The sequence below is a fragment of the Oreochromis aureus genome, linkage group 5, assembly GCF_013358895.1.
Source record: "Oreochromis aureus strain Israel breed Guangdong linkage group 5, ZZ_aureus, whole genome shotgun sequence".
NCBI lineage: Eukaryota > Metazoa > Chordata > Actinopteri > Cichliformes > Cichlidae > Oreochromis > Oreochromis aureus.
In genome coordinates, this window is record NC_052946.1 from 24,111,887 (window position 1) to 24,393,113 (window position 281,227).

At 40.7% G+C, this 281,227-nt stretch overlaps 20 protein-coding genes and 1 non-coding gene across 47 annotated transcripts in view; 17 read left to right on the top strand and 4 right to left on the bottom strand.

The window, feature by feature from the left end:
- The first annotated feature begins 17,834 nt into the window (after positions 1-17,834).
- Positions 17,835-82,124, top strand: kaznb (kazrin, periplakin interacting protein b). Of its 5 annotated transcripts, none has more exons than XM_031757612.2 (8): positions 17,835-18,476; positions 57,508-57,615; positions 73,065-73,256; positions 75,339-75,475; positions 76,801-76,971; positions 78,249-78,429; positions 78,578-78,711; positions 80,503-82,124. In XM_031757612.2, exons 1-8 carry the CDS (start codon positions 18,284-18,286, stop codon positions 80,671-80,673), a joined length of 1,287 nt encoding a protein of 428 aa, XP_031613472.1. In that variant the 5' UTR covers positions 17,835-18,283; the 3' UTR covers positions 80,674-82,124. The 5 variants fall into 5 exon arrangements, with proteins under 5 accessions (XP_031613472.1, XP_031613470.2, XP_039468449.1 ...); XM_031757610.2 differs by having other exon boundaries at positions 18,269-18,476; positions 78,632-78,711; XM_039612515.1 differs by having other exon boundaries at positions 18,269-18,476; positions 78,578-78,763; positions 80,503-80,653.
- A 931-nt stretch (positions 82,125-83,055) lies between these two features.
- Positions 83,056-88,411, top strand: LOC120432701 (kazrin-A-like; the record flags this gene model as incomplete). The annotated part of the gene is made up of 7 exons (XM_039612662.1): positions 83,056-83,265; positions 83,392-83,510; positions 85,570-85,801; positions 86,053-86,154; positions 86,621-86,787; positions 86,905-87,001; positions 87,295-88,411. Coding segments are annotated over 7 exons (1,089 nt in total), but the record flags the coding sequence as incomplete, so codon positions are not given.
- A 5,249-nt stretch (positions 88,412-93,660) lies between these two features.
- tmem51b (transmembrane protein 51b) lies at positions 93,661-103,130 on the top strand. Its single transcript, XM_031757582.2, has 3 exons — positions 93,661-93,946; positions 99,614-100,034; positions 101,698-103,130. The coding sequence occupies exons 2-3, from the start codon at positions 99,628-99,630 to the stop codon at positions 102,128-102,130; spliced, it is 840 nt and encodes a 279-aa protein (XP_031613442.1). The 5' UTR covers positions 93,661-93,946; positions 99,614-99,627; the 3' UTR covers positions 102,131-103,130.
- Positions 103,131-109,142: 6,012 nt separating this feature from the next.
- skib (v-ski avian sarcoma viral oncogene homolog b) lies at positions 109,143-139,912 on the top strand. The gene is made up of 7 exons (XM_031757549.2): positions 109,143-110,574; positions 135,814-135,921; positions 136,124-136,227; positions 136,350-136,579; positions 136,990-137,264; positions 137,359-137,589; positions 137,716-139,912. The coding sequence occupies exons 1-7, from the start codon at positions 109,681-109,683 to the stop codon at positions 137,935-137,937; spliced, it is 2,064 nt and encodes a 687-aa protein (XP_031613409.1). The 5' UTR covers positions 109,143-109,680; the 3' UTR covers positions 137,938-139,912.
- Positions 139,913-143,231: 3,319 nt separating this feature from the next.
- plch2b (phospholipase C, eta 2b) lies at positions 143,232-154,798 on the top strand. The gene is made up of 20 exons (XM_031757514.2): positions 143,232-143,583; positions 144,535-144,681; positions 145,437-145,680; positions 145,796-145,925; positions 147,481-147,651; positions 147,958-148,051; positions 148,177-148,380; positions 148,474-148,594; positions 148,688-148,859; positions 149,993-150,103; positions 150,366-150,463; positions 150,556-150,644; positions 150,760-150,945; positions 151,047-151,154; positions 151,250-151,374; positions 151,481-151,565; positions 151,656-151,802; positions 153,354-153,433; positions 153,523-154,603; positions 154,706-154,798. The coding sequence occupies exons 1-20, from the start codon at positions 143,232-143,234 to the stop codon at positions 154,711-154,713; spliced, it is 3,753 nt and encodes a 1,250-aa protein (XP_031613374.1). The 3' UTR covers positions 154,714-154,798.
- Positions 154,799-154,850: 52 nt separating this feature from the next.
- On the bottom strand, positions 154,851-160,900 carry si:dkey-183j2.10 (probable glutamate receptor). 2 transcript variants are annotated; one of them, XM_039612197.1, is made up of 11 exons: positions 160,892-160,900; positions 160,309-160,429; positions 160,100-160,189; positions 157,658-157,689; positions 157,393-157,572; positions 157,009-157,232; positions 156,748-156,845; positions 156,424-156,641; positions 156,121-156,340; positions 155,770-156,014; positions 154,852-155,473 (listed from the first exon to the last, which is right to left on the bottom strand). In XM_039612197.1, exons 3-11 carry the CDS (start codon positions 160,164-160,166, stop codon positions 155,369-155,371), a joined length of 1,389 nt encoding a protein of 462 aa, XP_039468131.1. In that variant the 5' UTR covers positions 160,167-160,189; positions 160,309-160,429; positions 160,892-160,900; the 3' UTR covers positions 154,852-155,368. The 2 variants fall into 2 exon arrangements, with proteins under 2 accessions (XP_031613364.2, XP_039468131.1); XM_031757504.2 differs by lacking the exon at positions 160,892-160,900 and having other exon boundaries at positions 154,851-155,473; positions 160,309-160,603.
- A 2,593-nt stretch (positions 160,901-163,493) lies between these two features.
- On the top strand, positions 163,494-176,311 carry brpf3a (bromodomain and PHD finger containing, 3a). Of its 4 annotated transcripts, none has more exons than XM_039612498.1 (13): positions 163,494-163,730; positions 167,228-168,751; positions 168,933-169,089; positions 169,916-170,047; positions 170,454-170,582; positions 170,695-171,007; positions 171,132-171,470; positions 171,676-172,227; positions 172,331-172,388; positions 172,509-172,591; positions 172,764-172,861; positions 173,419-173,573; positions 173,684-176,311. In XM_039612498.1, the coding sequence occupies exons 2-13, from the start codon at positions 167,247-167,249 to the stop codon at positions 173,865-173,867; spliced, it is 3,705 nt and encodes a 1,234-aa protein (XP_039468432.1). In that variant the 5' UTR covers positions 163,494-163,730; positions 167,228-167,246; the 3' UTR covers positions 173,868-176,311. The 4 variants fall into 4 exon arrangements, with proteins under 4 accessions (XP_039468432.1, XP_031613518.1, XP_031613519.1 ...); XM_031757658.2 differs by lacking the exon at positions 163,494-163,730 and adding an exon at positions 164,890-165,210; XM_031757659.2 differs by lacking the exon at positions 163,494-163,730 and adding an exon at positions 164,890-165,210 and having other exon boundaries at positions 172,788-172,861.
- Positions 163,791-163,862, top strand: trnae-uuc. The gene has a single exon. It is a non-coding gene; the product is annotated as a tRNA-Glu (tRNA).
- A 1,678-nt stretch (positions 176,312-177,989) lies between the features above and the next one.
- On the bottom strand, positions 177,990-185,636 carry mon1bb (MON1 secretory trafficking family member Bb). Of its 3 annotated transcripts, none has more exons than XM_031757580.2 (7): positions 185,482-185,636; positions 184,930-185,043; positions 184,196-184,290; positions 183,513-184,106; positions 182,352-183,144; positions 181,892-182,039; positions 177,990-181,083 (listed from the first exon to the last, which is right to left on the bottom strand). In XM_031757580.2, the coding sequence occupies exons 3-7, from the start codon at positions 184,272-184,274 to the stop codon at positions 180,856-180,858; spliced, it is 1,842 nt and encodes a 613-aa protein (XP_031613440.1). In that variant the 5' UTR covers positions 184,275-184,290; positions 184,930-185,043; positions 185,482-185,636; the 3' UTR covers positions 177,990-180,855. The 3 variants fall into 3 exon arrangements, with proteins under 3 accessions (XP_031613440.1, XP_039468275.1, XP_031613439.1); XM_039612341.1 differs by lacking the exon at positions 185,482-185,636 and adding an exon at positions 185,349-185,368; XM_031757579.2 differs by lacking the exons at positions 184,930-185,043; positions 185,482-185,636 and adding an exon at positions 184,812-184,929.
- A 90-nt stretch (positions 185,637-185,726) lies between these two features.
- On the top strand, positions 185,727-188,048 carry tcta (T cell leukemia translocation altered). The gene is made up of 3 exons (XM_031757585.2): positions 185,727-186,085; positions 186,171-186,222; positions 187,068-188,048. The coding sequence occupies exons 1-3, from the start codon at positions 185,875-185,877 to the stop codon at positions 187,108-187,110; spliced, it is 306 nt and encodes a 101-aa protein (XP_031613445.1). The 5' UTR covers positions 185,727-185,874; the 3' UTR covers positions 187,111-188,048.
- A 4,309-nt stretch (positions 188,049-192,357) lies between these two features.
- On the bottom strand, positions 192,358-198,549 carry glyctk (glycerate kinase). Of its 5 annotated transcripts, none has more exons than XM_039612823.1 (6): positions 196,503-198,549; positions 196,305-196,379; positions 195,772-196,158; positions 195,539-195,690; positions 194,318-194,493; positions 192,358-194,214 (listed from the first exon to the last, which is right to left on the bottom strand). In XM_039612823.1, the coding sequence occupies exons 3-6, from the start codon at positions 196,125-196,127 to the stop codon at positions 193,324-193,326; spliced, it is 1,575 nt and encodes a 524-aa protein (XP_039468757.1). In that variant the 5' UTR covers positions 196,128-196,158; positions 196,305-196,379; positions 196,503-198,549; the 3' UTR covers positions 192,358-193,323. The 5 variants fall into 5 exon arrangements, with proteins under 5 accessions (XP_039468757.1, XP_031613493.1, XP_031613494.1 ...); XM_031757633.2 differs by lacking the exon at positions 196,503-198,549 and adding an exon at positions 196,455-196,480; XM_031757634.2 differs by lacking the exon at positions 196,305-196,379 and having other exon boundaries at positions 198,267-198,549.
- An 87-nt stretch (positions 198,550-198,636) lies between these two features.
- Positions 198,637-206,488, top strand: wdr82 (WD repeat domain 82). Its single transcript, XM_031757525.2, has 9 exons — positions 198,637-199,031; positions 201,117-201,214; positions 201,720-201,786; positions 201,884-201,983; positions 202,111-202,227; positions 202,313-202,468; positions 202,605-202,674; positions 205,752-205,894; positions 206,283-206,488. The coding sequence occupies exons 1-9, from the start codon at positions 198,871-198,873 to the stop codon at positions 206,310-206,312; spliced, it is 942 nt and encodes a 313-aa protein (XP_031613385.1). The 5' UTR covers positions 198,637-198,870; the 3' UTR covers positions 206,313-206,488.
- A 1,509-nt stretch (positions 206,489-207,997) lies between these two features.
- On the top strand, positions 207,998-213,984 carry LOC116334180 (twinfilin-2). Of its 2 annotated transcripts, XM_031757523.2 has the most exons (9): positions 207,999-208,491; positions 210,683-210,861; positions 211,442-211,537; positions 211,638-211,742; positions 211,881-211,895; positions 212,083-212,208; positions 212,298-212,448; positions 212,717-212,838; positions 213,234-213,984. In XM_031757523.2, the coding sequence occupies exons 1-9, from the start codon at positions 208,395-208,397 to the stop codon at positions 213,399-213,401; spliced, it is 1,059 nt and encodes a 352-aa protein (XP_031613383.1). In that variant the 5' UTR covers positions 207,999-208,394; the 3' UTR covers positions 213,402-213,984. The 2 variants fall into 2 exon arrangements, with proteins under 2 accessions (XP_039468290.1, XP_031613383.1); XM_039612356.1 differs by lacking the exon at positions 211,881-211,895 and having other exon boundaries at positions 207,998-208,491.
- A 4,509-nt stretch (positions 213,985-218,493) lies between these two features.
- LOC116334233 (cytokine inducible SH2-containing protein) lies at positions 218,494-221,055 on the top strand. 3 transcript variants are annotated; one of them, XM_031757602.2, is made up of 4 exons: positions 218,494-218,817; positions 219,115-219,216; positions 219,642-219,805; positions 220,027-221,055. In XM_031757602.2, the coding sequence occupies exons 2-4, from the start codon at positions 219,197-219,199 to the stop codon at positions 220,521-220,523; spliced, it is 681 nt and encodes a 226-aa protein (XP_031613462.1). In that variant the 5' UTR covers positions 218,494-218,817; positions 219,115-219,196; the 3' UTR covers positions 220,524-221,055. The 3 variants fall into 3 exon arrangements, with proteins under 3 accessions (XP_031613462.1, XP_031613461.1, XP_039468078.1); XM_031757601.2 differs by having other exon boundaries at positions 218,494-219,216; XM_039612144.1 differs by lacking the exon at positions 219,115-219,216.
- Positions 220,962-230,030, bottom strand: hemk1 (HemK methyltransferase family member 1). Its single transcript, XM_031757599.2, has 11 exons — positions 229,749-230,030; positions 228,103-228,276; positions 227,925-228,016; positions 227,750-227,843; positions 227,512-227,649; positions 223,643-223,707; positions 223,442-223,491; positions 223,246-223,351; positions 222,336-222,431; positions 221,939-222,049; positions 220,962-221,790 (listed from the first exon to the last, which is right to left on the bottom strand). Exons 1-11 carry the CDS (start codon positions 229,812-229,814, stop codon positions 221,718-221,720), a joined length of 1,065 nt encoding a protein of 354 aa, XP_031613459.1. The 5' UTR covers positions 229,815-230,030; the 3' UTR covers positions 220,962-221,717.
- Positions 229,424-238,128, top strand: nprl2 (NPR2 like, GATOR1 complex subunit). 4 transcript variants are annotated; one of them, XM_039612141.1, is made up of 11 exons: positions 229,424-229,572; positions 231,104-231,195; positions 231,310-231,478; positions 231,565-231,673; positions 234,417-234,553; positions 234,865-234,962; positions 236,080-236,116; positions 236,574-236,667; positions 236,758-236,875; positions 236,989-237,131; positions 237,221-238,128. In XM_039612141.1, the coding sequence occupies exons 3-11, from the start codon at positions 231,317-231,319 to the stop codon at positions 237,286-237,288; spliced, it is 966 nt and encodes a 321-aa protein (XP_039468075.1). In that variant the 5' UTR covers positions 229,424-229,572; positions 231,104-231,195; positions 231,310-231,316; the 3' UTR covers positions 237,289-238,128. The 4 variants fall into 4 exon arrangements, with proteins under 4 accessions (XP_039468075.1, XP_031613456.1, XP_039468077.1 ...); XM_031757596.2 differs by lacking the exon at positions 229,424-229,572 and adding an exon at positions 230,451-230,858; XM_031757597.2 differs by lacking the exon at positions 229,424-229,572 and adding an exon at positions 230,453-230,858 and having other exon boundaries at positions 231,081-231,195.
- Positions 238,129-239,932: 1,804 nt separating this feature from the next.
- On the top strand, positions 239,933-248,536 carry zmynd10 (zinc finger, MYND-type containing 10). The gene is made up of 12 exons (XM_031757593.2): positions 239,933-240,148; positions 243,812-243,920; positions 244,034-244,150; positions 244,224-244,277; positions 244,417-244,554; positions 244,640-244,728; positions 244,833-244,927; positions 245,112-245,284; positions 245,704-245,829; positions 245,916-246,037; positions 246,127-246,252; positions 248,281-248,536. The coding sequence occupies exons 1-12, from the start codon at positions 239,943-239,945 to the stop codon at positions 248,360-248,362; spliced, it is 1,437 nt and encodes a 478-aa protein (XP_031613453.2). The 5' UTR covers positions 239,933-239,942; the 3' UTR covers positions 248,363-248,536.
- Positions 248,537-248,967: 431 nt separating this feature from the next.
- Positions 248,968-263,268, top strand: LOC116334210 (ras association domain-containing protein 1). Of its 3 annotated transcripts, none has more exons than XM_031757569.2 (7): positions 248,968-249,297; positions 251,572-251,926; positions 252,892-253,016; positions 261,478-261,582; positions 261,677-261,962; positions 262,051-262,166; positions 262,260-263,268. In XM_031757569.2, the coding sequence occupies exons 2-7, from the start codon at positions 251,608-251,610 to the stop codon at positions 262,404-262,406; spliced, it is 1,098 nt and encodes a 365-aa protein (XP_031613429.1). In that variant the 5' UTR covers positions 248,968-249,297; positions 251,572-251,607; the 3' UTR covers positions 262,407-263,268. The 3 variants fall into 3 exon arrangements, with proteins under 3 accessions (XP_031613429.1, XP_031613428.1, XP_031613430.1); XM_031757568.2 differs by having other exon boundaries at positions 248,969-249,297; positions 251,568-251,926; XM_031757570.2 differs by lacking the exons at positions 248,968-249,297; positions 251,572-251,926; positions 252,892-253,016 and adding an exon at positions 258,805-259,335.
- A 151-nt stretch (positions 263,269-263,419) lies between these two features.
- On the top strand, positions 263,420-268,960 carry tusc2a (tumor suppressor 2, mitochondrial calcium regulator a). 2 transcript variants are annotated; one of them, XM_031757614.2, is made up of 4 exons: positions 263,420-264,563; positions 265,626-265,855; positions 268,050-268,170; positions 268,256-268,960. In XM_031757614.2, exons 2-4 carry the CDS (start codon positions 265,713-265,715, stop codon positions 268,319-268,321), a joined length of 330 nt encoding a protein of 109 aa, XP_031613474.1. In that variant the 5' UTR covers positions 263,420-264,563; positions 265,626-265,712; the 3' UTR covers positions 268,322-268,960. The 2 variants fall into 2 exon arrangements, with proteins under 2 accessions (XP_031613474.1, XP_031613473.1); XM_031757613.2 differs by having other exon boundaries at positions 263,420-264,423.
- A 5,653-nt stretch (positions 268,961-274,613) lies between these two features.
- Positions 274,614-279,615, top strand: hyal2a (hyaluronidase 2a). 3 transcript variants are annotated; one of them, XM_031757661.2, is made up of 5 exons: positions 274,614-274,785; positions 274,930-275,001; positions 275,424-276,396; positions 276,875-276,964; positions 278,595-279,615. In XM_031757661.2, the coding sequence occupies exons 3-5, from the start codon at positions 275,467-275,469 to the stop codon at positions 278,985-278,987; spliced, it is 1,413 nt and encodes a 470-aa protein (XP_031613521.1). In that variant the 5' UTR covers positions 274,614-274,785; positions 274,930-275,001; positions 275,424-275,466; the 3' UTR covers positions 278,988-279,615. The 3 variants fall into 3 exon arrangements, with proteins under 3 accessions (XP_031613521.1, XP_039468366.1, XP_039468365.1); XM_039612432.1 differs by having other exon boundaries at positions 274,741-274,799; XM_039612431.1 differs by lacking the exon at positions 274,614-274,785 and having other exon boundaries at positions 274,807-275,001.
- Positions 279,616-279,685: 70 nt separating this feature from the next.
- Positions 279,686-281,227, top strand: part of hyal1 (hyaluronidase 1) — a 6,654-nt gene continuing 5,112 nt past the window's right edge. Inside the window, exons 1-2 of one of the 2 annotated variants that reach the window (XM_031757641.2) lie at positions 279,686-280,590; positions 280,931-281,227. The exon at positions 280,931-281,227 is cut by the window's right edge and continues 614 nt beyond it. In XM_031757641.2, the coding sequence (XP_031613501.2) occupies positions 280,530-280,590; positions 280,931-281,227 (358 nt within the window). In that variant the 5' untranslated portion in view covers positions 279,686-280,529. The remainder of the gene's footprint in view (positions 280,591-280,930) is intronic. The other variant, XM_031757642.2, reaches the window with a different exon arrangement.

Sequence of the window (281,227 nt, forward strand, 5' to 3'; positions counted from 1 at the left end):
TGTTTTGGTTAGAACATGTTTCCAGGGATCTAAACTAAAAGCCCATCAGCATGCATAATCATACATCGTCTAATACCGCTGTTGCCAGATTACTGAATCCCTTTTTTTTTAGTTGTTTTACAGTTCTCTGGAGAACTATCCAACTCTGTCATGAATATCTGCAGTTTTTTAGCAGCAGATGGTATTTTAATGAACTCCACAGAAGATACTTTAATACGATGCTTGTCCTCTTGCAACCATGACATAAGATGCCAGGCAGGTTCTTTAGAAAACAACAATAAATGTTGCTCTATGAGGCCAATGCGTGGCTACATGTTTGTTTTTTTTGTGCAATGCAGAAGTACGACAGAGAAGTAGAAGATTTTTGATAAATGAAACATTCCAAGAAATGCTGAAAGTATCTTCTCCTTGGCATGGTAGCAAACAATGACAGTCATAAAAATTATGTGAGTATTTCTTTTATTTTGAGGTATTGTGGTTGAATGCTTGAAGTCATTACACAGTAGAAAATGAGGCTCAGCAGGTTTCCAGCAAAATATCGAGGATTGATTTGGAGTAAAGCTGTTTTGAAAAGCACCAGTTTGAGAACAGTTGCTCTAAATGGCTAACATTTCTCCAAACAGTTAATTACTTTAGTTTTTTTTTTTAAGACCAACTTGCTCCCTGCTGATCTCAATGAATAAACATGTAGGAAAATTAAGCAATATCTTGATTTCCCAGGAAAATGGACTAAAATCTTACGATCCATGAACTCTCTGTTTGTTTGCTCACAAACTCCCCCCTACACAATCAGGAGCCAAAAAATCAAACTTGGCACACATGTATATCTTGGGGTCCCAAAGGTTCTTATCTATGTCAGACAGGAATTATTACATCATGATCAATTTACATCCACAAATTATGCCCAGCGACCATATAACTCTTCCACCCTGGCTCTCCACAGGGCTGTGCGCTTGGGCCGCTACTGTACGACTGCACATCCACCCACCCCACTAACACAACTACTAAGTTCGCTAATGACATGACACTGGCGGAACATGATCTGGTCATCTGGTGCTCGGCACAAAATCTGACAATCTGAAGACAAAAGACTCTGTAGAGAGGGTCCTATGATTTTAAATTACCTTCATTTCTGACAACCTTGCCTGGTCTGCTAACACTACAGCTGCAGTGAAGAAGGCTCCGGAGCGCCCTCACTTCCTGAGGTTGCTGAAGAAGAATTGTGCAGAAGAGAAACTGCTGGTGGTCTTCTATCATTCACCCCAGAAAGCATCCTGGTGTACTGATTAACGGTGTTGTATGTCAGATGCTCTGCGACAGATAAAAATGATAAGAGGGTAATAAACACTGCACAAAAGATCATTGGCTGTGCTCTTCCCTTTTTGGAAGAGATTGCAAAAGCAAGATAGCACTCAAAAGCTGTAAAATCACTAGAGACAGTTGTCACCCTGGACACTTGCTGTTTGTCCCTTTGCCCTCTGGTAGATGCCACAGGTCCATCAAAACAAGAGCAAACAGATTAAAGAGCAGTTTTTATTCAAGCGCAGTTACTGTCCTAAATCAATCAGGATTACAATAATGCACCGTGGCACCTTCTATTTAATTCTTGACTCCCTTATATTGATAATTATATATTATCTTCTGCTGAAAGGGCTTGGTTTACTGTGCAAATAACTTTGTTGTTTGTGTGAATGGTTTATTTTTTTATACTGTGTGTTATTTATTTTTTCAATCATTACCTGCAGAAGCAGCACTGCAATTTCCCTTCATTTTATAATACAATAACAAGAAAAGGCATTCTAATTCTGAAAATCCCAGACCAGACACTACTGCAGCACTGACACGTACTAGTGACATTAAAAATAATTTTCTTGCAGAGTTTACACCCCCCTCAAAAAACACAGAGATTGGCCTCAGTGTCACATGCTGGTTAAAATGAGGATTACTCCTCATTATTTAAAATCATGATATAAACTCATCCGGAAGTTATCAGATATTCAAAAAGTAGAGTTACAGAGCAGTTTGTGTTTTCATTGAGCCCCACTGTTCGCCGATCATTTCTCTACATGTACAGTAGGAGAAGCTGCTCCTGAAAGCTAAAGCAAAGCAACTGCTTGCACAAGGAACTGCACCAGCTATCAATCTCACACAGTCCTCCCTTCAAAATCCCACCCAGAGCTCCGTCATATCTTCAGGAACGTAATCCTCTTGTCTGTGACAGACAACATGCAGCAGTAAAGTCCCGTCACTTCACCTCCACAACACACCCAGGCGTGTCCCATAAGGTTCGAGTTTGTGCGACCGGCCCACGCAAAATAATTCACCACCATGAAACCTGCAAAAAACACCAACTCATTAATTTAGTACTGTGCAGATTTACTATCACCTTCTACGAACAGGATGCAGAGGGCAGACGGCAGAGGGCTGAGACATAATACAGCATGATGTTTTGTTTAAAAAAAAAAAAAAGAATTTAAGAGCTCTGCTTAAAATTTAGCACTTTTTCATTTGCGTTTCAGACCTAATGTCCTGTAAAGCATGCAAGGCTTTTGGAGACATGGTGGTCAGATGTTTGTCACCGTAGCCTCACAGCCAGCTGTTTCTGGTTTTGAACCTGTGGGCTTTTTTGTAGAGTTTATATGTTATGTGTATGCTTGAGCTTTCTTTAGGTGCTCTGTGTTCATCCTACTGTCCAAAGATATGTCTGCATGGTTAATAGGTGATTTTACTTGATATGAGTGTGAATGGTTCTCAGAGTCTCTTTGTTAGCCATGAGATGGACTGGCAGTCTGTCCAGGGTGTTATCTGGGATTGGCTCCAGCTCCTCCACAACCCTGGCTGGATAAGCAGTTAAGAAAATGAATGAATGGATGGATTTGGGCTTTGCTTAAGAGAGGGGTTTCAATCAATTTGTCATACAGTGTAATGTATTTACAATGATATTTTAAGCTTGAACTGAGAAAATGTTGCATAAATTCAAACGGAAAAACATAATGCTTCCTGGATTATGTTTTTATGGACGGCAGCATTGATCCATCTGTCACTCAGCCCACCACTTCAGTTTGTTTGACGCTGAAAAATTTCAAAATCTATTTGATGGATTGCTATAAACTTTAGCAAACTCAGTGGTGTTCAAGCAAACTCTTGTGTGCTAACACACTGAACTAAGACGCTGAACATTAGCATGTCAGCTGTAATTGTCACACAGGAAACACTCAAGCATCACAAAATTGTTCTCCTTTAGTTTGCAAAATTTCACTCACACCTGCCACAGACTCAGATATACAGTTTGCACAGCTCAGGATAATTGCGTGCATCCTGCGCCTCAGTGCTTCTGTAACTAATGCAGCATGCATTCGCATATGGAAAATGGCTCATGTGCTTCCTTTGCATAATACTGGTGACTTTTGTGACCTTACAAACTATTGACCCCTGAAAACCTATCCTGGAGTCATTAGTCAACACATAATAGCACTGCTAACTGTAGGATAATAAGGATTTGGATCTGCTCATGATATACTCAAGGCTTTTGACGTGGCTGATCAAAAAATGCTCTTAAATTAACTGATTTCTGTGGACTTTGACGCTTCAGGTAAATAACTGTAGGCATTCCTAAAGGATAGCTATTAGGACTATCTTCTCTTCCAAACTTGCAGAGTTCCAAATTAACACTTATCCTGAATGTCCAGAATTTTAATCATGCTTTTAATGAAGATTTGATGGATGCAGCTCAGCATTATAAATATTTATAATATGCTGTATTTTCATTAGGATAATTGGACACGTCCTACACCTCGGTGCTCCTGTTGCTACTACATCACACATGTACATATGGAAAATTGCCCACGTGCTTCCATTACGTAACACTGCTAACATTTGTGACCTTACAAACTGTTGACCTCAATATTACATTGAAATCCTAGAGCTATTAGTCGACACACAATAGTACTGCTAACAGTGGGATAATAACGGGCTTCAGCTAGCAGGATTTAGATCTGGTCATTGTTGATCTACTCAAGGATTTTGACATGTGACATAAAAATGACACATTCAAGCAGGACAAGTGGTAGGAAACATTTTGTACATTTATCCAGACTGATGCAACTGCAGACAACGGGTATCTCAAATCTTTAGCTGTGCATTTTCACCGCAAGAGCTCTTCACCGTACTCTTCAGCTTCTATACCTTTTATGTCTAGCCATAGGACGTCTCTTCAGGGAGAAGCAGAAAGACCATTAAGCTTTCAAGGGCTCGTATAATGAAAGGTGGTTTTTAAGTCTCAGAAAAATTGCAGTCCAACGTGATTGTTATCCACAGTAAACAAACTGCCTTTGATTGTAGCTTTAAGCTATGGTGATCAACAAATACTCTTTGTCCTCCCCCTTCCCACTTTAGTCCCTCTCTGCTCATTTGACTCTGTGTTTGTCTCCATTTTCTTCTCCTCTCTCTGGCATCTTCACATACAAAGAGCTCAAACAAAGTCATATTAGAGGCACAAACAATCTACAAATACTAAGCGCCGTGGATAATAAACACATGCTCTGCAGGGAAACTGGTTGGGTACATACTCTGGAGTACATTCATTTTGTGAGGCATGTAAAATGGTACTATGGTAATTAGTTTGCCCACATGCAGCATTTTTTAGAAGCAGAAAGGAATATTACATTGTTTTGCTTTTCATGGATCTTAGTATTAATGCCCTGTTCTAATCCCTTACAAGAGCTAAACTCCCTGAGCCAGACAAGTTTTGGATTCAAACAAACTCATTTAGCATGCAGATTAATGCAATTCCCAGCTCCTGCAGGAGTCAGCTTATTAAACACATTTAAATCACATACATTTACAATTAGAGTAAGTTAGAGCTATTAAATAAAAGACATAATACAAAAGTAGCTCACCAGCACAGTTTGTCTCTCTAAACACATTTGCATAAGTGCTTCGTCCTTTCGTACCAAAGCATAAAGCATAGTCACACTCTTTAAACGCAGTTAAAGCAGGCGAATGAGCCACCTTTTTCTTTAGTTATATTCATGGATGAGTCAGCCATATTGCTCTAATTAAAATAATCAAAGTCCTGCTGTCAGGTTGGCACTTCTTAGGCACAGTTGTGGCTTGTGTTTAATTGCTTTTGCATTTTAATGTTTGAGAAAGTCTATCTGTGGGTGCATATGTATGAGTACAGGTGTGTGCGTGTCTGGGTGTGTGCGTGCGTGCAGACGGCTTTCCATGCAGAGCAGCATGCTACTGTGGAACAGTCAGAGCTTTTGCAGGTCCGGTCATCAGCGTTCCTCCTGCTGACTATACTGCACGCTTGAATGTCTTTCAATTTAGGCCTTCTGATAACTCGGCTCTCTCTCTCACAGAGATAAATGTTGAAATATAATAAATGAGTTTGCAACTTCACATGTTGTGGCTCCGACCTCGTCCTTCTCACACTGTCTCTGTGCCCTCCATTTCGCTGCCTTATTTATCTTTCGCTCCGCTTTCCTTGTTACTCATTTTTCAACATGTTCGAATGACTTTCCTATCTTGTAGCATAAGCTTTAGCAAATAAAGACTGTATTTTCAAGTACAGAAGGATTTTTACTTCCTGGGAACAATTTTGAATCCTCTTTATACTACAGAGTTATTACTATAACAATAGAACAGGAATTTGACTCTATTATGCAAAAAATATATTTCCTCTTTGCCCTGTTATCTTCAAGACCTTACTGAGACAATTACAGGTTTGGAACAGTTTTACTGCTAGCATTATGCATTTATTTGCATAAGAGGTGGACTGCTGAGATATGGAGAAATGGGGAAAAAAAACTGTGCAATATTGACATGCATACAAAGTAGCTGTGTGGTGACAGCGATAAAGCAGTGATGGAGTGATCATTGTCTCTAGTGTCGCTGTGCACTGAAACTGTCCACTAGAGTTGGAACAAATGAGAGTGAGATGAGTCTCTTAATCAATACGCTTTGCAGATGTGCCTTTACTTGCACAAACAACGGGGATAAGCTCCTTATCAATGCACTGTACCAAAACTTTTCTCAGATATGGATTAATCTGTCCTCTGGACTGCGCATTATTTTTTTTTCCTCCTGAACCTGTCAGTCAGATATTTTCCTGCAGTGCTACAGTAAATCTGGCTGTGGTAGTCTTTAGTGTAGAAAATTCCTGTCTGGTCTCAGCTATATTGAGAGTTTTTACTGCAGACTGCTATAGCCTCTGCTACTGAATGTTGTCCACTACCCAGGGTTAGAGAACAAATAACATTTCAGTAGGAAAATCAATACCACCCTCATGTATGTATGTTTACTGTGACACTAATCTCAGCAGCATATTGACTAGCATATTAACTTAGCTTATCCTCTAGCTCACTAAGCCACAAACCTCCTGGAATATACTGCAGGTACATAACTGAATGCAAAACCCTATTTTTTAACCATTCTGAAGGAAAATAATGTGTTTCTAGCTTTAGAGCTTTAGCTTTAGAGATGCTAACTTTAAATGCTAGCTATTTAGCATTGCTGTCAGTCTTTGTACTATGCTAAGCTAACAGAATGTAGCTTCATATTTACTCATGTGTACATACATTAGCAGAGTCTAAGGAGCTTGGAAAGAAAAGCGTCTGGACTTCTCTGAGTTGCTTGAAGACGTTTCACCTCTCATCCGAGAAGCTTCTTCAGTTCTAAGGGTCAATGGTGGAGAGTCCCAGATTTAAACCCAGTGGGAGTTTCCTCCCAAAGAGGGACAAAGGACCCCCTGATGATCCTCTACCTAATCACATGAGCCAAGGTGTGAAAGTGGGTGTGGGTCCCAATCAGCCCGGGTTTCGGGTGAGCTCATTGTGAAACCTGGTCCCACCCTATCATGTGATTTCCTGAGGTCAGATGGCCCATGATGTGAGTGGGCGTTAAGGCGTCTGGGAAGGGATCTCAAAACTGGATTATAGTGGGACTCTCCACCATTGACCCTTAGAACTGAAGAAGCTTCTCGGATGAGAGGTGAAAATGTCTGCAAGCAACTCAAAGAAATCCAGACGCTTTTCTTTCCAAGCTCCTTAGACTACGATGACCTGGATGACTGAGAACCTTCACAGATACATTAGCAGACATCCACAAAGCAAAGATACCAGCAGAGAAGCAATAACATTCTAAAGTCTCTATCATTCAGTCATACACTATATGGACAAAAGTACTAGACCACCTAAAGGAGCTGCTTGGCAATGGAAACCCATAACATGACGTTCCAGTACAGGTTTCATGCTTATGTTAATGCCAGAGGAGGTTTGGAGCTCTGATTTGCCAGTTTGGATATGTGACCTTCATGGTGACAGTCATAAAGGCCTTGACACTAATCTGCTGACCATCTAGAAACTGGGAATGGTTCCTGGAGGTTGATGGCAGTCGTAGGGAAAATTACTGAAGTCTCAGTAACACAGGTCTAATAACTTGTCATTGACCCACTGACAAGCGTTTCCTGAAAACCATGTATTCATCCAACCAGTTAGCAAAAGTCTCATTGTGACTGCTTTGTTCTTCAATTGTTGCCTACTCCATATCTGGTTTAGTTCACACTTTTTGAAGTTTTACTACTGCTGGGCTCATAGGTAGCAAGTATTTGCAGAGAAACATGAAAAACTACAGGCAACCTGGCAATCTGCTAGCAACCAAAATATTGACTAGTAGGTTGTTGGTGCAGCAGTTTTGTTGCAACCCAGGAGGGAGCCAGAAACCTCCAGGAACCACTGCTATTACATTACCACACTAAAATTCAGTGAGCTCCAAGACACATACTTTATCAAAAGTTCGTCAGACTGCATGGCTAGGTGCTTGATTTTAAACAAAAGACTGAATTAAAAAGCCTTAGAATTGTGGCCCAGTACTTTGTCTGTGTAGCTTATGCCAATATATGTGCTTTCATTGGTTGCTTTGATATCGGATCAGGAAGTTGAGAAAAGTTTAGGTGTGAATCCACCAACAATCGATGGCCTCTGGTCGCCATATTACTGGTAATCACCTCCTGTGTGAAAAGCTCTTTAGTCTTTCACCTTGTCTTCTTTTGTTCCACTGATTGAAGATGGGTGCTTTACCAGAAACAGACACACAGCTGACCTGCCAATCATTTCCCTATCCAAGTCTTGCCCAGATACCTTCTCGAAGTGTACTCCAACCTGCTCTCAGCAGCCTATAACCAGCTAAACGTAAATCATAAATCAACCAGGAGAGCTCTGTCAGGGTGATTACCCCTGTAGTTGCTCTCTGAAAATCACTATACTGCCCTAAAAGAAGAAGGAAACAGAGATTGATGGAGAAAAGTTTGGCAATGAAAGAGTTTCCTTGTATGTAGTAGAAAATGTTTTACCTTGACAGATGTCCTCCTGTAGTATTACTCACAGACAAATAATTTGCTCTGCTGAAACTTGTTTTTGCTTTTTTTTGGCCTGATTAACGGTGTGATTAAGCTACCACTTGATACTCCAATAATCTCATATTATTTGGATTTACTCAAATTGCTGTTACCATGTTGCTAATTACGCCACCTTCAACTATTTTCTCACCTGAAAGCAACAGGAGCACATCTCATTCTCTCAGCATCACCTTTTAATTGTGTCTCCTGCAGAAGAGAGCACAGAAGAGTGGCAGCAGGGGTGAGGATCTCATTTAGAGAGAAGCAAAGTAGCCAAGTGTGTAACGCTTTTCACAAAAACAGGCACCTTCAGTTTCAACACTGGCTTTGTTTGTGATCTCACCATGATATCCATGTTATTAGAGATATCTGTGATATTCAGCTCTGCATGTCTGAACGTTTCATTGTGAAGAGAGAAGTACAAATGTGGTAGAGCTAAGGCAGAAAAAGGCTATTGATTATGAGTACCACAGTAAGCACAATGAGGAGAAGCAATTGCAGGAACCAGGCAGCAGGGAGCAGAAGTGAGAATGAGGGGAAATGAGAGAAAAATCAAAATGGTGTTCAGCAGAGAGTAAGTATGGAAAAAACACGCACATTTCCTCAGATTTATTTCCCATCCTGCAGGTTCATCATAACAAACCCTCTCTCACCCATGCTTCCTCTCTCCCTTTGATTCCCTCAGAGCCCTGTAGACAAGCCTTTATCTTGATACTTATCAAGGCCTCTGGCAGTGTGTTTCATCCGTAACCCTGTCAACTGTTATCTCCAAGTGTAGAGGCTGTCAAACTGTTAACTGTGTTTACTGTGGTAAACAATTATTACAACGCTATCAGTGATGGGAGAAGGACATGGCTGCAAGGTGTTTGAGCGGTGTCGACTTTGGGCGGAAAGTGTGTTGAGTTTGACAACAGATAATAGGTGTTTCTCTTCAGGATTTATCTCAGCCTAGAAAAGCGTCAGTGATGAGAGTTTACCCTTCTGCCAAAGTTGAGGCTGCAGAGGTGGAGTGGAGCTTCGGCTTTTCCACCGTTGCCTGAATGTTCATTCAGTGATTATCTGCGTGTGCAGACAGTTGCAGAGCTGGGGCTGAAGAGATGACGAGTGCTACTTCTGATCAAGCATTTTATTTCATGTGTTGCATTAGATATAAATTCAGTCAGTTCCTCTGACTTCTGTTACTCTTGAAGATAAGTCTAACACTTTGGTTTTAAATGAAAAACACTGTGAAGTTTCTGCTATAACTTAAATCATTGTTTTATCAAACATTTGACACCGAATCAGTTTGAAACTTATCAGATGGCTGTAATAGGAGAGAAAAGGTTCATCTTGCTATCACCAAGTCAGACATGTTTTATCTTGAGAACTTTTTTGTGTCAGAGATGCAACAAGATGCTGGAAACATTCCTCAGAGATTTTGACATAAAAGTATGACAAAGTTATTTCACATTTGTCAGCTGCACATCCATAGTGCAAATCTCCAATTCTACCACATCCCACAGTTACTCGACTGTATTGAGATATGTTCACCGTGGAGGCCATTTAAGTGCAGTGAACTCATTGTCATGTTCAAGAAACCAGTTTGAAATGATTTCAGCTTTGTAGCATGGTGCGTTATCCTACTGGAAGCAGCCATCAGAAGATGGGTACACTGTGGTCATTAATGGATAGTGATTATAATAATACTCAGGTAGGCCGTGGTGTTTAATCAATGCTCAAGCAGGGCTCATACTATGCCAAGAAAATATCCCCCACACCATTACACCACCAACAGCCTGAACCGCTGATACATGGCAGCATGGATCCATGTTTTCATGTTGTTTATGCAAAATTCTGACCGTACCATCAGAAATATAGACAAATCAGACCAAGCTATGTTTTTTAGTCTTTTATTGTCCAATTTTGGTGTGCATGAGCAAATTGTAGCCTCAGTTTTCTGCACCCAGTGTGGTCTTCTACTGCTGCCGCCCATTTGCCTCAAAGTTTGATCTGTTGTGCATTCACAGATGCTCTTCTGCATACCTTGGTTATAATGAGCTTACTGTTGCTGTCCTATCAGCTCAAAGAATTCTTGCAGTTCTCCTTCGACATCTTGTATTAAGAAGGCATTTTCATCCAGAGAACTGATGTTTACTGAATATTTTCTTTTTCAGACAATTCTCTGCAAACTCTAGAGATGGTTGGTGGGCAAATCCGTGCAGGTCAGCAGTTCCTGAAATAGTCAGACCAGCATATTTGGCACCAATACCCACACAATAAGTCACTCAACTTATTTTTCTTACACATTCTTATGATGATTTGAATTTCAGCAGGTTGTCTTGATTATGCATTGAATTGCTCCCATGTGACTGGCTGACTAAATATAATAGTCAGAGGAACAGATTTAACAAATCAAGTGACCAATGAGTGTATGTCTGGCCTCCCATGTACACTACTCAGACAGCAGCCTCACCCACACCAAACAAAGTACTTCTAGAAGCCAAAAACACATCTGTGTGCTACATGTGAAAAAGAGCAGTTTCAGACAGCGCTGGGACCTGATTCTCCCAAATTTATCTGGAGTCTTTGGACGAAGACAGGTCAGTTGAACCCTTTTACATTGAACACAGTGATGTTATCCATTGATGAGACTTCCTTTCATAAGCAGTAAAGCTTCTAACTAATGAGTAAACTTATATAAACGTTTTTTGAGCAAGGCTGTTATACACCAAAAGTGACGTGAAAGAAGCATTAGAGAAAAAGCTCAATACAAAAAGAAAGAAGTTGAGTTTCCGTTCCCTGCCGATCATAGTTTATTCCATCAATGCCTCTCTGTCCTCGATTGTCACTACTTGGGGCAGAAGGCTTTCTCTCTTCATCACTTGCACAGACATAAATACCCTGTTTTTTTCCTCCAGCTGTGACATTTCCATTTGGTAATTCTGCAGTGTGTGGAGCATTCAAAGCAGCATTCTTCATGCAAGCTTTCTATAGCTTTATCTGTCCTGTCACACATGTAATGCAATCGTTTCTGTATTGCATCACTTTAAACAATGTGCATGTGCTTTTTAGTAACAAAGTACACATTTCTACAACAATGAATCAAGCACACATGATCTTAGGATAGTTTAAAGGCAGAAGCCTTGTTTTTGTGAAAAACTGGTTGTTTTTTAACTGACTGCCAAAGGCCAGATTTGTCTGAAGTATCTTGTTTGTTGCAAATGTTGGCAAAAAGAAAGTAAGTGGTAATGGCACACAAAATGCTAGGTTTTTTTTTTGTGTAACTTTGTAGCACACCTGCACACACACACACACACACTAATCCGATGCCACACAGACAAAGGTAACATCTAAATGCAGTGCAAATTAACCTGCCTACAAGTAAAGAATGAAAAGTCCTTTACTCTTTGATGTTGGCAGACATTGTGCTGTGTGCTCAGACAGCCTTTAATGTCAGAATAAAATAACCTGGAATTTGCTGTTTTGATACAGACCACAGCAGACTGAATATTGTGACATATTACAATTTACAAATTCAGGCCTGCTGTCTGTGACAGCTTAGATTCGGTGCAGCGCTACATGAAGGCTGGGATATACTTTCAGTCATATACAAGCTTTATTCCTTGGGAAGATGTTTTTTTTTCTCTCTCAGTGACGGTTAAGAAAACAGGCCTATTATTACTTGACCGTGACATGAACCTAAAAATATTTAAGATTTCAGATCTTCCCGAATCATAAACAATGACTGCTTTTTAAGAGTGTTACATAAGCTTTCTCATGAAAGATCATTTGTGAGATATGAAGCTTGACCAGCTAATACTGGAGATGAGCTTTAGTCATGAGCAATATGGATATATAAAATCTTTTGTTGTAATAGATTTACTTCAATAGCCAGACGGGGATGTGTGTTTTCGGCTAATCCTGTGAATTAAACTAATTCTACAACTAAATTTGATTAATAATACCATAAAAATGCAATGCAATTCCCACAGGCCTTCAACATTTCCTGCAATTACCTAATTGTAAGCACAGATCAATATTTTCTTTATTAACATAGTATCAAATGCCTAATGTAATGTTATAAACCCATGAAGAGTTATCACTACACTCTGGAGCCTGTCTCAGTTCTTCTGTACTTTTCAGCTTCTCGTTTTACAACATTTTGCTTTTAGCCTCGAGCAACTTTACTATTGTGATTCACTCTTACTTCTCTTATCATCATCATTCTGGCACAGCAGGAACAGTTTCATCCAAACAAGCCCTAAAAGCCCATTGTTTTCCATCTGCTCAGGACCCATGGCAGACAGACAAAGATGATGAAGATGGTTTAACATTTAGTAACCAGAGAAAGAACCAGACATACCTGTCAAGATTTAATGGAGACAAAAGAAAAGAGATGTGAAAAGGAGACTGGCAAACAACTGACAATATTTCTCAAGGTTTGCTTTATGTAGTCACTGCTGGAAACCTTACAACACCAGTGTTGTGTCCATATATATATATATATGTATGTATATATATATATAAAAAAGCATTTGTGAAAGAATAGATCGCGCTCAGTGAATTCCGGTATGGTACAGTGATAGGATGACACCTGTGGAACAAGTCAGGAAATTTCCCTCACTAAATATTCCACAGTCAACTGTTATTGGTATTGTAAGAAAGTGGAAGCGATTGCGAACGACAGCAACTCAGCCACAAAGTGGTAGGCCACATAAAATCACAGAGCAGGGTCAGCAGATGCGCAAAGTGTGCAGAGGTCACCAACTTTATGCAGAGTTAGTTGCTACTAACCTCCAAGCTTCATGTGGCCTTTAGATTAGCTCAAGAAGAGTGTGTAGGGAACGTCATGGAATAGGTTTCCAAATAAGTTTTTTAAATTTAATTTAGGCAAATAAGCAACTTCTGAAAATAGTTTTGTTCTTTGATGTCCTGTTTTATTTTGAACTTACTTACCGGTCAAATGGTCGAGTAATCAAATCTTCTTAGGAAAGCCCCTAACTACTAAGGAAATGTGCCTCAGTGTTTCCTTGAATACTTCCTTTAACACTGGATACTGGACCAACCTTTAAGAAAATGAAGTAAGATGCCATCCCATAATTCATAGTGGCACACTACACTACTGTCATGAAAAACAGACAATCATCATAACTGACAAGTGACAGAGATGATGTGATGAAGTGATATTTCCCTCTTTTATATGTCTTTCATTAAATAAGCTGATAAGAGCACTCTGAGCAAAGCATACAAGATGAACTTTCTGCAGTCCGGGTCAAATAGTAGTTTCATCATGGCCCACATCACCAGAATCCATCATCACATTATTAAAGAGCCTGGTGTAAGTGCAGTCCGATTATTAAAGCATCATATTTCACTTTTCCTAAATCCTAATATATATTTTCCCTCACACCTTAACTTGTCCTTATGCCCTTTTCCATCAAGGTTAAGGTAAAGTGATAAGAAAAAGAAAGCAGGAGGTCATTTTTTGGACTTTTCCTTTTTTTCATTTCCTGCCTTTGTGAGAATAAGTCATCACTGTGTACATATACTTCACTTCGTTCCCTGGCAGATTGTCTCTGCACTCACAGCAGGGAAGTGTCCTGGCCATTCCCCGTCTTTCCCTTGAATGATCTCTTGTCTGTTTTTCGTTTGCCTTCTGCCTGATATTCGACTCACATGGACTGAAAGACTTGCTGTAGATGCCCTCTTGCCTGGTAATAGTTTTGGATTTTGCCTTTCTCTGCTGTCCTCTTACCTGTGAACCACAACAATGGGAATAGTAGGGCTACATCAGCCTGACTGCACTGCATTTCTTAACCATCTTGTTTTTGAAAAAACTTTTCTAGTTTTTATGCAACTTTCCAAGTTCCTCCTATTCAGAGGTAAGGCTCACATACCTCATAGACTTTCTATCTTTTTTTGCAGTATTTGATTAATATTAGTAAGTTTAGCCGAGCGTAGTGGATATTTTCCCCAAGCCCCTGATAAGACGTGTATTAATAGTTGAGCACAGCATTATATCACTTTGTTATTGGGAAAAAATGGAAAGCATTTCAGTGTGTGGAGGATTAGTCGATATTCAATTAACCCAGGCAGACAGTCATGGTGACTCTTTATCAATACCTCTTTTTAACTGCACACCCTCAGCACACTTAATTAAACTTCCCATTAATAGCATCAAACAAGTGAGAAAACTAACAACACAAACACTCGCATAAGTTTGGAAAAGTGATCCAAATCCATAGAAGCACCGATCGGAGAAGTGGTTATCAAAGGCAGTCGGCCAAGCTGCTGCACTGGCCTCAGGTCTCGGCTGTGGTCATAGATGCTCTCAGTCCAGTTGTGGAGACAAAGGAGGAGGAGGAGGCTGTGTGTTTTGGACATGGCACAATTGCGTGTCCTCAAACTATTTGTCTGGTTATTGATGTGTATCTGGGACACCCTGTGACCCTTGACCCTGAAATCATTAATTTCCCTGCATTCCACAGCTGGGTTTATGAAAGCCCTCCCTCACATGGCTCAGTGCAGAGCGTGGTTATGACTATGAAGGAAGAGCTTCGAGATTATTTTAGAAAAGCAGTAATTTTGAAATAACAGAAAGCCTTCTATGTAAATCAAGAGCCCTCTGATAACCCTATCCTTATTCCAGACCATGCTACATTTCTCTTTGATAATCAGCTACAAATCAGGGCCAGTGTGCCAACTGGGGCAGCGATGTGACTGTCTAGACAGTGATAATGATCTGCTAACATGTCTGTGCTGCCGTAGATCTTCTCTACTAACTGTAAGCAATAATTGTTCTCTATGGGAATAACTAGATGTGCATTGAACAGTAGCTATTATGGGAGACCTTGCAAAAAAGATTAGAGGCCACTGTTTTCCCATCCATACAAAGCTGCAGTACAAAGAAGGGTAAGTCAACCCTCATAAAGTGAATCGAATGTTAGTGTTGGCATATTTACAAACTAACTTCAATGAAACTGTACAACCCATTTCCCTATAATTTTTTATGTGTGTGTGTGTGTTGCCCAGAGTTAACATTAAAGCTACCCAAATATCCAATTTGTTGCAATATTCATCAACAAATGTTAGGCGTTATAAATGTTCAGTTTTAAATTATACAGTGTTCACAAAAGTCTTTAGCAACCCCTCATTTCTTTATATTCTGCTTCCAAGGAGCCAAATTTTCTTTTATTCTTTCAAAAGTGGTCTTGAGCAATAGTTCACCAGGCTTTCTGCAGGCCTTGTAAAGTTTTTGTTTGGACATTGACTGCTTTTTCACTCATTTTCAGTCCAAGGAATGGAAGAGAACCAAGTTTTAATTGTGACATTAGGTGCTTCGTTACTAGCAGCCGTCACAAAAACACATAATTTGTTTCCACTTCTATGAAAAATACCAAAGATAACACAGTTTAATAGGGATAAAATAGTGTTTATGGACCAACAGGTTTATTTCAAAAGATTTTTTAGCCAAAAACTTGGCATATCTCACACAGTCCTCTAAAAATATTAGCGAAAACTGGACAAGTGAATGACAGAAGAAGTGGTAGGACTAAGAAAAACTTACAGACACAAAATCTACAGATGAACAGTATCTGAAAGTCCTTAAGAATTAGGCAGAAAATATCCAGCAAAAACCCGAGTGATGCTTTGTTGAAGCCTGATCACAAATGGCCGGAATAGAAAGGTGGCATTAAGAAGTGGTATTAAGAAGCCATTCTTAATGAAGGAAAACAAGGAGAGAAGGTTGAGGGTTGATCTTGTCAAAACTGATGGAATTATGAACACAGAAAATTACTGTCAGATTTTGATCTGCAGTTTGGAAAGTGCCTGATTGGCAACTTCATTTTGTGGCTCAAGAGTTTTGCACAGTAACTTTTAAGCCCTGCAAAATAATTTTTTCTCAAAATTGAGCAAAGCAGATTCTCACTTGATGACGTTAATATTTAATCAGTTATCAAAACTGTTGTGCAGATTCTGTTGATGGCCTTATCAGCTGATTGACTAATTGTGTCAGCACTACTTAAGACCAGGAGAAAGTCCCAGCTGGGTTCACTGCTTCAGAACTTTAAAAATGCAGCGTGCAATTAATTTGTTCATAATCAGCTTTTTCTCCTGCTCCAGCCAAAGATAATGACATGCAGTAAAAATATTCTTCAAATTTTAGAGGCACAGCTGCTTACAGGTATAGACACGTTTTGCAAAATCACTTGTGTCTTAATTAAATTAGTCCTAATTTATCTGCAGCAGTATCTTCAATAGTTTATGATTTTAAAGGGATAGCATCCTGTTTCCATTTTCTTTTCGACCAGGCAGTATAGTGAAATATTTTTCATCAAAGGATGGATACTGGCTTTACAGAGCAAAATAGTTGAGTGAAAGTAGAGGAATCACGGCCACATAACCCAAATAACACCAACACTCTGAGGAATTTATTGTAAAACAGTATGCAGTGAACAGACTACCGGTGCAACTAACAAGTTTTGTGTCTCATTTGGTTGTCAATCTCCCGAGCCCGGTGTCCCATCTTTGTTTGTCACTCTGCGCTGTTGCGTGAATACCAATGAACAGCGAGCCGTTATCACCTGAGCCTCGGATGACAGCATCTCAGTGATGTATTGCTCATCAGCCTCTGTTTCGTGCCAGACAGGATGTGTTTTCTTACTTGGAAAATGAAAATGTCAAATGCAGATCTTTAGTTGTGATGGCTCAGCAATATCCCGGATTGTTTTAAGTTAAGATGCACAGCCCAACCCATCTCTAACCTTTTAGATGCGTGATGGAGTTTTACAGCTGTACAGATAAGAAACGATGCCGCTGCGTTTATTTCCTGTGCTCGCTGATAAGCCGAAATATAATTCTTCAAACTGCTTTTGATCAAAGACGTAAAACTTTACTGTGTTCCCGCCACAACTCCATTGTAATTCTCCAGGCCTCTTCTCTTACCGTGTAGCCTGTTAGAGGGCTGTTCCTCCGTCCTCTACCAAGTTTGTTCTGAATGTTGAAATGTTTTCCCCTTGGGTGCCTTGTGCCAGCCCCCTTCCTCTTCCACCGATGTGGGGGTGAGCTTTCCCAGGACAAAGAGAAGAATATATAAAGGAATGGAGGGGGGGTGAGGGGGTGGGAGAGACAAAAAGACAGCGGGTGTGTGAGCGAAGGAGGCCAAGTGAAAAGATATAGAGGGCTTGACAAGTGCTTGTCAAAGGGCTCAATACTGCTGGCAAGCTTTGAGTGTGGGGATACAGAGAGAGGAGGAAGGAGAGAGAAACAATCTGTACTTTTTCCCCCTATTACAAACCCAATTGCTCACTCCTTACAGACTCCACAGGGTGTGGGGTACACACCACGCTCCGTGTTTAGAGACTTTCTGGAGAGCAGCTCAGTCCAACTGCACCCCCACCATCTCCCCTAGTCCTCCTGCACATGGTACAGTCCATTTAAAAGGCTGCATGTCATCTCAGTGTGTGTAGGGTCCTCTCTGAGAGCAGCTGCTCACAGCACATTCTCCTCTGCGGGAGCATTCACTTTCCCCTCCGCCTGCTGGGCTGCATCTTTTTCTCCCCTGCCTTTTTTCTTTCTCTTCCTGCTCTCTTTGGTTTCTCTTCCCCTCTTTCTCCCGCGCTCACTCTCTCCACTCGCACACACACACATGCTTTCTCTGACTGTGTAGCGCTTGGCCACATTCTTTATGCAGTAACAGGTAGACATCATCTCTGTACTGCCGGCTTTTTTTTTATGTGCGAAGTACACTGTGAGAGAAAAAGCACAGGTGGAGTAGGAGAAGAAGAAGAAGAGGGTGATAAGAGGTGGCGGAGGAGGAAAGAGTCTTAACTTCACCTCCTGTAATGCTTCTCTTGACACCATGCTGCTCTGTGTGGATTTGGTCCTCAGGGGAAAATCCTTAAAATGATGGAAGACAACAAACAGCTGGCACAGAGGATTGATGGGGCCATCCAGTCTGCCAGTCAGGAAGTGACCAACCTGCGCTCCGAGCTCTCTGCCACCAGCCGGAGACTGGCAGAGCTGGGTGCCAGCAGCCCCCCTGGCTTGGAGAACCACCACCAGCACAACCACCACGATGACAGCCTCCACTACCGGGGTGAGTGCCTGAATGTGTGCGCACTCACATGTAATCTCGTGCCTCTGTGTCTGTGTGTGTGAGAGAGTGAGAACAGGGACATGTGTGAGTGTTTTGAAATCAGCAGTGGGAAGTATTCTAAGAATGTGCAGCGGAGTGACTAATATCATCCCACCGTTCCTCCATTGACTTATTTTTCCCCAAACTCAGCATGAGAAAAGTCAGCAGCTTGAAAGAAAAGAGAGAAAGAGAGAACGACTGAGTGTTGTTATTAGATGGCAGGGAGGGGTTGGGGTTAGAGAGCGTGGGCCAGAGTTGCTCAGGGTTTGGTTTCCCAGGCAGCAGCTGGGCTCCTCTGGGGCTGCACTCCCTCCAGCTCTGGCTCCTTCTCCGCACTCTCCCCGAGTCTGGCACTGAGTCTATGAGGAGAAACTGTGCTTCATGTCCAGAAACTATATGCCAGCATCTCTGAAGGAGGGCGGTGACACCATGGCACCGCCACTTAGCTGGGAAAAAGATGTAATGAATGACGAACGAGAAGTTAAAGAGAAGTTTTCATGGGACTGCTCATTGAGGCTTCCTGCTCTTAAAATAGTTTCTCTTGGCTTCTTGTTACACTTATTGATATCTCTCTTGTTGCTAAAAGTAATAACTTGGCCAAAGCACTGTTTTATATTTAGTTATTCCATGACTAATGATGTCTGACAGGAAATTTTTATCTAGTGTGAGACCGTGTTCTGGGTCTAATTAAGCCTCGTTACGACGTATTCGAGTTAGTTACTTTTATATCGCCGACATCTTGGATTCATTAATGATCATTTTTATGGAGTTGGACAGGAACAAGAATAAAAGGGGAATTTTTGTTTTCCTGTTGCCTTGAATGCATTAACAGAACAGCAAATACTCGTGTCAGCTATCCAGATAATTTGGTGAGAAACTTTCAAAAGTTTCCAAAGGCGAATAACATAACAAATAATATTTTGCATTCACTGCATGCACAGAAAATTTGGCTTGCTGAAAAGGAGAACAAGAGAAAAATATGACCTTTCACCTTTTGGTGTTTCTGTTCTGCATTTGAGTTGAATGCATCTGGGAGCCTGTATGTTTTTGAGATCTTATCATACACAGCCGCAGTGGCTATTAAATGCACTTTGAAAGATATACGAGAGACTACCCAAGCAGGAAAAGGTCTAATGAATGAAGACAAGATATAAGTTACAAAGGACTAAAAGGTTTTGCTAATACTTGTGTTACAAATCCCATAACTTAATGGAAGCGAAACCATTGTATCATTCATTGTGGGCATGCTGTAAAAGAAGAAGTACACACTGAGAAAATGGTAATAATAAGCTGACAGTTATTATCTCCAATGCAAACAATTTAGAACAAAAAACTCAATTTTCATTAAAAGAAATGTTACATTTTGCAAATTAGAGAACATAACAGAGATTATTCAGCCAGCTGATTTAGCCCTCAGCTGCTGCCTAATAGATATATTTTTCAATCCACCCGGTACACAGAGATTATAAAAGAAAAAACAATGTGAACAAAGCACTCTATTATTCAGAAAACACATTTAAAAGTGAGTTTTTTGCATTGCCAGCTACAGTTGGTAAGCTTTTCTTGACCTGTAAGTCTGTTGAGTTGAGCACATCTTCAGGTGCAGGGACTACATGGCAGATTCTCCTCTTTTCTTCGAAATTCAGCGGATGCTGGAGCGTGATGGTTCAACTACCAATGTAAAAATGATATAACAACAGATTAATCTGAGTAACAGATTAATGCTTATCAGATGGCCAAACCACAAGCAGCAGAGTGGCTTCACAAATCCTGAAAATTATTATGGCGCAGTCATTTAATCTATTCTTGTCATGATTTGAAGTATTATATATGCTGCATTTATAGTTTGTTTGTTTGTTTGTTTGTTTGTGATAAATGCCAGTTCAAGCCCAGTCTGAGTGTTTCATCTGTGTGGCTGGAATAACTCTGCTGCAGTGAGTTATACATGTTGTTTTCATCCAGCTTGCTGTTCTGACTCCCTCTCAGTGTTAACAGGCAGCCTGACATTCCCACATTCCTGAATGTCAGGGTGGTGATGTCATACTTCCTGTTCCCAGAGGCCAGGCTCGCAGTCAGGTGACTGATTAAACTAAACACACCCACACACTGAGAACCGCTTGGCTTAAACATGTTTTTGTAAGTTCTTAAGTTTAGAGGGTTTGGGGTGTGATGAGCCAGCACCATCGTCCAGTGGCTTAGTGAGATTAAATGTTCTTTAGGTGCGTATCCCTCTCCGGGCCAGGCTGTTCGCTTGCCCGTTTGTTGGTCGTGTCCTGTGCAGGATCAAAGCAGAGTTTTTTATTAATATGCATGAACTGACTTCCTGTAAATATATTACACTGTGCCAAATGTCAGAATTTCTGCTGTGTTTCAACTCCCTGTGGAGCTACAACAACATCTCTGACAGACATCCAATAAGCCCATAAACACAGTACTTCAGCCTGCTGTTCCTGATGGCCTTGGAGTCCATTGTGGAGTCCTTCTTACTGAGCTAACCACAAGGAGCAAAGCATTAAATGAACCAAAACTTTCAGTCCGTTCACAGAGATCCAGGATTAACTTGATTATTTGCTTTTGCTAATAAACATTTTGTATAATTTTTATACTTACCCTCTTTAGAAGATTTTCTTTATTTACCAGCATTTAAGAGTACAGTATAAGCATTCAATGGAAAGGTCTATGACTGGCTATTAGACATGACCTTTATTATTCTATTCAGGCTGCTGACATTAATGTATTTATTGCCAGGATAATGAAACCCTATCGAGCCTCTCTCTTGATAGACCCAATTGATGTCAAGACCTTGTTTAACATCCCTAAGCAATCAACTGCATTGCTGCTGTGTCTACTTTCCACTGAGCTGTTTGGAAAAAGACATATTCATCTTCCTCTCAGTTTGTCTCAGGGAACTGAAGCTGTATGAAAATATCCTGTCCTCTAAAATCAATGTTAGGTAACCCTTATGGGGTTTTACATTATTTATATAAGCGCCTTGCTGTCAGTGGGTGAGAAAGTGCACATCATGGGCTCATGGGAATCTGCCAATTGCAATCCATAAGCCTCTAAAACACAACTATAAGGCAGCTGTTAGTGAGTCGTACAGCTCGGAGAGTATGGATGACCTTTGGCTGCTTTAACGAGCAGAGGACAACACAAAGGGAGAGAGCACTGATGTGGGTATTGTCTATCAGTTGTCATTTGTCCTTGAGTATCACAGTTGGTCACTGTGGAAAGAGAATAGTTAGGACAATGCTTTTACAAAGTGAGTTATTTCAGACATTCACGGTTATGAAGGTGATGAACGTTATGAAGGTTATGAAAGTGGAAGTAACTGCAGAACACAGAACGTTTGATGACTTTCAGTTTAAACATTTCAAGGTTTTGGTGGAGGAAGATGTTGTGTTTTTAAAGACCTGACTCGCTGACACAAAATTAAATGCAGAAGGTAAGAGGTCAACAGCAACGAAAATGGAGTTACATTTGACCTTTCGGTGAGAAGAATTCAGAGCTCATAGAAAAGCTTGAAATTCTGTTATATGTTAAATTCTGTTATCTGTTATGTGACCTAATGAACCATTGGCAGCTTAGATAAGTTAACCTTCGAATTTATGAGCAATCTGGGGTGAATGTGGTAACTATTAAGGAGCTCTGAATTTGTTACTGCTCTGGTCCTTGCACTTTGTTCAGGTTTGCTGCTCCAGTGGCATAGTCTAAAAACAACCCACCACACAAAAGGCAAAATTTATTTTTATAAAAAGATTTAAACACTTAGATAAATGTTGTTCTAGTAACAATTAAAAGAAAGCTATAGTGGTTTACAAGTGTGATAAGCAACTTCCTTCTTGTTTGGAATATGGGGGTCAGTTCTAAATGCGCATTCCTTTTTCCTACGTCCACCTCCGTTTGCCTTCTGCCTTAATTCTTCATGGCACAAATTCAACAAGGTGCTTGAAAAGTTCCTCAGAGATTTTCGTCCATGTTGGTGTCAGAGCATCACACAGTTGCTGCAGATTTGTTGGATGCACATCTATGATGTGAATCTCCCATTCCGCCACATCTCAAAGCTGCTCTACTGGAATAAGATCTGTTGACTGTGAAAGCCGTTCTAATGTTCAACAAGCCAGCTTGAGATGATTTGAGCTCTCCACCACCTCCAGCCTGAACCATGGATACAAAGCACAATAGATCCAGACTTTCATGTTAACGCCAAATTCTGACCCTGAAATCTGAATGTTGCAGCAGAAATGAGGCTCAACAGACCAGGAAACATTTTTCCACTCATCTATTGTCCAATCCCGGTCAGGCCTTGTTAATTGTAGCCTGAGGTTCCTGTTCTTAGCTGGCAGGGGTGTCACCCAGTTTGGTCTTTTGCTGCTGTTTCAAGGTTGAATGTGATGCAGATTTAGACATGGTCCTCTGCATACATTGGTATCAACAAGACATTTTCACCTAGAGAACTGCAGCACACTAGATATTTTCTATTTTCAGACCATTCCCCGTAAAAACTTAAGAGATGGTCATGTGGGAAAATACAGTACATTAGCAATTTCTGAAACCAGCTTGTCTAAACAGGTGTACCTAATAAAGTGCTGAGTGAGTGTAGTTAAAAGTAAAGTAAAACTTTCATAATCAGATAGTCTTCCATCTTAGCATTTCTATTAAAGCTCCCATGCTGTATACCAAAATAATGTATTCTGAGATTGAGGAGGGTGGCACATTTTTAAAACTTTACACAGTGTACTGCAAGGCATGCATGCTGATTAAGTATTCACTAAAAGACCCCGCGATTATCTTTTCTCCAAAGAGGAGGAGCTGTACTGGCTCTAATGCTCTCTGCTGCAGAGTAATTGTAGAAAAGAATCCTCTCCCCATCTGGCCTGAGTTTGTTAGACGCCTAGGTCTCTCATTACTTCATCCAGCAGAAGAGCGGGGCTGGGAACACAGTGCCAAACTACAGCAGCAAAATCCCATTCACCCCAGCTATTTCCCTGTAACGCTCTCCGGACCACCCGCCTTCCTGTTTGCTGTCAGCATCAGAGCAACCATGCAATGCAATGCAATGCAAGCTTCCCCCCTGTATTTACCACCACCCGAACACCCCCCAGCCCTTTCTTTATTCCCTGCCTCAGCCACACCCCGTCTGTGGTCAATGCAGTGTGAGAGAAACTGTGTCCAAACAATAGCCCCGGAGAAGCAGCCCCTCACTTCCCTAACATTTTTCTCTCTCTAGTCTTCCTACAATAAAAGAAGTAATCGTGGAATAGAAGGGACTCCAACAGCAGGTGGAAACAGCAGCATTAGTGGGTGGTTCTGCTGTTAGTTAGGGATGCAGACAACAGTGATGCTGTCGGGCACAGAGGCACTGTTTTAACACTGCAGCAAGAGCTCCTCTTACTATCCTCCTCTTAAACGCTGGTAAACTGGTTATCTTCAAATTAAGATTTTTTTTTTACTTAGTTGCAGATTCATGCATAATCCAAAACTTCAATACATAATAAATAGCTGGAAAAACTAAGAAATGAAAGCTATTAGTGTGCAAAACGACCTGGAACAAGGTTATGGAAAGGCAATCAAATGTGAAACCAGGACTTAAAGTCCTTACAGTGTTTGCAGTTTAGTTATTTTATAATTAAGGTCCTTTTTGCATTCAGTGTTTATTTTGTTGTCCACACTTTTTTTTCAAATACATTTGAGTGTCTGTGCTTAACAACTGAATAGAGCTTAGAAGTACTTACTGGAACTGGCGGACTTTGTTCTGCGGAGGTAATGGCTTTAAATAAATAATGACTCTGTGGTTATTTGTTTTGCTTTGTAATGGAATGCAAGCCCCAGTAATGAACTGACAGAGCAGTGCAGACTGTCAGTGGGAACAGAAGCCTGGTGGACTTTGACTTGTGCAAGAGTTTCCACTTTGGAATTTAGCTACGCAGAGAGCAGGGAGGAGAGATGGGCGCCACATATCCACTTTCATGTCCATACGGGGCTTGGATTGTTTCAGTTTCTTTAAAATCTTACTTAGTGTGTGGTTCACCAGGAGAACATTACCTATTTCACATTGCAGTGTTTGTAAAAAGGTCAGAGGTGACAGATGACAGCTGACCTCAACATGTCTTATGGGTCTATTAGCAAAGGTGACAGAACTGCTGCCCCCGGACACCAGCTGGTGATGCCGTTCCTTCGCTGTGGGCGCCAGATGGCCGCAGCGCTGTCACCATGCGGCCCATGTTGTGTAAACTGCCACCTTGAAGCGAATGAGCCTGCAAAAAGGCGGGCAGTGAAGTCTACAGGCAGTGAGGCAGAGCCAGAAAAGGGAACTGCAAAAAAAAATGCCAACTCTCAGAGAGGGTACATCTCAAACAGACATTCCTCAGCACTTAAATTTTCCAGGGCAGCTTTATCTGAATGAAACTTCACATAGCAAGTCAGTGAAAGCCATTTCAAGGAGAACTGAGGAGTACTTTAACCATGACACGAAGCATTGAATTGCTTTCCGGTGTGACACTCTGCCTCTGAGAAGATATTATTCCTATCAGTGAGACTGATATGTCTCCATATGCTAATTATATCCATGAAGGCTAAAGTGCTTATTTAACTGGTTCTTTTCCACAACTTCCAAACAGTCTTTTTTCCCAGATGATTTTTTTTAGGGATAATGTCATTTTAATATTGATTTCCTGTCTTATGTCACGGTTCAGGTTAGGAGCACGTTGTGAATGTGGCTTTTATTAGCAGGGGAGTCGGGAGAGAGGGACAGACTAATGAGGATATTCCTCACTGTTATCATTGGTACTCCTGCCAGTTTCCCTCACATGGGGCCCCTTCATCATAAAAGTACTTTGCAGTTTTCATCCAGAAAGGAAACTGCTGAAAATGAGAACTCTGCATAACTTCAGTGACTATCTTGTGTTTATCACCATCACATGTCAGGGGAGGGAATTAAGTATTACTTCCTGGTTGTGTTTTATGGGCCTTGTAGATGCTCCATCTGTACCATGTGCATCTGGAGAGGATCAGAGATGGGGAAACCTGCAGCAAGCAGTTCTCTTAAGAGGATTTCCTTAAATCTGTCCTAGGTAGAAGAAGACATAGAGTATCTGGAGGAAGGATGAGGCTTGAAAATCGGTACAGGTGTTTGACCGAAGCCTGGCATAGGGGACAGTGAGGGTGTGCGTCTCCATTAATGACACGCTGGGCCAATGATTGAAAGAGATTCACTGAACTTCATACAAAAAAAAAGGAAAAGAGCTCAGACAGACTGTTTAGTAAGATTCTCCCAAGTGGGGTGTTTCAAAACTGTTGTGGCTGCTTCACGACAGGAGGCACAGATAATGATCAGGCTTAAAGAACCCGGCTCCTCTGCCTCCTCCGTGCCTCCACTCTGCACATCTAGCCTTTCGTTTTCACCTTAAATCATTCAAATCCCCGGTGAGTCCCAACTTCAAACAATTGAAACTCTCAGAAAGAAAGAAAGATGCAGACAGCAAGAGAGAGTAAAGCCTGGTTGCTTCCACAACAGTCTCAGCTCATCCTATTAAAATGCCTCATTGCTTTAGCAGCGGAGACTTTTTATTGCTGCTGGTACATATTGTTGCCTTGGTTGCAGTTTAAATCCATTCCCAGAAGAGAATGGACTTGGCATGGAGGAAAATAAGTTGTGAGGAAGTGCAGACCCCCTCCCTTCTCATATCCAGAGGATGCAAAGCGTGACATTCCAGCAGAGCAGAGGATAAGCAGAACACTTTTCTGCTTCTCCGAATCATCTGCTTCATGCAGGCCTCTGACAAGATTGATGAGCTGAAGACATCCTGAACATCGGGACAATGCTGAGCGCTGTTAAACACCCACACGATCCATAAATGGCAATGCAAAGGATGTGTACGTCTTCAAATCATGTCATTATCGTGTCTCTTGTGCAAACGTGAAATTATACGAGGAGTTTAAAATCAAACTTTTACATGAATCCTTTATTATTCTAAATTTGTAACGTTGGAGTTTCTCAAGTCAGCTGCAAAAGTACTCCATAAAGCTGTGTTTGGATTATAGCTCAAATAATTAGGCAGTTCACTGAGCAGCAACTGAAAATTAATGATAAGCAATTTGATTTTATTTAGTTTTTTCCACTTTGTAGCATTTCTAAGTATAAATGTTTACCTGTTTTCTTTGCCTTGCATGATCGCTTACCTGAAAATGGACAAAGCATCATTTAAATAGAATAACTTGGATTTTAAAAAGTGTGAGGAGCATTTCCAGTTGTTTCCTTACATTTAAGTAATAATATCCTAATAATGACTTCATTGTGAAATCAGTTGTGGTATGCGGTTTACCAAGATAGGTATTTGCTAGTTTGAAGCCTTCTTCATGTGAGAGTTTCCTGATTTCTTTCTTGTTTTTGCATCCTTGTGAGAGTCTTAAAGCTGGTTTTACAGTCCAGCATGTGTTTCCGTCAGAGTACACGATTCTGGTCAGACAGAGGCGGGAGAGGGCTCCCGTGCAGTCCTCCGAGGTCCCGACTGGTGGTTGCTGGAAGCAGATCACATAAACGTCTGCTGAATGTTGACTGTTGGACAAGTGGGCCGGAATAGGGGGCAAGCTGAGTTCAAGAGGAATGGGATAAAAAAACAAACTTCAAAGATCAAAAAAGAAAACATGAAAAGCAGACACAGCAGCTGTAGTGGACACTTTTCATAGTTTTTAACACTTGGTTTCACTTCACCATCGGATTTAACCATCAACAGCACAAGCAAGAGTGGCCCACAGACCGGTGGTACCACATCTTTGGACACTGCCTCCATCTGGCAACAGAGCTCACTGCAAACAAAGGGGCCATCCCTGGACTGGATCTCACGACCTCATCTAACAGTCACTTGTATTTACAATCACCGTTAAGTCGCAGGAGGCTGCTGCAGCATTCTCCTGAATAATAGGTGTCGCCACTCAGACATTATCACGTCAAACGTGCTGAAAAGGAGGAGAAGAAGTCAAAACCGGAAGCCAAGATTTCTGTTTGTTTCACAAACTCAAGTTTTCAAACAGCTAGAACATCTCCTTCTGTGTGTCAGTTTGTCTCTGAGCTTCTGTGCGGGATTATCAATAAAATGGTGGCAAACACCAGCACTGGCAGTGCAAAATGGCAAGTTACAAAACCCAAGAGGTGCACAACCAGTCGACATGCCACAAAAACTGTGTCTTGCAACACAGGATTTGACGTGAAAATCGTCACGCAACACAAGCGACGCGGCAAGCATAAAAACGACTTTAAACGTCTTTAAAGTCCGCTTGAAGTCTGCACATGCGCAGTTGGTGGACTGTAATGTAAATTCAATGCGGACGCTTGCATTCACATCCAGTTACATCACTGGGAACCAAAGACTTTAACACAGTCGCTCTAGAGCCAGCGCTAATTAGGTTTGGGTGTAGAAATATTAAAAATGTTTTTAAAAAGGAACCATCAATATATACAAAAAGAGTCCAGTGACAAGACTGAATGTAAGAGATTACAGACCCTGTTGCATATGTATTTCTAGGATTTCCTTTCTCAAGCCGCAAACTATAATGAGGACATAAAGTCCGCACACTAACAACACACAGTTTACTGATAATTGTGCAGATTTTTCATGCCAACAAAAAGCATGTCTTTGTTTTGTAAGTCACTCGTAAAATTCATCACATCTTTTGGGATTTCTTCCACATGCTATTCGGCCACGATTTAGTCAATCTTGCCCATCGTCATGCAAAACAATCACTTTTGAGATGCAATTTTTTTGCTCTCAGAAAGTATTTTTTTATATATATATTTGAGAATGTAACAAAAAAACTCATAAAAGCAAAAACTTGTTGTTAGCATAGTCAGAGTTTTGTGCATGTAGTAGTTGTAATTTGCGTTCTGTGTTGCATCTACACACCTTTTCTCCCAGGCTACAACAGATGGCTCACACTGCAGCACACCTCACTGTCTAGTTTCTACGGGGAATCCACTGAGCGCCGCTGCTCAGGTTGTTTCCAATTACTCTAAAATGAATAAGTTCTGTCTTTGAATGTATCATTAGGGAAAACACTGATTTCACAAATGAGATTACACACGTCTGTAAAAGCCTGGCGTTAGAGTTTGAAAGAAACTTTATCTGCTTCTGTTTCTGGAGGAACACTGCTCCTTTTGAATCTGCCTTCCAGTCCTCATAATCACTCTTTGTTTTTACTTTTTATTCTTTTACTTTCACTTATTTGTAGTAAACATTTCTGCTTTAGTTGTGCAGTTTAATCAGACAAATTCTCTTTGAAGGTTTAAAAAAATATATCTATAGGGAGTTATTACAAAGCAACAAACATTACATGTTTCTGTTGATGCATCATGATCATCATCATATCTCCAGGCCCCCTGAAATGTTGATATCAGGCATGTAAGTGGGCTCCATCCCTGAATTATTTTTGGTTTGCAGCCTGAAGGCATTAGTGTTGAAAGCATGCCTCTATGTTTTCTCCTGCTGAGGAGGTCCTACACAAATATTTATCAGGTCGCCAATTACCGTAGCCCGTGTTCCCAGGCACATAGAAAAACAAAACAGTGTGCCTCTGTTGCCAGGCGTGTGTATATGCATTCCTGCAAATCTGATTATTGTTTGAAATAAGTGTCTTGCTAAATTTGACCTCAAACCATATGTTCTCCATCAATATTCCAGGAGACAGTGCGCTTCTTCTCTCACAGCTTATTGTTAGAAGCAAAGAGGCATCTTTATCACAAGACCTTTAAAAGTTACACACACCTGGCAAGCAGTCAGATCAATGGTCTAAGAGATTGCTTTCTCTCTCTATAAAGCATCTATTTTCAAACTCAATTTTCCACATAAAGGGATCAGAAATAACCATGTGGTAATCTTCTGTATGCATAGAATTACATTATTTACTCTTCAGATTAGGATACATCTGCATCTTTAATATAAACAAACCAAAATTAAGCCTGCTAATCTATTTCAGCTGATGGAATTATCATTCTCAATTGACTACAAAGCTTTACAAAGGCTACTCAGTGAAACTGCTGTGGGCCGTTTGATCCTGAATTATGCAAATTGCAGTGAAAATAGAAATTAAACAATCAGCAGTTTTTTTTTATTCTATTCAGCATTTCTTTCAAGCTTTGCCATATCTAGTCTCCATTTAGATTAATAGGGTAAACCAGAATTTAGAAAGCTGCATTAATGTTCTAATCAGGATATTGCTGACTTAGACTCATCATTGTATTGACATCATTTCAGGTTTCATGCATAGCAATAGGACAATTTCCTCTATATGACTCCAGGCTGCATGCACTCACATATTACAAACCACTCACTTAGCAGTTTGTAATTTTCTCCTGTGATCGGACATTCTCAAGTTTGATATTTTTATTTAAAAGTTTTGTTTTTTATTTAAATATGTGCCTTGTGGATATTTACTGTGTTCATTTTTCAGGTTGTTTCCTGTTTGTTGTGCTCATGGTGGCTCAGTAGTTAGCATAGCTGCTTCATAGCATATCTGTTCTGAATTAGCCAATGAATCAGTGTGTATACACTCACCAGCCACTTCAAGAGGTTCATCTTGTTAGTACCAGGTTGGACCCCCTTAATTCTTAATGGCATAGTTTCAACAAGATGCTGGAAACATTCCTCAGAGATTTTGGTCCATGTCGACATGATAGCATCACATAGTTGCTCGAGATTTGTTAGCTGCACATCCATGATGTGACTTTAGCAGTCTGAACTGTTGATGCAAGACAGGATCTATGCTTTCATGATGTTTCTGTCAACTACCATCCAAATGTCACAGCAAAGTCCAAGACTCATTAATCCAGGCAGCATTCTTCCAATCTTCTATTTTCCAATTTTGGTGTGTCTTTGCTGACTGTAGCCTCAAGTTCCTGTTTTTAGCCGACAAGAGCGGCACATGGTGTGGTCTTGTGCTGCTGTAGGCCATCGCTTTCAAGTTTTCACTGTGTAATGCATTCAGAGATGCTCTTCTGCATACCTTGATTGCATTGATGAGTTATTTGAATGACTGTTGCCCCTCTCACCGTCTGGCCATTCTCCTCTAGCATCAGAAAGATATTTTCACCAAGAGAACTCCTGCTCACTGGATAGTTTCTTTCTGATCAGTCTCTATGAGCCCTAGAGATGGTTGTGTGGGAAACTAAAGGAGATCGGCAGTTACAGAAATCCATCTGGCACCCACAACCATGGCATGTTCAGTGATTGGATGATTAGATATTTGCATTAACAAGCTGAACCATTCACTTCTCACTGGTTATATCCTCTTATAATTTTTTCCAGTCAAGGTTACCAACAATTTCACTACTACTCATTTTTTGCCTGTTCTTTTTTGTTTGTTTTTTGTTTCCTTATGTTCCTATTGATGTCTTTGAGTGTGACTTTTTGGACCATTTTTGCAGTTTGTCTCATCCCAGCGCCTCGCTGGAATTGTTTGTTTATGCTTACTGCCTCCAAGTGTATGACCTCTGCCCGGATTAAAGAAATGGATTTTGGATTTCCGCTCTGCCTCCTGTGTCCAACGTTTAGGTCCTCCTCTTTCTGAAACCCTTACACAAAGCAAATCAAGGGCAGCATAGTAACCAACTGATCCTGTACTTGCAAACAAAGTATTATAAGCACCAATCAAGTGAGGCTCACAACTCATGCCAAAGTCCCCGTTTGCCAGCGTTCCCAGGCATGCCAGTTTACCCCTGCAACCGTTTCTTTCAAGCTTTCAGTTTTAATGCCTGCCTTATAAAACTTGAGTCCCTAAGCCCACGCAAAGATAACCCCATTGAGGAGATTTTCTTTGACTCTAACCAAGTTCTGTTTTTTAAGTCTGAGTAATACTCCTTATGACTAGTCATTTCACTGAGACACGCTAAATCTTAAGATTGCTTCTTTAAGCATCGTTGGACTTCAACTATTCTGTCTTCTGTCATCTGGTGCTATTACCGCACCCACTCTCTGGTACTGGCCCTCTCATGGTGAGGATGGCAACACCGACAAATGGACATAAGTGATGGAGTTTTCTGCTCTGGCCACGAAACAACGAGTTCTATTCAGTGTGGCCACCATCACTTGAAGTGAAGTGGGTTTTTTTGGAAGAATGTTTCAGATTCAGGGGTTTCCCACAGACTCCCCCTAATTAACCGCAGCAAGAGACTCAGCTACTCTCTCTGTCCGGGAATGTGCTCCTAAACCTCCAAGTATGCCACTGTTCCATCCATTCTGCAAGCCCTCCCTACTTCCAACTAATATACAGTGAGAACAAAACACAATCATTTTATTTTACAGCATTAAACAGTCAGTCAGAAGGGACCCACCATACCTGTATGTTTTACTGTTTTAAATGAGTCACATTTTCCTGTGGGTCTAGTTGAGGTCGTTGGGGTAGAAGGGGTTGTTTTTGTTTTGTTTTGTTTTTCATGGGTATTATGTGGCAGCTAAGACAGGTTCTATTACTTTCGCTTTATGAGGTTAATGCGTGCCACAGGGCTGCACAACATCCACTACTTTGTCAAAAGACTGGACTGAAGCAGAGGAGCTGGGATGTGTATAATTTATTGTCCACCGTGAGGTCCTGAAACTACAGGCAGAAAACAAGAGATAAGGAGAGACAAGGCAATAAATAGGAGAGGAGAGGAGAGGAGAGGAGAGGAGAGGAGAGGAGAGAAGAGGAGAGGAGAGGAGAGGAGAGGAGAGGTAGTTTCAGGCTTAGCTCCATTATTAGATCCTGTGTGCTGCCGAATTGATTTTGAGGTCAGTCCATAAAGCACACTGCCTCAGCACTGTACTAACAGTGGCATCATTATGGCGTTATTAGTGCAGAGCGTGAGGACTCACAGGGCTGTGGGAGTAATTTACAGGTGTGTTAAACATGACTGCTGTTCCAGAAAGAGAGAAAAGAGCCCAGACCATTTCTGTCACACTGCTGTTAGCTAATTACATTCAGGGGGTACCTGAACAACATTGGTTCGTTTTCTGTCTTCCTCTCATTTTCTCATTTTCATTTTCAGCATGAAACTCGTACTTTGATGTCACATGAGCCGCTACCTGAGAACTATATGCATACTGCTAAAATGACCTGAACAGTAGCTCAGGTAGTGCTCAGGTAGAGCAGGAAAGCTCTATAGCCAGTCCATTTACCATTTACTTAGCATTGTACCATAGGGAAATGAATTGCTTAGAAAAAGTAAGTCACAAAATAATTTGTTTTGTAGCGTTTTCTTTGTGTAAGGCTATAATCAGCTGACCTGTGCTGCTGCTTCGACATTCACTGCGCTTTGAGGATTTAGCCGAATTCAATAAGATGTAAGCAGATGTTTAATGAGCTGCATGGTTGACTTCCAACCCCTAGACACCATAAAGCTAGTACAGTATAAAAGCTACAATTCAGTGAGTGAATCTAATCAGCCTGTATGCTCTGTAACCTTACACTGAAAGGCACTGCATCACTGTAAACTTCACCACAGTACTGCAAACTAGCCAGTGCAGCCTCACTAAACTGGACCAAAGTGCTGAGTGCATTTTCATGCAGCCTCTTAATAACACAAAAAGTGTACTTTTGTTAGTTTTGCAAGACACTTCACAAAAACATAATTCAGCAACAAATCATGCATTGATCCAACATTCATTTAAAAACCATAAAATGAATGAGGACATTCCATGTAAGCTTTGAAGTTTCCAGTTTATAAAATGTCACTTGCTGAGCAATCCTCCTCTTTAAAAATAGTCTAATCTTCCTTTTCTTGTCTCATTTCTTACATCTTTTTCAGTGTTGCACATTGCACTGGGAAATGCAGCAACTTTGCATTAGCTATCAGACACATTTTGTTATTTTATTCTTGTTCCTCTTCCGTAGCTCTAGCTAGATACTTAGGTACTGTGATTGCGACTTTATTTACATCTGCACCATGAACGTATCACTGAGATGAGAAGTAAAGAGGGAATGTGTTGAAGGTATAAGCAGATCATACGATGTCGTTATTTTTCTCATATTGAGAAAGTATCTCCATGCTGTCACTGGAAGCACTGTCAGGTTATAGCACATGAAAAATTCAATCATTCAATAGTAGCTTGCCTGTCAGATTTAATTGCTCATTAACTGAAGGTACTGGAACTCCATTGGAGATCTTTCTGGAACACTTTAACCCCTAATTGAAGCCATTTCTGATGAGGCTTTGGTGAATAGTAGATGGATAGCACTGAAAGGCCAGATTAATTTCTTTTGTTGCTGCTGAATTTATTTCCCTATTTATAAACCACATGACTTTCAGATACTCTTCATTTGCTGGCAGTTTTTTAGGCTCACCACTTCTTCTTTGGGCCTCCACTTGTCCAGGTTCCACAAATGTTTAAAGGACATACTGGACACTATGCTGAGATATGACAAGTGCTTTGGCTAATAGGTCATTGCAAAAATACTACTTTGGTTCTTTGCTAAGGTTTCTGTTATGTGTAGACACAACACATCCATCCTTTTTTGTGTTAAGTGGCTTAAAACTAATTTTAAAAATCCTCTAGAAATGGTCAGGTACAAGGACTGGACTGAAAACGAGTGAAAATGTAATTACAATGTAACAGTAAAAACTTTTGAAAACCTCCAAGAAGCTTGGAAAACTTTTACTCAAGACCAGTTTTTAAAAATTGCAACAAAGTCTGGAAGCAAAATATAAAGAAATGGTGGGTGACTCAAGATATCTGTATCGGTTAGTTTCAAAAAGCTGTAGTATAGCAAAGGGTTTAAACATCTGTAACATGTTCATGTTACAAGTAGAGTAAGATAAATGAGATAAATAGTGCATATAAACAGAAAAAAAAATGTCTGAACACCCCAAACAACATAACCAATGAGGCTTGCTGGCTGCTCCATGTGGACTCAATTAGAGGTCCTGATATTCACTATTCAGCTCAAGTGACCGTTAATTCCTGTTAAATCGATGCAACTTTTTCCTATTAGTCGCATTTTGACCTTTCAACAAGTTAACACAAGCCCAGTAGGGATTTAAGTGATTTCTATTCACACTGTGCCGCCTTTATGAATAAATGAAAAGCTAACCGTGAGCGGGAGACCTGTACTGTAATTATTAAGGCCGGTTTCACTTTAATAGACTTACAGCGGGATGTAATGCTGATTATGGTTCTTTTTTTTTTTTAAACGGAAATGATCATAAGGTGTTCTTGTGAAAATAGTTTCTGCTGCCTTAAGCTGTTGTGGTGAAATAGTCTCTTTCTGTTTCCCAGCACCGTTAATGTCATGTGGGGAATTCCAACCATCTCAGAGTCAAAATGCACTTCAAAATTACCGCTCCCTTCTTAAAAGTTTATGGTTAGATGGCTTGCGCAATGTTTTGCAAGAGGGAATGTGGGAATTTGGGTTGTTCCAAATATGTCATCCATCTCACATGAATAAACTGTTTGGACAGAAAAAAGCAGGTCCATATAAACACATGTAATGTCTGCGACAAGGCTTCAGCCCTTTGCACTGCAACCTCTGAGTGCTTTGTTTCATTGTTCAGTGCCAGCAACAGAGGGAAGTTGTCGAGAAGCAAGTATTTTGTCAGTGTTGTGATTTCATGCGAGTTTTGATGTCTGTGCATTGCTTTGTTTTGTTTTTGGCACTGCCGTCCTTTTCCAAATTTCTAATTCTCATGAGTTTCACGAGTATATTCCTCTTGAATTTTTCTTGTCTACATGCTGACTATAGCTTAAGCTGTAACATATGTCCAAACTGATTTATAATTGTTTACAGGCACAGATGCTATTCTACATAGGTCTCCTGATGGAAGAATATTTTGGGCTGCTGTCTCTGTTTCTTGCTGGGAGAGAGAGAAAGAGAGGGAGACAAACAGACATTATGAAACAGACAAGATGACATAAAGGGGTAAAACTTTGAGGCTTTCAACAGACCAGTGAACTGCAATCTGAAGAGCAGCAGAGCACTGTGAGAGACAGGTAATGACTGTGTGGTAATACACCTCCAGACCTTAATTGGTTTGAATGAGCAGCTGGAGAGGCTCTTCCACCGGGCTGTGAATGAGCAGACTGTCAGGTGACAAGCCGTGGAGGGAGAACTAATTGTCACTTTCCTCCAGACACGCTCCTGTCTTTCCTCGTGTAGCTGACAGAAACCCTAGGAGGTGAGGTTGGCTGAGTGTGTTTTATGAACATGAAGGCTTGTTGTATAGATCTCTGTTTGATTCCTTTAAAAGTGTGGTCACATTCTGGAGCGAAACTTCAAATTACAATAGTTAACTTTTATTTTTTCCATTTTTAAATTATCTATGCAACGTCTGTGGCTGTTTGAATAAAGCAGTAGTTACAGACAAACCAAACCAACAGTGTTTAGATTAGCTGCTTATCAACCTCGCTGTCACTCTGCAATTCTGTCTTCGGTATGAATTTTCAAAGAAAATGAATCCCTGATTTACAGCAAAGAGGGCGTGCGTTACATATTAAACAAATAAAACAGGAACAGAAAAGCACATCTGTTTTAGCAATGGGTAGCTACATGTAGGTTTAAATCCCTCTTTGTTATATATGATCAAACACATAATATAATACAGACAAGAAGAGCAAATGTAATGCAATTGTTTAGAGAAATTAAAATAATGGTTAAAATGGAAATACTGAAAAAGTTTGTGCTTCCTCCCCAAATGGCTTGTTGTTGGGATTTTCTCTGTATTATTGTATAGGATCTTTACCTTTACAATATAAAGCACCTTGAGGTGACTGCTGTTTTGATTTGGTGTTATATAAATAAAGATTAATTGAATTGAATGTAAGCACTAAGGAGCAGTTTCAAATGACAGTCTGTAATGTGACATGTTTGAATGGATTGCAACATAACTTTAAAAAAACAAGAGATGATCAAACTTTTTCAGTTGCTCGTAACAGTCTGTTCTTTCTTTTTTAATCCAAAGGATGTTTATGCTATTTATGCTCACCTGCAAGCACTTCATGTCAATTTCTGTCCTGAGCTGCCCTACAGTGCCAACAGTGTACAACGTTAGCTAAAAATGCATGACTAATTTCCAGTGGAGCCTGACCAGTTTATCCATGGAGTGATATTAGCTTCTCGATGGTGTCAGCCGTCGTAATTACTGATAAATAAAAATTTAAAACGTAAAGTGGAGGAACAGGAGAAACATCCTTCAATTATGTTATGAATGATGATGTTGCATAGTTTTCCCAGCAGGGGGCGCTCTGCAGTACCACAAACACACTAACAACCAGCTGATCTGAGCAGAGTTAAATAAATAACTACAGGTAACAAATGTTAGGGAAATCTGTTTATATAGTTTGTGTACCTGGAAGAAAACTATATATTGACAAGTATAATAAAATATTTTATTTTTTACAGACAAATTATTGTTATCGTTTCAGTCTTAAAAATCCTATATCAGTCAGGCTCAAGTTACAGCCATCTCCAGTGTTGGCTGTAAATTTTACAGTATATTTTGGGGGCTTTTAGCCTTTATTGTATTAGGACAGAGGAAGATTTGCAGTAAATAACTTCAGGGCAGATTGTAACCCAGGCCTCTACAGTGACATTATGGTATATCGGTTGCCTACTCGACCCAGTGAGCTAATCAGCACCCAATATCAAGCTTTGAGTAATGATGTGGGAGCAAATTGCCCAAATGTGCTTTTTGTTCATGCTCTGACAAGCAAGGCGAGAGAAAGCATGGACTCTATCCACCTTTTATCTATATTTTATCAAAGTGAGTTGGAAGTTTTACATGAGATGGGTGTAAAAGAAAATAGTCCAGATTTCTTGTGTAGAAAACAAGTTTTGAACTGAACTGAACCGAATGCTGAAAGCTGTTGAGGTAAACTCTGCATTGAGTCATCAACAATTTCTCTTTGTTGTTGAAATTTTAGTACTTTGTAACTGAAGGTTTTTTAATTGTATGCCTTGGGACGAGTTGAAAATGATGAATAACCTTTAAATTCAAGTAAATATGTAAATAGAAGCATTCAAACTGTAATTTCTTAAAATTTATAGCTAAGTAGGAGTTTGTTCAGGGAAAAAAATGCAAAGAAAAAAGCAATAAAACACAAATACAAGAGCAATCATGCTGCAATACACATTAGATTATCTCAGAGGAGACGGCTTGTTAATGTTCAATTTCTCCAGCATGGGCATGAGATACTGAAGTGGCTGTTAACATGACTGTTACGCCACAAGAGTCTAATTTTCAAACATACTCTTGGTATTAGAGGAAGTGGAGACATTGTTGCTGCAGTACAGTATGTTCCGAGTGGAGTGAATGCAGTGCTTTAATACTGACGAAATCAAAGGATTAGGCCAAGTCTGTCTTGTGCCTTGCATATGTCCCTGTGTCACTATAGGTATTAGCTTTTTAATACAGTCTGCTTTAGCTGTCTGATTACACTGCTGAAGAGTGAAGGTCCTAGCTTAAGAAAGGCTGTAAGCCAGCAAAGTATGAATGTATTTGGCCTGTAGAGGAATGTCCCATCTGCCGCTGCGGGATTGTTGGTGGTGCAGGATCTGTGGGGTTAGACCAGCAGGGGGTGGGCAAGACCATCTGAGGGGGGAGAAGGGTGTACTTTATAATAGTTAACAGGGAGGGTAGAAGGGGGATGTAAATGATGGGAGGGCGTAGGCTGATCCCTATGGTAATCTCTGTCCCATCCCTCTTCTGTGATGCTCAGAGCAGTGAACTGATGCTGCAGGAACAGCAAAAATCAGACGATAAAAAGTGAAGGAAGAAGGAGAGTTATGGATTTTTCCTATGTATTAAGGAATGAGGAGAAGCTGCGGCCCAGCTGCATACCGTGGGAATTGCACGGAGATGGGATAAATGGAGGTACCGCACATTTCTCGCCAGGGTCAGAAATGCTCAACATGTTCCACCTCTGACCTCCATGAGTGTCGTGCAGCTGCAGTGCAGTAACTTTTGATTTATGAGGTGGTGTTTCTACAGCCTTGTAACAAGATATGCATGGATATACACATACCATGCTATCATTTAACCTTGTGATCAGCAATTTGTGGACATCTGATACTCAAGGCGTCTCTTCTATTCTAAGGGACAGTTCCTGTGTGTATGTGATTGTTGGACATGGCCGAATGCACGTGACTGGATAATACATTTCAAGTTAATTAAGTCTGTGTCACAAGGGACACCTTGACACAGGAAGTCGATGAGTGTGAATTGTAATAGTGTTTATATAGTGTATAATAGCGTTGCTCAGTGAACACTGTAAATGAGTAGCTGGCTGGTGCTTCGGTTAATGGTTTTGTGCATCTTTTGTCTGACCTTTCCTTCATGACGATGAACTCCACAAAGCATCTAAACTTTACACTATCAGTTATTTTTTATTTTTACCAGCTCTTTGGTCTATTATCTTCGGCTTTGTGCTAAATCTGTATGTTTTGAGTTTTGTGGCTTTGCCATTTCCTGACATTCTTGGGCATTAAATTAGCCTATTGAGCTCATGTCATGCTGATCCAGCAGCAGCTAGCTGCTCTGACATTTCTAGGACAGAAGCAGGTTTGGAGATGAGAGATGGTTAATTTGAGACCCTCTGTTATTGTTACTGCAGATCCTTTGTTATTTTTGGAGCACTTAGGTGTGGGAGGAATTTAACAAAGACTCAGTTTTATTTGTTTGTTTGTTGTTTGCTTGTTTATTTGTTTGTTTTTTTAGTTTTAGATGCATTTACAGATGGGTGCAGTATATTTATGATCTCTTTTTGTCCTATTATTCTACTGTAAAACAGCAGCAGCTGGAGGACAAAAGAGGCTTATCGGTCCCACTGAAAGGTATTATTTCTTTTAAGTCTTATCTTCAGCTGCATTATGGCGTATTTGTTTCAATAGCTTGTGCCAAGACTCAATTTTTAAAAGTTACGCTGTTAAGGAGTAGTTTGGCATTTGAGAAACATCACAATTCACCCATGGACGTTTACATTATAGCATTATCCATTGCCTCACGAAGCAGGGGTTTGGCTACTGCGAGTCTTTTTTGGTCAGTTATCAGCAAGTTATGCTTCACTAATACTGTGAAAACAGTGGCTTGGGTAACAGTGGCATGACCAAAATTAGTAACATGGATCTGAAACAGAAATTCCTCCATAAATAGTGATGTAGCGACTGCAGGACTGATTGCAGCATGTTGGCAATCTGCGTGCATTTACAGTTGTGGTCAAAAGTTGTGGGAATGAAAGTCCTGGTAATTTGGGGATTTTCATTTTTAAACAACTGCAGATTCTACTGTCATCAGTTTAAACAATTGTACATAAGTACAATTATTCATTTGCGTCACCACTTTGCCAAGGTCTGTAAGGAGACCCAAACTGTCACCATCAGATGAAAGGAAACTGGTTTACATGTTCAGGAACAACCTGGGAACCACAGAGGCTCAAGCCTGCCATGCACTGAAAACTGGTGGAACACCAGCGTCACTATCCAGTTTTACATCACCATGGGCTGAAACGGTGCTGACTGAGAAAGAAGAAAGAAAGAAAGCTTATGTAAACTTCGGACCACAACTGTATAAATTGGATAGCAGTTATTTTCAAACCTTGCCAGTCTGTCTGGACCACAGTTGGTTGGACACAGGTTGCCGTCCCCCAGCCAGACTATGCAGACAGGCAATGCAATTGCCTTGCAGTCAGGTTACTGCTGTTCCATACTCAGAATCTGAGTGTTTGCAATAGGTCAATGCACTCACCAGGTAACCACAGATTTTTCTTAGTCAAAAGGAGATTTGAGACCTATTTTTACTCTAGTGTGATTGAGCCATTAGCAGTGGAAGCTAGCAAATTTGGTTGGCAATGTGAAGTAAATGACTTTGTGCATAACACAGGTACATGTACCTATTATTTCTTTTAGTTCAATTAACACACAGCACAGCAGTCCACTCTGCATTATATGTCAGATATTTATTTGTATCAGGCTGTAAGCGTATTTATTTCTGGCTCTAAAGCTGTTATTTTTAGTACAGGAGTCAGTGGGGATTGGAATTAATATGACATGGTGACACTAGCATTTTTGCACTGGCTTCATTTTTCAAGCCTAGAGTTTGCTGCTTGTTTTTGGCTTCAGAGTAAATAGAAATTGTTATTAAATTTTAGTAGATTGTAGTTTTTTCACTCTTTAAAAAACAATTCAGAAAACCCTGCTGCTGGACATAGTACATGTGTGATTCATGAAGTTTCTATATATCTAAATATTTCTCGACACGAGTGTTATAGAAAATGGAAAATGTATAAGTGGAGTGGAGGATATCTGCAAATATGCAGCAGTAATAGAAAATATTTCAAAACAAATTAAAAACACATTATTGGTTCTTTATTTTTATTTTCTGTGAAACGATGTTTTTCGCTCCGAGTGCTTCAATCATTTGGTGTCTTCCCTTCCAAACTCTACTTATCAGTCGTCATCTATTATTCAGTTTCCCTGTTTTCTTGGACATTCATTCAAATTTTCTTTAAAGAGATTATGGTTTACACCAAATGTTACCAAGTAACCCGGATATCTGATGGAGTTTATTCAGTCATATTTGACATAAAGAGCATCATACGTAGCTTGGAATAGTATAGTTTTAAAACAGCTATACTTTCTCTTATCTTAGGTGTGTCCTAACAAACTACCACTATCAGGTCAGTGTATGTATTATTCTCCACGTGAGCCAAAGGTTAAGGCTTCAGACTGTTATAGATTGAGTTTCAGATGGTTTGTTATTCCTACTATTGGGTTCTATCCACATATGCATGGATATTTTGGAAAATTGTGTTTTTTTCTGTCCGTTTTGGCCTTTCGTCCACGTAAAAACTACATTTTAGGTCACTGAAAAGCTTTTGAAAAACTCCTTCGGGGGTGAAGATTTTCACTCCACTTGTGTGTTTACATGTGGATTAAAAAAACAACAAAAAAAGATCCTGGTTTAAAAAAAATACCCATTCATGTGTCATAGCCTTGGATTTGTATGTCACTGAGAACAAATATCCTTAATATGGCCGTCTCAGGCACGCAGCTCCGGCTGTGAAGCCAGCAGCCTTATCTGCCAGCTGTTTCAACCTTTTGTCTAAGCCCCTTTTCCGTTAGTACCATTAGTAGTAACTCGGATCAACTCACCGCGGATTGCCAAGACTCGACTCAGATCAACTTATTTTCCATTACAATCCAGTACTACCTAACTGGCGTGGTTGTCGTTGTAGCAACGTGTCTGAGCTTCCCATGACGTAATTAATATGTGACACAAACTCTAGAAAAAAGTGGACATCGAAGCAAGAATATACCTGCTGCTCGGTCTGTGGCTTTTCGTCAAACTTGGGAAATAAGGTGTTGTTTTTTGTAGCCATTTCCCTCGTTCAAAAATGGCAGTTTTAATTTTCGTGAACGAGACGCTTTCATGACTCATCAAGTGACACTACTGAACAGCCAATCGGTGGCATGCAGTCTGACGACATCACATTTTAGTACCTGCTTGGATTGCTTGGAACCCCGGGTGAGAAGGTACTAAAAAAAGTACCTAGTACCCAGTACTATGACCTAATGGAAAACCCTGAAAACCGTGGCGAACTGTGCCGTATCGATCCAAGTAGGTACTAATGGAAAAGGAGTTTAGGGGGCAGCCAATCAGAATGAAGCTGAATTAAAGGGTGATGGCCTAAAAGGGAGAGCTGGATGAACTAAGGGACAGCACAAAGGGCTGATCTAAGACAAATCATAATGAATTTGAACGGCGAATCAAGCAAAGATACTTTAGTAAAGTCCAAGAATAGAACGGAAACATTTCTTTTCAGTAAAATATGCTGATCCAAACGTTACGGGGGTGACAGTCCTGTATTTAACTAGTACTTTGTTGTTTTCACAGTATTCACTTATTGTTAAAGACATGTTTGTGATGATGAGTGTAATTTGCTCTTTTGTTAAATTATTGTGCTTTGATACCTTTTTTCTCTCTGATTTTTGCCCTGACTTTCTTTTTCTGTGTGTGTGTTTTTGTGAATTTAATTACGATACAGTTTTTAAATTCAAACTATTCTTCTGAGTGTGCATAAAGGCTGAATCTGGGAATACTCATAATGTTAGTGGATAAAGCGTATTCATAACCAACAGAAATAATGGCCCATAAAATTAATTTCATATTTTTTTTCAGTGAGCTATAACTATTAATTTCCTTTAGGCATTTCAGACACATTTTCCTGTCTGTGAATTCTAAACTAATCTTCCCCTCCACACGACTAAGAGTACTTTCCCTCAGACAAATTTCGCACAGTTTCATGGTAAATTGTTCTCAGGTTTTGAAATAGAAGCTATCTTTGGCTATTTGAAGTGAAAGAAGATTATTGCGCAAAGTTGGCCAGGTGCTCAGAAGAGTCTTGAGGGCCTGCCTCCAGAAATACTGTGCAAATAGGAAGCAAAATGGTGCCGTAAGAATCTGAGCTGACTGTTAATTAGGAGGAAGAGGAAACTAATGAAGATCTCCAGTCAACCTTACTCAGTCCCTTGAGAGTGCAGTGCCCTGGGGAGACGCAGGAACATAAAACTGTTGTTTCAGTAGTTCAGATTACAATTTTACCATCATGTTACACTACAGTGATCTCAGTTGCAGGCATCATAATGACTTGTGAAAAACAAATGAATGAATAATCTCTCTTTTTAAAAGTTCAATCCGTTCCTTCTCTTTCTGCTTTTCCAGTTTGACTATGTTTGCATGTTCCTCACTTTATGGCTTCTTCTCTTGCCGCCTGCCCTGCAGGGCGCCAGCAATATGCATCTTAGAACCTCTCTGCTCTTATTACTGCAGTTACTCTCCTGGGGAGAAAGCCTCAGTGGATCGAACGAATGGTGATCACTGACGCAGAACCAAACAGAGGGAGGAGAGGGTGGAGGGGCATTAAAGGCGAAGGGGGAAAAAGTGACAGGCTGAGAGAGCGAGAGAATTTTTCACTGCAGGAGTTACAGTACAGAGACAGTAAAGGAATCTTAATAATCATGAGGACAAAAATCCTAGGAGAGAAAGAAGTAGATGAGTTGAGGGATTTGGGGGTTTTAAAACTTGGAAGAGAGGCTGATTGATGAAGGAGGATGCAAGAAGAGAGGGCAGTGAAGGAGCGGGGAGGCTGCTGGACTGACTGAACAATTGCAGAGCTGGCGGCGACACATAGCATGAAAGGCAGGAGAGGCATGGACATAAGGAGAAAGAGAGCCAGTGTTGCTCTCAGCAGTTTAAACTCCTGTAGCTAATGAGGTGGCATCAATCACTCAGTGTACCTCTAAGCCAGTGGACTATTGTCTGCACTTTCAAAATGCAGTATCACAGTAAAGGTCAGCTTCCTTCGCAGGATGGCGATAGAGGTGCCTACTTGCTTTGGGTCTTATCAGTAATTGTCATTACAGTCTGCAGCAGCAGTGCAGGCAAACAAAAAGAGCGCTGTCTTTAAGCTAGAGTTTCACAGTGAAACATTAGACAATGAAATTCGGTACAGATTTTCACCCCCAAAGACGGATTTATCTGATCTTTGAGAATGAAATTTTCAGCACCAGCTTGCATCAGCCTGTTGTCCCAGGCTGTGTCATCCTCCACTGAGACATAGTTTAATTTAAAAAAGGGGGGGGGGAGTATTCTTTCAATTGGACATAAAAGTTTCACATTGGATTGCTTCTTCACATTTTCATCTTTCACCACTGGCTTATAATGTCTCTCTAAATTGCTTTACTCACTGCATTCCACTGCTGAAGGTGAAACCCACTTCTTAATGCGATTTCTGTTTCTGCACTGTTGTCGGAAAATACATTGGCTAACATGAAACTCGGGTTTCATTCTGATGTTCTGGCAAAAACCGTCAGACACAAAGTTCCTTCATAATTACTCAAAAGTGTTTATGTGGGGGAAAAGGAACTATCTACAGCATTCATTGCTTTAAAGATTATAAGATATTCAAGAACTATATTGTACAGTACAGAAAATAGGAACGTAGACTCTCAGGCTTTTCTAGCTGGTTAATTAAAAAGAAGGTAAACAGAGATGTGTCTATAAAAGTGTTACATGTTTTCTTGCTGTTATACAAGAAAATTAAAACTATTAGGATGAAAATAAGGGATCTAACAAGTGCTAAAGCTAAAGTACAACAAACTATATCATTCAGACTGGTAAATATTACACTTTAATCATGTATCTTCTGGAATGAAAGTAAACATTTAGCAATAGAACTGCAATTAATACTCAATAACTACTTACGTTCTTCATTAACACTGGATTAAGGACCCGCGTAATAAATACACTGCAATGCAGAAGTAAATGTGTACATTTATTGTACAGTCATGTGAAAAAGCATTCACAATCAAGAGCATGCTAACTGCTTAGTGATTAAGAGGCCAAATAACAGCCATGTGCTGCTATTCAAATCCACTTGATTTGATTAGCATTAGAAGTGTCAGCAGTTCCATAAAAGTAGAAGTTTTGACAGTTTGTTGGTCTGGAGCATTCAGGTGTATGTTAACATAATGCCAAGTAAGAAAGACATCCTCAGTGCTCTTAGAAAAACGGTTGTTGCTGCCCGTCAATCTGGGAAGGGCCGTAAGGCCACTTCCAAACAATCTGAAGTTCATTATTCTACACTGAGAAAAATTATTCACTAGTGGAAAACATTCGAGACAGATGTCAGTCTTTCCAGGAGTTTTTTTGCCTCAAGGCTGGAGTGTGCAATAAATCAGAGAAACTCCAAAAACCCAAGAGCTACATGTCAGACTCTACAGGCTGTTAAAGTTCATGACAGTACAGTTAGAAAAAGACTGAACAAGTACAGCTCGATTGGAAGTGTTGCAGAAACAGAGAGTCTCGTCTATCTGGAAAAAACAAAACAGCACAGCAAATCTGAATCTTAATAAATTACAAGACTTTTGGTGAAGAGATCTGGCTGTGATGCATAGCACTGTGTTTGTTGAAAACTAAACACAACTTATCAGCACCAACACCTCATAGCAACTGTGAAGCACGATGGTGGTGGTGGAGGGGTGATGATTTGGGCTCGTTTTGGAGCTGCAGGACATTTTGCAGTCACTGAGTCAACCATGAACTCTTCTTTATACCAAAGTATTCTCGTCAATGTAAGGCCATCTGTTTGGCAGCTAAAGCTGGGCTTAAATTGGGTCATGCAACAGGACAATGATCCCAAGCACAGCAACAAATCTACAACAGAATCACTCAACACAAAAAGAATCAAGGAGCCACGATGGTCCAGTCAAAGTCCAGACCCTAACCTGACTGAAATGCTGTGGCAGCACCACAGAGAGAGAGCTGTGTATAAATAATGCCTCAATGAACTGAAGCAACAATGTAAAGAAGAGTCGGCCAAAAGTCCTCAATAGTTATGTGATAGTCTAATAAAATAATCAGAAAACAGTTACTTCAACTTACTTCTGCTTAAGGTGATTTCACAATCTACTGAATCATGGAGTGTTTTTAGTTTTCTCAAGACTGCGTAAAGCCCTGGGGAGCTTTCTTTTTCCACATGACTGACGTGGTGTTATGAGGCATGTAAACTTGTGCAAATAACCTGTGGTGATTTATGATGCTACAATACAGATATTTAAAAAAATGGGATCAGAGGAATGTCATCAACCTGTGTCATTTATCACTATGATTTCTTGAAAATGTAGTTGTTCATTAGCCGAAGTACAGATAAGGACACAAAAAGAAATCTGAAGTGCAGTTAAATGTCACATAACTGACTGCTCATGAGTTATTTTTAAGTAAATAGAGTGACGTAAAACACAAAACAGATTTCAGTGAAATTTCTTCCCTCACTGATCATTAACGTCTGATATTCAGCCTTCGGCTGTTATCAGAAATAATTGTAAATGTAACCAAGCGTATTTTCATTTTGTGTTCCACAAAATATTTTTGAACATAAGGTACTTTCATAAAAGGAAGATGTCTGACTTATTTAACTACCTGAAACAGAATATGTTTACATAGAAAAGGAGAACATTATTTCATTAAAAAAAAAATCTCTACAACCCTGACTGTGGAGGTCACCTTTATTAATTACCAAGTGTTTACACTGTAGCTGCAGGTATGGAAATCTTCAGTAATTGGTAGACGTGCACTGTGCCAGGAAGAGACACCCGGTTTGTGGTGTGTGTGTGACTTGTGCTTGAAGCTTTGTGGTTAAGTTGTAAAACTTAGCTGGGATGCTAATTAGCTCTTCTACTGCCATTCGGCTAATTATAGTCTCATGGGGGCTGCAGCACTGACAGAGAGGAGAGGATAGAGTGTGGATACTTTGCTATACAGGAACTCTTTGCTGTTCTTTGATGTTGTAGGAAAGGACGTAAGAAAGTGGTCAGCTCCCTTCTTTAGATTGGGCCTGTGCTGAGACATTACTCATTCTGAGCGCTGCATACTGCTGAGCAAAAAGCTGATTCAGGCTCTTATTGAACTGTAAGGCACTGCGAGAAGAAGGCAATGACCTTAAAGACTTTAGCATCCATTGTAACACTAGCTGTGAGTAGAAGTCATGGTGTGGATAGCTTACTGGGTCATTTTTCATTTGCTGAATGTTCCACCATTACAGTAAAACTCGCCAGTGCACTGTGTAATCCATCACCACACCAGAGGGATGTAATGCTGTATAATATGCAGTATTTCATCCACCAACAATAATAGAGTGACTTTTCTATTTCTGTTTCTCACACTCATGCGTCCCTTTTTTATATATCAGTATGGTTCAAATGAATTAATGTGAAGGGCTCCCGTATTAATCATTTAAGTTTCTTCTAGGATACTACTTACAGTTTTTTGGGTCTGTTTTTAAAAAAAAGCAGACCATACGCTCATCAGCCCGATTCTCGGGGATTCACATTCATTAATCATTAATACAAATGTCTAATTAGCCAGTCACATGGAAGCAAATCTTTGCATTTAGGCATGTAGACCTGACCAAGAGGACCTGCTGAAGCTCAAACCAAACATCAGAATGGGGAAGAAAGGTGATTTAGCCTTGTAGGCTGTTGGCAGCGGTGGTGGTGTAATGTTGAGGGGGATAATTTATATTATTTCTGGCACACTTTGGGCTACAGTACCAACTGAGCAGCCTTTAAACACCACAGCCTAGCTGAGTATTTTCAGGAACATATCCATCCCTTTATGATAACAGTGTACCCGTCTTCTGATTGCTGCTCCCAGCACAATTAACCACCATGTTTAAAAAAAAACCTTCTCCACATCCACCAAATTTCAATCCAGCAGAGCACCTTTGGGATGTGGTGAAATGAAAGATTCACATCACGGATGTGGGGTCAAAATCTCTGAGGAATTTTTTGAGCACCTTTATGAATCTACACCAAGGTAAAAAGGGGACCAACCCAGTACTAGCGAGGTGTACCTGTAAGTGCATGTTTGTTATAGTTCTTTCACTACTATAGAGAAAGGCACAAAGAGGATATTTTATACAAAAACATTTTGACCTCCGAGGATATCAGCATGGTTTTTAAAAACTGATACAGCCTTGAGTTTGCTTCAGATAAAGTTTTGGGTGCTATCTTAATATTTAGCAAGAGAAATGATTACAGCAAACAATACCTTTTTTGGTCTCCAAAGGGGCACCCGTGTATCCCTGCAAGACAGATTTGTAAAATTTCCTTTAAGTAAAGGGAAATTAAGTCAATTTAATACCACACATTTATCTCAAGAGTCTTGAGAATCTACAATAACTTCTATCCCCAAAAAAGACCCAAAGACAAAAGACCTGCTGGTAAATGTTGTTGTCATAAATGCTTGTTTTTCTCATCTGTCAGGTTCCCAGAATCATTGTGTGCTTGCCGATTTGAGGATCATTACAGCAAGAGAGCACAGTTTGACTAATAGCTCTAGACTTTGTTGTTGGTTCCAAGATAGCAAAAAAAAAACACTTGTGGCTTTTTTCATATTATGCTTGGTGCCAGGAGCACAGCGTGGTTTGTGTTCTCTGCGCTTTTCTCGTGCAATTAGCAACTATAATAGACAGGCATGGCAACTGTAGCAGGCAAGCTTTGTTTATAACAAGAGCAAGATATGTCGCATCACAATAAAAAAACATTTTTAAATCAATAAAACATGCTGCCATCAGATATGACTTTTATTTTTGCCCCAGCATAGCTGCAGTTGCTTGGTTTAAACTGGGGTTAGCTGAGTTGTTGTATATTGGAGGATATATTCAATTCTCTTTGTGGTCTTTCTTCATTGACTGGTTGGCTACAGTGCTCTGTTTCACTGTGGGTGATCTCCATGTTTGCATCAGTACTCAGCTTGTCTGGGCCCAGTGAACATTGCAGTCTCAGTTGTATTATTCACAACTTTAGCCTCTGCTTCTTTTGGTCAGTACTATGCATCACATACTACTAGAGCTATTATACTGTAGCAACTCTAATACAAAATCTCTGTGTTTCACACCAAACACAGCCTCCAAGCGCCATGCTACTGTGTTGTATTATTCAGACTGAACAGACCGAAGAGCTGCAGTGGTTTCCTCTGCAGAAGATGCTCTGGTCTTGCAGCAAAGCCCGTCAATCTGTCACCTTTGTCATCTTTTTGATTCATTTGTTCATTTTGGTTTTCATTTTTTCTCACAAACTCATCTATAACTTACAAGCAGAGGTTTTGATAGTTTAGCTTTTGGTTGGAATGACCAGTGTAGAAAAATAACCTGTTTACTTAAAAAAATATGAATATTTTGATGGTAGCCTTTCTGTCTTCTTTCTTATTCCTGTAGGAGCTGGGATAGGTAGTGTGGCAAGATTACATATGGGGAGAGGGAAGTAAAATAAGTCTCATATTTTCCAAATGTTCCCAAGCCAATCCTGGCCAGCTGCCGCGATCAGAAGGCATTGGCACAAGGAATTGGAGGAATTTTTTTTTTTTTAGTTGTGTCAGCGTTGGATTTCTTCCAGGCAGATTTTCCTGCTTAATCTTCACTTTAAATCCGTCCTCATCTAGCTTTCCTAGTCCAGCAAAGCCTTTGGGTTATGGCAGGGCGGATGATGCCCTGCAGTGGCCAGCTGTGGCCCAAAGAGTCAGATGAGCCATACAGTGTGTATGCGTGTGCACAAGCTCACATTTGATTTTGAGCATGTTTGCATGAAAGGAAACTCTTGCATGTGTCATTGTGTTCTTCCATTCGTCTGTTGTCTCCAAAGGGTATTAATGTTTTTATTTAGATGAGAATTCATCTCAATTATTCAGCTGTACTGTGGGGAAAAACCCTGGAATTTAGAGTTTGTTCTTGTTTGTGGTCGCAGAGGATAGACCCATGTCAGATCCTGACTAATCCAACTGAACCTTAAGCGCTGGATCCTCCTCTTCTGTCTGTCTTGGATTAAATACTATTCTACTGAGTGTTTATGGGTTCACATCACTTTCATTATCTACACCATAATGAATTCCTCATTTTTCACTGGCTGCACCACAATAATACTGCAATATTATTACAAATGTTTGATGGACCGTCATCTATCCATCCTATGCCTTCATCTATAGCTATCATGAAGGATGATAGGATTTATTTATTTATTTCTTTTTTGTCACTGCTTGTCATTAAGCTCTAGTCTCCTGCTATTCCAGTTTGGCAGGTCAGCTCCGCTGTGATTATTCATCAGCCAGCGTTACTGCTGGATGATGCACAACTACTGTAAATCATTCCATAGTGACTCCAAGGTTAGGTATCATCCCATAACCTTGTTTTCCTGATGGTACTGTCATGAATAATGAACTGAGGTACTTTCCGTTCTCCTGAGCCCTTCAGCTGTTTTGGTTTCGACATAACAGCACAGCTCATTTTAATCACAGGGTTGAGCACTGAAATGCTGATATTGTTGTGAGCAGGTGTGGCATTTGATACTGAATTAGTAATTCAAAAGACGCTCATTCATATGTCTTTGTCGACTCTGCTTAAGCCCTCATTGTGGAGTGCACACATTTCTTATTTTAACGGCAATGACTTGTTAGGACTACAGGAAATTAGAGTAAACAACCCTAAAAAATACAGTCGGAGAGGGGAAAAGGCTCAGAAAAGGATTTATGATTTCAGAGGGTTTTTCTGGTTGCAGGTACTTTTTTGGGAAATAGGTGAAGGTCTCTTTTTCTTATCCTAAGAGGGATTCCTTTTTTAAGATATCAAATATGGATTACGAATCATTTGTTCACTACTTCAGAGAAAAGTGGCTGTATTTTTTTACAGTCTCATATACTAGATAAAATAAGCAGATGGAAATGTTCAGATGTTATTTCTGCTACGGTGATTTAAATACTGTAACCAACAGATCATTAAACTTTATCACAATGATGCAAAAATGTACAACCGCTATAAAACTGCAATGATGTGCAGCATTAGCCACAATGGGCTGCTACATGCTGAGATATTAAAGGGGTAGCAACAATTTCTCAATGGTATGGAAACATTTGCGTGTTATATTGTGGAATAAATCTCCCTGTCAATCCCTGCGCTGAAAATTTTGGAGTTCCAGTTCAATGTTAGTGAAAAGGGTTTCCGAAATTTTGGAGACAGCACACCTTTCTTGACTCTGTCCTTGCACACAGACATCATTAGAGTGAGCAAAACGCAACAAACCTGCAGACGTCTAAGATGAGCAACACCGCTCATAACACCGGTAACCCTGGACGCTCATCTTCCCCAGGCAATTTCTCCTCATTGATGTAATTGATGTGTCCCTGAAGGGGCTTTTTCGCCCATGTTTCCTAAGGGCAGGCTGCTGTTGCAGGCTTAATGGCAACTCACAGACAGCATCCAGAGGCTATGGATCACAGCAGCCTTGGAGCAGCCTTTCAGGCCTCTGTTATTTGAGTGCCAGGAGTATTGATTCACTGTGTCACGGATTATTATAAACACAGATTAATAGACAGTAAGTTTTCAGCTCCAGGCAAAGAAAAAAACATTAGAGGAATGGCATTTTGCTTCAGTGGTTTGGCTACATGTTGGGGTTGTATAATAGAGATGTGACAGCTCAACCTTCAGTATATAGCATGCAGTTTCAGTTTTAATCCCCGGAGAAATCTTTCAGTTGCTTTTCTTATAAGGCGACGACTGCGTTGAATACTAAGTCAACTTTTCCTGGAAGAATTTCAGTGTTGTCATATAACTATTTGACATGTTTACAGCCTGAGTTTATGAACTCTTCACTCTTCTCCTGTTTTGTTTTGTTTTTTCAAGTATTTTTTCAGTCATTTCCTTATTTCATTTGGTTCCATCATAAAAGTGATTTATTTTCAATTTCTCACTGCTTTCTGTGTCAGAGGCTGTTAATGATACCTAACAGTGGAGGTGCACGGTACTGTGGGAGTGTCACTTCAGTGTTCTGTACACTGGGATTTGGAAGCACTCTGTGTGTCTGTGCCTGATAATACCAGTAGGGACCCGTGAGCACTGAGGTCAGGGATGAGCAGTCTCCCTTGTGAAATATTCAAACACTAAATATCTCACCCGACTTCAATCCCGTTGTCTTATGTAACCAGGCGGGGTTTTTCTGGCTCGGTATGACGCCAGAGGTTAGAAATCCAAAAGGCTTCATTTCATTCAGCTTTGCTAATGTATTCAAAGTCTGCGTGGTGGTGAATTTTCATTTAAATACTGCTCGAGGTTCTTCACATTGTGTTACAGATTCTATATCAGATTCTTGCTAAATTATTGTGGCCAAAATATGTTATTGATAAAAATATTGTCACCACATCTATAGAAAACAGCATTTTTGTCACAGTTAAATATTTCAGATCACGAAGTACATACAAAATTAGGGGGAAATATCTACCCAAACCTACTTGGCCCTATGTGAAAAAGTACCTGTCCCCTTGTGAAATCATGAATTAAATGAGATTAAGCACATTTTTTTGGAAAGCTGGGTTTAATTTTTCTAGCCACACCCACGCCTGATTACTGTCAGTCCTGCTGAATCACTTAAACAGAACCTGTCTGACAAAGTGAAGCAGGCTAAAATGTCCAAAAAGCAACAGAACGACACAAAAATAGCAGAGAAACAAAGTCTATCTATCAGTTTTGAAAGGGTTACAAAGCTGAAACTCACTTGGGTTATGCAGCATGACAAGTTCACCACTGAATGGCTAAAAGAAGAAAAGAAAATTAAGATTTTGATGGGTCTAAGTCAAAGGCCGGACTCAAATCAGATTGAGATGCTTTGGTGTGACCTTAAACAGGCTGATCATGCTGAAAAACCCTTTAATGTGGCTGAATAAGAACAATTCTACAAAGAAGAGGGAGCCAAAATTCCTCCACTCTTATGAGAAAGACTCATTGCCATTTCTCACAAACACTGATTACAATTTTTGGTGCCAAGAGCGGCACAACATGCTATGAGGTTTAGGGGGGATTTGCACATTTTCACATCGGGTTATGTAGGTTTGGATATCCTTTCAAATGTGACAAGTGTGAATAAAATAAGAAATTAGCACGGGGGCAAATACTATAGTTCATTTTGCTCTTATTGTCAGTACTTGTATGTTGTATTACTGATTCATTTTGCACATAAAACATGTAATCTCATATCTCCTGTATATTTTTGTTCTGCTCTAACTTTACTTAACATAAAAAGGATCTCCATAGTACTTTCTTTTTATAAAGAGTAGAGTACATGTGCAGAGTACAAATGAGCTGCTGAAAACAAAAAAATCCCCTCACTATGTATAAAGTGGTGCTGAATTATTGTAATTTAAACTGCACGACAACCTCTGTTTAAGATTGCAACTCATCTGCCTTAACAAAGACCATAAAGCCTTTCAGGGAGAATGTGTGAAAACAGTAAACATTACAATGAGCTTCTGTTCTCTATGAGCGACTGATCAGTCACTCACCTCTTAAACTCTGCCCCACTTTGCACACAATCAACAGCTTGTGTTTCCGCTCATTACAAATTACTGCAAGTGGTGCCCGTACATGTTTGTGTCAGTCACTGGCAATAATAAAAAAGATCTGTGTGTCTGAACTCAGCAGGACAGTATTTTAGGGTGTTGGTATTCCACAGTAGCATGCTAATAGCTCTTATTTCCTTTCCGGTGCACTGATTGATACAGGAATAAATGCATCTGCCACATGATCGAATGACTGCCAGAATAATTAAAGGTTAGCTGAAGGTGGGCTGTCTCGAAACTGATGGTAGTTGTCTTCTCTTTCTGCTTCAGTACCTACGCTGGCTCCTGCTGAGCGTAGACTCTTTCTATCATGTACTGTTAATGCCGTTATGGCTCCAAAAGCTGAGTGTTCACTAAGAGGGAAAGTTGGGTCAGATGTTTGAATAGCTCCTCTGACTCTCAAACTCACCTCCTCATATTCTCATTAATAATTAGCTGTTCCCGAGTCCATTGTAATGCTGTGCTTCCCCTGCTGCAAAGAAGGCTCTTTCATTTTTAAAGAATTCAATATAACTTTTGACTTAATAGGAAATAAAAATGCAAATTTTCTGCTGGAGTATTATGGGTCTGCTTTGTGGATGCTTTCTATTTGAAGGTAAATAATGCATAAAAGAAAACAATTTGCATTTAATATATATATATGTATTGCCTTTAGTTTGTAATAGTGCTTCAGTACCTGTAGGCGTGTCCTTAACAATTCATCTCAGTAGAAAGAGACGTTGCTTGCATATAACCAATCAAAATGTTTTTTGAAGCACATTTGTGTAATGCTGTGCTGTCACTCAGCTTTCATCAGCCCCCATGCATCACCGGAAAAACACATTTATGAAAAACTGGCTTCTTAAAAATGCATCTCTGCTATCCTCAATCTCACAATTTAAACCTCTTTTGTAACAGCAAACTGCCACAGGAATAAAAGTGTTTTAAAAACACATAGATCATTCTGTCAAAAGTGGTGGCTCACTCTGTCAGTTGGGAGCAAAACAGTTGTCAGACTGGATTATCAGTAGCTATAGCGTCTATAGTGAAAATGCTCTTAATGTCTTACAAACCTATGGCCCACTACACAGCTGTTTTGTGTGACATCTGTTTGTCGTGTCACAGGAAGGAAAGACCACATTTCTGAAAAATGCATTTAATAATTCAATTCAATTTTATTTATTTAGCACCAAATCACTACAGCAGCCCCCTCAAGGCACTTTATATTGTAAGGTAAAGGCCCTACAATAATAAAGAGAAAATATTGATTAATATTGAATCTTTTTGCCAACATGGTGGTCAGGACTGTTGCCTCACAGTAGAAGAAGAAGTGGGAGTGTGGGCTGGTGTTGGTGATTCTAAATTAGCCCATAGGTGTGAATTTGAGTGCCAATGGTTGTCTTTCTCTCTCTCTCTCTCTCTCTCTCTCTCCCTCTCTCCGTGCTAGCCCTGCGACAGACTGGTGACCTGTCCAGGGAGTGCCTTGCCTCTTGCAGCTGGGACAGGCTCCATTTCCCCTGCAACCCTGATCTACATAAGTAGTGAATGAATGGATAAATTCCACTTAGCTGCTTCATTTTCAAGGTCCTGGAAGTCACGTCATAAGCACAGCCTGTGCTCTTCCTTTGACAGCAACCCAATATGTGCACTTTGAACAGTCCTGTTCTTGTTGATTTGTGAAGTTTGGAGACTACGTGTAACTTCAGTAGAGTGCTGACTCTAATTCTAGAGTGGACTGGTGGTCAACCAGAGAGAGAAGCTTAGCTCCCAGTCCAAAAATAACAAACAACAACAAAACAGTACTCTCTCTTTCTCACAGGTTTTGAAGCAACAAAAACATGTTTTTCTTTAGTTTAAATGTTATAAAAATACTCTACCTTTTCAATAGTAACAGCAGGCCTAATGACAAGATGGTATCATCGCATTTAACTGAAAGATGAGAGTGACAAAAACATTAACTTTATAAGACATAATTGGCCGAGATCACAAAGAGCAGCACAAACTGTCCCTTGTGGCCTCGGCTTGGGCAGCCAGGTTACAGGTGCACCTGCGCAGCTGGACCCTTTAATTTCCATAGCCTTTAACCTCTCACAGCTGAGGTCCAGCCAAGCGGAAATGAAGTGATTTGATAATCGCTCTCTGTGGTGCTCATTTGGGCCATGACAGGGTGTGTTCCCTTGAATTACAATGAACTGTACCTAACCAAAGCCCCTATGGAATGGGAGGCCACTTAAATCAGTAAAAAGCTCAGAAAATATAATAAAGTACCAAAACAAATATCCAAAAAATGAAACATGCACAAGGAGAAGGCAGATATTTAAATACTGTGTAACAGTTATTGATAATAAATTAAGGAGATACTATGGCTCCAGCAGAGGTATTGACATCTTTTTTAAAGAGTACAGAGAGCCAACACCCTTAAATAAGTATGGGAATAGATTATGTATTTGTCTCATCGCCAGCAGCTTCATCTTTTCCCTCTCTCTATCTCTCTCATTAATGTTTGTGGTAAGAGCGGTCGAGCATGAGCCTGCCTGCTCTCCAATCCCCATATTAAAAATCAAAGAAAAGGTCAGCTTAACAACACCTAAACTGTTGTTGACAGGTCAGGGGGATGGAGGAGGGGGAGAAGGGGGGGAAAGGTCGGTAATGCAGATAAATACCATAGGGTTGTGAAATTAAAACTGTCAAAATATGCAGATTAGGGGGGAAAGAGTGAGAGCATTATTGAAGAAGATTGGATGTGCACGTGGTTCTACCGTAGAAGGCACCTGAGGGTAGACAGTTATTGCAGTACTGAAGGAAAATATAGTAATTAAGAAAATGCATTTGTATGTTGCACAGCGATACCTATATCTCTGTATCTCTGAGGAGAACTTATATTCATAGCCCCATAGAATGCATAAGGTAAGCAGGTTTAAAGATATTAAACCGACTGTGGGATCATAAGCCCACTTTGGAAGGAAATCATGCTCTACTTAATCACTCCCTGGTACAGTGAGGATATTGCTGACTCCCATAATCATTGTCATTTTCTGTGGCATTTCATGCTTTAGACACCAGAAAAAACTGAAGAAGCTGGGAGAAAGGCAGTGAACTGGAGAATCTTGATGATTTAAAAACAAACATGTGCTCCCTCAAACCATTTTTCTTTGAAAAGGGGAGGAATGATGAGCAGATGGGTCTCTTTCACTGCAATTCACAGGAGTCCTCCTTGAGCAGTTCCATTAACCTTTTATCAATGTATGGAGCACAAAAGATCATTGCACAGGCACAGTGTCTTCTGGCCTTACTTAGATAGGTGGGGGTGGGGTGGGGGGGGGATTTTAGTATTAATTCAACAACCATGCATCATTACTGATACTCATTCTGTGGTGTAATTGCTTTGTGGATCACAACTGCAGTGATCTGTAGGAGAGAGACTCATATTTTTTACATGTGTAAAATTCAGACGTCAGAATGGATTCCCTGATTTAACAGGCAGTCACACAGCGTTACATATATTCTCAGTATGAGAACAACATTTACAGCAGAGAGTTTTGCTGACTAAAAACGCCATGGGCGGCACGGAGGTGCATTGGTTAGCTTTGACATCCCACATCAAGAAAGGGTTTAAATTTCCTAATCTCTGGGCCTTTTTTCTATGGAATTTGTTCTGCTCTGACTGTGTAGGTTTCCTGCAGGCTTCCTCCCACAGAACAATGACATGCATGTTAGGTTAATTGTTATTTCTAGATTGGCTGTTGGTGTAAATGTGCTTAAGTGTGTAGGATAAAGTTTTGCATGTGAAAAATGAAAATGTCCAAAAGCTGAGCTTAACTCACAATCCCAACAGATGGGATGATAACAGCAAACTCTTAGCAGCTGCATGGTAAAGTACTATAATCATCCAATATCAAATTTCATATAGGAGGTGGTATTTGAGTTTCTTTAAAATGCTCACATGTGTTTGGCAAGCCACTTTGCAACCCACCTTGAACCCAGCTCCTAACCTTTGTGCTTTGATGCCTGCTCTGCTCTGTGTGTGTGTGCTCTCTCCAGAACAAGATCCATACAGCTCTTTTAATTTGATTGATCCATTTCAGTAAAATCTAACTTCGTCTCTTTCTCCTACAGATCCATCCATGCGTCACAGGCAGAAGACAGTGGTGACAGACATGTGCTACCCAACAGAAATATCCAGCCTGATGGACTTTGGCACACCAGACTGCTCGCTAGGCAAAGGTACTGCGTCGCTCCAAAATACAAGATGTTGCCTTGGTGACAGTAGGAAGTGAGCATGGTGAAGACAGACACAGAGCTGTCAGCTTGACTTGTGGGGGCGATGGGGGGTTAAAGCTGAGCAAAAGGCTGCACAGGCTAAAGGAGTGAGAACAATCAGATAACAGCACTTGGTGCCTGACCACGAGGGCTTTACCATCCATTGCAGCCTTTGATTTATCGCAGCTAAATAACGTGTTTTGTTTCCCAATGCAAGGCACAGAAGTGCTGACACCAAACTGGGAGACTTGATTGATTCTCAGAGAAAAACATTTCACTCTGCAAACCGTCTTAATCTGAATGGAACTATATTGATGTTTATTGCACTAGAGTTACAATGCAGCATGCAATTGTTGCAGGGCTGCACAGCCACTTACCTCCTCCGATCACTGCTGTCAGTGTAAGAGGCGTGTGTAGCTCAGGATAATAGCCTCTGTCAGTTTCTGAAGTGCAGCAGTCAAAGTGACCAGTGTGTATCCGTGGCACAAAAGGTATCGATCATGAGGTCAATTGATTGTATGTCCATTGTTGCTTGTGTCCGTTAGTGTTTCTCATTCTAATGACTGCTATTGTCCCCGCTTGTTCTCAAACCAGAAAGTCTGCACTGTAATTGTAATTCCGGTCTTTTCTTCTAGTCTAAACCCTTGAAGCTGGAAGAACATGCTCGGTTGCTGTTCGACACGTCTGATGTCATTTCCATCGACAATGAGCGGCGGCTCTAGTGACCTCGGCCACTCATTCTCCTGCTTCTCCCACTGCCTATTGTTGTTTTGAGTTTTCTTCCTTTCCTCCTTTTTTGATACAGCCTGTACTCTCTGTAGGCAAGCTAATATTTTAATCCCACTTCATCCTAACTCTCTATCAGCACTCCCCAGTGCTGATAATGCAGACTGACAGGTCAACTGTTCACTGCTGAGAGAAGGGAGAGCAATACAGCAGAGGAGAGTGGAGGGTAGAAAAAGAAGGCTTTTAGGATTTCTTCTTGCTTTAATGTGAGCAAAGCAAATGAATGACATAGTGATACAGGGAGTTAAGCTGAAGAATAAGGGCACAGAGGAGTGGAAAATTTCAGACTGAAGAGGTGTCAGAATAAAAGCAATACTGTGAATAAAATTTGGTGTAGCTGCACCATGACTTTAGATTCGACTAAAAAAAAGTATGCATTTATATAAAGGCAAAGAAAACACAGGCAGATATAGAACGGTTCAAATATTAATCTAATTTAATATAATTCCATTATTATTAGATTGAATCATTTAAAAGTTCACTTAAACCAAATCTAGGAGAATTTATGATACAGGCCTTACCCTAAACCCAAAGCATTCCCTTGTTTTTGATGTCTTACAATAACTGCCAATGAAGAGTTACTGTTGCAATCTTTATTCTGAGCTGTGATCGGACAGAGAAAATGAGCCTGGCAGTAATCCTTGAGGTGTCAGTACGTGATTGACAGATCCATTGCCTCATGTGACAAGTATCTGGTTAGACCACATTTGATCTTTGGACGGAGTTAAAAAGCTAAGCATCAACCTCTGACAGCTGGGACAAATGGCGCGGCTGCTCTGAACTGCTGTCACATCTTTACATGCAAGAGATTTAACTGAAGTTTCTGTGACATACAAACACTCCTACACACACAAATATATTATGCTTACACTTTAGTATGCTAGTTATGTTGCTCGGGTGCTCATAAACTTAAAAAAAAAAAAAAAATCCATCATAGGTTTCTATCTAAGTGGGCCCTGTAGGCTGAATTAATTCAGGTACAGCTCTGTCTCTTTTCTTCAAATCACCTCACTGTACCTGCCTTTGGGTTTCAAGCCTGAAGAGACTTGAGAAGAAAACCGGACCAGCCTTCGCCTTATTTACTGTTAATCTGTTCAAACACATCCCAGTTCCTATCTAACATGACACAGTCTGTCCTTACTCAGCACTGGGCAAAGACCAACCCCATCCCCGGAGGGTTAATGATAAGGTGCATTGCTCATGCTAATATTCTAATCTCACTGTGTAGAGGTAAGGTGGTTTAGTTTGAAGCAATTCGCCACTGTTGTGGTCCTTTTTCTCCTTTTTAAAGCGTTTTATACTGAAGTTTATTTGGATGTGTTTGGGGGGGGGGATTTGTTTTCCTCTCTCTGGCCAAAACACAAATTCACATCCAGGAAGTGAGCACTGTACACTCATGTAGAGGCCCACAGAGAGTGCATAGCTTTCACAGAGGGGTGTATCCTCCAGCGTTCAGCTGGTGGAGTGTAAAAGCACACGCTTCGCCGTGCTCTCGGCCATCAGGTGGGGTGAGAACTCCACTGACTCACCTGGCTCATTACCTGAGGGCCTTGGTGCAGTTTGTATTCCCCGCCCCCTCCACCCTCCCACACGTGTGTAGGAGGGGGGGGGGAGAATGAAAAGCGGTAGTGGGCGTGAGTGAAAGTTGTCCTAGTTGCCCGTGGACACCTCCATACGCAGGTACACAGTGAAAGAGGCTCGTTTGGCAAGAAAGGAGGCAGGAAAGAAGGCGAGTTTCTCTCGGGGGATGACTTCCTGGTAACCTGTTTGGGTGGAGCCACAGAAAGCAGAGCTGGGAGCGGCCGGACCGGCAGCTCAGTGTGCGTGTGTGTGTTTGTATGTGAGGTTTGAATGGTCTGTGTGTGCCCTTGCCGGGACGCATAGGTGTGCGTTTTAATTTTTTTTTTTAAATCTGCTATGAGAGCTCACACCGAGGCTGACAGTGGAGCCGAGCATAGCCTGTGCCGAGAAGGACATGAGGTCCGAGAAAGAGGAGGGGAAGACCGGTGAGTGATCAATAGAAAATAAAATAGACGGTGAAAAAAGACGCTCTGTGTGTGTGTGTGTGTGTGTGTGTGTGTGTGTGTGTGTGTGTGTGTGTGTGTGAGAGAGAGAGAGAGAGAGAGAGGGAGTAAGTGGGTTCGTGTCCTTATGTATGTGCTTGCCTGGACTGATTACATAATAGGAATATAAAAGTTACAACAAAGCTGATTAATTTCTGAAATTTCACGTTTGACACTGAAAGTGTAACAAGCGCTGCTGTAGGGTACGCTACATTTGAATCAGGCGAATTTATTTGGTACATTCTTGATTTAACTTAGGCGCCTACTTATTGTCCCGATGCAAAGCGTGGACATTGCACCGATTACATTTATTTGACAGGCAGACTATAGATTTATTCAAAACAATATCATTAGTTTATGAAAAAGACAACTCGACTGCGCCTCGTATTGCTTTAATGCTCGATTAATCGGCGCTTTTATTCACGATCGATCATTTTAATATTTGCTAGGTTAATCCTAATTGTTTTCTAGAACAAACAGAAAGCTAGTGAATTCACTGTAGCAGAATACACATTTGAATGCGTAGAAAAAAGTTTTTTTAAGTGGTTAAAATTAAAAGTTACAGTAAACAGTTAATCAGCTTAGTTAGGTTTTGACAATCAGATCATTAATTGACTGATTACACCTGCTCTAATATCAAGTAATCGAACCAAGCTTCTTTTCTTGCCAGCTGTGATATTGAAGTGGTTCTCATGGCAAAATATTACAAATATTTTTTATATATTAATTATATGCCATGAAATGCTGTTAGAATTACTGAAATCACATTGTTATAAAACAGATATTTTTCCCCAATACTGTGTTATTATAAGTCTTACTTTTTCTTTACTTTTCACCATATGATCTGACTGTAGTTCATTTTTTTTAATACTCACAACCACATGCCTTTTCCCCCCCACTATAAAAGCTGATTAATATAAATCTACTCCATATCCCAGGATTATTTATTTTACTTAAGTAAAAGTGACCTACATACTGTATGACACGTTTATATGGATGATCGTTTAATCTTTTACATTGTGCATGAACTGTGATGTTTCATCAAATTCATGTTCGGTTTAAAGGAGTTTAGTGGCTCAGCAGACATAATGAAGCTGGCCTATAATCTAAGAGCTACGTTGGCCCTTGTGTTTGGATTCATTTAGGAAGCAGACGCACTTGTATTATCCAGAAAACTGAAAAATTAAGATGTGTTATGTTTGATGGAAAATGAGAAGATCTTCTGCTATGGAGAATCTTTTCCTAGATGCCATGAAAAGGATTCTTTGATGCTGCTGTGGGTGTGTGTCTGTGTCTTTCTACACATTCAGATGCACTTGTTGTGGTTGTTTATGAATCAATAGAGACGAGTTTCATCCCACAGTGTGTTGCATGACTCGTACAGGAGCTCATGTTTGCTGAAGCCTGAGGTCACCGCTCAGAAATTTGGAAGCTAATGAGTTTGACTGACTGCACTGCAATGCACAGATTGTTCTTTTGCTGTTGCCGTCCCACTCACTGCGCTGTTGTGAAGTCATTCACCGGCTTTGTTACACACAGCGTGTGGCACATCTTTACATAGACAGTCAAGTTCGTTTGTTTTGTTTTCTGATTTCTTCGATCATGTTTCTGTTTGATCTTCCTGTGAGCTGTAGCTACCCTGAGCTAATCACAGGCCATTATTGCTTTCAGCATCTCAACAAGTGCAACGGTTAACGAGTACAGAACGGGTAGTTATTGCAGTGTTTTACATGATTTAAACTTGAGTAAGGCTTTTAACGTTACACACACAAGCTGCAGCCAAGGAGGCGCCACCTGCAGTTTGTGAGATTCTTCAGGCATGCTCCAGGACATGAGGGACGCTGTGTATCAAAACACGTGGATTTCCAGTTCTGCACAGACTAGATCCTGTTGTTCCTAGCAGATGTTAAGGCTTGTCTGCAGATTCAAAATGAGGGTTGTTTGCCATTTTCTTCTTCAGCGATCAACATCATGAACCCAACCTCATACTCATCTTCAGTATTTTCTTTTCTTCTTGAGGATTCATAGTTGTTGATATGCACAAGTCCATTGATGTTTGGGACTTAAGTGAGTTGCCAAAGTATTTGATGGCTTCTGGTTGCTTTGTTTCAAATGCTAACATGGTGGCATGATGGTGACTTTAGAATTTGATGGTAAACACCTCAGTTCATTAAACATTTTTAGTTTGCCAAACTGTTTCTTGACTGTAAAATCCTTCTATAAAACCACAAATAAAAAAACAAGGAAAGAGATATGATGTGTCTAATGGTGACCTTTTAGAGGTGCTAGTTGAAAGCATTTCTTCCCCTTGGATAAGCCATTTTTCTCCTTCCAGGCCTGTGGCCTTTCTCCAGAGCTGCATATTTATAATACTGACATGAGCGTGGTATCGATCTTCTAATCCTGCTCTTGTTAAGAACACAGGAGTATTTCCCAAACTGTCAAACTATGCCTTTAAAATAAATGCAGTATGAAATATCATAGCAACCTGACTGTGTAGCGTCTGTTAAGTCCTGTGTGGCTTTACCACAGGAGCTTGTGCTTGATATCTAAGCAGATGTATCCGAGTGAAAACAGCTTGAGCAGATTGATTGGCTTCTCCGGTGTCTCACATTAGAACGGGGGAAAATTGTTATATATGGTGTAGCTTTAGAGGGATGAGGTCATTTCGATTGATTGAGCTGAAAGCTGGATAATAGTACATTCCCTGTACAGTCGCTTCAGTGTTATTCCTTTGTCATAAACCGAAGGAGTGCCCTTTTCAGTTCCTTCATGCCAGCAGGGTTAAGTAATCGCTGGGTGATTCACTTTATGTAAACAAAACCAATGCACAGGGAACGATGCCAATTCCAAGTGACATCGAGGGTGGATGCATCTCTTGACCATATTAAAAATATTTAAATTACTTTCAAGTTCCTAGAGCCTCCAAATGGAGCGTCTTTGGCAGAGTGCCTAATCTGCACATTATAAACACGTGAATCGATTACAACTATCTGCACTTGGCATCCTTGCACTGACCTCAGTTGTAATGTAAACCCCTCCAGGCAATTAATTAGTAGGAACTGTTCCTGATAGATACTGTATACTTGCACAGATGTAAAGTTCAGAGCCTAAGCAATTTAACTCTTACACTGTTTTCATTCATCAGACCTTGTTTTTGCACATTTGGCTTGAAATAAAATACTGGTTCTACAGCACAGTAATGTGTCAAGTTTAAGATTGAATTTGAGTAGGACTGGTTTAGTTTGGTCCTTTCTAATGCTGTACTGAGCATTTTGTGGTACAAGAGTAAACGGCACACAAATTGCAGTTGTTTAAGAGTAGTTGCACATTCGGAATCCAAATTTTATTTTGGGAAGCTGTGCATTGTTTCAGTATTACATCGTGCACAGGTCAGAGATTAAATTGAGGTTGAATTGTCTGTGAATGCTGGGAGTAAAGGTTTGAGAATCCAGGTAAATAATAACCAAAAAAAGGAAAAAATCTGTCAGCTAGAGAAAGAAACTGTGATTTGCTTGCAGAAAAAAAAATCATATAAAGGCCAAACACCCGTTTATGACTGCACTAAATGTCAGGAGTGCTATCTAGGAAAGGAGAGCAGACATGTGTCCTTGTCAGTGGTTAAGGGAACACGTTGTGTCCCTAACTAGAAGAATCGCCATAAAATGCAAACCCTGGGTAAGAGACATGAAATGAAACTACATCTGTGGACCCATAAAAAGAAATCAATCTCTGACTCGTGAGACTTTCTATGTTGTTGACAAAGCAGCATCCTCTGTCAAGCACTGTGCTTCACTGGAATCAACACTGACAGAAGCAATGGGATAAATCAGAGATGTACAGGAGCAACATGTGTGCGCAGAAATGGCTAAATGTAACCCCACTGGGTGAAATTTTACCATTCAGCAGTGCAGCAATCGTAAACATAGCTATAAATCACCCAACAACGAACTTTTCAAGTGAACAGCTAGAATATTCTCGACTGGTCGAGTGAGTTGCCTCAACTCAATCTGCCTGAGCTGCATTCCGCTTTCTAATAACGAGACTCTACAGGCAGGGACTTTTCACAACAAACAAGTAAAGGTGGATCCAGTGAACATCTCAAGGATCAGCATGGCATCTCGAAATCGTCTTCTGATGTCTGATATGAAGACAGCAGCAGCGATTGACTTCTGCTATGTATTGAATATGATGATTCTATTTGATTTTTTACTAAAACTGGCATGGGTTGTTGTATCCTTTACTTAAAAGCAAAAAGAACTGAAAGCACGCAGTAGTTCAGATACATTATATACACACGTGGAGAACTTCATGTTTGCTGGATTTATTCTTATGTGCTCAGCCAGCACTGGCACATATACAATCATGTTAACATGTTAGCAAATTTTAGAAAATTGTATGTATTTACTGTGTATATATTTGAATTTTTGATGTATTAACTGGATTTCTTATCCATAATCATGTTAAATTATCGATTAAATAGTAAATACTTTAGTCAGCTAGGTTAAAGAGTCGGTAGCATGCATTATTTATGCCCAGATGTATTATAGAGAGCCAGGTGTAATAGCCTGACAGGGGAATGGACCTGACCCATACGTGCAGGGACTTTTTAGGATGCAAAAGCACAGTGCTCAGAGTCTCCAGGTGTCAGGGCTTTAGAAATGAGGTGTTTGCTCACTTCTTTTTGATCTCCTGGTTTGAAGCTCATCAGTGTTTTTACTGCTATTTGTAGCTTAAGCATATCGAATTTGACTTAATGCAGCCCACACTCTCTATACAATCTCCAATCCATTACCACACAGGTTCCTACTGTGCCCATAGTACAAGATGACAATAAAGATGCTAAATATAGTTTTGCTGATGATTTTACAAAAGCCACTAATCGCTGCAGCGTACCTATGCCATCCACCCACCCGACCTCCCCTTAATTTGACTCAGCAGGGTGCCCCTGAAGGAATTAATGTATTTACTTATGAAGCTTCTCACTCTGTCTTTTCTCTCTCTTTTGTGTCAGGCATGGGTTTGGAACTGATTGGTTACAGTTGTTTAATAAATCCATAAACACATGGTTTGGTTTTTCTGTCTGAAGTTGTAAAAAGCTCAGAAGACTTTTAGGAAATAATCTGAACAGACATTTGTTCAATGCAGAATTGGAAGGAGGAGGCAGCGTGATTGTAGATAGCACTGTTGTCTCACAGAAAGAAGGTCCTGTGTTCAAATTGCTGGCCACCTGGGGGCCTCTCTCTGTGGTGTTTGCATGTTTTCCTTGCATCCGTGTGGGTTCTCTAAGATACTCCAGCTTTTTTCCACAGAAAGAAGATGCAGATGCATATTGGCCTCGAATGATTGTCTGTTTCTGTGTGTAGGGCCTGCAGTAGAATGGCCACCTTTCCAGGAAGTACCATATCTCTCATCCTATGGATGGATGGAATTATTTGAATGGGAGAAAGGAACTGAAAGGAAGGTGTTGTTTGGGGTTTTTTTTCTTTTAACTTGACTTCCTGATTTTATATATCTGTAGTTATGCAATCATCTGTAAGACCACACACTTTGTCACGTTGCCCCTTTTATCTGTCGCTACCATGATGACATACTTGCACTGACGGGGCAATCACACCGATGTTTATCGAATATACTGAGGCTAATGGGAATCAACCTAGTATTAGTCATAAAAGTATGTAAAGGTTTCATCCAGTAGTTCTTCAGATGCCAGAGATAACATAAGAAAACTAGTAACGTCACTCAGATACTCTTGTTTACCATTCACACATCGCCACTCTGATGAAGCACTCTAAAGTTATTTGCAATGTGACGCAAGTGACACACTCATTAATGTATTGTTACTGACTGTATGCCTTGCATGACTTCTTTTATGGTGTATTTTTCCTCCCTTTGAAGGTTACAGAGTTACTTGTATGAGCTGAATCACACTGTTGTCTTCTCTCACGTCAGTCTCACCCGAGCTTCATACCATAAATAGTGAAGGCCAGAGCTCAGCAGGCATGTGCGCCTGTTCTCATAATTTACTATAGAAATAGCCACCTTTAAGCTCAATTGCACACACGAAGTGCAACCATTTTCAGAAACTCAGGCCACTGTAAATGTAAATTAAAACAGGAGGCATTGCTGTGCAAATAATTCAAGCCCTTCATTGAAAATAATACTAAATATTGAAACTGAAAAGCTCTTTTTCACCCCCAAATTTGATGCTGATAACATGTTACAGGAAAAGCTTGGACACGACCACGATTGCTACTTTACTGCATAAATTCTTCTTTTAACAATGCTATTTATATTTCAGGGGAACTGAGGAGACCGATTTTTATAGTTTAAAGACAGCAATGTTGTCCTGTCCATTCCGGATGTGGGATTTCAGCAGCCCCATGGGCCTCTTTTGTCATTTTACAGCTCCCTGCTGCAACGAGGGAAGTTCAGCACCCAGACCCTTTTGTTAAGGAGTCTGGCTGCTGTAATATGGGCAGAATATAGTTTACTTATTTCGGCAAGACCATGGTAGAAACCTTCCTTTAGAAAAAAAAAAACATTGTTGGATTGGTAGCATAATGGTGAATAGGTAAAGATAGATGTGTATATCATCAGGGTCAAACAATCTAGAACGGGTCAGAAGATCACAGACATTCAATGTAGGCTTTTGGCCTTCTCCCTTTTAAACATTTTATACATTGATCCAGTGGTTAGTGCTGTCACCACAAAGGAAGAAGGCTCCTGATTCAAACCCCGGCTGGGCTCTTGGTTTGTGGAGTTTGCATGTTATCCACTGTGTGGGCTGTGTGGGTTTTCTTTCAGTGGCTCCGACCTCCTCTTACAGTCCAAAGACATGTATGTTAGATCTGTGCTACGTAACTGCACAGACGTAGCATTTGCAGTACATTGCACTGCAAAATCTTTGCAACTTTACATGAAGAAATGTTATTCTGAAACTATAAACTTGCTCATGCAGTCTTTCAGGGTGTTGAACAAACTCGGGCTGTCTCAAATGGTCTATTTATACCCAGTTATGTGACTGACCTGCTGCCAATTAACCTTATTAGTTGTGAGGTGTTCCACCATGACCTTAAATGAACCAGCTCAGAGGGTTAGATCCACAGGTTAAGCCCTGCTAGCTCCTCTGAAGTTGGGGCTTAAATGTAAAGGTGACAGTTTCTTTAATTTACTTTGCTTTGTTTGGCTCTAATAATGAGCTTTTCTGCTTAAATTTACCTTCAGAGTTTTTGCTTTGTGCTTATGTCTTTTTTTTTCTTTTACTCCTGTTTACATCGCATTTTATAATTATATTATTAATAATCATAAGACATCATTTTAGCTCACTTTCTTCAGGACTCTGTTTGAGTCAACACAATCACCTGCAATGCAGCTACACACTTATGTAATGTTTGTTTTTTTTGCATAAAGCCTCCGAGCAGACTGCTGTCCTGAAAACAAGTTTTTGATGTTTCTATTAGTTCATTCTAGGTAACGTTTATCAACAAGCAGAGCTTAGGAAAGAAGAGCTTATTAGGAGGCTTTTATGGAGCGTTTTAAAGACTTCGGTGGTTGTTTAAAACAGCTCTGCTCATATCAGCTACTGACAACAAAGCTTTTTGTTACAGTGAGGTGTTTTTATCCCCAGTAAACACTTGTCATATTGCTTAAAATTTGGTTTAAAGAAAGCTTTGATATGTTTTCTTGCTTTATTATTCGCTGCATGGTCAATTTTTTCTTCTTTTTTTTTCTTTTGAGAAATGTGCCATTGAATGGGGCTGCTTTGATGTCCCAGTATATTAGCCAGGCCCCCTCCAATGCGACACCAGAACATCTCTCAGTGCTTTCTCTGGAAAGCCATTACAGTTTTCATCATTCAGCTCCAATTCCCCAGAACACCTCCTTCACATACCCGACACATTTCCTGCATTACAAATATCATATTATAGCTGTGCATCAACAGTAAGGGACCCAACTGAGTGGAAAACGACAGTGCATGATCTTCAGGAGTAAACAAAATGCCTTGAAGCTCTACAGTTTTTCTGATTATTGCAAAAAAGCTTCGGTTTTCCTCCCCGTAGTACGCTCTGTTTAAACATGTTGACAGACTGTGATATAATTTAATACTAATCTTCTAAAAGAAGCCAAAGCTGTGGTTTGCACTTTGTATGGTGCTGCACTCGTAGCTCAATAAGAGCTCATGCAGGAAAATGGTTTGAAAGTTTTGGCCGGGTCTTCTTTGTGTGCAGGAATAACTTCCTTCATATTTTTAACAAGTGTCTTGCCAACATGTTCGTTCCATGGAAGCTAAAGCTGTTCAACCAGACTGAACGGCCTCCTCTTGATTTTTCTGTCATGAAGCTGTCACATAAATTTGTTTGTTACATTTTTTTTAAACAAGAAAAGGTGATCCCTTAGAGCCTAAAGTGAAAATCTCAGAAAACCCACCTACGCTCCTACTTAATGAAGGTTCAGCAGGTATTTATGAGATAGGTGTGGGGTACTACAGCATGTGTGGTAAAGATCTTAGAAAGCTCCGTGTGCCCTCGTTATCCAGCTCAGCTGTTTTCACTTACTGTACCTGAGAGATTAGAGGAGAAGAACAGCCAGCACCACCGCCTCTGGGTTTGTCTTGTATACTGTACTTTAAATTACACAAATCTGAATTGGCAGGAAGACCGAGGCGGAAAAATGACAACCATGCACATCATAGCTCCTCAAGGCAAAATGGTTAGCTGCTGTCACTGCAGAGATTTTTGACGCCCTGCTCGACTGTCAAATGTCACTCTAATGGTTTTGCTTAAAAATATTCCATGCTGCTGGAGAGGCTGCTCTTTATGGTGTCTTGTAGAACAAAAGTGCTTTGTTAAAAGGTGCAAGTACACCCAAATTACAGAAATGTTACCATGCTAGCAGCTAGCCACAAGTACTGTTGCAGGTTTGACATATCTGTTCAATTCGTCTGTGAAGGTTTTCAGTCATCCTGGTCATTGTAGCCTAAGAAGCGCTGAAAGAAAGTGTCTGTACTCCCTGAAGACGTTTCACCTCTCATCCAAGAAGCTTCTTCAGTTCTAAGAGCAACTGGTGGAGAGTCCCAGATTTTAAGCCCTATGGGAGTGTCCCCAAGAGGGTCATGGACCCCCTATTGATCCTCTGCCTAATCACACCCACACCGTGTGAAAACAGACGGGGGTCACAATCAGCCGTGGTTGATAGAGAGTCCGAGGTTCATAATAACTACTGTTTAACTGCAGAGTGGTGTATAAACACATAGTGAGTGAAGAAGAAACACTCATGCTCTCGTGCATCATGGGGAGCCCCCAGCAGCCCAGGCTTATTGCAGCGTAACTAAACGAGGATTCAGGGTCATCTGATTCAGCCCTAACTATATGCTTTATCAAAAAGGGAAATCATAAGGCCAATTGAAAATAGAGTATATCTATCCCCATGAGTCCTGGAAAATGTGTTTAGATGTCTCATGAGAAATAGTTTCCAGTTGTTCTAGTTAATCCACAAGCCTCCCATTTAAAGTTCTCTGGAACTACTTCTGCCATATTTTTTCTATTCAGTTTGTGGCCTCCTTCTATTAACAGGAACATTTTTCGTGCATTGAGAATAGTGAGCCACAAACTGTTTTTAAAATGCAACAAGAGCATTAGCTTTAAATTGACTTTCTCATCCAAGTTTAATATTCCACCATAGTGCACGTTAAGCATCTTTGATCAGTCATGTATACAAATGAGGCCACTTTAATCCTGCATATGGTTCACAGGAGACTAGTTCAGGTCTTTGACCACCAATCAACACATTTCCAACACCCACTTAACCTTCCCGGTGCCTCTGCTTTCTCTAACACCTCATCATAAGCCTACAGCTACTATATGCGCTCTCCTCGTGTGTGTCTGTGTGTGTGTGCTGGGTTTTAATAGCTCTGCTATGCAAGGGAAAGGGACAGAGATTGACCTGCTTCTGACTGGCTTTGATGGACACACTAATGGGAGGCTTGGATGAGAAGTTCATTGAATGGGACGATGCTGAGTAGGAAGAGAGTGGGTTCTCTTCTTATGTGGGAGGACACTAATAGCTTTGCCAAGCTCTCTGCACAACCACTCAAAGCTCAGAGCGCATACTGCTTTGTGTGGCTTATATGACTCCTGTCAGTTTAAATTGCTTTTTTAGATTGCATAAAACAGTGTATATGTAGGTGAATTATCTGTAGGTACAGGCAATGGATGGCTCGCCTCTGTCGGCACCCTTTAGTCAGTATGCAGTGAGGGAACTTTTCTTTATGTCCTTTCACTCTTTTTGAGATGTGAAACGATCACATACAGTATCTGCAGAAGAAGTCTTAGCTTTTATTTTTCCTCAAGTTTTACCACAATTTGAGTTGTTAAAAGAAAAAACCTCCTGCAGGTCCATTTCTGTGTATTTTAGCCTGTGTCCGCTGTGTGGGCCGGCGTATTTAATTGTGAAAGAGGATGATGCTGGAAATTAATGCAAAATTGGATTCGGGAGAAATGTGTTATTGATTCTTTGTAAGTTAAACACATTTCTCACTAAATCCACCGTAGATACCCTTAGGACAAAATGCTCACACTTTGTTATTGAGTTACAGCTTAATGGATATAACACAAGCGTGTAATGATGCTAATACTTGGCAACTAAAATGCAGCGATTTCCAAACTGACAGCTAATGACAAGAGTCGATCAGCATCCACATCGCAGCGAAACAAATATAAAGCGTCCTCAGAAATAATGTCCAATTCTGTCCAGTGTCATCAAAAGCAGCTGCCAGGCTCCCTGTGACAAAAATAGGAGAGCCTGCAGGTAAACAGATGAATAAACGGATTTAAGCTGCAAGAAGGCCATGAGAGATTGCTCTCTCTGGGAAACAAACTCTTTTTGTCACATGCAGCACAGAGCTGCCCGCTGTGCTTCCAGAGTCCCGCGCTGACAGAGACCGATGGACTGTCCCTTCTCTCTTATCGGAGCTGCTGCAGCCCCACAACGTCTGGCTGCAGGCCTGCTGAGACCTTCTCTCTTTTTTCCTCTGATGCAGGCTTCCTCACGTTGACGTCGGCTCTCTTTATGGTTTTATACAAAGTTTTGAAGGCATTGCCTTGAAAATTATTGAGCACTTCACTTCTTTACTTGAAATATTGCTGTACGAATGACATCCCTCGATGGTTAGTTGAGCTTATTGATCCAGGCTGTAACAATTCAACAGCTGCTGGATCGTTTTCATAGTTTGTTTGTGTTTTTTCCAGTCATGCGTTCTGGATCATCACCGTTTTTCCAGTGTATGTGTTCTCAGTTTAACACGGGGTTAAATCAGGGTTACCTCTGAATTCCTCTTCCCAAGCCCCATGATGTTTTCGTGTGTGTGTGTTTTGCTGTTCTTCCTTTGACACAGCCATCTATCAGACGTTTAGCTTTTCTTTGAAGTTAACATCAGAGCCTTGAGTGACGCTAGCTTGATTGCAGATTCTTATTCATGCAACAGAAAGTAAAACTCTAATGCCTGTAATTCACACGCACACAAATGCACACTCACACATTTATCCTTGTTTAAAATGCAACAATTTCTCACTGATTTGTTAATTAATTTTTTGTCTGTCGGAGTCCCAACAGAAGTCACCCAACATATTTTCCTAGACCCCTTGTTATGTCTGAAAAATGTCAAAAGTTGCTTATGCTTTCGAGCATAAATCACTTTTTTTAAACAAAAAAATTGTTAATCAAACTGTTTTTTGACTAATTTTCTGCTCATTTAACTCGTGATTAATTAACCCATCATCCCTTATAAGATCCAAATAGCTTTTTTTTTCTTTATGTAGCGCTCTACAGTATTGAGTTATTTTTTTGGGGGGAATTACAAATTTATCATTGCGTTTGCAGGTTTTATTCTATAGCTGAAATGTTTTGGCTGACTGCGTATTTCATCTGTCTTTGTTCTTGCGTTCTCCTGGAACAGACCTTCCACCCTTTATGAGCGCAGTATAAATCATCGTGACACTTTTGCTAGTACGGGTTTCCTTCAATGGACTTTTTCATTGTTTCTGTCCTCTGGCTTTACAAATGTGTCCACCAGCTTGTGCCACTGAGTTCACTCTTCAGTTTGCTGTGTCCTCGCCTTAGTTCCCTGCTCATGTTTGCTTGCCTGTTTCCCCTGAGGGTTATGAGGCATTGCACAGCTGAGGGAAAATACGGCACCGAGGAGCACAGCCCGAGTGTGTGCCGCTTATATTTTATTAAGTCTTATCAGGCTGCTGTCTCTTGCGTACTGCCATCACCAGTGCCAGCCCTGAGTCTGTCGCTCGGCATGTAACTACATTTCTGCAACACCTCTGGCAACATCTGAAGGGAAGCTGTAACTTTCGTGGTTTGATGTATTGAAGAATTTTATCACTTTTGTTATTAATTCATATTTTTCCATTTCCTGTTGCATATTTTGCCCCTTTTGGACTTCCCTGTCGTTTACTCTTTTATTTCCATCCTCCTTTCTCATTTTTTTTCTGCACATTTACCCTCCATATTTATTCTACACATAATCTAAATTTGCAAACTCTTTCTCTCCTTCAGTGTTGCTGCGTGAAGAGGTGGTCCAGCTCCAAGAGGAGGTCCACCTGCTGAGGCAAATGAAGGACATGTTGACTAAAGACCTGGAGGAGACCCAGGGCGGCTGCTCTGCCAATCTGCTTTCTGCCACAGAGCTCCGTGTGCAGCTGGGTGACAAGGAGCAGGAGCTGGACCGTGCCAAGGAGGCCTTACAAGGTCAGAAGCAAACAGACATCTTGTCGTCTTGCCTAATCTACCAGAACCCCCGTGTTTCCAGCACCTACCTACTTCAAATGTACAGCAAATACAGCTGTCCAAGCTTTCATGGGGATGTTATGTCAAACCAGAATATCTTGTAATTAAATGAAATCCACTTTGTCTTACCAAACAAAAGCAGACAGTATAATGTTTTTCCATTACATGACAAACATTCGGGACATCAAAATAATCTACAAAATAATTTTTTTGTATTCATACAAAAATGTCTTTTACATTGTGCTTTCTCACAGTAATTGGTTCAATTAAATGTTTCCAGGCAGCATATACAGTGGTGTGAGCATGGTCCAATAGGTTCATTTGTCCAAAGAAAATTGTTCCAGAAGTCTTGTGGTTTGTCTTAATGTGTCTTAGTGCCGTGAACTTTAATATTTAACTTGCTAACTGAGGCCTGGGGAGTCTGATATGAAGCTTTTGGCCTTTTTGAAGTTTCTCCGAGCGTTTCACAATCTGAAATTCACAATCTTTTTCGGGGAGGGGTGCGGGCATTTGCTGGGATGTCCACTTGTTGGAAGATTGGCTTGAATGTTTTCCACATGTGAATAATCTTTCTCTCTGTAGAAATGATGGACTTGAGATTGTTTAGAAATGTTTTGATCTATCTTTACTGAGACATAAAACCTTAGAAATGACAGTGTTTACTTTCTGTTTCACAGCTTTGAGGAAAAAACACAGTTTGTATGAAAATCTATAAAATAACTATTTATCCATTTATACTTCTGCATCTACCAGGTTTACTTTGAATAAACGGCTCACTTAAATGTTTTTTATCTAGACAGTATATCTCTTACTGTCCGTGGTTTTATATTCAACTCTATACATTAAGAGTTATCATGTTCTTTACCGACTCTTAAGAACAAGCATGCCAAATAGCTGGGTGTTTTCCTTTTTTGCATTTGTTTACTTTTTTGGCTCTCAGATTCTTGTTGTGTGTGTGTGTGTGTGTGTGTGTGTGGGAGTGTGCATTAACTATCAAAATTACGTTTTGGGATTAGCTTCTCTTTACTAGACCAACGTATGTTGATTCATCTATTTCAAGCAAATAAGAGTGATTCATGGATCAAAGCAGTGGGTGTAAATCATTAACTCAACAGCATTTTTCACATTCATCAAAATCCTTCACAAGTAACAGCAGACCAATTAGCATAATAGTAAAATTCCAGTGATTCTTCTGGGGCATAAATTAAAATGAGCAGGTAATCTCTCTCTTTATGTGGCTAAGTTGAAACATTAGTCATCCCGAGCCGATGAGCAGCCAAGTCAACTCAAGGTTCACCTCATTTTAATTAACATCCATCGATCATGAGCGAAGCTTCGCTCGGACACTGATGTGTTAGGGATGTTCTGTTTTTATTGCTTCCAGTTATTATGCAACACCACCATGTTTACATCTTTTTGCAAAAAGCAAAGCCAGTCCTGCTTGAAACTCAGGCAGTTGTTTTTAGTTTAATGTTCTACCTTTGCGCGGTCCTTTCAACAGCTCATAGTGGTAAACTGCAGCTTGTAAACCGTCATGTAACTGCGGCAAAACAGGTTTAAATGCTGTATGATAAATGCCAGGACGCTGAACGCTGACAGGAGGAATGCACCCTGAATGACTTGTGCAGTTATGGAAAGTGCAGGTTCCACTTTTCCAGTTTTGCCTCCCTGGTGAGCCCGGGCTCTCATGAGAGCGTTAGTATTGTTTCTACCTGCAGAAAAGCCCCACAGTTGCATCGCTGCCGTTGAGCTGAAAGTGAATGAAGTTGAAAGGAATCAGATCCAATCACGCTGTTTTCAGGATGAGTCCACAAAGACTCCACATGCCACCTGAAACCGAATGACTCAGGGATGATTACATCATTTTCTCTGGGCCCCGTCTTCTGTAACTCATTAACAGAAGACACAGTGTCACCTAGTGGCTCTCTGATGTAATTACAAAGCTTTGTCTTTGTCTACTGTGTGTCCACTGTCCAGTTTTCTATTGTTGATGGACACAAATGTGCTGCTCAGTGTCTCAATGTGTTTGTTTGTGTTTTGAAGCTATGAAAGCTGACCGTAAGCGGCTGAAGGTGGAGAAAGCAGACTTGGCGAATCAGATGCAGCAGCTGTACACAACACTGGAGAGCAGAGAGGAGCAGCTGCGAGAGTTCATACGCAACTACGACCAGCATCGAAAGGTAACGCTGTCAGGTTTTGTCTCTGTGTGCCTGCATTCCTATCCCAATTGTCAGTATATATTAAAATAATAATAATAATAATAATAATCCAACCCACACGTGAGGGTATTTTGAATTATGGCTACCTTACTTTTTTTTTTTCTACCAAAATAAAAACGAGAAGTTTTTCAACTCTAAAAGGTTTAACCAGTCCAATAGCACTTCACTTCAAATCTATTTTATATTTAAAACTAAAAGGGCGGTTTTTCATTTGTCCAGCTGTACAGAGATTGTTTAGTATTTTTAAACCGTTTTAACAGTTCGTGTTTTTACAGTTCTATCCATTTATAGACTGTACATGAAAGATGGATGTAGCCACGGTGACGTCATGATTTGTGTATTACCATTTGGGTACTTTGGATATGTCTTTTTGTTTTTTATTGAACTGGAAGTGACACTTTGGCAAGTTATCAGTCAAGGCTAGCTAGCTTTGTTAGCAATGGTGCAATGGGATGTAAACTTGGATACTAGCAGCATTCATGTGCTTGATTATGATTATGAGTTACATTAAAAATTAACCTTTACACAGTTATTATAAAGGATAGAATTACTTATGTAGACAAAGTATATTTATTTTAGTTCTGAAGTCGGGCATTTATTGTTGTAGTCTATGGAGATTCACGCATTTGAAAAGCTGAAGTTCGCTAATAGTTAGTAATTAGCAGTGTTTTCACACCTAGAGTCATTTATTGTGGTCCCATCAGCAGATAGGTTTGTAAGCTTGTAACGTTCCCTGTGGTTTGGTTTCATTTCACACAGAGAAAAATCCAAGTGAACCACAATGTGTCATTACAAACCACATAAGAACATTCAGACCAGATGTGTCTGGGGCGTGAGCAGTAAGTGTAAATACAGGAAGAAGGTGTTGCATTCTGGACTATTTGAGACTATTTGTGCGCATATAGTATAGTTCAGTTTAAACAGACTAAACATCACAGGTTTGGAAACACTCTCGGGAATTAATTAGCACTGTTGACTGGTTTAACTGTTTGTCTACGATGTAACAGTAATAACTGCTTCATAAAAACATAGACACTAGCATAAAACATGAATAAAGCCTAAAAAATGTCTATAAAGCCACACAACCACATAACAGTCTGTCTTACTTATCACTTTGTTTTAGTTGCAACGGTCCGTGACTGGAATTACTAATAAAACCCGTCACCGTCATGCAGCCACCCTTTTCAAAACCATACAGCAACACACGATGTGTGCTGCTTGACTCAAATTTTTTTCTGATCATTCAACGTGACTTTGATGTGAAATCACGATAACTGTATGTGCAGGAGAGTGAGGATGCAGTGAAAGCCCTGGCAAAGGAGAAGGACGTGCTGGAGAGGGAGAAGTGGGACCTGAGGAGGCAGACCAAAGAATCCACAGAGCAGGCCAACATCCTGCGTTCTCAGCTGGATATGAAGGAGAACAGGATTAAAGAACTGGAGGCCGAGCTCACAATGGTGAGTCGGACGGAGTCACAACTTTGCTAAAGTTATTAAACCGCAGTGGAGTCACCTCAACTGTTAGCTGGTAAACGTGGCACAAATGCAAGCAAGGTCACGTGTTCATATCAGTTCAAACGCATGCAATATGCAACTTTCTCAGTCTGGAGCAAAGCTTAATGCTTTGAGATAAAGAAATTCATGCCTTATCTCTGCGCTGCTGTGTCAGTCCCTCATAGGTACACTTGTCAGTCTGTGTGTCATTAATCTCTCTCCTCCCTCAGCAAGTCACAGCCACCCACAGATCCTCACATCACGCTCCATCACAGATCACATTTGTTGGCACTTCAGTGCCAGAGCTGCATCACTGTCAAACAGCCCAGCCACACAATATCATTCTGTCTCCTTCTTTTCTTTAAAATGTTGTTGCTTTCTCTGCCGCTAAACTCAACTTTCTCCAGTCTGTCCCCTCTCAGAGGCTTTCAGTAAAACAAATATATAAATAAAAAAAGTCCTATGGAAAGTGATGAATATATTTGGTTTATAACACTGGCTATTTTCTAACTTCAGCTTTTGTCGTCACCATATCTCAGGAATAGACCATGCTGTTGCACTTTCTAATGTTTAAAACAAACAATACTTGAAGGATCAGTCTCAACGTAGCACTGATCATCATGTCACAGTGCAGCGCTCTGCTGGAACCCCTCAGTTCCCACCATTCCCATGGATGTTTCTTTGACAGGTAGCACCAAGTTAGACAGTGCTGCAGAGTAAATGCGTGCTCCCTGATGGCAGCGGCCTCCACCAGCAGGGTTATGCACCCGGCCACACCCATAAAACGACAGAACTAGGAATGGCAAGAGGAATGCAACAAAGAGCAACAAAAGCTAACAGATAACAATCCGATTGAGCATGCAGAAGGATGTGTAACAACAAGCCCGATCATCGGAAGCCCCACCCTGAAACCCACAATACTTGAAGGATCCTCTGCCACTCACCGAGGTCCCATGTCGTTTCCCGGAGACGCAAAATATTAGTTTCATTTTAAAAAAAAACCCAGCTGGTACTCAGTTGGTCGTGTGAGATTAATTCTGATGATTTCAAACTTAAAAAAGTGGGCTTCTTCATGACTCTCAGTGTCACAGCCGGTGTAATAAACTATTGCCTGTATAATCTTATATCGTGTATACTGATCCTTGTAATTATACTTAGTCCTGTAATGTTAACATCTTTGTCCCTGTTCACTCTCATGCTAATTTTCTGTTGTTTATTTATTTATTTATTTTTCTTCTTAGGCAAAGCAGTCTCTGGCCACTCTGACTAAAGACGTACCAAAACGCCACTCGGTGGCTATGCCAACAGAACCGGTGGTGAACGGCAGTCAGGAGTGGGTGATGCACGCCGACCTTCCGCTCACGGCCGCCATCCGCCAGAGCCAACAGACCCTCTACCACGGACACACCACAGACAGACAGGGTAGGTTTTCTTTTCCTCTTTGCCTCGCGGTCTCTTTGCTACTTGGTGTTGCTTTTACTAACACAGGGTTTTTTCAAGGAGGTTTCTCATACTAACTGTGGGAATCTGCAATATCGGTGTGTTTGTGTGTGTTTGTGTGACGCCTCAGCTGTGGTCAGGATCAGCCCCTGCCACTCACGTCAGCCTTCTGTGATCTCTGAAGCCTCTGCGGCTGACGGAGACCGCTCGTCAACGCCAAGTGACATCAACTCACCTCGTCACCGGACCCACTCCCTCTGCAATGTAAGAGCTGCCTGGCCCCCTCGACCAAGTAATCACACCTCCGCAATCTTCTGTTAGTGCCTTGCTCCACTCTGCCTTCTCTTGTCTGTTCCTCTGTACTGTCAGCTTCATGGGCTCTGCTTGCCTGCTCAGTGCTGGTGTTGGAGTGCTTTTGTTTTTTCATAAGTAACAGTTTGGCATTGCACTTTCTTGGCACTGTGTATTTAATGCCTAATCTTTCAATATGAGTAAGGATGAAGCAAAAGTCAGCAACTGGTTAGCTTAACTATACAGTGAGACTGGAAAACGGGGCTTAACGAGTAGCAGTGGCACATTAAAAGCTTCAATTAACACGTATTACCTTATTTGTTAAACAAACATGCACATAAAACCAGGTCGAATTTTTTTTTCTAATTAAACAAGCTATAACTTTATTCCTTTTAAAATATTTATACATGCTAGTGTGCATGCTTTCTTTTTTGGGCTATTAAAAAAAAAAAACTTAAAATCTTAGCCTTACTCAAATAGACTACATAATAAGAGAGCCCATTTAAAAAATGGTCTTGTGGTTAAAATTTCTCTATGTGAAGTGGTAAGATGATCCAGCTGATAATGTATCTGGTGAAAGGTTATTAACATACTGTATTAACTATATTTTAAATATCATTTTTAATAACTAATCCCTCCATTCTGATAGCTTTACAGTTATTTTGGTGTTCATGCAATAATTATTACAACAAATTTGCTCGCAGTCGTGGAAAAGAGAGAATGCGTTTTAAGAAGAGGTTTCAAGTTCAGTATCGAATGATCATTCACAGGTTATTGGTTTGTTGCTTTATGCTCTCACTCTGTATTTTGACACAATGTCAAACATTTTAAACATAACAAACACCAATGTGTCACAAAGTGTTGTGAATATTTGTGCAACCACAAACTTTGTAGCCAGTGACACAAATGTATTTACCGAAAATGTTATTCAAAATGGACAAAACAAGAATGATGCTATTACATCATCAAAATAGCTACATGCATCTAAATATGAAATATAATTTTATTCTTAAGACGAGTAGAAACCTGAACCTATAAAACCAAAAATGTTGGGCCGAACCTCTTTATCTTTAAATTCTGTTTTCAGTCCCATTCAGGCTTGTTAATATAAAAGCATGACATCGTTGTAACAAGTCAACTGGTTAAGTGTCCTCCCTGCTAGATATATAACAATCAACTGTAAGTAGTATTATAGACTGGTATGGCAAACTGGTAACTCAGCCTCAAAGTAACAGATAATGTAAACTTAAATAATGGGTGCATAAAAGTCCCCAGCGTTCCTCCTCTGGAGCATAAAAGCTGTGCACTGGGAGCTTCGAGGCAACGATTTTCATGGTTGAGCAGCTCCTGTAAGTGTAATATGCAGGTGGCCTGGTAATCTTGTTCATATAGTGTATTTAACATGAAGTTAAATGAAGAAGCAGTTAAGTCTCTGGTTGAATTCACTTACTTTTTTACAGCCAGTTCCAAAGAAATCTGTGATAAACGACTTTTGACTTGAATTTTACGCATGATGCGGGAAAAAATAGTTGATCCTTCAAATGCAAGATAAAAATTTAAAATGCAACATGAATTCAGGCTGAAACGACAAAAAGCTTTTATATTTGTCTGGATCCAGTTGGTTACATAGATCACTGGATCACGCTACTCCCCTCTCTCTCCCTCTCTCTCTTCTTACTCGTCATGAAAGTTTATAAAAATGTGAAACTACAGTGTGGCTCTAAGGCAGCTGATTAACCCAGCTTTCCTATCTCCTCTGCTCAGTCTATGGAGGACCTTGAGGACCAGAAGCGGAAGAAGAAGAAGGAAAAGATGACACTGGGATCCCTATCAAGGGTGTTCGCTCGGGGCAAGCAGCGCAAGTCACTGGATCCCGGCTTGTTTGATGGTACAGCCACCCCTGATTATTACATAGAGGAGGATGCCGACTGGTGATGCTGAGTGTGTGAGTGCATGTGTGTGTTGAGTTTTTGTAGATATCCTCTTGGCTTTAACTGTGAGTGAAGACTGTTTTGTCTGTGGATTTATCTGGAGGCGAAGGATGTTGAATTTTAAAGAAAAGCCCTTAAAGTCACTGCTATCACCATAAATGTACAGTATATTGCCCTAAAATTGTATGTTTGTAAATTAGATATATATTTATAGTTGTACATGTATGCATATGTATATATGTTTACATGCATATAAATATATATATATACATATATATATATATATATATATGGGTTATTCTTTCGTGTAGACATGTTTATGCTGTATTATCATAATTGTCTTAATGTTTTATGCTTTTTTTTATATAACTGGAGACTTGAAGTACTGCTGTTCATATGTAAATAGGAGCTATTGTGAAACTAGTGTTTTACTGTAAATGCCATTTGTTTTTTGTTACTTTTACAGTTGCTTTTTTCATACTTTGCAACATTTATTTCCATATTATTCACAGTCTTGCAGGCCCAAATCTTACTATGAAAGGATAGAAATGATAAATTACTAGACTTTAATTAACTGGCCCAGATTTTTCTTCCTTTTTTGTTTTTTTTAGTTTCCCGTTGGTTTGAAAACACTAGTTTGAGAGGTATTTCTGTTACAGGATTGTCATCACGTTCCTATAAATGCTGGCTCGCAGTAATTTATTCACAGCACTGTGGGCACCAGGGAAGTTTTTTTGCGGATATTTTGTAATCTTGTAATCATTTTAATAATGCTCTCGTACTGGCCATCGAGGGTTTGTAGAGTCAGCCTCACCTCTCTCACCTGCTGTCAAAACCATGTGCAAGTGCCAAAGTTTAACGACTCAGTCACTCCGTCACTGTTAGCACTAGCCTCGTAACATTGTTTATGTCTGACTCATTTCTTACAGAGAGCTATCTAACATGTGCCTATACGAGATGAACGAATGTGCATTAAACACGTGCATGATCCCTCTGTGTTGCTTCGGTTAGACATCCATTCATTGCCAACCAAATTAATAATCTCTGAAATCCTGTGTTGCTTCTGTGTAGCCCTACCCATTTTTACCAGGTTATCTTTTCCTTGCATTTTGAATGCATGGTCCTCCCCTTATTTTGCTGTTTTGTTTTTTATATTTGTATAGAATCCCTCCTCATTTTATAATTTTCTTTTTTTTTTCTTTTTTTTTTTCTTTTTTGCAAATGTGGCTCTAACAAATCTGTTAAATGTTTGTAATTTAGAAAATGTTGCATAAAAGATTAAATCTATTGAAGTATTTTATTTAAAAAAAAAAAATGAGACAAACAAGAAGTGACTTCAAATATTTATCTGCTGCAGCTGTCGCAGCCAGATGTCGAGGAGGTTTTAGCATTTTCAAAGTGAATTATAATTGAAATGAAATCTTATTTTAAAAATAAAACCACTAACTGAATAAATCCAATGTGGCAGTTTTCTATTTCGTGAGTAATGTTGGGTTGGGTTTTTTTTTTTGGTTTTTTCGTCCCAGTCTAATGTGTGTGTCTCCCTCTCCTCCTGCCATTTCTAATGGCAACTCTCTCCTGCCAGTGAGTAACTCCTCATCTGTGATTACCAGCTGTCTGTTTCTTACACTCTGGGGATTATTCATATCACGTATCATGTCCATTGAAGAGTACCAGTTTGTGTCGTTTGTTTTTTGAAAACTCTTTTGAAAGATGGTGGGATTTGCATGCAGCCTTTTTTTCAGCATGTCGAGACGAATCAGAGTTCATCCTGGATTCGTCGGTTCGGTATGAATCAGTGTTTCCTGTTTTTTGAGATGAGGGGCTGATGGGCAGAAGCATGATGTTTTATGAATAATCCCTTTGTCTCTAATACATGATCCTAATGGTCTTAAGTCTCCTCATATGCCTCAGTTACTAGTGTTGTAACGTCTTTTACTAAGCAGTAGTTTTAGAACTGACCGAAATCACCACACTGTTACAGAAGAAGCAAAAGACGTCTGTATTCCTGAATTCAACTACTGTTTTCTATTTAGACACATTTAAATGTGCAGTCCTATCTACTTGGAAAAAAAACCCCAAAAAACAAAGCACAGTTCATTCAAAGATACTGGCTGTCTCCAGTGAGATAATCTGGCGCCATCTAGTGGTTATGTAACATTTTTCTTTTGTTCTCACTTGAATGGATTGATCTTGGTGTGCAGATTTCTCCTCGATATAAGGAAAAAAATGTAGTGTACTATCCCAAATGTAGCTCATTATGCTTCCACATTAAGGTAGACGCAATACTTTTGTTCTGCTCCCCTCTGATTGTCTCCAGATGTGTAATCTGATTTGATTTTCATATCCATCTGACCCTGAAATTCTCCTGTATGCCACACCGTAACTTCTCCTGACCAATCCAGACTCTGATAGCCTCACACAGCAAAGCCTGTCTGATGGAGAGGAGCAGCTGGACCGCCTCCAGCAGGCGGAGCTGACTCGAAACACATGCATGTCACTGTGGAGGGCAGGTGCAGTCCAGGCCTGGCTGGAGGTTGTCATGGGAATGCCCATGTACATCCGAGCCTGCTCTGAAAACGTCAAAAGTGGGAAGGTATGCCTTTGGTACATGTTGCTTTTTGCTGTTTGTTTACCTGTGTGTGATGCTGTGTGATGTTAGCAGATGGGCATGTTGAGGTGTTGTCTTTGTTTGATAGAGAACTGTATTTCTGCTCTTTAGGTGCTTCTAGGCCTGACGGATGACGATTTAGAGCTAGGTCTGGGCATCAGTAATCCAATTCATCGCAGGAAAATAAGATTGGCTATTGAGGATTACAGGAGAGCTGAAGGGGACCAAGGGTGAGTAACAGCCAAATAAAACTGCAGAATAACTAATCAGCTGTCATATTTTTGTTTTTTAAAACATGACCTCAAAATCTTCATTTTGTCTGTACGTACTTTTCTTTAAAAATATGCAGGCAGGGATAAAAGTGGAACGTTTTGGTTTTAATATGTGCCACTGAAGCAGACATTTCTGGCTCAGAGTATGAGAGACAACTCCATCCATTTTCTACCACTTATCCAATTCAGGCTGGAGCATGTCCCAGCTGTCACTGAGCATGAGGCGAGGTACACCCTGAGCAGGTTGCTAATCTGCTGCACTGCTAACACAGAGAGACAGACTATCATTCACACTCATATTCACACCTATGGCCAATCTAGAATTCCAATTAATCTAACATGCATGTCTTTGGGAGGAAGCTGTAGTATACAGAGTTAACACACGCAGGTGCAGGGAGATCATGCGAGCTCCACAAAGAGAGGTCTCAGCTGGCCTTTCATTTTGAACCTAGCACCTCCTTGGTGTGTCTGCCAAGAGAAAGCTTGTGTGATAAGAAGCCTTTAAAGCTATGTATTGTAAAAATCTATATATTTTATATATTTTAAATAACGGATTTCAACACGAAACTGTCCAAGTCACTTTTATTTAGATGGGTTTTCTGAAATTTTAAGTTTAATATGTGTGGGTATTATATCAAAAGATATTCAGCAATATGTATAAATGCACTGCAGACACAGAGAAGTAAAATAAACACCTAAATGTGTATTTTAGGACACTTTTCTGTACTTGTTTTACTTGCTTAGTCTGATAAATGCTCCCAAATAAAGGCAGGAATATAAGTAGCAAATTTTCCACCTTAATGGATTTTCTTTATTTTTACTACTTTCTACATTGTAGATACATGCTCAAGACATCAAATATATGAAGCAGGATTAATAGAATTGTGTAGCAAAGAAAGAAATCATGAATAACTATAAACATGTTTTATATTTTAGATTCCTCAAAGTAGCCACCCTTTGCTTTGCTGACAGCGCTGCAAACCCTTGGCCTTCTCTCAATGGGCTCCATGATGTAGTCACCTGAAATGGTTTTCACTTCACGGGTGTGCCCTGTCAGGGTTCATTTGTGGACTTTCTTGCCTTCTTAATGGGGTTGGGACCATCAGTTATGTTGTGCAGAAGTCAGGTTGGTACACAGATGACAGCCCTATTTGACAACTGTTACAATTCATATTATGCCAAGGACCAATCAGCTAAGTAAAGAGAAACGACAGTCCATCATTACCGGGGTCAGTAATGATGGACTGGGGATTGGGGTCATTACAGGACAATGACCCCAAACACACCTCCAGGTTGTGTGAGGGCTATTTGCAGGGGCGTATTTTCCAGGGGGGTTATGACCCCCCCCAATAAGCAGACCCAACCAATATAACCCCCTCCAATAAAATTATGAATTGTCTTGCATAAATAGGCCTACTCATTTCAGGTATTACCAGGAAAATAGTTGCATGTTTAATCATCTGGGAATTTACTCAGATTTATTTATTAATTTAGACAGAGATCTTGACCCCCCCCAATGTTCAGCACAAAGTTACGCCGATGGCTATTTGACCAAGAAGGAGAGTGATGGAGTGCCGCGCCAGATGCCCTGGCCTCCACAGACCTAAACCCAGTTGAGATGGTTTGGGATGAGATGGATCGCAGACTGATGGCAAAAGGACCAACAAGTGCTCAGCATCTCTGGGAACTCATTCAAGACTGTTTGAAAACCATTTCAGGTGACAAACCTCATGAAGCTCATTGAGAGAATACCAAGAATGTGCAAAGCAGTAATCAAAGCAAAGGGTGGAGAGTTTGAAGAATCTGAAATATTAAACATGTTTTGAGTTATTTCACACTTTTTATGCCTTCAATGAGAATCTACAATGTAAATAGTCATGAAAATAAAGAAACTGGTTGACTGGTAGTGTGTATATGTATATATAGATATAATGCATATGAGTAAAATAACATGAGGAGTGCATGAAATATGATGTATTAAAAAAAATATGTTATTGTTCGATATTGCTGATCACAGATTATCAAAAGCATCTGAGATGGACCATCACTGGGTTGCAACATCATGGCTGAGTGATGTCGGACTGCCTCAGTACTCCCAGACCTTTCAGTCTCACTTGGTGGACGGACGAGTGCTTAACTCTTTGAACCGCAGAGACCTGGAGAGATTTCTCAACATCAGTGACCAGTTCCATCAGACCAGTCTACTTCTGGGAATCCAGCTGCTGCAGATGCTCAGCTTTGATAAAGAGGTCAGACTATATGACAATAGATTCATGACTGGAGTTATTCAGCAATCTTTCCTCGATCACTGCATGACTTTCACTCAGCTACAGTGACAAAACTGCATGCTTATCTGCGGTAGCTGGAGTCGCACAGTAGCTTGTAATGCTCCATTATCTCAGCATGTCGTTGGCCTTCTCTGATCTTTCTCTCTCTGTGTTTTCATTGGCCTCTGCCACATTACTGCTTGCACTGCTATGTTTGTGTGGTGTTTTTAAAGGCCCTGCAGGCACGGCGGACAAACTGCGAGCACCAAAACTGGGATCCCATTGTTTGGACATGTCACAGAGTGATGAAGTGGATCAGAGACATCGACCTCAAGGTGGGTGGGGCGGTCAGTGATGGCATTCCCCTCTGCGCTGGAGATTTCTTTGCCAGACTGGAACCAGATACCACAAAGTATGGGTTTTTAAGAATCCCTCAAAAATAATGATAGCTTTGTTTCTTTGAAGCCTCACACCACTGAAAGAATACAGAAGAATAACAGTAGTGTACACTCAGTAATGGGGAATAGACCACACAGCGTGAGGGTTTTTTTTTAGTTCTGCAATATACCGACATACTTATTTTGGGCAACATGTGGTGAACACTTATTATGACCCACAAAGACAAACCAAAACTGTTTTTAAAAGCTTTTTTGTTGTGTACTTGTAATTGCTACCAAATTAAACTTTAAGACCAGGGAGCGATTTCTGCAAGGTTAGTTATTTTTCAGCTACCACTCACTGATGAGCACACTGAGCAAACTGCATCATCTTAATCCAACGCTTCTCTCCTGCGTTGCTCAGGAGTTTGCAGACAATCTTCAGGGTAAAGGGATTCATGGTGCAGTGATGGCTCTGGATCAGTCTTTCGACACAGATGCCATGGCCAAAGCCCTGGGCATCCCCAGCAACAAACACATGCTTCATCGGCACCTGTATGAAGAGATGAAGTCACTCGCTGTCCCTCTCAGGTAGATTAAAAGTCCTACTTGGATACCTTCCTGTTCTATCCTATAAATACATTTGTATGTATATATTCTTGGATGCAATCACAAACAACAACGTCTTGTAACACCTTATGTTTATAGTAATACCGAGCAGGACACTGAGGTGATTGGTTGTTCCTCTCCTGTCGCTGTTAACCGTTTTGCTGATGAGAGGATGTCTATAAGAAGATCCGGAAAGGTATTAGACAAACTTTAAAAAGACTGAAATGTGCAGTGCTGTGCAGACCCTTTATGATATTTCACATGTTTAGATATATACTAAGTATGTGAGTACACTAGAATAAGAAAAGAAGAATCAGTAGTTGGCTACTAAAGTCTTGTGGTCAGATTCAAACTAAGGATTCTGATATAAGACCATCATAAACACTAATTACTTTTTAGCTGATAATGTTTTATAAACAGGCAAATGTCTCATCTTTAAAGAAACTCCATATTCTGTTTTCAGCCTTTTTGATCTTTTTTTTTCTCCAGAGTCCGCTGAGGTTACGAGCAAACAGCCACTCTGTGGAGCGAAGTCTGGGCTTCCACGGCAGCTGCAGCTCTCTGCCCAGAGAGGCCAGAGTTCAGGCGGTTCCCCGAGCCAAAGGCAGCCCGATGCACACCTACAAGAGTGTCGAAATCACCAACGTCTGAACCAGCCTCAGCCATCGAGATTTTAACCATTGTTTACATTTTTGTTGTGTTGCAGTTGTTTACAGCTGAGAGACACCCACACTGAGCCACACTAGAATTATCGGAAGAGAATGTCTTAAAGGGGTATGCCACTCGATTTAGTAATCTGACTTCTTTAGAGAAGCATTTACTGAAAACAAACTTTATAATTTTGACCTGATGGACTTGAGAGGATGGTAACTTAATAGCTAGGTCCATTTTTTATTTTAATTTATTTTTAAACTACGTATTCCAAGACTTTTATATATTATTGGAAAAGTCATATTTGTATGATAGATGAGAAGGCTTAGGACAGACTTAACACAGTTATATAATTGAAATTAGTGCTCTTTTAATGCCTTATATTAAACAGGTCCATATGATCTTCACAGCACTGTTACTATTTATTACTGCTACTTTTTAACATGTTCATTTTTTTAAGCTGCAAGTGAAAAACTCTGTTAAAGACAAAAGAAAAGTTGTTATAACTTACTCTCAGCGTAAAGATACAGCACATATCAGCTGTTATTCAGAGTAGATGAGGGCCCTGTTCTTCATACATGTCTAACCCAGTTAACCAGACATGAACGCTGGATTTGTTGATTGGATGTTTCTAAAATCAGAGAAAGCTGTACAGAACAGAGACATCTAGAGTGCGATTACAATGTTTAAGGTGATTTTTATTTATTTATGTTTTGCAACTTACAACAAGTACATTCAAATAACCAATCATAACTCAAAGGACTGTAAATTAGTATTCAGTTTTAGAGGCATTCACAGGTGTACTACAAGAGCTTTGAGATGGTTGAAGACAGCTTACAAATTATGGGTTAAAAGACAACCACAAGATTCTCACCCTTTAAACCCTAAACAGCACCACCTGGAATTATTTTGTTGTTTTAGCTGCAAAAGTGTCATTAAATCTACCATGAGTGTATGCTTTTGTCCCTTTTTTCAGGACTACTACTTCTTTCAACATCTGGTAGTTGTTATTACACACATGCTATAAGTGTGTATTAAGGGAATAACAGTAGGGAAACACGAAATTGAAATTTAAAAGATTTTTACTGAATAAGGCACTCAGAATGTACATGAATAAAAGATTAAGAATTTGCAATTTGAGCTTTGAAATAATGACAAATATTTGAACTTTGGCCCTATAGTTTGTTTCTGGGGGTCTCTTTTTTTCCTAAGCAAGTCCAGACGTTTTTGACCCCTGGTGGAACACCAAAAAGCAGTTCCTTTCAAGCTGCAGGCAAAGGCCTACATTGCACTGCTGGCATTTTCAAGGAGTGCTTCTCTTACAGACAATGCACTGCTTCCTTCCCATGCTTGCCCTCTGCCTCTTTCCCATATCTCCAGTGCTCATAGGGACAGGAAACTGTCCTTGACTTGGGGACTCGGGCTGGTAACCAAGCAAACACCCAGGAGGTGTGCAGCGAGCTCCTCCTGGAAGGCCTGGCAAGTCTTGTGCTTCTGTTGCTTGCTGATGCACAGCTCTTTGTGAAGGATGAAGCTGTTGGTAACTGCAATGTCCAGAAGATGCTGGAAAACTGTCATGTTCCATCTTCTGGTTTTGCGATGGACTGAATTTGTTCCCAGCATCTGGTCTGATGTATCCACTCCTGCCATGCATTTCTTGTATTCGGTCACAGCTGTCGGTCGATGTCGATGTACCACAAGCCCCAAATCCCTGCTTTTTCAAGTGTTGGAAGAGGGATGGGCTACTGTAGAAGTTGTCACAGTAGACAATGTAACCCAATCCCAGATAGTCTTTGTCCACTAGTGATGTAACCTCATCAAAAGAGAGTCCTTTCCCTGATAACAACTTTGATTTCCCCATGTACAGCATGAAATCTATGGTGCAGCCATTCACATCAGCAAGAACAAAATATTTTAGCCCCCACTTGGTGAGCTTGGCTTTCGTGGCTAATCTTGCCTTTGAAGTAACCATCCTCTCACCAACTGAAATATGCTGCTTTGGGTGGTAGTTACCCATGCAATGATATCTCATCATCTCAAGGAGGGGTCTGACCGACTGTAGTGTGTCATAGTCCTCTGTGCCTTGTTTTTTTTTTTTTTTCATTGGCCACATTATCTTCTGGATCACTGATATTAAGGTTAGAAGCGATGGCCAGAAACCGGTCTCTGGACATAACCGTGGCAGGAAAAGGAACGTGAAAAATTGTGTTTCTCCTCCAAAAGTCTACCATTTTTGGGAAATTGCAGACTGCCATGTAAAGTAACAAGCCCAGGTACTTTTGTAGTTCGTCTGGTGTTATTTCATTCCAGGCAAATGTTTTGCCCTTTTTCTTATTTTTTGCAGCATTCTTGTTTGTGTTTGTATCAAACTCAGCCAAAGGAAGGAAGGAAGGAAGAAAGGAAGAAAGAAAGAAAGAAAGAAAGAAAGAAAGAAAGAAAGAAAGAAAGAAAGAAAGAAAGAAAGAAAGAAAGAAAGAAAGAACACGGTAGAAAAATATGGTAAAACACAGTTTTAAAAAAAGGCAAATCACAATGAAAAAAACAGCACAGAGCAGCAAAAACAAAGCAATAAAAAAAACACCCAAATATCAGATAAAATGTCAACTTTCTGCAGAGCTCTGTTATACTCCCTCACTCTCTTTTCAGTCAACCAACCTTTGTTTTCCCGGGGTTGCTGCACCTCGGGACTGGGATTACCGTAATGACCCTAATATGACTGGGAAGCACAGCGTCTCTGCTTTCAGAAACAGTTTTGAATTTTTTTTCAATTGCCAAAAATTGAAAATTTACGGTAATTTAAAGAAATGTTGCAAAAACCTGGCGAGTGGTTAGCTAGAACATAACACAGCATTTAAATGGACATAAAGTTTTGAATAAAGATTAAAATTCAAGTGAATAGTTGTGGACCTCACGTTGCTAAAATATCTTACATGCATGTGAGTGAGGTTTCATCTCCAGACACAGATTTTGATTACTAATTAAAAAAATCACTTGCATGGCCATTGGGGAGAATATTGCTCAAACTTACTCATATTTTAAACATGAATTCATGTTTTATATTTTGTGTTTGTCTCTGTGAAACTGTTAAACTCCCTGAAGAATGTCAGTAAAATACAAAACCCAAAGGTTTTTCTCATCTCTCTATTTTGATCTACCTCGTCACCTTCTCCCGAGTCACCCTGCCATTGACTCTGAAATTGATCAGAAGCCAACTTCAACAAAGTCTTACTTCCTTAAATGCATCTGGAGGAGAGAGGAGGCCCAGGCCTGTCCTTTGTAGAAGCCTTTACAGCACTTGTGCCATATAAAAAAAAAGGCATAATGCTTAACTTGTCATGCAATGCCACTTGGGTCATTAACACTGTTACCATCATCTGCCAGAGATCATAACATACAGTGGCAGGCTGTAAAAAAAGAAAAAAGAAAACCATGAACTGACAATGCAGCTGTGCCACGCGTCGTATTTAATTGGGATCACTGGAAAATGACAGGTCAGAAGCAAGGACGTTTCCAGTTTTTGTTAAAAGCCTATTGTCTCAGCTCCTCTCCCTCTGTTAGTGCAATCACATGCTCAGCATTCAGCCAGTATTATGCCTCTCCATATCTTTTCCCTTAAACTTTTATTTGGGATTAACAAACCAATCCTAAAGCAGGCTGAGAGAATCAGACTAGATTGACGAGACTAAACCAGATTCTTGTAACCTGAAAAAAGTATTTTAGCCTAAATTCCTTCAGATTGAAGAACAGGGCCCTCAAGTGCCATCAGCTCTAAATGTGTAAGATGATGCTACTAAAAACAATGACATGTGAAGTGTGTGTCTTCTTCTGACAGCTGGTATACCCATAATTATGTCTTTTTTTATGTAAAAGATGATGCAGTCATCCAGTGTGATATGTAGATACAACTGTGGAATGTTGGATTAAGAATGTGGTAATGTACAAAGACTCCACATGTGTGTATAAACTGTGAAGAAGGCAAAACTTTGTGCCATTATACTATGAAGTCAATGGAAAGAATGTAACGGTGTATTCTGTAGAGTTTTGGTCGTGTTTTATAATGCACAGCTGTTCCTGAGCATGAAAACACTCATTAAACGCCACCGCTGGGACTTGCACAGAGCCACACCGAATGTGGCTGAAACCTTGAGGTTACTTCAAATAGCAGAGAACAGGTTTGTCCGTCTCTATCTGGGCGTCTCTTTGGCTCACCAAAGCAAAACTGTTTAAGCGGGAAGATCAGATCAGTTCAAACCTGCATAGGGAAAGAAGACAGGGACTTGCAATGTATTTGCTTTTAACACATGACATCTACATCTGTTTGCAAAGCAGTACAAGCTTTTCATACATGTCAACATGAAAGTGGATTTATTGTAAACTGTTGCATAGAATGTAAGAATGTTATTGTTATTTTTGAGGATAAATGCATTAAAATTTGTGTTAACAAACTCAGAATGTAAAGTTGGTCCAGATGTAAATTATTTTTTCTTCCAAGGGTTTTGAACATATATCTTTCTGTTTGCATACGCCACCTCTGTGTTATCTTAAAAAGAAGCTCAGAATGGTCACATTAGCCTGTTGAGTTGGTTATTATAAAAAAATATATGGACATTATTCTCATTTACTTTTTATTAACTGCGGTGATCTGACTGACCTTACTCTCTGCTCAAAGATCACCGTATGAGAGCAAGATCAATTTGTGTCACTTTAGCACCAGAAGGTTGTGCCACATCTGGCAAGAAATGGTAGCAGTTTGCATCTAACAAACACAACATGGCCCCAGTATAGACACTACCAGCATGGAAAGGGTTAAAGCTGACTAGTACAAAATTTTGAAGGGTAGCTTTATGGCCCATTAACCACTCCTGTACTACAGGCTGTAGTGCACTCTGACCTCTTGGCGTCTAAACAGAGCCGGTCCCAAGGACCTTGGCACACAAGGGACCTTGGCACCTGCCACTACAAAAGTGTATGAGGCTTCACATTTAAATATTTCCATTAATCCCAGTAATGATCTCAAACTAAAATCACGTGTAGTGTTAGGGATCTCCTATATCACTATACCCAAGATATGAAAAAAAGACACTTTCTAAACTATAGCTGACAAAAACGACTGCACCAACAGCTCCTCTGGAGCTTTCATTGGGATTATTAGGATTTTCATAAGGATTTAAATAAATAATTGAATCCCCTGAAGGTCATGTGATATGACTCAAACTGCACCACAGTGGACGTTTTGGCCTAAAATATGTGTGCAAATGGCCTTATTCTATAAAGATTTTCAGCTGCTCTTTTAGGATCTTATTGCAGGAGCTCATTTTCTCTTCTAGATACGAAAGATACTTTGACAAAGCATGTAGTTTTACTTATACTTACTTGAATAATCAGGCCCTACCCTATTTTAAGCTTTCAGACCCCTCTGCAACCAGCTCCCAGTTTGGATTCAAGAGACAGACCTCCTTTTGACAAAGTTAGGGCTAAGCTGACCCTCCCTTAGTTACACTACAATAGGGCTGCTGGGGGCTTTCCATGATGCTTTTCCATGTGCATTTCTTCTTGACCCACCTTTTCGCTCACCATGTGTTTATACACCACTCTGCAGTTAATCATTAGTCATTACTCATTTCTGTGTCTTCCTCCTCTCATACACAGCCGGTCTCGGCAGATGGCTGCCCCTCACTGAGCCTGGTTCTGACAAGGTTTCTTCCTCTTAAAAGGGAGTTTTTCCTTCCCACTGTTACCAGATGCTTGCTGTATTACTGTAGTGTCTTTACCTTACAATATAAAGCACCTTGAGGCAACTGTTGCTGTGATTTGCAGCCATATAAATACAATTTAATTGAATTGAACTTATATTTATATTGACATAATATTTAAAAGCAAAATTATGAGTTAGTCAACTATTCAACAAATGCACCCTTAATAAATTCACCAGTAACTAATAAGCCAAGATTTTCTTATTTTTATTTTTGCAGAACATAAATATTTTTCTCTGGGCTCTGAAATACTGTGTCTTATTCCTGTAAGACAATAGTTTTATTTTTCTAATATCTAATTGTGTGTATCTGTAATTAATACAGTTAATACATCCAACATTAATCGTGTACAATACAATTAATTTATTTCAATTAAGCTGTTTCTGGGCGTCTCCTTGTACCACTAATTTATTCCCGGTGGAGGTTTACCTGAGCAGCACTAGGACCAAGAGGACACGGGCGCACTTTACAACAGGGGGTGGCGAGGTTTCACTACGCTTGGAATTTGTGCAAAGTTCTTGTCAACTCTGTTTTTATCTGCAGCGGTAAACATTGTGTTGATCAATCCGTCTGCGATTTAAAAACTTTTTAAAAGGAAAAAAAAAGTTGAACCGGTCCTGACTTGCTGCGTCTATGTCGTCTCCTTCTCTTCCCCTCTGATCTTCCTGAAAACACCTGCGTGAGTCAGGTAACTCACCGATGAAGAGGGAAGTCCTTGGCCACTGAGCGGTGAAAAGGTAAGGCCTACACTTCAGAGCTAAGCTGACTTACGCTCGTATATACTGTGACCAGGACTGTTATCGATTTAATAGACACAGCACGCGAGTTGTTAATATTTGTCAGTGTCATTGCGTGGGGTCCAATCCAATCTGACCTGTGTCCGGACACGTTTAGATCACAGAGTAATTCATGTGGGCAGGTCCACCCTCTCCCCTTCCTGCTTCACCAGAAAGCACTACCAGCGTTTTTATTTACTTTGACAGCAGTAATGTCCGCCTGATAGATCTGTTAATGTTACCCACAAGACGGACCAAGTGAGCCGGTGTTTATTACCTGATAAGCCGAATTTTAATGCTGGAAATTTACTGATGTTGAACGGGACACACCCATGCAATGCAGCAGGCCTGCAATGTAGAGAAAAGGGCAGTATTTACGTTTTCATGCACAGAGCCACTATGAATGACAGTGTTGGTCTGTGTGTAGTCCTCTTTTGCAACTGTCACCTTCTTTTTGTCCTTGTTAATGTGTGTTTAATAACTGACGAGGGGAACACCAGGACTTAGTCACATACTGCATTTATTCAGTAATTCTTAATAATCATGTCATGAATATCAAAGGGAAATGCAATAATTCAGCTGTTCCCCCCCTTATACTAAATTTAGTCGCCTGCTCTCTGCTAAGGCAGACTACACTACATTAATATTTATTTTTTAATTGATTAGGCACTAAAAAACTTAGTTGGCAGTCCACCAACATTATCTAATGAATGAGCCTGCAAGAGACTATATTTAAAATAGATATTCAGTCCATTAAATAAGTATCAGTTGATCCTTACAGCATGAATGAGCGGTTCAGAGTGTAATGCTGTGAAACAGGATGTGCGTTAGGGCTGGGTAATTGTCTCTGAAGTCATCAATGTGAAACAATACTTAAGAAAAACACTGAGAAATGTTTAGCTGTTGTGCATTATGTAAAGCTGTGTTTAGTTTAGTTTTTTTTCTTTGTTTGTTTGTTCGTTTGTTATTTTTTTAATTGGTTAGCATACTCCACTAACTGTTGTGGGCAACTATACACTATAAATAACAGCTAAAGTGGAAAAAAACACTTAAAGTGAGACTAGTGAATAATGAACAATATTAAAGTGCTATAAATGCTACTGAAATTATTTTGATTGGACTATTAATAATCACTTCTGTAGTAATTAAAAAAAATGCTACATTGAAAAAGTGATTACTACTAAACCTATAAAACCAATAAATTAATAAGGTAAGTGATATTAAATATATTTTTAAATAAGCAAGGCTAAATTTTGTCTCATACCTGCAAAAATATATCTCAATACTTTTTGAGAGGCATATGGTTTTGTGTTACACTGCTATTACAAAAAGAGTACACGTTTTTTTTAAATGAAAAATGCTGTTTGTCAAGAGTAAAAGTCAAATCACTGTTCATCCCATCACATCAGCAAAGTGTCCTGAAGTGTACACTCGTATGTTTCTCCACCTTTAATGACATAGATGTATCATATCACAGATTAAATCGTAGAGTTTAAATTCAGTTGGGTTTAATTAATCCACAATTTTAGGCCGGAAAATGAAATTATGCAAAACAGTTACAAAAATTATTTACTATATATGTATATGTTTTTTTTTTTAAAGATATTCAAATAGCAAAAAATATAAGGACTAATAGATGATGAATGAATTAGCGCCAAACCAATTAATCACTATACACGATATCAGTATTTATAACAGCCAATAAGTGAAAACCAAAAAAAAGTAAAGGAGAGATGAGAAAATGATCTTCAACCATGTTATAAGTGTTGACTTTCCATATTGTCCATCAGGGGGCACTCTACAACTTCCCCGTTAGCAACACAGGTTTGAAATTCCACAAAAACAACAAACAGCTCATGGTGTAATGAGCAAATAAATGACTACACATAACAAATGTTAGGAAAATTATGTTTTGTCTTTCTTAAAAAAATTGGTCTGATAATGATCGGAATAATAAAATAAAACGGCAAATATCGGTATCGGTATCGGTCTTACAAATCCTGTGTCAGTCAGGCTAAACTGAATGCTTTTGTTTTCATGTATTAGTCTTAAATGGCCACGCTGCAGTGATTGTAGTTTTCTGTTAGGTGGTTACTCTGCAGCATAATGAGACTTTAATTTCAGTGTTATTATCATGATTAATTAAAATGATGCATGGCTTTTACGAAGGTGCTGTAGGTGCATAAACACTACAAATGGCTCATTGTAGCCAGTTGGTAGGTGGTTGCTAGACAACGTGATGAGGTCATAGTATCTGATACAGCTAAAAGCCTTCAAGGGCTGAATAGCTACCAGTATGTCAGTTTTGGTTGCTCAACTCTTGATTGTGTAAAGGTTTGTGGGCAAACAAACAAACACAGATTTTTATACATTAGTGTGATGTAAAACTGCTGGGGTTTTTTTTTTCTTCTTCTTCTTTCTAAACTTCAGTTACTCATAAAATGTAAATTTCAGTAATCTGTAGTCTAAACATCTTTCTTTTTCAGGTTAGTTCCCCAGGGTTTCAAACATTTGAATCTTTAAATACTCTTCTAACATTTATTTCTGGTTTAAATAACTAAGTATACAATTAACTCCTCTAAGACGTTTTGCCTTCGTGGTAGTTGTTTATATTACTGAGTAAATTCCCAATGCTGTTGTTTGTTTTGGTTTTATTAATTTTGGCTTTATTTTATATTAGTTATTAAGAACTGTTTTCATTATTAATACCTTGTAAAAGTGAATTAATTTTCTTTAAAATAAACATTTCCTGGATTTCCCTGCATTTATGTTAGTAGGATTTGTTCATTAAGCAGCTTGGTATTTATTTGAGACATTTTACTATTTTAGTTTAGTTTTAGTTTAGTTTAGAAAAACTATTCCCATGTAATTGGGTTATAAAAAGGTTTATTAGCACAACAAAAGCAAATAATAATAATATTGTGATTTGAGTAAATCCTGCAGGGTAAAAAAAAAATGCCCCTGTCATATTTAATTTGTAAATACTAAGCTAACATGCGGAAGCAGCACACCCTATGAGTCAGCAGATTTGAGAACCACCTTTAACGGCATTAACTTAAAGTAAACACATTGTCTTCGACTTTATCATCTCTCAGATCCTTCAGTCTGTGAGTATTTGTTCATCCACAGCTTGCTTAAGATCCCACCATGACATTTCAATCAGGCTGAGGTCTGGACTTTGACTGGGCCACCGCAGCACCTTCATTGTTTGCGTTTTCAGCCATTCTGTTCAAGATTTGCTGCTGTGCTTGGGATCATTGTCCTGTTGCATGACCCAGTTTCAGCCACGCTTTAGCTGTCAAACAGTTGGCTTCATATTTGACTCTAGAGTATTTTGTTATACAGAGTAGTTCATAGTCAACTCAATACCTGCAGTGTCCCGGTCCTGCGCCTGCAAAACAAGCATTCAGGTCCACTTTGGTTTTGCTTTCCAAAGTTAGTTGTTCCAGAAGTCTTGTGATTTGTTCAGATGCAAATTTGCAAACCTAAGCTGTGCAGCCATGTTTTTTTTTTTTTTTTAAAGAAGAGGCTTACTCCTGACAGGACTTTCAAACAAGCCACTGAACATTTTAACTGAGACCTGTGGAATTTGTTGTTTAACTCGTGGGTTTTTTCAATTTCTTTAAACATTGCACAGTCCCCGTTTGGAATGAACTTGCTGGGACCTGCACTCCTCTTAAGATTGGCAGCTGTCTTGTTTTCAACTTGTGATTGAAAATTGATGGACTTTAGATTGTTTGGAAATAGCCTTATAACCCCTCCCACACTGATGGACAGCAACCAGTGATTCCCGAAGAAAGCTCGAGCCCAGCAAACTACGGTGTGATACATCATGTGTTGTTGGTCATCTGAGGTTCTATTTATCTCATTTTAAGACCCATTAAGGACCAGATGATATGTAAAACCTTACAGTTGAACTTACTTTTTCCCCTGATTGTATATGAAAGTGTTCAAAAGTTGCTTTAATAATTAAAGAGATGCTGTCTGGTGTGCTTAAATATACAGATAGGTGACAAAATTAAAGCAAACTCTAGCATAAAATGTGTTGGCACACAATCACATGCTCAGAGAAACGCTTCATTGTGCCTTGGGATGGTTTCTAATGGAGCACCAAGATTTTCTTCTATCTGCCGTTTTGATAATGTTAGTCGGGATCGCTTAGTGACACCTCCCACTGATGTCCTCAGATCTCCCACTGGGTTGAGATCTGGGGACAGTGAATATCACAGTATTTACATAATTTGCATTCTCATCAATCAATGCAGTATTCTGCTATAGACTACGGGGTAACTGTCATCCAGTTAGAGATCATTCCCAACCATTCCAAGGACAGAAATATTTCATCATAGGATACAGATGAGCACTTTGAGTAACGGTGTGATGATTTGCTGCGACTTTTGGATTCAAACCATTCCAGCAAACATAACAGAGCCACCGAGTGCCCTCTCTACAGGTGTCAAGGGATCAGATCTTAAAAATTTGTAAGCCATCTGTATTTATAAATGTGTGAACTGTAGTGGCTTTACAAAGAAAATTTTCCTGATTCACACCAGTACAACCTAAACATTGCTACATACAGGTGTAGAGCTTAAGTAGATGATGTCTGCTATTTTTAAGGGATATTTTGAGTAGGATGTCATTACTTGGACATGCTTGTAAACATTCGATTACAGCTTTAGTTCATAATCATCTGCACAAGTCACGCTTATGTACAGCTATTACAGAGGAGCAGTCTGCGGCTGGAGCCAACAATGGCATCTTTTTTCAGTTATGTGCGTTTTGGGGTTTTTTTCCTCAGGCCTTCAGGAAAAATTAACCTCTGGTTAAAGAGTAAGGTTCACAAATGTTGTTGTTTGGCAGGAAAGTAATTTAAAATGCATTTTATTCTGTAGGTGTTCGTGGTGTTATTGTTAGATGTTTATCTGATTCTAATTTTATAAATGCTCTTTATTCTGTTTGATTCTGTGACCATTACAAAGACCTTTTGTGTCACTTTTTTATCTCCATCCTTCCTTCTCTTGGGTTAATGTTTGTCATGTTAAGACATGTGTGGAACTACCACTGAACTCTTTGTTTTCCTGTAACCTGTTTTTCACCACACCTGACATTTTCTTTTAACCTGTTCTCCTACTTTCTCACGCATCAAAAATGTACCCTCAGCGCCTTTTCTGTTTTCAAGAGTATAGCGTCTAAAACCGGTTCATGGATACAGCGAGATAACCCTCAAACTGTCATTTTAACCTTTTGTTCCGCCACCGGTAATGGTTTATGTTTTATTGGCATGGTCCATCTCGTGTGATACGTGTGGTGCTCTGATTGATATGGACTCTTTCACCGAGCCCGTTCTTACCCTGGAAAATCTAAATCACTTGTTCGGCCACTCATACACATACAGGAAATTAAGCTTAATGTACTTAACAAAATAGACAGAGAATACAGACAGAAGCACCATGACGCAGGCAATAACAATGTGATAATATTAGAAATTTGGTCACAAGTTGAAAAAAAAGTTCAGATACTGGGATCTAAATGATTTTCTACAGAGGGGGTAAATTTCTGGAGGAGTGGTGGGGTAGGTGGTGTCTGCTTGTGCAAACTGAAAAGCCTTTTTTTTTCCCCACCTTGCAGGTTGTTTTGCAGGTATGTGTTCCAGTCAGGGTATATGCGGTAACAACGGCCGTTCCAACAGATCCTCCAGCTCAAGGAGCTCTGGTTCAGGCGCCCACTATGCCCTGTGTGCCCTTGGAGTGGGCCTCATTGCCCTTGGCATTGTCATGATTGTTTGGACTGTGATACCTGGAGGGGATTCAGGTGCCTCTCCAAAACCATCAAGCAACTCCACAGGACCTAATAACAATGGTGGTGGTAATAATTCAGATGCCACCAAGACCCCTACAGTGGCCATGGTGCTTGTTGGAGTTGGGGCAGTGATGTTGATCTTGGCCATTGGCCTTGGTTTAAAGAGCAAGAAGAGAGCTCAGGATAGAAGGAGTGAGCCTGTGACCACAGGAATCCCCTTCATGACTCAGATACCAGAGGAGCCTCAGCCGTAAGTGATGACGTTTGGTTCTATTTTTATTCTTAGATCGTTTATAAATGTTAGGATTTATACATGATATGATAATTCCTTGGGTTAGCAATCAGGTGTGAAAAGGTGTAGTACTGGTGTTGTCTGTCTCTATGTGTTTGTCCTGCAACAGCCTGCTGATCTGTCTAGGGTGTACCCTGTCTTTCTGCTTGGAAAGGATCCATTGCAAGTAAACTGCAAATTATGTAACGTCAGGGACTAAGTAAAGGTTTAGCATTTTATTTACCTTTATAATCCATCCATCCATTTTTATTTTATTCAACAAGAGAAATGTGAAAAAAATAGATCTTTTTTGTGATAGGAGAGATTGTAAATTAAAGTTGGCTGTTATGTGTATCCAGAACATCAGTTCATCCCTTGAGTTTGTTGCCTTTTTTACACTGAGATGATTCATAGGTCACTATTTAAGTAGCTTAAAACACAAACACAAAAAACTCTAAAGTTTGGCTCCTTTGAAACAAAATATGAAGGGGTGGCTCAAGACTTTTGCACTGAACTGTGCATACATACATACTGCTGTGTAATTGAATTTGCACTTATGAACATATAATATTTCTTTCTTTATGTATTCATTGCACTTCTGGTTCGATGCTAAGTGCACTTCAGTGGGTTTGTACCTATGTTCAGCACAATGATGCTAAAGTTGAATCAAACTTAATTTAAAGACCTTACTGACTTGAATGAAACCTGAATTATTTCTAATGGCCAGCAGGTGGCAACTCATGTGATTTAAACAAAAACTGAGAAAAACACCCTTTTGCTCCTTCGTTGAACTCACTGAAGAATATTGAGTTTGTTTTGTGAGCCTTTGCTGTTTCTTATAAATTTCTTGTAGCGACAGCAGGCAGCTTCTTTCAGACAAAAAGTAACACTGACAATCTACTTTGGCTTTAACAGCAGACATGGGCAGCACTTACCTAGTCAACATACTAAGATTGAATTGAAACTGAAATTGAAAGCCTTTATTGTCATTATACATAGTATAACGAAATTAGAAACACCTCTATAAAAGTGCACACGTGCTTATAGCACATTATAAAAACTATGCAATAATTTAACTATACACTTACTATAAATATAAATACACAGTACAGTACTGACACAGAGACAGACAGGCAGAGAATTGATGATATTTCAGTGCAGATTACAGAAGCTATCCCTGAGTCTGTTTGTTCTGGCCCGTATGGATCTATAGCGCCTGCCAGAGGGCAGTAGGTTGAAAAGATGGTAGCTGGGGTAGGTAGTGTCCTTTAAAATGTTTCCGGCCCTACTAAGACAACGGGAGTTGTAGACGGCAGACAGGGAGGGCAGGGGGCAGCCGATGATTTTTTTTAAAAGGCACATGTAGGGAGAGCTGCAGTAAGCCGCTGCATCTGTGTGCGCCACCATCTTGAACCTAGATATTAATATCTTGAATCTAGATATTAAGCAGATAAAACAAAAAAGCTAATAAACTTAAGAGTTTATGGGGACCAAAACAAAGCTGAAAAAGCATAAATATTAAACTTGTAATATTCAGATGGCAATAAACACAAATGAATGCCTGTATGGTGCCTTTTGAAGGTGTTAATCGGCAAAAGGTTGTTGACAGCTTAACACAGTTAAAACTTTTGTCTCTTTCCAGCGACCCAACTACGTATAACGTGCCAAGCTATGAGGAAGTCGTCAGCAGCAGTGAGTACCCTGTGCGTCAGAGTAACCTTCGGCAGAGCACCTCTCACCTGCCGTCCTACGAGGACATCATAGCTGCGGTGGAAAACGAGGGAACAGAGCCCGCTAACAACACGACTGACGACACCCCTGTTAATGATCAACCTGCAGCCGCCGAGCCTCCATCTGAACCCGCTGGCCTTACATCTAACCCCAGTATGCCAACCCGCAGTGCTAGTCGGGCCAGCCGTTTGCTCCGGCCCCTCCGAGTGAGAAGAATCAAATCTGACAAACTGCACCTGAAGGACTTCCGCCTTCAAATCCGCACCCCCACACAGAACCCAGTAACCATTGAACCCATCACTCCTCCTCCACAGTATGAAGATAAGATGCCTGAATTTAAGTAGGGCAGCGTTCCACATCTACCTTATTGTGTGTTTCTAAAAAAGGAAAAAAATTTATGTAACGCTTATGAATTTAGTGGATTTATCATAACATTTCTGGAAAAAACGATTTGAAAGGGTTATGTTAAGTAGGTAAATACAGTAAGAACAAAGGGGCCACACACGCCCACTGCTGAAATTAGAATATTGTTCTTCACCAAAGAGCTCTGGATTTGCATATTTAATCTATTATAATTCATTATTAGGTATGCGTGAAAGGATCCGCTTTCAGAGTTAAGTCTGTCGTCTTAACGATCATGTTATAACTTATGTCAAACAGAAGATAGTCTTTCAGTTTTATTTATTAGCCAGCCATAACATGTTTTTCACCTTTCCAAGACTTTATGTTGTTGCCATGTCTTGATTCTGGTTTGCTTTGAAGTTTGGAGAAGTTGAAGCTACATTCTGCGATTAATTGATTTTTTTTTTTTTTTTTTTTTTTTTTTTAATCATGCTTTTTTTTTTTAGAATAGAAAATTAAATTGGTTTTTCTGTGTGTGTGTATTTTTTAAACTCCAAGTCTTAAAGAAACTTTATTCTTTAAGATAAATGTTAAGAGAGAAAAATATATATTTTGGCACATCCTAACCAGAAGAAAGGTTTTGGATATTCTGGTGATGTATCATTTTTATTCATTGTCTCTTAAAGTGTTGAAATGTTTAGATTTCTTTAACTATGTTGTAATATTTGTAAAAAGTGAAGAATAATTTTTTTTTCTATTTTGTTTAAGTTCAACTTTATATTTTTGTTTCAAAATGTCCATAAAACAAGTTCAGTGTGTATTTAATCCTCATGTAATGTCAACATTAATAAAAGCAACTACATTTACTAAAAGTATGACGATCCAATGTTAGGATGCAGTTTAATTTTCCTACATTTGCTTGCTATACGTTTGGGGGGAAAAAATAACATGCACGTACTGTAATTCGACTTTTGATTAATAAAATCAAATGGTGAATGTTTTGACTTGCTCTTTTGCATCTTAAGTTTCACTGGTTAATATTTGGCACCCTCCAGTGTTTGAATTTGGTCATTTATTCATTTCACAGTTCATCGTCATCTTTTTGCATCTGTTTGTTTGTTTTACCTGAAAGCAGGTAAAAGTCTAAAAGGAAATATAAGTGAAAAATTTTAAAATATTTGCTGATATGAGTTGAGGGGGGCAATATAAAATCATATTGAAAAAATAATACATAAAAAATAAAAGTAGTTATTTAAGCAAAAACATGGCTAAAATCAGGAAAATGTAGGTATTATTGTAGGTGACTGTTACAGCATTATTTAAGTAAAACTTTCACCCATGCCAAAATTTAAACAATAGCCTTCAATTAATTTGAACCCTAATTGTTTATTGATCATTACTTTAAGACTTAAATGACTATTTTCTGGATGACTAAGTTAACTGGTTGATTTTTTTTTTTGTTCGCTGTTTTGTAACAACTCTAGAAATGATTTTTATTAAAAATGCCCAACACAAGTACCCAGAGCCTAAAGTGGCATCTTCAAATCAATGGTTTTTTACCAATTAATTATTTATAAAGAAGAAAACTAATTGAAATTATTCAAAGGAACCGCAGGATGTGAAAACCCAGAGCAATGACATGTTTCACTTGTTTGTTTTCTCATGTTGTCTTTATAAATTAGCTGCTAATCACTGATTTGATTGTTTTATATCTGTTAAGCCATTTCGGGAGTTGTTATGGCTCCTTTGTCCACCTCCTGCAGCTCCCTGTGAGAAGCAATATATGAACGTGAATATGGAACTTTTATTTATATTTATTAACATATGTTGCCATTTGTTGTTGTATGTAGGTCAGAAGGTTGGTTGCAATATGTAGCTAACAAAAAAAGGATTGCTTCATATCAAAAATAAAAACAGCCTTTTTTCTTTTTTAAAAAGAATAAATTTTTCTAATACATGTTTTTCTCCCTCCACATATATTCCAATTCATCTACAATAAAAACCACAAAAGGTAAACAATTTTTATTATTTTAACGCTTTAATTTACTTATTTATGGTTTCATTATATTAACACTTGCCAATACATAATAATAATATTTGCCTCTGTAAACAGAGGGGAAGTATGAGATGACATATAGATATACATACTGTACTTGAGTCAAAAGCTTTAACCTTGAAATAGAACTTCACATCAGCTTTTGAGAATGACTTTTTTCATGATGATGATGAGATGATTATTCATGTTCAAAGCAGCTGCAACTATGCAGTGTGAATGAGTATGCTGACTGTGTGCATTCAGTCATTCAAGAGCATGGAAGTTGTCTCCGTCATCAAGCACATCACCGTACAGGCCAGCGAGACACCGCGTATGATGAAAGAAGTACATGCAATGTGCAAAGTACAAAAATACTCTTTAAATCTGGCAACATGTTGCATAAGGGTAGCAAAGCACCATCACTAGAGAATACAGAGTTTCTTCCATGACCCTATGAATACCAGACAAATGTGGTAGACTATCTAAGACATCACAGATGATAAAGCTGCTCCTCCACCCTGTGAGAACAATACAAACTTTCTAAATGAGCTCAACAAATATTTTGGGAGGTTCAAGGCAGTCAGCAACACACCCGTAAAGAAAAATGTTCCAGTTGCTGATGAGCAGTCTTGAAATAGCTGATGGCTGGAAGACCTCGAGAGGAGTGAACATAAGAAAAGCAGCAGGCGCTGGAAACACCTGGTTAGATGTTCAAGGAATGCAGCAACCAGCACACCTTTAATATGTCACTGGATCAGAATGTCCTACTGTCTTATTTCCAGACTGCTGCTATCATTGCAGTACCCTGAAACTCACTTGTTTAAATCATTTCTGCCCTGTAGCCTCATCTTAAAGTGCTTTAAGAGGCTGGTAAAGGACCACACTGTTTTCATTACAGTTTGCTTGCCACCCAAATCACTCTACAGAAGACGCCATCTTCTCTGTACTAAATCTCAGCCAAGGTCAAGAAGACAGCCATGCAAATGCTGTTTGTGAACTTCATTTCATTCATTCATTCAACTGCATTTGGTAGATAAACTAGTTCCCCTGGGCCTCAGCACCCTTATGTGTAAGACTTCCTCACCAAGAGATCTGACCAGATGGTAAACTCATCTCTTTGAACACCAGCTATCCTCAGCAGGGCTATATCCTGAACCCGCTGCTAACTCATGACTGCTGTCCTACATTCACATTGTAAAGTATGCTGGCAACACAATGGTAGCAGGCCTCATTCAAGATGACAACAACCAGGCCTACAGAGAGGAAGTGAACCAACTGGTGGACTCGTGCAACACTAACTACTTGGCTGTGAATGTAAAAAAAAAAAAAAAAAAACCCCAAAAGGAGACCATCTTTGACTTTAGGAGGAGCCAGTACAGTCACATGCTGTTGCTCATCACTAACAACACAGTGGAAATGATGAGCAGCATCAAGTTTCTGTGCGTACAGATAACAGACACCCCGTTCTGCTCTCTTGTAGACAGAACTCAACAGTGCCTGCACTTTTTCCCACCGGTTGAGGAGAGCTCACCTCCCCCCCTCGCATGCTCACCACTTTATATAGAAGCTCTATAGAGAGCTTACTGGCTGCATGCATGTCTGTGTGGTCAGGAGCCTGCAGTGCCTTAGACTGGAAGTCCCTGCAGAGAGTGGTGAGGACACTGGAAAAGATCACTGGGATTCCACTTCCCCACATCCAGGATGTTGCGCAAGAGCACTGCCTGACCAGAGCAAACAAAGTCACACGTGACCACTCCCACCCCCACCCCCATCATACACTTCCTGCTGGCCTCTGGGAAGAGACTCGCAGGATCCACAACAGAACAATTCTGCAACAGCTTCTTCCCCCAAACCACCAGGCTGCTCAACTTTCAGTAAGCTCCCCCACCACTGTCGTACACATGCACACACTCATACAGTTGTTCTCAAGACGATGGTCAACATATCTTTGCAAAATATAAATCTAATGTGCATTATATTTTTACAGATTTTTATTTCTTATTCATTATTTCCTGTTAAATGAATGCGTCACAATGACGCATGTCAGAATCACCTGTTGCCGTTTGAATCATAAACTCATGAGAAGAGGTTAGTAACTTGTTAGGAATAAAGTGATTTCATGACTGATAAAGTCATAAAAAGTGAACTTGATATCACTAAGGTCATTTCTAAAATAAACTACAATCTAACTAATAATAATCTATTAGGTAATAACAGGAAAGAAAAACAAACTTCTTCATTCCTTTTTTAAAATAGAATATAATCAGTAAACAGTCAACTGAGCACTCAAACTGACTGGGTTAAATACTGGCCATGCACTTTTATTTGTGGATTTATGACACTTCATTGAGACTCAAATCTGATTTAAAATGTTGCTGCACTTTGCATAACATTACACATGCACACAAGTTTGCTGAGGTATTGAGATATGATTGAAGTTTAATTAAAAAAAAAAAAAAATATATATATATATATATATATATGTGTGTGTGTGTATATATTTAAACTGCACTGTCCAAAACCACATGACTCTAACAGTAATAAACAATGTGAACTGCCGTCTCTTAAATAAAACTGCAAAATACCCACATCGGACCATCACTTAAGTGTTTACTGAGACAGTTTTTTCCTTTTTCTTTGTTTTATTAATGCTAAACTGTTATAGCAATTTTACTGCCAACTAAAAAACAAAAAAACAAAAACAAAACAACCAAACATTAAACCTTTGACTGTTATGATTTTACAGAGAGTGTTCATGGACTAAGGCTGCTTGCTACCATAGCTGCTAGCATAACCCTAAGGGCAGGGTTATGCTAGCAGCTATGGTAGCAAACAATATGCTGTTAGCATATTGTTACCCACTGTGCTAATTTTTCTCCATTTGTCCTGGTGGCTTGGTAGCTTAGAAAGTGTACGCATTTCTATCTGTCAGTTAGCACAGAAAACAGTTGTTAAGTGAGATTATGACTTAAAGTTCAAACTGAAAAAAAGTGCAAAAGTAAGAGTGATCCTCTGCGCTAATGACTTCACCATAAGCTTGGAGTCAAATGTTCCAGTCAAGATGATGAGACTGGAACTGCTGGGTTTAGGGATTTCCCTACAGTATGTATAAATAAAGGCAAAGTTTGATCCTCTCTAGAGGGATTGAAATTTCTCTTCATCACAGACCAAGTCTCGCAACCAGCAAAAGCAGTCATTTTATGGGAGGGTGCTGGTGCTAAAGGAGTGTCTGCGAATTAGCAAATCTGCCAGTTCAACTATATCAACTTTTTCCATCTTGCACTATGCCTGATTACTGTGTGTTTAATAGAAATGTAAAGTACCATGCTTTGTGTTCATTTTAGTCTGATTTTGTTTGAATATCAGATCCTATTTGCTGATTCATCAGTTTAGAAATCCTGGAAATTGCAAAGGGTCCACAAACTCATCAACAACCACACTTTAACCCCTAAATTTAATTCATTATTAATATCTGTCTTTTATTTAGTCTTCCTGAAAACTTCCAAATTTAACTAGAAGAGGAAATTAATTTGTTGCTGATGTAAAATAACTAAAACTACACTGTGAAATTATCTATGAGCATTTCTATTATTGCCTATTTGATTATCACAGCATTAAACTGTAAAACTTAATAGCTTGTCTTGCTTGTTGACTAATAATTAAGTAACCTCAACTCGCACTCAGTTGTTTATTTTGAGTGTGGCTTACTTAAGAGGGATAAGTCGCATTATGGTAACTGGGCTTAAGCAAAAGACCTCTAATTTTAAGCTAATACACTTCATACATGGTCATGTTTACAAATTTTACTGTAAATAAAAACAGAAAATGTCACTATGTAGGGGGATTTACAAAGTGAGATCTCAATTTTTGTAGCGTTTCTGCGTCTCAACCCCACCCCACAAATACAGACTTAAAAGTAGTGAGATTACATGTAAATCTTCCATGTAATTTTGTTACATAAGAACAATGCAAATTGTTAAATGTAATGGAATCTACTCAGTTGAAATTGGCTTGATTGGTATAAATTCGGTTTAAACCAAGCACATTTTCCTTAATGGTAAATTTAGATTTCATATATTTCAGTTGCATTTTACTTACAATTGTTGCCTCGCGTTTTAATGAGGGTGCAAAATGACTTTTCTACTTTGTTTAGCTGTATTAAGAGTTGATCAACGACGTTTCACGGCGGTCAGGATTATTAAATGGTGCACGAGTTTCCATCATGGTAGCCTGTTGTTAGCTAAACCTTTAACACTATTCTTGGTTGCACAAACACTGGAAACTGCATTACACATCACCAAGTATCAAAGTCTAAACACAACATGACCGAAATAATGATCACAACACAACTAAATTAAGGTTTTGAAGTTAAATATTAACAGTCTCATGGGTCTTTGCACTCTGCAATTACAGAAGCGTCCTGCACACGTAAGAAAGACATTTTTAAACACCTAATGAAATTAAAGTGTGCGCAAACATACTTTCCTGTATGCAGGAGAAAACTTAATATAAGTAAGTAAACTTAAATGCACTGATTTTAATTAATTGAAGGCGTCTTTTGCATTTACAGGTCAGCAATGTATACAAGTGCATATTTTAGAAACTATAGATTTTTTTAGGCTAATACATTCCTATGTAAATTATCGTAAAAAGAAACAACAGAAGCACTCACAGTACAACACGGCCAACTTCAAATATGTACATAAGTCAGTAGTTACTTAATTAAAGGAATGCGTGCATTCGAGTATTGCATGTTTTTAATGTTTTCACTTACAAATTTTCTCTCCATATCGTGTTAAAATTTGTGCAGACCACTTTCTGCGACTGAAACAGTGCTGACCTACAAGGCGTATGCATTTGAAGTAAAGTTTGTGTTTGCATTCCCAGTATCAACTACATTTTCCAGAGCTCCACCCTCGCCTGGGTTTGGAAAGATTTTTTTTTCCTTCTTTTTTTCTTTTTCTTTTTTTTTTAAATGTGCAGCTGCCCTGTAGCAGAGGGAGGAACAGCTGGCTGAGGGAAGAGCCAGCCCGGGGAGTCAGTCACATTCCTGGCTGGGATTCAATGACTGAACCAGACACAAACAAACAGAGAGGGCGAGAGAGAGAGAGAGGGAGGGAGGGAGAGAGAGAGAGAGAGAGAGAGCGACTCACACATTGAGTGAGTGGGGAGACAGCAGACTGAATGTACGCCAGACTGAGCAGACGAGGCATATTTCGGGCGCACATTAGGAGTGCGTAAAACCGCAGGAGCATAGAAACATAGTACCCGGTGATTGTATGTTGGATAATACGACTTTGGAGTCGCTTAGTTGTCGACTTTAATTGCGTGTGCTTACAGGAACTGCCCTATGATTTCAGCAGCTCTCAGTTTTCTGAATGGACGCGCTGGGAAGCTTCTCCGGTGACATGGAAGTGCGCGTTATTGAGCGTGTAGCCGGATGCTGAGGACGCCCGACCCGATAAGTCGATTTCAGCTCGCATTTTGAGTTTTGAACTCTCTTCTCTAACCGACAACATGGAGGGCACGAGCTTCCAGCCCCATCCTGGACTTCAGCAAACTCTGCAGCAGTTTAATCTGAGTTCCAGGCGCTCCCTCGGTGGACCGGCGGCGTTCTCCGCTCGATGGCACCAGGACTCACTCTTCGGGAAAGACGGCAAATCCGTCGAGATGATGCTCACCCTGCCGCCTCAGACACCTCCAGTGATGTCCGGTCCACTTTTCATCCCGTCCGACCGCTCCACCGAGAGGTGCGAGACGGTGCTGGAGCGGGAACCTATCTCCTGCTTCGTCGTCGGTGGTGAGAAACGACTGTGCCTACCGCAGATTCTCAACAGCGTTCTCAGAGATTTCTCCCTCCAGCAGATCAACTCGGTCTGCGACGATCTCCACATCTATTGCTCCAGGTGCACAGCGGACCAGCTAGAGATCCTCAAAGTGGTGGGTATCCTGCCCTTCTCGGCACCGTCCTGTGGGCTTATCACTCAGACGGATGCTGAACGGCTTTGCAACGCGCTCATCTATGGCGGTACTTACCCTCCTCATTGCAACAAGGAGTCGGGCTCTCTGGAGTTGGAGCGAACCGAGAAAAGCTTCAAAGTGTATCACGAATGTTTTGGCCGGTGTAAAGGCCTGTTTGTCCCGGAACTGTACACCTCTCCGGGTGCCGCCTGCATCCAGTGCATGGACTGCAGACTCATGTACCCACCTCACAAGTTTGTTGTCCACAGTCACAAGAGACTAGAGAACCGGACAGTCCACTGGGGCTTTGATTCTGCCAACTGGCGGGCTTATGTGCTCTTAGACCCGGACTACACCGGGAAAGAGGAGAAGAGTCACCTGGAGAAGCTGCTCAAAGAGTTAAAAGGAAAATTTGATCTGACGGGAAAACTGTCCAGTAAATCTTGCAGAGTAAGTCTGTTGATTTTTCCCCCTTTTTTTTGGTTTTACAACGATGCCTTTTAGTTTGAGGAATTTTGCAGTGAATTGTTTGTTTGTATCTGTCGATATCTGAACTACATCATCTGCACTGATTGGCATTAATCTGAGAAGACTTCCTTCTTATCAGGCCTGCCAAGTTTCCTTTGATTAACTGATTGATTGTATCTTTCACAAGTGTTACCAGCCTTATCAAACGCCCCAACAGAGTAAAAATGCTGATCAAATGTCACACAACACCTTTCTGTACCTGTCCCATCTCATTTAGAGGTTCACTCACTTCTTCTGCATGTGGAAAAAAGTGAGGCTAACAATCAGCTTAATGCTCCCGAGCATACATCCCATCACCTAAAACTCACCCACCCAACCCCCAGGGTTACCCAAGGGCAGCTGCATTATGATAAATTGAGTCTCCCTGATATATTTTATTAGTGTGTGAGAGAGAAGTGAGGGGGCAGGGTAGTGCATTATGGTGCCACAAGGTGGAGAAGGGGGGGATAAGAGTTTAAGGAGGTCTTGAATATGGAAATGTGTGTGTGAAAGAGTGAGAAGAGATTTGTGCTCATCAGGACAAGGATAAGAAATCTGAAAAGTGTGCGTGCATGTTTGTCTATGTGTGAGCGTCCCATTGTGGCTCCTTGCGTGGGTCAGAGATGTTTAGTATGGACAAAGGGCCAGGAGACGAGGTGGCTGTTCCTTCGTCACAGAGCAGCTGTTGTGTGGGACTCTGCTAATGAGTGGACATCTCTGTATGCATCACCATGGCGCTGCTCCAGTCTGAGCATGAGCCAAGAGATGTCTCACAGGGAAACCTCAGTACTTGTTTTAATGGGAATAGACGCTGGTTTATAGAAACATGAAACGAGGAGGTTGTGTTGAATTATGTTTTGAGGCTCTTCGCTGCTGATTTATGTCACGTTTCCACGAATTGGATGGCCTCTTGACGAAATCTCTCTGCAGTCGAGAAATATCTGTCTGTGGTATTTAAGTCTTGCACCTGCGATGTTTCAGCAGGCCTTGATGCATGACCTGTGAGTTATACATTTCCACAAAATGGTGATTCCTGCACTGTCAGTCTTTCAGAGAGTGTGGGAGAGATACAGAGGGCCTGCTCATCATGGATTGAAAGGGACGAAGGGGGCAGTGTTTGTTTGTTTGCTGTGGTTCACTGTCAGTTGTGTCCCAGTTAGCAGACAGGCCCCGTCCTCAGGGAGCTGCACACCAGCGCTCTCCTATACATCAGCCTGACAGGCCAAGCTGCTGAAAGGCTGGACTGAGGCTCACAGACTGTGTTTGGCTCAGCTTACCCATAAAATAAAAACACAATGTTATCGGTCTGTCTCAGCCTCCCTCTGATGTCAGGGTGTTTTATTAATAAGAGGCAGCCCCGAAGGTTAGCTCCTCTGCCTGTAACATCTGTCTAGACTCCCACCTCATGCACTGAACATGGTGGTTGCTGCAGACACCGCCAGGGGAAGGTACTCAGTTTACTGGACCGACTGAAATGTATTTATTTATTTAAATTCCAGTTTTTATTGATAACATGTGCGTGTACATGCAAGTATTCCCAGTCATATTCTAAATGGGGAAAGGGGGGGAAAAAAAAGTATTCTGCCCACAAAAAGCAGAAGCCGGATTGGCCGGGCCAGTCATTGTGTCTGTTTTGCATCAAATGCAGCATTTGGTCATTTAGCCCTATAATGTGCAGATGAGGGCAGATTGGAGAGAGCACGCCGCAGACTCTCTCATTCAGAAGATGCAGGCTGTGTGAGCCCGGCCTTGATATGTGTTGTCAAAGGGCCTTGACCTGTGACCTCGCTCCAAAGACACTGACCCAGCCTACCCCCATTCTTTTTACACCATCCAATCTCATGCCCTTGTGTCCAGTTCACTGGCCAGATGGCTTTCTGATAAAAGACGGAGGGATATTCACCTGGCAGACAAAAACATTTTTTCTCAGCCGCGGCTCAATTTCCGATCACCATATTGGAGCCGTTAGGTCAATTTTCATACGAATAATAATATTTATTACTCTAAATTTTATGGGAACCTGAATTTGAAGTCAGACACAAATTGCTTTCTTCATTGCGCTGAACTTTGCATGTAATAATTTAAATATGAACTTTTCTGATTAGCATGGAAATCTTCAAGAAAGAGGATTTCAACTGGAGGGGGAAAAACTTTTTGAATACTGTATATATTTAAAAAAGAAAAAAAAACAAGCTCTAAGCAGTACGCCCAATGCAATCAATCATTTGAATGAGTGGAGAGTAAAAGTAGACTCTGGAGAACTGTGTCGACCCTCCTTAATGGAATGGATATTAAAACCACCCAAGTGAGGCCAATTTATTCCATTTCTCAACCCATTGTTCTCCTCGCTCAATGCAATTAGTCTCAAACCTGGAGTAAACCAAAGTGTGTGCCCAAGGCTGAAGGGTTGCATGTTTTGATCATGAGCTGTTTTTAGAAGTGAATGAATAAATGAAAAAAAAAATCTCTCGACTGCCTTCATCACCCGGTAACCGTGCCTTTATCTGCACTTGTGTGTAGGTGTCTTTATGTAAAGCGGGTATAAAAGTGTGTTTGCATGTAAACAGGCGAGTGTAATGACTGGATCAGCTGTGCGAGCCAGATTAAAATGAGCTCACGGCCAGCTCATTTCCATTCCCATCTGTCTGCTGACCTCTGTAAAGCCCTGGATCCTGATGTGGTATAACTCTTTGGTCCTTGGTGGGCCTGTCTGACCCACTCATTAAAGACCCAACGCACCCGTATTACCGTCATGCTGTAAACACTGAGCAAATCGCATTTAATTCAGGTTTGGTAGCATATTTCTCAATCTCCCGGCGCATCAAAAACTGCAGTTTCAGTTGAACACATCATTCTTTTGAGTGCAGTCGCCTGAGTCCTGACACCCACGTAAACCCGCTCCACCCCCCCTCCTCCCTCTGCAGTAGACAACACTCCTGTGCTGGCCAGAGTGTTTTGGCCAAAGCGGGGACGGTGTGTCAAGGCAAAAGGGGTGTCAGGCGCTCCCAGGGGTTGTGGCCTCCATTCTAGCGGCGATGACCCCATGTTTAAAGAGTGTCAGCTGGGGTTCTGTCATGGGTAATGTGCGCTAAAGACCTGCCGCCTCCTTTGTTTGAGAGCCAGGCTTTCAGAGGCTGTGAAGTGCAGCAGTTTCTCTTTGTTACCGTGCTGTTTCTTTAGCCACTGTGTGGATAGGTCCGTAACCTCCAGCCTTTCCGAGGGTGGGAAATCCACGCTTGTGAGTTTGCTGTGTCACCGGTTTCCTAGTTATGTGCTCAAAGACAGAGTGGAGCCTTTGGTGGTGTCTGCATGTCTGATAGAGATAGGACTGGGCAATAATTCAGTGTTATCATTAATAGACTTTCAGTACAATCATATTGCTTTTTTGATATAATCATGTAATGATTTTATGGTCTTTTGAATTTGGCCTTATGGGTTATTTTAAGAAAATTAAATTGGAAGCAATTAATAGATTATTTTATATGACTACAAATATCTGACATAATTTTCTCTGTCTATACAAATATATACAACAATTAAAATGATTATTCTAGTTAAAAAGGTTATCTTTTTGTATTTTCAGCAGTCAGTGTGTTGAAAAGCTAAAAAAAAAAACATAACGTAACACTTTTGACTGATTTCTCCTGTGAAAATAACCACAAACAAACAAACAAACGAACAAAAGAAGCAATAAATAAATAAAATGGCATAAAATATGTCAGAAGTCAAATACTTTTAATCGAAGTTATTAATGCCAGCAGTGGTTTTAACATCATTGTGTTCAAACTACTTCAAGTGTCCGCAAGTAAAAGCAAATTCATTCTTTGCATTTAAATTAAAGTATTAGGAGCTGTGGGACAAGCACAAAGCCAGCGCCTTGGTTAAAGGTATAATACAAGGAGTATTAACCTCAGTCCATATTATATTACTATGCATCATGTGGTAAATTTTTAGCAGTGCATCATATTACTCAGCTGGTTTTTTAGTATGCAAAAGCTATTTTGAATGAGGTCAAGAAAATCTGGTGGGTTAATAAAAAAAAACAGCAGTATTTCCTTGGAAGTGTATCCTGGTATACTGTAAATACTTACATAAAGAACTTCATTTACAGTATTTTGTTTCTTGCATTCGCTGTTGTGTTTAGGCGCATAATGGATTCTTACAAAGTGCAATTGCAAGAATTGGAGTAGAAAATGGATAAATAAAATTCATTCATGCAACTTATCGAGGTAATTCAATTATTCAAAAGCCCTAAAACTAAACAAGAAATAATTTCTGGGATTTCAGACTCATAAGAGTGCCCGTTTCTTTTTCTGATCATTTCGTGTGGACGGGGTTTAGCTCGTTTCTGCTCTGAACCTCGATGACACTGCACAGTGCTAATGTGTGAAAGACTTCTTGTATAACTCATGGAGTGAGGGAGGAAGATGATTAGTGTTGATCAGTGATGATGAGATGAGGGAGGAGATGAGCACTGGCTGTGACTGCAGTCAACAAGCCAGTCAGTCAGTCAGTTGGTCCGTTAGTGGCAGAACAGATGCCTGTATTGAGTTAGTGTTATTCCACAATCATCATCAATTCCTCCTCGATCACCTCCTGATTTCCAGCTCTGTGATTAAGAGTCAGGCCCATCTGGTGCAGAGACAGGAAATCCTGGAGTCTGCATCTGCTGCTGGCTGAGCTAGTAAGCTGCTGCAGTCAAGGGGGTTTAGGCTCTTATAATCCTACATAACTACTGGAATGCCGAGACCATAGTGCACATCAAAATCATCGTTTTCTCTGGATGGCATTTGCAGAACGTGCAAAGGCTCCGCTGTGGACTTTCTTCTTCTTCTTCTCCCCACTCAAAGTATCCTCTCAATTTATAGCCTGTCCCAGTGGAATTTCGTAATTAGAGCATGAATTAGATATACTGCAGAGAGCACATTACATAGAGCAACCAACAGCGTAACTGCACATATAAAATTAAGTGCTCGCCTGGTGAGACATTAGAGGTCAAAAGACAAAAAAAGGCACGAAAATATTTATCCCTTTAAATGTTCTCTCGTCTCTCTATAATGACTTGCAGATCTAAGCTACAGAACTGTTAGACCACATTGGAGATGTGCTAATGGAGCTCCAGCCAGAGCAGAAGTAGGCCCTGCTGGTGCCATATGACAAATCGGCATGCTGCTCTCGCCTACAGTCCGCCCACCAAACACCTTCAAAGCTATCAGGAGGATTAGCTCACGCAGCTAAACCAAACAGACTGCTCAGTGTTCAGACAGCATTTGGTCCAAATCTTGTTTGTGCCTCCTGTTTTGGTGGCTAGCAGATCACAATCGGGGGGCTGCTGTTGGTTCAGTCATAACTGGGGCAGTGCTGAGGTGATGCACAGTGCCGTGGCTGCGGCAAAAAGAAGAATAAATGTTTTAGGGATTTGCACGACTACCTTGCTCTTTGGGATATGCATAATTTATTTTTGGATTAGGATGGTTTAGATTAACTTTGAGTTCTCTGCAAAGTTCAGAAGACTGTGTAGCCGAGGCGACTCAGACAGGCGCGAATGCACTTTTGTCCTTTTTTTGTGACATAAAAGCTCCATGTTCAGTTCTGGCGGGAGGGAAAAAAAGACTCTGGATCTGTTTTGTATATGTTTCTGCATGTGGGCAGGTGTGGAGAACAACATTTAGAGGCCTCTGTCAGACTCCACACACTGCCAGGAAGGACTCGTCCTCAGTCAGAGTCTGCGCCGTATGCTTGTGATTGGAGGGCGCCTGTGGTTGCTAAGCAGAGCTGCTCTTCCTGTGCTAAATAAGAACTTCATGCTCTCTGGCTGGTGGGCTCAAAAGTAGCACGCCAAAACACACACTCACGCAAACGCACGCGCGCGCGCACACACACACACACCTCTTACAGTCCAGAGACCTAACGCGTCTCCATTCACTGCCCATCCTCTTTCATTGTGACCTCCACACTGTGACTCGACAACTCTCTCCTCCTCCTCCTTCTGCCCTCATGCTTTCCTTCCTCCATCTCCTCCTCCTCCACTCCGCATCACACGCACTTCTCCCACAGGTCAGCACTGAGTAAACCTCCCCCCCTCCATCACTGAGACCTCCTCGACGGACACCACCTCTTTCTCTCTCCTCTGCCTCGCCACCATCACTCACCTCCTCAGTTTGACACCTCCTCAACCCTGTAGGATACACACGCACACACACATGCATTCACATGCACGTACTCACAAAGACACAGACACAGGCTCTCCTACACTGAGTTCTCCTACTGCACTCCCCCTCACACTGCATTATACTTAGATCTCCACCTCCACTGTAGTGAGCACATGCTGTATCGGTCTGTATTCAGACTGGCCTACATACAGTATGCCACACATGTATCACTGTGCTGTTCCTTTGGTACAAAAGCTGCTTGTCTCATTCGGATGGAGATGGATAGATGGATGGATGGATGGATAGATAGATAGATAGATAGGGAGTGAGTGCTACTTTGTCAGGATGACCTCATAACCATCCTCTAGGCTTTCAAGAGCCTGCTAAATGAACAAATGAGTGGGCTCTACATTTTTGTCTCTCTCCTGATGGGCTGTGTGCTATGAAAGATCTCTATCATGTTGTGTATCTGCTGGTAAAAGAGTACCATGTCTTCTTCCTGAGTAGATGCATGTACCATGCGGCTCTTAGGAGTTTTATTTCGCTTACTTTCATTTTTTTAGTTGGTTACAGCTTTTGGGTCATAGAAGCTCAATCATTTTGTGCAAGCCCCCGTAAGCTCTTCAGGCCAGCTCAACATGTTGTCTTGCAGAGACGAAGCAATGCAGCATTGTCAGCAGGCACCCGTATCAAATGAATTCAGCACAGCTGTCCTAGCAGACTCTATTGCAGTGAGGGAGGGTAGAGAAACGTTATTTATTCAGTATTAAACTCACCCCAGGCCCCGTCATGGCCACTCTTTGCCACAGTATCATTTGGTCAGGTGGACCTTTTCCCTCTTTGACCTTGCCGGTCTTGTTTATTACCTCGTTCAAAAGCAGAATGTACTGTAACTTTGCAAATGCATCCATCTCAAGAGCTGGCCACCTGCCCCGCTAGGTTCTCGCTGTCTGTTCTTTCTTTATTTTCAGCACACCAGTGTCTATATTTAAAAAGACAGGCGTAAAGATAGGCCACGGTTGCTCACACGCTGAGGTTACCTCCCCACACCCCCCACCTTTTTGCAGGTGTCTAATAGTTTCAAGATTGTCCCTGCGCTGCACTTGCCGTGCCGGCTGTCTAGGCAGGGCAGACTGCCTCCCTTGTGCTCGTAGCATTGACAAGCGTCTGGCTTTATTTCCAGCCAGTCGACGAGCTCAGACACAGGCAGCCATAGACTGAAATAGAGCAGGCCCACCCTTTATCCTATAATGAGGGGACTATTATAAGCCCAGTGTCTTAAGCTGTGTATAGCTGATGTCAAGGGAAGCACTAGTGCATACATCATGTTAAAAAACATCAAGCTGCTTTAAAGATTACCATCAAAACTAATCACCTCTCCTTTTGCCGTCAACAGCCTTAATCTGCAGCACAGGAGTATGTGTTTAAGTGCAAGGTCATGCCACCTCTCGTGAGCTGATGAGACTCTTTGCTTGAGACAAGAGTGAGAAAAAACCATAGGAAGACAGTTTTGAACTAAAAATACGACATTGAAACAAATCTATTTGGAAGAAAATCGGTTCACTTGTGACCTTGTACCAGTCGGCTGAAAGCAGCGATGACAGTCTGGTCGAGGCATCTGTCCCATATGGAATGTATGAATTATTCCAGGGGTAGCAGGGCATTGTTGGAGCACTCATCTTCACAAAGACGCCCATCTCTGAATGTCCATATTTAATTCACTCCTTTCAGCTGCTGAACTGTACAGGCTGCCGATATAATGAGTCCCTCCAAAGAGATTAGCCGCCCTGTCATCAATGCAACTCCCTAATTTCTCTGCCTGTGTTGTGGTGCAGGCTGCTCTAAATGGGATAAAGGGCCTTGGCCGGACACAGTGGGAGGAAGTGGCTTTTGTGTTGCAAGCAGGTGCAGTGGAATGACAGTTTGGTTTTTTGGATACGCACGTGTATGTTTCTCTGTGTGTATGTGCGTGCAGTTCTGTATCTGGCTAAGCTTGGAGGGTATGTGCTCCCTGAGTGCCTCTGAGATACACCAGGAACCTCTGGAGCTTGACTTGAACCCTCAATCACAGGGCTCTTCAGGGGTTTGCAGTAAATTCTTCAGGCGAATGGTTTTCTCTCCCCTTCCTCCTCCTCCTCCTTCCCCTCCTTTTTCTCTCTCTTTTTCTGCTCACATCTGGTGAACAGCACTAGCACCCCTGTCATCTTTTACTGCGTTGAGGTCATTTCCACCCTATCAGTAAAGTGGAAACACATGATGTGCAGGATTCGGCCTTAATGGGGTGGGGCTGGCATGGACCAGCACTGACACAGCTTTACAGCCAAGAACTGCCAAAAACGGCCTCTCTGTGGAATGCCTCCTACTTTCAAATTAAAACCATTTGGGGGTAAATAATATTAGAATACACAAACCTGTTAAAATAATCAATAAACACAAATAACCGCTGTAATTAGTAACTTTAAAAACACACACACACACACACATAGGATGTGCACATGTTTTCCAGAAATGCTGCAGTGAGGTGGAGCTTCGTCTGCAAGAACAGAGCTGAACAAGTAACTCATGACGCTTTGAAAGTGCAATAAAAAAAACTTACCAAGCATTGTTTAGACCTACACAATGATAAGTGCATAATGAGTACCAACTCCGGAAGACTCCTTTTGGAGTTTCTCTTCCTCTGTTCCGAGTTTTATTTTTGCTGTGAAATTCTTCCCTTCGTATAGGCTTTTTTTCTTTTTCTTTTTTCTTTTTAACCGCATTATTGAATCCAACTGGTGAGCCGGGTACAGACTTTGGCACATGCCGGATAAAGGGTGCATCCTCGAGTTTAATTGGGATTCTCCTCTAGCACTAATGTGGATTCCCTCTAGCCTGCTGCCGCTCCATTCTTCTTTAACATTTTTCACAGCACAGCCCGCGGTGTTTGTTATTCTTCGAGATGAGCTTGTGTCATTTGCGAAAACTCAGCTCTGCCTTCTGACACGTTTTGCTTGATTTCTCCACAGTGCATCATTAGCGTCGGACTCATCTCGCCACAGATTTGTTTTTAAGTTGGGCAGAAATGTTTGTTTCAAACCACGGACCAGTCTTTTTTTTTTTCTTTTTTTTTTAACCTGCTGATTTTAACTGTTAAAAACATTTTACAGTAATATGCCCAGATAATGTGCCGCTAAGGAATCTCAGTGGAATTAACAGTTTTAATGTAGTTTTACTGCCTCGCTACATGGATCTCAATGTGCCTCCAAGCAAATTCCAGTCACACTGTGGTTTCCATTTTGTGGTAGACAGAGCTGCAGTGTAAAAAGGGGTGGGCTACAGTCAGTCAGTTACTGCTGTCTGTGAGCAGACTACGGGCAGGCGGAGTGGCTGCTCAGAGCAGCTGCATGGATTTTTATTTCTGCTGTCCAACAGGACTCCATCACAGACTGCAGCAGCACTCATTATTGAGGGCACACACTCCTGTGCTGCATGCCTCTGTCCTCATTACCTCTGCAGCAGCTTAGCTCTTTGCCTTTGTTCTCTCTCTTGGCCTGAAACTGGAGAATATGGAAAGAAGTGCTGAGGCTGCAGTTAGCTGGGCTGCCCACAACTTCTGCCGCACAGGAGAAAACATAGCGCAGACAACCACCACCCCCCTAAGCCCTCTCGTCTACATATTTTCACAAAGCCATCGCACAAGGGATGCTCTAGTTTGATTTATCGCCCCGACTTGGATGTAGGCTGGTTGGATAAGAGGCTCGTTTCTTTGCCCTCGTTGCCCGTCTGTGTCTTGTTCGATTAAAATAGTTCACTCTTAGGTGTGTTTTGTGAGTTGGCCCACTGAACAAATGCCCTCAGGGCCATTCTGCTGTGTGAAAGGTCCCATAGACCTGCTGCTCAGAGGCATTAAATGGCAGCCGTGCAGAGTGGCTGGAGCGACAGTAAACTTTTATCACACTAATAACCCACAGACACAGCTAGCCTAATGGTTTTGCCAGCCATGGCAGGGGTTGCCTGCAGGTCAGGTTGAATTGCAGGACATAAATGGTAGGTTCCAACTGGTAGAACAAATAAAGGAAGAAGAATTAATAAAAAGGGGGGCGGGCATCCAAGCCATGCAAAGGGGTTAGAAAGCCGTTATTGGAAGGACAGATAATCACCTTAAATTATTTGCAATAATAGGATGCTTTTAATTTGACTGCTCTTTTATAGCAAAGTGATCTGCGGCCTTTTAACCCTCTTTCCCACCCCACTCGGTTAGCTCTCAAGCGCTGGATTCACTCCGAGTGCTCAAAGGACACAAGTCCTACACGAGTGACAAGTGCGTGAAAAGATCTGCGTTTGCCCAGCGCTCGGTGAAAACATCGTTCCGAGAAGTATCCGTGTGTGAGAGAGGGTGGGGGGGAGCATTTGTTAATGGAGTTCGAATCTAAACTTTTCCTCAGATTCCTCTCTGCCTCTGGCTGAGGTGGACGGGTGTTGAGAGTGTTTGTTTTAGGTGAAGTCAGTGCTGGAACAGAATGTTGTGAACCGCAGGCCAGACTGTGGTTCTGCGGTTCAGCTCCGACCTGAATGCAGACGGCTCTGTTTGTTTTGCTTCCACGTTTCTCAGGGAGAATTTTAGACGCTGCCAAAGTCCTGCGCTCACACCCAAGACACGCAAATAAAAGTCCTTCACAGGGGGAAAAAGAAAAAAAAAAGTACCTGGGTGTAGTCTCTCCATCTGGACTTTACCACCTCCCCTGGTGGAAGGGTACAGTTCCATACATATCTCAGCTTGTAAAAGGGCTCTTTGGGAGATGAGATGGCATTGGATTGCGTCGGTGGCAGGATGTTTGTGTGTTGTCTTCCAAGTCTTTTCATAAATAGCAGTTGTTATGTTACCGAGGTCAACTGGTTTTACTAGACTAGAGAGGCAAGTCCAGAGGCAAGGAGGCCTCCCCACCATCTGGCAGCCATAAAAGGGGGGAGCAGAAGGTTTTTAGTGGGGCTTTATGGGATGGTGGGTTGAGACATTCAGGGGAGGAGAGACATGAGTGGATGGTGGACTCTGGTTGCCCTCGAGCTGCAAAGCTTCCCCTGCAGTCTGAATGACAGGTCAGAAGTTCATTGCCTCTTTCTCATCTCGCATCTGCCTGGTAAGGTGGAGGAGGTGAGGAGTTCGAGGGCAAAGGAGAGGACGTCACCATGAAGTTGCTATTGCTGCTGTGAATAGAGATGTATTCTGGGCGAGACATCTGCGTTTTGTTTTATGGGCCCGCTGTATTTTTAAAAGTGTTTCAGGAGACTATAGTCAGCCGGTCTGTTAGCTTGTTATGCTACACAGAGGACGAGACCGAAGTCCTACAGATGGTGCAGGATTATGTGGCTGCGTAAACACGGGTGATTCAATGACATGGTGTTGTTTGGGTATGCGTCACCCTCTCAAAGCACCCTGCTCGCCACAGAGTAACGAACAGTAAGTTGTTTTGGACAACTGCAGATCCAGGGTCTCTCTCTCTCTCTCTCTCCCTCTCTCTCCTTTTGTCCAGAAACTGCTTCACAGTCAGGTTTTGTCTTCATTTTACCTTAAGTGGCAATGACAACTTTGTTAAGTCTTGAAAATAGTCAAGTTCAAGGAGAGCAGGATTCTCATGGAGACTTCAGGGATGAAGACACTCCAGAGACTCTCAGTTGTGATTTCTTTCCCAGTTTTTAAGAGCCTGAGCTGGAGCTGTCTGGTCCATCTGAAGCTGGATTCCCAGCCTTATAGGTTTTCCAGAACGGGGTTATCATTGCAGAGGACTGTGCAGCTTTGCTGACTCTGGCACTGATACCTCCCATAGAGACTTCATTTGTTGTTATGCTGCAGCTGAGATGTGTTAACCCTTTAGCCCCTTTAGGATATTTAGCTAATGGAGGGATATGCCACTCTGTTATTACTTATGCTAACCTTGTGCAACCCTTCCATGTCACAACGTGCACACACGTTTGCGTAATATGAACGCTCTAATTAAAAGACAGAGTAAAAGTCAATTTGCTTATAATATAAATTATTTATACTGACCTCTTTCTCTCACCAGTCTGCCGCTGGGGTTTTAGACCCTCTGCTGCTTCATGCAGTCTGTATACGAAGACAAGAAAAGTGCTGACGGCGAAAGAATGAGAGCGTGTTTGGCAGGAACGCCCTTGTAGGTTTCTGTGTCACTCAGCTCTATTAAATTTTTAATCGTTTCCTTGCCGTGGTATAACGCTCAACAAGGCTCTGCTCACACAGTGTTTATGCTCTGTTCAATTCATAAAATAGGGGGAAAAGAAAGTAAAAAGTGGGATTTTAATTTTATTAAGATTTTGAAAAAAAAGAAGACTGTGACACTGTTAAGTTAAAATATTGCTTTCTCACTTATTCCCGACTAAACGCAGAAGTAGACGCTGAACTAAAGCTGCTTTTAAGGGCTGCACTCACCACGAGATTAATCAATTAGTGGGTCGATAGAAGATGCGTTGCCAACTATTAATCCAAATATAAATTCAGGTTATTTTTTTCAAGCACACATGGACACTTAATAACATCGATTTGATTAATCAGTTATCCAGACAAAAAGTCAAACTGCTGATGAATCCGTGGCTTGTTGGAGTCGCCTCTGTGCCCTTTGAGGCAGACACCACAGTAGTAGTCATAATGATAATAACAATAATAATAGCTGCAATTTATAAAGCTCCACCCTCCGTGGTGTTACTGTCATTCCAAAGTCCTCATTATTAGATTTATTGAAGTGTCTCCAAGAATTATCATGACAATGATCTTAAATATAGTCTCGATGCCAACATCATTGATTGCACTTGCCAAACTTTAAAGAAAGCATCAAAGGCACCTTCAAAGGCAGGCGCAGTCAAAGAATCCAGCCACAGATTCGCGGAGAGCCTCTCAGCATACTTTGGCCTATTTATCGGCTCGCATTTTGCGTCACGCGAGCGTCTCGAGCATTAGGAAAAGGAGTGAAATAAAGCACCGGCTCTTGATTGAGAGGCTGGAAATGAGGGACTCTGCTCTTTCTTTAGTGGTTCCGTCCACTGCAGTGATTCAGGGGATAAAAATGTGGCCTGTGTCTCTTTAAGAGCGCTGGCCTGTCTGCAGAATGCATCAGTCCTGTGGAGCAGACACAGGCCAGCAGGAGGAGGGGGGTAAAGGGAGGAGCGTGGGGCTATATGGAGGGAGGTATGAGGACAGGAGGGAACAGCCGCAGTCTGGGCTTCCAGCCTCCTGGCTAGACTGCTGAAAGTTATTATTGAGTTCCTGTGTAGGGCCTCCCCTCCCTGTGGCATACTCCTCTGTGTTCACTACAAGGTAAACGGCGAGTATGGGAGAACCAAACAGAAAAGTTGGCAGCCTCCCATGCCCCTTTGCAATGACCTTATATGCAACAAATAAAGGATAATTTTGTTTGATTTGGAGTTTTTGCAAGGGTGAAACCTCTGAAAGACTCGCAAGACTTGAGAGAAACCACACATGCGCGTAGCCTCGCAGCTGCCTGACAGCAGCTGAAACTGTGGCCTAGCTCACGGTTGTCTTGAGTTACAGTTTAGCAGACATGTCCTGTTTTCTTAGGAATGGCCTTAACCAGTCAAGACATGAAGGTTGACGGCTCACCAATGAGAAAGCAGGGCGACTAAATCCTCGTCTGGCGTGCTAAATGATGAGTATGATTCAAGGACAGATGGTGGGAGGACATCGTCTCCTTCGAGTAACTTTGTCTTTAGAGTAGACGAGGCATAATTCTCTGGAAAACGATGTGGTTGCATAAAGCTTGAGAAAGGGACCGACTGCTTTCACAGCGTCGTTTTCGCAGGACTGTTTGCAGTGCTGCAGTACGTCGCGACTCAGAGATTTGCTGTCTGAGGAAAGGCCATGCAGATTACATACTTACATACATCATGCCCTCCGCTGAGGCCTGTGTCTGCCTGCAACACTAATCCCTTGCTTGCCTCCCCTTTAGCGGCTACATTAGGGCCACAGAGCGCCTGCGTCCTTCCAACTCAGCCCACCAAGAGAGAGAGAGACAGACTTTTACGTAATGCTCTGTTTGGTGCATTTGTTCCGAACCTGCTGCTGCTTTAAAGCAGAGCTCCTGCAGGTTAACCCAGCTGCTGCCTTTCCCACTTGTCATGGCTCCGGTCCACAAAAAGCCTGAACCCATGCAGCACCTGAGGCTCGTCGGGAGCCCTCGAGACTACTTCCCCGCACATATCTTCTGCAGCTTATGTCACATGTTCGCCCTGATTAATCCCAGCATGTGCCTTCATTCATGGTCAGTGCGATCATTTGGCCTCTGCTTTAAAGCTGTCCCAGGCAGGGTTTTGCAGGAAAGCTGGGCGAGGGGGGGAAAACCCTGGCGCTGAAATGGGTATTTTGTGGAGTTCTGTTTGTTGAGTCAGAGCTTATGGGCTCTACTGTTATGTGGTTGCCATGGAGAAAAACACAGGCTCTTGTGCAATAAAATCATCCAGGAAAAGACATTTCCAAGAATTTTTTAGAGTGAAGAAACAGACGGCAAATCGCAGAATTCATGAGGTGCTGCGGTCCACCACCCAGCCCCTTCAGTCCTCCATTTTAGAGCGCTCATATTCATTTTATAGAAGCGGCTCGGCTCGAGCCCTCTCACCTAATTACTTCTGTAAGCAGATATGTTTTCCTATGAATGGAGGAGGGACACAAAACCAGTGTTTAAGGATGGAATGTGTGATCTTAGGAACGGATGTTGTGGGTGTTTTATCCCCTATTTCCCTTACAGACAATTCCTCTAACAAGTGGAAACAAGTGAAATGCTATTTGATCTCTGTCAAATATTACTGTATACACACACTCACTGTGAGGTCGTCGTACATTTGAGCCAGATTGTTAGTCTGCCAGCGAGAGGAGAACATTTTCAAACGCCGTAACTCGTAATATTGTTTTGAAAATAGGTTGACAGTTAATTAGTTGAACAAGTAGAAAACTTAGCGGCTTTCTTGTTTTTTGGGGGGTTTTTTCCCATCTGGAGTCGTTCTCTTCAGTTACGTCAGTGCTCCTTATTGCTCGTTAATGTGAGTTCTTTTATTATTATTTTTTTCCCTCACCATTTCCCGTCTATTTAAATGGGCCCATTAGCACATTTCAAATCGTGCAGCTTTCTGGTTGCGTTTCTTTTGCATCTGGGAAAATGTCTACTATGCAGCGCTGCAGTCACAAATGATACAATGTTACAGGCTTGGAGGCTAAATTTCAAGTTCAAAGATAATTAAAAAGAATGCCTTTAAAATTCCCATCAGGTGTCTTTTTAATAGTGTTTCATTGTTTAAATAGAAACGCCATTGGTGGAACAAAGATTAGCTCTTCTAAGCTGGTGACCAGGAAGGCTGCATTTCAGCTAAATGACCAAGAATGGCATCTATAAATTTCAGCAGGATTTATTACTTCGGTTCAACCAATTAGCTTCTGAGCATTTTCTCAGGATGTATACTGTGTTGGTGAAATTACATCTCATGGGACCCTGGGTGAGCAGTGACCCTAACTTCACCTCGCCCTCTCACAACTTTTATGGCCTCCTCCCCCAAATCCCTTCTGCCCCCCACCCCACCCCCTTCCGTCCCCTCACACCTCTTAACCTCTGGTATTCATCCCATTTTCATCTTTCCAAATAAACCTGCCACCTGCCCTCCTCTCTGCTGCCTGATCAGGGGGGCATGTGCTCATGTGGTCATGTGGCTCGTGTTACCGTGAAGGCACGGCGCCGCAAGCCGCTCCTCAGCTGACCAGCGAGCTGCTTTAAAATTTTGAAAAATGACCAGCCCCTCAGTGGCTCATTGGTTACACTGGGTTTTTATGATCAGCTTGCACTTTAAATTAGCTGCGGGTAACTGTGCCATAAGTTAGTCTTTCTCAGATATTCAGTGATTTCCACAGCGAAGAGCCTGGTGAACGGGCTGAATGAAGATGAATGTATGACCGCTGCAATTTTAACCCAGGGTTTGAGTCAGATCTGTGATAACCACCAAGCTCGGGAGACCCTCGAAAGTCTTCCTAAAGATTCAATTGAACTCTTAATAATTAATTAAATATCTTCTTAAGCTAAGGTAAGTTTCCTGGGCAGTTGGGCATTTCAGTAAGGAAAGGTGTTATGTTTTGACCAGGTAAGACGGTCAATGGGAACAAAGTGCAATACAAGTGATTCGATTTCATTAAATATATTAATGATATCGAGACTGCTGGGAAAAATGGAAATGCACAATTCTGGCTAAAAGTTGCATTATAGAAGGTAGGGATGGCAATCCAATGTTGGTTTATGAAGAACTGCAAGAGAACATCCAAGGAAGTTGTGATATTATTGTGTGAAATAAATAACTGGCAACCCAAGTCAGTAATGAAAACGGTGGGAAGATACCAAAGTTTAATGAGAATAGCTGATTGATTAACGGGTATGGCTGTAGTGGGAAAGGGCACTGATGGTAGTAAGAGAAACGATGTGTGCCCTTAGGCCAGAATAGCAGAGGAGAGGATGCTCGCTGGATGCTGAAACAGAATAAACTGAAGAATAAATAATTGAAATATCTCGCATAATAAGTAGCAAGTGAGGCGAAGCAGCCTGAATCGGTATGGAAACCACGTGCCTGGATTTGAAATTGGATGTTGCACAACATGAGACTAATCTGGATGAAAGTACAAGCACATGGCACCAAGTCAGATCTTTACAGATGTTATCTCCTTTCAAAATCGGACTGGAAGATAATAAAATATACTGACAAGAATGAACCGCTGCAAACCTGGCAACCCATTGCCATTTAAAACCTGTATGAGGACCTCAAGATTTACTATGTATGTTTTTTTTCATAATTGATATTTACAGCCCTGTTGTAGTTTAATAAAACGTAGAAATGGTGACTATAAATCCCATTTGACATCTGTGTATGTTAAATTCAGACGTAATTTTCATTTTTTCCATTTACATCCATATGTAAGCAGCGGTCCTTCAATTTGGAGGCCTGGCTCTTCCTCACAGTCTCTGGCCTGTGAGGGAGGTGCAGTGGAGTCTTCCAGTACCAGGTACTGGGAGTGATATAATGGTCTGTGTATTTGGAGCCGTTTGTGTTTGGGTTGCAGAGAGGTTATCCGGTGACATGTTAATCGTCAATCTGCCTTCTTTGCCGTGGCATTAGTATTAATCTGCAGGATTAAAACTCAGCCAGTCAGACACTGGACTCACAGTCTTTACTGTAGAGCTTCGCTAACAGCGAGAGAGCTGTGCACACATCCCTGGGTACAGGCTGGGATGTGCTTATCGGCATTTACAGTTGGAATACATCAGTCCTCTGATTAGATGATGTTTGTTAACACATCGGAGTGTTTTGGAAGTAACAGAGTCAGTTTTTATCAGAGATTTTCACTCGTGTCTTTCATCGCTCAACAGTCACAAATCAACAGATTTTCCACTGCCCCCCCCCCCCGTTTTTTTTATTCCCACATAGTGTAAACAACTATTTTCTTCATTCAGTCTGAACGTATTTTCATAAAGAGACAATTTAACAACTGTAAACATATAAGGGTCAGTTTATCCAGCATGGTAGGTACTTTCCAGCCAGCATAAACCATTTTGTCTTTCTTGTTTTTGACAAGAAAATGAGCACATTGAGACCCTGATGACTGAAAGATGCTCACGGCCTGTTTTGAAAGAACCCAACAGAGAGGCCATAATATACAGCTGAACTGCATGCGATGTACCTCTTTTATGGAGTAAAAGATATGATATTCTGACCTCTGCTGCTCCGAGCAATTTTTTTTATTGCTGGAAAGCCTCCATAAATGAAGCCTACTGATACACCTACAGATTTTTTTTTTTTTTTAGTTGCTCTATCACCAAATTAATGTCTACACCATTCCTTGCCGTTATTAAATAAGCTGTTTTTTAATTCTAAATTTTTATTTTTTTGCAGTTTTTTTATGAGATATTTCAGATTATTTTCAACAATTCCAGCTTTTGTGGTTAGAAATCACCTCCTTATTCTTTTAAGACAACAAATCTGCCGGCGCTGATGTTCAACATCAGGGCTGCTCAGCTAACGCCAGGTTGAACATGTCGTCGGTAAGTAAGAGGTGTAAATGTTGGCAATATTTGCAGAAGTCTTTTATCTTTGAGAATATCACTAAGCATCTTAAATGAATCGCAGTCGTGCTTCAAACTGTGACGTAAAATCGAGGTTATAGATCACTTAAAAACACACAAGTGCACCACTGCTGGAGAATCAGATGAGGGTCAGTGTAATGCCAAGGGATTAAGCTTGCATGGCAATGCCGGTGCTGGCACTGCCGTACGACAGAGATCAGGTTCTGTGAAGGCACGCACACACGTCTGATACTCGGGATACGGCGACGCTAACGCAGTGAAATTCTCTGCAACACTGGTGCATTAAATGACGTAATTATGAAATATATTGATTCGTTTGTGGCGTTAGAATAACAGTGAAAGGGCTAGAATTTCTCCTTTTAGGTGTTGGAAGTACTTTGGAGCACATGGCTGTCTGGTAACCATTTTGGTTGGCCGGACAAAAGCTTTCTCACAGCTTTCCCTTCAATTCCAGAGCACTTAGACAATCTAAATCTGGGGTGATGCTTATAAAACTGCCTGGTTGCAGATCTTTTTTTTTAAAAATGACAAAGTATTTGCTTTAAGCTTTAAGTACCATTCAAGTCCACCCATATGTGGTGAGTATTGCCCATAGACCCCTTTTTATTTCTATGTGTGATGCTCTCAAAAGTTGTGTGAAATATTTGATGTTGATTTGACGCATTCTGGTTATCAAATAATTTTCCGTTTACATAGAGTGAGTCATTGCTCCTTCTCCCTCCCTCTGTCTTTCTCGTTAACCTTCATCCCCTCAGGCCTTCTGGTCCGGACTGCAGCTGCTCTTACATTATTATAAGTGTGCTAAATGTTAATAGAAGCATAAAGGCTTTGTGTGTGTGCATACGTGTGGTATGTCCCAGTGAGATCGTGGCAGAGAGTGGGTGTTTCTTTGCCCGCGCTGGTTTGTAGATACTGCCTCGCGTCTTGCTTCAGATCTGGTCTGATTTCTAACTCGCTTATTCCAAGAGTACAGCAGGGGGGCTCAGACAACTATCTGCTGAATTTGGCACTATGTGTGTCTAGAAATACACCAGTCACAGAGCACGTTTCATTTCCTAAGATAACTTTGACTCACAACCATACCGAACATGCTCGCGCTAATAAAATATAATCTGCAGCGCTATCTGCTTCACGTCTTTTAGTCTCGGGTTTCCATATCTGTTGAAATAACTTATGGGTGCTTCCTAGTGTGAGGTCATCCTCTGAGGCAGAGTGATTTGGGCACCGCTGTCGACACCGCTGTAAGAAAGGCCGGCGGGCAAGTCCCCGTTGTTATGGTTGCCATGTTTGGACCTGACTAGGAATTCACATTCAGTAGTACAGTAATCTTTCTTTGTGTTTGCTCTCACCACCGAGATGATCTTTTCATGCGCACACAAGCAGTTCGCTTCATTCAGGAACAAGTTTTTTCACGATGAGGACAGTAAAAATGAAACTTGTCATTAAAAGATTAGAGAGTTTATTGTGCCTTAATATTTTTTCATCCGCATTTGCATGTGATGTATGATGGCATTGAAAGAGGCGAATTAAACCCAACAGAATACATGTGCAATCTTTACTATCAAAATCTCTGTCCATGCCCGACTCTTAAAACTCTTAAAAGTGATGTAGGACTTTTTCTATCAACCCCCTCCCCGAGTAGGACACGATACCTATCAAAGGAAGCAAAAGCGCCATCCTTTTACTGCTTTTGGTTGTGCAATTGAGGCTTGAATTTTCTGGGAGACTTTCCACCCTGTGGTTGACAGAACCACCCCCTGACAGAGCTGCAGTAACCAGTCCTTTTCTGCATTTTAACCCTTTATTTGACAGCAGTGGACAGCGACTGCAAAAGAGTAGAAAGATAATGACAGGGACCCTAACTGCTTGGCTATTCATATGATCCCATAGGGAACCACTAAATGCTGAAAATGTTATTATTCTACAGGCATGGCATTGTGACGTATGTGCAGAAATGTAAAAGCAATAAACATGTGTATTTGCACTGTCAAAACAAGAAAAGATGACATTTGCATGTAAGGATACAAGCAACATTGTCATTACACAGCAAGTCTGGATTTGCCCATTGTAGCATTGCTTAATATGCAAAATAGTACAGAGATACTTTTATCATTATTTTGTTCATTTTTTTTTTCTCTTGTGGCCACATAAAATCAAATTTGCACTTATTGCAACTTCAAAGTCAAGCATTTTGCCACCAAACTGTAATCAGTACAACATCCTGTTCTATTTTCAGTAAAGTAAAACTTAAAGACTGGGTCTTGAAATATTGTGACGTTGTCAGGAATAATAAGTGAATGATAATATTGCACTGTTTTGCTCCTCTATATGTGTCAGGCTGTGTGCATCTGATGAGATTTTCCACCTTTAGGAACACCAGCTTGTCCTGCATCTTCCTCAGACCTCATCAAGTCTCAATCCCAAAGACAATTAGGACAATCCAATAAGCTCCGCTGTAATGCCGTCCTTATGCCTGGCCCTGTGGCTGTCTCTGTGTGGCTACGCTGCCATGGCTCAGTTCAGCCACGTAAACAAAATATTCTCAAGCAGAGACACAGCAAATTGATAAATTAAGCTAAGCTTTAGAGAGGGGAAATGAGAGCTCCCCCGGTATCTGTGTGGAATATGGGATGAAGTTTCAGGGATATTCTGGGCAGACACCAATAATACTTCCCCAGCTGTTACAGTGACCACAGGGCTTTATATAAATCAAGGGACTGTCGTACAATTTATGCAGCGAGAGCCGAATAGAGCGCTCAAGGCATCCCTGTGACCGTCCACACCAAACCATAGGGATCAGATTACCAAAACTAGTATTCCTTCACTTCCAACTAAGGCTATTACCCATGTGAGCCATGCCAGTTGGTGTGCCCTTGAGTGAGACAGCGCCCCAGTAAGCACATGTCGATCTGGGGATTACATTCAGGGGTTTAGGAGGGGAAAGGAGGCCGTAATCTGAAACTGTTGTGTCTTGTTGCTGTGCACTTTTCTTAATGCCATGCTATCATGCAGCATACGTTGGTGTTGTATGACTGGGGCCCTGCAGGAAGTTCAGCTATTTTGGTCTTACCATATGAGTATTGCCTCATGTTTTGTTTCTTGATAATTTCATTGCAGTTTTTTTTAGTAGCACAACAGATGCTAGGGGTTTCAGTTTTACCCTTTCAGCAGATCCAACAGGCTTATTAGCTGTTAGCTTTTTGGGACATTTTGCAGTCATTTGTTTTGTTGCTCAGAGATTAGATTATTCGTGCCATTTTTATTCTTTTTTTAAATCTAGCCACTATGCTTACGAGCTCCCAAACACTCACCAAATCACATGATATAGATATATTAATTGTTTATCTTAGTTTTGTTGTATAGAGGCAGGCTAGCAGTTTTCTATTCTTCCCAGTCTTTATGCTAAGCTAAGCTAAGCTAAGCTACCTAGAAGCTGGCTCTAACGCTAACATATTTCCTTGACAGATAAATAAGAGAAAGAGATGATAATCTTCTTGTCGTGCATCATTCCTAAAGCTACAGAAACAATCTGTTCTCACCTAATCTTTTTTTATAGACAGAGAAACATGCAAAGGAACAGGTTTCAGAAATGGCATGAGCACTTGCACTTGGACCCTTGCCACTTGCATATTATAATTTTGGTTTAACCACCACATCACCGGTTTAGATGATCTCGCTAAAACCCTGTGTCTTTTCACCCTGCCTGATTGGTCGTGTGCGCATTTTTGCTAACGTTAGAAATGACAAAGTTAGAATAATGGCAACAACCAGAAATAGTTTCAAACTTCAAGAGTTAGGGTCATACATTTTTACACACACTCCAATCAGCTACCTCTTCCCTCTTCATCCACCCACTTTCCTGCCTGCTACGCATCCATTCATGCTTTCATTGATCCTCTCACATCCCCCTCCATTCTCACTTCCTCCTCTGGCGTCTCTCTCTAATGGCAGATGAAGCGTGCGTCGAGAAAATAGCCCCTGTGAAAACTGTTCACCGCCTCTCTGTGGACGCAGTCCTTTTCCAGTGCTGGTATACTGCTATGGAGAAACTAAGGGATTAAACTTTAATCTCCATCATCTGCAGTATGATGCTTGCTGACGTCGACCGACCAAGTTAACCATGTTAAGATTAGGCTTTTCCCCCTCGTGCTGAACAGCAGTCCCATATCACCAGTCACTGAACAAATATTGTTGATTACATCCATGTTCAAGTGAAAGAAACGGCTCAATCAAAATTACGCTCCAGTTGGCGTGATGTCGAGAAATCATGATTCACGCAGGTCGAGCGCTGCGCTCTTTGAACAGATATTGATATGTTGTGTGTGTTTGCCACGCTGGGATAAGATTGTGGGGTGGAAAAAAGAGAGGAAAAAAACCTGGAGCTTATCCTTGTATTGCTGCGCCATTATGTAGCACTAATTAAAAAATAAAACATGCCTGCTCTTGCCCTTCTGCTATTAGACCCTGTTTAGCCTACAGGTTTGCTTTGAACCGCTCCCTCATTACAGCGCCTCAAAGAAATATCATACAATAGTGAGTTGAAAAGGGCAATGCTTGAATGGAGTCTGAAAGGGGAGGCTGTACTTGGCCTTCAAGTATACATTCCTTCAGCTCAGTGCTTCCTCTGTGGTCCCCCCTCTTCTGGCCCACCTCCCCCCTCCCACTCAATTCTCAGTTCCCACAGGGGACGCAGCCAAAGCAAACTCCTCAGAGGAAGTCTCCCTCTCCTTCCAGTGTGAGAGAAATGGGGATGGATGTCCTATCCGGGCCTGCGAGGCAATAGGATGTATAAGGGGGGGTGTTTTGACTCCATGACCATGCTATGTCTATGATGTGGTGATGAGTAAAGCCCGTGCGGCTGCTCTCCTGTGAGGTCAGTGTCATATTTAGCCAGTAGGTCCCTTGTGGTGTCTGGGAGTGTCTGTTTTCTGGCTCTATTATGTCTAGTGCTCGTAGCCTTCCTGGAGCTGCAAACCTCAGGGTAGAAATAGTACCAGACAGGCAGACATCCTTTGTCAGGAAAACAACAGTCACGGCAGTAATTACAGAGTCTTATTACACCAGGGCAGCAGTTCTTAGAACACCACCAGCCTTGAGTCAGGCAGGTGAGGGGTCGAGTCACCACTGCTAAACACAGTCAGGAGGTTAGTCTAGGTTAAAAGAATTACCTTACAGTAGCAAATCCAACCAGCGGGCTTGTAAATGGGTGTGTGTGTGTGTGTGTGTACCGTGGTGACTGGTTAGACGGGTACAGACATTTGTAAGGCAGGCAGACTCGAGGGGAGTGCCCAGACAAACATGTCATGTACACCTCATAAAGCTTACAAATGTAGGCACAAATCAAACCAGGAAGGCAAGAAAATGTCAGAGTCACAGATTCCAGCCATAATTTCCTCACGTCGTCATTTAATTATCTTTATATTGAAAATTTAGTCTATTTAACACTCAAAAGGTCAAAGTTCCACTCAATCTACAGCAATTATAAAGGGATAGAAGCAGAGATCAAAGGCTTAAACAACCTAAATGATTTACTAGAACAATTGAGAACTACTCACTTGTGACGGTAAGCAGTTTCCTAATAGGTGAAACGCTTTCCTATCAGTAATTAACCCAATTCAAACGTGGTATCTATAGTTCAGGTATGCAGTGCCAGACCTGACTTAACACCTCCACCCCTAACCACACTGTATCACACACACTCACTCCATACCCTCCCACATGCACATATGCGTGTCTACACCCGCAGCCACCCACTTCCCCACATGTCCCAACACCCACTCATAGCAGTGTGAGCACACACACGCGCGCGCGCGCGCACACGCTCGCTCACGCAGAGTCTGGCTTCGTGCTGCAAATCTGTGAGACGTGATTCATTACCGGCTGGGCTTCCTACTAAATGAAGTTTATTGTTAATATCCATCTCCAGGTGATCACAGCAATTGGCGATTAAAGGTTGCACAACTACACCAAAGGGAGTGTTTTCTCATTGAGGATTTTAAGGTAAACAGAGTAATCATTTGTCTCGAATCGCACGCGCAGACAAGGAGATGGGAGTGTTTGCCATTCCTGGAGGCAGGATGTCATAGTAGTGAGTAAGAGAACGACCCGGCAGGTCTGTGCTGGCCTCTGTGCCTGCCTAGGTAAACATATCCTCTGTCTGACAAGTGCAGACCTGGTTGAGGATATTCGCTATCACAGCACATGGATCTGCAACTTGCCACACACACGCATACGACATAGAAAAAGGGGGGAAAAAGCTTGTGAGATTCAGTGTTTTGTGGCACTTAACAAGGCAGATGCTTCTTCCCTCCTCGGGTTTTCAGCTCGCCCTCAAACAGCACATGACTCGGCAGCTCTGTGTTAAAGTGCAGCCGTTTTAGAACACTTCTACTCGATCGCCTGTCAGATCTGAGTGCAATTACTTTAATTTGTCTTCCTCTCTGTCTGCCTCTGTCTCTGGATTGCAATATTTCTGTGGTTCGAGGAGTCGATCTTCTCCACCTGACGGCGCCTCTCCTGCCTGGCAGGGAGCAATGTAGCCTTACTGGCTGCCAGCCAGACCAGCTTGAGTGTCTGCTAAGCTCAAAGCCCTGCTCTAACACACACGCACACACACAAACATGCAGACATGCCAGGCTCTGTTGCTGAACGCTTGCACAGATGCATCGTCTATCCTCCTCGCCTCTCAGAGACTTCTCTGCAATATTTTCTCATTCTGTGACCTTCTGCTCTTTTACTGTAAAACATCTCTACATGTGCTGACAAATCCACGAGTTGCTCATGAATAATGCCATTTACAGTCATACTGTAGCATTTTTAGAAATTGTGTGGTTTTTTTCAACTGTCTATGATGCGCCGTATCTCCGCCTGGATCGTGATGATTAATCGTTTACTCCCCTTTTCTCCCTTGTCAGTCTCCCAGCCCCATCCGAGCCAAGAGGTCCAAATTCGACAAATTGCAGTCAGCTGACAAAGACAGGAAACCCGACTGGCTCCAGTCACTGTCAAAGTCTGCACACAAGGTTTGTACGCTATACGTCTGCGTTACTTATGTGTAACTTGAAAGATTAAAGCTCAAAGGAGAGACGTTAAAGCATGGCCTCTCTTCATCTGGCTTCTTTAAATAGAGAGGGGCCTTTGAATGTACTCGTCATGGCTGATTCAATGTTCTTGTGGCAGTTTTCTGAGTTTATCCAAGCTTGTTGTGTTGTTGTGTTGCTTCAGGATCTGAAACAGGTCCAACTAAAACAGAGGCCCTCTGCTTTCCGCCCCTGGTCTCCTAAGCCAGCAGAAAAAGTGAAACCGGCCGCCAAGAATGAGGTGGAGAGGTGAGCCTTCCAAACAAAAGATGTCACAGTTTTGGTTTTAAATACAACGTATCTCTTTAATCAAGCCTTTTTTTTTTAGCATTTAAATGCTTTAACTCTGGCTGTGTTTATTATCCTCGCAGGTCGTGCTCGAGGAATCAGGAGACACACAATTTGGCATTTGCCCACCTGGCCCCTGCGGTCCATCCCAAGGACAGCAACACTCCTGACAGGGGGACAGCTGCCATTTCCGTGCAGGAGCTGCATAATGGTGACGCACAGCCTACAACAAAGCCGGCCCACTCCAGCAACACCAACCGAGCCGAAGACATGGACACAGATGGAGAGATTGATGTGGATGACTGTGATGATGGTGAGTACCACCCACCATCTTTTCTGTTTTTTTGAAGTGTAATCACAAAAATAAACTTTAGAAAAACCGTATATAGGGCACAGACTCTTCCAACTTTTATTGCACAGTAAAGGAGCAGGCTTGTTGGTGGTGATTCCTGTGCAGCTGCGCCACCTGGTGTCAAGGGGAAAAAGTACAAGAGGAATAATAGCTTTTTATTCATGTAGCAAAAAATGCAAATATTTATAGCAAATAATAAAAGATGCAAAGCAAAAAGAACAAGTGAACATCAATGATCTTCTATTTTTTATAACGCCTGTCTTCTCTGCTAGTGGTTATTTGCAGCATCTCAATTTTATATTGAGTCTAACACTAATATTGTTGGGGTTTAATCACGATCTTAATAATATAAAACCTCTCTCTGTCCTCAGGTCCAGTGCAGTCTTCCTCCCTGGCTTCACCTCCATCTGCCTGCACCAGTGTGTCTCAGACTCTGACTCCTCAGAGCATGGCTCGGGCTCAGGAGAGGCCTTCCTGGCTGCCAGGGACTGTTTGCCCAGAGATGGACACCATGAGACAGATGCTGTATGCTGGTCTTGACACCAAGGAGGCGCGGGAAAAACTCCTGCAGGAGATTGTCAGGATGAGAGTGAAGCAGGAGGAGAAGCTGGCAGCTGCTCTTCAAGCTAAACGCAGCCTTCAGCAGGTAACCTGTGAGACCAATCTCACCAAAACTAAATGACATTAAAGCTTCACTGGATTTCATTTTGACACCTCTGATGACTCGAATGTTTTTGCAGGAGCTGGAGTTTGTGAGAGTGGCTAAGAAAGGGCGTCTTCGCGAGGCCATCGAGGCCAAGCGCAACCTGCGAAAGGAGATCGAACGCCTTCGCGTGGACTGGGAGAGGAAGATGAGGGATGCGGAGGAGTCTTGTGGGCGGCTGAAGAGAGAGCTGGAGAGAGAGAGACAGCTGCGAGTTTGCGATAAAGGCTGCGAAGCCGAACGCCTCCGGGTCAAGTACTCTACTCAGGTAAGATGCCCCTAAGACGACCAAAGCCAGCGAGAGCACTAGAAAATATTGTGCGCTCGGCTGTGGTTATTGATCCCGTTCCTTAGCTGCCGTTCATTTAATCTTGCTGCTTCCTGTGTTGCGCAGATCGAAGAGCTTCATGTGCAGCTGCAACAGGCTGAAGCCGATCGCGAGCAGCTGAGGCGGGAGCTGCAGCAGGAGAGAGAAGCTCGACAGAGCCTGGAAAGCGTCGTCAAAGACCTGCAAACCCAGCTGGCCCTGCAGGCCGGCAGCATCCTTCCTGGAGAATGCAAGGACACGAGCACAGAGGCGCACAGACAGACCGCACAACCCACTAATGGATCCTAAAGTTGCACATTTAAAACGAGACAGAAAGATTCAGTAAGAGGAGCATGTTTAAGGGGAAAAAGAAACAAAGAGTGTTTTTGGTAGGGGGAAAAAAATCAGTCATATACAATATGATACAGTATACGTCATTATTATTATGACATTATGAATTTTATCAAATGAACTGGAAAGCAGCACGATGTCCGAGCATGTAATAGAGCGTGAAACTGCGAGAGACTTTCTTCAGCGATGGAAAAACACATCTTTCCGGTGACGTCAGCGCCTGCGGTCAGACACCCGACGCCGTGCAAGGATTTCATTTCAGTATAAGCTATTCTAAGATGTGCAAATATAGCTACATAACACTACTTGAATATGAAGGGAAGAAACACGTTGCGCCTGGTGAGCAGTTGATGAAACTCTTGTTGCCACAATATACTGGTACACACAAGGGTGTCATTGCAGACCACTGGAAACAAGAGACACGAGTTTACCACTATTTACTTTTAATATCTGCTTGCTTTTTATAACTGTGTAGAGGATGTCCTTTTTAAGAAATTCCTGCTTGCGCAGCACTGTTATTCCACAAGCAACAAAAAGAAAAAAAAGGAAAAAAAGAAAAACATTCATATATAAACATGTACGCATGTAAACCAGCTTATCTACCTTTTGTATTTTATAAGCCTGAAGTATTGGAGGTTCTGTGGGCTGCCTTCAGGTCCACCACTGTTTTATTCTTAGATATTTTATGGAAGTATTACATTTTTTTTGTTGTTGCTGTTATCCAGTAATGTTTTTGGCAACCGAACCATGTGCTAAATAAACAATAAGTAGATGAAACTTGCCCACGTTAGTCTAGTTAAATCTATAAACACTCCTAAAAGAGAGGAAGAAAAAATACTTTCAGTAGTTTCTGTTTATGCTAAAATGCGGTACTTCTGATTTTCTATGGAGTATTATAAAATAATTTATATTTTAACGATAATTTGCTGCCTATCGACAAGACACATTCATTTTTTCGTCACTGGCTTTAGGGCTCTTAAATCAACAGTTGCTGTTTATATGAACAACGTTTCTACATATATACAGAAGTATGGAGATATATTTTTTTACTTTAAGAAAAAGGAATTGCACTTTTTAAAGAAAGAACCTTGCATTGTGCATCGTATTCCCTGTTACATTTTTCAAATAACAAGTTAAACATGGACTTTAAATTGAAATACTTTCCCTCAGTATCCCCTGATGTAAATACAATTATAATGTAAATAAGATATCGGTATGGTATGGTATGGTATGGTATGGTATGTTTGCTTGCTCCAGACTTAAATTGATTGATTATGAATATTATTTTTTGCTCTTACTTGAAACCAAAAATAGACTATATTTGGATTTGTAAACTGCAGTTTTTGTGTTGCTGATCCCTGAGCATCATTGCAATCACGGGGCATTCACCAGAACAGACGGACTCTTTTTGTTTTAAACCACTCTTTTTGTTTTGTGAACTTCTGTAGTTTTGTGGGTTTGACCCATGGACAGAATATTACCATTTCTCTGTTGATTGTTTTTTCTTTTTTCTAAAAAGCGCTTTGCTATTTGCTGAAATATATATGTATGTATGTATGTATGTATGTATGTATATATATATATACATATATATGTATACATATTTTACATTACAGACCAAAAAACTGAAAAATGGATTTTAATTCTTTGCACCTCCGGCTCCGTCATCAGGTAGAGTAGAAATGACACCTTCTCCTGGTTTAAACTTTAGGTGCTCTCATATGTTTTAGAAAAGAAAACACTTTTATGTCTTATTATTATGATACCCTCGCTCAGTATTTGTTGGGTACAGTGTAATAGCACTATCCATTTTGTTAGCTGATAATGTTGTAGTTTTGGTTTGGAACTGGGGTTTCATTCGCCTCTTGTTTCAATGTTTCCTTTTTCCTTCGGATGACTTGTATAATACCCATTAAAATCTAAATCAATCCTTCTTCTGAGAACTTTGTTTTTTCTCACCGTTAGAGATTTGTGTGTTGTTGTGTGTGGTTTTACTTTTAGCCACTTTGGGAACCTTTGTCCGTCCGTCTGCAGCGTCCACATATTTGTTCCAGACTGAAAATAAATTTACAGAGATTATTGCGTTTCCCAGAGGATGAAGATAATGACTAGAAGCCATTAGTCTTGCTCTGCTCTGTGGAAGAGTTTGGGGTTGTTTTTTTTTTTTCAGCAAATAGCAGCAAAACTGAAGTAATTCCCATCAGCCTCACACAAAGGTTACGTGCATGTAAGAGTTTTATGGTAAAAATCTAACATTTAAAATCTTAAAGTGCTCACTGTCACTGTTCATTCAGTACACCTGTTCAGCTCTTCATTAATACAAATATCTAGCCAGCTAATCGACCTAATGCATTTCAGCATGTAGACGTGGTCAATTTGACCTGCTGATGTTGAAATGAAGCATCGGGATGGGGAAGAAAGGTGATTTAAGTGATTTCGAAGTATTTCAGAAGCTGATGAACTACTGGGATTTTCCATCCTTAACCGTCTCTAGGGTTTACAGAGAATGGAAAGAGAAACAATATCCAGGGAGCAGCAGTTCTCTGGGAGAAAATGCTTTGTTGATGCCTGAGGTTAGAGGGGAATGGCCAGACTGTTTCTAAGTGCTCTTGTTACAAGCAAGGTATGAAAGAGAGCATCTCTGAATGCACAGCACGTTGAAACGTGAAGTAGATGTGCTACATCAGCAGAAGACTGGTTGCTGGTACTGGTTGCTCCTCCTCTCAGCTAAAAATGGGACACTGAGGCTTTAACTCAAACATCCTCACCAAAACTGGAGAACAAAAGAGTGGAAAAATGTTGCCAGGTCTGACGAGTCCTGATTTCTGTTGCAACATTTAAATGGTGGAGTCTGAATTTGGCTAAAACCACATGAAATTATTGATCCATTTTACCTTGTATTAAAAGGTACATGCTGCTGGGAGTGGTGTAATTAAGTAGTGTTTGCTGTCTATTATTGTAGACCACATACATACACTTTATGACCACAGTGTACTCATCCTCTGATGGCTGCTTCCAGCAGGATAATGCACTTTGTCGCACAACTTAGATCTTGTTAAACTGATTTCTTGATCATAACAGTGAGTTCACTGTATCACCAGAACCTAATGTAATTGAGCCCATTTAGGATGTAGTAGAAGAGGAGATTCACATGATGAATGTTCAGCAACTGTGTGATGCTATAATGTCAATATGGACCAAAATCTCTGAGGAATGTTTCCAGCACCTTGTTGAATCTGTGCAACTAGTGAGGTGTACCTACCAAAGTGCCCACTAAATGTAGAAAAATCATAAATGCATAAAACTCCATTTAGTCCACACATGTACAACATAATCATAGAGCCTGAGAGTTACAACACTTTGCAAATATGGAGGCGCATGAGAAGACAACATCTTTCAAGAGTCCATGGGTGAAGAAGAGAATGTGTGGTCGTGAATCAAGGGGGAGACAACAGGATAAAGGAGGATGGCAAAAGCATACGCTGTAGTTCTTCCCCCATTAGAGTGCTTTTTGTCCCGCTCACGTAACATGCAAATGAAAGGAGTTCTTTTGCCATACAAAGTAGAATGTAAAACCCAGTAAAATAAACACCTGAAGAGTATCTGCTTTGATACACCGCAGCAGTACAGAAGCCATTCATTGACACAAAGCTTTTATTTTGACTCAAATGTGTTTCCCTGCAAGCGCGTTTTGGGAAACGCATCTTTCGTAGTGAGACCTTTAAAAAGGTTTCAAAAATACTCCGAAGCAATTAAGAAAACGTGAAAATGTCCACGGTTCCTTTCACAGCTTTTCTCAATTGCTGTAGAATATTTCTCAACGCAGTTTCGCTGTTCCCAGAAGTGTTGATGCATTTCCCAAAGCAGCTCATGCGTTTAGCAAAACACCACAGTTCTGCTGGATGCATGAGCTTTTTCTAATGTCACTGAATGAGTTATTGCCAGGTTCCTTTGACATTGTGTAAGCATGAGTGGTCAAAATATTTAGCCATTTTCTCAGAATGAATGCCTGCTGTTCCACACTGTCTTTCTGTGGCTGACTAACTGCTGTTGTGTGGTTTCACGTTCAATTATTCTATTAACATTTTATGACAGGTGCAAATAAACTGTTTTATTTGTCCTGCGATGATCTCACAAAACTTTTAAACTGCACAGAACATTACCACGCAGAGCATCAATACCAAGAACATGTACTGTGGTAAGAAAACAGTGCTGCAACACTGAACAGCCTGTTGCTCCTGTCCCTTTGGACACCAGTTCTTACTGGTGGCCAAAAAGATGCCTGATTCTCTCCCTTGCAATGCAGCAAAGCCAGAACCACAATGTGCGCCACATCCACCCTCTGCATTCTTCTGCATCTCGCCCTTGCTACACCTACACACATCCTTACATCTCTTCTTCTTCCAAGGCAGAATTGTTGCCTCCAGGAATGTTTATCTAAGGAGGCTCCTACATGTTTATTTGTGCTTTGATTTTTTTTAAAGAAGCACAAAGATACAACCAATAACTGTAAACCAACTGTAGACATTTGTATTTAAGCTTCTGAAACATTTGCAGATAGCTAGACCCTTTTTCTTGTGTAAAAATAAAGTAAAAATATATGTAAAATATGAGTAAAAAAGTAAAAATATTGTGAAGAATTTCATATACTGGTTTGACAGCTTCACCTGCCATTTGAGAAGCGTCTGCTCTATGTCAGACTTTTGCCTCTAGGGGGAAATCCCTGCACACAGTATGACGATACTTCAAGCTTCTTAAAACCTTAACGGCTTTAGTGGTAAAGCCTAATACTGTGTGTCATAAACATGGTTATTAAATCTACTTTAATGTCCATATTCTGTAATAACTTTGACTCTCATAGGTATGGTTAAAATAAAATGTGCAGCCACCGTGTCCCACTGTCTTCCTTCAGAGGCTTACTGGAAAATCCCTCTATGAAAGCAAGGCTGAAGCCTCACTTCAGGATTACAGCTTGAGGAAGATTTACTGACACAAACAAGGTGCACACTTCTTCCAATCTGAGAGCCCTCTCTGCATGAAAACATTCATAGAAGAACACTTGATGGTCACTACACTGGAAACCTGGACAAACAATGTCAAGGAATGAGCTTCCAGGGTGGGAATGCTGGTCCTTGCTCCCATGTAGGAATGCTTTAACTAGAAGATGAGGATATGCTGACACGCGTTACAAAGAAACCTGTCTGAAGAGCCCAGCAGAGTGGGGAGGAAGAAGGTGGATTCTCGTGGTGTGGATGGGCCAGGACAGCCGGACCCAAATGTACAACTCAGGGATGAACATCAGCTCTGCGATGGCACCACAGTCTCCAGGACACAGTGGAACTCCACCACTGTCCTCTCTGTCTCCTAAGAAGACCACCTTTCAGTCCTTGGGATCTCTGTCATCAGGAGTGTTTTCACCGTCTCCGGCTAAAGCCTCCACTCATCAGGCAAACCCTGGGTCCAGCCGACTGAATTCCCCCACTCCATCTATTATGAGCTCCCCAAAACTTTGGCAGAAAGCATCCGTTTCCCGACTCGCAGAGGAATTCTTCTGGATTGGTGGAAGTGTGGTTGCACAGCCAAAATGGAGACTGGGTCAGATAGGTAATATTAAGTCAACTGATCACTAAATAATACTTAAATAATCACAGAAGCTCAGCAGCCTGTTTAGCAGAGATGCTTGCTGTCTGCACCACACTGAGAGGGAAGAGGGAAAATTTTTACTGGACATTTTTATTCCGGGTGTTGTAAATTTAAAACATTTGCCGTGACGTGTTGTCGCAAATGGCCTTCAAAACAAGGCGCTCGCACGTATAACAAATTAGGGAAGCGGTGAAGCAGATAATGGGCATATGGACAGTAGACAATCCTTTAGGATTAGCCTGAATGATGTGCCAGGTTGCGTCACATGCATCTGAGCTTCAGATTACAAACAAAGGTTACTCGCACACAGCACATAAACCGGTGACCTGATAATGACTTCATTGTTAAGAGAAAAAACTGGTTCTGTTAAACGCTTTCCCAGTATACTTACTGTGGGCGCACACGCCATTAAAGATTTCAAGGAAAGTCATTGAAGGAAGGTCAGAAGAGACACTGTAGAGCACTGTGACGCATCTGACTGTAGGCACAGGTGTTTCTTTTTAGACAATAAGTAGTTTGTGTATTTTCATGGTGTAACTCAGCCTGTAATTTCACGAAGTAATGCTTGATAGTAAACCTCTAATCATCCCTTTGAGCTCTCATGATACTTCCCAACACAAACTAATGTGGTGTAGTATTTCATAAGTTACAAAAATTCTCAGTCAATGACAACAGTAAGACTCTTTTGACTTGGTAGTGGTGTAACTGAGGCACCAACATGATATTTTTACTCATAACCTCAGCATGCACGGTCCCAACATAGCAAGATTTTATATTAAATTGAACATTTGATATCTTTGGGCACCCTGTGATGTTGTCCATAAATTAATCGCAGTGGATTTCTGACAATCTTGACTAAAGAAGTCTAAAGAAGCCTTTGATGAATTTGTTTCTCCTTGTGTTCTCCTGTAGTGGAGAGATATATGTGCACCATGCAAACTGGCACTCAGTTAACCAAAATGAAGGGGAAGAAGAAAGGACTGGTGCGCTTCTTTTACCTGGACGAGCACAAGTCCTGCATCCGCTGGCGACCCTCCAGAAAACATGACAAGGCCAAAAGTGAGTGACCACCTTGCACCACACGGAAATCACACAGAACTTTTGGTGTGGACGATCACTCGGGACTATTCGTATTGCATGAGAACTGAGTTCAGCTCAAAGTTCATATTTGTATTTACTGATTATGATGTCTTAAAGAAACCACATTTTAGGTGTGGCCCTTCAGCTGAGGAAAAGCTGCAAAAAACTGATTTGATGAATATTTGGTTTGGACCTTCAGTTATAACTCCTGTTAGTTAGGCAAAGTTTCTTTTAGTTGATGGCAAATTTACCAGAAGAGTTGGATTTCTGCTCTTTAAAAAGCTGACATGTTTTACATCTGATAAAATGTTCTATTGTTAGGCGTTGGGACATTTACTGGTGTCCCAATCCTGTAGGTGAACCAGGTAGCAAAATAAAAATGTCAAATGTTATCATAGCAGCCTGCTGCAAAAATAATTTGCCTTGCCTTGACTGTCCTGCAGGAAGCTTTTACTGTTCCTGAAGACTACTTAAAGAAATTACAAGAAAGCTTGTCTAAAAGGGTTGAGGCTGTGCTGAAGAATAAAGGAGGTCATGTTAAATTTGAAGCTTGTATTTTTTTGCCTTATATAACGCATTTCCATGTATGTTTGCACATGGTTCAATAAATCATTTTCCTGGCAAGATTTATGATGAAATGGAGGCTTTTGCACAATACTGTATATTATTGTCTATAATTTATTTATTTTCAATGCTGCAGAGACATGAATGACCTCTCTGTTTTTGTGTTTCAGTAACTATTGATTCCATTCGTGAGGTGTGCGAGGGGAAAAAGTCAGAGGTCTTCAGGCGTTACGCAGACAACCGTTTCGACCCAAACTGCTGCTTCAGTATTTACTACGGGGACCGCGTGAAGTCCCTGGACCTGGTCTCCACCAACGCGGAGGAGACCCGCACTTGGATCACTGGGCTGAAATACCTCATGGCTGGTATCAGTGATGAAGATAGTTTGGCTAGGAGGCAGCGCACCCGTGATCAATATCCTTTATCCACCCACACAACTGTTCAACATGGTTTATAGTCACAAATACATCACTTTATATTTGGTAAACTGACTGTTTAGGCTATGGTTCAGCCTTAACTGCAGCTGAACGTGGTTACAGCAGACTTTCTCTGAGGCAGATAAAAATGGAGATGGGACCCTGAGCATCGGAGAAGTTCACCAGCTGCTCCACAAGCTCAATGTGAATTTACCCAAGCAGAAAGTCAGGGAGATGTTTCAGGTAAGACTTAAACGTGACAAGCTTAACATGAATGTAACCTCTAATTCACACTCCCCTACACTCAAAAAATGATTCTTTGACCTGAAATGTATAAGGTCAAAGGTTAACTTATTCAAACAATTAATCATTAAGGAAAAAGTGCCTGGTGTAAAATGAATGTATACCAATCAAGTTAAATTTATTTTCCCAGACGCGATTCAATTTAGTGTTTTACACTGTACTTGTATAACAAACTTACATAACAAATTTACATGAAATCAGATTACTTAAAGTCCACATTTAGGGCATAAAACTTTTTTGAGTGCAGACATGTTTCATATAATTTTAAACTACAACATGTTGGTTACTTGAATGATAGCTTTACCTGAGTTTATTTGTCAATGATATGTAGTAAGTGACAGGCATCATCTTTATTGAGCACGAGCATTGCTGCTACTGTCACAGTCACTGCCTTTGTTTTTCCAGTCTTGTTGGCATGCTTGTATTCTTACTGATAATAACTGATCCTAAGGTAAGGGAAATGTATATGTCAGAACAAATTTTCATGGCAAATTATTCAGTGGGTTCAGTGGCTTAAAGTGTTTCTGGCATGAACTCCTTCAGAACCAGAAGAAGTCCTCCTACTGCGCCACGCTATTTCTTTTAACTCGCTTAAAATAAAAAGAGATCCAAGTTCAATTTTTACTCGTGCAAAGTTAGCACAATGGCTTTCATATTCATAAACTCAGGGTCACTACTTTTTTAATGATATGGACTAATTCTAATAGTTTAATAAATAAAGTGAGTGACTACATCGGTGTGCACGTCTCTCTTCTGGTTATGTCATTGTCAATTTCCACTAAGAAGGCAAGTCCCACATTCTGAGAAAAACCCAGTCACTATCGAGACATTTAACACCACACCTTTCGTGGTAGTGACAAAGCAAAAGCATCACCTGAGATGGCACACTTCCTCCTCAGAGGTGAAATCATGCCATCTCAGTAGTTAAACCTGCACAAAACAAGTATACCAGTACTTGTAGAGCCAAACCGTGACGCTAAAATGGCTAAAAAAAAATAAATAGAGCAAGAAAAAAATATGAAAGCTATTGAATCTAGTAAAATGTTTCAAACCCAGAAAATCGACAGGACACAAATCCTGCACTGTCAAAGCTGTGGCAGCAAGAAACCAGATTGGAAAATGTATTAACAAGTACAAAAATATGTAAAATCTTTAAGTGGACTATTCTCCCTGTGATCTTCCCATGCTTCCCATCATCCCATGATAATATACAGAGAAGTATAAAATGCTACAGATGGAGCCAGCAGACAAATATGTGCATTCAGTGTTTTTGTTGGAACGGTGTGGAAGGCTATCACCGGAAGCCCATATGGTTGTCACAGATGGCCTTTGGTGCATCGCAACATTGCTTTAGTCGCAGTAGCTCACTGCTCTTCCTCCCCTCCCTCACCCGTGAATGAGCTCTGTTTTGATGGTGAAAGATATATCATTCAGAAGGTACTGAGAGAGAGAGACATATCTTTGCCTCATAAATTGTTTTCTCCACTATCTGCAGGAAGCAGACACGGACGAGAACCAGGGCTCTCTCGGCTTTGATGAATTTTGTTCATTCTACAAGATGATTTCCACACGTAGAGACCTCTACCTGATTCTGATCTCCTACAGCAATCAGAAAGAAGTCCTGGACCTCCATGACCTTGCACGCTTTCTGGAAAATGAACAGAAGGTAGTCAAATGTCAAAACAATCCCAATCATCTGTTTGATACTATTTATCCCCATTTTTACCTCTCTTTGAAATATACTTAAAGTGTATCAGATTAAAATCAGTGATGGTGTCTAAGAAGAAGCTAAAATGTATTTTAATCGATCACTGCAGTGCAAGAGACAAACGTGAAGTCCTGAAACTGAGATATAACAAGCAGTAAAGTGCTTTAAAATATTGCATTAAATTATTGCTAATACCAGTTTTCAAAAAGCTTTTTACTTTTGGTTCCAAAAGGATAATAACAGTTCATTGTGCTCTATTTGTAGATGCGAGGCCTGAACAGAGAGCATCTAGTGGACATAGTGGCCAAGTTTGAGCCGTGTCCTGAGAACCTCCAGCGTATGGTACTGGGTATTGATGGTATGTAGGCCTTGCTCAAAGTGCCTGTGGCCGGTGAAACGTCGCTATTATTACATGTCAGTCGAACCAGATTTAATTTTCAGTCTGTAAATAAAATAGCTGCTCCAACAACTCTCTTCCTTTAGGTTTCACCAACTACATGCGGAGTCCTGCAGGCGATATCTTCAACCCCGAGCACAATCAGGTAAACCAGGACATGACGCAGCCTCTAACCAGCTACTTCATTGCCACATCTCACAACACCTACCTGACAGGAGACCAGCTGCTCTCTCAGTCTAGAGTGGAAATGTATGCCTACGTCCTGCAGGCAGGCTGTCGCTGTGTGGAGGGTAAGAGCCGACACAACAAGAACCTGAGCTGTTATTTCAGTGTGTGATTTTATAAGATTACAAATGGTTGTCAGCTCTTTCCCCCTCTCTTAGTGGACTGCTGGGATGGACCAGATGGAGAGCCCATTGTCCATCATGGTTACACCTTGACATCCAAAATTCTCTTCAAAGATGTAATTGAAACAATAAACAAATATGCCTTCACAAAATCACAGTAAGTTATTTTTTTTTATTCCTGGTGCTGATTTAAATTTTGTCGAGCTGGTGCACCTGCACAGTCGTTCAGTTATTATCACCTCACCACCAGGTATCCCGTGATCCTGTCCATAGAGAACCACTGCACTGTGCCTCAGCAGAAAAAGATGGCTAAATATCTGAGAGAGGTGCTGCAGGACAAACTGGATCTGAGCAATGTCAGCGTGCATGAATGCAAAAAGCTGCCATCCCCTGAGATCCTGAAAGGAAAGATTTTGGTCAAGGTACAGTTGTTTTTACCCACACACACACACACACACACACCTATGTGCTATTCAGACCTCACCTGACTACAGTAGGTAGTCCAGTTTTTTGTTTTTTGTTGGTACATTTCTCAATCTGAAAGGAAAAGCTGTACTGGTTCTCTGTTGATGCTGAAGGCTTCCAAGTATCATCTCATTGTAGTTATTATATGCAAAGTGGATGAACCAGCTGACAAAATACCTCACTGAGCTGATAGGAAGACAACTTTAAACCAAATACTCACTCATCACAACCAAGGAATGCAGACGAGCATCTCTGATTGTGCAACGTGCTGAACTTTAAAGCAGATGGGCTACAGCAGCAAAAGACCACACCAGGTGCCACTCCCTTAAATGAGAACAGGAAACTGAAGCTAAAGTTCACATGGGCTTGCCAAAGGTGAACAATCCTCATTGCCTCACTGCCTTGTATCAACAGGTCAGCCTGGGGTAGTGTTGCAATGGTGTGAGTGTATTTTCTTGTCAAATTTTGGGCTTGAGCATCAGAATAAGGACCGAAATCTCTGAGGAATCTTTCTGGCACCAGGGCATTAAGAGTTAAGGCAGCTATGAAGGAAAAAGGAGGGTTAAACCCAGGATCAGCAAGGTGTACCTAATGAAGTGGCAGGGAATTTGAAATTAAGCAATACTGTTCATGATTACCTCAACAACAAGGCACTACTAGTTACAATGATGTAACTAGTAGTGCCTGTGAGGCCACAGACTCTCATTCACATTACATCTGAGGAATGTGACTCTGCAGACGATGAGGTGTGTTCATTTCCCTTCTTCTTCTTTTCTGTAACAAAGTCTGTCAACCCAACATGAAGGTGTAAATGTAAACCCTGTCCACTGTGTTGCAATCACTATCCCTCATGCAGCGATGTGTAACCTACACAGTTCTTGTGTAGGTTACAAACTGCACACAGCAAGTAGACAGAGGGCAGCTTTGTGCCTCTCCTATCATTGTCATCAGATCCTTGGCAGTTTACAAAATAAATGATTATATGTATATTATTACACACACACACACACACACACACACACACACACACACACACACACACACACACACACAAAGCGACAATGTCTAATTGTTAATTTTCTGGTTTTAGGGGAAGAAGCTGCCAGCAAACCTTGATCCTGACGTGGAGGAGGGTGATGTGTCTGATGAAGACACTGGAAATGAGGAAGAAGAGGATGATGATGACGATGATAACCCACAGGCAAATGAAACATTTAAACAGAAAGGAAGAAACAAAGAAACAAAGTAAGAAAGAAAGAAGGTAAATATAGTAAGATTGCAATTTGAACTTTTCAGGATGGGAATAGCGTTAACTCTACTAATCAGCCTAAGAAGAAGAGACGATTTGGGAGATCAATCATGAGAAGCTTCAAAAGAAAGGTCAGCTGATATAAAAGCAATATCTGACAGCTTTCCCTTTGGGTGACTTTGACTTAAAATATTTGATTTTTTTTTTCTTTCAGAGAAAAAAGAGAATACGAGTGAAAAACAAGGCCGTGTCTGATGGTGAATCAGACTACAGCAGCAGCAGGGAGAGGACACAAATTGTTTACCATCCCAAGTAAGACCAGTTACTAAAGGTCAATAAAAGCTGGCAATCTAAAATTTATCATATATGGGATTACACTTATATGACTCCCTCTGTCTTCGTAGAAAAAGGAAAACAATGAGGCTCTCCCGAGCTCTTTCTGATCTGGTCAAGTACACAAAATCTGTCCGTGTGCATGACATAGAAACACAAGGTAAACCAACTATCCAACTAGAAACCTTTGCCTGCATTTTTTTTTTACTAAGCACATCCCAACTCATAGAAACTTTGAGTGAGTGTCTCATACATTTTAATCTTCTTTTTGGCAGCATTCATGAGCAGTTGGCAGGTATCGTCCCTGGATGAGACAGTAATGAACCAGATCTTACAGCTTAAACCGGGTGAGCTGGTGCGTTTCAACCAGCGCCAGCTTCTCAGAGTCTACCCGTCCAACTACAGAGTGGACTCAAGCAACTTCAACCCACAACCATACTGGAACTCAGGATGCCATATGGGTAACAAAACTGTCACCAAAACTGAATACTATGGTTATCTGATACTGTTTGTTGTTACTGTGGAAGATTTAACTTGTTCACACGTTGCTGTTTCATCTTAGTTGCCATGAATTATCAAACAGAAGGTCGCATGCTCGAACTGAACCAAGCGAAGTTCTCGAGCAATGGAAACTGTGGATATATTCTGAAGCCCAAGTGCATGTGTAAAGGTATGTGGTGTTCACTGACACCTAGTAGATTTCTGCAGAGTGAAGGGCAATGCATCCTGGATGAGGACATAATAAATACTATTGCTTTTCATAAGGTGCCTTTAACCCAGTGTTGGAGGAGCCCCTGCCAGGACACAGAAAAACTCAGTTAGTGCTGAAGATCATTAGTGGACAGCAACTTCCCAAACCCAAAGACTCCATGTTTGGGGACAGAGGAGAGGTCAGGTCAAAATACAGTAGATAAAGAGTCAAAGAGTCATCATGAATGTGCAATAAAAAATAGGTTTTTAAAACTAAAGTCAATTTTTTTTCTTGGATTTTTTTAGATAATTGATCCCTTTGTTGAAGTCGAGATCATCGGCCTACCTGTTGACTGCTCCAAGCAGCAGACTAGAGTAGTGCATGATAACGGTACGTGTGAAGCTCCACGTTGCAGTTTAAATCTCTCCACGCCAAGCTGACTTTGTGTTTCTCGGTCTTGGTGACATTCCTTTCTTTCAGGTTTCAACCCAATGTGGGAGGAAACCCTCGTCTTCAACATTCAAATGCCTCAGATCGCCCTGGTGCGATTCCAGGTGTGGGATCACGATCCCATTGGAAGAGACTTCATTGGACAGAGGACTGTTGCTTTCACCAGCATGATGCCAGGTGGAGTACCTGTACACTTGTTTGCTTGGTTCCAGAAGTTATACTTCTGAAAGCATACTCCTTTATTCTGTTAAAATTAAAATCTAAACCTTGTTGTCTTTTGAAAGGTTATTAATATTTCAGTGTTGCAAAAAATTCATTTTTACAAATAAATTAAAGATTTAGGGCAAGTTCCCACTTTTTGCAAAGTATCATTAGTGTTTTGTTTTAACTATGATGCATTTGGGAAATGCATCTTTAGAACATCAAAAATATGAGAAATGTGCTAAAGCGATTGAGCAAAACTTTATGAATTTGATTATTTGTCCTTGCCAGTGTTGCAGATTTGTTTTGAGTCCTTAAATTGGAAAAAAGTAAAAGATTAGAAGGACTGAGCTTCCATCAGTGGACTTAATATACACACAACACTGCAAGAAAAGAGCACAACACATTATTAGAGAATGTCATCATCCAGTCCAGATCACACCCCCCTCAGACCAAAACAATCAGCATAAACCATCAGAGGCAGCAGAGCGGCAGTCTGATCTCACACGCTTCTTTCCTCCCAGAGTCAGAGTGACTGCCATCACTCTGCCATGTGTATCTATCTGACGAAGATACACGGAAAATCTGATTTATCCAGAAGTGCAATATATATTTCAGTAATGTGCAATATTTTTTTCATACACTAGTCATTTAAGTGCAGTTTTATACTTGAAATTACTTTCTGAGGTTATGAAAACTAAAAGTCAATGTGAATTTTTTTTTTTTAATTAACTAAAATAAAAAATAAACATCTGAAAAAAACTCACTGAAGCAATTTTGTGAACTTGGAAGTCTAGCGAAAATAAAATAAAATAAAACTAGAGGAAATATCTTGAGTTGGAGCATTTGTTAAATTGGCCATTTTTCCACCTGCTGTTTTTAAAAAATGCTAATGCTATAACATTTATAGTTGTGTACATTTTTAATAATGGGAGATATGAAATTGTGAGCTTTAATGTTGAGTCTCAGTTTCTAAATGTATCCCTTTCCTTTTTTTCTTGTGTTTTTAAAAACTTTGCTGTTGGATTTTGTCTCATGAGATTTTGATGTATTTATTGAGACTTTGGATGTCTACAAGACTTGGAGTCAACTGTTTTCAAAATGTTCTGTGCTTTTATTGTAATACCTGTGCTGATCTTCCTATAATATAAATTTCCTCTGACTTATGCTCTCCATACAATAATAATTAATAAAGACTAAAAACTAAGATTGAAACCAGTGAAAACTAAACTAAAATGAGCAAAGACACCCTAAGAGTATCTAAAACTAAACTGAATTAAAACCAAAAAGTGAAAACAAAATAAAACAAAAACTAATTCATAAACAAAACTAAGATAACTCTAGTCTTAACTTTACCTCCATATGCATTTTGTTTTATTTATTTTTCTCTGACTCTAAGCTCTCAACAAGATGTCCTTTATACCCAAACCCAGTGTAAGTGTACAGATGACAAAAAAAAAAAAAAATTCAAATCTAAACCTCTGTTATAATCTTTTTCCTGTTGTTTGTTTGTGTGCTTGTTTGCAGGTTACCGCCATGTCTACCTGGAGGAAATGGCAGAATCATCGATCTTTGTTCATGTCGCTATTATTGACATGGCAGGAAAGGTATGGCATTTTAAAATACACTTACAGATCTAAGATCATCTTCACCTGACAACTCTATCTCATGATTTCTGATTTCCTTTGTGTGACAGATCAAACCAGCAAATGCTGTGCAAGCAGCAAGGAAACACATCCAAAAAGCAGCCCAGAAGCATATGAAGGGCCATCAGAGGCAGCCATCTCTAGATTTTTCTGTCCAGTCTTCAGAAGATGGACGCGCTTTGTACTTCCGCAAGGATCCGGACACCATCTCTCAGGACAGCAGAAGTGGGGAAACATCTTATCTGGTTCAAGGGCCCGCAGCCAAGGCTTCCATCCACAAAGGGGCCATGAGTGAACCTGTCAGGCGAGCTCACAGAGTTAAAATTCTTGAACCACAAGAGACAAAGAGAGGGATCTTTAGCCGGATGTCTTCCACTGACTCCCAGCACACTGGGGTTGCTCCCTGCGTGATAGCTGAAAGCTTTGACCTTGAGACCTCTTCCCAGACTTCTTCTCCTGACAGTCAAAATCCAGACAGCCAAAATCCAATAATTCAAGAGGAGCTGGAAAATGACCCCAGTGAATTACAACAGTCCAACTGTGCTGAGCAGCAGATAGAGTCAGAGCAGCCTGAACCACCTGAGGAATTACCACCAGAATCAAAACCAGGCAATGACATTGTCACAGAGTCTGAGCCACTGCCAGAAGCTCAGAGTCAGACCGACACAGTCCCTCAGCCTCCGCTCGTGCCACAGTCAGAAGCCAAACCTTCTCCACTTGTCCCTCCATCATCCCCTGCAAGGGTTAGACGGACTTTAGAAGCTCCCGTGACCCCCTGGCATTCCACCCCAATAAGGACAAAGGGCCGCTCACGCAGTTGCCCTCGAAAGCAGAGTACCTCTGCTCAGACACCGATGCTGAACCGAAAGCCTACTTTCCACTGTCAGACGCGCGGAGCTCAAAACTACGGCAGCTACGGCAACCCAGTGAGACGCATACCCAACGGTCTCTGCCTGTTGGACACAACGTCCAGCAGCAGCAGCGACAGCAGCACTGACAGCCTGGACTTTGTGCCCCCCCCCTCATCAGCTGGGTCAGAGCAACACGAAGGGACACTGCAGAGAGAGATGAAGGCGCTCTTTGACCAGAAGATGAGAGAGATCCGCTGTAAATCACCGCTTTTTCTAGATGGTGAGTCACATTTGCAAAAGGATGAAAAGAAGTTTGATTACAAAAGCTAAGTGGCTCTATGTAATCAGCCGTTTTGTTCTTTACTGTTTTTGTGTTTTTTAGATTTGTGACAGGAAGAGACCAAGGTCCTCCTGAAAAGAAAAAAGGATCAACAACGAGAAAGAAGAGGAATGATGGTGATGGTGGTGTGCCAGTCAGATATGTAGCTTTTCTTTCTAGAATGATGGACGACGCAAAGCATTAGAACACTGTTAGATGTTTTTTTATTTCTTTTCTAATCCTGCTGAAATGTTTACAATCATCCCGGTTCATATGCATGAAGTAGTTTTTAAAAAGAAATTGCTGAAGTCACATGATGCCACTGCGAAGTGTACAAAATACATGATGCAGAGTTGCAAGCAGTAAACCTAGAAAGTAAACATATGTGCACAGTTTGTTAGCAAAATGTTGAGTTTACAAGTGTAAACTGAAATTAAAAATGTTTTTTTATACTGAAGTGTTTGATTTTTCATTGAAAGAGTAGCATTTGTACTGAAAAATCAGTAATTTATATATCTGAATAAAGTTGGACTTTTTTACATTTTAGTTCAAATGTAAATAATAAGGTAAATAATAGGTTTACATTCTACTGAGTTAATATTTCTGTAAATTCTTTGAACAAAGTTATCAAGTGTTATCAAACCAAATGGAAAAAAAATAATTAAATCAAACATAAAAAGCTCTAAAAGTTAAACTTTTCAGAGTAGTTGAATCTCCCAAAGGCTTCTATGCTTTGTCCTTGTCTTTATCTACATTTTCCTGGGATCTGTTCCCACTGCTGGTCCTCAAGCGCAGACTCAGCTCCTCAGTCAGTACAGAGCAACATGTCTTCTGTGGGATGGACATGCAATCAAGATAAACACCAGTGCAACAAAAACACTTTATTCCATCTATTAGTTTAATGCAAATACAGATGAATGGATGGGTAGGCATCCCAGTCATCTGTATTTTCTCAAATCCATGTAATAAATGATAATGTTGCTTCAAAGTGCAACCAATAAAATGATCTTCAAATGGCAGAAGAATTGCTGCAGCCAAAAAAATCATCAATTAATTTAAAATCTTAAAGAATAAACACACACACTGTTTCACTTGAGACATGTGAGTTGCGACAACCTTGCACGTACCTTGTGCTCTGCTGCACGCCTGCGACTCTTGAAGGTCAGCTCCAGGACAGCCACAAGCGTTCCCAGCCCAAGGCCGAGGGAAAGCACCAGAAACATCCCCTTGAGGTTATGCGGCTGCACAGCTGACACCTTGTCCTTGTCTGCTATGCAACTGCTTGCCCACCACTTGCTCCGCAAGTAAGCCAGCTCCCCTGCCTCACTTAGCTGTAGGATTGCCACACTGAGGTTCTTTATGATTGGAGAACCTTTGAGGAAAAAAATGATAGTTTGGGGTTATGTGCTGAAAGTGATTTTACCATCTTTCATCTAAACTTAACAGTTTAATTAGAGTTTAAAAATAAGCAAACTCACCAAGAGCAGCAGCGATGCTGTATCCCCTCATGCCAATGACTTCATGCGCCCGGACCAGTTCACAGTGACGTGCTACAGCTAAGTCCAGAGAAACAGACTCTCCAATGAAGGCGTAGTTGCCCTCTTTTGCACGTCGAATGCCTTCATCCATACTCGACACAAAACTCTTTGTCCGCTCCATGTGCTCATAGATTCTGCGGTACACTGGGTTGTTTGAATTCTGAATGAAGAAAAAAGAATAGCTTAGAGAGAAAAGCTCTCTAATTCCAGCTTAACTAGACACTTCAGGGCTGCCGTACTCACCTTAAAGAAAGCAAGTGTGGAAGAGCCGGCCAGGCAGCCATATTCAATCACATCCTGATTGGCCAAGTCCTCAAACCCTTTGACCATCAGGTGAGAGGACTCTGGGGTCTTAGTGGAGCTGAGGTTGGAGAAATAGCAAGCCAAGAGGACAACGCTAAATAACCACCAACTGCTGCAGATGACACGCCCCGAAAGGGCTTTGGGATGAGGACCGGCACCTGAAAAACAAAAAAGGCTCAGCAAATGCCACAAGAGGGAGAGATGTTCACTTGTTTGTTGTTCAGATGCTTATTGGATTAGGTAGTATCTGGGTTTGCCATTAACCTTGAAGAGTCAGAGCTCCAGCTGTGTACCAAAGGCTGTGGAGGAGACCGAACGTGTTTTTCTCACTCTGAGGCTGACTCCACTCAGAAGGGCTGAGTCTGCAATTTGGATCAAAGGTGTTAATTGTTAATGAGACAACAATCAGAGTAACCCACTGCCCGAAGGAATACAGATATAACCTCAAAACCCTTAAGAACTCAAAATCAATTATTATTAAATTAATCATAATAATCACTTTAAAGAACTGCTTTCATGACCAACCTGGCAACTATGAAGATGCAAGCAGCCGTCCCCAGATAGGCAATAAGTATGCCAACCCAGGTCTGTGCAGAGAAAGGGGATAGGAAATCAAAGAAGCCTGCTTCCTCCGAAATGTCCTTCCTCAGCAGGATACTGATTCCCGTCTGCATGAATGGTTTGGTCATTCCCACAGCTTTCTCCCGAGCTGCAGTGAGAGTCAGCGGAGCAATAGCGAGGTCTGCTTCCTGTAGGATAAAAATATACTTGGCTAGTTTGCATACATAATGTGCAAACTTTATTGAAACTTCTTAACATAGTTATATATATATTTTTTTTTTTTACTGTTGAACCCTTTCAAAAACACCACATATTCACTTCTTCTTTTGAGAGTGCTTTGCTGCTCACCCCTCTCACCACCTCTCCAACCATCCCGTTCCAGTTCCCGCTCTCTTCCTGTCTACCATACGCGCCATCTTTCACCAGCTGCACTTTGTACTTGAAGCCCACTTTCTTGGCTACTTCAAAGAGCAGGTCCATGCAAAAGCCTTCCAGCTGAGCACCTTTGGATATCACATACGGCTCTTGCTGAAAGAATCGATGTGAAAATCAGTGGGATTTATTTCACATTTAATTTTGTATTTACAAAGATATGCAAAGCCAGATTAAGTACCTTTATTGTTGTGATTCTGAGCTCTGACTGCACTGTTGTTGAGAGACAAAAATAAGGAAAAATCTTTTAGATCAGCGATTCCATGAATTTTAAAAACCACAGCACATCTACATGACAGCTGTTTTCTGATTTTTATGGTACATTATTTGGAGTGTCATGTATTTTATTTACTGTCAAATATTTTTAAATCTACTCAAAAAATCTGCACATTTTTAGCACACACATCCCCAGGTCTCTGTTTATGTTTGAAAATGTCCTATAATATGTATACCAATCAGGAATAACACTGATTATCACTGCATGCTGGCACCTGTTGGTAGGTGGGATATATTAGGGAGCAACTGAACATTTTGTTCTCAAAGTTTATGTGTTAGAAGCAGGAAAAATGGCCACAAGGATTTGAGTGAGTCTGACAGGGAGCAAATTCGGATGGTAGACAACTGAGTCAGAGCATCTTCAGAACTGCAGGTCTTGTGGGGTGTTCCCGGTCTGTAGTTGTGAATATCTGTCAAAAGTGGTCCAAAGAAGAAACAGTGGTGAACCCGCAGCATCATAGGTGGCAAAGGCTCATTGGTTGGCCCATGTGGTGCGATACAACAGACGAGCTACTGTCGCCGAAACTGCTGCTCCTGATAGAAAGGTGTCAGAATACACAGTCCAGAGCTGGACCACAGAGCAATGGAAGAAGGTGGCCTGGTCTGACGAATCATGTTTTCTCTTAATCACAAAGAGGTCCAGGTGTGTGTGCATCGCTACAAGGAAGCGGACTAATGGTTTGGGCAACAATATGCTCAGAAACCATGTGAATGTTTAACACCAATGACCAACCTAAGTATTGTTGCAGATCATGTACACCCTGCAGATGCACTTGACAAACAAGTCTGATCCATGGAGGCCCCATCTCACAACTTACAGGACTTAAAGGCTCTGCTGCTAAAATCTTGGTGCCAGATACCACAGCAAACCTTCAGGGGTCTAGTGGAGTCCATGCCTTGACAGATAAAGGCTGTTTTGGCAGCAAAAGAGGGACCAACATAATATTATGCAGGTTGTAACAATGTGTATATTGTATTTGTGTGTATGTTTCTGTCTCTCTCTGTGTTTGCTCTGCAACAGACTAACATCCTGTTCTGGGTGTACCCCAACCTTTGTCCATGTGATGTTTTGCCATAATGCACAAAACCAAACACAGTAGATCTGCACCTGATTAACTGTTTTTGGTCAACACCTCATATCAGCTGTGAAGGATGGTGGTGGAAGTTGATGATTTGGGATTGTTTTGCAGCCACAGGACCTGGGCACCTCACAGTCACTGAGTGGACCACAAAATCTTCTCTATATCAAAGTATTCTAGAGACAAATATGAGGAAATCTGCCTAACTTTGGTTGGATTTACCGCATTTTAAAACCTGCAATAGAGTACCGTAGATATTTTTTGTGTGTCCTGATTATACCCTGATATGAAAAACCATACAAATGAAACAGGGTTTACTTTCTTTTATGTCTGTAAGCCGTACTAACAGATATTCACATTGTTTATAAAAGCTCAAAGATTAGAAAGACACAAGGGGAAGAATAAGTTAAGAACAAGTCCTTTGAATGCTTTTCCCATCACAGATGTTTTCACAGTTGGAGACCAAACTAAATTTAGAAGAATCAAAAACTCCTTTGTGCAGCTTTTCATTTTCAGACTTTAACACACAGAGACGTCCCTGAGGTGAAATTTGGGGTCCATCTACTGACTTTTTGAGCTCAAGTGGTTTCCGGTATCCTGGAGATCTGGCAGCTCTGCTCGCCTACTTGAAAAGTGTCCACAATCTATTTAGAGCAGTATGTTATTCCAAAGAGTTACAATGCTATGGCGCTGTGAGATGGGAGGGCAGTCAAAGAGCATCAAAAGCCTCAATCCAGGCCAAGGCCTAGGGGATCCGTCACCACAGGGTGACCCTGACAACCATCAGATCCTCCTTTTCAAGAGATGACACCAATACAAGCTCTTCAAGCCCCTGTCAGTTTTTGGCCACTCTTACAGACAGGGTCATTGTTTGCTCCATAGACTTGATTTATTATCGTTTTTTGTGTCAGCTGGCTAGCTTTCTTGGACAGGATGTAACGCAACACTTTGATATTCAATAGGGCTGACAGTTTATGTATTTGTGTGTTGTCAACCATGATAATTTTCTACCAATTACTGGGGAGAAAACATGAGGAATTTGGCAAAGAAAGAAAGAAAGCTGCTACCACACTGGATTACAAATGCAGTGACCGGGTCAAACTGTGACATATCAGTCTTAACAAAAACATAAACTTAACAAAAACAGTGTTTTTGTTGATGGATGGATGGATGTCCGTCCGTCCGTCTGTCCATCCATCCATCCATCCATCCATCCATCCATTCTTATCTTTTATGCATAGATGTGGTGTAAATAAACAGTCTCTTACTTGCAGTGCATGTGCCCACATCCAGGAGAAATCCAAAGGACAGTAGAAACAGTCCAAACATCATCATCTCTCTTAATCTAGACTTGGAACCTACAAATTAAAAGGAGAGTAGTAGTTTAAGGAGCATGCATAGAAGAGATGTATCAACTTTATAAGACAAAAGCAAAAAACAAAACAATCAAAGCAATAAAAAAAGCTTAAAAACTAACCTGAAAAGAGTCCAGGACAGCACGTCAGCTTCGAACTGACCCAGTAGCCAGGGCTCGACTGTGATTCACTGTGAACTGGTGTTTTGCAGATTGCAGTGAAACAAGAGATAGCCAACCAAGACTTTGTGGGTGGAGAATGCGGAGTAATTATTTTAAGGGGGTGGAGACAAGCAGCATAATGTACAAACATATAGCTTCCAGTGGGAATTAAAATGTGATTCACACTAATGATTACTAAACAGATTACACAAATTGCATTATAGTTAACCTGAGTCCCCATATGTTGCATGATACTTAAATTGCATGCTGGGTATTTGAAGCAAAATTTCTCTCATCATAAAATTAATAGTAGGATTTTGTAGAAAGACCTAAAGCTAGGGCATATTTGACAGGTTATTGGAGATGGTGATGTTACATATGCACAAAACACAAAACGCTCAGTGAGGAAACTGTCAAAATATGACTTTTGCAGCGTTACACTGTCTGGTGAAACGAACCATGTCAATCAAAGGGTTGCAGTAGATAAAATAACGTTCTCTCTCCGAGAACATAAACAAGGCTTTATTGGACAGTGTTCACTGACCTTAGAGAAACATCTGAAGCTCTGTGGAGTATCGAATTGCTAAGAAAGCCTTTGAAATAGTGCAAATGAAACAGTGCTGAAGGTAATATGAAGTGAGAGACTGTTTTTTCCTTGCAGCTCTAAAACTAGTGTTTGACCTGTTCCCCCCTCTTCAGGTTTGGATTTCTGATTGACTACATGTTTCTTAGAGTATAGTTTAATTATTAATGGAAAACCAAGAAGTTAAAGTTTTATTTACACCCAAATGAATCTGAATTCTGAAAATGTACACAGTCTTAAAACATTTATTAAAATATGAACTAAGAGGCTTCCTAGCAGCCGTACTGCAATTAAATTTTTCAGTTTTGCAGTAATTTTGCCAAATTCAAAAGAACTGATTAGTTAATAAATACACATACACTGTCTATCTGGATTTGTTCTTCTACTGATCAGTATGTTTGTGTGTTTTCAGTGGGTGTTTTGTAGCTTCTAAATGTAGAACAGACCTAAAGAAGTGAGTAAGCCAGTGATTATATCATCAATCTATCTCATCTTTCATCTTATGTAGAAAGAGTAATAAATATGTTTGACAGAAGCCAGCTGCCAAAATAAGATTATCTGTAATAAAGTAAAAGTCATTGCTGACTTAAGCAGGACTGAAATATGATTGAACTACCTTTTCCTAAAAACCTGCCCCACTAAACCATCTACAGGTCACTGATCTGTCGCAGGGCTCATGTTGTAATGTTGTAGAATGTGGCATAGTGGAATCATTGTGAGGATCTCCTGCCAGCTATTGGCTTAGGACTATTCTTTTTGTTTTGCATGTTTTTATTTATTTATTTGATGTGTGGACTTTAGCCACATCCATGTGGGAGGTTCCCCTCTTGTCTAGCTGCCAGCTATTTGAAGTTGAATACTGTTAGTGTGGGTTTGGAGCCCTTTTCGATGAGGAGGACAGAAAGGGGGAAACACTGGTGTGAAGAGGCAGGAAGTAAAGGTGCTGGAGAGCGCACGAGGAGCTGCTTGAATTAGTTGTATGGAGAAAAGCACACCTGTAATGCCAATTGTTTTACCCTGGTCTGGCCGGTCCTGAGTTTTTAGTGGAAGGAAGATCCACTTTTAATCAGGGAATATGTGGAGTTAAAAAAAAAAAAACTGGACTGGGAACTGATGCTAGTAACCTGTGTATTATGGGAGTCAAAGGAAGAAAAGCCTACTGCACAATTAGTAGGTGGCCAACCTGATGGAAGCAGTAGAAACTCACTCCCACCAACACACAGCTTTTTTAAGTGGAAGGTGGGTGGAAACTCTTTTAGGAAGATACAAGATCAATATATGATTGACTGCTTATACTGCTGAGTGACCATCTTTTCCTGTCTATAACCAGGCTTATAACTCAGACCATGGTGTTCTTAGCCATGGACTGCGGACTGGAATTGCACTCCCAGTGCAGTAGTCTGCTATGAAAAGAAAAAAAATTATTTGCACCTTATTTCCTGTGGGTGTGGTGGTTTTCTCCAGACCACTATTAGGACTTGTTTCCTTCTTATACCGAGGCAACTTTTCCCCATTTTACATAGACTAATACATAGACAACTATTCAAGCCTATAGTCTGATAAGAATCACCAATAAAACTAGCCCAATGCGTGTTTTTAAGTTGTGGGAGGAAGCCAAAAAACATGGGAAGAAAAAAAACCCACTCAGACACACTGAAAACATACAAGCTGCTTAGACTGGATTCAAATCCAGGACCAGAAGGTCAAAAGTTTAGCTGTAATCATGCTTATAGAATTAGGTTTTGTCCACTCAGCTGATGGCAGCATCAATAATTTGTATCAATAAAATCAAATGTGGCATCAGAAGGAGGATGTAAGGCCACAAAGTTTAGGGAAAGTGTCCAATGTAAGAGTGAGGTCTGAGGATTTGATGTTTAAGGGTATTTACTGAAATAAATAAAAGGGGCTAGCTGCAGGATGCTGGCAGTGAAGAGGTCCAACAAAGTAAACCAAGCAAAAATTTAGATGGCATGAGGAACACCAGCAAAGAAAATGGGCAATTGATAAAAACTGGGAAACAGATTGGGGGCGCACAAAGAACTAAGAAGATGATGACAGGGGAAACTGATGAGGATGGCAAAAGAGATCAAAAACAAAGACAGGAAGGAGATGAAGAAAAAAAATCTCACTAGCAACTGTGATAACCAAAAGAAAACAGGAAGTGGCTATAACAGAAGCACAAGTAGCACACAAATGCGCTTTAAAGGCTTTATTGTGACCCGAAGGACACACCCATGCATACTTGATCAAGCCTCCTCTGTCCTTTCAACATGACCTTATAGGTCAGGTCAGGTCTGAGTAGATCAGGAGGTACACATTAGAGAAATGAAAGAAGCCAATAGAGATATGCAGAAAAGGTTGGTGGAAAATAAAATTTAAAAATAAAATAAAAACAAAATAATCCCGTGCACGGGATTATTTTGTTTTTATTTTGTTTACTTTTGTGTGGATATGGTCTTGAAACTACACATGTGACAAACACAAATCTATTCAGAGCTGCCAAGCGTCAGTTCACATCTGCAGTAGGTGGAGCTCGCTCCGTTGTCATGGAGACGGTCCGTTGGGTTGCCGCTGTGCGCTAAAAAAAAGTATCGGCGTGGCTTCAAAGTAATTTAATGAAACTTCCTTCATTTAGCCAGTGATGGAGCAGTATTATTATTGTTATTTTTTATTTCCCAAAGAAAGTCGGACTTTTAAATTCACAGCAGCAAGAGAATCGCTAAACGAAGCAGTGACATCTGCCAGACTGTCAGAAAATCCATTGGACCCACTGGGAAAGACTGGAAAATCAAAAATACTACTAAGTTGGCTCATTATTGACATTTTTTTCATCTCCACACATCAACAGCCCGCATGTAAGTCCCATATGGTCTAGCGGTTAGGATTCCTGGTTTTCACCCAGGCGGCCCGGGTTCGACTCCCGGTATGGGAACTCCTTTTCAGACTGTTCATTCTCACGTGGTTAAAAGATTTCTACCAATGAGAAAAATTTCTCCTCGTAAACCTAAGAATCTCTGTGTCGTGCTTTCTGCTCCTTTCTGCTATTATAGAATATCATGTTGAGGCAATTTCCTGCTGTTGTTGTTGTTGGAGTTTTTGGCATACTGTTGTTGGACCCCACTTCACCTTCACAAGTGCTTTAATTCCAAACTTAATTCCAATTCGATAGAGGTGATTCTGTTCATCTGGACATAGCGTTATATCCTTACATGGATGATTGAACGTGAATCAAGACAAGTGCTTTAATTCTTCATGATATAGATTGAACAAGGTCCCGTCAATGTTCCTCAAAAAGTTTGTTCCAGATTGACATGACAATAGCAGAAGTTATCATGTCAGTATGGTTGCCAGCTGTACTGCCACGATGCGACTCTCCGATCACTTCCACCTCATCCTTCCAAAGGTGCTCTGTTGGATCGAGACCTGGTGACTGTGGAGGTGATTTGAGTTTGGTGAACTCACTGTCATGTTTAAGAAATCAGTAAGGAACAATATTTTGGTAGCCTTAGGCCTTTAAAAGGAAGGAAGCACTGCTGGTCTGATGCACACAAAGAAGCATAAACACCCGTACCGTCAGAATAAAAGAGTAATTATAAATGAAAACAATAAATAGATAGGTAACAGTCCTGATGGTAGCAGCTTTTAACAGCATAACACTGTGTTTTCTTCACTGATCGTTTCTGTTACGAGCTCCACAAACTAACCCGCATGTTCCCCTTTGAAAATGTGTGGAAACAGGTACTGCGCTGGTCTGGAGGGGATGGGAGACAAGGCCAGAAGGCGCGCAATAAATTTCCGATTGTTTTCCTCACCGCTTCTTTTGATGATGAGCTCCAGAACGAGTCCGATGAGTCCGCTTTAGCACATTGACCAATCAAAAGTCGGTGCGCGTTGAATGCGAGGTGCAGCAGCGCCCTTTGATTGGCTGAGGTGATTTTTTTCTAAAGGGGCGTATTTTTCAAGCCATCTTGACTGAATATTTAGCCTCATCCAAGGTACATTAATTTGATATCTTCGGGATTTTGCTGTCCCTAGTTTGATGACCACTATCGTTTGAAAGGTTAAAACAACACCAATGAAACCGGGTCGAGTTTGTGTGTTTAAGCGCAGTCACGGCGGAGAACGGGAGTGCTGAAGATGACGCTGTCGCTCCTGAAATTACCGGCTAGCTAAGCTAACGGCTAGCATGTCTGCCTTGATTGTAGTCTGTCAGTAGCTGACATTTAGCTTGGTGCAGTTTTTCTGTCGGGCACTCGCACTGCAGAGGACGACTGAACAAGGTAAACAACTCTGGTGTGTTTTTTAAAAGGCGCTTTCAGCACTGATAGGAAATTCAGCCTTTCTGTCACACGGCATCCGTGTGTCCTGTCCGACCGAGAAACGTTATCACATCGGCAAAGAGACAGTCCTTTTTTTTTTTTTTTGCAGGGGTCTGGACTACAAAGCAATACCTGAAAACGTTGCACGTTTGCACTGTCGTGATCTAATGCATACATGCAATGTAATTTATGCATTCGGGCTCGGTGCATACAGTGCACCTGCTCTGTGGCTGCTCTTTGCATGTATAATTGGGCTGCTAATCAACTTGCAATACAATCGTTGTCTCTGCTGTTGTGCGCCTAAAATGGCTGACAGATGTTAGATACTCGGGTTGGTATTTAGCGCTCTTCAACCTAACTAGGCACAGCAACAAGGCGGTAGAAAAAAAACATGGTGCTTGCGTTTGATTGGTGGGCGAGACTTGTGCTCGCGTTACGGACTCGCCTTTGGACCAATGGTGAGAGAGGCGAGATGCAAGCAGTGCAAGTTACTGTAGTTGTGTTTGTGCAACATGAGTGCTTACTGTGTTATTACAGAGCAGAGTACCCGAGCTGACCCCCTTTTACCCTGTGATTATTTACACAGGAATAAAAAAGAAACCACCAATAAACAGAATAAAGCAAGCTTTTAGGGCAGAATTAATGACAAAACCCCGTTAATGGATAAATAAAGTCTATATATTCTAATTACCTCTTTATAACGCTTTATGTTTTGGGGGCTTTACTTTTCTTAGTCTGGAAATGTGGTGATAAAAATATATGTAATGTGTGAATGCTGGGGTGTGATCCCTTAATTTACATACACAAAACCACATTAAGAGCTACAGGCGTAGAAAAACTGCCTCATCTGGCAGAGCAGGTTATTGAGTGTTGCTTTATGTTGGTCGGTAAATTTTGCAAATTATTCTCGAATATTGGAAAAGTGCAATAATAATGAAAATAATAGAAAAATAAATGGGCCTCAAATTGGAGTCAGTGTTGGTGCACAATAGATGTAGTGCAACATCAAGTCAAATCACTTTACTGTCATTTCAACCATATACAGGTAATGCTGTACATAAATTGGTGCACCATAAATTACCTTCCACATTACCAAAATTGCAGCCAAAAATTATATGTAACATATTGCTTGTCTTGTAGAAATAAAATTAAAAAGACAGTTTTAATGTGAAATGCTTTCATTCTTAATCCAAACAACTTGATCCCAGTGACTACTTAAGAAAGAGATACAGCATTAAAAGAATATGTATTTTTGGTTGGGGGCTTTTTAGCCTTTATTTGGTAGGATAATAGAAAGAAGACAACAGAAACTGAACCCAGGCCTCCACATTAGCCATATGCCAAAGAGGTCGCCTGCTTAACCCAGTGAGCTAAACCAGGACCAAAGAAGCCTGATTTGAAATCTGTTAATGGCAGAAGTGGCAGTCATCCAGTTGTTTTATTGTCTGACGCACATGCAGGACTGAGGTTCGTGATGGTTTCAGCTGTGTCGTGGCAGGCGTTTCTATTTGCTTTTGCAGCGAAGGTGTAGGCTTGTGTGCTTTATCATTTTTCTTTGTGTTCGGATTGTGTCTGCGCTCTGGATGACTCCTTTAAGGAAGCTGTGATGTTTTGAATTTTTTGCAAATGTGTAGTAGAAAAAATGGCCAAGTGTTTGCATTCACGTTTAATGCCCCTTTGAAATGATAGTTATTTTGCCTTGTTAGGGGTTCAAAATAGCTGCCTAAATGAGTTACCAAGGTGGCTACTGAGTGGCAAAAGTTGCTTCTAGAAGAAATTTGGTGATATGTTTTTTTTTTCACTAATCTTGATATAGGCACTCTGTTTTTTTTCCTAAGCTTTTATATCTTCCACGCTCTCCAGTATGAATATACAGCAGCTACAGTAATTCTTTGCATATAATTTCACAAAGTACCAAATAGTGTTGACGCAGCAATTTCAGTCGTTGCATTAAACATTTTTCTTCTCTATTTCTAAGGGAGCTAGTGCAAAGTCCCATGCAGAAGACGAGGAGGTGGGAATGCGAGGCAGTTGTTAGCACACGCAGCATGGGTAGGGGTCGAGGCAGAGGGAGAGGAAGGGGCAGGGGTACATCTGGCCAGTTGCGGCCCCCCTCCCCTTACAGACTGCAGCTGTCTCCATCCAGGGAGACTTTGACATACGCTCAGGCTCAGAAAATAGTGGAAGTGGACCTAGATGGAAGGCTCCATCGGATTAACATCACAGATACTCTGCCAGTTATCACAGAGGACGAGATGATGGCCCAGGACATTGCCGAGTGCAACAGTAACAAGGAGAACAGTGAGCAGACGCAGAGTAAAACCAAGACGTGGAGGAAACCCACAAATGGCAAAAACAGGAGGAGTGGTAAAAACACATCAAACCAGAACCAGCGCTCCAGCTCTAATCAGCACACAGGATCAGCTTTTTCCTTCCAGCAACCGGCTCTCCAAACACCTCTGCCTGAGCCGACCTTCCGCGTGCTGAGTTCGGTTTCCCCCACAGAGGCGCCTCCTCTCCCGGCAGCCTACTACCGTTACATAGAAAAATCCGGGGAGGAGCAGGACAGCGTTGCAGAGTACGACATGGACGAGGAGGACCTCGCCTGGCTGGAGATGGTGAACCAGAAGAGGGTGTCCGATGGCCATGCATCCGTATCTCCGGACACTTTTGAGCTCCTCATCGACCGCCTGGAAAGGGAATCCATCTTGGAGTCCCGCAGCCAAGCTCTGTCCCAGAATGCTGTCGACGAGGATGCCTTCTGCTGCGTCTGCCTGGATGACGAATGTCTGAACAGTAACGTCATCCTGTTCTGTGACATCTGTAACCTGGCCGTCCACCAGGAGTGTTACGGTGTCCCCTATGTCCCAGAGGGCCAGTGGCTGTGCCGCTGCTGCCTGCAGTCCCCCTCCCGCCCTGTAGACTGTGTTCTCTGTCCCAACCGAGGAGGTGCCTTCAAACAGACAAGTGATGGGCGTTGGGCTCATGTTGTCTGTGCCATATGGATCCCAGAAGTTTGCTTTGCCAACACGGTGTTCCTTGAGCCCGTGGAGGGGGTCAGTAACATCCCTCCCGCTCGCTGGAAGCTCACCTGCTACCTTTGTAAGCAGAAAGGCAGGGGAGCCTCCATTCAGTGCCACAAAGCCAACTGTTACAGGGCTTTTCACGTCACCTGCGCCCAGAAGGCTGGCTTGTTCATGAAGATAGACCCAGTCCGTGAGACAAGTGTTAATGGCACCACCTTCTCTGTGAAGAAGACTGCTTTCTGTGAGCATCACTCGCCTGTTGGGTCTCGGCGAGACGGGTCTGGAGATGAGTCGGTGGAAGGGAGGCTCGTGGGGGGCCGGGGTAATCGGGGTCAGCGGTCTTATACTCAGAGTCCCCCCTCATCACCAAATAAGAAGGCTACCAAAGGACAAAAGAAGAAGAATTCAAAAGGGTCTGGTGGGTCACGTCGCTCCAATATTCCTGTGCTGCTGGTGCCTCAGATCCCGTCGCACAGGTGTGTCATTTGCATACTGTACACATTTGCATAGTTTGCTATCTGCTGTCTGATTTTAATCTATGTCACTGAGAGATTTTTACAGATATTTAAAATAACCTTATCATAATGTCACTATCCAGTGGTTATAATGTTAATACTAGTATTTTAATCTATGAACTCTCACTTTGTGTCTCAACAGGCTGAACAAGATCTGCACAGGAGTTGAAGTCCAGAGAAAGAACCAGTTCATGCAGCGGCTTCATAACTACTGGTTACTGAAACGACAGTCGCGAAATGGGATGCCTTTAATACGGCGGCTTCATTCCCACCTACAGGCCCACAGGACTGCAGAGCAGGTGAGGAGAGATGTCATCAAATGTACCTATAACACAACTGTAACTGTTCAGTTCTAACTGCACTGCAGTGGTGTGCAAATGACTGAGCACAGACGAAAATAAACAATCTACATTTTTAGCATTCACACATGTTGACTGCAAACGAAGCACCTGTGGTTTTGCCATCGCTGACCCATGTGACTTCGGTCAGCTCTCTCACTTCTGTAAAGCTGGTGTCTGTACTGACAGCAGCAGAAACAATATGAATGCAGCTGAGTGTTTAAATTATATAAATGATGAAATTTTAAAAAACTAGCACGTTTCTATTCTGCTGTCAGTGGAGGATGTAACTGGTGTCTGAGGCCTTCAGAGAGCCAGTCTGTTCAGATCACAATCAGCCAAGTCACGGGAATAAAATCACTTCACACCTTATTCTCCATCCTCACACACTGAAATCCAACATAAGCCCAGACATCACACTTTGCAGTGGCTGATTTTGAGTATGGCAAGCTTCCACAAAATCCTTCACAGTTCTGCTGCTGCTGCTGTGCAATGTGTCGAGATGGCCTGTAAAATGTTGTGAAAATGTGTCGTTAGTTATTATCCGAGATGGCAAAGATGTCCTATGCAATACACAGCTGATAAAAGAGATTTGTTCACAGTTGCTAAGTTGGTAAATATACTTTATTTAATGTCACGTTCTTTCAATTTCTTTTTAAATTTCATAACAACTTTGTAGATTGTGTAGATCCCCAAAACTTGATGCTGTTCATCTGGACATAGAGAACTAAAGAGAGACAAAAAGAATAATTGTGGTGTTTTTTAAAGCTTCTTCTATCATTTTCAGAGGGAGCCTGATGAAAAGCTGAGCGCCGCGCGAGAGGAGCTGCGATACTGGCAAAAGTTGAGGCAAGACCTGGAAAGAGCGAGACTTTTGGTGGAGCTCATCCGCAAAAGGGAGCGGCTAAAGAGAGAACAGGTGTGTTTAAAAGGAAGTCTGAGACATGAGATGAGTTACATTAACAAATATTGTCAGTCATTATTGCAGAAGAGCTGAAACAACTGTAAATTTAAAAAAAAATACAGTTAATCTCATAGTTTGGGATATTCTTGAGTTAATTTTTCTGGCAAAATCCAAGTAGTTTGAATTTGAAATCTGCATATTTCACAGTTGGAAAAAAACTTTCTGAGGATTTTGCTGTTTTTGAAAGTTTATAGACCAAACATTGAATGTTTTAATTTAAGAAATCATCAGCTGATGAGGAGAAATTAACATAACAGTTCAAGGGAGCATGAATTTCTGTTCCCCGCAGCATTTGTCATTCATTTGCACCCCGCAGAGTGACCTTGTATTCTCCCCTGTGTGATTATGTCACCACACTCAGATGAAAATTCAGCAGGCTGCTCTTGAGCTGAAGTTGACTCCTGCGCTGGTGCTTCTGAGATCCACCCTGGAGCAACTACAAGAGAAGGACACGGCCAAAATCTTCTCTCAGCCCGTCAATCTGTCAGAGGTCGGTGCAGTTAGACAGCAGCCCGTTCTTAAATGCACTCTTCACTCAGCAGCATGGCTACTTTGACTGTACTGTGACTCTGCTGACATTCCTTTTTTTGTGATTCACTGAGGTCCCAGATTACCTGGAGTTTATTACCCAACCCATGGACTTCTCCACTATGCGCACCAAACTGGAGGGACATGCCTACTGTTCCATCACTGACCTAGAAGAGGACTTCGATCTCATGATCTCGAACTGCCTCAAGTACAACTCCAAGGACACCATGTTCCACAGAGCAGCCTTACAGCTGCGGGAGGTGGGAGGTGCCGTTCTCCGCCACGCCCACAGGCAGTCTCAGAGCATCGGCCTGGACCCCAGTACAGGCATGCACCTGCCAGAGGCTCCAAACAAACACGGCTTCTACAACTGTACATGGGATGATGGTGAGTTGAGCACGGGACATAGATCACATCTTTTCTTGGATGTAACCCTCAGGCTTCATTTGTTCATCTGGCTATTTTTTTTCTTTCCTCCTTCTTCTTGTTTCTGTGGTTGTAAACTCTGTAGTTGACTCTCTGTTGGACCCAGAGAACAGACTGCACTTAACCACAGAGGAGCAACTAAAGGCCTTACTGGATAAACTGGACGTGGTCACATCCATGCGTACCAGCGGCGGCCGCACCAAGCGCATTAGACTGCTGCGCCGAGAGATCAACACTCTGAGGCAGAAGATGAACCAGCAGCAAAGTGCTCAGTCTGTGAATGGCATTGAGAAGGAGGATGAAGGAAAGGAAGAAGAGGGAGAGGAGGAGGAGGAAGACGAGGCGGAGAAGAAGAAGGAAAAGAAAAGGGAGAAGACAAATGTGGATAATGGACTATTGACAGCAGTGTCAAACCCTAGAGCAGGTAATTAAGCCAGTAATTGTGCAGTTTATACATAATTACTATTACTTATTATTATTTTTTTAATATAATTCATAGAGTCTAATATCTTGCTTTTTTCAGTTTTAATTTAGCAAAGTTAAATTCTCACACTGGAAAATCTGCATCCAGTGAAGATTTTAGGTAATGAATTACTTGTAAGATGAAAAAAAAATTCTCTTTTATCCAGATGACTCTCCACCTGTGCTAGAGCTTACCTGCCCAGTATCATCACCACTGCCAGGCGATGCTCCCCTGGAGCCCCCTGTCCTGGGCATTGTAACGGGAGGACGAAGGTCACCCGGACGTTCCTACAAACGTCAGAGGTCCTCCCGGAGTGGAAGCAAAAGCCAAGGCGAAGATGAGGCTGAAGTCGGAGAAACGCCTTCTTCGGAACCAGACGCTGTTCACGAGGTCACGCCACTGGGCACGCCTCCAACACTGTCTCTGGTCGGAGTTGGCCGTCGCACGTCGGTTTTGTTTAAGAAAGCAAAAAATGGCGCGCGAATGGTGAAGAACAAGTCCCTTCCACAACAGAACGGTAAAACCTCTGAGGCTAAAAGCAACGGGTTGGATAGCACCGCCACCAGCCTGAATTCACCCAGTGTGAACAACATCACCACATTACCTCCCCCAAACGCCTCCCCAGCACCTCCTTCTCCCTCCTCACACCGCCTGAGGTCTAGAGGCCACAGCTCAGAAAGTGAGGCAGACAAACTCCCTCCTCCACCCACAGAAGGAGGTAAGGACCGGATGGATCACTGCATTACAGATATTTGATTTTCTAAAGAAAACAGGGGGAAGAAAGTCTGTATTTGTCACCATGTGGTTTGTGGTGTTGCTAGGCCTGACAAATGGAAAGCACAGCTCTGCAGAACACGATGAAGACGACTCCAACCTAAGGTGAGTATGAGTAGGACAGGAAAAGCAAGTGCTGAACTGAAGCATGCATTTTTTTTTCCCATAAATTTGACTTGAATTTAAAAAGGTCCTTCTTGTTTTGGTTTCCACTCCTCTCTGCAGTGTCTCCCCTCCCAAACGCAGTCGGGGTAAACCTGCTTTGGCTAAAGTTCCTAGCAGCGAGAACGGAGACATCTCCGTATCTGGTGTGTATCACGAGAAGACAAAATACAGTGAAATGGCTCTGTTTTCTTAGATCAGTAATTTATGAGCCTACACGCATTAAAAAAAATACACATTTCATTTCATTCTCAGTTTGGGCTCAGGATCTGTCATGAATACAAATTAATTGCATGTATTGGGATATCCTGTTCACAGGAAAGTCTACACTTCTGTCTTTAGATAGCGAGACCAAACTTGCACCACTGGACCTAGTCTGGGCCAAATGCAGGGGATATCCGTCATATCCGGCAATGGTGAGGATGCATTTAATCTTACACTCCATGGTCTAGATCAGGGATGTCAAACTCATTTTTCATCGCGGGCTGCATACAATGCACTTTGATATTAAATGGGCCGGACCAAAAAGACTCCTCTTTCCATCAGCCTAAACAAGTTTCATTACTCATTATAAAAATGGTTGTAGATATTGTTTATTTATTACTAAATTAAATCCTTATGTAGTGATTTTCCACTCTCCCATTTACACAAGCACTTTCTTCTATGCTGTAGTGCTTTCTGCCTAACAATCACCCACATGGCATCAAGGAGCAACCTCCTAAACTACAGCCACCCCAAATTACTTTGGTGTAGTATGAATACCTGTGGGGGGAAAAGTTGTAAACTAATGAAAATACAGTGAAAAGTCAAACATTTGTTCCCTGCTTCACATTTTCCAATGCCATCCAATGGACCGGATTGGAGTTTTTGTCAGGCACTCTCTTGCCCCCAGGCCTTATGTTTGACAGCCCTGGTCTAGATAGACTTTGTTCCTTTGTTACTGTGCTGTACCTGACATAATCCGCTGTTACAGATTGTTGATCCTGACATGCCCCAGGAAGGACTTCTCCACAATGGCATACCCATTCCTGTGCCTCCTCTGGAGGTGCTCAAACTTGGTGAATGGAGGCAAACGGAGGAAGACCAGAAGCTCTTCTTAGTGCTCTTCTTTGACACCAAAAGAACTTGGTGAGATTCACACAGTCAGGGATAAACTCATGTTGAATTTTAGTGTTAGTGTTTGTCACCTAAATTTAAAACCTAGAATTAAAAAAAAAAATGTCCCTCTTCATTTTCAGGCAATGGCTCCCTCGTAACAAACTACTGCCGCTGGGAATGGACGACACTGTAGACAAGCTGCGTTTAATGGAAGGCAAAAAACCCAGCGTTCGCAAGTCTGTGCACACTGCTTATGACCGAGCTATGGTACATTTAAACCACGTGAGAGGAAATCTTAACTTCACACCCTCCAATTTTATATAAAATTTTAAAAAATACAATTTATATAAAATTTAATTTTAAAGATTTTATCATCTTAAATAAGCTGCCTGGTCGTGTGTACAAAGCTTCTTCAATGCTCTTAAAAATGCGGGAAAGTAAAACAAACGCTTCCCAATACGTGTGGTATTTGAAGGTTATCTGCATAAAAACAGTTTTTTTTTTAAACTGATTTTTGAAATGAGGAGGGGAAAAAGTGCTTTTTTTGTAGATTTACTTGTTCATTTGTTTGTGTACATTTTTTAAAATTGTTTTCCACAACCACTGTTGCTACGTGTTCATATAAAGTTTTTATTTTAGGCCAAAGTGAGTCGAGACTTTCGTGAGAAAAGTGTAATTATTTAATCGTGAACGGGATTTTCTTGATTGAAAATATATTTAGATTGTATTTGCCATTGAAACGTCACTGTGTATACTGAAGTGTGAAAGTCCCACTTAAGATTCACGTCATATCTGGACTTGGACAGCTATGGACACAGGTTTGTCTTCAAGAGTTCTCTATAATAACAATAATAATATCATCTGCATGTTGTCTTCAGGTGATGCATAAGCTGCTCCTTCAGATCCTCTGTTTGTTCAGTTACTATGAGTTTTGTTCCATTAATATTCAGAGCGATAGATTGGTGCAGTGGTGCTGAAGCTGTCGATTTATCAGTGGACCTTCTTTTCTCGCCCTCTTCTACAGCCACAACCTGCAGGTGGTGAGATTGAGATTGTGGATATAAGTGGTGGTAAAGAGCTTCCTCCAAGGGGTTTTTGGATCTCTCTTAGCAACAGGGAGAGAAGCTCCTTTATTCCAGAGGAGGTCGGAGTAGCTTCTTCATATTGAAAGGAGCCAGTTGAGGTGGTTCAGGCATCTGTCATGACGCCTCCTGGATGCCTCTTTTGTGAAATGTTTAGGCCACTTCCAACTGGAAGGAGGACCTGGACACACAAGAGAGATTAAGAATGCCTCAGGGTCTCCTCCAGAACAGCTGGGGAGTGGGAGGTTGGGGGGATCTCTGCTTAGACTCTTGTTCCTCTGACCAAGATAAGCAGCAATGCATGGGAGGATAATATTCATGGTATTACATCAAAGCTGTTACTGCAGGCATTCACATTGAAACTATGCCAGAAGGGGTGCAAATAACTTTTTTTTTTTTTTTTTTTTGGTAACATGTGCTCATGTTTATTCAGCAGTTCTGGGAATTTCTTGGTGTATGCACGATAACCATGCATCATTTGTTTTCTGACTGATATTGCTGAGCATCTGGCTACACCTAAATACTGCAGGTAGTTGGAAGTCTCAGTGAGCTCTCTCACTGTATCCTGTAATCTTCCAGTCATTCTCGGAAATATATTTATATTTTTTCCTCATCCTTCCAGCAAAGGGTCACTTCAGAGTCACGTCAATTGAGCTGAATTTAAAAAATAAAAAGGGAATTTATCTGTTATTACAGAGTTTTATATTTGAGCACAAAATTTAAAGTCTTTTGAAATAGATTTTTTTTTTTTAACTTTTCATGAATGAGGCATACGCTTTGGAAACAAGTACTAAAAATAGTTTTTTATTTTACTATATTTTGAAAAACAAATTGAATTGAGCGTTAAAGGAACAAGTGATTCCATTTGTTCCGAGGCCCCAAACTCTCAGTCCAGCTATGACGTGTCGTTGGTGAGACTTTAGAGTGTTTACTTAATTTTTCCATATTGTGAAACTGTACGATTATATGAGAACGTCGGCGTACCCGGTGCAGCTACCTGGTTAGTTAGATGTGAAGTCACTACAGAGGTGAAATGGTTTGTGGGGGAGGGAGGGGCAAAAAAAAAAGTCTACTGCGATCCTCACTCAAGAATTTGCACTTGAATGCAAATCTGGCTGAGGAAACTTGAAAAGCACAAATGGTTACTTTTAAGGATTGGATTGGTGACTCCTGGAGCCATATGTGTGGCAAAACCTTATGTGTGTGTGCGCGCGTGAGAGTGTGTATGTGTGTACAGCTTATACATACATGTATACAACCTCAGTGTAGTAAAAGTGCATGTGTATAGTTTTGTAAATATGTAAATGTATGTTTATATCGGCTTACATGAAGTAATTTAAGGAATGCAAAAATCGAGTTTAGATTTTAATTTATAATTTGTGGCAGTTGAGAGTGTTATTTAAAAAGTTAAATATTGAAAAGATTTATGTATGATGCTACGTAGCTCTTTGTAACAGTGATGGTATTCACCAACATGTCGGAACATATTCTCTAAAAGCGAGGAGGCACAAGACCTTAACTCTGTGGGCAGAAGCTTCCGCGCCTGCCTGCAAGTTTTGTTTGTTTTTTTCCCTTGGTGGCACAGGAGATTTTTGATCTTGTCATTTAAATTGTATTGCAAGATCTATAATCTGCCCGAGACAATATTTTCTCACACAACAATAAATGCTGTTTGAAACAGTTTAATGTGCGTAGCGTCTTTTATTTTTATTCTTTTTAGTAAATTAAATGTATTGTTTGAAGATAAATCTAAATGTAAGAAAATCAGCTACTAAGACGTCCATCCACACTGCTAATAAAAATATATATGTGTGTGTGTGTGTGTGTGTGTGTATGTATATGTATATATATATATGTATATATATATGTATATATATATATTTCTACATTGTAGGTACGTACTGAAGACATCAAATATATGAAGCAAGATATATGGATTAATGTAGCAGAGAAAAAATTGAAATTAAGTTAACAGCACCTCAGATTATAGCCCAGATAAATGCCACACAGAGTTCCAGTAGCTGACACATCTCTACATCAACTGTTCAGAGGAGACAGCGAATCAGGCCTTTATGGTCAAATAGCTGCTAAGAAACCACCACTAAGGAAACGCAACAAGCAGAGGAGATTTGTTTGGGGCCCAGAAACACAAGAAATGGACATTAGACCAGTGCAAATCTGTGCTTTGGTCTGATTAGTCGAAATCTGAGATGTTTGGTTTCGCCTGCCATGTCTTTGTGTTTCGCAGAAAAAGTGAACGGATGGTCTCTACATACATGATTCCCACTGTGAAGCATGGAGGAGGAGGTGTGATGGATGCTGCTTTGCTGGTGACACTGTTGGGGATTTATTCCAAATTGAAGGCACACTGAACCATGGCTACCACAGCATCCTGCAGCGACATCCCATCCCATCCGGTTTGCGTTTAGTTGAACCATCGTTTATTTTTTAACAGGACAATGACTCCAAACACACCTCCAGGCTGTTTAAGGGCTATTTGCCCAAGAAGAGTGCTGCGCTGAATGGCCTGGCCTCCAGAGTCACCTGACCTAAAACCAATGGAGATGGTTTGGGATGAGATGGACCGCAGAGTGAAGGCAAAGGGACCAACAAGTGCTCAGCATCTCTGGGAACTCCTTCAGGACTGTTGGAAAACCACTTCAGGTGATAAACCTCATGAAGCTCATCGAGGGAATGCCAAGAGTGTGCACAGCAGTAATCAAAGGGTGGATAGTTTGAAAAATCTAAACTATAAAACATGTTTTGAGTTATTTCACACTTTTTTGTTTACTACATAATTCCATATGTGTTCATTCATAGTTTTGATGCCTTCAGTGACAATTTACAATGTAAATAGTCATGAAAATAAAGAAAAAACATTGAATGACAAGGCGTGTCTGAACTTTTTATTTTAATAAAAAAAAAAAAAATATTTTAATAGAACTTAAAAATCTGTTCTGAAGGGCTTCCACCTTTTACTTAATGTTGTGATTTGATGCTATATAAATAAAATTGAATTCAATTTTATTTATATAGCGCAAAATTCAACAACAGCTGCAACCAGAAGGGAGTGAGTGGACCACCAAAGGAGGGAATATGGTGGTCTCTATTGCATCAGTACTTCTTCATATCTAGTCTGTATGGAGAATGACCCCACCAGTCAGGGCATGTGGAGACTTCTATAAAACACTCCAGCTTGACAAGACATGCTCCACTGACAATTTGAATGGAACAAGCTGCATTAAGTCTCTTATTTAGAGAACCAAGGTTACGATGTAACCAAACATCCAGAGACTTTTAAACCATAGGACTGGAAGACACTTACGCTTTTTCCAGTTTGAAGCACATAAATAAATCACACATATGACACAAAACTATTCCTGTTTATTAGCTGAACATTCTGCCTTTGTGAAACATACCTTGAAATTATGTTAATATAATGGCACGTTGCTCTCTAAGACCAAGTAGACAGTGAAAAATGATATAATCCTTAATGCTGAGGGTGGAATAAAAAGGAACCATAAAAAAAATCAATGCTCCACATCAAGCTGGTTCCAGCTGTATCAAACAGCCTTGCAGGATGGAGCCTTTTTAAACCACTGTTTTAAATTTCAACCATACATTTTTTTCTGGCCACATCACTGAATTACTGAGTCTGTCCTGAAGGAAAGCTTTAACAGTCTTTGCTCGGTGAAAGTCTTCATTATCGTGACTTCATCATCATCAAAGCCACTTTCAATCAAAGGAATGAGAAAAGTGCCCAACGTTTCAGTGTAGACCTGTTCATTTACTATTGAGGTAATGAATGCCTTCTCTGCTGGTCTTTTACCTGACATGTCACGTTGACATTAGAACAACGCCAGACAAAAGTTGCAGATTTATCAGCGAACATCACTTTCATCCGAACATCCACAGTTCAGGATTGCCCCTCGTTATCCCACTCTAGCCTCATTTTCGTCTGCGTTTTGTTACTGGTGCAAATTTGGTTCATTTCTTACGGCTCTGTCATAAACAACAACTCCAGTGTCTACAGTTTATATCTTAAAGGCGTATTGCTTTGAGTTTACATCTTACCCGTATGTCTTCCTTTCATAACCTTACCATTTTGTTTGTATTTGCTACAAAGTTTGGTTACAGCTGACTGGGAACAACAACATGTTTTACCACAGTCTGTGCCGGCTTACATAGTTACATGCTTCCTTTCATTATTTCAGCTGACAGCCCTTTTGTTGAAGCCTCGCTCCCTTTCAATCAGCAACAGCTGGTTAAGCAATGCAGATGCTCTCTTTTAACTACAAACCTTGTTGGATATTTAGAAATCTGCAATTATTTGTTTTATAAATGGGAATAACAAAATTCTTCTATATTTTTAGCGCTAAAATTAAAAATGGGCCATCAATTTTAAACCATTTGGTTTGTTTAAGGTATGTCTAATGAAGCCAGAGTGTTCGACTATCAAACAAAACTTGTTTTGCGTCATATCTATGATTTGTTTATTTGTTACAAACTGCAAGAACATTTCTCTTGCTGTGGGTTTTAAAGCCAAATTGCTTTGAAGCTATTTTGGTAACAAGTTGCTCTAACATGTTACCAAGATGCTTTTCCTTCCTCTAAAGTCATCACCTACTTTTAGCTTTGACTATATTGAACAGTACAGCTGCACAGAAACAAGATGCTAACACTTGTTAGCAGCCTGGACTTGTTATGAGTCATGCCACATTAAAGCTGGTGGAATGCAGGACTTACCGTTAGACTACACAAGGTGATTCTGATTGTTTGAGGCAAAATTCCTGGTGATAAATATTCAACTAGCACTAGTTTGGTTTCTGCAAAGCTACACTGCTTTATAAAACGATGGAAGGTTCAGAATTTAAGAATCAAAGACGTGATATCGATAACCGCTTAAATTTACCAGTTATGTCGTTTGGGGTTTCTTGTAAGGACATATATAATGTGGCACTAATTAAGGCATACACCCTTCAAACCATAACTTTAAAAGTAAGTGTTATATATTTCTGTCATTCTTATTTATTGTTTGGCTGTACTGTACATCCCCAAAACTGCATTTTAAGCTGACCTGCTTTTCCAATGCTTGGTTCTTTCCAGAAAACAGAAAATTATTAGGGTACTAATGGTCACTTGGTTTTCATTTGTCATCTGATTTATTTATTTATTTATTTATTTTTGTAATGGTCCACTTAAATAGGACAACTGCTTTTTGTGCATCCTGGGATTTATTTTGTAACACTACAGACAAACTCTTAAGACTTGACAGGAAATTCCTCAGAGAACACAAGGATGAAACAACTTTTCAGACCACCTTTAGAAAACTATTATGCAAAAAGAATACCTGAACTCACTACATTAGGTGTCATACTAAAGGTATCTGCAGAACAAAACACGTGAGCTCATTGGCATCTTCCCACCTTATCAAGAAACTGATAAGGTCTGCTTTGTTTCAATGGAAACACTTAACAGTGACAATAATCAGGCTGGGGTTTCCTACTAATCTGCTGCACAAAATGAAACATCAATAAAACTCAAAGTCTCGTTTCGAGTCTAAACATCAGCAAGATGAGAAACGACATGTTTTCAAATTCTATGAAGGAGGGAAAACGTTCTGCTTGTGGCCTCATGTGACTCACGCCAGGCCTATCCCTCCTCTAGCAGTTCCAGTTTTTTGTATTCCAGTTTATGCTGATCCCAAAAAGCACACACTCTAACAACTTGTATATCCTGTTTTGTGACATTATGTTATGCAACATAATTTTCGTGATTAGGGCGAGGAGATAAAGATTATGAACGATCTTATCTGCCAAAGGTAGTTTAACTTAATTTTTCCTCCTCATGCTAACTCATTAAATATGTAACATATGTTCCATTCACTGTTCATGAGGAAAGGTTCTTGTTGCTGTAATAAAACAATATAAAAACGCTTAAATACACCATTGCAAATATGTTCTGTCACAGTTCATTTTAAAATCTACTAATGCGCTTCTGCCCCGTTTCTGCTCAAAAGCAGCAATGTGATGAAATGCTTCCTGGAGAACTAATAACACCGGTTTTGAAGACACCAGTCCTCCTTAAATAGCGTAAAATGTAGTGTTGGATTCCAGTGGTCAAAGTTTGTCGGTCTCATGAGTGTCAAGAGGGTTCAAAAATGTCGTGAAACCAGTGTACAAACTATTTTTGAATGAGGCAGAGCCACTTCTATTAGTGCTAACAGAGTCCTATAGAAGAGATAAGAAGCCATTATCTGTGGAGTCTTGCTGGTCAGATTTGCCTCCTCGAGAGCTTTTGCTGGGGTTTGGTGTGGTTGAATACTTTGGGGGGTATCTGATGAACAGACGGTCCTCCTCCTTTTTAATCCATCTTAGAAGCTTAGTGATAGCAGTAATGGCACAGGCCTTTGTCACCAGGGGGCTGAAGCAGGTGTACAGCTCAAATTTACTTGTGACCTTGAGTAAAGAAGAAAACAATCAAGAGAAGACTGTGAAATACATTTAGAAATAAGAAATAGAGCTATTACATTTCTTGCTAAGTTAGATGAGAAGATCAATGATGCTTCAGTTAGGAGCTGGTTATCTTAGCTAAGGAAAATACCTGGAAGCAAGCTAACAGCTTTTTTCAACGCCTTCTGAAAAAAGCTTCCCAATGAATGGACTATTAAGCCCCAGTTCCAAGGCTTTGTGCTAAGCTAAGCTTCTTTTTTTTTTCCCTAAAAAAAAAAAAAAAAAAAAAAAAAAAGGTACTCCCGTTCAACTGCTCTTTAATGCAAATATCTAATCAGCCAATCACATGACAACAGTTCAATGTATTTAGGCATGTAGAGATGGTTGCATTTTCTGCTGAAGTTCACACCAAGAATCAGAAATAGGAAAAAAAAAAGGTGATTTGAGTGACTTAGCATGAATGTGTCATGGGTTTTCATAGCAGATGGCAAGGTCTGAGCATTTCAGAAACTGCTGATCTCAATCCACTTATGGTGGAACGGCAGATTTGCATCAAATCTGCAGCAACTGTGTGACGCTATCACATCAATATAAACCAAAATCTCTGAGGAATGTTTCCAGCACCTTGTTGATTCTGTGCCATGAAAAATTAAGGAAGTTCTGAAAGCAAGAGACGGTCCAACCAGGTACTAGCAAGGTGTACCTAATAAATTGGTCATTGACTGTTGAGTGTCGTGTCGATCTTTTGGAAGAATCATTTCAAAGTTAGACAAACACAGTAAGAAAGAATACAGCCACAAACTAATGTACGTACCCAGGCTAGCAGAGTTTCCCTCTCAGCAACATGGTAGATAAGCTTGAGGGGTCGTGAGGTGCTGTGGATGCGGCCGTGCATATAACGATAGAGATCCAGCAGTCTCATTTTCTCCTCTTCACTGCTGTATGGTGCCTCCATCTCTGGGCTACATACAGAAAAGCATCATAAGATACAAGTGTCACACAAAAAACACCCAAAACATTTTCAATAACACTGTAGTGGAAAGAGAATCACACAATGCTTGATTTGTAAGCTATTAAAACTCCATTTCTAACACTGACAGGACAATGTTGCACTGTAAAAAGCCTAAAAATATCTTAGTGGACAACTTTTGTACTTCTCACACAAGATTATTATCAGTAGCAGCAAAAGGTTTTTACATTTTAAACTCTAGTTTAGGCTCATATCAGCCTTATGCAACTGCAAGGACAGCAAGCATACACAAACAAACACACACCTGGTGAACTGAGTGAGCTGGCGGTAGTTGTCTGGCACATCAAAGGGCTTGTACATGAAGTGTCTGAGGTCTGAGACGCCCACTTGGCTCACACTGTATGTCCCGGCTTTGGCAATGAGGCTCAGGGAGTTCTGAGCCATCATAGCCTCCTCTATCTTTCTCTTGCACTCGGCTACAGAATAAAAAGCCTCTTTGTCTGTCGAGAGCAGCAGCAAACAAACAGTGCATTCTGGAGGGTCCAGGTAAGAAATGTATGCATAAAAGTAACAGTCAGGATTAAAGAGCGGGAGGCAGATGGGGGTCCAGATCTCGCCAGCCTGAAAGGCAGAGGAAGCTCCAATGAGGTTAAGCAGAAGGTGAACGTCAGCTGGCTCCAGCCGCGAGTCCTCGATGACGGTCTTTTCTTGGACGATGGTTAGAAGCTGGTTCTTGGCAATGAGGATGGAGAAAACCAGATTGGGTGTGATAGCTTTCTGCAAGATCTGGCTGAGAGAGTCCCTGAGAGAGGAGGCTAGAGGCAAGCAGTGCACTGCCGATAGCAGGAAGCTGGGGTCAGAATCCACCAAGTTGAGGAGACCATCCAGGATCTTTTCTGAGCCCGCCAGGAGTCTCCTCAGGTCGTAGTTTTTCTTGTGTTCAAAGATGCGGGATATACTGGCCTGGGTGAGCATGCTAATGATCTGATAGTAGACATAAAGGAGCTCTCCCTGCAGCTGCTGCTCAGACTGACGACTGCTGGAGACGCACACCAGAACTAGGGGCCCTTTCTGCAGGAACACTACGGTGTGCTCGTCTGAGGGAAGGGGGAAAAAAACATGAGCAAATGTTAGGGAAAAAAAAAACAATCAATGGAAACTAAAACTGCTCCTAAGGATACCAGCCATCCCCTAAGCTCACTGTTCTCAAAATAAAACAATACAGGGAATGCACTGCTTATTATATTTCAGAGACTGTTCTCTATGGTGCAGGAGCTTCTTGTCAAACTGCAAATAATTTTGCCCTGTATAGTGAGCCAGAGCCATGTTGCTCTTGTTGGTGTGTTTAAAAAAAGTCTGATTTCCTTTTAACTTAGTGAACATGAACATGAAAGTGGCTGGAAAAAACCATCATAGATAAAAATCTGTTCAAATTTGCATTTTGGCCGATGCCGTACATTCTCACCTGAGTAGACTGAGCGAATGATATTATCTCCACTTTGGACAAAAGACACCAGCGCCATCATCACTCCCATTGTCGATGAAAGAGCCTCTTCGCTGCCATATCGGGAATAAATGGGCTTACCGGCTTCGCTTAGCACAAAAACATGTTTCCTGTGCTGCCGCCAGCTGTCAGCCGTGACATCCTCATCGCGATGAGATGTAAATGAGGAAGATTCCTGCGTGCCTGCCTCCAACAGCGGGGACGACCTCCCCTTCACACCTATACCTTGTTCTTCAAGCTTGGCCTTGGCCAGCATTGTTACAACAAATTCCCCAGAGTCGCTCTGGTCATTGTCAGTGGCATCGTCCTCAGTTGTTCCATCAGCCGGCTGCATGGACGCGTTGTTCTGGCACTCAGTTTTTGTCTTTTCGGGGTCTAGCTTCATCACTTGGTCAGAAGGAGGCTTCTCATCCAAACCGAGATGCTCTGCCGAAACATCTGGTGGTTGCGAATTCACAGGCTCGATTCTGCTAACAGCGGCGCTCCCATTACTCTCTACTGGATCAGGAAACATGTGATTCTCCAAAAGGGAGAAGGAGGCTGCCAATGAGTCAGCTACAATGAAAACAAAAACCAACATGTGATGTAAGTGATGAAGATTAAAATTAGACAAGCTTCAAAGAGTGATTACGCAGCTTATTTACCAGGTTGATTACTCTCTAAAGGGCTATCACCAATCTTCACTGCCGCCGCCTCTCCTTCTTGATGATTGGCTGTTTCCATGATACCATCCCAGTCTCTGGAAAGAATAAAGACAGAGAGGAATAAACTGCTTTATAAATCATGCATTGTAGCTTTTGCAGATAAAAATCAAAGATCCCATGCATCTCCAGTCTGTTATGAATAGAAGCACTCATACTGGACCAGTGGTCAGGTCACATGATTACAGAGGAGAGTTACTCCAACTCCAAGTTACTAACACTGTGGAATTTAAACCTGATTACAGCTAGCAGTCTGTCTAATGTTTCACTACACATCAACAAGGAGAAACTGGACTAAGTGGCCGGTAGAGAAAGAGCGCTAACGTCCGCATGATAATAACTTATCTACGTATGCACGATAAATTTCAGACGTCCTGTAATGCTTACCCTTCTAATAAGTAACTAATAAATGAACGCTGACTGTAGTTACACGGCTAACACTGGGTGCTAGCAAGCGACACATACAGATCAATTTCATGGCCTTGGCTTAACAGTGCTCATGCAGCCAACCGTGGCTATCTAAAATTAGCCGGATAAACAGGGAAAGAGTGAAACTTACGGTTTTGTACCGTCGCCGTGTTGGACTGAATGTCTAATGTCAACACTGACTTTCATCAGCAGCCCCACTGCAAACAAGCTGTCAAGAATGAGAAGCAGAAAACAAATTTTCCCCTTACCGAAGCCGACATCCGGAATCTCTGATGACAACTTCAGCTGACCAATCAGCGCGCTCACTGGCGTCGGTTAGTCCCGCCCCTCCCCCCTCTCTCGTTGTGGGCTCGTAACAGAAACTTGAAGAGACAAATCTCAGATAAACGTGCAGCACATGTATGGGTGCTGCTGTAGCAGGTATAATACAGCGAAACGCTTTCTGCGACAAAGAAAGGACGGAGAACTTTAAAAAAACCCCAATGTGAATTAAAACAAAAATGTTTTACGTCTATATTGACCAATAAAATGTTTTTTTCTGGATTAAACTAATACTTAAATCCAGTATTTTCCATATAACACTGGTGGCTAATACTAAAGCTAGCATGTACTCCCATCCCCAACTTGAACCCTCTGTCATCTGTCATTCCTATAGCACACTCATTACTGTCTTGCTGTCCTCATACATGTCTTTAACCAGGGTCCCTCCTGACCGCCTTCTCATACAGTACCACAGTTCCTCTCAGGCAACCAATCATCTTCTTCACAAACACACAGTGCAGCTGCTCACTGATAGTCACCTCTCTCTTTAAACTAGCTTCAACGACTCTTTTCCATATCTTCAAGGTACACATGAAGGGGATTGACGGTTTAGCTGAGATTTTTTTTTAAAAGGGGGGGAAAAAAAGGCCATAACACAACCTGGACAAATGATGTCGAAATATAGATTTTAGCCACACATATTTGTTTAAGAGTGTCCGATGCTGAAAGGCTCTGTTGTGTACGTGATGAAGTAATCGTCCTGCGTACTACGTCACGTCCGATTGCCTCTCCTCTCCTCTCCGTACGTAAACATCATAACGGTAGAAATGGGGAATATGACACCTCCAAACCAGAGTGCTGATTTATAAATCACTAAAACAGACACCGCAGCCCAGTCATTTAATTTGACACCAGTTGAATAAGCGGACGCCATGGAGGAGCCGTGGGACTTTGAGTTTCTGTCCCGCATCGCTGACAGCTGCCTGTCGTTTCTCTCTGAGTTTGTAGACGACTGGCTCGCCAACGACATGAGAGTGTCCATATTCAAAATACTCCTCAGCTGGTTAATTTTTAGTCTAATCGCCATTCACTTCGCGTGGAAAGTCTACGGAAATACAGTGAACGATATGTATTACAGACAAGGTGAGTTTTTCCTCCTGCTTACCGGTGCGCTGCCTGCTAAGTGAGCGCTAACACGTTAGCTTGATCTGTGTGTGTTGATTTTCAGGGACCGGACAGAACGGAGGCACACCGGATACAGCTGCACACACGAGTGGATGGTAGGTGGCCGATTTCGGGGTCAAGTTTGCATTGCACAAGTGATTAATAAGAAATCGTGTTCATTACCACCGCACCATCACCAGTCACTTTATTAGGTAAACCTTGCTAGTACCCAGTTTGACCCTCTTTTTGCCTTCAGCGTTGCCTTAATTCTCCATGGCTTAGATTCAACAAGTTGCAAGTTGACATGATAGCATCGCACACTTGCTGCAGCTGTGTTTTGGCTGTACAGCCATTAGATGAGTACACTGTGGTCACAAAGAGATGAACATGGTCAGCAACAATACTCGGGTAGGCTGTGATCCTCAGGCCCAGAATTTGACAAGAAAATATGCCCACACGTTTAGAGCACCAACATCAGTGAGCCCATGTGAATTGTAGCCTCAGTTTCTGTACTGCACTAAGCTAAAGGGAGTGTCACGTGGTGTGGTCTTCTGCTGCTGTGGGCCATCACCTTCAATGCCCTACATGTTGTGCATTCAGAGATGCTCTTCTGCATAGCCTAATTCTGATGGTTTGGTATTAGAGGTACTGCTATCTTCCTTTCAGCTCGAAGCAGTTTGGCAATTCTCTGACCTCTTTCTGGGCAGTTTGGCCCAAAAGGCTGTAGCTTACTTGACATTTTCTCCTTTTCAGACCACTGTCTCAAAATCCTACACATGCTTGTGTGAAAAAATCCCAGTAGATCAGCAGTTTCTTAAATACTCAGACCAGCTTGTCTAGCACTTGTGCCATGCAGTAAGTTGCTGCCACAGTTGACTGGACAGAGGTACCTAACAAAGTGACTGGCAAGTGCATGTTTCACCACACTTAAATGGTTTATTGAATCTTGTTGTCTTTGCAGGGAAGGTAAAGCAGGGGATGGTCCAAAGATTCATCGGGATTAATGGGAGCTTGATCGCTGGACTTTACCCAAGTGAGGGCTGGACAATTTGTATGTCCCACAGAGACACGAAATGCAGACCAGTTTGTTTGGGTTTTTCACAATCACTTAGCCATGCCAGTGGACGTCACTCTAACAGTGTTAGAGTGACGTCCACTATTCATACAATGTTTAATTTGGCCTCTTGATACTGCTCACTGAGCAGGACCTTATTGTGCATAAAGAACTAAAATGACGTGTTTAACTGGTCACTTGGTGATACGTGATCAAAACTGTACTTGAATAGTGCATGAAAGGAAAACAAATCATCATTTTCCAAGTAATGACACAGGATCACATGTATAGTTTTTGTAATATATATACATATATAATACGACTGATTTGAGTATTGCATTGACTTGTGTATGTGAATATTTATGATCCAAATAATTTGCAGTGAACTGTGTGTGATATTTTATTTTATTTTTATTTTTTGTATTTTTTTTTGAAATCTTTGGTGTATTATAAATGATCATCTATGGTCATTTTAAAATCAGACACAATAAAAACAGATCATGTTTCATATCTTCAGTCTTTATTTTAACAGCCATTTTGCATTGTTATTGAAACTGCAGAGTTTAGGAGTATCCACCACCCTATAACTTTTTCATTTTACTGTTTACATACATACTCTTCTCCTCAAACAATATCCATGTAAAATAATCATTAAAAAATAAAGAACAAATGTATAGCAAAACCTAAATTATTTCATAAGCAGATGTAGTTCATTTGAAATCTACATGAAGTAATATCTTGGCAAACAGTCACAACATTTTAAAATAAAGCACAAAAACTTGAGGGGAATTGAAACAATACATTTTTCACCAAGGCCACTTTTAAAGTTATCCTGTTCACCTCTGGAAAAATTAGTGGAAGTATACAATAAAGGACTTTTAATTGTCACTGAGGTTGTTGATCGTAACGACAATGTGATGTGTAATCTTTTCTCGTATGTGCAGTAGTTACCAAGGGGGGAAGATGCCCTATCTGAGCTACACTATATGTCAACAGAACCTCAGTAGCTTACCATGAAGCTTAATGGCACAATGTGTAAAGCAAGCTGCCTTTTGCAAGAAAAAGCCAAAGGTGCAAGTACAACATGTCAACTCACCACTAGTGTCTCTCTGTTTGAGGACCGTGAAAATACCTAGTTTGCACTGATTACGTCAGTTTGTTTCATTATGATAATATTTGTCTGTTTAGGGGTCAAAATCAAGGTTATTGATAGGTTTGTAGCATAAACCTATTCGCTGGAACGTTCAGGACAATTGGCTACACAGCAAAGAACAAGACACAAGTAGGCAACGTTCTTTGTGTTACTCATGCATGAGGAAGCCTGCCTGGAGCCAAGTGTCGTTCCACCCACTTGACCACCGTCAGACTCTCAGCCAGGTTCCCCATAGCACTCCTTTTATTGTGGTTACATGAATATGCATAGATTCATTAACATATGACATCTTACATAGGTATACATGTGAACAAAGAGTACCTTGTGTGTGTGTGTGTGTGTGTGTGTGTGTGTTTACTGTACATCATATCTAGTAATGGCTGCGCAACTTCAGCGTAATGGGGCATCCACGATCGACAGAAATTTAGCAAACCTAGAAATTGCATCATGTGTTTCTTTGTCTTTGGCCTAGGTGCTGCCAAAATAGCTGTTTTCCTCTCTGAATGTATGCTCTTCCCTGCAGCACTAAGCAGATGTCCTAAAAATTTCACTTCTGTCTTCACCCACTGTAGCTTTGAAAGTGAGGCCTTGTTACCTGTTTCAGCTAAGTGAGTCAACAATGCCAATGATATGTCTCTACAGTTCTGCTCTGAATTGGATGCAATTAAAATGTCATCGACATATACCAACATCTGTGAATGTGATGGAACTACAAAATCAGACAGAGAATTTGTAATATTCTGTGTGAAAATTGTAGGACTATCACAAAAACCTTGCGGCAATCTGGTGTATGTGTATTTTTTGCCTTGATACGTGAAACCAAACCAGCCTTGTGAATTCTCATGCACTGGTATGGAAAAGAAAGCATTACTTAAATCTACCACAGTGAAGTGTGTCTTGTCTGGTTTGAGCTGATTTAACAAGGTATGGGGGTCGGGGACGCATGGAGCTATACTCTCCACTGCCTGATTTACAGCTCTTAAGTCTTGAATCATGCGCCACGACTGGGAATCAGCCTTTCTAACTGGGAAGATGGGTGTGTTACATACTGCCTGTGGAGCTTCAACTAGTATCCCAGCTTTAATCATGTCCTCTATTACTGGGTTAATGCCTTCCACTGCATCAGGCTTCAAGGGATATTGTTTCACTCTTGGCCTAAAAGACGTTTTGGGCTTTATTACTACTGGACTCGCTGTGGACATTAACCCCACATCAGTCTTCCCAGTAGACCAGAGCTTCTCTGGGACCTGTTTAAGCTCCGGGTGATCTCTGACATCTACAACATATCATTCTGCTGTGTCATTCTCACCCCCCTCTAAGTGTGTTTGTGGTGTAGTATGTGTCACCCATCCCAGCTTTTTACGAAAGATGCTGTGCTGCATGTCTGTCTCCCAACCCCCTCCAGCTTGTTGCCACATTCCAACACTCTCCCCTTGTCTCACCAAAGATGCTAAGTCTGTCCACTCAGCTGTGCCACTCTTTGTCAGTGAAATATGTGGTGTCTGCCCTGTAAAGAGTTGTTGTGCAGCTTCAGAAAGGATCACACTACATCCAGCCATGGTTTCACCATCAGTGTATATTGTTTTTATGGTGATTCTCTGTGGCCCTAATTTCAGCACTTTATCTGTGTAGGCCTCATCAGACCCAAACGTGGTCTTAAATCTCAGTGTGACATGCAAGTCTTCTGGTGCCTGTGTGTCGTGGCTGGTTGTCAACATTTCCTCAGCTGCAGCTAACAGTTTACAGTTTATTTGATCAGGTCTGGAGGCTGACAGGTCAAGTGTCCAGTAATAATGCAAATCCCCGCTGTCCTGATGAACCATTGTCTCAGCAGTTTCTCCTTTTCCTGCAGCTATCATCCCAATGGATGTTGGAATTATTGAAATTCCAAGTTTCATCATCATATCTCTTCCCAAAAGGTTCACCGGACAAGTTGGGCACATTACAACTGAACCTTGAGCTGCCTCTCCTGTGGTAGGATCTCTAATCCACACTGGCTTAGAGATTCTATGCTGATTTAACTGACCATTTGCAGACTTCACATAAATTGTGCCACTTGAAGGATCAACTCCTGACACATGATCTTTTAAAACAGTTTTATCTGCACCTGAATCACACAGAATTTGAACAGTTTTGCCTTGTACAGTCAACGTGCGAACTGGTTTCACTTCTTTCCCTGACAAATTTAACAATACTTCAGTTAAATCTAGAGTCTGAAACACAGGCTGTTGTAAATTCTGGCAAACTAAGGGATCATTTGTACATGTATGTGTGTTAGCAGTGTCAACAGGTGCTAGTCATTTATTATAGGATGGATTTTGTAAATACGGTCGTCTATACTCCTCAGGTCTGTTCTCGGGGCACTCTCTGGCGAAGTGGCCCCTCTCCCCGCATTGATAACACCTCTCATCTCTTCTACGGTTATCCCGGGGTTGCCATGGGCCTCTACCTCTCCTACTCCTGCCTCTATTTTGCTCTCTTCCAGCCTGTTCCTGAAACAAAATTTCATCTGCTAAAAAGGCAGCGGCCTCAGAGCTTTGCGACTTCTTTTTTTTTATTTTTAATGACTTCCTGTGCATGGTGGGCCCAATTCATGCATTCAACGGACCTGTCAGTGTTCTGATTAACATTTTGTTTTCTGATGAAAGCAGCAATGCGTGGATGGAAGCCATTCATCAGAGCATGCTTTAACTGCTGCTGATATGGGCTGGCCTTCTCTGCACTCTCTTCAAGGCCGCTATGCTCTTTAAAAACTTCCTCTAATCTCGCCCTGAACTCATCAATATCCTCTCCTTCTTTCTGCACACATTGGGCAATTTTGTTGTAATCTACAGAAGCTTTAAAGGTAGTTCTAAGACGCTCATAAACCCCATCAACTTGGCCTCTTAAATTTGCATGGCCATAGGGTAGGATGGTATTATGACTATAATACAACTGATTTGAGTATTGCGTTGACTTGTGTATGTGAATATTTATGATCCAAATAATTTGCAGTGAACTGTGTGATATATATATATATTTTGAAATCTTTGGTGTATTATAAATGATCATCTATGGTCATTTTAAAATCAGACACAATAAAAACAGATCATGTTTCATATCTTCAGTCTTTATTTTAACAGCCATTTTGCATTGTTATTGAAACTGCAGAGTTTAGGAGTATCCACCACCCTATAACTTTTTCATTTTACTGTTTACATACATACTGTTCTCCTCAAACAATATCCATGTAAAATAATCATTAAAAAATAAAGAACAAATGTATAGCAAAACCTAAATTATTTCATAAGCAGATTTAGTTCATTTGAAATCTACATGAAGTAATATTTTGGCAAACAGTCACAACATTTTAAAATAAAGCACAAAAACTTGAGGGGAATTGAAACAATACATTTTTCACCAAGGCCACTTTTAAAGTTATCCTGTTCACCTCTGGAAAAATTAGTGGAAGTATACAATAAAGGACTTTTAATTGTCACTGAGGTTGTTGATCGTAACGACAATGATGTGTAATCTTTTCTCGTATGTGCAGTAGTTACCAAGGGGAAGATGCCCTATCTGAGCTACACTATATGTCAACAGAACCTCAGTAGCTTACCATGAAGCTTAATGGCACAATGTGTAAAGCAAGCTGCCTTTTGCAAGAAAAAGCCAAAGGTGCAAGTACAACATGTCAACTCACCACTAGTGTCTCTCTGTTTGAGGACCGTGAAAATACCTAGTTTGCACTGATTACGTCAGTTTGTTTCATTATGATAATATTTGTCTGTTTAGGGGTCAAAATCAAGGTTATTGATAGGTTTGTAGCATAAACCTATTCGCTGGAACGTTCAGGACAATTGGCTACACAGCAAAGAACAAGACACAAGTAGGCAACGTTCTTTGTGTTACTCATGCATGAGGAAGCCTGCCTGGAGCCAAGTGTCGTTCCACCCACTTGACCACCGTCAGACTCTCAGCCAGGTTCCCCATAGCACTCCTTTTATTGTGGTTACATGAATATGCATAGATTCATTAACATATGACATCTTACATAGGTATACATGTGAACAAAGAGTACCTTGTGTGTGTGTGTGTGTGTGTGTGTGTGTGTGTGTGTGTGTGTGTGTGTGTGTGTGTGTGTGTGTGTGTATCTGTGTGTGTGTGGGGTCAAGATGTGATGTAAAACAGTTATTTTGATCTAAAAACTAGAACTAGGTGGGGTTTTTTTTTTTAGTTAATTAAAATAAAAATACAAACTATATTTTTGGAGAAAAAAATAAACTGACACAATTTTTGGAACCTGAAAAAAAAACTGAAATAAAATCTACAGGAAATATCTTCGGTTTTAAAATTAATTACTTTAGTTACTAAAAATTTTTTTACCACAACTTGCCTGATGAGGCTTTGATGAACATGTCTGGACGTGTAAAAGACTTTGAGTTAAGTCAAAAAGTTATTGTTTTTATTTTAATACCATTACTAAATCATGCCTTAATAATTAAAAAATGACTTAAAACTAATACTGAAACTGGTCAAAACTAAACATATTCACACTGTAACTAAAATGAGTAAAACCACTCAGGAAACTATAATAAATTAAAAACAACAACAACAAAACTAAAGAAAAAAAATAGAACAATTCTAACAAAACATCTAATTAAAACCACTAAAGGATGGTGGAGATTTTTAAACTGTACAAGTGTTTTTATTACTATTATAACGGCAGTGTGTATTTCCAGAAATTTAAATTATATACTCAGTCCTTGTAAAACGTGGGAGGGAGCTGGAGTACCCACAGGAAACCCAGGAACTTCTTTTGTTGTGAGACGACAGTGCTAACTCCCACCCTCACACTTCTTCATTTACTGTTTGCGTTGTAATACTTTTACATATATATGTGTGGGGTTTTTCAATTACATCTTTATTTACCAACACAATCTTTCATTTAGATTCATAAATATGGTGCAAAAATGTCTGCATAGAGTTGAAAAACAGGTTCAGTTTCCTTAAATTTTTTGTGTTTTGGGATTATCTAATGTTAATAGGAATAGCTGGAATCAGTAGCATGTGCACATCCATTACATTCGTGCAAGTTAGGCCGGGTACGAGTAAACGCTGCCCACCAGAAAGACGAGAAAAAAACGTGTAAGAATCATTGTTGATAAGGAAGTTGTCGATGTCCAGGCCCTGACCTTTCGCTTCATCGTACAAACCGCCATCAGTAATCGCCCCTGCTGCCTCAGTGGGTCCATCCTGACCATCAGTGCCCCCACTCAGAAAGACTGGCCCTTTAGGCGGAAGCCCTAGGCTTCTCAGTTCCAGCCCCACTCGCATAGCCAGCTCCTGGTTCCGACCACCTCGGCCTTTGCCTGTTAGCTCCACAGTGGGTTCGCCTCCAGCTAACAGACATGTGGCACCCCATCCCTCTGTACGCCCTTCTTCCAAAACCTGCATTGTACGGCAGAGGTCCCAGCTCTCCACACCAACTTCAGGGCCCAGCTTCAACACCTCAGTGGCGATGTCAGGAGGAGGTTCCTCTCGAGAACAGGCAAAGCGGGCCAGCATGCCGTAGAGTCTAGACACAGACCGCACATCTCCACACACACTTGGCGAAAGGACTACAGGGAGGAAGCCCAGCTCTCGAGCCCGGAGACCAGCGCGTTTAAGGGCAACACCATTGGAACCAATCACAGCATTGAGAACATGTCCCGATGGATCAGATTCATCCTTATTCTCTTTCCACCTACAATTTGGTTTGTCAAGGACTTCCTTTACTGATGTCGGAAGCAAGTTTAACAGCTTGTAACGTTCAAGGATTGACAAAACTTCCTCAGGCCACACCCGACTCATCACTGTGGGGCCACTAGCTATCAAGTCAAGAGGATCCCCAATCACATCAGATAGTATCAGTGCAACAACCTGTGAAGAAGTGATAAGAGTGATATTTGACGTACAAATTACAATACTGAGAATTTTAAACTCTGTTTAAAAGAAGGCTAAAAAAAAAAAAAAAGTCTGTTACCTGTGCAGGGTGAGCATGATGTGCAAGCCCTCCACCCTTTAACAACGAAAGGGCACGACGTATGGTGTTCAGCTCCTGAATAGTGGCACCAGCACCTGCAAGTCTGCGGGTAACATGTAGCTTTTCTTGCAAGGTGATTGGCGGGATGGGTGCAGGTAGCAATGCAGAGCCCCCACCTAAACAATGATGAAAACCAGCATGCGTTAAAGACATCTTGGAGTCATCTTTGACCAGGATATGTCCTTCAGTGTGTATATTAAACAAATATTTTGACTGCTTTTTTGCATTTGTGCAATATCTCTAAAATTAGAAAAATCCTGTCTGTTTCTAATTTTAGAAATTGTTAGTTTAATTATTTATTTATTTACTTATAAATTTCTTCTAAGCTGTACTACTATAATTCATTATTATCATGTCGTCCTAAAAACTCCCTGAAAAGCCTTTAGCTGATCTAAAATGCTGCAGAGAGTACTGACAGGGGCTAGAAAGACAGAGCATATTTCTCCCATATCATCTTCTCTTCAGTGGCTCCCTGTTAAGTCCAGAATCAATTTTAAAATCCTTCTCTTCACATACAAAGTCTTGAATCATCAGGCACAATCTTATCTTAAATACCTCAGGGTACCGTATCACCAAATAGAGCACTATACTCTCAGACTGCGGGTTACTTGTGGTTCCTAGTCTTTTAAAAGTCGAATGGAAGGCAGAGCCTTCAGCTTTTCAGACACCCTCTCTACTTTTAACATTAGGCTTAAAATTTCTTCTGACTGTTGGGGCGATCGTGGCTCAAGAGTTGGGAGTTTGCCTTGTAATCGGAAGGTTGCTGGTTCGAGCCCCGGCTTGGACAGTCTTGGTCGTTGTGTCCTTGGGCAAGACACTTCACCCGTTGCCTGCTAGTGGTGGTCAGAGGGCCCGGTGGCGCCAGTGTCCGGCAGCCTCGCCTCTGTCAGTGCGCCCCAGGGTGGCTGTGGCTACAATGTAGCTTGCCATCACCAGTGGGTGGATGACTGGATGTGTAAAGCGCTATACAAATACAGGCCATTTACCATTCTTTGTATTATTGTAGGGTCTTCACTTTACACTATAAACCGTCTTGAGGTGACTGTTGTTGTGAATTGGTGCTATATAAACAAAACTGAATTTAAATTAATATTTTAATGATATCTGTGAAACAATTATTGTTTATTATTTTTAACAATAACCAAGAAGTCCCATTCATACCTGAAATCAGTACAAGAAGCAAGTCTTTCTCTGTCAGCTCACTGGTTAAATGCTTGATCATCTCAGCTGCCTTCTGGGCATCAGCATCAGGCAAGTTGTGTTTAGCTCCCTCTATTACTTTGATGCGGCTGTTTTCTTTTAGCAGCAGATGGCTGTGATGGAAAAAGAAATATTAACTTTACTTCCTGAGTTAACACTTTAAGTTGCTTTTACCTCTAAATGCATTCGCTTACTCTTTCCCGTGCTGCTGTAATGTTTGCTGAATCCCATGTGGCACGCTTATGACTCCTTTCACTAAATGATCACCCACAATCCTCTCTGCCTCAGCAGCCATTCCCAGCACAGCTTTTCCAAAGCCCACCAAGTGCAGGTTGTGTTTGAGCGTGAATGTGCGACCATCAATAACAACAGAGTCCTCCTTGCGCTTGATACTTTGACGGACCACAGTATCTGGCTGCACGGCTTCCACTGCAGCTGCAAACACTTCACGTGCCCGCGTGTCCATTGACATTTTGCAGAACGTGGGTTTTCTCCTCGCCACAAGATGCAGAAAAGGCTGAGACCGGAACAAGGAAAGAACACGGGCCATTGATAATTCAGTGGATCTGAGCAGAAATGTCCTAAGGGATATAGAAAAATTTAACAGATTTTTAAAGAGAGCACAATTTAAACAAAGCATAAACAACCTGCAAAGGACAAGGAAATAGTCATGTATTATTACTAAGCAATTATAATTAAAACTTTTTCTTAAATTTACTTTGTGTACCTCAAATTCACAATTTTTAAGAGCTTTTTTTGTGTTGTTCAGTCATCACGTCTTGTTTACGGTCAAGTCTGATGACTGCAGGAATACAGAGGAATACAAAGAAAAAGTACTTTACCTTTTTATGTTTATACTAGTTAAAACTATACTCACATAAGTGCATTTAGGTTTGTGTTTTAGAAGATTCACGAGGCTGCCTACCTGTGAAGGTTGCAAATGTGATATGAAGCTGGTGTATTCCTGTGGAAGCCTGCTGTGTTTGGACTCCTGCTCAGAGGTTAGGCAGTGTGGCAACAATCTGGTCAGACACTGGCTGGAGTTGTGTACCTTTGGTGTAATGATTGACTTCAGAGGATCACAGGCCGCATGAAAGTGCTGACACTGCAGCTGCGCATTAAGTCGTTTTTGTTGTATTTTGATTTTTTTCTGCCACAGATTGCATTAAACTCAGTGATACCCATACTTTGTTCAGTGCTGTTAAACAAAGCAGCCTCTTGTGTAATGTATTTGAAAGACACGCCCATTTTTAAGCCCTGTAGACATAATTTTATTTATTTAGTAGGGACAATGCAGTTTAACATAGTTCTGATATGGATCATGAAACTGATGTGGTGCAAATAGAGTTTATAGCTATTGCTAAATTCCAACCCTTGTCCCTTGTTGGGCTTTTTCATTCACGATGCAAAAACAAAAATTACAACATTCAGTTACAGAAAACCATAATACACCATGAATACAAAACTACAAGAAATACAGAGTAAAATAAAGTAAAGTAAAATATAGCGTAAAAAAAACAGAGAGAGAGGTTGTGCATCTGGTTTTTAGGTAGTTTGCTTGTTTTCTTTTCTTTCTTTTTTTTTTTTACAAATGAGCCACTGGGACTGTGGCATTTTAATGCGATTAGATGTACATGCTAGAAATCCAGACAATAATCACAATATTATATAATGAGATTTTAGACTTTTTAAATTTGTAAAAAACAACAACAACAAACAAACAAAAAAAACCTTCAGAAACACTTACAGGCCGTTTTGTTAGGCACACCTCTGCCTTCAGAACGACCTTAATTCTTCATGGCACAAATTCAAAAAGGTGCTGGAAAGACCCTGGTGCACCACAGTTGCTGCAGATTTGTCAGCTTCACATGCATATCTCCTATATCACCACATCCACAAGTTGCTCTACTGAGATCTGGCAACTGTGGAGGCCATTTGAGTTCAGTGAAATCATTGACACGTTCAAGAAACTAGTCTGACAAGATCTGAGCTTTATGACATGGTGAGTTATCCTGCTGAAAGCAGCCATCAATAGATGGCCAATCTTTGGTCATAAAGGGATGGAGTGTCTCAACGTTGCAGCAAAAATCAAGACTTGTGAGACCTGGAAACATTCTGCCAAACTTTTGTGCCAATTTTGGTGAGCCTGTATGAATTGTAGCCTCACTTTCCTGTTCTTAGCAGATAGGAGTGGCACACACTGTGGGCTTCTGCCGCTGTAGCCCATCACCCTATACTGCTAACCTTGGTTGTAACCAGTGTTCCTTATGTAGTGTGACCATTCTCCCTGGAGTTTTTTTTCTTTTCTTCTACAGATGGTTGATGGTTGGGAAAGTCCCAGAAGTCACTTTCTGAAATACTCATACGAGCTCGTCTTGGCACCAGCGACCATGCCACCTAACTATATTTGCCTTAACAAGTAGCAAAACAGGTGTACCTAACAAAGTAGCCGGTGTGGATAACCTAAATATCATGCTACTTGTTATCTCAGTAAATCAAACGCCTACTGGCAGATTATTTTACCCCAGATTATTTATTTACCCCTGCCTGAAATGCATTAATAAAGTAGAATTCGCCCTCTACAACCAAACTTTAGAGATTTCCTTAAAACAAGCCGACTCATTCATAGAAAAAAAAAAATCAAAAAAGCACGAGCGGCAGACAGAAGATTTCAATTAATTAATCGTACCATGGAATTGTCTTTCTGTGAGGACAAAGCTGTCGTTGGTACTTTCTTCTTCACTTCTGCGTTTATCCTGCAAACCTAGAGGCTGCCAGATAACGGGAGCCAACTGATAAACACATACGGCTAACGGTATCAGCCAGAAAGTGCTAATGCAAGAAGGCTTCGCCTTTTAAAAACAGACATTCTAAAACAAATTAGACTACAGTAGAGCTTAAAAAAAAGACAATAAGCTTTTAACTCCTAAACTGCCTTTGGTAAGCAAACTGTGTGTAAATAAGAGGCTGTTGCTGGCACAATGCAGCTATCGCGATAACAATCTGCAATATCGCGTGGTTTCCTAGGCCCGAGTTTGTCAGGTGACGAATATGCGCGTCACCGACGTGGCGAAGGCGGCGCTTTTCCCTCCTCCTCCTCTCCGCCGAGGACAGAGAAGTATCCCAGGCGGGATTTTGTCGTTCTGTTTGAACTATCCTTCTTTAAGGAAAAAAAAAAGACCCCGTTCACATCTCCGCAGCTCATATATTTGTAAAGATTGCATAAGTGGCACTAGTGATTCGGTTTAAATCAAAACGAGGGGGCGCTTACCCTCAGACACAGACAGACCATCATGAAGCTAACGGACAATGTGCTGCGGAGCTTCAGGGTTGCTAAAGTGTTTCGCGAAAACACAGACAAAATTAATTGCTTCGACTTCAGCTCGAATGGAGAAACGATTATTTCCAGCAGCGACGATGACTCGCTAGTCTTGTATGACTGCCAGGAGGGAAAGTAAGAGCGAGTTCCTCGTATTTATTAATATTTTTTTACCTTGCTGTTTTTGACGTTAGCTGTTTGCTATGCTAGCTAGCGAGGCCTGTGCTGCACTGCGTTAATGGTCTGCGTAAAATTGTCCGAGTGCAAGCAACATCAAATTAACAATAAATCTGTTAGATTTAATGTCTGCAGTTATGCACTATATTAGCAAATAAATATATAGTCACATTGCTCGAACCAAACCTTTAACGTTGAAAGGACTGTGCTCAGTATGTGTGTGTTGAATAAAATCGTATATTGTGGGATGCTATTTTATTCCCAGAACAGTTGATAATCAGTTCCCAGATAATCTATAAAATATATATATATATATATATATATATATATATATATGTGTGTGTATATATATATATATATATATATGTGTGTGTGTATATATGTATATGTATATGTATATTTGATAATGAATGTGTAAAGAGAGGCTAAACCACAGAGTAAATATTTTTATAATCACTTTATGGCAAGAACACCAGTTTGTTAACTAAATACAGCCTCTCAGATGTAAACATATGCGGCCTTTTATTTTCCCTTTTTCATAAAACTGTATCTGAAAGGAGTTTAGATGGATTAAGAAGCTTGTGTTTGAGTTTTTCCCACATTTTGTATGACTAAAAATGTACAAGTATGCATTTATCTGCTGTTATAATCAACATTTTTATTTGATTGTAACGGCAGGAAAAATTAGTAGTAACTAGTAATAGTAACGCTCTTCACTCACTGAGATGTTTGTTTACGGTCTACTGTTCAGCAGGCTAACAAGCTTTTATCTGACCGCTGAAATGTGGTGGTGCCTGGGTTTGTGTTGATGAACTCTGGTATGATATACAGGGTCCGCTTATATAAGTATAATCACTGGTAAATGTAAAAGCTCATGACTAAATGACAGAGAAATCATTCATTGCTAGGGACTGTGTGCCCTTTTACTGCGTTGTCTTTCTTTTTATTGGTGGTGTTTTTTTGGGAGGGTTTCAATGCAGCAGTTGCTTCATCCCAGATTTTCTCCTACGGGAGACAGTAAAGTTATTTTGTCTTAAATTGATGCAGTATTCAATTCAATTCAATTTTATTTATATAGCGCCAAATCACAACAGAAGTCGCCTCAAGGCGCTTTATATTGTACAGTAGATCGCACAATAATACATACAGAGAAAAACCCAACAATCATATGACCCCCCATGAGCAAGCACTTTGGCGACAGTGGGAAGGAAAAACTCCCTTTTAACAGGAAGAAACCTCCGGCAGAACCAGGCTCAGGGAGGGGCGGGGCCATCTGCTGCGACCGGTTGGAGTGAGAGAAGGAAAACAGGATAAAGACATGCTGTGGAAGAGAGACAGAGATTAATAACAGATATGATTCGATGCAGAGAGGTCTATTAACACATAGTGAGTGAGAAAGGTGACCAGAAAGGAAAAACTCAGTGCATCATGGGAAGCCCCCCAGCAGCCTACATCTATTGCAGCATAACTAAGGGAGGATTCAGGGTCACCTGGTCCAGCCCTAACTATATGCTTTAGCAAAAAGGAAAGTTTTAAGCCTAATCTTGAAAGTAGAGATAGTGTCTGTCTCCCAAATCCAAACTGGAAGCTGGTTCCACAGAAGAGGGGCCTGAAAACTGAAGGCTCTCCCTCCCATTCTACTTTTAAATACTCTAGGGACAGCAAGTAAGCCTGCAGAGCGAGAGCGAAGTGCTCTAATAGGGTGATATGGTACTACAAGGTCATTAAGATAAGATGGGGCCTGATTATTTAAGACCTTGTATGTGAGGAGCAGGATTTTGAATTCAATTCTGGATTTAACAGGAAGCCAATGAAGGGAAGCCAAAACAGGAGAAATATGCTCTCTCTCTTTCTAGTCCCTGTCAGGACTCTTGCAGCAGAATTTTGGATTAGCTGAAGACTTTTCAGCGAGTTTTTAGGACAGTACATAAACACTTCAGATAAATAGCGCAATGCTCAGTTTTAATGAAATGTTTTTGGTGTGTTTCTTCACTGGCAAAGGGGTTATTTTAAAAGTCCATATGGTTGTTTGTTTGTTTGCAGACCCAAGAGGACTCTCTACAGTAAAAAGTATGGCGTGGATCTGATCAGGTACACACATGCTGCAAACACTGTGGTCTACAGTTCCAACAAAATCGATGGTATGTTGATGCACAAACGTGTTTTTGTAGTTTTTGCTTGGTAGTGTAGTAGGATTGAGGTTTTTTTTATGTAATAAGATGTCTCACATGGTCAAAAATAATAACAACAGCAGTGTAGGAGTAAACAAGGAGGGATGTTTGTTTTGCATTTAACATTTAACTTATCACATTTAAGGTAAGATTATATGTTTTTTGATGGTTGGCATGGACAGGGTGCTGCATGCCAGTTGATGACTGCTGGATTGCAGGGGTCAGACTGCTCACTTTGGTCTGAGGTAGTTGTTTGTACAGTTTGAGGGTCTGTGATTCTGCCCAATACAGGAGCTAACTGTACAAGTGACTGCCTTGCCCACGGTTGAGTCTTCTCATCAGATCGACCTGTAATAAACTTCACGCATGGAAGACAACATGTTTTGGTTTTTGCTGTTGCTGTTGCTGTCTTGTTTAATGTATAACTTGGCTGTGGGCTTCTCCTTTTTTGATTATGTCTCTGTTTTTCTCCAAGACACTATTCGGTACTTGTCCCTTCATGACAACAAATACATCCGCTACTTTCCGGGGCATAACAAAAGGTGAGAACTGGATTTTATTTTGGTTTGAATTGCAGTGTTACATTCAAGGTTACCCTGTTGTAATTTTTTTTTTCTTTCTTGTTTGTTTTGTGACCAGAGTGACATCTCTCTCCATGTCTCCTGTGGATGACACATTTATTTCTGGCTCATTAGATAAAACAATCAGACTGTGGGATCTGCGATCACCCAACTGTCAGGTGAGTATATTTGGTTTTAGTTAGGTGACCTCCAAATGTTGTTGTACCTCTATGCAACCTATTGTTTTATATTGGAGAAGAGCTGTGTAACTGACACTGGCTTTATCTTGTCACCTTGAAATTTCAGGGTCTGATGCACCTGCAGGGGAAGCCAGTTTGCTCATTTGACCCAGAGGGTCTGATTTTTGCTGCTGGAATAAATTCAGAAATGGTTAAACTTTATGATTTGCGGTCGTTTGATAAGGTAAGAGGCGTTAATTCATTAGAGACTTTTTTTGTTTTGTTTTTTATTGGGGAAAAAGTACTGAGTAGTCACCTATCGTCCACAGGGTCCATTTGCAACCTTTAAGCTTCAGTATGATCGAACATGTGAGTGGACAGGACTGAAGTTTAGCAATGATGGAAAGCTCATTCTTCTCTCTACTAATGGTGGAGCTCTGCGCATCTTAGATGCTTTTAAGGGTGCTGTGCTTCACTCCTTTGGGGTAAGAGACAAGTTATTACAACACAGAAATGTACTGGATAAAATCAAACTCAAGTGTTTAAATATGAAAAATAAAAACCAATCCAGTAAAATGGATTGGACATGTATAACTGAATATACTGTTCATGTACACTCAGGGTTACAACAACAGTAAAGGTGTAACACTGGAGGCTTCATTCACTCCTGATTCTCAGTTTGTTATGATAGGTAAGTTAAGATGACCGCTTCTATCTTGCTGTTACCTTAGTGTTTAGAATAAAATCTTTTAATGGATTTATTTGTTAGTTAGTTTGATTTATTTGTAAGTAGCATGTAAATAAGCAAATTAACAGATGTACAGAAACATATCCCTGAATTCTGTTAACGATACATGGCACACATTCTACATTTTGAAGGCCAGATTTACTAGCAGGTTGTACCAGTGCAAACTTGATTTTTTTTTTTTTTTCTTCTCTTATTGTAAGTACTTTTAGTGTTAACAGTTTTGTTTTTAACCTTATTGCATATGTATTTGTATGAGTGGCCTTCTCAAAGTGCAAAATGCATGCAATAGAATACTGAATTGCGCAAACTGATTGAATAACCTTTACGACATGCAGTTTACCACTCATTTCCTTGAATACTTAACACCATAATAAAAAGCTAGTTTGGTTTTTTTTGTTCTTTTTTGTTTTTGTTTTTTTGCAGCTGGAATTATTATTACAAATAGATGGGGCGACTTATTTTTAATAGAGAGACACCTGTGTACAAAAAACACATATAACATGGTTTATTTAATAGTGCCTTTATTACTGTGGCAATCCACTCTTTTATAACTGGAAAAAAATCCTTGATGTCATAATCACACTATCGCAATATCACGCACACACCCAAAGCTAACGCTGCATTCTATTTACCTCGAAAGTCATATGTCATAACTGGGAGTGACTTCACTCTCGAGGTTCTAGGAAAAGTGAGGAAAAGCAGGTTTTGTGCCCAGGCAAGGTAGAGCCATTCATGCATGACAAGCAATACTGCACAGTGGGTGGTGTATTTGCACTTAAAATACCACCGCAGCACTTTCATGGATGGTGTCTAGTCAGTGTTCTGCATATAGCTTATTTAGCGAGTCACAAATACACAACAGTGACTGTTCAGATCACAAGTTTTACATTTTTACTTCTTTTTGCATTCACTGTTGCTGAGTCAGGTTGGTGATTGATCTGCTTGCTCTGACATTATTGAGTTTAATCATAAAAAAAATTGAAAAGTCATTACTGTCAGCTTTAGAGGACACAGGTATCGTGGGGATCACAGGGAAAACAAGACTTTGTTTCAAACAGGACCTTAGACTTTTTCTTATATGAAGAAATAAGATTAGGAAAATATTCCAGCCAAAGTTTTCTTAGGTGGAGCCTGTGAACCTCGAGTTTAGTGGATTTCCACAGGTGTTCTACCTTACAACAGTTTCTTTTGGATGTTTGAATTGATTCATTTATCCATGAGGAAAGTTTTGTAAGTGGTATGAAGGCAGATTTCATTGGTGCTACTACGTTAAGAATAAATGAGCACTGTTTATTAAAACATGTAGCAACATCAACATCAGGGCAATCCCTCAGCAAAGATGGATTAAACTAATCACAGAACTTCTGAGAAACATCCTGAGTAATAACTGGCTTTACGATTCTACATTGAACTGGTGATGGGTCCAAAGGAAAACTAAGGTTGAAAAATGCACGGCAATGAACACTCAAATGAATATCAGTAAGACATAAATTACTGATATTAAGGTTAGGAGAGAAAACAACATCCAAGGTGTGGCCTTTGGTGTGTGGGGAGCCAGAGACATGTTGAATGAAATTAAGCATTAGTTAAGTATATATAGAGTTAGAAGCTGTGTTACAGTTAGTCATCCTGTGACACAGCTCAGGACCTCAAGTTTCTCTCTCTCTAAATCTTTAATAATTAAAGATAAAAAGTATGAAACTAGAGAGAAACGCACCAGCAGGACGAGTAGGGCGATAAATTAAAACAGTAAAATATGTTTGATGAACCGACCTTGACTGTTAAACTTTTACCTACTCACTCTTGGACTTAAAACATTAATATATAATATACACCACCATGAGTTTGTGTATGTCTGATATCAGTCTCATTGATGCATCTGGTGTCTTTATTTTATTTAGTTTGGAAATAAACAAATTGTCTGTCTACTGGGATAACTCCGATCAGGAAGTGGTCAGTCTGTCAGCCCTTGTCATTACAATAAGTTTGTTATCTATTAAGTCGCCATTTGCATAGCGAGATCATCACTCTCTATGCCAAGCCTGGAAACCCACCGATCAGCCACCCAGCTGTTCAGCCAGGACCAGGAGTTAATGCTGGAGTTCATAGATCCTCTCTCAGCAAGAGTGAGCACTACAGAGTGAATTCAAGGGGCCCAAAGTGGTAGAATTGAGCTTGCTTTAGCCTTTTTCCATTAGTACCTACTCGGGTCAGCTTGGCGAGGTTTTTAGGGTTTCCAATTAGGTCATAGTACCTGGTTCCAGCTACTTTTTTAGTACTTACTCGATTGGGGTTCCAGGCGATCCGAAAATGAAATCAACAGACTTCATGTCACCGATTGGCTAGTCAGTGGCGTCACACTGTTTGCACTCTGACAAGCACTGGTTCGGACAGTTCCTGATTCAGAGTAGTGTGCAAATTGTTTTTTTTGTTTGTTTGTTAGTTTTTTAAAAATATGTTTGTGAATAGGTGATTGGGGGTGTTCGTGACACCAAACAGATATGTGTTTGTGTGTGCGTGCATGCAATAAGGATCCTCCCCCTTTAAAGAAAAAAAGGGGGGAAAAGGCAGAGTTAAGTTCACAGTACGTCAGTCAATAATAAAATAATCAAATACACCTTTTAAACTATTACAGTACAGTATTTAATAATGTTTTGAGAGCAGACATTGTAGGTAAATGTAAAAATGGTGTATCAGTAATTGGTCAGATTGTCAATTACAGGCTTGTCATTGCTAAGGAGGATCATCATGAAAGATTAATTGATGAGGAAGGAAATAATCACCTGTGAACTCACAATCAACAGACTTCAAGGTGGTGGTGGTGGTGGGGCACACATATAAACACTAACACCATAACCAAAAGTGTAGGTTCTACACTGATCTCAGGACTAGCAGAACAGAAATGAGATTTGATTTTGCACTAAAATCCACCTTAAATGAAATTAAGACAGTTGTTAAAACAGTGTCAGATCAAAGGAGACAGGCTGAACGTTTGTCACATTTCTGCACACCTGTTTCAGGCTCCGAGGACGGAAAGATCCACGTGTGGAACGCCGAGAGTGGAATGAAGGTGGCTTTGTTAGATGGGAAGCACACGGGCCCGATTACCTGCCTGCAGTTCAATCCGAAGTTCATGACGTTTGCAAGCGCATGCTCTAACATGGTCAGTGGAAGCAGCAATGTGGGCTTAGTTGAAAAGACAACAGCCCAGAGAATGTAGCTCTGCTTGGTCTTAATTTTTATACTGGGGTTGTAAAACAGGCCTGACGCCCTTCTGCTGAGTCTGTACATCCGTGTCCCTCCAAATATTCAACGTGATAGTCCCAGAATGCATTCACCTTGAATCAAATTACAGCGTGCCATTGATCAGATACCAAAAACAAGGCGTAAACACATCATGAACATTTCTGTCTGCCTCCATAATTAGCCACCCGGACACCTATTGCCATTTATTTAAAAGAAAAAGCCTGTTTATTCTTTTGTACTGCTGGCACACAAACGGCTTCATATTGATGAAATTTAACCAGAATTGTTTATATTTAATCTTTCAGGCATTCTGGCTTCCCACCATTGATGAATGATGATGGGAAGCAGAGTAACCAGCAGGGGTCATCGCAGTCAGCTCTGTATGGACCTCAGAGGAAGTGTGAAAAATCAGATGAAATTTGTAAATAATGACTTTACACAAATGATCAGTTGTGCATTCTTTTTTTATAAATGTTTTTCTATTTAACATTAAAGAGTTTCTAAGAAGTTGGTTTTTGGTTTTTGTGTCTGTGATTTTTAAATGAGTTGGATTTTTAGAATGGGAGGGTTCCACAGTCACTGCCTACTTTATAAGGTAGTACCGGGTTGGAGCCCTTCTTTGCCTTCAGAGCTATCTTAATTCTTTATTGCATCAATTCAACAAGGTGCTGAAAACAGTATCACCAGAGGTTTGGGTTCATATTAAAAAGACGACGTCACACAGTTGGAGCACATTTGTCTGCACCACATCCTAAAGGTGTGGAGGCCAGTTTAAACCAGTTTGAGACGATCTGAGCTTTGTGACATGGTGTGTTATAATCCTGGAGGCAGCTATCGGAAGATATGGTTACAAAGGGGTGGACATTGTGTAGCAGCAATACTTAGGTGGGCTGTGGTGGAGGGGCACCACCAGGAAATATTTTGCAGTCTGCTGGTGTAGTCTTCTGCTGCCATCTGCTTCAAGGTTTGAAGGTGATGTGTGTTCAGACATGCTCTTCTGCATACCTTGGTTGTAATGAGTGATTATTTGAGTTGCTGTTGGCCTTCCTGTCAGCTCAAATCATTCTGGTCCTTCACCTCAAGTATTTAAGAGGTGTATTGTCATTTTGTTTGCTTTGTACTAGTGATAGCTGTGTGGGAAAACCAGCCTGTCTGTCAACAACAACAGAACCACACTCAGTCTCTTAAAATTACCTTTCTTATCCATTCTGATGCTCACTGTAATCTGCACCTGGTCGTCCTAACCATGTCTGTGTGCCTAAATGCATTGACTGGCTCATTAGATATTTTTGTAAATGATCATTTGAGCAGGTGTACCAGTCATGGCTGGATGAGTGTATTAAGATATATATTTACAAAAGTATGACTTTAAACTCACTTAACAAGGGTTTTCTTTGGCGTGTTTGTCGAGAAGGACAGTTCAAATAGACACAAGGAAAATTTGTTGAATTTGATCGTTTTTCTTTTACACAACATATTTTATGAGGTATTTTATGATGTTTGCACACCGTACTGGCAGAATTTGAGCTAGTGCGGGGCTGGGTTTTTATTTTTTCTGTCTCGACTTTGATTTAGTGAGATTGACTTTCAGGTGTAACGTGATGTAGCACAAACAGCTGGAGATATTTTTAGCCTCAACTTGTCAGATTTAAAATATGTTTCTCAGACTAGGAGTGTGCTGTTGGCGTGACCAGGTATTTTAGAGCTACAAAAACATCTTTCACAATCTGTGCCAACAGTCAAGGTTGATAACAAGAAGCTGAACTGTTGTGTATACTTTCTGAGACATTAATGGCCAGTTTTTCACGCTGTAACTCAAATTGTTTATAATATTTTGTTGTTTTTGTGTTAAATTCTAGTAATAGGCATAGCATTGGTGTGGTTCACTCCCACATGTGTTAATGGTAAAACAACAGCATCCTACACAGTCCTGCATTGTGACCAATAATTTGCCCGCAGCAGTAAATATTTAAGTTTTTCTTTGTAAAAATAACTTCTTCAGTCATTCAGAAGTTGGTAATCAGGTCTCCAGGTCATGCTCTCGTGCTCCACTGCTTGGTCTTGGTGTGCGGTGGGCTGTTCACAGGCCGGTAGCTACTCAGTGGGAGCTAAATTTAGGAGAGGTGATCAGGTTCTCTCTCTCTGTGTGCACATGATACTGTCCTGGTTACTTGAGCAATGTCCCGTCTCATACTGTCGCACACTCTCAACAAACCCAGACGCACACTGATCCTCTTCTTCAGGAGCTCTGTCCTCGTACTCATCGATTGAAGCGAAGGACGTGTACACGCCGGACTTTGGTTGGACTTAAATAATTTTGGCCTGGTCCTGTGGAGCTTCCACTTCTGTCTCCTGCTTCTGTTTCTTCATCCTGTTACAGCCAGCCCCTGGCGGGAGAGAAACACCGCTGACCCGCCATGTTTCTTGCACTTGTGGTGACACCAGAGTTGAGGCAGTTCTTGGCCAGGGCAAGAGGTGGAACAGTGCGCCTCATCAAGGTGCGCATCCAAGACGGTGAGTGACCAAAGATAGTGTAGAATGGAGATGCCGGGAAAAAAAAAAAAACCTCAAGAGGACCGACATTTTATCATTTTAAATCAAAACATTTTAAACCAAGTGTTAGTTTTTGTGTGTCTCTTTGAACACACCAAAAATCTTCTGTTAAAGCGTTTGTCTCCTTTGAAACTGAGCTACAGACGCAACTAAGATTTCTTCTTCCTTCATAAACAAATTGTTAGTTCTATTTAATGTTTAAAAATGTAAATCGTAGTATTCTGAAGCCTGAGGTGATGCCTTTAACTGGTTTGTCTGACCACCAGCTAAACTGAGATGAAGCACAGGATGATTTTAGTTGGCGAAAGTGATGAAAAGAAAAATGTAAGCAGTTGATCATTTGTCTTATTGCTAGAGGGCTAGATCAATGACGTCCCTTTGTGACCACTAATCATAGGTTATCTCCCTGATCATCTATGAGCAGCTACACTTTGTTTCCTGTAAAGGACTCCTTTTTTTTTCTTAGAGGCCAGGAGGGTCGACAGGCCTCAAAACATTTCAGCAGGACTTTTAGAATTACCCTGAAATCAGCAGTAAATGTGTTCCTAACGACCTTCTGGGTTTTTCATAGCTCATGATGGTTTCTCAGATCTTCAAGTCATCTGTGGATGAAAGCAAAAAACAAACTTGGGAATTGCAACACACCGTGTCTGACGTCTAGGAAAACCAGACTGTTGGCAGCTGTTGTGTGACAGCAGTCACTCAGCGTGTCAGCTGAGCAGCTTGTGGAAACAGTCAGTTAGGCAATAGGTGTCCGGGTGGCTGATTATGAAGGCAGACAGAAATGTTCATGATGTGTTTACGCCTTGTTTTTGGTATCTGATCAATGGCACGCTGTAATTTGATTCAAGGTGAATGCATTCTGGGACTATCACGTTGAATATTTGGAGGGACACGGATGTACAGACTCAGCAGAAGGGCGTCAGGCCTGTTTTACTTCCCGACTAAAGCGTTTGGATGACTCCGTGTGCTATTTTGGAGTGACGTGACACGGTTGCACACTGCTGCAGTAACCATGTCACCGGTCTCCTCTCATGTTTGTTCCAATGTCAAAAAGAGAAACACGATCATTCAAGCGGATTTCATCACTGCTGCCTCAGGAGGGCACACAGTTGTGTCCTCTGTAGTGGTGGTGGAGTCTAACCAGTGAGTAGAAAAGACGAGGCCCTCCACCTACGAGTGGATAGTTTAAATGCAGTTTTATACTAATATGGATCTGTGGAGATGGGAGAGACTGGCTGATGGAAAATATGTGCGTGCAGAGCTGGAATGCTTTGCAGCTCAGAATAGCAACATGCCCCCAGAGACGGTCAGGAAATCCCCCTGCACCCTTGAGCGACATCAGACTTTGGGTTAATGTGTGCATTTCAGAGTGTCTGTCGCTGCCATGAACAGATTTAACCCCCTATCGTTGTGTCAGTCAGAAACGAAGCCAGAGATATTTTTAGCTCACCGTTGCTCTTCTCGTTCTTTCTCCACAGCAGTTGGGGCTCTCAGAATCACAATAGTCACGTGGCTTTATATAGGATGAAGTTATTTAGTCAGCATGATTCCCACATCCAAGTTTTGTATCAGGAATTGCTGCTTTTCTGTAATATGACCTTTCTAACCATCTTAGGAAGGAAATAATGAGCGTGCTTTTCACGGTTTTCTCTTTCTGATGACAGTGGATGGCTTCAGACAGCACATTTCTGAAATTTTACAGACCAAACCATTAATCTTTTCAGTTTAAGTTCTAACTGACTTTTCTTCACATGCTTTAGTTGTTTATAAAAAAAGCTCTCTAGCTCTTTAAAAATGAGAGAGACGTGATTAGAAATGTAAGAAGCAATTCATCTCTAAGAAATTATAAAGCAACTGTTACACCGACCTGAAAATGAGTTGTGTTTCAGAAATGTTGGAAAGTAGCGAAAGAGTAAATATTTGGTCTGATGTAACGTTTCTCATGTACCATAAATAGAGAGGCACCTTCTGCTGTAGCATGCTGCTGAATAATTAGCCAGCAACAAGTGAGGTCAACTTCACCCTCATGCTTTATAATCACAAACAAGAATCCTTTGTGTAAATTTACTGTGAGTGTGGGCTACAGCGTCTGAATGTGCTGTGTGAAGGCCGTGCTGAGGTATGTGATGAGTAGTGGTTGGATTTTCAGAGCAGCTGGTGCTGGGGGCCTACAGAGAGCCAGAGAAGAGCTGGGACCAGGATTATGATCGCTTTCTGCTTCCTCTCCTCGATGACCAGGAGCCCTGCTACATCCTGTACCGCCTAGACTCCCAGAATGCACTGGGCTACGAGTGGGTCTTTATTTCGTGGTCTCCAGACCAGTCTCCAGTAAGAAATACCAGTTTTCTTTATTCTGTGCCCAAAAAAATAAGTCACGTGAACACAGAGTTGCTGAGCATTTATGAGAGGACGTATTGCTCCCGGTAGAGGGTAGTGACAGACTGAAGCAGAGGTCACAACATCCTTTTAACTTAAATTTTGATATTGATCCGATACCATGCATCAATTCTGTCATGCTAGTATCAATACCAGCACTGGTATCAATACTATTGATATTTGGATCAATTCCGCCACCTCTAAAAATTAACCCCAATGACCTGAATAATTCTATATAGACATTTGAAGCATAGTATTAGGCCTTTAGTGAACATGAAACACAGCTAAGTTTAATAACATGAAATGCAATTTTAAAAAGCTTTATTTACAAAAAAGAGGCCTAATTTGTGAAAGGCTATCTCAGTGCTAGGAGATCCTAGCAATAAATGAATAGATCCTCATCTCCATTAAACTAACTCTGCACTGTCTGTGATCATTCTTGCTTCTTTATGTGGGCCCACCTCTTTAACATAGACTCCACACTTTCAGATTTTAAAACTGGCACATTCATTTCCCTCTCTGACGGCTGCAGGTGAAACAAAAGATGTTATATGCTGCCACGCGAGCCACAGTGAAGAAGGAGTTTGGCGGTGGCCACATCAAATACGAGCTATTTGGCACAACCGAAGTGAGGACCAGCTAAATTTATACCTCTCCCATGACATGTTTTAGCGGCGTTTGTCTCGAGCTTCCTGTAAAGGACTTGCTTGTTGTGCTTTCAACACTAGGAGGACATCTGCTTGCTGGGCTACCAGCACCATGTGTCATCCTGCTCAGGTCCTGCCCCGCTCACATTAGCTGAGCAGGAGCTCCAGAGGATCAAAATTACAGAGGTAAAAGGTCAACATGCTTTCAGGCGTACTGTCGTCATTGCAACGCAGCTTTGCATGTGAGCTGCTTCTTCTGAAACACGAGTTACAGACTGCTTGTTTCATACATTGAACTTATAACTGTTGTGGTTGTCTTTTCAGGGCCGGGTTAAACAGGTATGTGGATGAACTCTGCTGTAATACTGAATGAATGTGATTTAGTGGTCATACCAACTTATCACTTCTGCAAAAGTCCTGCAGCCACAGAAAGTGTTGCTATTGAACATATTGAACACTTCTGAGAATTTTTTTTTTTCCAGAATCTTGAAAACACAGATGCCCCTCTGCTTGCTGCCCTCTGCAGGTGACGACAGAGATCAGTGTTGAGAGTAAGCACCAGACTCTTCAGGGCCTCGCGTTTCCCTTACAGGATGCAGCCAAAAGAGCCCTACAGCAGCTCGCCCAAAAACGCATCAACTACGTGCAGCTGGTGAGCCAACTTTAGCTCATATTTCAGAGTTACTTAAAAACTAATATGAGGAGTGGTCTTTTAGCGTGCATTTGTTCGCTATGTTTCAGAGGCTGGATGTAGAGAAGGAGACAATTGAGCTGGTCCACTCTAACCCGACAGAAACTCGAGATTTGCCCTGCAGAGTTCCCAGAGACACTCCCAGATACCACTTCTTCCTTTACAAACACTCCCACGAAGGGGACTACCTGGAATCTGTCGGTATGATACTGATCCTTGTACTCTGATAATCCTCCTGCATTTTGTTTCTGTGGAAAGAGAGCTGTACACTCACTGGCACTGACACCACATTTATCATGGATATTTATTGAAAGCTTTTAGTATTAAGATTTAAAACAAAGCTACACTATGTACAAAGACTGTGAGCAGTGCAACCAAATACTGATTCTATTTGTGGAGGCTAAAGTATACAGTTTAATGAATCTTAAATATGTATTTATTAACTCTCATAACATTTCCCTGTCTCCAGTGTTCATATACTCCATGCCAGGCTACAGCTGCAGCATTAAGGAGCGGATGCTGTACTCCAGCTGCAAGAGCAGACTATTAGAGGAAGTGGAGAAAGATTACCATTTGGAAATCGCTAAAAAGGTATAACAGATGGAAAGATAGGGGGATGGTGGGTTGGCATATTAGATAACATTGTTTCATAATGGGTTGAAGCTACTGCTGAGATCATATCATCGTGATCATTGTTTTTGAGTCTGGTGGTTTTAGATTCAGCATGTTTACTTCATTTTAAATCCTACTGGTATACATACATGCAGGATTTAGGATTTATTCAGCTGAATTATCTCATAACTGTTAAAAAATAAAGTATACTGAAGCAGTAATTTTCTTTAAGATGATAAGACTTTACCACCTCTGGGGCCTCTGAAGTCTTGACTACAGTCTTGATGGAATTTCTAAGACTTCAAGCCGAAATGTCTTTAATGAACTTCTGAATACAGCCCGTTTTTTTGGGGGGTGGGGGCTATTTTTTGCAGTTGGAGATCGACGACGGAGATGAACTGACGGCAGACTTTCTGTACGATGAGGTCCATCCTAAGCAGCACACCCACAAACAGGCTTTTGCTAAGCCCCGAGGCCCTGCAGGAAAAAGGGGACACAAGCGGCTTATTAAGGGGACAGAAGAGGCCGTGCAGGACAGCTAGTTCTGTCTGCAGATCCTGGACTTCCCCTCTCTTCCTCCAGACCCATTAACACCTCATTAGGACAAGGGGAACATGCACAGTGATGCCTTTCCTCTACCGTTTGTGTGCTGAAACAATTGTGATACATAGAAAATGTGTTTTTAGTGGAAATGTTCTGATGAATTATCTTGAATGTGCCTCTCTGGATCAGTTTACTACAGACAAAGAGCATTCAGAAAGATAGATAGTGATTTTATTTTTATTTTTAAAGCAAATCTGTTCTTGAATTATATGAAATAACTCTGCAGTTTACATTATAATACAAAAGGACTGAATTAGAAATGCATGGGGAAATGTTTCAGACATCATCTTGCCTCCAGTACAAGTTTTGTATCAACCGTGTTTGTAAGAACAGTCATAATTAAAAAGAGGGAAAAAAAAGTGACATGAAAAGAAATTCAAAATAAAATTTTGTTTATACTGTGGTATTGTTTACACTTCAGGGTATTTCCACTCAGCACTTTTCATTGAAGAGAAGTCAAGCTCCGGCTTTTGAAAGACCTCACTGTGTCACGTTAACTAGATAAAAATCAGTTCAGCTTGAGCTCTGGCCTGTGTATTCATACCATGCAAATCTGCATCCAAGGCCTGCCGTGAAGACTTGATCAAAAGATTCATTTTCATGGCTGCAGTCGCCTCGCCTGAAGAATCAGCCTGAGGATTATGAAGAAACCGTAAGCTTTCTTCATAATCCTCCTCCACTGTGTCTTCCGCACGCCTCCACAAAACACAGGGCCACTTTATCCCATCTATTACATTGTTTATATTGTTACATTGTTACTCCTGAGTGGAATGGCTATTCTAATATAGGTCAAGTTTTCTAGTAACAGAATTTACCCTAATTAGTAGATGTAGTGCCTTTGATCATACTTTCACTACCATGAGCATCAGCATGACTTACAAGGAAAGGGTGCTGCTGTTTAACAGGTGTGTGTGTGTAATGCTTATTTAGGGCAATCTTGCAAATAATTAACCACAGCTGAGGAAAATGTCATTAGTTTTTGTAGCAATAAAAAAACTTTGACACTAAAGATACTTAAAGGAACGCTGACCCGCCACACTCCAAACTGTTCACGCATTTTAGACAAATTCCCAAAAGCCAGCGTCGTGGTGTCGCAGGAGGAAAAAGTCCAGCAGACGTTAAGGTTCTTCAGCTTGGATTGAAGCGGTGGGCAGACTGACCGACCAACCTCTCATTGCCGTCCAACTTACCTACACCAAAGCACTGCTAATGTCTTTTAAACATTGCATCAGCATATTCAGGGACATGATTTAGTTTTAATGAAGCCAACCTTGTGTTTTCTCCAATGTAACACATTATCACATTTATTTGGAGAAAGAAAGAAAAATCCACAAAAATAATGCCAGAGGAACAATTTCACAGCTTTGGTCGGTTAAATCTACTAAATCAAACAGTTAAAAAAAAAAGAAAAAAGCAAACAATTTCTCTAGTCAGCGCCTGCCAGCAGTTCTTTTCAGGACTGTTTCTCTGAACAAATGTGGATGCTCAAGGTTTTTTTTTCTCCCAACGCAGCACGGATGAATTTATGTTGCTGATTCCAGGCAAAGCTTTTCTCAGAATCCTTTTGAGTCTTCTTTTCTTCAGCAGAGTGCAGGACAACAGTTATTCATTGTTTCCGAGACATCACTCACCTACTAAATCATTGCAAGTTCTGGGTATGTGCCGCGTTTTCTAGTGGTGGAAGTATAACCAAGTACATTTACTCAAACAATGGACTGCAGTACAAAGTTTAGGTACTTTCAACTTTTAGCCCACCACATCCCAGAGGGGGAATACAGTGCTTTTTATTTGATTGCACTTACGTGGCAGTCGTAGTTCTTTTAAAAATAAAGATTTTCACCAAAAAAAACATGTAAGGAACTTGTGAAATTTTATGTTTTTTGTGAAAAGATGTTTTACAATTAGAGCTGACAGGATTAAATGTAAGCAAGAAATGTAAATTAAATGTAAGAAATGAGGGAAGTTATCAGATTTCCTTTAAGAATGCAAGGCTAAACAATCACTTTTAATGGAACTGAATCAGGAAGAAAAAGGAGCTCAACTTTAGCAAACTACAACTGAAAAATCTTGCTTTTGCACACCTGCATGAGTCATGTATGCTCTTGAGATCCTTCATCGTCATATGAAGGCATTAAATGCAGGCTTTTTGCACCTAATACTTCATTCTGCTCAATAAAGTCTTTTAAACTTTGTTAAACTTAATTATGAGGACATACTTTCAAAAGTAATGATGCTTAGGATTTTTCTTTTTTTATATCCCAAATAGCTGGGATATATTGACAATGCACACCAAACCAGAGCTGGGGTCTCATGAGGATAGGATACTATAAAGATATTTTCCACATCAAGGACATTTCAGTGCTTGTGCATTGTGACAATGTGTGTAGTCAGATAGCATTTTTATGGCCTGATACTACTTCATATTAAGGATCTGAGCTTTGCTCAAACAGGAAAATTATATTTCGTACACACATATGCGATTGGCGTAGGGCGTTGGTTTGAGGAGCTATTGCTGATAAGCATGTTTGTCCTGGAATGTGAAAATTAAGAGGTCATTTACAGCTGGAAATTATTAAAATGAATACATTTGTGAACAGGTGGCAATGCAAATTTATGACAATACTGCACATCACGGAAAACGAGTACACAGAGCTAATTTGTTAAGCAGTGTAGCCCCAGACTATCAGATTTATTGATGCTTACTGGCAGACTATTAATTTTATTGCAGTATAAAAGGGGCAATATATGTCAGTGTGGACCTGAAACATGACAAACGTGCCAAACAAAGGCTGGGGCATTTAAGAAACACATGTATGTGTTTTGTCTTTATTTTTTTTTTTAAAAACATTGGAAAGAAAATTACTAATTTCTGTTTAAAATAAATAAATAAAGAGATTTTTAGTAGGTGTAGGTGCGGTGTTACAGAAGATGTGCAATAATATTCTCTGCGGGCCGAAGATGGATAGGCCGAAACAACACGTGAACCCATCTGGCCTCGAGTAGTTCGAAGATAAAGAGGACTGTAACTTTGTAATATTTTACTATCAGACTTGGAAAAAATACAACCACCACAATGTAGTATAGTGTGACTGAAGAGAAGCATCAAAAGAGGTATGAATCCCTTCTGCTTTTTCTTTTAGGACTTCCAACCAAAAACAGGCAAACACATAAACTATGCGCAATAGTGTCTCAGCATTAATGAGCGCAAAAGTGCAAGTAAATAGGGAAGTGCAATCCACAAATGCTGCCCTCAAGTCTACACTAAAGCGGATGTTGATGGTTAGAAATGATTTAGCAAGTATTTTGACAGCTGAAGTGTAATTTCAAGCTCTTTAAAGCTGAAACCACATTTTCTGTTTTTAGACTTTCAGATGTTTCTTTACTTGAGATTTCTTTTGTCTTCCATGGTGGTAACAGGAATTTTTTTTTTTTCAGTGGAAACACTGAAAAAACAATTAGTCCACGGATCAAGAAAATAACTGTACTCCACGTACACAGGAAGCTCACACACACACACACACACACACAGAAACCACAGCCTTTCTCTTTATCTTCATGCTTCTGGCTTTCTAGAAACTTGTGCCGTGACTGCAGTGGCCTTTTCAAAAGCAAAAACTATAAAATTACACTGCAATTTAAAAAAAGAAAGATCTCAATTAGAACATCTGCACTTCTTCATCTTGACATTTTCACTAAAACTGTTTGCCTGCTTCATAAAACCACACACACACGCACACACACACACACAGCTGTTCCCTCTTACATTTTAGCACCATGTTATGACCTTCTCAAAACTGCTCACACAAACTTATGAAATTATCTGCTGCAATTTTTTTTTTAAAAAGAGAAAAGCAAAAGAAGGAAAGAATGCTTTTCGAACGTCTGTCTAACAAACCTGACTGTTTTTATCATGCAGAAGGGGATTGCTATAAATTACAGACCATTTATAAACAGGCGTTCAAACAAAGTGATTTATGAGGAATGTAATTTCTTTAAATCTAGTTTCTTCTGTGTCTATGTGCTTTAATGAACTACATGTGACTGCTGTAACCTGCCTGCTGCTGCTGGTTTCTTTTTACTATAGCAATGATTATTGCTTTAGACTTTCTGTTTCAATGATATGTAAAATATGTTTGCACTACCATAAAAAAAGTTCTATTTGAAAAATGCAGATGTGCTTTTTTGCCTAAGGCCTCAAAAGGTATTTGTTCAACCTCATCCAGCAGGGACAGATAAAGTCCACAAGACTTCTTAGAAAGAAGCTCATTTCAGGATTTCTGAGAAGACGCTATTCAGGATCAGCACGCTCTCCTGGGTATGGCTATGATTATGACGCAGGATATTTCACATATTACTCTGCTTCCAAACTACCACATATGTCTGGGTGATGGCTCTGAGTATTATTGGAATAAATATTTTTGAAAAGCCGGACAGGATGTGCCACAGATTTTACAACAATACGCAAAAACCCGGCGTCAGAAATCATCTGCAACAGCCCTTATTTGGCCAGATTCTCGTAAATGAAACAAGATATCAACACCTACATGCATTGGAGTGTAAGCTGCAGGCCGATGCAGGGATCTATTAGATACATTCCCGAGAAAATAAATACCAGGAGAGCTCAAATAAGCAGAAATGTAACTGCAAATGAACTATAGGTTAATCTAGAGCTGCCTGTGTGCAAACAAGCCACAACAGAGCAATAAAAGAGAAGATTATCAGAAGCCACAAACTGAAGCACAATCAGCTTTTCCCTGTCTCTACGGCAGTCTTGACCCGGTTTATATATTTTTTTTAGTTTATTGTCACAATAACAACTTGTTTTCTCGAGCGTAATTACTCTAAAGCTCCTAGAAAACCTTTCGCCGTGTTTTTCCACCAGGATCGAGGGAAATCTATATTACTGGAAATAGCCAGTGAGCATTCCTATTATCTTTAATGTCGAGGCGGTGAATTCCCAGAATGAAGGCTCTGTCAGGGCCGCCCGGCGGGGCGGAGTCAAGCTCTGCAATTATTCCTGGAAAGCGACTAGGCAGAAGCTGCCGCGCGGTTCCTGGGAGCGGAGCGCAGGTTCAGCGAAGGCGGGGAGCCGCCGGGTGAAACGAGGGGAGAGATGTCGGAGAAAAACAGCGCGCTTCGAGGCGGTTATCCTGGGAATTAACCGAAAAAAAAAAAACCCCACACATGCATGTGCGAACCCGGTTTGTCCGTCGGAGGAGCGCTAATAGCGAAGCTGTAGCCCTGCCGCGAAGCGAAACAACCAGCGGCGGTTGGAGCGGAGTGGGAGTTGGTGCGGCCGGCGTGACGTCAGAGCCGCCGGTGCTGCGAGTTCTCAGAATAGACTTCTAGGAAACGGTAAATTTTAAAAGCCAAGCCTTTACACTCTGTCCTTCACACATCGGGATCTCATTCTGGCGACAACACACTCCAACACAGTGCTGCGGAGAGCTGAGCTTTACAGTAGAGCCGCTTTTAGGTCGTTTCTATTATATTTTATTGTTGTTTTCCTCTCCGCTGATCAGTGTTAAGGACAGGACTGTTTGCGTGCGCGGAGCTCTTCGGGTTACAATCGAGCTATTCATACATGAAACCCATGTCACCGCGGATTGTTTGTTAGCCAGATTTTTCTTTTTTTTCCTCCTTTTTCTTTAGATATATTTTAGTCTCTGTAGGTTTTGGTTGTTTTCTGAAGAAAGTCCGACTGGATTTTAGCCCAGAGGAGTGAAGAAATAGCATGATTCTTTGTGTACCCGGGTGAGTTGACTTTTCTTTGTGTCTCTGCTTTCTTTTTGCTCGTCATTGTAAAGAAACCCAGCCGGGAAATTTCAGTTTTTATATATATGTATTATTTGTTGCTACGTCCAAAATTGCCTTAATTGGCCTTAATTATTGTTATTGTTGTTCAGGTGAAAACAAGACAAATGCAGGCCTGTTGCAACATCTAAAGTAACCTTTTAAAAAAGACTAGTTATTAACCAGCAAAGCTGAGTTCATTTTTTTTTAACTCAGCAGTAAAAATAAGATAAAATGCGATAAAGTCAGTTTTTTGAAAAATAAATAAATAAATAAATGAGCAAACAAATATTAGAATTCCATGGTTAAAAACAAGGAAGCTATGATAAATCGTCCTGCTGTGTTTGTTTATGTCTGTTAACCAGTATCTTCCATCTGATTTCCAGTCCTGGAGCTCATCTGCCCACTACCCCGTCCACTGAATCCCCGCGGGGTATGCGGGAAGGAATTGTAACCCCCACTCCCTGCCTCCAAAGCACCAGTCCACGATGGGACCCCACAAAAGATCTGAGGGCCATTACCAGCAACTTCTGCTACCTAGAAAATTCAGGTGTGGTTTAAAACACGCTTCACATTTGTTCTCATTCCCAAAAAAAGGAGAAAAAAAAAGCATTCCTAAAAATCCTCGATGTGTTCCAGGTATTGTTTGGTACGTTTCATTATCTGCTCTGAGAGATTAGTTGATTGTTCAGTGCTAAGTAAACATCAGGCTTCATGCAGGACAACATGATCTGTTCACAGTGACTAATATTTAGGAATTTGTGTGTGTAGGATGGTACTGGGGAGCTGTGACTGCAGCCCAGGCCCACGCTGCTCTTCAGCAGGCATCTGAAGGAGCCTTTTTGGTACGGGACAGCAGTCACCCTCTGTACATGCTGACCCTGTCGGTCAGAACTGCCCGCGGCCCCACAAGCATACGGATCCAGTACAGCTGCGCCCAGTTTCTGCTCGACTCCAGCTCCCCGGCCAGACCCAGCCTGTCATCCTTTCCCAACGTTCCCAGTCTGGTGCAGCACTACATGGGACCAGAGAGAAAGGCAGAGGAGGGAAAAGTGGAGGAGGAGCCCCCTTCAAAAGCCTCTCAGCAGGGCATCCAGGAGACCACAGTGGTACTAAAACTCAAGCAGGCTCTGTACAAGCCCCAAAGCCTCCCCTCTCTTCAGCACCTCACACGCCTCGTCATTAACAGACAAACTGACTGTCCTGATCAGCTACCACTCCCGAGGCCCCTGCTGCGTTACTTACAGGACTATCCCTTCAAGGTCTGAGGGGGGGTGGAGGAGGAGAAGAAAGAGGAGGTTCACCGAATCACTATTAACAGCTGAATCTCAGCTTACTTAAAGGAAAAAGAAAAAAAAACACTGTTAAGCGGGCCCTTTGTGCCCGTAAAAGACATTGCTGCTTCAGCAGTTGGAGGCCAGTTGCAAAAATACTGGACACAGGGTGATGTTTTTGGTGACAAAATGTGTACAAATTCAGTTAATACTGACGTGTCTGGTTTCAGACTTAAATTGTTGAGGACTGGATGTCGAAGCACCCCAGGAAAAAGGAAAAAAACAACAACAACAACAACAAAAACTTGTGAGAAACATGAAGTACTGTACTCTGTTTTATGATGGATGTGGAAAATTGTCCATATCTTCCCCCCTCCCTCATCAGTTCTGGATGTATATAGTTTCCTGAGAAGTACACTGATTACACTGAGACATCTTTTATGCCATTTTATTTTTGTTTTCTCAGTACAGCATCTTTTTGTACCTTTTACATGTGTACATTTTTCTATTAAAACCACCAGCTGGACTCTTGGCGTGTCATCCTTTTACATTTGTATCCACTTGTTATTCATCTGTGTTGTTTGAAATGCCAAACGTTACTGTTGTGTTAAGGCTTGCGATCGCCATCACCAACCCCCGCATGACGACTGCTCTTGTGACACTTGTTAGGAAATATTTTCCCTTAAATCACCTTTGAAACACAAAGACTTAGTGGCCTTTAAACTCTAAGTATGTGAGAGAAGCAGATTGTGTGAGGAAGTAAAGGCCATGCTGCGTGAGCTTTTGCTCAACAATGCACGCCGCTTGCATCTGAGTCAGCGAGCGGACAAGCTGAGGGGAGGACCGTTCGTCAGCGGATTCACAGAACTACTGAATGCTTCCTGGGAGGAGGGTGAGCTTCTGAGAGGGAGGGTTCCGAGAAAAGCTTCGGTAATTACCTTCAGCTTTGGAGCCTGCGTTTTTTTTGTGCCATCTTGCACACATTTTTTATTGTGACGCAGGATGTGATCACGACTGTTACTAGATTAAAAGTGCAGCGGTGACATGAAAACAATGCGCGCTTGTGCAAATTATGAATGCTGGGTGTTATCAGATCAGTGTGAGCGCGTGCTTGGTGGTTCAGTGGGGGTAGGGGAGCTGAGGCAGCGGCGACCTGAGCTAAAGAGCTAAAGCCAGTGTAATAGGATCTCAATTTCTCAGTCCAGAGCCTGCTTGTGGTCCTTGTTTGACTTCTTCCTTCTGAAGGATGCAGAATCGAGGCCTAGGAAACACAAAAAACGAGCCGGCGTCACCGATGCTGAAACCCCAGACACCTGAATCAAATCACAGCGATGGCCCTAAAGTGGGCTCATGCAGAGTGATTTCATATGAAAACTGATATTGATGTAAAGCAGTTTTATAGAACAGACCTGCCGGTGATGTCATGCCGTGCCTCCTTAAACTGCAGCCCGTCCACGTTCCCCTCCACCCACTGTCGAATGAGTGGGGGGTGTCTGGGGTCCACCTCCAAGTAAGCACGACTGTTTCTCACCAGGAAATAAAACAAAAAAACCACAAAAATGTAGCAAAAATTACTCATCAAAAGGACTCGATTTTGAAAAGAAACCCTGAGATGACAGCAGCACATGCCTGGAAGTGCGCTGCATTCACTGGAAGTCTTTTAGAAAGCTTAACACATTAAAGAGGCAACACGATACATGTGTTTTTCAGAACATGCTGTTCTTGTGACAAGCCGCTTTTGCCTTTAGGAATTGAACACAGGTGTGTCCATCTGTGTCTGAGAGTTGGCTTTTTTTTGGTTTTTACCCATAACTGGACAGAATCTGAGGAGCCAGGGTCAAAATCTGCTTGATCACTTTTAGGCCATCTTTGCCTCCGTCTAAAGCAGCCGGGTCTTCAAATCTGGGGAGCAGCACACAGCAAAAGCACACACTATAAAATAGATCATACCATGTCACATATTTTAAAATGTTTTCTAATGGAATCTGATAAGCTTATTTATCAGATTTACATTTTATCAGTGTAAAGGTTTTCCCTAAAGGGTCTTACAAAAACAACAAAACCAAAACTGGCCTACGTATTTAATTCTTTTATTTTTTTTAGTATTTACAATTTCTTTATTTCACTGAAATGCATAATTACAATAAAAAGCAAAATAACATGCAAATTACAGCTGAAAGTAAAGAATGAGTGCACATTTCCTTCACTATGATCATTTCTTCTAATTTAAAGATCCCAACATTGATTAAATGGTCACCTACTCATAAATAACAAATATTAAACAGTATGTTAATATTGTTGTATTGGTTTTATTGTATTTATTAAACAGCTTTAACAAATACAATGTTTAACAAATTGTAACAATTGTACAATTTTTTACAAATATAACTATATTTGTAAGCAACCCGAAACAGTAAATTCTGCTTGGTTTTATATTCCCAGACATTATCTTTCATAAATCTTTTATAGTTTCATATATTTCCACCTTCTCCTATAAACCCAACAGATGAACGCTTAACGACATTGTAATTATTCACAATTGTTGTTGTCAATTATTTTAACAATGCAACCTTAATAGCTTACTCTAAAGATTTGCACATTCTGCATTTAATAACAACTTCTGTGAATCCAACTGAATAAAGCTTTTTTTTTAATGTTAAACATAGACAGGTTAAATATATATAAAATGAGAATGGCTGATTGCATTTGTAGTCACCTTAAAATTTCAGGTTCAAGGGACGCCATGTCTTCTGAAAACAGGTACGGAGGGTTACTGACCAAAGTTGTAACTGGCCTAATGAGTCTGAGTAGAGTTTCTGCATCTGATAAAAACAAACAAACAAAAAAATCTTTTTATCAGCAGAGGGATTAGCTTTGTTATTTAGAAAAAAACATGCAAAACTTTCACTGACCCTTCATGACATCGATGTGATGAATCTCTAATCTATCCTCAAGTCCCAATCTGCAGACGAAAATCCTTTTTCAGATTTTATGAAATCTTTATAATAACGTAATGTAATCTTTATAATAACGTAATGTAATCTTTATAATAAAAATAAATCAGTGCTAAAGGACATTTACAACATAGTTTTCATGGGTTATGCTGCAATTACCTTAGTGCGTTCTCTCTTGTTAAATCCACGGCATCCTGGCTCTGATCCAGGGCGACGCCTTTAAGCTGGAAAACAAAACACAAGAGCTAACTTTACGCAGACGTTTTCTCTGTTTTCCTGTATTTGTATGCACGGGAAAATTTGGACATTTTTACTACTTTACAATCTGCTAACAGAGGAGAGTCTAAAATATGCAAACACGATATCACAGTATAACTGGAGTGCATGTTTGATCAGCTGAGGTGAGAAGATGTACATGTGATGTGAGGATAGCAGCTTATCAACTGGAAATCTATAACTAATGATTTATCATATCGGTTATCCTATTGATTTTTTTTTTCACTGTTAATCGATGTGGCTCGGCTACAGGGGAGGGGGGGAGCAGGGGCTTCAGGGTGTTGTGTCAGGGGAGGTTGACCCACACAGCTGTTCTCCATCACCGGGTCATGCCTTCCCTATTTCAGGAGGACCGGACGAGAGAGCGGTGTGTGCTGCGCAGAGCGACGCAGCTGGAAAGCTGCACCTTAACTCTGTAAATAAAAAAGACACTTAACAAACTGTAACGCTGTGGTTGTCCGGTCCTTCACTGTTATAATCTATTAATAGTAAATAAATAAATTCATTAAAAAATGAAACTTGACATACGGTCATCACAAGCCTCGAAAAAACACTCAATTAGCTCAGCCTAAAGAATCCACTGTCAAATATTCTTTAGAATAACTCAATGACACATAAAAAGCTGCAGCCTTTGTATCTATGCTCACTGTTAGGTTAAGGCAAGAGTAACAATCATCTATTTAGACTTAAGCTGACAATAGTAGTGAGCAACACTTTCCAATGGCTATGGATCGAAAAGCTCAAACAGCAGTTTGAGTGTATAATAAGGCCATGACATTCACCCCTGTCAGTACCTGACCGAGGTGAGCATGGTGTTCCATTCCTCCAGAGGAATTTATTCAACTTAGAGAATTAATGCCAGGATTGAAACTGTTCTCATAACACATGACTGCCCACCAACTTACATTGTTGTTTTTCATAATTTGTAATTTTTCTCGAACTGATGCATCATGTTCAGCATCTAAACAAGCTGACATTTGCTTGTTATATGGGATTAGTTTTGAAAATGCTTGGTGCTACAGGAAATGTCACAACTTCCTGAAGAGAACATGAACGTCTGTACACAACGTTACTGATTGCAAAGAGTATCCTGATCAAAACCACAGATGTTCAAAACACAACCTCATCTGACAGATGTTAATGAGGAACAAAAAACGTCTGGGTCTTAAGATTTTGCAGACATGACCACTAACTGCCAGACATTCAGTTGTTAGCTTATTTGGACGCATGACTGTCATGGTGACAGTGTAGGATCAAGCGAATAAGGCCCCGGTCACACAGGCTTAAAGACCTGTCAGTGACCATCTGGCAACCTCCGGGTCATGGAGGAATAATGAGTTTACCCTGACCGATTGCAAGTGGTTGCTGAAGGCTGATGGCAGTCGCTGGGAAAATAATTGTTAAAGCTGCAGCCACACATGCCTAAAGACCGGACTCTGACCCCCTGACAACCACCTGTTGCAAGGGAAAAACATGTATTCTCTGACTGGTTGTCACAAAACCCGTTGTGATCGCTTTGTGTTACAGCATGTTGCTGTGATCATAGTTTGAATGGTAGTGACAGACCTGTCTACAAACTAGTGCAAATAATTCAATGCTTCGTTTAACACTTGGCTCTGAAGCATGTGTTAAACGATGTAAATGGAAGTGTTTCCCCCTCATTTGCGACTAAAAACAGTCCTACAATAGATATATTTCATCACAGCATCCCTAAAAATAACTATAATAATAGTAGTAATGATAATACATTTTAATATTATTTTCTGGCATTGTCTTCTAACGCTATATTTTGCTAACTCCTCTACTGAAGAGCGAAAACTGCCCAGCGTTGTTGGTGTCATGATGTCACAGTGCGCTCACACAGAGGCGTTACTCCCTCAGAAGGGCAGTTTGTCATTAAAGGACTAAATAAGTCTGTCGTTGCTGCAGCAGAAAGAAGATGGAGAGGCAATTTCATAACACAAATGAGTGATGCAGATTTAAAACACACTTTAACTGAAATATAGCAAAAGTGCAAACTGTTCTGATAATGCAGGGGCGATGTTGTGACTTAGAAAGTGTCCGCTTATTTTTATTTGTTCTCTAAATAGCGTCAAAAACGTTAGCTAATGTAGCCTAAATCACTCAAGATTATTAGCTAATTTTAGCTTTCTGAGCCATTAGTCTGCTGGTATATCGCTAGCTGCCAGCAAAAGGGGCTGATGTAGTTTATTATTTTAGTTTGTTATAGATGTCTATTCCTGTTCTGCGCTTCATTGTTTGTCTACACTACAGCTCCAGATCCAACTGAGAGCAAGTCAAAAGGAAGTCTGTGTCCCGTAGCAGCCCGTATTCAGTCTGAATATTGTTATAAACATGGATCAGTTTATGCCTTTTATTGCTTTGCAAACTCTGTTTCACTGTTACATTCAACTTTTGGGTGACAGCACAAAGTCTCAGAGAGGAGCATTGAGAGGGAGAGAAAGGGAGAAAAAGAGAGAGAGAATAAATAAACAGGCAAGAGTGGACATGTATATTTTAAAGGGAGTGGAGCTTCTGTTTTGCCCATTTTCTTTGATGACGATTTTTCCTCCTACTGTCGAGGATGGTTCTTTCCAGGTACTCTGGTTTTCTCCCACAATATAAACACATGCAGTTAGTGGGGTTAGGTTAATTGGTGATTCTAAACTGCTCATAGGTGTGAATGTGAGTGGGAATGGTTAGTGTTGCCAGTGTTAGTCCTGTGACAGTCTGGCAACCTGTCCAGGGTGTATCCCACCTCTCACCCTATGGCAGCTGGAATAGACTCCAGCCTCCCCGTGATCCTGACAAGGATAAGTAGGGGAAAATGGATGGATGCATGGATAATTTTACATTTGTCTGCTTTGCAGTAGCACACTTAGAAATGTCAGTGGACGTTCTAAAGAACATATTTATTGATATCAATAGTATGAATTTGCAATAAGTTTTACACAGTCAAAATCAGAAAGCCTCCAGAAGTTGTATTACAATATGCAGATGAACTGTTAACTTAGTCTGATACCAGACTGGATAAATTATACAGCGTGCTGAAGGCTGACGGCATATGATACCTGCAATAATATCACATACTTTGCTAATTAAATTGCAAAAATATTTAAAAATATAAAAATGAAAGCTTTTTTCACAAGCCAATAAAAATGCACACGGGCCATTAAACTCTGATCCACTGACCTGAGGGTTGTTAGGTGGAACACTGAATTATAATTCATATTAATTATTAAAATCGACACTATCATAACGTCTGGATTTAGCAGCACAAAAACTTGCCTCCTTTTAATGTCAGAAAGCTTTCCAAGAAAACAGAGTAAAGGTACATTTTTATGCCTTAGTCTAGACTTCATATATGTCTTATTTTATTTCATTTGAAAATATAATTTAAATTTTATGCCTGAAGGGCAACAACGGCAATCTCTAAAGCAACCACAGCAATAACTTGGCGCTTCCATGCAACCAATTTCACCCAGTGAGGGTAGAAATCTCCAGGAAGAACTGAGAACCAGTTGGGGGAATACACATTTTTCCCTAGCAACCAGTGGTTATATCACAACCAATGAGAAACCTCAATACACTGCATAAATTTCACTGGAGTAATGAAAAATTTGACTCATTGTCAGTGTATTAAGACCCAAAGTGAGGGGGAATTCATTAATAAGTTAAACAGCCTTTTTCCTGTGGTGTGCCTTATTGGAATTCCACTCATCTGAAAACTTATGACTAACACAAATTTCTACCTGAGGCAGACTCTTCAGCAGGCTAAGAGAAATGGCACCAGACCCACATCCCACTTCCAGGCACGTAGGCTCCATCTTATCAGGCACGCCCATCTCAGTCTTCATCTGCAGATCATTGAGCACCAGCTCGACCAACTCCTGCATCAGCAAAGACGAAATAAAAATCACATTTTGGTTTATGTGTGATCATTCGCTGGGTCTTCACTGTGAACATGCGCTGCCTCGACTTTTCTTCTACCTCCGTTTCAGGTCGTGGTATGAACACAGGAGGCCTCATCTTCAGCGTCAGGTCCCTGAAGTCCCACTCTTCAATCACGTACTGCACGGGCATCCTAACCCACACATGAAACCATGTAAAAATTTTCATTGAAAATCATTTAAATGCATATAGAGAGATCTATGCACAAACTCACCTGGAGAGACGTCTGGTGCAGAGCTTCCATATCTGCTCTGTTTGTTCTCGGCTGAGAAACTCTGTTAATCTCTCCTGCTCAAGACTTTCTATCTGGATAAAGAAACGCTATGTGAACTTGATCCACGTTTACTGCATGTCAGTGCAAGTGCTGAGGCAATGTAGATTCAGCAAATTACAGTTTTAGCTCCGAGAAGATGAGCAATGATGTACTGGCTGGACAGCTCAGGCTCCGTCACACCTCTCTCCTCAAAGTGCCTCTTCCATAAGTTCACCGCCTGAAGTGGTGTAATCCTGCCTGCGGGTAAGGCTGGAGCGCTGCATGTACGGACAGCATGGGACCTCCAAAGTACCTAAAAGCATTACACTTAGGATTTATTTTTATAGCGAGCATTATTGCCTTTATTTTGATAGTGAAGCAGTGAGGAGTAGAAAAGAAAGAAGGGAGAAAGGACGAGGGAAGGCACGCAATAAAGGGCTGAGGGTTGAACTCAAACCCAGGCTGCTGAGTTCCGAACCATATGGCACATGTTCACCAGCTCAACCAGGGAGCCAAACTGACACCCGTTACATTAAAGTTTAAATAAAATTTCCAAGTATCCAGAAACCAACTGCGTTTTTTTAACACTGATGTTAGACTCCCATTCAGCACTTCCTCTGGGGAATTTCCGGCAACTTTGGAAATCATCATGATTTATTTTGGATCAAACCTCAGACACCACTCACAATTACTCATAACATGTGTCTGACTGACAAGTCATAATTAATTTTCACTTCCTCCCTATAACCGTGGGGTTAATAGGGAATCTGTAAGTCAAGTTAACTTACATTACTACATCTCCACACAGTTTAATGTAATCCAGTAAGAGAGAACTGTTATTATTAGTTACTGTATGTATATGGACAATAATCCTTTTATTTATTTATTTGAGTTATTTAAGCTTATATAGTATTTATTTAGTATAGGGTATAAGATATGTGTCATGATAGATAGATAGATAGATAGATAGCTAGATAGATAGATAGATAGATAGATAGATAGATAGATAGATAGATACTTTACTGATCATCACTTTACTGATCCTGCAGGGGAAATTACTATGTGATAGCAGGAGCATAAAGAACTATAACCTACAATAAAATTGCTTGAAAGTACCACAGGCTCATAATAAAGGCCTTATAATGTGAAGTAGTGCAAAATTTTATATGCAACAGTGATTTAAAAAAAATGAAGCAAAAGAAAGACAAATAAATACAAAATAAGGCTGGGATTGTGCAAACAATAAATTATACTAGCATATAATAGTGCAAACGGCTTCAATAAATAGCAAGTACAATTTCAAATCCAGCAGACAGCAAGCAGCAGGAAGGTTTGATACTGATAAGTCTGAGGAATGCAGACAGGTGTGTTCACCTGTCAACAAGCAGGAGAGCTTTTGTAAAGCTTTATCGAGAACAGCAGGAATGTTTTCCTGAAGTTTCCTAAAGGCTTGAGTCAGTCTGAGCTCTGCTGCCTCTGTAATGTGTGTGCCTGCCACTTTATTTTATTAAAAAGAAGATAACAGAAAACAGATTTGGTCCAGTTGCGTCAATGGAAATCAACTGATAAACAGTTCAAGAAAGTCATGTAACTTGGTCTGTGCTTACAGGTGCGTCAGTTTGTAATGTGAGTAATATTTCCAGTTAGCAAGGCAACGGGAACAGGTTTGGACTGTTGGTTGGTTTTTAAAGCCGTGACACTGACATACTTTTGTTTGTTCAACACGTTGGACGCAACGTGTCGACTTCCGGGAAAAAAAGTCAAAAAAATAACTTGACCAGTTACCTTTGGTCCACCACTCCTGCACCCAAAACATCTGTAGTAGCTTGTACTCAGCGACCTTGTCCACATGGTTAACAGTATTAAGTCTTTACATCGTTATTCATTGGGTTTCCGGAGTCTGTGCGCTCTCAGGCTGAATTCGCTGCATGGCGGCAGTAGTCTGTTAGATCAACATGCTACACTTTACGGTCCTGTATGAAATTCAAACATTTTTCTGTGTCGGAAAGCTAACTAGCGGGGCTCGAAATGTGTCCTGCACGCGGCACAGAGAGCGGCTGCGGCGTAGTCTGCGCAGCGCTGACGCTACTGAACGACGTTGCTTTCACGGACTGTAAAACATATAAAGCATTGCCGTCATAGACGTTAAGTCTGTAAAGTAAGATGGTAAAATAGCATCTATAAATGTAAAAGTCATTAGCAAGTAATAAAAGTAATATTACATTTGGTAAATACTACTATTCGAAACCTTTAAATTGTCTAAAAGAGAAAATTTCCTTAGTGTTGTGCAATTGTTCGGGGCCCAATACTTTAAAGCGTTTTTATACGACAACAGAGTTCGTGTTACTTTTATATTAATTTTAAAACATTATTGGTGCTACATACATACGACTTCCTCTGTCTTATTGTTGCCTTTACAGTTTTTGCAACGGCAGTTTTTATTCCAGGGCTAAGTTACTGGGTGTCCCTGAACGCGATATTATTGTTGTTCTTCCCTGTCTGGTTTTTGCATGCATTGATGTGTCGAATTATTGAATAGTTTGATGCCTGGGTGACCATAACCTCTGCTTAATACATTAATAACAGATTTTATAGGGCGTCTTTTAACTTTAGACCTGCTTTTAAGTACCGAAGGACGTCGCTAGCTTGTCTTTAAACGTTAAAGCTACATGCTAGCTCATGCTGCTGTAAATAAACTGGGAAGACCCAGAGGAAACACACAGGAGATACCTTGTTAACGCAATTTGGGGCAAGTTGATAGGGCTCAGCAGGGTTTACACACCTCTGGATTAGTTCTCCATGAGGATAAAATCTATGATGGGCATGCCCACTCGGATAGAGTGTATATTTTTCAGTGAGTTTCACCCTACTCTTGGACCCAAGATAACATATCAGGTAAGTGTGCAGATGGTCTGGTAAAGTAGTTTTATTTTTTTTTATTTTTTTTATATATCCACTGTCGTTATGATTGTCTTTATAACTGCCCCAGTTGCGAGCTTGTTCGTGCCCTGAGTGTGTTTTAAACGTGTGAGGCAGGTTTTTAATCCTTCATAGTAATTTGGCATTGACGTGTACTCTGCCTAATCCGTCTGAGCTCATGTATCTTATTGGGTATAGTTTGTCATACTGTGTCCTAACAGGTTCCAGAAGAGTACATCTCACGGGAGCTCTTTGACACCGTTCAGGTTTATATCATCACCAAGCCAGAGCTACAAAACAAATTAATAACAGTGTATGTAGTCTTATCCTGCTCGTCTGTCTCCCTGCCTTGTTTGAAGTCCTTAGTATTTAAATAATAGTGTATTAACTTAATAAACCAATCTCTCTTTTTTTTTTTTAATCATAGCACTGCAATGGGAAAAAAGTTAATTGGCTGCCCCGTGTGCATCGAACATAAGAAATATAGCCGAAATGCCCTCCTGTTTAACCTCGGCCTTGTTTGCGATGCCCAGACCAATACTTGCGGCCTGGAGCCTATTGTTAAGAAGCTATCTGGGTACCTTACAACTCTGGAGGTAAAGAGTATCATATTTTCACATGTTCATGTGATCGCTTTCTTCAGGATGATTTCTTAGAGATTTTCTGTCTTGTTGTGTTGCAGCTGGAGAGCGGCTTTATATCCAATGAGGAGAGCAAACAGAAGCTTTTACCCATTATGTCGACTTTGTTAGAGGATCTTAATGCCACGGGAGCCTGCAGCCTACCCATTGGTATTATTTGGCATCTTACTGGCTATATGTTTTATCTGTGGCAAGGAGCAGTATATCTTTTTAATATATAGCTGTGGTCACACGTTTACACACATTCATCATGGGCATGAATGTCATGGTAATTTTGGACTGTTTCCTTGAACTGTTCTTTTTTCCAGGGTGGAATTATTTTAAATCTTTAATGACTTAAAAAAACAAGAATTTGGCGCACAAGTTAGAATTTATTTTGGATTTTCTCTAATCCACACAGGGTCAGAAGTATACATACAGACTCAAATATACACATTCACTTAAATCTTTTAATAAGTGGTGCTGAAGTTTCTACAATGTCTTTTAACTCTCCGAGACTAACTTCTTGTTAGTGATCATGATTTACACGTTTTACATGATTTTCCTGGTACTTGCTCTTTTCCAGCATAAAAACGCTTGTTTGACATCACCCATTAGATTGGCCAATACTCAGAACAATGGGTATAGGAAGGGAAATTATAGATTTCCCTTCCACAAGTTTGACTGCAGATTCCAAGATAATCTGTTTAAACAACTACATGTAAGTACAATGTATTCTGATGTGTCAACACTCTGCTGAAGTCTGGAAGATTGTCACCATCACATGAGAGCAAATTGGTTAGGATTTTCAGGAACAGCCCAGGAACCACCAAGGCTCAAAGCAGCCATAAATAGGTGCCGACCAAGAAAGAAACCCCTGCTCCATAGTTGACAGCTGCCCACACAGATAAGCCAAATGCCTTCTGGTGAAAGGTTTTATCGACAGATGAGACAAAGACTCAGCTACAGTACTGTAAAAAAGTACTTGCTCCCTTCCTGATTTGTCACATTTACATGTTTTAGATCATAAAATAAATTTTAATTGTAGACAAAGACTAAAGACCTGGGTAAATACAAAATGTACACAGCGTTTATAACTGAATCCTGTACAGTCTGTGGGTTTCAGGCTGTGGAGGTCCAAAGTTCAAATGTGCTTCGACCTCCTACCGTCTACTTTTATAGCTAGATTAACGCAAATATGATGTTGTGTAATTAAAAATCAGTACATACAGACGCTGCAAAGACTTAAAGCTGTTATCCGGGTAAAGTTGATTACTCCATCAAATAGGTCTTGATGCATGCTCAATCATCCAGGTAAGTAAATCCCAAAAGGTTGATTCTGTTCATCTGAATGTAGCGTTTTCAATGGAAGAAATGTTTCGTCATTCATCCAAGTGACTTCTTCAGTCTCAGCTGACCGCAGGTCTTTGATCAATGGGCTTTGATCAGTGGTTGTTGATCAATGGTCATGACAATTTGCATATTAATGATCAAGGAACTGACCTCAAGCCCATTGTTCATTCAGTGGGCTGGTTTCAGTTATTGTGCAAATGTACTGTTTATAAGGTTGGGGAAACCTGCAGTCAGCTGAGACTGAAGAAGTCACTTAGATGAGTGACGAAACGTTTTTCCCATTAAAAACGCTACATCCAGATGAACAGAATCAACCTTTTGGTACTCCATCAAATACATATTAATATTAGACAATAACTAGAGTAAATACAACATGCATTTTTTAAGTACATTAAGGATGCCTGCTGTATGTCCATTCCACCCTAGAAAAAGAAAAGCTCAGAGAAATCTTTAAAAGCCCAAAATTGTAATAATGTCCATGTACTTAGTAATACTGTGGCATGTGCTCTGTTACTGTGCTGCAGATCATACTGAAAGGATCATAAACTATAGAGCTGCAGCTGCTCTACTAGACAAATCATGTCATTACAGCATTTCTAAATGAACTCAAGCATCTAGAATAGAATAGAATAGAATAGAATAGAATAGAATAGAATAGAATAGAATAGCCCATTATGTTCATTATACATGTACAACTAAATTGTGGGTCATCCACACCAGCTGTGCCGGAATAGAATAGAAATAGTAAGACAGTAGGAATAAATAACAAGCAGGAGAAATATATACAGGACAAGATAAAAGCTGATGAGGCTTACTCAGGCCATGGCTCAGATTGGTTGGTTGGTTGGTTGGTTGGTTGGTTGGTTGGTTGGTGGGTGGGAGGGCAGGGGTGGGGTTGTGTTTGTCAACAGTCCGAATGACCCAGGGGAAGAAACTGTTTGTCTGGAGGTGGGGGACCTGATTTACTGGAGGTTCCGACCAGAGGGCAGCAGGTCAAACAGGGGTGGCGGGACACAAAGGGTCACCTGTGATGGCCCTTGTTTTCCTGAGACAAGAGGATCTCCAGGAGTGGCAGAGAGCAGCCACTTATTTTGGGGGCAGTATTAATTACCTTCTGCATAGCCTTCCTGGTTTTAGTAGTTGCCCCTGCGTGGCAGACATCCAGGCAGTAGGACAGCACACACTTTCCACTGAGGAGAGCTTTGTTATGCATTATGTTCCCTAACAACAAGTTTTCCAATATCTCTGATAAGCCCTTATCAGCCAACCAACATGCTGCCTGGGCTATGGTCCAAAGTGAAATTATGTGGTTGTTTGGATTGATTAGTTAATGTAAGTCAAGACAAAGCAGTGCCACTATGCAAGCAGCTTTGCTCTGACTGTTACTCTTTTTAGAAATTCAGAGATGGGAAATGCAGACTGATGTTTCTGAGTCAAATTTTATTTTAAGAATTTACCAGCTGCACATAGGCAGTATTCACATGTTGGTTGGCAGCAACAGATGTCATCAAACGATTTTTTTTAAACCGCTCTTACTCTTGTTTGTTGTATCCTTTTTAAGATGAGTCTAACACCATTCATCTAAAGCTGATCCAGCTGCGAAAAGACCCCCCAATAGTTCAGGAGTACGACGTGCCAGTCTTTACCCAGTGCAAAGATCATTTTATCAAGTCTCAGTGGGATCTCACCACTCAACAGGTAGGCTTTCAATGTCAACAACCTCTGGCTGCAGCTCTTGAGAGGTATTTGATAGCACTCTAAGAAGTGCTTGGAAGAAAGATCAGTGTTTAAACACTTGTTATCAGCTGTGCTGGAAGTGATATAAGCACGTTTTTATATCCTTTGTTTTATGATTTGAAAGAAGGCATTAGTGCAAGACAAGATGCTCTTTATTGGTACAATACTGTTTTATTGCTTTTATAAGTTAACATGTTTACAGCATTTAGTTAACCAGTAATGCAAATAGCACTACGTGCCTCTAACCCTTATCTATTTGCTGCTAACTGCAGATTCTTCCCTACATCGATGGATTTAGACACATCCAGAAAATTTCTGCTGAAGCAGACGTTGAGCTGAATCTTGTTCGTATCGCAGTGCAGAATCTCCTGTAAGTATTTTTCAGCAAATACAGTTGTACTCTTCAGTAACCTCACACACGTACTGCTTCATCACAGAACTCTGTTTTATGTCGTTGTTTTGATTAACTGATAAACCAAGTGTGAACACCTCTGTAAATGCAGAAGTTTTAATAGTTTCCTGCTCTGGACCATTCAGGTGGGTGCTAACACAATCCCACAATCTTCCCAGGACCTCTTGTAGGTTAACATCCCAGCAGATTCACTTCAAGGTCAGGCCGTACAGTACTCAGAGAAACCTTAAACACACACACACACACACACACACACACACACACAAGAGCTCAGTTGGCATGTTAAAGTTCGTGACAGCACAATTAGAAAAAGACTGAAGAAGTATGGCTTGTTTGGAAGGACTGCCAGGAGGTAGCTTCTTCTCTGTAAAAAGAACATGGCGGCACAGTGTAGGTTTGCAAAGTTGGATCTGAACAAACCACAAGACTTCTGAAACAATGTCCTTTAGAAAGATGAGACCAAAAGTGTTGACATTTAACCAGAATGCACAGCGCTGTTTGGCAAAAACCAAACACGGCATATCAGCACAAACACCTCACACCAGCTGTCAAGCACAGTGGTAGAGGGGTGATGTTTTGGACTTTGCAGCCACAGAATCTGGTGACCTTGCAGTCATTGAGTCAACCATGAACTCCTGTGTATCCCAAAATATTCCAGACTCAAATGTGAGGCCATCTGTCCCAAAGCTACTGTAAAGCTTGGCCAAAACTGGGTTATCTGACAGGACAATGATCCAAAGCACAGCAGCAAATCTGCAACAGAATGACTGAAAAATAAAAGAATCAGGATGTTGCAATCACCAGTCAAAGTCCAAACCTCAGCCTGATTGAAGTGCTGTTGTGGGACCTTCAGAGAGCTGTGCATAAATAAATGCCCACAAACCTCAGTGAATGGAAACATTATAACACAATGACGCGAGAGACTGATAAAGTCATAGAGGCAACGATAAGCTGAAGTTATTGCAGCTAAAGGTGGTTTTTCAAGCTACTGAATGAGGGGGTGTACTTGCATTTTCACTCTGTAGTCAAAATACACTTCAAAAAGATGTAATTACTTCTCTTTTTAACTTCACAGGTACTATGGTGTTGTGACTCTGGTGTCAATTTTCCAGGTATTAAACTAATCTCACATCACATCACACATATATGAGTGTAGTGGAACAGTTTATCAGGGACCATTAGGGCCGTCTGCGGGATGTTAGTTTTAATTGAAAAGTTGTAATTTTTTTTCATATTATTCCTTCTTTATTCTGGAAATGTTTTTTTTTTTTTTTTTTTTTCTGTTTTTGTGAAAGTGGATCTTTTTGTGCAGAAATAATAACCGTAAAGCAAGCATCAGTTCTGAAGGCCATTCTGATAAATGGGTTCATTTATTTCAAAAGAAAGTCAATTTATATACTGCACATTGCTCTCTATGCGCCACTTTGAATACAAAATGTTAGGGCAGGTTTTTTAAGTGAGGGAAGGCTCTAGTTTTCTGATATTCTGCTGTGAAAAAAATTCAGATTATTTAAAAGTGGCTAATACTTCCTGATGACTTGTTCTGGTTGCCTTCTTGTCTTTCTCTAGTACTCTAATGTGTACTGCACCACCCCAAAAGTCCAGAGCCTCATAGATGACAAGTCCATTCAGGAGGAGTGCCTTAACTACGTCACTAAGCAGGGTTAGTTGGGGTCATGTCCATTAAAACACAAGTGTTAATCTTCATTTATTTTGTGACGTTAACTGTGCAGCTTTGCCCTGTCACTGTCAGGTCAGAAACGCGCGAGTCTAAGAGATGTGTTCCAGCTGTATTGTGGGCTAAGTCCGGGAACAACAGTGCGAGACCTTTGCTCACGCTACTCACAGCAGCTTCAAAGGGTCGACGAGAGGTTAGCGTCGCTCAAATTATCAGTTCCTGAAAAGACTTAGCGCTCCTATGAATTCAGGTCAGAGTGGCACTGGCTCATACTGTATGTGTGTCACGTCACTTGTTTCTCCTCAGGAGGCTGATCCAGTTTGGACTAATGAAGTGTCTTATTCGACGGCTGCAGAAGTATCCCGTGAAGGTGATTCGCGATGAGAGAAGCAGGCCTCCTCGACTCTATACCGGTTGTCATAGTTACGATGAGATCTGCTGCAAAACAGGCAGGGTTTGAAGCCTTCTTTGATTGTTGGACAAAACTTAAGAACTGATGGTGTGAAACAAGTGTGCTTACAATGTCCTGATTTTACAGGGATTACTTACCAGGAGCTTGATGAACGTTTGGAAAACGATCCCAATATTGTCGTGTGCTGGAAGTGATGGGGCAGAAGGGTACAGCAGTGCCTAAGCAGCCAAAGATGCCTTGAACAAGAGAAGGAGGTTTCTTCAATTAACAGAGAAAATAATGAGTAGCATTTTGCAGTTTTCTTAGCTTAGTTTTGTTAAAAAAAACAAACTTGAAACATTGGATATCAAACTCATTATGTGGCTATACAATCCATTCATTAAATGGAAAAAAGGCTAAAAATATGTATTTATGTGGGTTTCATACTTCATACATATTTTACTATCTTTATTGCTTTGACTCTACTTATAACCCCAAATTCATCTCATTTTTACTGCACAAATAACATTCCAACATAAAAACAGATTGCACTGCCACATACCCTTTAGCTGATTCTTCCCATTCCTGGAGGGTTGAAGATCCCTTTGCAGTTAGTTAATGCAATATTATTAGCATTATATATATAAAACTGTTGTTATAATTTGTTGGAATGCAAAAACATAACTGAAACACACTGGCATGTATTTGAATTTGTACTTTATTTATATGCTGCATTTCTGCTCTAACGGAAGCACTGAGAGCGTTTCTTACTGCAAGATACATCCACCCATTCACACACAGATCAGGGGCAGTTTGGGTTCATTGTTTTACCCAAGGATATTTAAATATGTCGAATGGAAGAATCACTGACCTTCAGATTAGTAGGTGATGAAGCATATTATTTATAACTGCTTACAAAATAGTAAAGACTTTTTAATGTAACTTAGCGGCAGTAAAATTAATCTTGGGAGTGAAGCCCTGGAACAAGCAGGTGTACAGTCTGATGTTATCAGACTGTGAAGAAAATATATGAAATAAAATGCTTTGAAATTACACCCACCATCAATAAGTTTTTAATAATAATTTCATGTACTTTTATTTAACAGGATGACTTGAATTTCATGTTTGCAAGTACTTTTTACACTACCATATACACTCACCTTAAGAAGCACACTGGTTCAGCTGCTAATAAGATCACACAAATATCTAATTAGCTAATCACGTGGCAGCAACTAATTGCAGACTTGTACTGAGACTTTTGTAGACCTGCCAAAGTTCACAGCAAGCATCAGATTGGGGAAGAAAGGTGACTTAAGTGACTTTGAATGTATCATGGTTGTTGCTGGTCTGAATATTTCAGAAACTGCTGATTTACTGGGATTTTCCTACACAACCATCTCTAGTGTTTACAGAGAATGGTCCCAAAAAAGAGAAAATATTCAGTGAGCGGTACTTCTCTGTGCAGAAAGGCCTTACTAATCCCAGAGGTAAGAGGAAAATGGCCAGACAGCTTTGAGCTGATAAGAGGGCTACAGTAACTCAAATAACCAGTCGGTACAACCAAGGTATTCAGAGAAGCATTAATGAAAGCACAACATGCCAAATCTTGAAGTATATGGCCTACAGCAGCAGAAGACAAAGCATCGGGTGCCACTCCTATTAGCTAAGAACAAGAACCTGAGGCTACAATTTACACAGGCTCACCAAAATTTGGACAACAGAAGATTGGAATAATGTTGCCTGGTCTGATCTCAATTTCTGCTGCAACAGAGGATCAGATTTTAGTGCAAATGACATGAAAGCAGTTTTGAAGGCAAAAGAGGGTCCAAACCAGTACTAACAGGGTCTACCTAATTGTCTGGTGATTTAACAACTTTCTGATATGTACGAACTAGAATACATTATACGTAAAATAATTTGTTTTGACCAACAACATGAATGATTTAATCCAAATAATATGGTCTGATTGACTTTTGCCTTGAGGACATTGTAGACAGGTGCGACTGCTACACATTTTTATTTTTTTATTTTATTAAATAAAATTCAGCCCTGAAGGACAGACAGTTTTAGTAAAGACTAACTTTCATCCAAGGACTGTGAGGAAAAAAGCAGGAAAGTCATCATCATGAGTCACCTGCAGGTTAGGCTGTCTCTCTTTTGCTGCATACTCTGGAGTATGAGCAACAGGGGAAACTTCGAGTCACCAAAAAGAAAATCACTGGAGTCTGATGAAGACATCCATTAAAAAGGAACTAGCTACTCTAAAAGCTTTGAAACCAGTTGTAACAGGGTGAAGCTGGTGATCAGGTTAATTTACAATAAGCTGGTTGTCATAGTTTTGTATTTTGTATTACTTTTTATTCTTTTGTTTGTTCAGCATTTTCTTGTTATCCATTCATTTTAGTTTTATTATTACCATCCTGGTCGAGTCCACCTTGAACCTTGAACCTTGGGGTGTGAGAGTGTAATGGTTCATTTAATGGATAAAATCCTCTTCAGCCTATGAGCAGACTATCTTCTGCAGGTCTAGTATCTTGATATTACTAGGACCCTCTTTAGGAATATTTTGTTTATGTTGTTTTAGTTATAATTTACTGAGTTTAATTAATTAAGTTTAATTAATATGATGTCTGCAGAAGGAAAAATGCTTTCTGGCGCTTTGCTGATGCTGTCATATTTCACAATAACTCACCTTGGATTATTTTTATTGACATAACTGATTTTTTTAAGGTTTTGCCAGAAAGAAAATGTACATGGCTTGTTTCTATTTTCTCCACTTCCTCTTTGCAAATGTGTATTTGTTTGAGGTTCTGCTGCCCCTCTATGGCGGGAAACACAACCTGCACCGTTCCCTTGGTTTTCCGTAACCATGACAACTACCGGAAACAGTGTTGTTCGTACTTCGTTAACAGTACGAACAGGTCTACTCAAGCTCCAGTTAGACAAGTTATTTATTTCTTTATGGCTTAATATCTTTTTCAACGTAATGGACATATCAGTGATTCTTCCCGTTGAAGCGGAAGGCTTTATCCAGAGTCTGGAAACTTTCTCCCTCAAGGAAGTGGGCTCAGAGAGGTGAGACGAACCAACTAACTCTGCACCTGAGTTAAGTTAGCTTGTAAACACGATGCAACGTACAAAAAAAGGGAAAAAAAGAGAAAGAAAACAGTGTGATAAATAAACAGGGGTACATTAGTTGATTTCTCATTAGCCAGTACAGTTTGTAAATGCTAAATAAGGGAGCTTAATGTGCTTTGTTATACCAATAAAATAAAAAATCAACCCAAAGCACTCAGTGGTGCAAATTAAACAGTTGAAATTGAGCAAAACATCAGATTCAGATGTAGTTACAATATTGATATCATATATAACTAAATAATGTTGATTGCATTTTTGCCGTGAACCCATGCAGAGTGTAGGTTTGAGCATTGGAGGGGGCCCTCACCCAAGAAATTGACATTTCAAACACTTACGTATTTCTGGTGATGTTTTTGTCCATCAGTTTTTGTCAGAAGTAACCATCACAATACAACTCTAACCTTCTAATATTCATATTGAATGGAAAGTGCAGCAGCCAGAGCCCCCCCTTGTCTTTTAATTCAACCAAATATATCGTTCCTTTGTGAAATAAACACATAAATACATATACAATTATTTGGGTAATAAAAACATCAAGAGCTAAAAATTTTTATTATAATGTGCAGCTTAGATGGGAAACCATCTTCTACACTTAGGTCCGTAAATATTTGGACAGAGACACCCTTTTTTCTAATTTTGGTTCTGTTCATTAACACAATGAATTTTAAATTAAATAGCTCAGATGAAATTTAAGTGACTTTAAGCTTTAATTCAGTGGGTTGAACAAAAAGATCTGTTCAATCTTCAACAAGTGAAATGCATGCACAGTTGGGTTAAGATCAAGCGACTGACTTGGCCATTCAAGAATATTCCACTTCTTTGCTTTAATAAACTCCTGGGTTGCTTTGGATGTATGTTTTGGGCCATTGTCCAACTGTGTTATGAAATGCCACCCAATTAATTTAACTGCATTTAGCTGGATTTGAGCACATAGAATTAATTCGGCTGCTTCTGTCCTGTGTCACATCATCAGTAAACACTACTGTCCCAGTGCCACTGGCATCCATCCATGCCCAAGCCATCACACAGCCTCTTCCATGTTTTACAGATGATGTGGTATGCTTTGGTTCATGAGCTGTTCCATGCCTTCTCCATAATCTTTTCTTCCCATCACTCTGATAGAGGTTGATGTTGGTTTTATCTGTCCAAAGATGAATAGCCTTTCTATTCTTGAGGCTTATGAATGGTTTCCACCTTGCAGTGAACCCTCTGGATTTACTTTTAATGCAATCTTTTCCTTATGGGAGACCTACCTCCTGGAGAATGTTGTTCACTTGCTTGGTTGTTGTGGAGGGTTTTCTCTTCACCATAGAAAGTATTCTGCTATCATCCAGGACTGCCATTTTCTATGGATGTCCAGGTCTTTTTTTGTTGCTGAATTCACCAGCGCTTTCTTTCTTTCTCAGGACTTAACTGTGAATTTTGCCACTCCTAAAATTGTAACAATTTCTCAGATGTTTTTTTTTTTTCTTCTGTTTTCACAGCTTAAGGATCGCTTGTTTCACCTGCATGGAGAGCAAAATCTTCCAAATGCAAGCACAACACCTCAAATCAACTCTTAAGTCTTTTATCTGCTTAATTGATAATGAGATAATGAAGGAATTGACCAAACGTGCCCATGAAATTGCCTTTGAGTCAATTGTCCAATTAGTTTTGGTCCCTTTAAAAAGAGGGTGGCACATGTTTCAAGGGGCTGAAACTCCATTATATAACTGTAATTGGAATATGTTTCAGTAAACAAGTAAAAAAACAAAACTTGTGTCAGTATCCAAATATATATGGACCTAACTGTACTTTGGGATTTAATGCAATACATTAAATTACATTAATACATTACTAATACCCTTACAGGTTCAATACACACACAGGAATGTCTCTTCTGTCCTAGTTTTATGCTTCGTTTCAGACACAAGTAAAGTTGCCTTAGTATCCCTGTCTGACTTCCTTCTTTTTCCTCTTTTGGCTTCTTCATGGTTATGAGCCTGCCTGTGTATGGCACCATAACAGAGGTCATGCAGCTGCTGCCTGACATCACAGCACTGTCTAGCTGTGTGAATATGTGTGTACGTCCACTGCATCTCCCCAAAATCTGCACATATAAAGAAACTTATCAGTGTGGTCAAGTATAAAAAAGAAACACATTCAGGACTCTACAGCTCATGACTTGTTTGTATTTTCTCCACTTCCTTTTTGCATCATTTTGATAGAGATAGAGATTTTTTGTCAGAACTTTGTTCATCAACTCTGTTGGCTACTTTTAGTTTCTTTCTTTTTTGTGTGATGACGGATCTGGTCCTTTTTTGAGGCTTATCAGTCATTTGCATGTTGTGGTGAATCCCTTGAGGTTCTGGCCATGCAGTCGTCTTGTGATCTTTGATTAAGAAATATGTACATCTGCATCCTGTGAATGTTCAACCACATACCCCTAATATATCTCTGATAGATTTTGTTATTAACCGACATTATTACCGTCTTCACTTGCATAATAAGCTGTTTTTTTCCTGAAAATAGCTTTTAATCTATGTGATCTATTGTTTTTTGACTGGTTGTCAAAAAGGAAACAGCTGTCAAAGAACACTTAGTTTTGACTCCTTGAAATCAGTGTATGTTTCAAGTTCTTGAAATATAGATTAAAATCTACACAAACTAAAACTGACACTCTAATTTGTGTAATTTGAGGCACTTTACTGTAGCATCCATTGTTTCCAATTGAATGCACTGAAGCAGAGAGCCTAATAATATGTGTCTTTTTAAATACTTAAGAGAGAGATGATCTGGACAGATAAGATTCTTTGTGAAGAATATTCAAATCAGAATTTATACTTCATTATAATAAAGGCCCTGGGCCTTGACTAAAAGGAACTGAGAGTTAGATCAGACTTATTTTAGAGCTAGCTGGGGTTTTTGCTGTGTATTAACTTTTCTTTTCTTGTATTTTTACTTAGTCTGGGTTCCTGCTTTGGTTTATTCTTTCTTCACCTGTGTCTTGGTCAGATTGTCTCTCTTTATTTGATTACCTGGTTTCCCATCTCACCACTTGGTTTTCCGTCTTTGTCTTTAGTTTTGGGGTTTCCTGCCAGTTTTTTGCAGCACCCTTTGTTCACATTTTATGAGTCAATAAAGCTTCTTTTGCATACAGAGATTCTGTGTCCTGCTTTTGGATCCGCTCCTCATTACATCCTGATAATATCTGGTGTTTAAAACTGGAGATAGCTTCCTCATGTTTGAATTTCTCTCTGGGGACAGAAATTAGACCCGCTGCTGCCAATCAATGAGTATACCCTAATTCTGTGTATTTTGATGTGATTTTCGACAATTTACACCCTTAACTGCTGTAACTGATTGCATCCAATTGCCAACTTGACCCTATTCAGTCGCAGACTGTTTACAGACTGATTCCATTTTATGGCAACATATAGAGCAGATTTTGGTGACAGTATTGGTATGTTGACAATCTCAGCAGGAAAACGTAACTTTATCGTATTGAATAACACTAATGTCATATAATGAGTAAAGTATTCTGATAATATCATGTTGTGGGTTGTCGTGGTGATTCCAACCTTTAGCAATGATGCTTTTTTTCTGTTTGTGTGTTAACAGATGGTTCAAGCAGCATGATTATATTGAGAAACTTAACATGCAGGCAATACTGAATGCCTCTGCCATGCACGATGAGTTTGTCAAGGACCTTCTGGTTTCATTTGGAAAGGTGACTGCCGCAACTGCATATAAGCGATGCTAAAATGTCAGGAGGTTTTACGCAAGCCCTTTTACACTTTTCTAAGACGTGATTAGAGGGGAGTAATTCCTTTCCCTTTCCAGATACACATCCTGGTCCATGAGATGATCCTTATCGAGGTGTGGAAGCAAAAAGTGTTTCCCATCTTATGCCAGCTGGAGGATTTCAATCCAGAGAAGACTTTTCATCTTTACATGGTGGTGAGTGTTAAATGAGATGTTAAATAACAGAACACATTGCTCATGTTTCATGTCTTCTGTTATGACTCTTTAGATCCACCATGAAGCCACCATCATAAATCTACTTGAAACCATAATGTTTCACAAGGTCAGTAAGAACTCAAGTAATCCCTACATATCTTAAAACATTTCACACACCATGAAAGAACAGACTGTCATTCTCTGAGAACATGGTTGTAAATTAAGCATTATGGCAAGTGTTCAAGCGGTTGTGTCTTGTTTTGCAGGATTCATGTGATGCAGCAGATGACTCTCTTCTTGACTTGGTGGATTACTGCCATCGAAAACTCACCCTGCTGGCGAGTGAAGCGATAAGGGATGTTGCTGTGACCTATGACCAACACAAACAGATATCCTCTCTAGAGGTGAGAATGTATGTTTTGTTTTTGGTTTGACACATTTGCCGAAGTCTGTCGCAAACTTTTGAACTGTTTGTTTCGCTTCTTGAAGGAGCTGCAGGTGCAGAGTGCAGCTTTGGAGTTTGAAATCTCCCTGAAAGCCGTGTCAGTGGTGCGCTACATTACAGACCACGCAGACAAGTATGGCGCCCTGGAATTCACTTGGTTATGTTCTAGTGGAAGTATACTCAGTATTACACTGAGAAACACACTGCAGCTGACCAAAGGAATGTGTTTCTTTGCAGCATCAGCATTATCAATCGAATGCTGTGCACCCATAACCTTCCTTGTGTGCTGGTTCAGCTGATGGACCACTGCCCCTGGAGTCGCTGCAGAGAAGGTATTACCTCACTCATGAGATTGGTGTTGATCTAATAATCTACATGACTGGTAAAAAAAAACCCAGAAAAAACCCCAAAAACTTCTAAAAGCTACCCAAGCCAAGTTAAGCGACAGGAAGCTAAGCTTTCACACCTGCTAAACTTTCTTACTATTCAATAACCTACTCATTGTCTCCACTGTAGGTAACGTCCAAAAGCACATTGATGGCAAGTGGCAGACGATACCTGTAGAGGATCATTTAAAAATGACCAAACTCGACGGTCAGGTCTGGCTTTCCCTTTACAATCTGCTGCTAAAAGAAGAATGCCAGAGAAAATACGACTTCAGCAGTTTCAACAAGAGCCAGCTTCTGAAGGTATACAGTGGATGATTGTTTTGTTATAACTTTAGATGCACTGATCATGCGGTGTTGTTGTCATTCATTGTCTGTGCTAATTTTAAATTGTATCAACTCGTCCATCCAAATGGCTGCTGGATAGTAGCTGTAATCTGGTGTTTGGCAAGTGTGTGAGTGCCGGGTTATTGTCCTCCAGCATCATATCTCATCTCCTCCCTTGTTAGAGCACACATTCTGTTTCCAAGGGTTGTTTTGACCAAGATATTTCCTCCTATTATGAGCTTTCTCACCCTCTTCCTGCTCCATTAATTACATAACCAGGCAGCCATGTGCATCCTCCTGTAATCACATTTTATTCTTATGCAGTCTGTGTAAACTGATGATTCATACATTGTTATTCTTGCTTCACTGTATTTGTTGTCATTCATGTGCCACAGCTCAGAGGTTTCTTGACGGACGTCTTGATTGATCAGTTGCCAAATCTGGTGGATCTGCAGCGTTTCCTGGCTCATCTTACTGTTTCAGATCCAGCCCCTCCAAAAAAAGAACTGATTTTGGAGCAGGTGCAGTCACACTCACAAATGTTCACTTATCCCTGAACCTAAACAACGCACCTGTCCGTTTACACTTGGCTTTACTCTATTTATAGATCCCAGAAATGTGGAACCGCATTATCAGTGAGAATTCTGGAAAGTGGAAGGCAATAGCAAAGTATCAAGTCAAAGAAACATTCAACCCATCTGAAAGTGACTTGAGACAACAGGCCCAGAGGTAACACTGAAAACACAGGTCTGACTGATTAGAGAAGGAACAGAGAAACGACTCAGGCGCTCTGAATAATCAGCGCTTGTTTTAACTAGGCTGGCCCAGACGTACAACTTGGATGTGATGGAGAGTTTACTTCCTGAGAAACCAAAATGTGGATCCTGTGGGAGAGAGGCCAAAAAGAGATGCTCTCGCTGCCGAGGAGAGTGGTACTGTCACAGGTACTGACAGACCCTGAGCTGAGCCTGAAGGCAAAGCTCAGGCTGTTTTAACACATGCATGGAAGTCCTGCACCTTCCTAGGACTCTGTCAGCACTATATGCAAAATACCAGGACACGACCGCATGGTTATTAGCACATAATGCACCACACACAATCATAAATGCTAGCAACGAAGTTGGCCACTTGAATAGGTTTCGTTGTAGGCTACAAAGATTCCCTGCAGGAGTCCACATGTGAGAGTCACTAACAGTATTAAAGATGGGCTTAGCCACCATGAGCTCATTGGTTTTGGACTTGGCAGCTTTAGTTTTAGTTTTTGGTCACCACCGTTTTCATTTTTTGAAGCCAGGTTAGAAGCCAGTTACCTTATATAGATTGGAGGTTGGAGTCCTAATTTACTTTTTGCTTTTTTGCTTTACTTTTTCTTTTTGTTTTACTTTTAGTTTAGTTGTTTTTTCTTGCAATGAGCAATTTATTGAATATTTTTAACAAATTAAAAAAAAAAACAGTTTTAATTAAGACTCAACGCTTATTAACACTTAAGTACCGAACCCAATAAAAAGAAATGTTACTTTAAGCTGCAGAGCCACTTGAAAAATGGCTCACAAGTATGTGTTCATAGAGCTTATTCAGTGAACTATAACAGTGCCATTGTTGTTATTCATTCTCCATATGGAGGAGGGTGCTTACGCCTCCAGTGTCTCAGTAATATCCGTTTAGCCTCGGTAAACTGCTTCCCGTTTTCCAAGGAAGTGAAGTCAGAGTTTTGAGGTTCAGCTGCTGAACCTAAGATAGACAGCCTTGCAGAGGTTTTAAATATTTTAAGACTTCAAAAATAACCTCTTGCATATTATTCTAGAGACGCCCTGTCCCCCATACCTGCAGGAAATGTCCACGGGCAGTAATTACATCTGTGTAATTGCTGTGGTGTCTGTGCCATCTGTGTATTATTTTCATTTGTATAAATTTATTACCTATGTTTGGGGTAAAAATTAAGCAGGCAACACTTCCATTCATGCAATAAATTATACGTTTTGGAAGTGACACCTTTGCCTGACGGTAGCGCTATTAGTAACTGTACAACTGGAGTACTTGTAGGTCAGTTAAGAGGACCTCCTCTCCTTTTAGACAGAGCACATCTCATATGGGCATACCTCCAGAACTGACTGCATGGTAATTTATAAGTATCTACTATTTGACTAAAACTTAGAAAAATGTCAAAAAATGAAAAAGATAAGGAATTCTAGCGTTTCCAGTTAACGTGGTTAGCCAGCTACATTTAGCTACATTCATATAAACTGTATTGATTCTACTTGAGGCTTGCTCTTTTTGAAGCCAGCCTCGAGTGGCCATTAGAGGAACTGCAGTTTTTGCCGGACGCTGTGCTCTGTAGTTTCTTCAGCTCAAGAGATTTCGCTCTAGAAGCAAATGTCCATTAAGTGAACATTAGGTTTAACCTGCCTGGTCCCTGCCACCATCAAACCCCGTGCAATGGTGGATTACACTGATTTTCTTCACTGAAAAAAGTGTTTGTGTGAATGGGTGAATGTGGCAAGTTGTATAAAATACTTTGAGTTCTCAGGTAGAGTAGAAAAGCACCATTCAAAAACCAGTCCATTTACCACTGGTAGCGAATACGTGTCATGTGTGCTGCCTCCTGCGTGCTCACGTAAACCACACAAAGTATTTCCAGTACTGCAAATGTCTCTGAAGGGGAATAATTCCTGCAGATTACCACAAGTAAGAAAAAAGAAATGTGCTGCTTCTCTTTTCAAAATATCAAAAGGCCACGTGTGAGAGCGGCTCAGTACTTTCGACTCTCACGCATTGCTCCTAAGGTTTTGATAAAGTTGACGTAAGCTGCCGACAGTAGGTTCGCCGGGGCACTGAGAAACAAATTGAAACATATTTGAGAAACAAATGGAGTACACAGAGGTGCATTTCTTCAGTATTGGATGCAAAATGCATATTTTTGTTTAGAATGTGCTAAATGTGTGCTTTATTATCTTGCTGATGTATGTTTTCAGAGAGTGTCAAGTGAAGCACTGGCCAAAACACAAGAAAGCCTGCCAGCTCATGACCGAGACCACCGAGAAGATCGTCAGCTGAGGGAGACCAAACGGCTCTTTCTGTGGCTGATGACAGAAAGAGAACAGTGTGTTTCCTTAGTAGGCCAACACATTTATACACAGACTCTTTTTTCTTTTATCATTAAAACTGTTGATGCACCATTCAAGAATTTAGGATGTTGTAATCAAATTGCAATAAAGTTTTAAACCTGTATGCTTCTGTGTTTGCCTGTTTCATCAAAGTGCCAAGGAAGCGCTGCATGTTCTCTTTCACCAACAGCACCCCTTTGACCTTTGTATGCAATGCAGAGGAGGTACAAAGCAAAATGCCACAATAACCCATTTTCCTACTGCTTTTAGGTAGAGCCACCCAGTTTGAAGTAGTGATGCCTCTTTTTAAGTCATGCAGACTCCACTCTGAATGCTGGATTGCTGACTTTGTGCACTCTGTGTATTTGGGAGGTTCTAGGATTAAGAAGTTTGGTGGTTTTTACCAAATATCCATGTATTTAAACCTGTTAGTGGTGTGGCGGCAGATAAAGCTCAGGTCTGTGATGCGTTCAGATAGTGGCTTTTGGGGAGGGGGACTTTGCACGCCCACTCAGCTGTGCTCGGGACTCAGAAGCACCCCCTGTTTGAAAACATTCCGGATGTCGGTGCAGCTCAGTCTCATCTCACTCTCTCTTTTTCATGATAGGCCGCTTCCTCCTGCGCCGCAGTCCGACTTGAACAGATGGGTAACATCTTGAAAGACGTGCTCCGGCTCTGCCGTGAAAAGGAGGGCCCGGGATTTCGTTCGCTGTAAGCGGCCGGTGATGAGAGATTATTTCCAGACATGTAGCCGAGACTGCACACCTCCGTTATTTGGAAACCTTAAGAAATTTCAGCGGAAAGTTTTTTTTTTCTTTTCGACCTCGGATGGAAGAACTTTTGAGACAAAGCGGTAGCCACGGGGCTGTTTTCTCCCGTGTTTTGGTGAGTTAGACTTAAAATCACTGGATTTTGTTTCACTTCGCTGTTTATGAGTGAGTAGTTTAATATGCAGCTGTGTTGGGAATTAGGTTTTGAATGATCTCCCCGCGTCTTTTTTTTTCATGGACACGGAGCTGATGTATTTCTACTCTTGAAAAACTACATCTGACGGCACATGTCATTCTTTAGCTTTTTGTATTATTGTTAGGCTAAAATCTACATGACAGTGGTTTGAGAGGGGAATTTATTACAGAAGAAAGCAATAGTATACGAAGCCTACTTAGTGCAAGTCTACACATTTTGGTTGTATTTTATTAAAGTTTTAAGGTGTTTATACTCAGGGGCGTTTCCATGATTTTCTTTTTAAACAAACAAGCAAGGAGGGTGGTCCCCCAGGATTTCAAAATAAACACCAAATTAAACCACTTGAAAAAATTATTGGAAGTTACGTGAGTGAATTATTTTGTGGACGCGCATCCTTCCTGTATGCGTCAGGAGATGTGGCTGACCGTCAACAGTTAGACCACAGTACTGAAACAACCACAAAGCCTACAGAGCTAATAAAAACTAGTTCGATTACAGTTACAGATATGTTTTTTCCATACTGAAAGGTAGTAGGAAAGAACAATGCCACATACAGTAGGAGAAATAATTATTTGATCCCCTGCTGAATTTGTAAGTTTGCTCCCTTACGAAGAAATGAAAAGTCTGTAATTTTCACCGTAGCTTCATTTTAATGGAGAAAGACAGAAGGTCAACCAAAAATCCCCCCCAAAATAAACCCCACATTACATAAAAGTTATAAAGTGATTTGCATGTTATTCAGTGAAATAAGTATTTGATCCCCAAATAAAACATCATTTAGTACTTGTTGAAGAAACCCTTGTTGGCAAACACAGTAAGTGTGTAAGACGTTTCTTGTACTTGGTCACCAGGTTTTCTTCCCACACACACATATCTCAGGAGGGATTTTGGCCCACTCCTCTTTACAGAAACTCTCCAAATCCTTTAGGTTTCCTGGCTTCTTTTTGCCCCCTCAGTGCAGTGAAAACGTTCTGTACCCCAAAGCATAATGTTTCCACCTCCATGCTTGGCTGTGGTGATGGCGCTCTTTAGATTGCAACAGCATTTCTCTCCCTCCAGACACAGCAGGTCGACTTGATGCCAAACAGCTTGATTTTGGTTTCATCTGACCGCAGCACTTTCTCCCAAACCTTCTTGGAATCACTTAGGTGTTCTTGGGCAAACTTCAAATGTACATGTGCCTTCTTGAGCAGGGGGACTTTATGGGTAATGCAAGATGCTGATGGTGTTTTCAGCAACTTTGGTCCCAACTGCTATCAGATTATTAACAAGCTCCTTCCATGTCGTTTTGGGCTGATCAAGCAGCCCAAAACTACACGATCATCTTCACATGAGGTAAGATCTTGCATGGCGCTCCAGACTGAAGGTGCACAATGGATATTTTATATTTCTTCCATTTCTGAATAATCGTACCAACAGTTGTCACCTTCTCGCCAAGTTTCTTGCTTCTTGCTGATGTTCTTTTAGCCCTTTCCAAACCAAAGAGCCTTTGACAGCTCTTTGGTCTTGCCTATGGTGATAGAGAGTTTTGAATGGAAGAAACTGATTCTGTAGACAAGTGTACTTTATACATGTAATGAGATTAGGAGTACGTGTAACTGATTGGTTGAGCAATTAATTGTCACGTGGACACACAGCCAATCCATGGAAGTCAGGGTGTGTTTTAGAAGATTAAATATTTACCTTACTCAATGAAATTCACGACTTGATGCAATGTGTTTTTTTTTGGATTTGTGATTGATATTCTGTCTCTCCCCATTAACATAAAACTACCATAACAATTAGAGACTGTTAATTTCTTTGCAAGTAAGCAAACTTACAAATTCAACAGGGGATCAATTGATTATTTCTCCCACTGTATACTATTTTATTTATGCTGCTTTATGTTTATTTTTCACTTTTATTTTAAACTTTTATTCTTTTGAATTTGCAGACTTGAGATTTGCATAAAAAACAGTCAGTTTTTAAATTATAATGCACTATTAACGGTGTAATGTGCCAAACAGTCAGAATGCGCCTTGACATATATATAACATTACTATGCTCTTTATGTGTTTAACCAAACTGTGCTACTAAGAGTGCTACTAAGTACTTTCATATTTGGTACATTAGTACATTAAGCTGAATTAACACTAACTTCATTATTTCAGGTTGCACTCTGATAATACAGAGTCTGTGTTTTTTGTCAGTTAGTGATAAAATGGAGGAAACCCGGCACTGAGTGACACAATGTCTTGGGAGGAGTTCATCGAGCTCCGTGACCTCAGGTCGACCAAAGAGCAGATAGAGCTGACGGGAACGCGCACTCCGTGCTCACCTCCGCGTCTGGAGAGAACCAACGCCCTGAGGATAAGTCCGGGAAGGGTCCCGGACCTGCTGAGTCGTGCAGGCATTATCAGAGTCCTGAGCAGCAGCCAGGACCCACAGCTCACAGAGGAGAAAGGAGAGGGCCACGACTTCCAACCCTGTAGCCACGCTCAGCCCACGTGGTGCGACCTGTGTGGAGACTTTATCTGGGGCCTTTACAAGCAGAGCCTGCGGTGTGTCAGTGAGTTGGCTTACATATGCTCTTTGTGCATCTGGGTGTGTGCATGTGTCAATGCTTTGGTGCATTTGCATGAAATGAGCGTACTGACAGAAAGAGGAAATTTACTAACACAGAGGAAGAGGTAACCACCAGCGTACCTGCAAGCCCAGATTACAGTCCTCCCAGCCTGATGACTTAAACAAGGCTTCATACTAACTAAACATAAATGCTCTCTATGTTAACATTCTGGGAAAATAAAGAGAATTGTTGCCTGTACAATTTTTATAATTTTTCACTTCTACCCAGTATCTAACCTGCATACACTTAGGGGTTTGGCCATTGCCTAGGCTGAGGTTCAGCTACACTCATATGTGCATTTGCAAAAGTTTCATTAACTGAAACCCACCTAAATAAAGAGCAGTGGTTTGTGCAAAGCATTTAGTTGGGGAAATAGGGGTCCCTTACTGTAACCTGAACATGAAACATTGTCACAGTCTTTGCAAAGAGACATATAGTCAGCTTTCCAGCTGACTATATGTTTTCACAGCTGAATCCAGCTGATTGGAAATTGCTATTTATATTTCTTCAAGTATTTGCAATTTATTTTATATACGTGACTGTATGGTCTGGTACTTACATAATGCTTTTCTACACTATTGAAGAACTGCTGCATTCACCCATACACTAGTTTGTATGCATAAGCACTTTTAATCTAAGATTCACACTCCAGTGAATGCAGCCGGGGCAATTTAGGGTTCAGGATCTTACCTAAGGATATCCCAACATGCAGACCAGAGGAGGCAGGGAATCAAAACAAAATTGTTGTTTTACTAAAAACAGTGAATAACTGCAGGTAAAAACTGTAGTAACCTTTACCCTCCAGCAGAGGAGAGGCAATCACACTTACACAACATTATGACTTTCATCTTGCACATTCGCATGTATGGCAACGTGAGTCTAAACTCTATGACTTTCTTCATTTACAGATTGTAAATTCACATGTCACTACCGATGCCGTGCCCTGATTCGACTGGACTGCAGCTGGGAACGAGGCTCCTTGGCTGACCCCACATGTGTCGTGGAGCACACCATAGAAACGGACACAAATGTGGTAAGGAGCTTTGCATTAGGAAGCTGACAGCTGACACGGCGCCCTTTATTACTTTACTACCACCTTTGTTCTTAATCAGCTGCGTTGCTAGTTGGTTTCACTTGCTTTTTTATGCTAGCGTCAATATCAAGAACTTTACACCGCATAATATACATCATTTCTTAAGACCTCTGCACTCTGCATGTTATGCAATGCACTGCCTGTTTGGATTGCATGTCACTGTACTAGATAGGAAAGAAATCAGGAACAATGTGAAACCAACAATAAGTGCACACAGTTCACACCCATTTACTAACTGCACACGATCAACTGAAAGTTGCACCACTCTTTCAGATTTAGTTGTATTTACTGTTAGCATTGCAACTCCAGACAGGACAAACATTACAAATATAACATTGCTCAGGGGAAGTAAAGTCTTTCAAAGGGGAAGCTTGTCTGCAGAGGAACAGAAAATGTTACAGTGAACACCTTTTGTAAAATGTGATTTAGTTTAGTCAGTCACAAAAGTGAAATGTCAGTTTTTAAAGTACTTAAGCAAAGCAAAAAACAACAAAACACACTACAGCAACCAACTGTTGTTGTGATCTAGTGCTACATAAATAAAATAAAATTGAATTGAATAGTACTTTATGGATTCCTGTGAAAAAAAGGTACAGCCCATGATTCAGTAGCTTAGGGAACCACCTTCAGCAGAAATAACTTGCGCAATTATTTTCTGTATGACTTTATCAGTCTCTCACATACACATGTGGGAGAATTTTGGCCCACTCTTCAGCGATGTTTCTCACAGTTGAGGTTTGTTAGTTTATGCACAGTTGTCTGAAGATCAGACGACAGCATTTCATAAGGTTGAAGTCAAACGTTTGACTGAGCCACTGGAACATCTTGATTCTTTTCAGCCATTCTGTTGTAGATTTGCTGTTGTGATACAGATGATGGATGGCCTCACATTTGACTCTAGATTATTTAGGTGTGCATGGTTGACTCAGTGACTGCCCAGGTATTATGGCTGCAGTACAAGCACAAATCATTACCCCTCCACAACCATGCTTGACAGTTGGTATGAGGTCTTTCTGCTGATATGCACTGTTCTATTTTCGCCAGGTGTGCATTGTGGCCAGACATCTCCACTTTGATCTGATCTGTCCAAAAAACTTTTTTCAAATTGTACTGTCATGAATTTTGGCATTTGGCATGCTAACTGAGGCCTGTACAGTCTGAGGTTGGAACGCTTTTTATTTTGCTGAGCAGCTAAACTATTTTAGGTTTTCCTATCATATAAGTATGAAGTACCAGGAATTAGTTAACGGGTTCAGAGAAAATCTTTTATTCTGTTTTTAATGTTTTTTTTTGTTTTTTTTTACCTGAATTCAAGGCCAGTTAGGCAGCTGTATTATAATAGTAGAAGAAATCCCATCACAATCTTTTTTTTGTACCATGCTAGTATAATCCATTAAGTAGTAACTTAGTAAAGTAGATATCCAGCAGAGCACATATCTTTGTATCATGTTAGCTGTTATTATTCACTTTATTAAGCGCCTGTTACTTATCAAAAGAATATAAATACAAAGATAAACTTGAGCAAGCCGACACCAAGGCATGGCTAAAAAAACATGTCGGTATTTGAGCTTTTGTGTGCACACTTGCAGTCCTTGTATAATAGCAAAACGACTAGCTGCCAGGAAAATAACAGTCAAATTCAGAGCATTAAAAAACAAAAACAAATCACAGATATCTACTGACATTTTTGCAATACTACCCTCTGCAAACTATCATTCAAATGTTTCACTCTTAGCTCAGTAGGAGTGGGCTGATCAGGTTAATATTTGAACTGTTAGTTAATATTTGAATAATAAAGATGGTACCGAGTCATACCTGTGCTCCAGTCATGCACACCCAGGACATAAATGTATGTTTATTGCAGTCATATTGACTGCTTGAGATGTCTGTACACCAGTGTGCCACCACTAACTTCAGCTGCACCACAAATATTTTTGTTTATGAATCAGTCCTGGTCTGCTCATTCTGATAGCACTATGGAGGTTTTCTGGGTTTAGCATCAGAAAACTCATTAGTTCACATTAGCAGGTTTTCAGTGTATTTCCTACTAATACATATCTGATCATATTTACCCTCACCTTATTGATCTCTAAATGCACAAAGATGAAAACAGATGTTCAGAAATACTTGAATCACTGTGCTGTTTGCTCTTGAATTGAGGTTCTTCTCAGCGTTATTTCCATATAACATGTTAATACCTTATAACATAACATATTGTCTGTGAAAACTATGTGTTATAGATTGGATGTTTGAGGTGAACAGAGGCAAGACTTTATCAGAAATTGTAAAGGCTGGACAAAAAAACCCCAAAACTAAACAACTCGTGTGCTGCAGTTTGAATGACGGTTATTTTGTAGCAATTTTGTCAACATGTCTGATTTTAGTTATTTGGTAGCTAGATTTAGCCACAGAATAAACAAACTTTTAAATAAGTCTTTTCATCTTTAGTCACTTCACAGTAACACCTCCCCTGCTGGTTTGGGAAGTTTTTCCATTGCTGCACACGAGAACTGAAAATCTGGGCTGCAGCTGGAGCAGTTTTTTTTTTCTTTTAATTAGTAATCCAACACAGAGCTGCATTTTTCCTAAATTACTTAATGTGAGACCAGAAACTGTTTTGACACTAAAAGCTGATTTTGCTTTTAGTCTAGCTGGTTACAGAAACCGAAGATTTTACAACAAGATTAAACAAAAACCAAAAAAAATGCATTTTGTCCTGATTCGCCACAATGTGGTACATACGTTATCTGTCGGTATCAACAGCTATACTTTTTCATTCATTTAGGGTTTTTATTTTTTCAGATTGATATGCATTTTTGGGAGAAAATGTCATTGCAACATTTCAGTGCTCACTGTAATATATTTAGATTGCTTGTATTTTCTGAACAGCCATCAAAAAAATAAAGGATATTATATCTATATTAATTAAAATCAGGGGAGGGGAAGAAAATACCCCAAAATAAGCAACCGATGAATAATGTGAAACGGCATTTTGGTGAAACTGTGACTGTGAAACAGTAGTACCATTATTAAAACAGGAACTGCCTTCCACTCCTTGTCAGCTGGGTAGGCTCCAGCACCCCCGTGACCCTAAGCTGGACGAGTGGTTAAGAAGATGGATGAAGTGATTTAAGGATCATGCTTTTTCATGTGACATTTAATGTGCTCATCATGTGGACTGTTTCATAGCTTGAAGAACTGTATAGTTTTATGTTAAGGGAGGTTTGGGGTAATTACTTTGGCTTATCTCGACTTGAGTTTAGACAAACTACTTAGACGGATGAGACAGAAAGTCTGTGTTCGAAATTAGATGGATTTGCAGGAAGTGGACACTCATGACAGAGTCTATTTATGCTTTTAGTGGGGGATGGGTAGTAGAAACAGGAAACATTCTTATGGTGACTTCATAAATTTCCTTTGTGTTCAGGCACATCTCTTTTAGCTAACTGCTATACTTCTAGCCTTCTTGTCATAATAACACCCCAAAAGCTGAACTAATTCTTTAGAAGTCACCAACTCATATTTTGGTATAATACAACAAATCGTCAAACCGAGCTACCAAACTTGAAACACAGGTATGTCTCAAGACCTTTTATCTATATCAGATTTTATGATGTGTTTCCTAGCAACCACCTAAAAACAGGCCTAAATGACGCATATTTAGCATTTGTGGTCAGAAGTTTACAGACTCATCGTGGGCATGAATGTGATGGTAGTTTTGGTCTTTTAATGATTTCTTTGAACTATTCTTTTTTCCAGGGTGGAGCAATTGGACAGCATACATCTTTAATTCCTTTAAAAAACAAGAAGTGGGTGCAGAAGTCTGAATTTTGGATTTTCTCTAATCCACATGGGCTCTAAAGTACATATACAACTAAAGCAGTATTTGGTTAAATGTTCCTTAGCACCTTAATCCAACACTTTTGGTTTCCATCAACAAGCTTCTGGCATAATTCTGTCTGACCACTCTTCTTGGTTGACTTCATTTAATTGGTTGGTTTCCTGGCAGAGACGTGTTTTCAAGCATAGTCCACAAATTTTCAAAGGGGTTGGAGTCGGTGCTTTAAAAAGGCCATTCCAGAAGCTTAATGCTAGCCTGCTTTTTCCATTTCAAAACAAGCTGTGATGTAGCTTTGGGATTATTGTCCTGCTGGAACAACAATTCTGCACAATTTTCATCTGTACAGCTGTTTATTTAAATTAAGTAGTCCTTCTTCTCAATTATTCTATCCACTTTGTGCAATATACCAGTAGCACTTGTAGCAAAACAGCCACAGAACATGATGCCACTACCACCATGCTTGACAGTTTTTGTTTACTCCTTCAAATATACCTCTTGTCGAGGGCAACATCTCAATCTTTTTCTCATCTGACCATATTACTTTTCTCCAGAATGCATTTGGCTTGTCAGTGTGGGCAGCTGCAAATTTCAGTCGAGCTTGAAGGTATCAGTTCTGGAGCAGGGGCTTCTTTATTGGTAAGCAACTTCTCAGCCCATGAGTCCAACTTTCACTGTGGACAGCAATGCTGGTGTTCAAGCAGTTTCCAGGGAAGGCTTCAGGCTTCATGCTTCCCGGGTTATTTCTGAAAATCCAAACCAATTTCATCTGAGGGTGAAAGTTTGGTTCTTCTTCCTGACCTTGGTAAAGTGGTGACACTAATTACAGTACGAGTATTAGTTGTAGCCAACTATGTGCACTAATGAGAAGATATTAAGCCTTGGCCTTGTCAACTTAAGTTAATTCAAAAGTAAATGACTGTATGCGTACTTTTTACACTGTGTGGATTTGAGAAAATCCAGAATAATTCAAACCCGTTCTCCCAATTCTTGTTTTTTTTTAAAGTAACTAAATGTGCATCCCCACCCTGGGGGAAAAAAAGAACTGTTCAAATAAGTAATAAAACGTCTGTGACATTCAAAGCCATGATGAGAGTATTTTTCACAGGAACCACCTTTTCATGATACATTTAATGGGTGCATGTCTAATAAGTGTACTGGTACATACAAAATGTTTATGGCCCCATAATGTCATAACAGAAATAAAAAAAAAGAAAAAAGAAAGAAAGGGAAAATAACACAACAGAATAGTGTATTAATAAGTGTACTATTACACTTATTAGACTATGTGCAGTTGACATGGTCCCTTAATCGTGCATAGACGTAAACACATTTTGCTGTATACAAACTCGTAATCAGTCCCATATTTGTTTTGTATTTATATAAACAACATCTACCAGAGGTGGTCTTTACTTTTCTCAATGGGAGTAAGTATATCAGTTTGCTGTAGGGCTGTAGCATTATGGGTTGCATTATGGGAGTTGTAGGCTCCAGTGTTATGGGGTATTTTATCTACATCTTGTGCATCCCATATTTCTAAGTAAGAAAGTAAAATAATTAATAGAGCACCATTTAAATTTTCTATTGATCAACACTGAATAACGAGACATAAAAACATAATCAAAGCTGCATAACTTTTAAATAAGTTACGTTGGCAGTTACTTCCTACTGAGTAGCGAGCCCCAGCATCACACGACTGGGTCAGCGGTCCGTGAGGAAGCAGCAGCTCCAACAGCACCCCCCACCCCACCCTACCCTGGGAAAAAAAGGGCAGAAAGAAGGGGGTGAAACAGGGCTGCCCAGAGGAGAGGGCTTTGGTATTTCCCGTGCTGTCCAATCACTGCCGGCTGAGGCGGTTTGTGTATTTCCAAACTCAGCCGACCTGGGTGGGGCCTCTTCGGGGGGAAGGAAGCGGGGCATCTAGGGCGGAGATCTGCACACATCCTGTTTCACACAGAGTTTGTACTGCGGAAACGTGGCCGGTAGGCTGAGTTTGAGGAGAAGATTCGTGAGATCTTGTTGATAGTCGTCGACATTTTTAGCGGTATTTTGTCCTGCGCGAGAATATTTAACATTATCGTTAAAAGCTAGCGACTGTTGCTGGTTAGGACTTTTTTAAGGCATAGGTGAGTCAGTGAATTCCAATTAAGCTTAATTGAGAGCGATTCGGGTTTTTTTTAACAGCTTAGTAAAGTTAAAGGTTCCCGACTCTTTATTGGATATATGCCGGTAGTCAGCATGACCTCCGCGGCTAGCAGCTCGGATAAAACTCCCTCCTTTGAGATGACCTGGGGCAGCTCCACCAGCAGCGGCTACTGCAGCGACTCGGACTCCGACTCCGAGTTCGAGCAGTACTTCACCGCCCGGACATCTTTCTTCCCCAAAATCCGAAAAGATACTGTCAGTCCCGCAGTTAAGCAGGTGAGAAATTTTAGAAGTTTAAAAACACATTAGGTTTCATAAAAAAATCCTTAGCTTTAAAATAAAGGGGAAGTGAAACTGTGGGTGTTTCGCAGCAGGACTGTATTCTCGCGTTATTTCCCCATTTCTGCTTATTAGCTGTCAGTGTTGGGTTTATGATTGAGTTTTGTTTGTGTTTTTTTACTTCTGGGATGAGTTGCTGGGCGTCCTACTTTGTAGATGCTGCTGGGAATGAGTTGTTTTGCTCAAAGGAACCCCAGCAGACTAGATGGTTGGCAAGCTTGCAAGGCTCAAGGGTGGAGTTCCTCTAGTTTTAAGTAAACAGGTTAAAGACTTGTGTGAACTTTTTAAAATGCAAATGAACTCTCGTTCATTACACACACACCGGTATATATGTGTCTTGTTGTAACAAGCACAGACCCACAGATGAACCAGTGACGCACTCAAGTTTCCAGCCAAACACCCACCATTCATTGACTCGTCTCTCAGGTTGTTCACATTAATTTCTCAGTCACACATGAGTCATGGAGTGTTTTGGGTTTCTTCATTTTCTTATCTTTTAGTCATACGCACACCCACATGGGTATCGGGTTTCTTTCCTGTGAGATGTGGGTGCAGTTTACTATAGAAATATTTCCCATAAGCCATCCTCTGCCTCTGCGTTAAGGGATTTTTTTATTTTATTTTTTTAAATGTTGTTCGCACACTCTACACAATGTTTACATGACTCTCCTTTTGCCAGCAGGCAGAGGCACAGTTGTGCATAATTTTCTCCCACCATATTTTGACTTATTGATTTGTTTAACAGCAGCATATTAACTCAACGGCCCATGGCTCTCCCTAGGGATTTGCAGCTATGGATCTTTACATGCTGGATGTCTAATTAAAAATTTTTCTTAGGCAGTCTGTGGTTCAGCAGATAATTAAACATGAGGTAGCCTATAAGAATTTGCATTTGTTATTTAATCTCACCTTTATTGGCAGTCTTGCATCTACAATATTGGCTGCTGCTCCTGAGAATACCCCTACCATGAATAATTATAGTGTGAATTGGAAGACACAAGAAAAGCCTGATTTTTTTTAATCTGGCAACCCTTCATCTGCAGGAGGGGGCAAATGTGCATGACTGAAACATGACTGGGAGTTTGCGGTCGCTGAGGCAGCTGACTTCACAGGATGTGCCTGCAAAACAGAGGAGGGCATTGTCTCTCCTGCTAGCAAGAGCCTGTGAGGGGTGGCTATTTTTACATGAGCACCAAGTTGAGGAATGCAGTGTAGAGCCGTTGGCCACAGTCATCATTGCAAACAGCTGCAAGTTGCACATCCCCTCCCTTTTCCTCCCTCTTCCTCCCCCCTCCCTTCTCCCATCAGCCCTCCTACATGGAGGCATCAGAGCCGCTGAACTGGATTGGACAGAGCTGACATCATTGTGTTCGCCTCTTTTGCTGCGTTGTCCGGAAGTTGAAAGTCTGATGCAACTGGTGTTCGCTGTTCGAAACACAGAACATCAGTTAAAACTAGCTTTTACTCTCGTGTTTCAGCAGTGTTGCTGAAGAAAAAACACGGAAGACATATTTAAATCAAATTTGACTGACATTACAACTTTTTTTTTTCCCTCCCATGTTAAAACACCCTAAAAAATGAACACTGGGCTTTTTCAACACTAATGCAGGGGTTTTTCCTGCGTGTAAATTTTTTTTCACATTGACCAAAGAGGTTTTGGCCGTCCACCAAAGGGAAACCACCAGAACTGTAATTTTTAAACCAGTTGTTTTTAAATAGGGTTTAATTCACTTGAGCTTAAAATGCGTTTTACTTATCAAATGTCCAGAAAAAAATAAAAAGGCAGAAAATTTCTTTGATTTTTCTTGAGTAAGTGGCCACAGACTTTTATTCTTCACTTTATCTGGACAAACATAGTCACGGGGACATGGTCTTGTGCAGTCACCCTCTCAAAGGCTCATTTTGAGCGGGAAAATCCCTGTAATGCTGTAAGACACGGTCATATAAAGGACCTTTCCTCTGCTAATCAGTGTTTTGTCCTGGTCTCTGGCTTGGCCCTGCTTTTTTTTTTTTTTTTTTTTTTTGAGGTGAGCACTGACACCTGGTGGTTAAAGACTGTAACTTTTCTGTTCTTTCCAGGATGAACAGATTGAATGTAGTAAGCAGGAGCTGACAGTGGTGGACGTTCAGCAGAAAGTGAAGGAGTACAACGCTCAGATCAACAGCAATCTGTTCATGAACATGGTGAGCAGTGATTCTTTACAACAAATCCCTGCTTTTCCCTGGAAAGCATTTTTATCTTTTAGTTTAATATTTTGTTGTTTTTTTCCTTAAACAGAACAAGGATGGGTCCTACACTGGCTTCATAAAGGTGCAGTTCAAGCTGGCCCGACCCGTGTCTGTTCCCACCCCAAAGAAAGGAGGCAACGACACAGGCGGGAGGCGGGCCAGCGGAGTGAAACGGCGCACCTCTTTCTACCTGCCGAAGGACGCGTCCAAGCATTTGCACATAAGTTCTCGAACTTCGGCTCGTGAGGTCATCGAGGCTTTGTTGAAGAAGTTCACCGTTGTGGACAATCCCGCCAAGTTCGCTCTATTTGAGCGCAGCGAGCGTCACGACCAAGGTATCCTGCTTTAACATTAAATCGTGATTTCTTTTCTTTTTTGATTTAATGTGTTTGGTGATCACTAAATGGTTTCTTTCTCCTCCAGTTTATGTCCGTAAGCTTTCTGATACTGAGCGTCCCCTCCGTCTGCGTCTGTGCGCTGGACCGAATGAGAAAGTCCTCAGTTTTGTGCTGAAAGAGAACGAAACTGGCGAAGTCAATGTGAGTGAAACATGAACAGCTCTACATCCAACACATATGGATCGTTCACCTTCAGATATACCAACTTAACTTCTCTCTCGCTCTCGTTTGCAGTGGCATGCCTTCTCCATGCCTGAGTTAAAGAACTTCCTGCGGATTCTGCAGCGCGAAGAGGAGGAACATATCAAGCAGATCGTGCAGCGCTACGCTTTGGCTCGCACTAAAATGCAGGAGGCTCTGGCTGGCTCAACACCCGGCTGAGATGCCCGCGCTCGGAGGGGCTTTAGCGTGCACCTTTTGGCTGGACGATCACCAGAAGATGACCGGCCATCGATGCATCCAAAGATCCCAGAGAATCCAACTCCAAACGCCTCTTGGTGAACGAGAGTGTGAGACAGGGCGCGAGACTATGAGAGCGAGCGAGAGAGAGAGAGCGCTAGCGCGAATGTGCATGTGAGATGATGCGAGAGATGAGACGTGCCTTACACCTGGAGAGTCTGATGTGCCTGAGAGAATGAGTTGAGAGAATTGATGACTGGCAGATGAGACAGTAATGTCTTTAGCTTTTGGTTACTGTAGGATTATCCTGCACCTCAGCTGTGTTATTTTTCCAGAAAATCAAAATTGGTAATATGTCAAATAATGCATTTAATCCCCTTTACCTTCACTCAACAACCCACCATAATAATGATGCTTCTCACCCTCGAGTTAAACACATACTTGCTGTAAGGTATTTGGATTTTCACTTGACCTAAGCTCCGAGTCTGCCATGTCCTCTCTTACACCCCTGATGGGTGCAACTCTGAACTTCACTGACAATTTGTGAGTGTGACTGATGTATGGACATTTGTATGGAACTATGAATGTCTGCGAGAACAGTGCCCAAGTCACCCTGGTTGACTGGAACCTTGAATGAATATTGCTTTGCATGTGTTTAACTGGAAGTTTCCTGTCATTCCTTTATATCTTTGTTTTGTTCTGTCCTTTAAAACAAAATGTTTGTCTTCTGTCACTCTGTTCACTTTCACTGTATGTAAGTCTATGCACAAATTTACTTGTTGTAGCAATCTTAAGAATGTCGTGACAAATGTGCACTGTCTTTAGTAAAGAGTTACAAAAAAAATTATTAAGTTTTTGTATTTTTTTTTTCTTTTTTTACAGGTGCAGTGCTGTGAAAAAGCATTTGCCCCCTTTCAAATTTTCATTTATTTATTTTTTTTATTGCATATTTGTCACATTTGATGTTTTAGATCATAAGCTCATTTCAATATTAGACAAAGGCTTATCCAGGGCTGGGTTGTGGGGCCAGCAGCAAGCAGAGAGCCAACTCACCCAGGAGCCATCCTAGGAAGATAGCCAAACCACCTTAACTGGCTTCTTTCAATACAAAATGCTTTCCCCCCCTTTTTTATTTTAATGATGACTTTATTTATTAAGACTAAAAGACAACAATTAAAAAAAGCTATCAAAACCAATCTGGTTCTATGAGGAAAAAGTAATTGCCACCTAAACCTAATAACTGGTTGTGTCACCCTTGGCAATTAACTGTTTGCGATAAAAGGCATTGTGATTCTCATTGCTGTGGAGGAATTTGGCCCGATCTTTGCAGTATTGTTTTGGGACACATTGGAGTGTTTTCAAGCGTGAATAGTCTGTTTAAGGTCACGCCAAAGCATCTCATCTGTCCTCCCAAAAGTCTTGGGGATCTATAGGATCTTTTTTGTTCTCTCGTGACATAGATATGCTCTTGGGACTAATTTTGGTACACTGGCCACTCCTGGGAAGGTTAACCACTGTCCCAAAGCTTTAAAAAGGCTTTATAACCCTTTCCTGACTGATAGACATCAATGATTATTTTGTTGCTGTTCTAGACAGATCTTTAAAACTGCTTCCCTTTGTTAAACAAGTCTTATTTAAGTTCTGTTGTGATTCGACAGGTCTGACAGTAATCAGGGTTAGGTTAGGGTTTGTTTTTTTTAACGAAATGGGAAATGGGGGGGCAAATACTTTCTCACAGTACTGTATGCATAATATACATTTTTAAACTCAGATGTAGATATGAACACCCACTTTAAACATAAAAAGATTTCATTTAACGCATCTTTATGAATAAATTCTTTAGTTAAATATTGGTGATGTTTTTTCTTTAATAGTCGGTCAGATCAGCTGATCTCTATCGTCGTCGTCATCGTCGGTCGGACAGCAACGGCCAGCGCTAGCTAAACATAGCTAGTAGTAAAAGTTATGACAGGACATGTCAGGTTTAGTGTACCATAAGGTAAGATATTTGCCAGAATCCCGTGTACAAAGCAGCAGTGTGTTTGCAGACTCGTCTGTGGTTTATCCGGCGTGTTATTGTTTAACCTGCGTCTGTGGTCGGAAGCTAACAGTCTGTTAGCTCACCTCACCTAACTGCAGGTACCGTTAGCCGGTAGTCATTAGCCACATGTAGGTCACCGTACATCAAACGGGCGCCGTTGCAAAATATTAGACGGTGTACAATATATTGTGAAGCCGTGGGTGTGTTTTTAAGTGACTGTAGTAAGGTGTCAAGCGTTTTGAGTGACAGTTAATGCGTATAGGTTCGGCTTTTTTGTGGCCCAGTTGGTTAGCTTACGGTGAAGCTACCGTAGTGTAACGTAACGATATAAAACAGACGGCACTGTCTCACACACGAATAAAATTGAGATATTACTATTATTATTATAGTTAAGTGTTAGTGTAGGTTTTCAGCCACCTAGGTGATGGTACCCGTGAGACCTTCCAAAGGGAGGCGACTGGACTTGTTTAGGTGTGACACCTTTACCTCTCATCCAAGAGGCTTCCTTAGCTCTTATTAAAAATTGATGGAGAGTCCCGGGTATTGAACTCATGGTGGGGGTTTCCCCCTTTGGGCGCGGTTCTTTTAGAACCAAGAAGACAGATGGTTTGAGAGAGGAGTAAAGGAGGGCATCATTGAACAGAGGTGGCAGCTTACCACACCAGTTATCAATGACTTAATGAAGCCTTAAGATCCCTTTCCAGGCGCTTCAATCCCCACTCAAACTTGCTTCAGATGACCTCAGTAGGGTCAAATGATGGGTTGATTTGTTTCTGCGCCTTGGCTCATGTGATGACTCATATGATCAATAGTAGGTCCATGACACAACCATTTCTGAAGGACTTTCCACCTTTTCTTTCTTTCTTTCTTTCTTTCTTTCTTTCTTTCTGTCTTTCTGTCTTTCTTTTTATAGAACTGAAGAAGCCTCTTGAAATATCTGATACCCAAAATAAGTGTAGTTGCCTTCTCTTTCAAGCTCTCAAGACTACACTTAGATGTTTCTGAGTTTAGCTTGGCCATTTTCTGCCGACAGAGTCGTTTATGGACTAAAGTAGAGCCAGCAGTCAGTAAGCAAACCACGTCTCAACAGCTGGCAGCTGAGTAAACCGTTCACTCGGACACCAGGCAGTGAAATTTACTTATGTACTTTCACATTTCAGGTTCTGACCTTGGTAAGCAATTGAGGATCTGGCTACCAACCAGACTGAATGCTCTAATCTGAGACTAACTATGCCTTATCTCTGAGAATGGGAGGAAGTGGATCCAAAGCCAAAGGTGTCTGGCCTTTCTCAGGCAGCGGAGGCGAGTCAGGAAATGATGGGAACGAGCAGTCTCTGGCCCGGCTGAAAGGCTCTAAGAATGCAACACCATTTGTTTTTACAAGGAGAAGGTAAATAAATAATACAGTGGATATGATGTTGAAAGGACGTTTTCTATCCCACCCTTGAGTTTGAAAATAATCCATGCACACAATACTAAAACGTACATTTGCTATGCAAATTACACTCGCCCTGAGACAAAATGTAAGCCTAGTTAGCAGTTCCAAAATATTATTTAAATTACAAAAACAGCTCTTGAGGAATACTGCAAAATAATAATTTTGCTCTTGTCCTAAGTTCTTAATAAGCAAATTGCATGTCAAATATTAAAGGTCATCTTTAATGTAAATTTTTTTTGTTTTGATTTGGTTGACATATAATCACCATGTGGAAACTGTTTCTTTTGTAATTTTTTTTAAAAATAATTGTTTTGACCTTTTTCAGCTTTATTTGAGAGAGACAGTGAAGAAAGGACAGGAAAGCGGGGGCAGAAAGAGAACGGGGAAGACCGCTCTCGGCCGCTCCACACACTGAGTTAAACTGGCGCCCATTTCTTTTGTACATTTAACTTAAATAATCAAAAGTGAAATAACTATGGGCCTTGTGCGGAGTTACCCATAGTGACACATACTAGATGACCCTACGCATTCCCCGTGACTCAAGTGCTTCCCCAATGCCTCTGACTATCCTTACTGCTCCTGTATGGTTGTATCCTGTTGTCAGATAATAGCCTGTCTGAAAATATCGACTGCAGAGTGTTCAGTTTTGGATGAAGTGCAACGTTAAGCTCATACAGCAATGTGTTGTTTGAATTGTTCACATATCGGTTGTTGCAGCATGATATGTTCCGTTGTTGATTTCCTCCAATACTTTTGCCCGACACTTGTAATATAAACGAGATAAATAGACTTGTGCTAAGTGCCTTTTGTTGGGGATTGTATACCTTGAGTCGAATGTTTTGAACAATGCACAAAATCTATTTCTAGATATAAGTTGTAATGACTGCTATTATCTTTGAGTCTTTATTATGTGGTGTACCACAGACAAGAACTTGTTCCAACATTTCAGTCTGAGGTTTATTAACACTTGATGGCTCTTTTTGCTTCCCATTTGTAAATTCTCTTCGTGCTCTTTCACGTGATTTTTTTTTTTTTTTAATTTTTTTCCATAGGTGGTAGAAAGTTTTGTTGTGTCAGTGCCTGTGGTGGGCACCGGTGGTCCACGTCAGACTTTTCATTACCAAACCATGTCCGTGTTACAGAGTTAGCCCCTCATTTAGGAATGAGCTTCGAAATTTGTCTTGGCTGGTCCTTCTGGGATGTCATGGTGACTATTGCAAACCATCATCTAAGGCAGTGGAAAAAATTCTGTAGTAAAAGCAATAAACAATAGAGTATAATATGAAAATGATAAACATTTTAATATTGTCATCTGACATATTTCATCATATCACAGAGCCCTAAATCAAAGAATAGTAATTATGCACTGCAATATTTGCAACTCTATTACCGAAACCTATTTAGCATGACACAACAGTGCCATGACAAAGAGGGAGGGACATGACTGAGTCATGTGCTAACACCAGAGGTGTGTTTTCCAATCTATTTTGATTAGATTGCAGTTAAAATGACATACTCAAACCTGTTACCCATATTAGCAAAGTAGGAAAAAATAATTTGAAAGCTTCCTTTCATTCTTTTATTTATATAAAGTGGTCTGTCCACTTCCTGATTTTCTATTTTCTGTGTGTTTGACACATCTAAAAGTTTCAGATCATCAAGCAAAGTTAAATATTAGACAAAGATAACACAAGTAAGCACAAAATGCAGTTTCTAAATAAAGTTTTAATTATTAAGGGGAAAAAAATCCAAACCTGCATGGGCCTGTGTGAAAAAGTGATTACTCCCTAATTACTTGTTGGGCCACCCTTAGCAGCAATGGACTGCAATCGAGCATTTGTGATACCTGGCAACAAGTCTTTTACAGCGCTGTGGAGGAATTTTGGCCCACTCATCTTTGCCGAAATCACCCACATTGGAAAGTTTTCAAGCATGAACCACCTTTTTATGGTCATACCACAGCATCTCAATCGGATTTAGGTCACACTACTTCAAACCACTCAAACTATATTTACTTGCATCTTTTTCTGCAAAAACACTAATACTAGCAGTGATTTGCAACCCAATTAGCATGCATATAACAGAAACATGTTATAAACATAAAAAATTATTAAACAGCATTTCTGTGGTTCTTCTGTGTTGGCAGTTCTTTGTACTATGATGAGGACGGTGACCTTGCCCATGAATTCTACGAGGAGACAGTCGTGACAAAAAATGGCAGAAAGAAGTCCAAGTTGAAGAGGATCCAGAAAAATCTAATTCCACAGGTGAGCTAGGGACATGCTGTTGCGGTGACAGGGTGATATATGGTCAGTGCCATCACTCCTCTTCCTTTTTTTTTTTTTCCCCCAGGGAATTGTGAAGCTCGACCACCCGTGTATTCATGTTGATTTCCCCATCGTCCTCTGTGAGGTGTGACACGTTGCACAGTGACTGGTCTGCAATGAGGTGCAGCCGCAGGTCCTCTTTACAGAGTATTGTTCATGTCCCGAGAGCTGCAGTCAAGAACTGGCGAATGGGGCTTGCAGAGGAAAAAGGAAACTTCAAACTGTCACATGAAAAATGATATATTGAATTAAATGTTATACATTTGAATTCAACAAGTCTTTATTTTGACATTCACAGAAATAGTGACGGTACAAGTTGTGTTTCCACTACCCAGCTGATATGTATGCAGACTTGGAGAATACTTCGGATGAATTTGTGTTTCTCCTGTTGAGTTTTTTTTTTTTTTTTTTAAATTTTGCAGGGAAAAACATCTGTGACGTGAAAAGGCTTTAATTCATGCCTTCTGTGAGATGTAGACTTTGTATGTGTCTTTGTACATGTGCTAGTTTTGGGTGCATGTGTGAACTACGAATGCAAGATGTAGTTGCAGGGTGGGAATGATGAGGGATTCTTGAATTTCTTGTATATACTCATGTTCTGTATTGTCACGTCTGAGATGGTCTCAGTTATTGGCACTCAGACCTGCACTAGTGAACATAATGTACTGTAAATAACATCAGATTTCTTAGTTGAAAATACTTGAATAAATGGTTTACTGAGCAAAATCACTCAAATCTTCTTGTTTTTTTTTTTTTTTTTTTTTTTTTCATATTGGCTGACGCTTTCTGGTGCAGTTCATCTTGTTTGTTGTTACTGCACTGGGATGTTTGACCTTACAGTGCAGAATAATAAGTTAGACACCGGAAGACCATGTTCTCATTTATCATATTAGGAAGTGAAGTTTTTCCCCTTACATCTGAGTTTAAGTCCTGGATTTACACTAGTGTGCAAAAAGTCTTTAGTCACCCTTCCTTTCTTTGTATTTTGCTGGGAAAATGGGAAATCGGTGCAGCGATTTATTGGAATTTGCAGACGTAGATGGAAACACAACATATGAGGTAAAAAAACAGTTTTTCCACAGTTTTAACAAGCTTGAAAATCAAGATTTGTTACGACTACCTTTCTTCTTCCACACAGCCTGAACTTTTGCATTCAAGCTTTATTCTTCAGGAATAGTTCTCCAGGTTTTTTGAAGGACATGGAGAGTTTTGGTTTTTGGCTTCCTTTTGTTCTCTGTTGATATGATCCCACACTGCTTCATTAATGTTGAGGTTCAATTCATGGCTGAGAGTTCCACTGTGTGTTTTACTTTCCAGGTATTATGGCAGGTTATTGTCATGCTGAGGAAGGAAGCCTTTGCCAATCAAATGCTTTCCAGATTGTTTTGCATGGTGGATCAAAATCGTATGTATTCACTTCCATCAGTTTTGCGAAGATCCCCAACACAACTGGCTTAAATGAAGCAACAAATCATGACAAAGCCTCTACTGTGTCTTATAGATGAAGTTGAAAGGCCTACAGAAAAACCTGGAGAGCTGTTGCTCTAGACCAGGTGAAAAAAAAATACAGAAATGTCTGGTCCATTGGTGTAAAATATGAAGAAATGAGGCCTGACAACAATTTTTTTCACACTACTGTACAAGGAAGATTTTGTTACTTTAGTGTTCTGGTAGCCAGTCATGATTCTTACATGGCTTACATGAGTGTAATGTGGTAACTTGAGACTTGTTGGCGTCTGTGAAATAGGAAACATCTTGTTTTTCGTACCACAGTAAAAACATTGGGTTTTTTTGGTGTCTGTGGACACAGAGCCGGTCGTGCTTCTCTTTTCTAAGAAAACAAGTAAGACTAAAATGTCATGCCGTTTCTGTGAACTTTAGAAAGATAACAGCAATTTTTATTTTTAGCTGAAGAGGAAGTAAACGAGATTGAATCGATTTTATACATGTTCGCAAGAAATCCTTTAAGTTGCTAACTATTCAGAAAATATTAAGTGAAGTGCAAATTGCATTCAACCAAATGGTGACTTTTGAATATGGGGTCAGCGATCCCTGTACTTGTGAAACAGCTGTAAGCATAACCCTGGCATCTCCAGATTCTGGCTTATATTTAGATTTTCCTCGTCGCCTTCTTGAATTTCTGTCTGACCCTGCTTTGAGGCTGCCGGTGAAAATCAAACTTCTTTTTTTTCCTCCCTTAATTTTTTTCTCCCATTTTAATAAAAGAAAATCTCAACTCAAGACCTCTGCAACATAAAAGCCACATTTCCTCTAGATGGCAGCAGAAATCTACCTGCTTTAACTTTTTAAAATCGTGCATATTTACTTCTTTGTGTGGACGTCTTGATGCATTCTCAATCATCCAGGAAAGTAAATCTCCAAAAGTTGAATCTGTTCATCTGGACGTAGATGGACGTTCATCTACGTCCAGATGAACAGATTCAACTTTTGGAGATTCTTTGTGTGGAGTTTGCTTTCCCAAATAGGGGTGAAATTAAAAGCTCGGCCTCAGATTGTGACAAGTTTTGGTTGTTGTTGCCAGCTGGCGTAGTATCAACTTTTAATGGCAATGTAAACATATTTCACTGCGCTCAGATGACAAATCCCCACAATAAATGGGTAGGGCTTCCTTTGCAGGCATTCTCTGGTGTCTGTAATTGTGTGGAATGCGGTCGGAGCGTTTCGAGGCCAAAGGTCAGCCCCTTTGATGTGTTTTCTCTCCACTGGTCTTTGATGTTTCGCTTAAAGGATGAACGCTTTCCTGTAAAGCCATAAAAAATGCACTAAGTTCATGAATATGACACCAAATAGCAGCGCTCTGATCTGCGCAATGTGCTCCCTGATGTGCAGTGTGCACAAATGCAGTGTGTTTATACGGGGAAAAGTTGTCCATGGGGCTGAGGCTGAGAGAGGCACTCACTATAAATTATCAGCAGAAATAGAACTAAACCATGCTTTGAATTATGAACAGTAAAATAGATATATTGTTTACATGGGAGTCATTTAACAAACTGTAGCGCTTTAAAGTAAAACAAAGGTGCTTACTGTAGCCATTTTTGTGGTAGTTCTCACATGGATTCTGTTACATTTGACCGTGTTACAGTGAGATTATACGTAGTCATTACAAATAAGTTGAGGAAACTTAGTGGTAATCTCCTATTTTTTCTAATAAAGCCACAAAATAAGGTTATAGTTACAAATGATGTAATGTTTGCACTCCTCAGAGACTGAAGAAGTCACTTTGATGAGTGATGAAACTTTTCCCCCACTCAAAACGTTACATCCAGATCAACTTTTTGGGATATGTGCTCCTCAGTTTCAGACTTTGTTTGCATTATGAGCCTTTAAATGTGGGTTTTGTTGTATTCTTATATAAACTGGATGTTTGGATGTTACAACCATTTATAATTCCTCAGTTCAAATTCACCAAGTCAGAGGATTACCCCAAATGTATCACAATTCATAAAGTGTTTGGGACAAAAAGGGAAGATAGTAGGGTGTGTTGGCAGTTTCCCTGCCATTGTTTTAGCTTCCTGACGATCCCTGACTTCAGCTGATGTAATGTTCAGGAGGCAGAGGTCAAAGGGAAGCCGAGAGTAGACGGAAATGAAGCCATTCCTTTGTTCCTTTCCCTCCCTGTTCATTCACACGGGTCTGTCCGTGGTCCACTTTTTCCTTACTCTGCAGAGCCCTAGAGAGAAGCAGATGACATGGTGAGGTGAGTCAGCAAAGCTCAAAAGCAAAACAAGCGAAATGGATTTTGGCACAGGAAACCAGCGAATTTCCAGGCTCCCCCACCTCTTCCTAGTCATGTGCTCAGGGATCTTTCAGTTCACATGTATCTCCTGGGGAAAACGTTACCTTTTCCAGGAATGCCGTGTTTCAGATCTCACTCATGGAGTACAGACGTAAGCAAAAGTTGCACCAGTGATTAGAAAATCACCTTCAAGTACAGCGCACATTTGGATTCCCCAATCTTTCCAAATCATTCCATGTTGTTAAATTTAGTTAATTACATGTCCGTACATGGCCTCTACTATCTCTTCTCCACTGCCATATCTACTGTACTTGGCAACATGACAGTATGTGGTACTTGGTTCCTCCGCTAAGCCCTCGCCAGTGGCTGTCATCACATGCTCCAGGCAGCAGTGAAATCTGTGTGCCAGATGCCTCTTGCCCGCTTTCTGAAGTGTGTTCAAGACATTCAAGTCTGCATAAGTGGAAGGAAACTTTAAAATACCTAAGTTCCAGCAACCAAAAGACTTGAGGTATTAATTTTACACTAGTCAAATAAAAAGAAGCTTTGAAAAATACACCAGTGGCAAATTAAAAAAATATATTCATCAGACCAGTGAGGTATATATCTCAAAGGTAAATGTTATACTTTAAAACTGAACTACATATGAAAGATGATGCACTGTGTAGCCTAAACAACCAAACTGTAAATTTATTAAAACATACTGTTGACATAAAAAAAAAATCAAGTTTTCAGGAGAGTCTGTGCAGTCCAGTAAAAGATTAAGTAAGGCTAAGTAGCAGCCATGTGCTGCTAATCAAATGCACTTGAATAACTGATTATCAGCAAGCATGAGAACCTCTATAAAAGCAGAAACTTGGACAGTTTGCTGCCACAGTTGTCCTAGGATCAGATCCCTCAGCAAATTCAATCTATGGGTCAGACTGTGCAATCTTCAGAGAAATTACAAAAGACTTCTAGATTACATCTTAGACTCTGCAGGCCTCAGTTAGCATGCTACATGTTAAGGTTTATGGCACTACAATTAGAAAAAGACTGAACAAGTATGGCTTGTTTGGAAGGGTTCAAATCACAAGACTTGGTCATGCTGTGTCCTTTGTGCATATGAGATCAAAGTGAAGTCTGGCCATAATGCAGAGTGCTGTTGACAAAAACCAAAGCATGCCAGCATGTCACCACAGCATTTTAAAGAGGAGAGATTATTTGGAAGAACCAAACATGATTTATTGAGTCCACCATGAACTACTCTGTATACCAAAGTACTCTAGATTCAAATGTGAGACCATCTGTCCAACAGCTAAAATTTGGCTGAAACTGGGTCATGCAACAGGATGATGATCCCACGCACAGCAGGAACTCTACCAGAATGCCTGAAAAAGAAAAGAATCAAGGTGTTGCAATAGTCAAAACCCAGCTGTCTGTCTGCCTGAAATGCTGTGGCTGGACCTCAAGAGAGCTGTGCAAAAATGAATGCCTGGAAACATCAACAAACTGAAGGAGCATTGTAGAGCAGAGTGGGTCAAAGTTCCTCCACGGAGATGAGAGAGACTGATAAAGTCAAACAGAAAACAACCACTTCAAGTCACTGCTGCTACAGGTGGCTCTAAAGGGTACTGGATTATTTGGTGTACTTACCACATTTCCAGTCTTACTGAGCGTTCAGAGAGATTTAGATATATCATTGTATCATTCTCTTGGTAGATTTTACTCTGTACAGTATAGAGCAGTTGTGACTGGGGTGTTTCTACAGCATTACCACTTTAAACAAAAGATTTTAATACTTCAATAATAATAATAATAAAAAACCCTGGATGCTATATCTGCTCTTTTGTTTAAGCTATTTAAGTGATCTCTTACATAAACACAATGAATAACTGAATGTAGGATGTTTTACGATGGAACAAGTCTCACAAAAAGAAAAGTCAACACTAAAGGTCAGCAGGTATGAGTCAAAGGGGCTTTCCTGACCCTGGTTTTAGCTCTGAGGTCTGTTTTTAGATTCGTGGGACATGTAAAGGCTATGAAGAAAATACTATATCATTCGAATTGGTACTTTACCAACAAGTATCTTTCCATGCTGGAACAATGTTGGTCTACACTTTTGTTATTGTTGTCAAGTTCACCTACTGAGCACATCTGCTCAGATAACATCCATACTGTGGGTTGGCGCAGGGGTCCTATTGGTAACCTATAACTGAGAATGTTTTCTGAGCGTTATTTATGATAGAAATTAGGTTTGTTGTGTTACAGACAGTAACACAACACACAATAATATACAATTTTAGGCCTTTTAAGGTGGAAAATGCACTAAAAAAACTAAATAAAAAAACGGTCTCCATCAGATTTTTCAATATCCTTAACACGATTGTCATGCAGCTGAAAGGTGAGTTGTAAGCACGGTCTTATATTTAGAGATGTGGTACAGTGCCCTGCTGTGACCTTTTGTAGATCTTGCCATCCCTGGTTACAGTGTATCTGTTTCACGGAGCGTGGAGGCGAACTTTCTGGGAGCGACCCATTCAGGCGCTGAGCCGGTAATCAGGGGGAAGCCTTGAGAAAAAAAAACAAAACCGGACGCAATCAAAGCACGTCTCACTAAGCTGATACGCGAAGCAGTTTGAAGTAGTGAAGTGAAGAAACGAATTAGAGCCGCTGACAGATTTTGTTTGTTTGTTTTTAAGGATGTCCGTTTCCTTTCTCCGGCCCCCCCTTTTCCCTCAGACCGAATGGAACATCTCATCCCGAGAGTGGTTTGGCACTCGGGACTGAACGAGTTGCAACTGACAACATCGCAGGGGGTAAGTTGACTTCTGTGAGTTTTACATACCGCAAGGAGCCGGAGAGCCGAGGTTATAAGACACAGCACAGCTGTATGTGCTGCTGTAAAGTTACCCCGTCGTCCTTTTCTTTATACTGAATTTTTTTCCTATTTGTTTTGAAAGCAACGCCAAAACGCGGAGTGAAGTTGTAGGCTTCTGTCTTTGGGGGAATGCTTCCCCAGCCTGCCAGTAAAGGTAAGTGTATCCATCTGTAGGGAAGCTGAAGTTGATTAACTTTACCTTTTTATTATTGCTAATAAAAGAGCTGCAAACTGTAATTAAATTGAAGGCAATTTATGTTAACAGCTTGCTAGAGGTAGAATCCAGTTTAGAGAACTATGAAAAGATGCTTTTTGGGGGGGGATGAAAGTTGTATTATTATTTTTCTTTTACTTTCTTTTATTTCTTTTCTTATTTTTAAGAAAACATTAATAGTCTGCAGACATTTATGTAAATTAATCTGCAGTGGCAATGTCACAAAAGAGAAGCTTTTGTTTTATGTCCATGTAATTATAAAGTTGGTTTTAAATAAATAAAATGAAAAATGTTTAAGAGAAAACACCTTATTAAATGTGCATTCAGGAAACTAAAATGTCATTCCCTCTTGTGGATTGTAGAGCAGAGTGTGGCAGTCCTTTTTGTCCATCCACATCTGAAGACATGTTGCACGGGACTTTGTTAGCTTGGAAAGCTCTGCTGCTGATTGTCCCACTGTGGGACTGCCTCTTTGCTCTGGGACTGAAGCCCACGAGATGGCCACTGTATTCCCGAAAGCCTCTGCTCCTTGCTTGGAACGCCCCGACTGAAGATTGTGCCCCGCGGCATAAAATTCGTTTCCAGCTGGACCAGTTCCAGATTGTGGCTACACCCAATGAGGGCTTTGTCAATCAGAATCTGACCATCTTCTACAAGGAGCGCTTGGGCTTGTACCCCTATTTTGAACAAGATGAAACACCGGTGAATGGGGGACTTCCGCAGGTGGCCAGTCGCACACGGCACCTGGAGAAAATGCCAGAAGATGTTAAGAAGTACATACGTTCAGAATGGGCCACGGGTTTAGCTGTTATTGACTGGGAGGATTGGCGTCCCCTCTGGATACGTAACTGGGAACCCAAACATATTTACCGCAGACATTCTGAGGAGTTGGTGCGCCAGAAGAACCCAACCTGGACTTCTGATCGGGTGAAAAGAGTGGCCCAGCAGGAGTTTGAGATGTCTGCCAGGCTGTTCATGTTAGACACACTGAAGCAAGCTAAGAACCTGAGGCCCAACCAGCTGTGGGGTTTCTACCTGTTTCCTGACTGCTACAACCACAACTACATGCACACTCTGGAGAGCTACACGGGACGCTGTCCTGATGTGGAGGAGTCTCGCAATGACCAGCTGAAATGGTTGTGGACTGAGAGCACAGCCCTCTTCCCTTCCATCTATATGAGCAGCTTGCTGCGCTCATCAGCCTCCGGACGCCAGTTTGTGCGGAACCGCGTGAAAGAGGGGATGCGTTTGGCCTCATCGGGCGATGGCTTGGCACGTCCTGTCTTTGTGTACACGCGGCCCACATACATGAACTCCCTGGAGCAGCTGACCGAGGTGACAGTCTAACTTTGGAAACGGTGCCAGTGTTGAATTTGGTTCCTCTTCCTGGAACTTTTTTCCTGCTTTTTCCTTTAAGACACTAATGAAGTTTTGAGCCAGCCATGTTACTGACTATATTCCGAAACATTTCTTCTAACTTTTTCCTGCTAATTCTTAATAAAAGCCTGACATATAGAACTGTCACTGAGCACTAATGTTAATGCATGCTGCACAGATTCATCTCTTATCTGCTGCCACAGTCCCTTCCTGTCCTGCTGGCAGTCAGACACCCCAATACCTTTCATTTGTGCAGAGTAGGCAGGATGGGTGTTGGTCAAGTTAAAAGTCACTCTAAACACCCTTATAGACCAGTTGCTTATGGGAGAATGAGAACAGAAGAGTGGGCACTCTACTTCACATACAGTAGCCTATGACCCTCTGACACTTACTTAGCTGACTGTTTTCCTTTTGTTTGACCTGTAATCTTTTGCAGACTGACCTTGTGTCCACGATCGGGGAGAGTGTGGCCCTGGGAGCAGCTGGAATAATCATGTGGGGAGATATTGCTTATGCACACAACAAAGTAAGCATGCACACATCAATTGCGAAACGAACACATCAATCCATCAGATACGGTGTATGCATTTTTTGGAACAGATGTTATCATCTTAACTTTTCAGCTGCTCTTCTTGCCTGTGACATGCGAAGGCGTTTGATACTAGGAGATATTTCTCAAAGTTCAGGGTTTACAGTTAATGACTTAAGCCACATGATCAGATACACAGGCGCTGATTGTCGCTTCGATTCCATTTTGGGCCATTAAATCCAAAATCTTGAAATCAGCAATCATTAAAAAAGGGATGTTTTGCAACTGCAGCAGTTGACTTGATTATTTATTTTTTTCAAAGTTTAGTTTTCAAATGTATTGGGCAAGGATATGACAGTTAAGTAACTTGCATAAGCCAGATTGTTCACATCATGTCACATTATAACAATAGACACGCAAAACTAGACTTTTGTAATGATTTGAAGTGCAAAAGGTCCAAGCATAAAGAGACTTCAACAAGAAAATTTATTTTCTGCGCAGGGAGCTAACAGAACTTTTTCTGTCATTTTAGATGTTTATTTCTTTCAATTTAAGCCCAAACAGCATTTCTTTATTATGCAAAAAAATCTTAGATGTTTGTTGGAAAAACACTTGTTTTCCTTATATTCAGATATCTCAGGGATTAAATGTGTAGGTAAAGTTCTTTACACACCAATATAAAGAGGAGCTTCATTGGTCCGGTCCACTTAAGATCAAAGTGGACTGTTCATGGCCCACAATGTAAAATCATTTTGACATCCCTGGATTAGAGTGACTGTTAATCTAGCAGTCCCCAGCACCACAGGATGAGAGCATGGGTAGGATCAGTAGGAATGTAACTGAGTACATTTACTCAGGTACTGAGTATTTGAGTACTAATAGTACTAAGTATTTCCACACAGCTTCCTGCTTTTACTCCATTATGCTTAACCAGCTTGGATAAATGATCTCTTTCACGTCTCCAAGGTATAAAAATGCTGATCCCAGACTATTGATGCGTTCTAGCAAACAGGCTCAGATAACTCCTATTTTATACTCTTTACATTGGCTCCCAATAGATTTAGGATTCTGGCATTTACATACAAGCACTTTAGTTATCCCAGCTGCTCGCTGTCTTCATTCACAAGCTCAGAATCTGTTAGTTGTTCCGCGTGTGTGACTAAAGACCAGGTAGAAGAGAGCCGTTCACTCTGTGGCACTACATTTATAATTATTATTGTTATTACTCTTTTATTTTTTGTAAAATACACATTTTTATGGGCTATTATGACACTTAATTTTCGTATTTATTTTACTCTTTGTTTTGTACGGCGCTTTGTGACATCTGTCTGTGAAATACGCTTCATAAATAAACTTGTGCACACAACGAAGTAAGCATGCACACAACGATTGTGAAATTAAACACATCACTTGGATACGTCGCATTTATTTTTAACCACAGATGTTATCATCTAAACTTTCGAGAGCATGCTGATTAACAAACAGCCTTTACTCACTTACTTACAAAGTGTATTTATAGCAATTTGTACTCCATACCATGAATTCCAGAGTTTTAGTTACTTCATATTTTTCAGATTAATCACGCAATACATGAAGATTTGATGTATCCACTTATTTCTTCCCTTAGACCACCTGCTCTGATCTGGATAAATATCTGCGGGGCACACTGAATCAGTATCTCCTCAATGTCTCCACGGCAGCAGAGCTATGCAGCCAGACTCTTTGCGGCTCTCACGGCCGATGCCTGCGCAGAAACCCAAACAGTGACGTTTACTTGCATTTGAATCCCCTCACCCACGGCATCGTCGAGAAGAACGGCAAGCTGACGGTCACCGGTGAGCTCGGCAAAGCGGGCGGGTTAAGTTTTGAAGCGGACTTTCATTGTCAGTGCTACAGCGGGTATCAGGGGGAGCTCTGTGATCAAACAGACCCGCTACACCAAAAAGGGACGGCGACTCGAGCCACAGTATCGCCTCTGCAGTGTTTGATCTTACTGATTGTCTGCCTGCTCATGTGGTAATACCCATTATGTAACTGTAAAAGTCTAAAAGAAGAGCACAAGAGGAGAGGTGAAGGGAAGATAGGTGTGTGTGGTTTTTTTCTGTTGCTGTATATTGTAAGAACCGCTGTGGAAATTCCAAAGTAGTGTTTGTTTCTAACTTTTAATCATTTAAAAAAAGAAAAAAAACTTGCTGGAAATGACCCTGTTTACATTGTCCTCTCACTCACCGCTTGCCAAGTTGTCCATGCTTCTCGGAGAGAGGATGCTTCTGTGGTAAATGCTGCGAATGAGTAAATGTATGTGGTGAAAGTGGAAAACGATTCACTTAAATCTGATAACAGCACAATATATTTGAAGTGCCTAATTTCTTTTAAATTTTCTTTAAACAGGGCCTCTTTCTGACATCTGATGTGTTTATAGAGGCAATCACAGTGTTGGTATTTATTTGAATGTATTTTTTTATACGATTTTATTGTCCAAAACATGACTACTACTTTTTTAAAAGGGTGACACATCTCCACTCTACGAGCCTCATGTTTCAGCGGCCGTTTGACTCCAGAAGCACAGTGTTTCTCATATTGATGTCTCTTATACAAAAATGGCATTTGTCAGTGTAAATAAACTTCTTTGTTGAGGTTGTTGTGTTTTAATTTAAGGCGGAAGGCTGCCTAAGCGACAGTGGGCGAGGGGCCATGGTCACAACAGACACAGGAGAGAGAACTCGGGTGTATTAGTGGTTTATGGGGAGGTGCAGGTTTTGTGTAGGCGGTTTAGTGAGAAAGTTTGTGCGGAAAAGCCATTCAGGCTCAGACAAATATAGCTTCTCCAATCAACCTAGGATGAATGTGTGGACTGTGGGAGGAAATTGGAAAGCTCCAGCCAACGTGCAAGTTCAAACCCAGAACCTTCCGGTTGTGAGGCCATGGTGCTAACCGCTGTGCCAGCCAGTTTTGGATAAATAAACTGCTTTGTCGTGGTTTGTCTGTAGTTTTAGTAAAGTAAGTGTGACAGGTTTTTTTTGGTAACTATATAAGGAGACAATATAGTTGAGATATGGTTTTGGGGGTTAATACAGGTATGATTTTATTGTCAGCAGTTGAGAGTGAAGCCTCGGGAGTCCGAGCCAGCTAGTTCTCAGGGAGGGACTCATTTTGCCAGCAGCAGCCTCATACCCCCTTCCCCATGTAATTGTAGGTTTTTGTTAACCACTGGTTATTTTTATATGCTTTTAAGAGTTGAGCAAAGCACATATTTAAATTGCAAGGTGGAAGAGTTCATTATGGCTTCACTTGGTGGTTTTTCAGAAAACGTCAAGCTTTCCAAAGTCCCCCAATAAACTGTTGATTGTTATATTTACATTTTTTTTTAATTCAAACAATCTGAAAACTTTTCAAGCTTGTACAGTATGATGGAAGTGCTAGCTTGCCTATGACTTTAAATCTGTCTTCTCCATAAAATGATTTGCATGTCTCTTGTTATTGGTTGTTGGAGCTCCTGTGGACACTTCTGATTGGTTCAGCTTTTGTTGCTTCCCCTTTTCCTGAACATGTCTTTCAGATCATGAGACTTGTGGTTATTTCACAAGGCCACAAGCTCCAATCCCTCTCTACTTATAAAGTCGGTAAGCTTGCTTTTAGTTAATTTCACACATTATTTTACACTAGAGCCTATTATTTTTAGCCAGGTTAACAGCATCACACAACATCTGTAATGATCAGGAAAATTATGGAGTTTTAAAAGTATTAAAACAGTATTAAAGAAACAAGTATATAAGTGGTATATAGAAACAAGTCAAAATTCCTGGCTCTTAAATAGTAAAAACTCTTTAAACTCGTATTGATTTGATTTGTCTTATAACTGAAAAAGCTTGTTTAAACAAAGAGCAACATTTTGCAATATGCTCTTAAAATGTAATAATACTGCTGGGTAGCACAATAAACACTGTGTTTCCTTCCTGCCAGGAATGAGGTCCTTCAAGCCCGCGGTGCTGCTGCACTTAATTCTGATCAGCCTCGTCTCAGGGCTGCACTATCCAAATTCACCTTTTTCCAAAGTGCCTTTCCTGACTGTGTGGAACGCCCCAAGTGCCAACTGCCTCTCTCAGTATGGCGTTGACCTTGACCTGGGGATGTTTAACATTGTCCAAAACCAGAATCAAACCTTTATGGGTCAGAACATAACCATCTTTTATGCTGAGAAGCTTGGTCTGTATCCAAGGTATTCCCCCCAGGGAGAGGCTATTAATGGCGGGGTTCCAC

Excerpts from the sequence above, each read along its gene's own strand:
- hemk1 (XM_031757599.2), bottom strand. The coding sequence starts at position 229,814 with ATGTGGACAAGGTCGCTGAGTACAAGCTACTACAGATGTTTTGGGTGC. Across the intron at positions 223,492-223,642 it reads ACAAGAGAGAACGCACTAAG|ATTGGGACTTGAGGATAGAT; the intron begins GTAATTGCAGCA and ends TTTCGTCTGCAG. Across the intron at positions 222,050-222,335 it reads CAGATTCTGTCCAGTTATGG|TCGTGCTTACTTGGAGGTGG; the intron begins GTAAAAACCAAA and ends GGTGAGAAACAG.
- skib (XM_031757549.2), top strand. The coding sequence starts at position 109,681 with ATGGAGGGCACGAGCTTCCAGCCCCATCCTGGACTTCAGCAAACTCTG. Across the intron at positions 137,265-137,358 it reads CTAAACGCAGCCTTCAGCAG|GAGCTGGAGTTTGTGAGAGT; the intron begins GTAACCTGTGAG and ends ATGTTTTTGCAG. Across the intron at positions 137,590-137,715 it reads GGGTCAAGTACTCTACTCAG|ATCGAAGAGCTTCATGTGCA; the intron begins GTAAGATGCCCC and ends TGTGTTGCGCAG.
- mon1bb (XM_039612341.1), bottom strand. Across the intron at positions 184,291-184,929 it reads GATTCCGGATGTCGGCTTCG|AGACTGGGATGGTATCATGG; the intron begins GTAAGGGGAAAA and ends TATTCTTTCCAG. Across the intron at positions 183,145-183,512 it reads CATTCGCTCAGTCTACTCAG|ACGAGCACACCGTAGTGTTC; the intron begins GTGAGAATGTAC and ends CCCTTCCCTCAG.
- zmynd10 (XM_031757593.2), top strand. The coding sequence starts at position 239,943 with ATGACAACTACCGGAAACAGTGTTGTTCGTACTTCGTTAACAGTACGA. Across the intron at positions 244,729-244,832 it reads ATTACAGACCACGCAGACAA|CATCAGCATTATCAATCGAA; the intron begins GTATGGCGCCCT and ends GTTTCTTTGCAG. Across the intron at positions 246,253-248,280 it reads GGAGAGTGGTACTGTCACAG|AGAGTGTCAAGTGAAGCACT; the intron begins GTACTGACAGAC and ends GTATGTTTTCAG.
- LOC116334210 (XM_031757569.2), top strand. The coding sequence starts at position 251,608 with ATGTCTTGGGAGGAGTTCATCGAGCTCCGTGACCTCAGGTCGACCAAA. Across the intron at positions 253,017-261,477 it reads TAGAAACGGACACAAATGTG|GATGAACAGATTGAATGTAG; the intron begins GTAAGGAGCTTT and ends TGTTCTTTCCAG. Across the intron at positions 262,167-262,259 it reads ACGAAACTGGCGAAGTCAAT|TGGCATGCCTTCTCCATGCC; the intron begins GTGAGTGAAACA and ends TCTCGTTTGCAG.
- nprl2 (XM_031757596.2), top strand. The coding sequence starts at position 230,763 with ATGAGGATAAAATCTATGATGGGCATGCCCACTCGGATAGAGTGTATA. Across the intron at positions 231,196-231,309 it reads CAAAACAAATTAATAACAGT|CACTGCAATGGGAAAAAAGT; the intron begins GTATGTAGTCTT and ends TTTTAATCATAG. Across the intron at positions 231,479-231,564 it reads GGTACCTTACAACTCTGGAG|CTGGAGAGCGGCTTTATATC; the intron begins GTAAAGAGTATC and ends GTTGTGTTGCAG.
- wdr82 (XM_031757525.2), top strand. The coding sequence starts at position 198,871 with ATGAAGCTAACGGACAATGTGCTGCGGAGCTTCAGGGTTGCTAAAGTG. Across the intron at positions 201,215-201,719 it reads CAGTTCCAACAAAATCGATG|ACACTATTCGGTACTTGTCC; the intron begins GTATGTTGATGC and ends TTTTTCTCCAAG. Across the intron at positions 201,984-202,110 it reads TGCGATCACCCAACTGTCAG|GGTCTGATGCACCTGCAGGG; the intron begins GTGAGTATATTT and ends TTGAAATTTCAG.
- si:dkey-183j2.10 (XM_031757504.2), bottom strand. The coding sequence starts at position 160,597 with ATGCAACATATGGGGACTCAGGTTAACTATAATGCAATTTGTGTAATC. Across the intron at positions 156,015-156,120 it reads CAGCATCGCTGCTGCTCTTG|GTTCTCCAATCATAAAGAAC; the intron begins GTGAGTTTGCTT and ends TTTTCCTCAAAG. Across the intron at positions 155,474-155,769 it reads GGCGTGCAGCAGAGCACAAG|AAGACATGTTGCTCTGTACT; the intron begins GTACGTGCAAGG and ends TCCATCCCACAG.
- tmem51b (XM_031757582.2), top strand. The coding sequence starts at position 99,628 with ATGTGTTCCAGTCAGGGTATATGCGGTAACAACGGCCGTTCCAACAGA. Across the intron at positions 100,035-101,697 it reads ATACCAGAGGAGCCTCAGCC|CGACCCAACTACGTATAACG; the intron begins GTAAGTGATGAC and ends GTCTCTTTCCAG.
- hyal2a (XM_031757661.2), top strand. The coding sequence starts at position 275,467 with ATGTTGCACGGGACTTTGTTAGCTTGGAAAGCTCTGCTGCTGATTGTC. Across the intron at positions 276,397-276,874 it reads CCCTGGAGCAGCTGACCGAG|ACTGACCTTGTGTCCACGAT; the intron begins GTGACAGTCTAA and ends AATCTTTTGCAG. Across the intron at positions 276,965-278,594 it reads TTGCTTATGCACACAACAAA|ACCACCTGCTCTGATCTGGA; the intron begins GTAAGCATGCAC and ends TTCTTCCCTTAG.
- brpf3a (XM_039612498.1), top strand. The coding sequence starts at position 167,247 with ATGCAGAAGACGAGGAGGTGGGAATGCGAGGCAGTTGTTAGCACACGC. Across the intron at positions 168,752-168,932 it reads CCTCAGATCCCGTCGCACAG|GCTGAACAAGATCTGCACAG; the intron begins GTGTGTCATTTG and ends GTGTCTCAACAG. Across the intron at positions 169,090-169,915 it reads CCCACAGGACTGCAGAGCAG|AGGGAGCCTGATGAAAAGCT; the intron begins GTGAGGAGAGAT and ends TATCATTTTCAG.
- LOC116334233 (XM_031757601.2), top strand. The coding sequence starts at position 219,197 with ATGATTCTTTGTGTACCCGG. Across the intron at positions 219,217-219,641 it reads ATGATTCTTTGTGTACCCGG|TCCTGGAGCTCATCTGCCCA; the intron begins GTGAGTTGACTT and ends TCTGATTTCCAG. Across the intron at positions 219,806-220,026 it reads CTGCTACCTAGAAAATTCAG|GATGGTACTGGGGAGCTGTG; the intron begins GTGTGGTTTAAA and ends TTGTGTGTGTAG.
- tusc2a (XM_031757614.2), top strand. The coding sequence starts at position 265,713 with ATGGGAGGAAGTGGATCCAAAGCCAAAGGTGTCTGGCCTTTCTCAGGC. Across the intron at positions 265,856-268,049 it reads TTTGTTTTTACAAGGAGAAG|TTCTTTGTACTATGATGAGG; the intron begins GTAAATAAATAA and ends CTGTGTTGGCAG. Across the intron at positions 268,171-268,255 it reads AGAAAAATCTAATTCCACAG|GGAATTGTGAAGCTCGACCA; the intron begins GTGAGCTAGGGA and ends TTTTTCCCCCAG.
- glyctk (XM_039612821.1), bottom strand. Across the intron at positions 195,691-195,771 it reads TTACAGCAGCACGGGAAAGA|CCATCTGCTGCTAAAAGAAA; the intron begins GTAAGCGAATGC and ends TTTCCATCACAG. Across the intron at positions 194,215-194,317 it reads ATCATGCTCACCCTGCACAG|GTTGTTGCACTGATACTATC; the intron begins GTAACAGACTTT and ends ACTTCTTCACAG.
- plch2b (XM_031757514.2), top strand. The coding sequence starts at position 143,232 with ATGGGCCAGGACAGCCGGACCCAAATGTACAACTCAGGGATGAACATC. Across the intron at positions 150,104-150,365 it reads ATGACGATGATAACCCACAG|AGAAAAAAGAGAATACGAGT; the intron begins GCAAATGAAACA and ends TTTTTCTTTCAG. Across the intron at positions 151,566-151,655 it reads TAGAGTAGTGCATGATAACG|GTTTCAACCCAATGTGGGAG; the intron begins GTACGTGTGAAG and ends CCTTTCTTTCAG.
- tcta (XM_031757585.2), top strand. The coding sequence starts at position 185,875 with ATGGAGGAGCCGTGGGACTTTGAGTTTCTGTCCCGCATCGCTGACAGC. Across the intron at positions 186,086-186,170 it reads CGATATGTATTACAGACAAG|GGACCGGACAGAACGGAGGC; the intron begins GTGAGTTTTTCC and ends GTTGATTTTCAG. Across the intron at positions 186,223-187,067 it reads GCTGCACACACGAGTGGATG|GGAAGGTAAAGCAGGGGATG; the intron begins GTAGGTGGCCGA and ends TTGTCTTTGCAG.
- kaznb (XM_031757612.2), top strand. The coding sequence starts at position 18,284 with ATGATGGAAGACAACAAACAGCTGGCACAGAGGATTGATGGGGCCATC. Across the intron at positions 76,972-78,248 it reads TGGAGGCCGAGCTCACAATG|GCAAAGCAGTCTCTGGCCAC; the intron begins GTGAGTCGGACG and ends TTTTCTTCTTAG. Across the intron at positions 78,712-80,502 it reads GGACCCACTCCCTCTGCAAT|TCTATGGAGGACCTTGAGGA; the intron begins GTAAGAGCTGCC and ends TCCTCTGCTCAG.
- LOC116334180 (XM_031757523.2), top strand. The coding sequence starts at position 208,395 with ATGTTTCTTGCACTTGTGGTGACACCAGAGTTGAGGCAGTTCTTGGCC. Across the intron at positions 212,209-212,297 it reads GCATCAACTACGTGCAGCTG|AGGCTGGATGTAGAGAAGGA; the intron begins GTGAGCCAACTT and ends GCTATGTTTCAG. Across the intron at positions 212,449-212,716 it reads GGACTACCTGGAATCTGTCG|TGTTCATATACTCCATGCCA; the intron begins GTATGATACTGA and ends CCCTGTCTCCAG.